Source organism: Mirounga leonina, unplaced genomic scaffold (assembly GCF_011800145.1).
Source record: "Mirounga leonina isolate KUSES-001 unplaced genomic scaffold, KU_Mleo_1.0 Mir_201, whole genome shotgun sequence".
In the NCBI taxonomy this organism is placed as follows: domain Eukaryota; kingdom Metazoa; phylum Chordata; class Mammalia; order Carnivora; family Phocidae; genus Mirounga; species Mirounga leonina.
Window position 1 is genome coordinate 997,058 of NW_023270504.1, and position 288,358 is coordinate 1,285,415.

A 288,358-nucleotide genomic window follows, 5' to 3' on the forward strand; every position below is an offset into this window, starting at 1 on the left:
TTCACTAATGGTGTGTTTTGATAGAGAAGTTCTTAGTTTCAATGTAAACAAGTTTCCCAATCTTTTCCTTTACAGTTAGTGCCTTTTTTAAAAAGATTTATTTATTTGACACACACAGAGAGAGAAATCACAAGCAGGCAGATAGGCAGGCAGAGGGAGAGGGAGAATCAGGCTCCCCGCTGAGCAAGGAGCCCCATGCAGAACTCAATCCCAGGATGCTGGGATCATGACCTGAGCCAAAGGCAGCCGCTTAAACAACTGAGCCCCCTGGTGCCCCCAGTTGGTGCTTTTTTGAATCTTGTTTAAGAAATTCTTCCCTATCTGAGATCATGGATACCATCTTCTGTATTATCTTATAAAATGTCTATAATTTTGCCTTTTATATTTAGGTCTTTAATACAACACACCTGGATTTATTTCTATTATTTTTCGTTTGATGTGAGGTAAGGGTACATGTTCACATTTTTTCTTATTCATTTTTTCTAGTGCCTTTTATGGAAAATTCCTCCTTTCCCACTCATCTCCATTGCCATCTTTGTCACAGATTAAATGTCTACAAATTGTAGGTCTTTCTTTGATCATTCTTTCTCCTCAACAAAAAGTTTTATCTGTTTGTTGCCAGTACACAGAGATGCAATTGACTTTTTTTTTTAAAGATTTTATTTATTTAACAGAGAGAGACACAGCAAGAGAGGGAACACAAGCAGGGGGAGTGGGAGAGGGAGAAGCAGGCTCTCTGCTAAGCAGGGAGCCCGATGTGGGGCTCTATCCCAGGACCCTGGAATCATGACCCAAGCCGAAGGCAGATGCTTAACAACTGACACCCAGGCGCCCTTGCAATTGACTTTTTAATAATGATTTCTAGCTAGCAACCTTATTGATAATAACAATTTTGTATATAGATTATTTTGTTTTCAATAGTGATGATCAGTTGCAAATGATAATAGTTTTATTTCTTTCTTTCCAATCCTGATTACATTTTATTTATTTTTCTGGCCAGATTATAGTGACTAGGACCTCCAGGACCATGCTGAAAAGAGGAGCCAGTAATGGACATCCTGATCTATCACCATTAAGTAGGATACTTGTTGTATTTTGTTTTTGTAGACATGTGTAGATATCTTTTACAAAATTATGGAAGTTCCTTTCTATTCCTAGTTTACTAATAGCTTTTATCAAAAATGATTGTTAAATGCTATACAATCCTTTTTTAAATCTATTTTGATAAGTTTTTCTATATTAAAATTTTAATACAGATAATTAGATATTCTAATATTAAATGAACTTTCTATTCTTATAATAAAATAAACTTTGACTTGATATATCAACCTTAATAATGCCTTGTAGGGCTAAATTTGCTAATATCTCATTTAAGATTGATTCGTTAATTAGGAGGGAGATACAGGCTATAATTTCCTTTTTTTTTTTTTTTTTTGCAGTCTTCTCTGAATTTGGTATTAAGTTCATACCATTTTCATTAGAGAAGTTGGAGAATGTTCTTTTTTATACTTCCTGAAAAAAAATGATCAAAATTTCCTTGAATGTTTGGTAGGACACATAAAACTATATGGGTCTAGGGTGCCTGGGTGGCTCAGTCGTTAAGCGTCTGCCTTCGGCTCAGGTCATGATCCCAGGGTCCTGGGATAGAGTCCCACATCGGGCTCCCTGCTCAGCGGGAAGCCTGCTTCTCCCTCTCCCACTCCCCCTGCTTGTGTTCCTGCTCTCACTGTCTCTCTCTCTGTCAAATAAATAAATAAAATCTTAAAAAACACAAAAAACAAAAGACAAAAAACTATATGGATCTAGAGTTTTCTTTATGAGACTTTTTTGATCTAGTGATTGAATTTCTTTTATTGCTACATGATCATACATGTTCTATTTTTTTGCCATATAACTATACAGATCTCTATTTTAGATTGGTAATTATATTTTTCTAGAGATTTGTCTATTTTGTACGTATTTCAACAGTCTTTGCCATAAGGTTGTTTAGAAAGTTTTAAAATACCTGCTACATGTTTTATTTTGTTCATTTATTCATTCTTAATATTTTTTTAAAGATTTTATTTAATTGAGAGAGAGAGAAAGAGAGCTAGAGAGAGCATGAATGGTGGGGAGGGGCAGAGGGAGAGGGAGAAACAGAATCCCTGCTGAGCAGGGAGCCCAACTCGCACCTTGATCCAAGGACCCTGAGATCATGAGCTGAGCTGAAGGCAGACACTTAACTGACTGAGCCACCCAAATGCCCCTTCATTCCTAATACTTTTAAGTTGTGCCCTTTATCACTTTTTTAACTTTTTATTTTTATTCCTGTTAGTTAACATACAGTGTTATATTCATTTCCGGTGTACAAAATAGTGAGTCAACGATTCCATATAACACCCAGTGCTTATCACAGGTGCCGTCCTTAATCCTATCACCTGTTTAAGCCATTGCCCCACCAACCTCTCCTTTGATAACAATGTTTGTTCTCTATAGTTAAGTGTCTTTTTTTTGGTTTGTCTCTCTCTCTTTTCCCCCCCTTTGCTTGTTTTGTTTCTTGAAGTTCCACATATGAATGAAATCATACAGTATTTGTCTTCCTCTGACTATTTCACTTAGCATTATACTTTCCAGTTCCGTCCATTTTATTGGAAATGGCAAGATTTCATTTTTTATGGCTGAATAATATTCCATTGTATATATATATACCACCTCTTTATCCATTCATCAATAGATGGACACTTGGTTGCTTCCATATCTTGGATATTGTAAATAATGCTGCTATAAACATAGGGGTGCATGAATCTCTTTGAATTAGTGTTTTTGTATTCTTTGGGTAAATACCCAGTAGTGCAATTGCTGGATCACAGGGTAGTTATATTTTTAACTTTTTGAGGAACTTCCATATTGTTTTCCACAGAGGCTGTACCAGTTTGCATTCCCACCAACAGTGCAAGAGTTTCCTTTTTCTCCACATCCTTGCCAACACTTGTTGTTTCTTGTGTTGTTGATTTTAGTCATTCTGACAGGTATGAGATGAAATCTGGGGGTTTTGATTTCCATTTCCCTGATGGTAAGGGATGATGCACATCTTTTCATGTGCCTCTTGGGCATCTGTATGTCTTCTTTGGAGAAACGTCTGTTCATCTCTTCTGCCGTTTTTAATTTGAGTATTTGTTTTTTGGGTGTTGAGTTGTATAAGTTCTTTATATATTTTGGATACTAATCCTTTATTGGATATCTAATTTGCAGATATTTTCTCCCATTCTGTAGTTCTGTTGATTTAGTTTTGTTGCCTTTTAGTTTCATAGATTGTTTCCTTTGCTGTGAAGAAGCTTTTTATTCTGATATAGTCCCAATAGTTTATTTTTGCTTTTGTTTCCCTTGCCTCGGGAGACATATCTAGAAAAAAAGTTGCTATGGCTGATGTCAAAGGGTTTACTGCTTATGTTCTCTTCTAAGTTTTTTTATGGTTTCAGGTCTCACATTTAGGTCTTTAATCCATCTTGAATTTATGTTTGTGTATTGTATAAGAAAGTGGTCCAGTTTCATTCTTTTTGCATGTAGTTTTTCCAGTTTTCCCAACACCACTTGTTAAAGAGACTGTCCTTTTTCCATTGGATATGTTTTCTTGCTTTGTCAAAGACTTATTGACCATATAATCATGGGTTTATTCCTGGGCTCTCCATTCTGTTCTGTTGATCTATGTGTCCATTTTTGTGGAAGTACCATACTATTTTGATTATTACAGCTTTGTAATATAACTTGAAGTCCAGAATTATGATGCCACCAGCTTTTCTTTTCTTTAAGATTGCTTTGGCTATTTGGGGTCTTTTGTAATTCAAAACAAAGTTTAGAAATGTTTGTTCTAGTTCTGTGAAAAATGCTGTTGGTATTTTGATAGGGATTGAATTAAATGTGTAGATTGCTTTGGGTAGTATAAACATTTTAACAATATTTGTACTTCTAATCTATGAGCAAGGAATGTCTTTGCATTTCTTTGTGTCATCTTCAATTTCTTTCATCACTTTTATAGTTTTCAGAGTACAAGTCTTTTACCTCTTCAGTTAGGTTTATTCCTAGGTATCTTATGTTTTTTGGTGCAATTGTAAATGGGATTGTTTTCTTAATTTCTCTTTCTGCTGCTTCATTATTGGGGTATATAAATGCAACAGATTTCTGTATGTTGATTTTGCACCCTGCAATCAAACTGAACTCATTTATCAGTTCTAGCAGTTTTTTTGGTGGAGTCTTACAGGTTTTCTATATATAATATCATGTCATCTGCAAATAGTGAAAGTTTTACTTTGCCAATTTGGATGCCTTTTATTTATTTTTGTTGTTTGGCCCTTTATCTTTTTGATTAGAGTTTACAGTCGTATTAATCATTCCAATTTTGCACCCAGATGGCTCAGCCAGTGGGGCATGTGACTCTTGATCTTGGGGTTGTGATTTTGAGCCCCATGTTGGGTGTAGAGATACTTAAAAATAAAATCTTAAAAAAAAAAAATTCCAATTTTGTCTTTGTTGACACTGTTATTTTGTTTTCTATTTTCATTTCTTTGCTCTTTACTATAGTCTTCCTTTTACCTTGAGTTTATTATGTCATTCTTTTTCTAATTTGTTAAATTAGAAATGTTTATTAAATGCTTTTGAAAAATTAATTTTCTAATTTTCTTTTTTCTTTTTTTTTAAAGACTTTATTTATTTATTTGACAGAGAGAGAGGCAGTGAGAGAGGGAGTACAAGCAGGGGGAATGGGAGAGGGAGAAGCAGGCCTCCCACCGAGCAGGGAGCCCGATGTGGGGCTTGATCCCAGGACCCTGGGATCATGACCTGAGCCGAAGGCAGACGCCCAACGACTGAGCCACCCAGGTGCCCCTAATTTTCTAATTTTCTTATAAGAAGTTTTTATATTATTCTTGTCTTTTAATGATAATATTTCCAAATTTCCATTGGAAAAAAAAATTTTTTTTTTAAAGATTTTATTTATTTATTTGAGAGAGAGAATGAGACAGAGAGCATGAGAGGGGGGAGGGTCAGAGAGAGAGGCAGACTCCCTGCTGAGCAGGGAGCCCGACGTGGGACTCGATCCCGGGACTCCAGGATCATGACCTGAGCCGAAGGCAGTCGCTTAACCAACTGAGCCACCCAGGTGCCCGGAAAAAAATTTTTTTAATTTCTAAAAGTTTGGGATTATTTAAATTATAATTTTGCTATTATTTTCACTTAATTGCATCATAATTTAAAAGTGTGGTAGGGGCACCTGGGTGGCTCAGTCGTTAAGCGTCTGCCTTCAGCTCAGGTCATGATCCCAGGGTCCTGGGATCGAGTCCCATATCGGGCTCCCTGCTTGGCAGGAAGTCTGCTTCTCGCTCTCCCACTCCCCCTGCTTGTGTTCCTGCTCTCACTGTCTCTCTCTCTCTGTCAAATAAATAAATAAAATCTTTAGAAAAAAAAAAGTGTGGTATAATAATTTAATTCTCTCTTGGTTTCTTGAAATGGCAATAATTGAACATTTTATTTGTTTTTTTTAGCTTTAATTATGTTTACTTTTTTCTTTGCTCACCATTCCTTCTGTATCTCAGACATTTCTGGGATCATTTTCCTCTCTCAAGTTTATTTACTGAGTTTCTATAGAATACCAAAGACAACAGATGATATCAAAAGTAGAGGAAAGAAAATCCAGCAAACCTACAAAGAATGACCATTAGATTGACTGTTGTCCCAAAACCAAAGGATGTTGGAATGACATCTTCAAAATGATGAGAGGAAATAACTAGCAAATTAAAGTTCTATATCTCAGTGAAACATCTTTTAAATGAAGAAAAAAGAAAAAAGACATTTCAAACAAAAACTGAAAAAATTTACTACCAACAGAGTCAAGATAATGGCTGAAAATTTTCATGAATTCTTGAAAGTCATACACTTCCAGATTCAGGAAGCCAAAAGATCATAAGCAACATAAATAAAAATCAATCCAGGGGCACCTGGGTGGCTCAGATGGTTAAGCATCTGCCTTGGGCTCAGGTCATGATCTCTGGGTCCTGGATTGGGCCCCATGTCGGGCCTCACATTGGGGCTCCTGGCTCAGCAGAGAGTCTGCTTCTCCCTCTCCCTCTGCCTCTCCCCCTCTGCTCATGCTCTCTCTCTCTCTGTCTCAAATGAATAAATAAAATCTTTTTTTAAAAAAGAAATCAATCCATAATTTCCTCATTCTCTCTAATCATTCTGGGTCTTAGAATGGAACATATACAAGGCTTTTTCACTCTATCGTTCGTATCTCTTAAGATCTCTTTAACTATATTTCATTCTTTGTTGCCCTGTGCTACATTTGTGTTATTCTTTTAGATCTATTTTGCAGGTCTATCCTTCTTTCTTCAGCTAGGTATAACTTACTATTTGATCTATCCCCTGAGTTTTAAATTTTAATTATAAATATATTCTAGAGTTTCTGTGTTGTTCCCTTTCAAATTTCATTAGCCAGTTTCAATAGTTTTTCCCATCTCTTATTTTTATTTCGGTTTATTAGTTCTTGAAGTATATCAAACATAGTTATTTTGTACTCTGTTTCTGATAATTCTGTAACTGCAATCATTGCATATCTGATTCTCTTGAAATTGTTGGCTTGGAGTATTATGGGCCATATATGTGGAGCTCAAGCTTATGCTTAGGAAATCTGAGGTGAGATATATATTTTTTCCCTTCTATCCAGATCCAAAGACAAAACATGCACATATAGTCACAATCTCACATTGTCTGGTGTAGTTTTTCCTAGTTTACACACTAAGGGTATCACTCTTTCCAGATCTTACTTTTAGGCAGAGGTTTCTCCTATCTGATATTTCTCAGACCCCAGATTTTGCCTCTTGTTCCTGGTATAGATGGGTTACAAAAACCCAGGTCTCCCCACACTAATACACAGATTAGTCTTAGGACAAAGGCCAGCTCCAGTTCTCTTTTATGCCCATAGGTTCAAACTTTGTTGTTTCTAGCCTAAGTTCAACAATGCATTTAATTTTTTCATTTTCATTTTATTTTATTATTATTTTTTTGGTGGTCAACAAAGCAAAGTTTATTGAGTGATAGCAAAGTGATAGTACAAAGCTCCCGAAGAGGGAGGGGACCCGAGAAGGTTGCCCTAATTTTTTCATTTTTTTTTTTGAACATTTTATTTATTTGACAGACAGAGACAGCGAGACAGGGAACACAGCAGGGAGAGTAGGAGAGGGAGAAGCAGGCTTCCCGCCGAGCAGGGAGCCTGATGCGGGGCTTGATCCCAGGACCCTGGGATCAGGACTTGAGCTGAAGGCAGACATTTAATGACTGAGCCACCCAGGCACCCCTAAATTTTCATTTTAAGTACGGGTTTTGTTTGTTTTTAAGAAAAGGCTTTATTTTCTTTACAGCAGCTTTAGGTTCACAGCAAAACCAAGATTTCCCATATACCTCTTACATTCACACATGTACAGCCTTCCCTAGTATTAATATCCCACATCAGAGTGAGGCATTTGTTATAATTGATGAACCTACAATGACACATCATAATCATCCATATTCTGTAGTTTACATTAGGGTCCCCTCTTGATGTTGTACATTCTAAGAGTTTGGACAAATTTATAATTACATGTATCCACCATTATACTATCATATAGAGTATTTTCACTGTTCTAGAAATACTCTGTACTCTGCCTATTCATCCCTCCCTCTCCCCAACTCCTAGAAACTCTGATCTTTTTTTTTTTTTTTAAAGATTTTATTTATTTATTTGACAGAGAGAGACACAATGAGAGAGGGAACACAAGCAGGGGGAGTGGGAGAGGGAGAAGCAGGCTTCCTGCAGAGCAGGGAGCCCGATGCGGGGCTCGATCCCAGGACCCTGGGATCATGACCTGAGCTGAAGGCAGACACTTAGCGACTGAGCCACCCAGGCGCCCAGAAACTCTAATCTTTAATATCTCCATAGTTTTGCCTTTTCCAGAAGGTCCTGTGGTTGTATGTATACACTAAGTAGCCTTTTCAAATTGGCTTCCTTTACTTAGTAACATTCATTTAAGTTTCCTCCATGTCTTTTCATGGCTTGATAGCTCATTTCTTTTTAGCATTGAATAATATTCCATTGTCTAGATTTGCCACTGTTTATCCATTCACCCACTTAAAGACATCTTGGTTGCTTCCAAGTTTTGGCAATTATGAATAATGCTGCTATAAACATCTGTATACAGATTTTTATGTGCACATAAGTTTTCAACTCCTTTAGGTAAATACCAAGGAGCACAGTTGCTTGACGGGTAAGAGTATGTTTAGATTTAAGAAACCACCAGACTGTCTTCCTAAGTGTCTGTACCATTTTGCACTTCCACCAGCAATGAATGAGAGTTCCTGTTGCTCCACATCCTTGCCAGCATTTGGCATTGTCAGTGTTCGGGATTTTGGATAGGTGGGTAGTGGTATCTTATTCTTTTCATTTGCGTTTTCCTAATGACATATGACATAAGATCATCTTTTCATTATGCTTATTTGCCATCTGTATACTGTACCTTCTTTGTTGAGGTGTCTGTTAAGGTCTTTGACTATTTTTTTAATTGGGTTATTTGTTTTCTTATTGTTGAGTTTTAAGAGTTCTTTGTATATTTTGGGTAACAGTCCTTTATCAGATGTGTCTTTTGCAAATGTTTGCACCTGATCTATGGCTTGTTTTCTCATTTTCTTTACATTATCTTCACAGAGCAGAGGTTTTTAATTTTTAATTCAACCTAGCTTATCAATAATTTATTTCATGGACCATGCCTTTGGTGTTTACCTTTATGTAAGTTTTTATCTAGAATGTTTGATTTATCAGAAGGGGGTTCAATGAACCTCTAGTATACCATACAGCCAGAAGCAGAAATCCTCTTCACTGGATTTTTCTAGGAAAGAATCAAATGCTTACCTCTGTTTACATCAATCCCAGTGGGCAACAGTCAACTTCTCCCATTTCTGTCACCAAGCTCTACTCCTGTCCTGTAACACTCATTCAGCAGGTTTCTGCAGCTCAGTAAGTATCTAGGTAGGGAGGTGGGGAGGAAAGGGAAAAAGACTATTGCATGTAGGTCCTTCTCCTGGCAGACACCCCTATTCTCAATAAATACATTTCTTGATGCATTTCTTATTTGGCTTGCTACAAGAGAGAAGTATACACAGTAATAATGCTCTTAAAAGAAATCCTCACTTTCCAATTTCTCTAGACTTCTCATATATAGGCTGGAGATAGGAGATGGCTATGGAATGACCTAAGCATTATCTACATAGCACATCTCTTTTGAACACATATTTCTCACCTGTGATATTCAGCTTTCAGGCCTTAGTAGGAACCAGGAAAAGACCTTTTTAAAGGTAAAATATATATGAAATTACATAGTAGTATGAGTATATATGCATAGCACATTTCTGAAAGGCTAAACACAAAACAATAATTGTGGCTATCTCTGGGAAATGGGAATAATGAGTTCGTAAAGAAGGGCTATTGTTTTCCATTATATCATTTTACAATGTTTAATTTTTTTCTTTTTTTACCATAAGCATCTTTTAAGTTTATTATTTAAAATGTCTAGAAAAATACTTGATTTTTTGGGAGGCACCTGGGTGGCTCAGTCGGTTGTGTCCGATTCTTGTTTCGGCTCAGGTCATGATCTTACGGTCATGAGATTGAGCCCCGTGTTGGGCTCTGCACTCAGCACACAGTCTGCTTCAGATTCTCTCTCCCTTTCCCTCCAGCTCTCTCTCTCTTTCTCAAACGAATAAATAAAAATCTAAAAAAAAGAAAAAGAAAAATATTTCATTTATTAAAAAATAATATTTATAAAGAAATGAGTCAGTTTTATTGAGAACTGAGAAGTGAAAGGAGACTTTTTTACATATGTTTTGTTTATAAAGTTCATTTGCTAGATAGCGATTGTCCATTTACTTACATGTTAAACACTGGGAGATGTAAAGATAAATAAATCCCACAAAGACAAGCAATAATCTAGTGGGGGAAATAGACTCTACATAAATAATTTAAGAGTGTCAACCAATGCACTGAAAATGGGAAAACTTGTGTGTGTCTGAGATTTCAAATTAGAAAATATGTCTATTCTGCACTGAAAATTCTATTCCACTGGTAAACCTCCTGTATCATAAAGATGTTGAAGGTCCTTTTCTACAACAAAAGGAAAATCTCCATTAATGGCATAGATTTTCTGTAACAAAATAAAATTGTCAAGCCCTTCTCCCTCACACATGTGCCACACAGATGTCAATATTTGGTTTGTATTCTGCACATAATTTCATTCAATGATCTCCACATCAATGATTTCATTCAGCCATGTATTACTTCTCCTTGTGATTCTCCTTGTGACCTCTACCTTTGTTCTTTTTTTTTTTTTTAAGATTTAATTTATTTATTTGAGAGAGAGAGCATGAGGTGGGGAGGGTTAGAGGGAGACCAGACTCTCCACTGAGCAGGGAGACTGATGCGGGACTCGATTCTGGAACTCTAGGATCATGACCTGAGCTGAAGGCAGTCGCTTAACCAACTGATCCACCCAGGTGCCCCTATCTTTGTTCTTTATAAAATGATTTCCCAAGAGTTCAGTGCTTCTTGTAGCTGATTTTATAGGTTTCTTAGCCAAGATGTGACTTATAAATATTTGCTTTAAAAAAGGCAACTTTTTGGGGGGTGCCTGGGTGGCACAGTTGGTTAAGCTTCTGACTCTTGGTTTCGGCTCAGGTTGTGTTCTCAGAGTCATGAGATTAAGCCCTGTGCCAGGTTCCACACTCAGTGCACACAGTCTGCTTGAGATTCTCTCTTCTTCTCCCTCTGCCCCTCCTACTCATGCTCTCTCTCTTTCTCAAATAAATAAGTAAATCTTAAAAATAAAAGCAACTTTATGGAAAAGGCAAAACTATGGAGACAGTTTTAAAAGATCAGTAGTTGCCAGGGGTCAGGGGGAAGAAAAGAGGGATAAATAAGTAAAGAGGGGGATTTTTAAGCCAGTTAAACTATTCTGAATGATACTGTCATGTGGATTCATGTCATTATACATTTATCAGAACCAAGAATGTACAATACAAAGAGTAAGCCCTAACTCTGGACTTTAGTTAGTAATAATGTATCAATATTGGCTCATTGATTGTAACAAATGTACCACACTAATGCAAGATATTAACAATAAGGGAAACTGAGGAGGGTGGAGGAGGTATATGGGAACTCTATACTTTCCACTCAATTTTTCTGTAACATAAAACTGTTCAAAAAATAAAATCAATTAATTAAAAAAAGTAAAAGGCAACTTTGAATTTAAATTGCCCTTGAGGTGTTGCTTACTGCTTCACCTTTAGATACAAATGCTTCAATTTAATAATAGAAAGCATCAATGTTGCCTTTTTCTGTGCAAAACCTGATTTTTTTTTAAAGAGAAAGCCTGCCAATCTCTTTTGAAAGTGTGACGTTTATAACAACTTTTGCATTGGTATCTAGATGTAAATGAAAAACTAGAGCAGTACAATTTAGTTTTCATACATTCAGCCTCAAAAGTCCTATTCTCACATTTAAATTTTGACTGCTAGTGCAATCACCACACTCAGATTCATTTGTTCCAGTATGTAGAAATTCCCATTCTAAAAGAGTATTTTGGAAGATGTCATTTCTACTTTTTCTCTCATAAAGCCTGTTTAAAACACATTTCTTCTAAAAAATCTTTTCTGACGCTACACTTTACTGAATCACTACCTGACTTTCTGAATAGAGCTCACTCTTCTCTTATTTCTGACTTCCCTTTGCAGCCAGAAATAATAGCTCAAAGCACTTATAGGAATACTTGCTCTATTGTGCTTCACAGATTTTTTACAAATTGAAGCTTTGTGGCAATCCTGCATCAACCAAGACTAATAGTGCCATTTTCCCAACAGCATTTGCTCACTTCATATCTCTGTGTCACATTTTGGTAATTCTAACCATATTTCAAAGTTTTATATTATTACACTTGTTATGGTGATCTATGATTAGTGATCTCTGACGTTACGATTGTAATTGTTTTTGGATGCCAAAAAACTGCACCCATATAAGACAGCAAACTTAATAAATGTGTGTGTTCTGACTGTTCCATATTGCCTGAGACACAACAATTGAAATTAGGACAATTAATAATCCTACAATGGCCTTTCCATGTTCAAGTGAAAGAAAGAGTCCCACATTTCTCACTTTAAATCAACAGCTAGAAATGATTAAGCTCAGTGAAGAAGGCATGTTGAAAACCAAGACAGGCTGAAAGCCAGGCCTCTTGTGCTGAAGAGTTATCCAAGTTGTGAACGCAACGGAAAAGTTCTTGAAGAAAATTAAAAGTGCTACTCCAGTGAACATGAGAATGATAAGAAGTGAAACAGCCTTATTGCTGATATGGAGAAAGTTTGAGTGGTCTGGACAAAAGATCAAGCCAGCCACAACATTTCCTTCAGCCAAAGCCTAATCCACAGCAAGACCCTGACTGTTCAATTCTATGAAGGCTGAGAGAGTTAAGAAGCTGCAGAAGAGGGGTGCCTGGGTGGCTCAGTTGCTTAAGTGACCTACTCTTGGTTTCGGCTCAGGTAACGATCTCAGGGTCATGGGATTGAGCCCCATGTTGGGCTCCACGCTCAGTACATAGTCTGCTTCTCCCTTTGCTCCTCCCCCTGCTGTCTCTCGTTCTCTCTAAAATGAATAAAGAAATAAAATCTTAAAAAAAAGCTGCAGAAGAAAAGTTGGAAGCTAGCAGAGGTTGATTCATGAAGCTTAAGGAAAGAAGCCATGTCTAACATAAAAATGCAAGGTAAAGCAGCAAATGCTGATGCAGATGTGGCAGCAACATTGAGACAAGACTCCACCAGCAAAAGGATTATGTGTGACTCAATGAAAGCTGAGATGGTGGTTGGCATTTTTTAGCAATAAAGTATTTTAAAATTAAGGTATGTACATTTTTTTAGGCATACTGCTATTGCACGGTTAACAAAGTACGGCATAGAGTAAACACAACTTTTATAAGTCCTGGGAAACAAAAAAATTCATTTCACTTGCTCTATTGCAATATTTGCTTTATTGCAGTGGTCTGGAATGCGTAATAACTCCAAGGTATGCCTCTGTACTTTGTGCCAGACACTCTCTGTGTAAAGCATTTTACTTATATTAATCTTTAAGATAACCCTTCCTGGTAGATAGAATGATTTCTATTTTACTAAAACTGAAGGAAGCCAGGATTATGAATTAGGTGTTGTCTGACACCATCAGCTTTATGCTTTTAAGGACTTTACCATAATTTTTTGTTTGGTTTGTACTGTTTCAATGTAAACCCTTTTATATGTTGCTGCACTACTTAATAAATTTAAATTCTTGCCTACATGCATGTTGTGAAGTCCAAGGAAATGGTAAACTCTGAAGGGAAAGCACTGTGAATCCTTTTTCTCTCGTAGCTGAAGGTTCCTTTCTCCAGTGAGTCCTTAGTCTTTTTTTTTTTTTTTAAGATTTTATTTATTTATTTGAGAGAGAGAGAATGAGAGAGAGAGAACACCTGAGAGGGGATAGGGTCAGAGGACGAAGCAGACTCCCTGCCAAGCAGGAAGCCCGATGCGGGACTCGATCCAGGGACTCCAGGATCATGACCTGAGCCGAAGGCAGACGCTCAACCAACTGAGCCACCCAGGCGCCCGTGAGTCCTTAGTCTTGTATTTAGTCCTCAACAAATATTGATGACTAGCTCTAAAACCAGTTTTTTTTTAAACTGCAGGGCTCACCAAATTCAGAAAGAATACTAATTTTCCACTGAGACATTTTTATTCAGTAAATGCAAAAACTCAAGCACCAGGAAGAGGTGCTGCCTTAAAATACAAAAATTCAGTAAAATGATGAGAATATATTGTTTTCTGTTGGCAAAGTGTTTTTAATATATATTATCTCTTTTAATTTGCACAACACGACTACATAGGAAAAGTTATACAGACATTTTAAAGATGAAAATTCTAGGACTCAGAAAAATGAAGAGACTTGTTTATACTTAGATAGTAGTAATTAGTGGATTCAGACTCCAACCTAAGTGTTCTTACATTCCAGATCCCAGATTACCCAAGACTCGACAGTTTTGTTTGTCTGTGTGTTCATTTAAAAATTTTCATTACAGCCAAACTGCCATCCAGAAAGGTTGCTACCAATTTTTAGCTAGTCTAATGTAATTGTTAAAAGTGTTAACTTGGCTGGGGCGCCTGGGTGGCTTAGGTGGTTGAGTATCTGCCTTCAGCTCAGGTCATGATCCCAGGGTCCTGGGATCAAGCTCCACATTGGGCTCCCTGCTCAGAGGGGGAGCCTGCTTCTCCCTCTCCCCCTGCTTGTGCTCACTCTCTCTCTCTGTCAAATAAATAAATAAATAAAACCTTTAAAAAAAGTGTTAACTTGAGAGTTACTAACTGTGGGACCTTGGTATAAATCACTAGACTATCCCTCAGTTCAACTGTAAAATGTGAATGACAATATAGCAGCTGCCCACACAGTTATTGTGAGGATTAAGTGAGTTAATACACATAAAGGACTGAAAAGAGTACCTGGCACATTGCAAGACCTATATAAGAGCACCAAACTGTTGTTGGCACTTGAGATTCTATCAGAATGTCATTATTATTATTAACAACCTGATGGGTATAAAATGCTGTTGATTTACTGTTTTTGAAATTATTATTCAATTTATTTCAACAAAAAATCTAGTATTGTTTATTTTGCATTTTCCTAATTACCAGTAAGGTTGAGCATCTTTTTGTGTTTTTTTGTTTTTGTTTCTTTGTATTATCTGTTCAGTGAATGATCAGTTCATACCCTTTGCTCATTTTTAAAAATGTGTTTTATATTTTCATATTGATTTGTGTTTTATAATACATCCTGTATATTAATCCTTTGTAATACATATAGCAGTATTTTTTTTTAGTTGTTACTTATCTTTTAACTTTGTTCATGGTGTCTTTTTGGTTGCAGTTTTAAAATTTTATGTACTTAAGTTTATTAAGCTTTTCCTTCATGGTTTTCGATTCATATCATACATTTTACATTTTCTTCAATATTTATACAGTTTTGGTTTTTATATGTGGGTGTTTAATGCCCTAGGAATTAATTTCTGTGATTGGGAGAGGGAGTGTTCCCATCCCATCCCTCCAAATGGGTAGGCATCTCCACATGAATGAGCTGGAATTTGATCATTTATCTAGGCTTGAGCCCTTGCACTCCCCATCCCTCCAAATTTAAGCTCTTGCTTCTATAGTGACTTCTTTAAAAAATTAGGGTAGATAATCTGATCAACTCTCTTGGCTTTAGTTTTCCACCATATATATGGAAGCTGATCTTGAAGAGGGTTGTAGACATCCAGCTCAGTACCACTGAAAGGCAGTTGGAGATGAGAATTTGGTGATTAAGTAGGCAAGCAGGTCTTAAAAGTCATTGTCTTGGCTTTGTTGCCATAACAAAATACCATGGACTAGGAGGTTTAAACAACAGAAGTTCACAGTTCTAGAGGCTGCAAAGTCCAAGATCAAGGTGCTGGCCAATTTGAGTGAGTGCCTGATGAGAATTCTCTTTCTGGCTTGTAGTTGGCTACCTTCTTGCTGTAAGCTCATATGACTTCTTTGTGCACAGACAGCAAGCTTGCTGGTGTCCTTTTCTTTTTTTTTTTTTTTCTTTCTTTTCTTTTCTCTTCTTTTCTTTTTTTAAGTAGGCTCCACGTGTGGAACTTAGAGTGGGGCTTGAACTCATGACCCTGAGATCAAGACCTGAGTTGAGATCAAGAGTCAGACGCTTAACTGACTGAGCCACTCAGGCGCCCCTGGTCTCTTTTCTTATAAGGACACTAATACCAACATGAGGGGCCCACCCTCATGACATCATCTAAGCCTAATTATCTTCCAAAGTCCCCATCTCTAAATGCTATCACACTGGGGGGCTAGGACTTCAACATATGAATTTGGTGGGGAGGGTGGAGGTTATAAACTTTCAGCCCATAACAGTCATTCTTACAGGGCAGTAGGTCACCTGTTGGTCATGGCTTTCTATCTCAGACAGCCTTCAGGGCTGGGTTGATTTCAAAGGGGGGGAATGAATGGCCTCTTGACACTTCAGAGCAACTTCATGCAGGCTGGAGATGCTGCTATCATCAGCACCCTGAGGTTAGCCCATAACAAAGTAGAAGCTGGGGCGCCTGGGTGGCTCAGTTGGTTAAGCGACTGCCTTCGGCTCAGGTCATGATCCTGGAGTCCCGGGATCGAGTCTCGCATCGGGCTCCCTGCTCGGCAGGGAATCTGCTTCTCCCTCTGACCCTCCTCCCTCTCATGCTCTCTGTCTCTCATTCTCTCTCTCTCTCAAATAAATAAATAAAATCTTAAAAAAAAAAAAAAAAAGAAAGTAGAAGCTGTGCTATTTCAGTGTGTCTAGAGTAGTTGGCCCAGTGTAGACAGCATCACCGTAGTGATTGCCTTAGTGATTTGGGACTGCCACTTGGCTCCACTTTCCAGCAGCAATGGCATAGAGCATAGTGCCCATTATGGCTGGGACATTAAGGAGCATCAAAGCCATGTCATTCCAAGTCACCAACTGGATTCCCTTCTCAGTGTCAATCTCCTCTAGCATCTGATTCATGCTGAATACTGCACTCTGGTGACACAGTAGGGTCCTCATGCACGTGGTCTGGGTACTGCCATCCTGGCCTTGCCTCCACCTCAGGCATGGAGGCCCACAGGGAGGTGAGGGGCCCCAGCCCGTAAAGATATTACATTTTAAAATTATTCCACCCACCAGTAAACACAAAACAAACTAATTTGGTATTTAGATTCATTAAGAAATTAAAATAATTAGAAAATACTATTACTGATGTATGATGTTGCCAAATGAATGCATTAATGAGGCATACAGGGAGCTGTAAGGAGCAACAAAAAATAGTAACACAATATGGTTCACATGTTAGCATTCTTTTTGCATAAACTCATAAAATTTTATTTATATTTAGCATTTGCCTCTAAATCTAAACTCTCAGGTCAGAATATGATAGGTATTTGATGTGGTGAAACTTTCCAACTCTTTTTTGTATGTTATGCTGAGTTGTTTCCCAAATTTAAACATAGCAGGATCAAAATAAAACCCATGGGCACATCTACATATCCTGCACATGCAGTAAAAGCTAGTGCAACTTAACTGATAAGGCTATGTTCCATGAAGAGCAGCTAGTGTTTCCTTAACTGAAGTTCATGTTCGTTAACATTTGAAAGTACCATTCATTGATCCTTTTGCTCATTGAATATTTACTGAGCATCTACTTTGTGCCATTGCACATAATAGGCATTGGGCACAAAGTAATGTACACAATACATGATCCATGACTTGCTGGAGGATACAGTCGAATATTGGAATTTTCAGCCAAATAAAAAAGAAAGAACAGAATACGTTAAGAAGACATGAATTTTTACTATATGATTTCACTCATATGTTGAATTTAAGAAACAAAACAAATGAACAAATTAAAAAAGAAGACAAACCAAAAAAGAGACTCCTAACTATAGAGAACAAACTGATGGCTACCAGAAGGGAGGTGGGTGGGAGGATGGGTGAAATAGGGAAATAGGGGATGGGGATTAAGAATTTGCTTATCATGATGAGCACTTAGTAATGTAAAGAATTGTTGAATCACTATATTGTACACCTGAAACTGATATCATGCTCAATTGATTATGCTGGAATTAAAATTAAAAATTTTTGTTTTAATAAAAAATGACATGGATTTGATAAAAAACTAGGATTATGAATGTGATCTAGGTGAAAGTAAATTTGTACAGAAGGTTTAAACTGTTATGAGGGTAAAGAAATTCTGAAAAGGACACAGAACTTTCAGGTATGGAGATGGCAAATAGGGTGTCTTAGAAACACAGATATCAAACTATTCTTTGATTTTAACTCAGAAACCATACTATCCTGTGGAATTCTTTTCACGTTAATAAAGTAATAAAAAACAGATAGTTATGGAAGTATTTTTTTAGAAAAATGCATCTGTATAGAGCTCATGACACTATTAATATTTTGATTTTATACACTCACTAAATAGTTTTTTTAACCAAACATTCAGATAAATGTTTCCAAAATCTTAATGATATAAAAAGAATTTGTAGATAATTTGGTAGGTGTTCTGGTGCTTAGACACTGATGCTGGGATGAATTTAAGAAAGGCAGACTGGAGTCAGAGATACCATTTGGGAAGAAAATACAATTGTTTTGACAATTGTTTGATGTTTGAGTTAATAGTTTTCTTTGATGTATGTCTTATATAGTTTATATCATTATATTTTAATATTTAGTGACTAGAATATGTGGGCACTTCAAAAATTTTACTGAAGCTTTCTGTTCTTTCAAAAATCATAACTTATTTTTAGGGGTACCTGGCTGGCTGAGTCAGTAGAGCATACGACTCTTGATCTTGGAGTTGTGAATTTGAGCCCCAGGTTGGGTATAAAGCTTATTTAAAAACTTTTTAAAACCATAACTTATGGGCACCTGGGTGGCTCAGTTGGTTAAGCGACTGCCTTCGGCTCAGGTCATGATCCTGGAGTCCCGGGATCGAGTCCCACATCAGGCTACCTGCTCAGCAGGGAGTCTGCTTCTCCCTCTCCCGCTCCCCCCTCTTGTGCTCTCTCTCTCAAATAAATAAATAAAATCTTAAAAAAATAAATAAAACCATAACTTATTATTTTATGTATTTTTTAAAGCTTTTATTTATTTATTTGACAGAGAGAGAGACACAGCGAGAGAGGGAACACAAGCAGGGGGAGTGGGAGAGGGACAAACAGGGGGAGTAGAAGAGGGAGAAGCAGGCTTCCCACCGAGCAGGGAGGCCCACACGGGACTCAATCCCAGGACCCTAGGATTATGACCTGAGCTGAAGGCAGACGCTTAATACTGAGTCACCCAGGTGCTCCTATTTTATTTTATTTTTTTAGAGAGAGAGAGAGACCAGGGGGTGGGGAGGGGCAGAGGGAAGGGAAGAGAGACTCTTAAGCAGGCTCCACACCCAGCATGGAGCCTAACGTGGGGCTGGATCTCAGGACTCTGAGATCATGACCTGAGCCTAAATCAAGAGTGAGACGCCTAACCACGTGAGTCACCCTGGTGCCCCACAACTTATTTTGAACAGAATACTCCTAATATGTAATTTTCAATGGTTTACAATACATCAGATATTAGTAACACAGTAATTTTTGCCCTGTCAAGAATATACTGAGGAAAGAGAAGCATTGCCTTTCTTCCCTCCTTTTTCTTTTTTCTCTTCTAATGGTTTACAATCCATAGAATCCATGGATATTTATTATAAATAATGGAAGAAATAAATAAATAGGGGAAAGAGGACAGCTGTCCCTCCTAGTTGAATTCCAATTAATAAAAACAGAAGGAAAGATGGAAATAGAAAATCACTATTAGGCAAATTTCCTAGTACTAGGATAAGAATCATTGACAGATGCTAAAATTAGTGGATGGAAGTATAAGAAAAAAGATGATCATGTTGTCAACACAACTTCCCATGTTTATTAATTACAAAGACAAAATAATAATTTTACAGTGAAGAAATTCAGCAGACACCACCTCAACCACATGATCAAAGTTAACAGTCACTGGTGCTGTGGACTGAACTGTGTCCTCCACAAATTCATATCTTGAACTCTAAACCACAGTGTGACTATATTTGGAGGTAGAATCTTTCCTGAAGTAATTAAGATTAAATGAAGTTCTAAGATACGGCCTTGATCTGATAGAATTAGTGTCCTTATAAGAAGAGACACCAGAGAACTTACTCTCTACACAGCACAAAGGCAGCTGTTTATGAGCCAGAGAGTCCTAACCAGAAACTGAACCTGCCAGATCTTGATCTGGGTCTTCTAGCCTCCAGAACCATTAAAATAAATAAATAAATAAATAAAGTCTGCTGATTAAGCTACCAGGTCTATGATATTTTGTTAGGGCAACTGATGAATTCAACCTGGTGATAAGACATATTGGCATCATGTGACTCTTGATAAGATGCACTGCAAAGGCCACAACATTACTTCTCTTGGTATTATTAAAGAAAAATGCATAAAATCCAACAAATCTTAAGAAAACATCACACATACCCAAAATGAGGAACATTCTACAAAAGAAATGGCCAGTACTCCTCAATGGTGTCAAGGTCTTGAAAGACAAAGATATAATCACAGGTTGAAGAAGACTAAGAGGACATGACAGCTAAATGCAATGTGAATCCTGGATTGGACCCCCTGAAACAAAACAACGACTTTATGAGAACTAATGGTAATGTTATGGTTTGATAATTCTAGTATATTTATATAGGTTGTTATATTAGGAGAGTTGAGCACATGGATGCTCTTTATCCTATTTTTGCTACTTTTTGGAAGTCTAAAATTATTTCAAAATAAAAAATAATTAGATATAAATTGTGTGTGTGTGTGTGTGCGTTTTCAGAACTTGACCACTTCTCACTACCTTTATTGCTGAGCCTGGTCCAAGTCAGATCATCTCCTGCCTAGATTATGGCAATAGCCATCTAACCATCTCTCTCATTCCATCTCTAGCTTCCCTAAGTTTATTTCCAACCCAGTGGTCAGAGTGATCCCATTAAAACATAGTTAGCTGTCACTACTTAGCTCAATAGGACCCAATGGCATCATATCCCACTCCCCAATTTTATAGTTTAGAAGGTCTACCCTGTATGATAATCTGATAATCTTCTGGCCTTTTCTTTGTACTACCCACCCCTCCCTTTGACCTCTCTAACATCATCTCTCACTGTTTTCTTCCTGGTTTATTTTGCTCCAGTCATATTACCCACTTTGTTGTTCCTTAAACAGGGTCAAGCATATTTGGATCTGAAGGTTTTTGCATTTGCTCTTCCCTCTGCTAGGGATGCTTTTCCTCCAGTTTCCCCATGGCTCATTCCTTCACTTCTTTCAGGTCCTTCTCAGGGATGCCTATTCACTAAGACTTTTTCTGATTGTTTTCTTTAAAATACGAAACATTCCTACCTTCCAAGCATTGTGTATACTCCTTTTTTTTTTTTCTATAGCATTAATCACCATCAAGCATGCATTACATTTTACTTATATTGTTTATCTTTCTCTCTCCTAAAAAATGTAAGCTCTAGGAGGGCAAAAGTTTTTGCCTATTTTGTTTTCTGCTATATTCCAATGCCTAAAATAGTGTTTGCACATAGTTGTTGAATAAATGGTTGCATGAATGAGTAGTAAGTGCCATCTAGATTGAATTTAAGCCAGGGAGAAAGTATAAAAAGGCAAGGAAAGGGGACCTGGCACCATTACTTAGGAGTTTCAAGATTTAGAGATGAGGAAGTGAAGGCCTGTAAAGAAATCTAAAATACAGCCATCTGAATTAGTGGCCTAGAAATAGAGAGTATCTCAGGAAAAAAACAGCACAGTTAACTCTTAATTGCTATTTGGAATTCAAGGCCAATGTTGCCAGCAGAGAGATTTTTGGTTATCAGACTATCAAATGATATGCATTGTTTGGCGATGCAAAAATATTATAAGATACAGTAACTACTTTTTTAAAAAAAGATTTTATTTATTTGAGAGAGGGGGAGAGAGAGGAGAGAGGGAGAGAACAGGAGCTGGGGGCAGGGGCAGAGGGAGAGGGAGAAGCAGACTCCCTGCTGAGCAGGGAGCCTGACATAGGGCTTGATCCCAGGACCCTGAGCCGATGGCAGATGCTTAAGTGACTGAGCCACCCAGGCGCCCCGGTATCTACTTTATAAAAGCTTACAATCTAGTGGGAAAGACATCTTTAAAAACATAAATTCAAAGTAAATTAATAACCTTAATAATGCCTATGTATAATGCGAATGTATCAAAGGGGCCGTGGTCTAATCTAAGTGTGAGGGCATAAAGAAGAGTGTAGGGGCACCTGGCTGGCTCAATCGGTAGAGCATGTGACTCTTGATCTCGGGATTGTGAGTTCGAGCCCCACATTGGGTGTAGAGATTATTTAGAAATAAAATGTTAAAAAAGAAAAAAAAGTCTAAGAACACTTTCAAGATTGGGTAGAATTTTTTTCAAATAAACAAGGGGTAGAATGGAGATAAGGTGATGAAAGTACCTTAAGAAATTCTACCCAAAATCTTTCACTTGCTGGATTTAGAGATATTTTTGAAAACCACTTTATAAATTCATAATTTCTGATTGGAGGGACCCTTCAGGACCTTTTATTTTATTTTTATTTTTTAAACACCTTATTCATTTATTTGTCAGAGAGAGAGAGAGGGCACAAGCAGGGGGAGCAGCAGGCAGAGGGAGAGGCAGGCTCCCCACTGATCAAGGAGCCTGATGCAGGACTTGACCCCAGGACCCTGGGATCATGACCTGAGCTGAAGGCAGACCTTAACTGACTGAGCCACCCAAGAGTCCCTTTTTAAAATTTTTTAAAAAAGGTTTTATTTATTTGTCAGAGAGAGAGAAAGAGAGAGAGCCTCCAAGACCTTTTAGATCATATTTCCCTGTGCTCTCTCCAGTTGATGCCTGCATCTTTTTGATGGTATCATCAAGTGGTTTTTTAGCTATGCCTGAATGTTTTCAATGACAGGAAGTTTAATATCTTAATCCCCTATCATTCTTATCCCATAATGCTAAATCCTGTTAATTCTCCTTAAGAATGTCTTTCATTTATAAGTCCTACTTCTTCATTTTCACCATGATCTATCAAGATGTGTTGTTTAGGCCCTTACCATGTTATAACTAAATTAGTATGACATGTGTGCCCCACTGAGTCTCTCAAGTTCATCTCAGAGATCTGAACCAGACTCAGTTCTTTTTTTTATATATATATTTTATTTATTTATTTTGACAGAGAGAGAGAGAGACAGTGAGAGAGGGAACAGGAGCAGGGGGAGTGGGAGAGGGAGAAGCAGGCTCCCCGCGGAGCAGGGAGCCGGATGCGGGGCTCAATCCCAGGACCCTGGGACCATGACCTGAGCCAAAGGCAGACGCTTAACGACTGAGCCACCCAGGTACCCTGGACTCAATTCTTTTTAAAATGTTATTTTACTTTACATATTTTTAAATATTGCCTTTGTCTTATCACTCTCTTACTCACAAAGTTTAAATGGTTTCCTATATTTTATTTTTTCAATCTAAAAACCTCTGCTTTCAAGATTCTAAAAAGTGAGTTTAAAAACTATTTTCCTATCAGAAATAGTTCCTAATAACTATTTTACTATTTCCCGTTGGACTTCTACAAAAATTGGAAGAGTAGCTTGGGGTCATAAAACAAATACAAATGTAACCAATTCCTTTTGTCTGGGGGGCCTTTCTTGGTGGTCTACTGTGAAATCACTGTTCTAGATCAGATCAAGGAAATGAGAGCCAAGTTATATACTGATCTAGGTAAAGCATCTTACAAAAACAACCTGTATGTTTTCATTTAAAAAGCACTGATTCTACCAAATAGATATCTGTATAAGGAAAATCGAGAGATCTAGAATATAAAGGCTTTGTATTCTCCTCTTTAATGTGGTTATTGTGCTGTTGTTTTGAGGGAAGATAAATCTAAGCACATGCTCATTGCAGAAGTTGGTGAAATATTTATCATATAGTTATAGACTATAATTAACTTCAACTTCATATTTTGCTATAGGTTTTCTAAAATAGAATAAGAATGAAAAATCTAGAGCTTCATTAATCTTTTGGTTTCAGGGTATACAGAGCCATGAGAATTTGAAAAATATCCATGTGGAAGTAAGAAGAAAAGAAAATGGTGAGAAGAGAGAATATGAAGGCAGGAAATTCAGTTAACAGGGCACTTGGGTGGCTCAGTTGGTTAAGCATCTGCCTTCAGCTCAGGTCATGATCCCAGGGTGCTGGGATCCAGGCCTGAGTCGGGCTCTCTGCTCCATGGGGAGTCTGCTTCTCCCTCTCCCTCTGCCACCTCCCCCAAACCCCTGCTCATGTTCTCTCTCTCAAATAAATAAATAAAATAAAATAAAATAAAATAAAATAAAATAAAATAAAAATGAAATTCAGTTAAGAGATATGAAAAAAAGAGTGGTATTATTGATGAATAAATAAGAGGAGGGGCAGTAAATGGTGAAATGTTCTCAATTAAAAATAACTAATAAAATTATCTTTCAGTGATTCAGTTCTATAATATTCCAAAATAAAAAAACACAAAGAATGAATGACTATCCCAAAAGGCTTATCAAGTTCAGTCCTGCACAGTTAGGAAAAAAAACGCACTCCTCTTAACAAACTTGGCTCAAAACTTTGGCTCAAGACCAGCATGACTTAATAGCTGTAATTTGCATTTGAATGCAATTAACTGGGCCAGTACTTTGGGGTAATCAAGCTGTGTGCAATATGCATAAGTTGCAAACTCAACAAAAGTCCAAAGCACTGGAGAGAAATTTTTAATCTGTGAATTCCCCTTAGATTTGGAATCCAAGTCCAAGCCCTTAAATTCAATTTTAGATTTCAAAAGTATAATTTTAAGTGTGACACTGAAATTTAACCTAAAAAAAAAAAAAAAAGATTTTATTTATTTATTTATCAGAGAGAGAGACAGACAGATACAGAGCACAAGCAGGGGGAGAGGCAGGCAGAGGAAGAGGGAGAAGCAGGCTCGTGGGACTCCAGGACCCTGAGACCACGACCCGAGCCGGAGGCAGATGCCCAACTAACATGAGCCACCCAGGCATCCCTGAAATTTAACTTTTATCTAATTGTTTATTTTTAATGAAGAAGTTTAGATACTTGCCATTATTTTTCCTTAGAAGAATAATTTCATTATTTTTATAAAAGCGATTGATGTCATTTAAGAATTTCAAGCAATATAAAAAGATACAAAAGAAGGAAATGAAAAAAATCCCTCAAACCCTACTTTCCACCCAGAAATGACTCACACCAATATTCAAAATAAACATAAATGAGAAAAATGTGAAGAAAATGGGTATTTAGTTAAAAGTTTGATTTTTCTAGTAATGTTACGAGTCATTAAAAAATAAATTTACAAAATGTTAACAAACTGCTTTTATCATAAGGTAAACTACTACTCTAAGTATTTAAGCTCACCTTGTGTTAGTTTACAGTATATATTCTTCATATGCAAATACTTTTAATGTAGGCTGAGATTTTCTAAGCCTAAAGAATAAAATGTATAGTGAAATTAACAGAAAAGAACAAAGAACCCAGAACAGGAGGTGGAAATACATAGATTTTAACTGAGCTCTGCCAACTGGGTAGTATGCCTGTGTATTGGGGCAGGGTGGGTGGGTGGAGGTGGGGAGAAAGAGAGTAGAGGCAGGGGGCAGGAGCTGGTGGTGGTGATCAATTCTCTCATGAACTATTTACCTGTCTGTAAAATGAAAGGGGTGGACTAGAATTGTAAAATATTCTCCATCTCCAAAATTATAGGAGCCTAGCTTACCTTTGTTGGTTTACAGAATCTCAGGTGCTCTGGTTTCCTTCCTGATAGTTTGAATGCCACCTTCAATAGATACTAAGGTGTGGAAATAGTCTCTTTGAGAAATATAACTGGTAGGCAGCAGACTATCTACAATGAAAACTTGTTCTGTGTTGAAATCAAAGCATAGCATGACCTTCTTCTGGGAATCACTTATTTGTTCAACAAATAAGTGCTGGCTGCACTCTTGAATTTTCCACAGAATCTACCCTTCAGTAATTTACAGTCTAGTTGAGGAGTTAAAAAGTGATCACTATAATAATAACAAAGACATTAATGAAATGTGATGAAGATTTGAAAGAAGAAAAAAATTCATACATCTGGTCCAGAGGCAGAGCGAATCAGGAATAGGTTGAAGAAAGGGTGATTTCTGAGTGAGACCTGAAATAAAGATAAAATTTTGACAGACAGATATTGTTGGGAAGGCTTCTGTTTCCTCATATGTTATATGGAAGTAGTAATTGCACCCAGCTTCTAGAGATGAGAGAATTATGTGAAATAATGCATGATAGTCATTTCACACATTACACTGGCATGGTAGAAGAGTCCTATAAATGCTTTCCATTGTTATTAATGAGGAAAATGTATAAAACAAAAAGAATCACGGAAAGAAAATTGATATTTCTGATGGTGGTATTAAGGGTTAGTTTCCTAGAGACTTTTTTTTAAAAAAACAGGATTTCTGAGGAGGTGGCTGTCTAGGCACGCTTTTCCAAAGCTGGTTGTTTGCACATGAAGTTGTAATCAGAACTTTTTCTTTTAATCTCTTCTGCTAGCAGCAAAAAGGAAGAGGCAAATAACTTTTAATGACTGATTAGAATGTGGAAGCCAGAAAAACACTGGGTAGAGGGCCTCGAGGGGAAAAAAACTGGTGAGATAGTTGTCCTAATGCATGTTGTAGCTTCTTTTTGGCTGCCTGTTTAGGGTGTGCTAGAATCGATCTTTCTTCCAAGTATACCTTAGACAGGTGCAGCTGTAGCACCCGTATCTGCTTTTTATTTATTTATTTATTTTTAATTTTTTTAATATATATATTTTTTAATTTTTTTTAAATTATGTTATGTTAATCACCATACATTACATCATTAGTTTTTGATGTAGTGTTCCATGATTCATTGTTTGTGTATAACACCCAGTGCTCCATGCAGAACGTGCCCTCCTTAATACCCATCACCGGGCTAACCCATCCCCCCACCCCCTTCCCTCTAGAACCTTCAGTTTGTTTCTCAGAGTCCATAGTCTCTCATGGTTCGTCTCCCCCTCTGATTCCCCTCCTTCATTTTTCCCTTCCTGCTATCTTCTTCTTCTTTTTTTTTTTTTTTTAACATATAACATATTATTTGTTTCAGAGGTACAGTGTGTATCTGCTTTTTAAAACACTTTGTATTATGGAGATATTTACAAAAAAATTAGCTAGCTTTATGGGGTACTTATTGAATTAGTGCTGGCATTAACAAATGATAAGCAGAGTCTTTTCAGTTTCCAAAACAACTCTATAAGGTGAAAAATATTTATATATAAGAAGCTGAGACTTAGGGCGCCTGGGTGGCTCAGTTGGTTAAGCGACTGCCTTCGGCTCAGGTCATGATCCTGGAGTCCTGGGATCGAGTCCCGCATCGGACTCCCTGCTCAGCAGGGAGTCTGCTTCTCCCTCTGACCCTCCCCCCTCTCATGTGCTCTCTCTCATTCTCTCTCTCTCTCAAATAAATAAATAAAATATTAAAAAAAAAAAAAAAGCTGAGACTTAGAAAGGTCCCATATCTTGCCCAAAGTCACTTAGTCTTTTGACTTATCTTTAATGATCTATATTATGTGTCAGACACTGTACTAGGAGCTACAAATACATTAATGAAAAAAAAAAGATCTCTGCTCATATTTGAAGCTCACATTCAAATGGAGGGAGGCAGACAATAATAACAAAATATTAACAAGAAAATATCACTTAGTGAAAAGGGCTATGAAGAAATAAAATAGTGCTGTGATAGTGAATAAGTGGGGGTTCACGGTGCTGGCCATGGGTGAAAGGTTAGTGCAGTCACACAGGGTCCTGGACTTAGAGGGGCCCTGCTCTTAGTTAATGCTCTACACTCACTGTCTTGAAATGCTTAATAATTTTATCTTTGGATTTGTGTTTTGTGAGGGAGGTCTGATAAAACACTGGTACATGTGGGTAAGTAGAGGACATAGGGCAATCTCCATGTCCTCCATTCTTTGTCACACCATTGTCATATAGCTTTTGTGATGCCCTGTGAACATGGACTTCTCTGGTTGACCCACAATGTGTGGGAGGTCCGTGAGATTCAAAGCCAGTGGGAGTACGATGTAAATGTGTTGTGTGTGACCAAGCAGGGGTGCTGACACCGGAGAGGCTATGCTTCCCTCAAACCAGAACTTGCTTCAAATAAAAAAAGAAAGCAATGGCATTCTAAGAAAACACTACCAAAGAACTCTATCTTACCCTTTCTTAGTCATCACTTCCCTGTAGCTAACCACTAATGATGATGTAAAAGGAAAGGCAAAGACAGGCAAAGGTCGTTCCTCTTCCTTTCGGTTCTTCCTTACTCATCTGTAAGCCAAAGGTAGAAAGTGTTAGTAGTATGTAGATGAATCAAGAAGTGAAATAAAAAAAAGTTGAGTTAGTTTTGTGCAGTTTTTTTACAGTTAAGAATGAAATCACATGCATATATGTACTACATAGTAGGAATTGTATCATTTTGATAATTCCACAAACGAGTTAATTGCTCTTCTATTCATACTTAAAACTGGCATTGCACAATTTAAAGATGAATGGTAAAATTAATGCTAATAATTAAAAATTTTAATTTTTCTTTATGGAAAATAACATTAAATAGCAAATTAAAAACACCATGACAGGTTGAGTGAGAGAGTTCAGAATCTGAAAAGCTTCTATTTTAGCATCTTTAACAGGATTTTTATATAGCTTTTCTTTTTCTTTTTTATATTGCTTTCCTAACAAGACACCCTCCTTGCATTTTCATTTTGCACAGGACATGCAAATCATGTAGCTGGCCCCTGCGGGAGTCCTACCTCAGACTGAATGATAAGGAGAGGTCTCTCTGAGGAGAGGAGAGGAATTTAAGTTGACACCTTAAAGCCCACAAGGAGCCTACCATGGTAAAATCTGGGGAAAGAGCATTCCAGGTAGAGGGAACAGCTAGTACAAAGTCCCTAAGGTAGCAAAGAACTTTTATGTGTTGAAGAAATAGAATGAAGACCAGTATCACCAAAAAGTAGTGGTTAAGACTGTGAGTAGCAAAAGATAAGGTTAGGAGTGCCTGTCTAGCAGGCTCAGTCAGTAGAGCATGAGACTCTTGATCTCAGGGTTTGTGAGTTCAGAGCCCCATGTTGGGCATAGAGATTACTTAAAAAACAAAACAAACAAAAAACAACAACCACTGAATTAAAAAAAAAAGATAAGGTTAGAATCTGGAGAAGCAAGAATGTGAAGTGTCCTAATATCTAGGAGAATTTACTCTATATCTGTTAGGTAGTTATTGGAAGGTTTCAGTCAGGGTAATGATATAAATGACTTAGGTTTTAAAAGATCACTTTCTGCAGTGTGGAGGCAAGCATGGACTCAAGGAGATCATCTTGAGTGGTCTGGTCTATACCTGAAGAATTCCTCACTCTTCCAGATAGAATTCATCATACTCTTGTTACAATTTCTATTATTGCACTAATGGATTTCCAAATTTGTCATCTTGAACTATACTGTAAGCTCCTTGTAGACACTGACAGTCTTAATTCTCTCCGTATCACTAGTGTCCAGCATTGCTGGCATATAGCAGTCATTTATTAAATATTTGTTGAATGAATAATTGGAGTAGGATTTAAACTACTCTTGTGGTAAAAAGCTCTTCCCTTGGAGTTTTCCTCAACTTAATTAATTAGGTGAGCTACAAGGAAAGGGGTTATAGCAGCTAAAAAGAATCTGAAGTAAATGCAAAATAGATTAATTAATTTACAAATTTTGAAACTTGGCAGAAAATTACTTAGTCATCAAAGGAAATCTGAATTTTTTTTTTTAAAGATTTTATTTATTTATATGACAGAGAGAGACAGCGAGAACAGGAACACAAGCAGGGGGAGTGGGAGAGCGAGAAGCAGGCTTCCCGCGGAGTGGGGAGCCCGACGCGGGGCTTGATCCCAGGACCCTGGGATCATGACCTGAGCCGAAGGCAGACGCTTAACGACTGAGCCACCCAGGCACCCGGAAATCTGAATTTTTATACTACTTTCCCCTGAAACCATATACAAAGCCACAGCTATTATTGGTGCTAATATTTTGGTCAGAACTTCCAACCTAAAGGCTTGGAACTGAAGCTGGGTGTATATACACTTTGATTGGTTTGCATGCTATGTAAATGTGGTGTTGAATTAGTTGTTGATGCTGTGAACTAAGGAGTTTTTCACATAAAGATCTGATTTTTCTCTATCTCTTGAGAAATAACATACAAACAAAAAGCTTGGCAGCAATGGGTCTGCATTCCAGCGAGCCAAGGCTGAGGATGGCCACTGCCTTTGTAAGGGGCTCCGTGTTCTCTATTTTACCTTTCCTCACTCTGCCTGCTCAGACTCACTTAAGTTACCTGCCTGGCTGTTGCCCGGTAGCATCTGTGTTTGTGACATCTCTTACTGAGACATATATGTACTGGTGCTATTTTAAATAAGATTTTTGTTTAAAAATGGTCTTAAGTTATATATATTTCTCTTTAGTTTTCTTGATAAATTTGCTTGGCTTTACTTGCCTTCCTTGCAGCTTTTATCAATCCAAGAAGGAAGGAGGCCCATTCCAGAGCCACCCAGATAGGGACTGCCAAGGCTGGAGGAAATGGTGCTGATTTGTTACTAGATAAATACTGAGGGGAGGGCAGGCTCTCTAGAGGGCAGCCAGAGGACAGATTTTTCACTAATTTGGTCTACAGAAGGATACTCACCCTCTCAGCTCTCCTTATCTCCTAGCCACATGTCTGTTAAGACTCAGGGGTATGGGGTTCAGGGACAAAATATCTTTAAAACTAATGTAATTATATATCACACCAGGCCTTCATTTAAGATCATTGAACACTTCTTGTTCGTCCCAGAGTGTGCCGCCTCCTCCGACCCACGCTGCTGGATCTCTGCTATTTAGAATGCTTAGGTGTGCAAATTCAGGATGTCAGTACTTGGGGCTGTGTCTTTATTTGCATGGTGCCATTTAATCTATTATACTGTTTTGTATGAACCCACATGTTTATTTAGAGGAATGTATGGGGCAATCCACAAAAGATACTCTGTGGCGAAGCTAATAAAGGCTGTTGCCACAGAGCTATCTAGAGGCATGTGGAGCACAATAGTCACAAGCAAAACCCACAATGGTTCAATGTTGATAGAATCCCGGGATTGGGAGGTGCCTTTTGAAGGCCAGGCAGGAAAAAAAATCAGTTTGGGAGGATTTACTACAGAGCAGGTCTTGGTGGATACTCAGTTCTGGGAACACTTGGCAGTACCAGGGTGCTGTTCATTTACCAGTGTACAAATGACTTAACAGAAACGCATTCAGGAGTCTCGGAGTAAATCGTTTCCATATTCAACGTGGGCTGGTAAACGGGCGATGGACTGCAGAACAGCCCAGCTGCCCAGACAGTGGCCAAACCAGGGAGCCGGTTTAGCACGACTGACTGACTCCTGGGAGGGAGCGCGATCAGCAGGGGGCTGGGGAAGGGGGTCAAAGTCCAAGCAGGAGAGAGGACAATAAGCCCAAGGGCGGAAACAAAGCCGAACCAGAGCGGCAGCTGACTGAGTCCTGGCGCTGCGCTCGCGAACCAAGCTCCGATTTTAGAAAGGACGCAGGCAGCTGGGCGAGCACCCGCCGCTGCGTTCTCACAGAAGAACCTGGAAGGGCGCACGGGCTCGCCGCCCTCGGGCGTGGGCAGCCCGCGGCCGGCATCCCTCCCCCTCGCGCCTCTCTGCCCAGCAGCGCCAGGCAGTGCCCGCCGAGGGCAGGGCGGGGCGCAGGCCGGGGGAGGGCGAGCTGGGGCCGGGCTGTGCGGCCGCTGCTGACGCAGTGCGGGGCCGGCAGCCCTGAGCGCCCGGGCGGGCGTGCAGTTTTCAGCCCGGCCGCCGGCAGGCCGCGTCCCCAGCGGAGGGGGCAGGGCACACTTACCGGCCGTCAGGAAGCCGCGGGCGGCCTGCTGGCTCCGCCGCCGCCGCGCTTGCCATTCAAGCGCGCCTCGTCCCCGCCCCCGATCCTGGGGGGTGAGCGGGGGAGAAGGGGCGGGCGTCCGCCAGTCGGGAATACCTCCTCCTCCTGCCTCAGCGCCGCCGCCACCTTTCCATTCAGTCGCCCAACATGGCTGGAGCGCGGCGGAGGTGAGCCGGCCGCCCCCTGCCGCTCCAGTCTGCTGCGCCCGAACGCCGCGCCTCCGGCGGTGCCTCAGCTCTGCAGTGCAGAGGCCCAGGGGCCCTGCTGTCGCCAGCCGCCAGCATGTTGGGTGCCCCGGACGAGAGCTCGGTGCGGGTGGCTGTCAGGTGAGGACAGACTCGGCGGCGGCGGCCGGGCTGCGGGCTGGCGGCGGGCTGAGGGCGCGGAGAGGACGCGCTCCGGGCGGGAGCAGCGGCTGCTGTAGTGCTGAGCTCTGAGGGGGCGGTCGGGCGGGAGGCTGGCGGCTGGGTAAACTGAGGCTGCGGATCCCCGCCGGCTGGCGCGCGCGGCCGGATGCTGCCGGGGAGACCCTGCCGCCCGCAGCCGGCTGGCGTTTGCAGGTAGCGGGCGGCTGCGCGACGCCGGGTCTCCGGGGCGCCCAGACTCCTCGGCGGGTGGAAGCCGTCGGCGCCCGCCCCCGCCTGGTCTCGCCAGCGAGGAGCAATTGCCTCAGGTGGGGCCGCCTTGGGCGATGGCCTGGCTGGCTTTGCCCGGAGGAGCTGACTCCGTGCTGGGCTGTGGTGGTCTTTTTATTATTGAGAGAGTGTCTGTCATATGTGTCCGTGCGACTCAGGCCTTCTGAGGCAGGAGACAAAGCATCAGACTGACAGCGCTTCCAAACGCAGGCTTCTAGATGCCTGTGCCCGTGCAAGTCTCGTGAAGCATCACAGAGACAAACGGAGCACAAGCGTCTGGGTGTAGGAGACACATCTGCCTCTTAGGCATTGGAATGGGAATTCTCCTTGAGAATTATATTCCCGGGTGATGAGTCTGCAGAAGGAAGAAACTCTGCAGCAAGTGGAAGGGTTGAATGGGTGACTGGGTGAAACATTCTGTGGTTAGGCAGGGTGGATACAATATAAAATTTTACATGCCTGGGTGTGAATTTTGAAATACCAGATACATCGAAATTGTATTTTGGTCAACGTCAGGTACACGAGTATTGAATGTAACTTAGACTGTTTTGATACATATCAAGAAGCAAAGCTCTGACAGTTGCTTATGGAAAATTGCAACATCATCACTGAAATATTAATGAAGCATTCATGATAGAATAAGTGCGTTGCTTTCACAGCTCTCTGATGGTCTACTGTGAATCCGCTTCTCTTTATACTTTAAGGATTATGAAAACAGTGTCTTTGGAGAAATGTGAAATTATTGGAAAAAAAATCCTCCACTCATGTAGCCTTTCTGGAAAGGCATTTTAAAAATCCTGTCGTGTCAGCATTATTATTTTAGTGGGGAATCTTGATTAGGCATAGAAATGGCAGTTTTATACACTTTGTATCTTTAATCAATTTAAAGAATAACATGAATTTTATTTTATTTTTTTTAAAGTTTATTTATTTAAGTGATGTCTACAACCAACACTGGGCTCCAACTCGCGACCTCCCCGCCCCCCCTCATGCTCTTCTGACTGAGCCAGCCAGGAGCCCCAGAATAACATGAATTTTAAATTTTTTTTTTTTTAACGGATCAGGAAATGATCACCTGTGGAGGTGACAGTTTTATGACTTTAGAATCACCTGTTATAAAGCTTTTGAAGTTTTAATTTGGTTAAATTTTTGGTTTTGGGGGGCTACTTGTCCAGTTGTTGGGTTAGTTTGTTTCTCCTAAATACTGCTACTACCTCTCTTTTGACCTTTGAATACTCTTTAATGACTGTACCATGGCAGAAACCCAGTAAGAGGTAGTTTTGTTAGCAGAGCCAGTCAAAGAAGGTGAAGAAGGAGCATAAAATAGTAATGAAAACTGAAAATTAGGCTGTGAGAGAAATCATTTTTAAAGATTTAAGGTTTTATCTGTGAATTTTCTAGAATATCATAGGGCAGTTTATTTCCTATGTTATTAAGTCTGATAACTGCTTGCACTGAAGGTGAGCAGAGTCATGGATGACCCTAAAGTGATATTGACAGATAAATAATTTCTATTTGATTTATTAATAAAATATATTTATAAATGATTTGTATTTGATTATGTTTACACTTTTTAAGTCATAAGTGTGGCTCTGTTTGTTTGGGAAAGGTTTATAAAAACATTAACAGAATTTGGTAAGCTGCACTGTAAAGGTCCCTTTTTCTTTTTTCCATTAAATACACTGAATAGATCCACTCTCTAAACTTATTTTACATAGGCTAATAATAGCTTCTGTTTTTGTGGCACTTTGGTATTTATAAAGTGCTTGGAGACATATATTTTCATTTACGATAAATATTTGTTGAACGTATATCCTCATCTCTGATTATTCTGATTCTGAGCAGTCATCGTTGGATACATGTCATGTTCTAGGGTCAGTGCTGTTAAGATGTTTTATATCATGTAAAATCTCATTTATCCCTCATAACACTCTTTGATTTAGGTTCTGTTATTATGACCATTTTACAGATGAGACACTGAAAGATTAAATAATCTGCTTAAATTTAAACTAGTAGATAGTGATGGAACCAGTGTTCCAACCCAGACAAATTCTTAGCCATTAAACCTACACAGGTGAAAGGCAAGAACATACTTCACAAAGCTTTATTTAGCTTAAGGTCATTGCTTTTTCCTGGTTCCTACACTAGTTCAGTTACAAATGAGTGGCTTTGACAAGTTATGTATACCTTGATATCGCTAGAAAAGATAAAACTCAGAAAGAGGACCTGAACTTAGTTAAGTATTTCCTCAGATTCTCTTTAATCATTACAGTGTCCTCCAATCCTACCCTAGTTTGTGACACGCTTCATCAGCAGGATAAGTAAATCAACACATTGAAACAAATCAACAGAGTCATTTGACCTGCTTTTCCTCTTCAGTGAATAATGTAATAATAGGCATAGGGGATTGACTTTACTGTGAAATGCAGAAAGCGTCCTAAAGGTTCTTGTGTTTTGTTAGATGCAGAGACTGTTAAGACTGATGAGTCTATTTTAAGATTTCTCAAAATAAGTGCATGGGTCATATACAACTTTGGGGAAAAGAAGTTCAAAAGAAAGTTTCTTATTTAGGAAGAATATTTTTTATTCAATTTCTGAAAATGCCTTTTGGCAGGGTATATTTTAGGTATTTTGCAGGGTATCTTTCCTTGGGTTGGATATGGATTCAGAAAACAGCCCTACTATTCAACCCATGTGGCTATGGGCATTTGAATTATAATTAATGCTACTGAGGAACTAAATTTATCATTTTATTTAATTTTTATTAAATTAATTTTCAACTTAAAAACTGGTCCTTGATTTAGTTTTTGGATAACTTTTTTTTTAAAAAAAGATTTATTCATTTATTAGAGAGAGAGAGAAGTGGGGAGGCAGAGGGAGAGGAAGAGAGAGAATCTCCAGCAGACTTCCCGGCTGAGGGAGGAGCCTGATGAGGGGCTCGATCCCATGATGCTGAGATCATGACCCTAGCCAAAATCAAGAGTCTGATGCCTAACTGACTGAGCCATCCGGGCACCCCATTTTTGGATAACTTTTGAATATTTTTGAAACAACTTGGTTGTATGGATCTACTTTTCAACTGGAAAGTTTAATCTAAATACTGATAGGGTATTTCTGAAAAAAATTTGGTGTCATAATTGACATATGCTGTAAGTGTAATATATACATTGGATTTCAAAGATTTAGTAAGAAAAATGAATGCAAATATATCAATAATCTTTGTATTGATTACACATTAAAGTGATATTTTGATACATTGAATTAAATAAAATATTAAAATTAATTTCATCTATTTTTCCTTTTTAAAAATGTGGCTATTAGAAAATTTAAAATCAGATATAATATTGCTCACATTAAGTTTCTATTGGTTAAGACTGCTCTATAATTTAAATATAGAATAAAACTACACTATTTATCAGCAGGATAAGTCAATACATAGAAACAAATCATCATAGATGAACCACACCCTTAGATCAAGAAAGTGCCAAAATACTAGGTGTCTTTTTTTTGACTGGTTATACACACACACACACACACACACACAGAGGCAAGACTGGATTTAAAAGCAACATTCCCCCCCGCCCCCTCAGGGTACATAGGTGTAGAAAGATAGTGATTTTGGATTCAATATGGTAGCTGAATTCTTAGAAAATGTGGTAAGTTAAATGGATGGCTTAGATAGATATCATCAACAAAACTGAACAATGAAGTATATATATTCTATTCTTAATATCTAAGTATACTAGATTGAACTCTTCAGTTAACTCAAAATGATAAGATCAATTAAACATTTTGAATTCTAATTTAAGACATTGTGAGATGATGTGCCTTTTTCCCTTCCCTGTCTGTGAATGCTGACTTAGCAAATTTGAAACTTTTTTCCTTTTTAAAAAATTTATTTATTTATTTTTAAAATATTTTATTTACTTGAGAGAGAGAGAGAACAAGCTGGGGAGAGGGGCAGAGGGAGAGGAACAAGCAGACTCCCTGTCGAGCGGGGCTCAATCCTGGGACCCTGGGATCATTACCTGGGCCAAAGGCAGACGCTTAATTGACTGAGCCACCCAGGGGCCCCAAAACTTTTTTCCTTTTCAAGAATTTTGGCTTGCAGAATATGTCAAGAGCTGGACAGAAACGCAGATACAGAGAGGATCACTGTGTTTTTGTGTCATTGTCTGTGGTTGTGAGCTAAAATGTCTTTGCTTGGCTTTGACAGAGAGTGGTACATATCCTTGACAATCAATCTGGATTAGTGTGTAATGTAGTCTAATTGGGTTTCAATTTGCTGTTTTTACCTTACTAAGGCAATTTTAAAAAGTGGCATGGCTCAGCAGGCTTATGACTGGTTGGACAGTCAAAAGCTCAGTTTTAGGTCTGTCACTGGCACTGATTTCCAATATGACCTTTCTGGCTCTTTCTCCTCATCTGATGTGGCAATGTAAAGGTACTACGAGTTGTAAGAATTTTGCATATGCAGTCTATTAAGCATGCGATTTCGTTGTTAAAACTATTGGCTCTATATTGACAGGAAGGAAGTATTTTAACATTTCAAGCTTGACTTTCCCAATAATGTGTTTACTTTGGGTACTGTTGTTACTGAATAGGAAACATTTAGTCTTTTGTGGTCACTTTTTCCCATTTTGATTATAATACACACGTACAATATTTTAGTTAATCTACGGTAAAACCCTATGAGGTAGGCTGGACAGATATTATTCTTATTTATATTTTAGAGATGAAAAAATGAGTGACAAAGGCACTAGGTGACCTGTTCAAGGTTTCTCAGCTACTAAGTACCAGAATTGGACCTCAAACTAAGGCTTATCATACCTATTTCTGTGTATTTTCTTTTTGTTTTTTGTTCATTTTAGTTGAGGTATAGTTGACATGTAACTTTATATTAGCTTCAGGTGTGCAGCATAATGAGTTGATATTTGTATACATTGGAAAATGATCAGCACTACAAGTTTAGTTAACATTTCTTATTTCTGTTCTTAAACATATTTCCAAATGTTTTCAAAACATTTCATGTGCTAATTTCAATGTAAAAAGGATCTTTCAAGCTGAAATGCTTATATACATGTGAGATGAATTATTTGAAACAATTTAATGTTTAGAAAATATAGAGAAGGTAAGTGAGGCTTTTAGAAATATTTATTTTATGGAAATAGAGGGTTTCCTGGTGTTTGGTCATTTGTTTATTGCTTTTTTCATGCAACAAATATCTATTAAGTGTCTACTATGTGCTGGACACTTTTTTTCCTTAAAGATTTTATTTATTTATTTAAGATTTTATTTATTTGAGAGAGAGGAGTGCACAAGCGGGGGGAGGGGCAGAAGGAGTGGGAGACAGAGAAGCAGACTCCCTGCTGAGCGTGAAATGGAGCTTGATGTGGGGCTCTATCCCGGGACCCCAAGATCACACCAACTGAGCCACCCAGGTTCCCCTTAAAGATTTTATTTTTAAGTGATCTCTACACCCAAAATGGGCCTTGAACTTACAACCCCGAGGAAGATCAAGAGTCACATGCTCTACAGACTGAGCCAGCCAGGCGCCTCATGCATGTATGACATACATGGTCCCTACTTTTACATCCCTAGCAATACGAGTCTCTTAAAATAACAAAATATGTTGGGGAACTAACACAAAATATAATCAGTGGCATGAACTAGAAATGAAAGATAGTTGTTGCAGTTTAGTTTTTATTTCTCCTTTATTTTTTTAATAGCGTTTTTTAGTTACTACATTCATTAAGAACAGTGATTTAAAAAACAGAAAGTGTACCCTGACTCCAAAGGTATTTCATATAAAAAGTGAACTTCCAAGCTTATGCATTAGGGGGATATTATTTATATCATGTCCTACTTGATAAAATATACATGCCCCACTTTTATGTCTTTGTAGTTGGATTAGGAAGTAAGGGAAATGGAAGAAGAGCTAGTAGCTGATGTGAGTTGAAAGTCAGTGAAATTATTTTATTTACAAAATATGAGTTGATGAATTTTCCTCAGATATGGTTTATTATATGTGCTGCCGAAGCGAGCACTCCTCAGATATGGTTTATTGAATTTATGAAGTGTAGTAGACCTGTTTGTTGTTTGGAACTCCATGAAAGTTCAAGTTTCATGTTTAATTATTACTACCCTTTGGGCTCTTACCATCTTACCTGCTAATTGGTTAATATTTTGATGCATAATTATGGGGTAGAGAATGATGCACTAGAAATTCCAGTTTTGTGAAGCCATAAAAGCAGAAATTATTTTGGCAGTTAATACCATAATCTGCCCAATCTTCCAATTCTCTCAATTTATCTTCAAAGACATGAATTTGGAATATGCATTATTATGGATGTTTTCCTCCAAGATATGTTACAACCCACCTGAGTGTCTCTGACTTACAAATGGTTGTTTTCTGCCAATGTTAGACATGACCTTCATCTCAGCTTCAGATTAAGAAGTAAAACACAAGAATGAAAATGGATAATAGAAAGTATTTGTATACAGTGTATCATTAGAATAATTTTATTCAAAATAAAACAAATTTGTTTGTTATTTTCAATGCTTCTCTCTGGGAAGCGGATTTGTGAATTCTGTCTTTCAGCTTGGTTTCCCAGTGGATTAACTATTTAATCTTCTCAGAGTGTTAAAATAGTTTTCCTGTGGCTCAGGCTTTATTTGAAGCAAATGACAACCAAACCAAAGGGACTATTTTCATGACACCCTACAGTTATTATGAGATCTTTCTGAATTTCAGTTTAAGAATTATATATGAGGTTCCTTTGTCCTTTGTTTTTTGAAATTATCAGATATTTATATATTGAAGATGATTTTTAGTACCTCTGTAATTATTGAAAAAACAGATTTTAAAATTGGAAGAACCTGAAGGGACTAGCTGGTTAAGGCCCCTTCTTTACGACAGTTTAGACAATAGAGGCCCAGAGAAGTTGAGGAAATTGCTTGAGGTCTCACAGCTAGCAGCTCAAGTTTTGTGTTGATTAGTATTGTGGGTTTTCTAGGTCTTCATGTTTTTCTGGCAGACATCCTAGAAATAGAATAAATTTACATTTTAAAAACTGTAGTTTTAATCCCTAAGTACTCCTTATAAAAGTTAACTTGATATTTAGATGAGTTCCCCCACTCTTAAGTGCCCATTATTTTTGCTTTATGATGGCCTCAGTCTAGAAACCAGGACAGTGATTTTAAAAAGGACCTCTCAGAGACACAGAGTGAAGGACACTGGAATAGAATATAGGTCTATATTTTAGAGTTCCTGGTATATTCAAATGTGAAGAAATGCCAGAACTGGGTGATAAAAATAATATGGACTGCTTTCAACATTCACAGGTAGCACAGTAATGCTTTAATGACAACCACTAAAGTATCATGTGTGTATAGTTTAATTTGGAAATAATGTTCAATATGGAAATGGGAGGATTTTCTGAATGCTAGGCATATAGCTTTTTCCCCCATCCCTTCCCTTGGTTCTTAAAACTTATTTTTTCTTTTTTTTTTTTAAAGATTTTATTTATTTATTTGAGAGAGAGAGAATGAGAGACAGAGAGCAGGAGAGGGAGGAGGGTCAGAGGGAGAAGCAGACTCCCCGCTGAGCAGGGAGCCCGATGCGGGACTCAGGATCATGACCTGAGCCGAAGGCAGTCGCTCAACCAACTGAGCCACCCAGGCACCCTTATTTTTTCTTTTTACTCCAACATACTTAAGGATTATAGCACATTTCAGTAATAATGGCAGACTTGCTATGAGCGAGATGGCTGAAGGGTGGGGTAGGGTAGAGGTAGGGTGCAGTCACGTGGGGGGTGAGATGTATTTATTGGGACCTGGAATTGGTGATAGAAGTAGAAATCTGAGTGGTTTAAAAAGACCCTCTTTTGAGTAATACTTCACTTGATAGGTGGTTCTTAAGCTTTTAAATATCTTAGCCCTTCCCCTCCTTATTTTAGAAGTAAATAAAGAGTACAACACATTTTGACCGTAATGGAGGCCTATCATCCAACAAATGTCCTAAATCTCACCTCTACATGAAACCTTTCTAAACTACTCCCATGCATAGAAAGTTCTGCCTTTGGGGGCCATAGATATTCCTTATATGAGTTTTCTCTCTCTCCCTCTAAAATTGCGATGAGAGAGATATATACACTGTGATTTTTTACTGTTCAGCTTGAAATGTTCCCCAAACTCAGAGAATATTTAATGCTTTTTAGAAGAAGATTCTGGGGTGCCTGGATGGCCTAGTCGGTTAAGCATCCCACTCTTGGTTTGGCTCCGGTCATGATTTCAGGGCTGGAGCTGAGTGCAGTCTGCTTGAGATTCTTTCACCCTCCCTCTTCCCCCTCCTTTCCTCCTCTTTTGCAGGTACACACACACACCCTCTCTCTCTCAAATAAATAATATCTTTAAAAAAGTAGAAGAAGGTGCTAATGTATTGATAGCATTATTATAATAGAACATTTGAAGGACATCGTGGTTTTGGTATTGAAACAAGCAGATATCTACCTGTCTAGACTGGAGTGAAGGTCTTTCAGGATTTAGCCCCACAGTCATTCTACTTGGGTGAATAGTCAGCATCTTCACTAAGAGCAAGGAACTAAGAAAATTGTTCAGACTTGGTTGTGCCCCATCATGAGCCCAAGCAGGGGCTAAATCAAGGATGGCTCTTTGGGTCTCTTAGAGTGTAGTAAAATATTAGTTTTTGAAATTGGATTTGACATTCTCAACTTTGGAGAGCTGTGTCTGTCACTTAGGCATGATGATATTGTAGTTCTCTGAATATGATGAAGGACTTATTTTTTTCAGAGTAGATATTCATATTCTTTGACACAGTTACAGTCATTTTGGAGTTGTTCTAAATGAGAGCCTTTTTCTTTTTAAAGATTTTATTCATTTGAGAGAGAGAGACAGAGAGCATGAGAAGGGCAGAGGGAGAGGGACAAGCAGACTCCTGGTGGAGCAGGGAGCCTGACGCGGGGCTTGATCCCAGGATCCTGGGATCATGACCTGAGCTGAAGGCAGATGCGTAACTGACAGAGCCACCCAGGTACCCCGAGAGAGCCTTCTTCTATCAGCAAGAAAGAACATGAAACTTTGGAGAGGGTCAATCTGTAGTTAATTATTATGATGTGGTATGTCGATCACATGGTATAATGAGACATAGGCCATCTCTACCCTCATTTGTATTCTTTCTAATCTTATTTATTTTTTAGATCAAAATTCATTCATTTATTATATAAATATAAATATCCACTGTGTACTAGAATCACATAAATTGGAGGCAATGTGATATAACAGAATGAACATGGGGTGGTTAGAAAATTGTTTTGGTTTGGATTCTTACCACTGATAAACTTGGCTTTCAATAAGTAGTTATCTACCTACCTCGGTGGACTTGAAAAAGGATCAACAGAGCCAGCCATGTGAAAGCATTTGAAAAATGGTTTTTACACAACACAGGCAGTAATATTATTAGACATGAGTTTGTTATAACCAACAATGGACATGTTGGTTATATTTCAAATGCTAGCAATTGGATTAGTCATTCTCTAATGTGTAACCCGAATTTGAGTTAGTAAAGTGCTTTATAGGGGTTTGTGTCTGTTCTTTTGCTTTTTGAGTGTGTCTATTACTTGCACCGCTATGAATGATACAAAAATGTATATAAATACTTCTAAAAACCTTACCTTACCTAATCTTCTAGTTTTTATTTTGTTTTCAATATGTTCCTTGCATACCATTCTGCTCTATCTTACCAAATTCCTTCTTTTATAGTTTAGTAAAATCTACCATTTTAATTTTTTCCTTTCTCTTCCCACACAGACTTTCAGTTGGTATGGTTTTTAGTATTTTGTAAAGTTACTATCTTATACTTTGTGAGATTAACAATAGTAATGAGTTACATTTTCCACTAGTTGTTTAACCTAATATAAGAGGATGGTGACTAGGGCACCTGGGTGGCTCAGTTGGTTAGGCGACTGCCTTCGGCTCAGGTCATGATCCTGGAGTCCCGGGATCGAGTCCCACGTTGGGCTCCCTGCTCAGCAGGGAGTCTGCTTCTCCCTCTGACCCTCCCCCCTCTCATGCTCTTTATCTCATTCTCTCTCTCAAATAAATAAATAAAATCTTTAAAAAAAAAAAGAGGATGGTGACTAAATTGGTTAATAAAAATGTGAATATTTGAATTGGCTTGTACTAGATTTTTGAAAATGTTATTAATGCTTTCCTTGCTTGCTTTTGTCAGTCTTGGCAACAACGCACTAAACCAGGCTATGGATTAAAGAGTGCTATAAAGAGAAAACTGAGGAAAGAGATCAGAAGTATTATTAAGACAGAATTTTAAAAATTTACATTTTCTATAGAATTTTTTCTAGCACCTAGAGCTGATGGGACAATGTGCTTGCAGTATTCAAATGACAGAGCTATGTCAAGACTTAGCTGAAAGCATTTTTTTTTTTTTAAAGATTTTATTTATTTGACAGAGAGAGCACAAGCAGACGGAGAGAGAGGGAGAAGAAGCAGGTTCCCTGCTGAGCAAGGAGCCTGATGTGGGACTCGATCCCAGGACCCTGGGATCATGACCTGGGCCGAAGACAGCTGCTTAACCGACTGAGCCACCCAGGCGTCCCAGCTGAAAGCATTTTAAAGAAGACTGATAATTAGAAGCAGGAAATAGACCTTGAAAGCCTGGTCTAATAATCTCAAAATCAGCTTTTCATTTCATAAGTAACTTTTATTTGACTTATTATTATTATTATTTTCTTTCTTTTTAAAGTTTATTTATTTATTTATTTTTTGGTACTCTCTACACGCAACGTGGGGCTCAAACTCACAACCGAGAGATCAAGAGTCTAATGTTCCTCTGACTGAGCCAGCCAGGCGCCTGATTTTTTTCTATTATTGAAATAATATAATCACATTAGAAAAAGTATCCAGGAGAAGATGAGAAAAGCAATCAATCACAGTTCATCATCCTGATCTAGTTACTATTAGCATTTTGGTATATTTTTTTTAGTCTATTTCATAAATTTTAAAACATTTTTGTAATGTGGATATACTTTTATAGCCTGATGTTTACCATTTTAGAGTATAGCATAAGAATTTTTTCATGTCTTTATATCAAAGAAGGGCATTTTGAGTAACTTGCTACATATTATGCATCATCCGCTTTATTTCATTATTCTATACAATATATATTAAATTCCATGTATCAAACAGTAATTTAATTGACAGACTTTTATTGTCTAGTAAGGATCTTAATTTCATTTTTTCTGAGAGTTTGCTGTGCTTTATGATTCCTGTAATGTTTTCATTTCCACTGATAAGTAGACTCTACAAATGACCATTTCCTGGAATTGAAGGGCGAGGATAGTGCTGCCTACCCACAATATATGGTTAAATGTTATGACATTGAGGATGCCTTTTAGAAAAAGATATATTGATTTATAATTTTAAATTTTCAGCTATATCTACAACAAGATATAATGTATTAGGATAATACAGATATTTGTTCAACACATTGGTCTAAGCCACTGATGGTTAACCAAACACAGGTCCATAACCATTCCATGTTTCTTGAAAATTAGTGCATTTCTAAAGTGCTTAATTTGCTTTTGTTCACCTCAGTTCAACACAAAACACTTGTTTGAGCAGCCTGTTGGCCAACTAGTCTGCATCTGTCCTGCCCTAAAATGGAAGTTGTCAACTGCTGATTAAGCATGAGGTTACAGATTTCATTCCTGGTTATTTGGCCTGCCATTTAAGGTTCCTTAATCCAAATGTGACATCTGTGACATTGTCCAGTCTCAATTTAGGCAATACAATATTATACTTTTGAATTTTAGTTTGCCAACTTGGCCTTAGATTGGCAACAAATTCCATCTGTTCTTGATTATATTCTTATCTATTTTGTTACATAAGTGTAATTGGACCTTCTGTTACCTTTGTAGCAGATGCAATTCTTGTCTCTGAGTATAGGGTTTCTTTAGTTATCCTTGGTTCTTAATTTTGTATTAACTTGGTATAGCCAGTGATAGTTTTATTTATCTTGTGTACATGTTCTATGACTGCAGCTTTCAACATAGAGTAACTCAAAGACTTCTGATGATTTCAGACTTTAAAATTTGTGCATGTTTTGACATCAATTTTGTTGCCTTGTTTTATATGTTTCAATAGTAGGATTCTACCTCATTCTATTTAAAAATAGGAATAAAGAAATCCTGTGTTACTGAGTGCTGTGGGTATTGGTAGTCTGTAAGTTCAGTTGATTTCAGTGTGATGCTTATAAGGTGAAGATTATGAGTTTTTTTTTTTTTTTTAAGATTATGAGTTTTATCCCTGGATGGGCTTATTAGCTTTGCTGCTTTTTAAAATTTTACAATTACAGGGACGCCTGGGTGGCTCAGTCAGTTAAGCATCTGACTTTGGCTCAAGGCATGATCCCAGGGTCCTGGGATTGAGTCCTGCATTGGGCTCCCTGCTCGGTGGGGAGTCTGCTTCTCTCTCTGCCTGCCACTCTCTCTCTCTCTCTCTGACAAATAAATAAGTAAAATCTTTTAAAAAAATAAATAAATTTTACAATTACAACAAATACAGAAGCAACAAGTAGATATTAGTGAGGATGAGTCAGTACATACCAGTTAACACTGATGAAAATGATCTCTAACCATGTTCCAGAATTTTCTTTTTTTTTTTTTAAAGATTTTATTTATTTGACAGAGAGAGAGAGAGATAGTGAGAGAGAGAGCACAAGCAGGGGGAGCGGCAGGCAGAGGGAGAGGGAGAAGCAGGCTTCCCGCTGAGCAAGGAGCCCGACGCAGGGCCATCGCAGGCCTCTATCCCAGGACCCTGGAATCGTGACCTGAATTTAAGGCAGACGCTTAACCTACTGAGTCACCCAGGCGCCCCAGTTCCAGAATTTTCATCCCCTTTTTTAGACCATTGTGAATGAAAATATTTTTATATTCAATATCTGTAAGAGCTCAATAAATATTGTTACATTCAAAGTCTACAGGGGCTCAGTAAGAGAAAATAACATCTCGCTTATATGTTTGTTATAAAAATTAAATAAGAAAATGTATATAAAGCCCTTATACTATTGGCACTTAGTAAATGTTTTGTGAAGAGTAGACACTACTGTCATTTTTATTATCATTATTTGCTCTGCTTAGTACCTCTGAGTTTCTGGGTCAGTCCTAAATAAAGCCACAAGTAAATCAAAACTGTGTTCTTTGCCCCACCACCTGATTAGTCTGAACTTCGTTTTACTGCTCCAATCTTATGTGTCTGTGCTTTTGGCATCAAAGCTTTCCCTGTAATCTCCTATTTTGTTTGTCCAGACCTGATTTATGTCTCAGTTTCCTGATTTGTATCCCTTTCTCCATATCTTGAGTCCAAATTTACTTAAGTGAAATTACTGAAAGCTTTCTGTAGAGGAGGAGACTCGTCCCCTTTTTTATTCAAGTGAGGTTTCCTTCCACTCGTGTGGCCTACTTGAATCCACTTCTGTACACATGCTGGCACTGATCAAGCCTGTGTTCCTTCTGGACCTCACTTCATTTTCATGTCATCTAGACCTTTGGCCAGGCTAGTTGTCCAATTTCCGCCCCACCCCATGCTGGCCTGGTGACCCCAGTGTATTTTAAGACAGATTTCACTTGAGATCAAGAAGTTGTGATTTTATTATGGAATTGACATGAAACACACACACACACACACTCATTAAAACATAAAATCTGCTAAGGAGTTGATGAATCTGGCTAATATGGTATAAAACACATTAATGTTAATAGACAAATTGATACTTGTTTTTTTAATATCAGTTGATGAAAAGATTGTCAACTTGTCTCACATTTTGGTTAAAAAAGATACATGAGTTTGTCAAGAAACTTTGAAGTTTTGAGTCCTCATCTGTGGCTCTTTTGATTGTCATTTTGAAATGGAAAATTTGGTCATTCCTGAACTATGTCTACCTATGCATTAATATGAAAATGGTTTCCGGGCACTTGGGTGGCTCAGTTGGTTAAGCGTCTGCCTTTGGCTCGGGTCGTGGTCCCAGGGTCCTGGGATCAAGCCCCTCATCGGGCTCCCTGCTCAGTGGGAAGCCTGCTTCTCCCTCTCCCTCTACCTGCTACTCCCCCTGCTTGTGCTCTCTCTCTCTGTCAAATAAATAAATAAAAAATCTTAAAAAAAATATGAAAATGTTCTCTTCTGTTGGCTTCTGCTGTGGTCTTATAATGTATGCACAATGATAGCTTAGCATCTCAGTTTTGATGAAGCAGCCCGTAGACTGTGTGTTGGGCTAGGCCAAATCATTGGTGTAAGCTGTAATCACTCAGTATGGGACTGGCATGTCTAGGTGAGTTGGCAAGTGCTGTTTCTCACCACAGCTTCACTGACAATGAGATGGGATGGGAAGAAGAAGAATGTGAGAGGGGAGCAATGTCAATCAAGTAGCCATTGTGGTTCCCAGCAGCCCTGCCCTCTCAGTTAAAAACATCATGGTTCTATGGCCATAGTGCCCAATCTTATCCCAGTATCCACCCAGGAACTTCTAAACACTAGTTGATCTCTCTTTTTCTAGGTTCACATTCCTTATTAATTTTGTCTTTTCCCGTCCCCCCAAACCTGCCTTAATTTTATTTTTCTTTGCAGCATGGCTCGTTGAAAAGAGCATGGACTTTAGCATCACAAAGTTTTGAGTTCAAAATTTTAGGACAGACACTTAAACTTTATGAACCTTGGTTTTGTCATCTGTAAAATGGAGTTAATACCCATCTTATAGGGTTGTTATATGAATGTTGTAAATGCTTTGCCTTTAGAATTGTTTGGGAGATGTTAGATTCTTTTTTTTTTTTTTTTTACTTTTCCCTTTCTCCCTCCTCTTCCTCTTCCTACTACCTATTTTTTTCTCTCTCTTCATCTATATCTATAAATTTCTGTTTTTCCTCTTCTAGGTAAAACTTACAGTGACTAACCACAATTTCTTTTATTTTTTTTTAAAGGTTTTATTTATTTACTTGACAGAGAGAGTGAGAGAGCACAAACAGGGTTAACGGCAGAGGGAGAGGGAGAAGCAGGCTCCCTGCTGAGGGATCATGACCTGAGCCATTAACTGACTAAGTCACTCAGGTGCCCCCACAATTTCTTTTCAAGACAGGAATACTTTCCTTCGTGAGCTCTTGTTTATAAAACTCTACCTTGGGGCACCTGGGTGGCCCAGTGGGTTAAGCGTGTGACTCTTGGTTTTGGCTCAGGTCATGATCTCAGGGTTGTGGGATTGAGCCCCGCATCAAGTTGCGCACCAGGCTCTGTGCTCAGTGGGGAGTCTGCTTGAGATTCTCTCTCTCCCTCTGCCCCATCCTCACCCCCCCACTCTTCTTGAGCGCGTGTGTTCTCTCTCATAAATAATTAAATAAATCTTTAAAAAACAAAAGCCAAAAAAAACCCTCCACCATCATCTTGGTTTCTTTATGAAATAGAGATAATAAGAGTACTAATCTCATAGGATTGTTACGGGATTTAATTGGCATATTTATAAAGTACTCAAAATAATGCTTGGCATATAGCAGGCCTCAAGAAATGTTAGTTGTATTCATTAACTTGCAAAAATTTATTTCTTGAACAGAGAGATATAGGGAGAGGTTGGTAACTTTCAGTTATAAGATGAATAAGGTTTGGGGATCTAATTTATTACATGGTGACTATAGTTGATAACACTATATTGTGTAATTGAATTTGCTAAGAGAGTAAAACTTGAAAGTTCTTATCGCGGAAAAGAAGGGCAAAGGTATGGTGATGAATGTCTCAATTAACTTGGGGGAAATCCTTTGAAAGTGTGCACATAGGGGGTGCTTGGGTGGCTCAGTCAGTTAAGTGTCTGCTTTCGGCTTAGGTCCTGATCTCAGGGTCCTGGGATCGAGCCCCACATCAGGCTCCCTGCTCAGGAAGCAGGGAGTCTGCTTCTCCCTCTCCCTCTGCCTGTCTCCCCAGCTTGTGCTCTCTTTTTCTGAAATAAATAAGTAAAAATCTGGAAAAAAAAAAGTGTGCACATAGATCATCACAATGTACACTTTACATATCTTATGATTTTGTCAATTGTATCTCAGTAAAGATGAATAAAAAAATAATAGCACATTTATTTATTTTTAAAAATTTTATTTATTCATTTGACAGAGAGAGAGAGAACACAAGCAGGGGGAGCTGGAGAGGGAGAAGCAGGCTTCCCGCCGAGCAGGGAGCCCGATGAGGGGCTCAATCCCAGGACCCTGTGACCATGACCTGAGCCGAAGGCAGACGCTTAATGACTGAGCCACCCAGGCGCCCCTAGTAGTGCAATTATATTAGATGATATTGACCTTGATATTACCAGTTGAAGTTATCAGCATTGTATTTATGATAGAATGGATATCTTAATTTGTCTAAATGAATACAATGAGTTATGAAAGTCAAGGTTGAGATAATTGTGCTTTCTTGACTAGGTTGAATAAAATTTTTTAAAAAATCTTTGTCCTCTGTTGGTATGTATACTAATGGAATGACATTCCTTTCCTGTTTATCTTTAAGGACATGGGAATACTTATTGATTTCCAACTGCTTACCTGGCAAGGTGAGCTGACTGACTTGTTAATCCTTAAACCCCTTAAATATATTTCTTGGTACATCATTAACCCAAGCACAATTCTACTAGTACTAACAGAGTATTTACTAAGACCCCAAAAGTGATTGAACACACATACACACACACTTATATATATGAGCTCTAAGAAAACATCTCACTATTTCCATGTCTAACATGAAGGAATTAATAGATTTGATTGAGGTGACAGAGTTCTTTTGCTAACTTAAAAATTTTTTTTAAATTAATTTGTCCTTCCTTCTTAGAGTTCATATTATGAAACAAGTCATTTGGCATATTTTTTACTTTAATTACCATAATTAAATATAAAAACTCATTTTTGACTCTTTTTTAAGACCTTACTTATTAGGTTTTTCTTATTTTTACAATATTAGCTGCTGAAACCTTTGTAGTTTTGTTAGCATTGAAAAACCAGTTTCTGAGTGTTAATGGTATCAACAGAGTCTGAAACTTAAACAATCCTGAAAACAAGCTTCACTTTTTAAAAAAATCCTGTTTAGAAAACAAACTCGATTGAACTGGTAAAATAAACACCTTTTTGTGTTTTTCACAAGTTGGTTTACTGTGAAATGGAGCAGTGTGGTGACAGATGAACTTAGAAAATATGTGGTAGAAAGTTAAATGGGGTATTGAAGATGACTAAGACAGCCCTAGTTACTGTCTTTGACAAGCAGAATCCTTCAAATATTAGCTATTAAAATAACAATCACAGAGGTAGAAATAGAGTAATATAACAGGATGAATATCCTTCAAAATCATCAGATTCCCTCATACTGCAAAAACAGAGACTTATATATTTGAGTTAATTTCTGTACATTCTGATGAGAACCATGCTATTTACCTGAAAAAAGAATGCAGTAAAAGGAATTTGTTTCCAAAAGCAGTCATCTTTGTCGTCTTTTTTTTTTTTTTGTACTACCAAGTAAGTTTATTTGCACATTACGTAATTTCCCTTTTATAATTGAATCTTTTAAAATGAACTTTGGTGATGAAAGTAATACTTTTGGACTTTGAGTTCAGCTCTCTTCTATTCCATTGACTCACTGTGAGGTGGCAGTGGTGTAAAGGAACCCTGTGGAAAACTAACACGGCACCTCTCCATGACTCAGTCCCTTTACTGTAAAGTGAATTATACTTCTGCTGAGTACATTACATCTTCTTTGTAAAGTGCCACTAAAGGTGTAAAATGAAAGCTGTTGCTCCAAGCTTGTTGTAAATACAGCAGAAGTTACGTAAGTATCTTTTGATATCTAAAGTGGAGGAATGAAAATGAATTTGTGAAGACAGTAAGTAGCTGCCATCGCTGATCATTCCAGTTCAGTTTGGCTCAGATCAGTTCAATATATTTCAATTTAGTTCAGTCCCAATTATTAGTTAGTGAATCCCACTAAAATCAAGTGCAATGCAAATACTTTGTTAGGCACTGGGAAATCCAAAATGAATCAGATACGGGTTTTGCCCTTGAGAAATTCAGTCCAGTTGAGAGTCTTGCAGATCTGATGGCTCTCTGAAACATGCCCAAAATGAAGGATGAACACATTATGTGCAAGTTATTGGAGTGATCTATCTCTATAGCCATTGTAATCACAATAGCTCACTTTCTAAGACAGAAAAATGACTCCTTATTTTCCAAAATAGTAATGTAAGCTCTTCCTAATAATTTAAGTCCCATGACATCTGATATTTTCCATTTCCTAATCTTTAACATAGCCCTATTGGTTTATTTGCTTTTTTTCCTTATCCTCTGTACTTATTCTCTCTAATCTTTTCTAATTTTCATACTCATTCCATTAAAAAAAATCCCTCCCATAGTTTTCATCCAATTTTCATCACATATTAATTGCAAAGATTTATTGACATCTGCTCCACACATCTAAGGACATGAGTATGCACACATGCCTGCATGTTCACACATAAACACATATCTTTTCCCATAGTTAGTTAATAACTTAAGTCATTCAGAGAGGCCAACTTGGATCTAAGTGAGGCAGGAGGCTTCTGTGGAAAGTGCCCTAGAATATTTCATTTCTGAGAATATAGTTTGGATACAATTTTAAATCCCTTAGTTAACTGTATCTTTTCCTTCTGTATCCACTGCATGGATCCTGATGTTCTGTGGGTAATAGGCTGTGTTTTTTCTTAGGAGACTGATGATATGTTTTATCTTTCAAGTCCAAAACCCAAGGCACTTTGAGCATTTAATATTAGTGTAAGTATAGACTTCTGTGTGTCCTTGACTTCTCCATTTGTTATTATCCAATCATACTTCTGTTAGATCTACTCATAGTAAGTAGCTCTTTTTATAAAGAAGTGGCAGACACGATGTCCTCAGAGAATGGGCTGTGACATTAAGAGACTTGATTAAACCTGACTCCTTTCCTAGTTTTTAACCTCGAGTGAATTGTTTAAGCTGGCTATGCCTCAATTTCCTCATCTGTAAAAGATATTGATAATATGTACCTCATAGAATTCTTCTCTCCTAAGGGTGCCTTTACTGACTAATGCTACCATATACACATATGTAAGTATAATTTATAGTGTATGATAGATTGCTTTGTAAATAGTGGTCTTTAGTGTCTTGGGTTTATGTTGGTTTTTCCTTCCTCCTCAAATGGATTTTGAATTATTTAAGAACACAGATAGACTATCTCTTTTTTGTACTCTGTGGAGTGCTTAGTATATCAGTAGGTATGTCAAATGTGGTTCTTAACACCAGAGGAGCAAACATAGTATACTCTTGATTATTGTTATAAAAACTTTAGTCTGTCAAAAAATATTTGATTGCCATTGATGTTGCTGGAAGGGTGTTCTGGGTGTGGAGGATATATATAGATCTTCCTTGAGTTACGATGGGGTTACCTCCTGATAAACCCATCATAAGTTGAAAATATCATTAAGTTGAAAATGCATTTAATATACCTAAATTACTGAACATCATGGCTTAGCCTAGACTGCCTTAAACATGGGCAGAAGACATATTAGCCTATAGTTTGGCAAAATCATCTAACGCAAAGACTATTTTGTAATAAAGTGTTGAATATCTCCTATTGAAAGTGAAAAACAGAATGGTTTTAAGTGTATCAGTTATTTACCTTTGTTGTGGTCACGTGGCTGACTGGGAATTGTGGGTTTTTACAGCTGCCCAGCATCGTAAGGGAGTATCATGCTGCGTAATACTAACCTGGGAAAAGATCCAAATTCAAAGTACAGTTTCTACTGAATGTGTATGGCTTTTGAAGTATCGAAAGGTTGAAAAATTGTGTCAAACCATGGTAAGTTGGGTACCCTTTGTAGATGTAAGCAAGATAAGGGTTTCTACTTTGAAGGAGCTAACGCTGGGTGAGGATAGAGACAATAAACATAAAAAAAGTAATTTCAGATATTGATTAGTACTATGCAGAATATGCAACGGTATGCTTGATAATAATTGGCCTTGGCTGGGAGGAGACATTTGAGTTGAGAGCTGAATACTGAGAAGCGAGCTATGAGAAGATCTGAGAGAAGAGAATTCTAAGCAAAACAAGTGCAAAGGCCTCGAAAAATAAGCTGGCATGTTAGTGGAATGGTAGGAAGAGCAGTATAGCCAGATACAGCAAATAAAAAAGAGGATGGAGATAATGCCTAGAGATAGGCAAGAGCCAGATCATTTAGGGCCTTGTAATCTAGAATGGAAATTTTGAGCTTTCATTTTAGTGGGAAGGCTTTAGAGAACTTTAAGTGGAGATATGATGTGATCTGACTTACATTGTAGAAAGATAAGTGGTTGCTATGTAGAGGGTGAACTGTGTTACAAGAGTTAATAGAAGTGGGACACCAATGAGAAAGCTGTTAATGTGTTCCAGAAAAGAGATGGAGATGGCTTGGACTAAACAGTAGCAGGACAGATGGTGAACAGTAGATTTGGGGTATGTTTTGGAGATAGATCTGTTAGGACTTGCGGATAAAGGGTGTGATGAAAAGAGAATTAAGTAGATTCTCAGGTTTGAAAGTTTGAGGAAAAATGGATTTTTTGGGACGGCAGATCAATAGTTCTACTTTGGCTCTGTTGCAATTGCTATACATTGGATATCCTAATAAAGATGACAAGTTGGTTGTTAAATATATGAGTTTGGATCACAGGCTAGATGTCTGTGTTGAAGATAAAATTTTGAGAGGCAACAGCGTTTAGATGGTTGAAGCATGGACTGGATGAGGTCACTGATGAAGAGAAAAAAATTAGAGACTTGTGGGGAAAAAGCTCTGGGACACTCTAAAATTTAGAGGTCAGTAAGAGAAAAAGATCTAGCCAAGGACATTGGAGAAGAGTAGTCAGTGAGGTTAGAAAAAGTAGGGAGGTTATGTTGTCCTAGAAGTTGGTCAGCTGTTTCAAATGTTGCTTGCTGGGAAGTCAAGTAAGTGGTGAGCAAAAATTGACTATTGGCTTCGGTAAGAGATAAGTTATTGGTAACTCATAGGACGTGTTTCAGGAGTGCTTCGTTGGAGCGGATTAAGGAAAGAATGCAAGATGAGGAAACAGACACAGTGGAATCAGTAATGCTTTTGGAAGATGTTGCTGTGAAGGGGAGCAGAGAAATGAGGTGGAGAGACAAGGTTAAGGGAGGATTGTTTTAAAGGGGGATAACGAGCAATGTTTATGCCTGATGGGAATCATCCAGGAGAGGGAGAAATTGGTGGTAAAAGAAAGAGAGGAGATATTTGTAGGAGTGAAGCCCTTGAGAAGGAGACTAGGAATGAGATTGAAACGAGAAAGTGGAAAGAGTGGCTTTAGATAGAAGCAGAGACACTTTTACCTTTGTCCTTTAGCAAGAGAAAAAAACAGAATTTGTGGGTATAGATACATGTAGTTTGGATCTGGGAATATGAAGATGCATTTTTTTTTTCTTTTCACAAAAATGAGCATGGTTTTAAGGAGGTCAAAGAATTGTGAGCTAATGGTGTTAGGTGTATCACATAAGGGATTTGAAGTTGCCAAGAATGCTGGTAGAAGTAGTGGTAAAGGGGATCCTGTAGACTAAGTGAGATCAATGGATAGGACAGTGTGACGAGGACAGCAATAAAGGATGTTGAGGGGTGGTAGGGTCTGATGACATCTGCTTCAAAGAAGATGGGAATCTTTGGAAGAGGAATGAGGAGAGACAGGTTGGAAACTGCACTAGGGAGCAAGAAGAAAACTCACTTGCAGGCAATGACTTATTTGTGTGGATGGAAAAAATAGCCTTACTTGAGGGCATTTCAGTAAAAGCCATGTCCTCAGGGGATGGGCAGGTGAGGTTTTAGGTCGAGGGTGTAGGTGAGTTTTCAAGTCAAAATAAATTAACTAATAAGCACTCACTATGTGGCAGAAGCAAATGTTCTGACTTCAAAACACATATTAACTCACATGATACAATAATACTATAGTTTAGGCACTATTATTAGTTGTTCTTTATGAATAAGGGAATTGAAAAGTTAAGCAGTTTGCTTAGGGTCACACAGCTGTAAGTGACAGGGTTGGATTTGAATTCCGGCAAACTTGGTTCTAGCTGGTGTTCCAGATATAAACCCTTAGCTGTACTGCTGCTGGTGGACGGTGATTTCCAGCACACAGTTGAGGTGTTTAGGAAGGAAGTGAGAGACACTGTGGGGCCAAATTAGAGGCTCTACAGAGTACTGAATTAAAATTTTTATATTGAAGGATAATCTGGAAAATTTGGACTTCTGATGGTGACTTTAGAGTTTGGTGAGCTTTTTCTATATTTTAGAGCAAAGAGCAGCTTGAAGATTTTAGATGGCTGATTTTGCTGTGGTTTGATGTTCTGCTGAGAGACAGTGGGAAAGGAAAATTTTGTATCTGGTAACCCCACTGAGAGGAGATGTTGAGCTATATTCTGGTAGCGTTGGCCTGCCATGTTAATGTCTTGTGGAGAGCTTGTTTGAGGTTCTTGAGTGAACATTGTATCAACCAGTTTGTTTCCGGCCCTGAGATTCAAGCATTTTTGTAGTTCTCATCATTTGATATTGTTAAGGCAACTGCTTTTGGCTACAAAATTTGGAATAATACTAATGACACTAAAAAAATGATAGAAGTTGATTTTGTTTGTAATAGTAAAAAATTTCATATTTTTTTCATTAATGACACTAAAAAATGATAGAAGTTGATTTTGATTGTAATAGTAAAAATTTCATATTTTTTTCACAAGGGTACTTGCAAAATTTTGAGCAGTATATTTTTTCTGATGATAAAAGTATTATTTATTTTTGAAAATTTATAAGAATTTCACCACCCTGAGAAATAAAAACATTTTATATCTATTTCTTATTTCTATATTTTAATATCTCATTTTTTATGTGATATAACAAAAATTGAATCCTATTGCATATACAGTTTTCCATCATGTTTTTTTTCACTTCACATTTTCCATTTCATAAATGTTTCCCTACGTCATTAAGTCTTCCTCTTAAAGCTGATGCCTAAGGTTTGTTTGTTAAGTGGACTGAATTTGGTAGTGCCCAGTGAGGAAACTTTTGCTTTATGCTTCAATCAAAATTTGTTAAATTTTTCTTTCCAACCTCTTGGGTAGGTCCCGTTACTTTCAGGTTATTTTCATCTGTAGGAATGGTCTCATTTTCAAAAATTAAAGTATTGCCCAGTCTAAACCAAAAACATCCAATTCCCTGTTCTCTTTCCATCTAGGTCAGTCCTGACCACAGACTTAATAACCTACAGTGGGAAAGGGGAACTCCCCTTTGCTCACCTTATTCTGCGTCAATTTGCTCTTCCATTTCTCCTTTCATGCTTACTCTGCATCTTCTGGGTCTTCCAAAGAGGGAGTGGGAGACATTTAAAGAAGAAAAGCAAAATTTATTTTTACTTAGTGTTCTGTGTACTTCCTTGCTTGATGTTTTTGTAGTGCTCTCTTGGCTTTCACTAGCTGGCTATTATGTCCTCAAGTTCATTGTAGAGCCTCCTGAGAGCACTCTTCTTGCCACATCTGTAATGGGAGCTGTATTCTATGCATAACCTTTTGGGAATGCTCTGTTTTCCCTCCTTACTCTCATATCTCGTATCTATAGCCTGTGACAGTGAATGTCCATTTACCCTGGTGGTAGTCAACATCCTTGGCAAAATTCCTATGAAATGGCTGATAGTCTGGCTACTCTCTTTTTTGTCTACTTGGTCAATGAGAAATATCACGTATCTGTGACAACAAAAGTGCCACTTGCTCAGTAAATGTACTCTTTTTTTTTTTCTTTTGACTTCCTCTCTTCAGACTTTATATATTTGGAATCCAGAGGACATGCATCAGATTTTCCCAGAGACTCTCATTTCTCCTCTCTGGGTGGACACTCTGAATGGGACTGTCCTCTGTAACATAGACATTTTCAGATGGGACAGTCTGCATTCTGCAGAAATGCAATGCCACAGTCCCCTTCTTATAACTCTTCAGTCTCAATAAGTAAAGAAAACCTTGGGCCACCCCCTCTTGATGGAGGAGAGACATTTACTTCCCTATACTTTGGAGATGAAATGAGAAAACGGTGTTCTCTATACTTATGAATTCTTTTTAGAAGTATTTTGATCATGAATCTCTAGCCTTATCACATATAGCCTAAAGATGAGGGGTAAGGACTGCTAGTTGAAGGACCAGTTTGGCCACCTCTTGGGATGTGTCTAGAAATTTTTTGAGTTTTATAGTTGAAATTATGAGATAACAAGAAAAGTCACCTTCCTTATCTTGTTATAATTGCTAGTATTTTATTATATCAATTAGTAGTTTGAGCAACTTCATAGTAAATATTGCTGGAGCTCCAATTAATCTCCAAGGGAGTGGCAAAAAGGAGGAACTGTTTATCCTATAGGAATGGAATTTGAAGACCTGGGGCTCAGCCCTGCTTCCATTAGTAACTAGATGAGTTATGTCAGGCAAATCACATATTTTCTCATGGCCTTATCTTTAAAATGAGAGAGTTAGACCAAAGGATCTCCAAAATTCCTTCTCGCTCTAAAATTGATGAATCAGTTTCCAAGGTGTTCTTTCTTTCTAAAGATTTTATTTATTTGAGAGAGACAGAGAGAGTGAGTGAGAGAGAGCACAAGCAGGGGGAGGGGCAGAGGAAGAGGGAGAAGTAGACTCCTTGCTGAACAGGGAGCCCGATGCGGGGCTTGATCCCAGGACCCTGGGATCATGACCTGGGCCGAAGGCAGACGCTTAACTGACTGAGCCATGCAGGTACCCCTAAGGTGTTCCTTCTGTTAGAACTACACCACTCTAGAACTACACCACTCTAGGACTTGTTAACAGATTACCCATGGAAGTGGAACTTTTGAATAGAGCCAGTACCATATCATCCCATCCCATCCCATCCCATCCCATCCCATCCCATCCCATTCATTTATTTTTTTCATCAGCTCATTATTTTAACAAATACTACTTTATATACATAAATCCGGTCATTGTACCAATTTCACATACAAGGTAGATAATGTACCTTTTTCATTAAAGGGGGAAAACAATCACATTTTGAGAAACTAGTTAGCAAATAGCAAATAAAATTATAGATGTAGATTCTAAATATAGTTCCTGGTACATAGTAGTTGCTCAACAAATATTAAGGGCAATTAAACCAGTTGAACATGTCCTGGGGGCTCACTAATTGTGTCATATTATTGCTAAATTCCTGGTGATTTGTGGGTACTCTTAGTGCTTTATTAATATAACTTAATTATGTAATATCATCATCATCATCCATTTAGCTACTTGCTCTTGTTGCAAAACTAGATCTTTTACTTATTAATGGATAATTCTCACTGATTCTACTATAGATTCACTTACTCACTGAAGAACATTCTGAATTAAATGGCTTTCGTTAATAATTTCTGTTGCTTTTGTAGTTTTCTAGTATATCCCAAACACCCAATGTTTATATGTTCAGGTGAAGAATCATAGGAAAATATTAGGATCAATAGACAATGAATTCATAGAAAACTCCAGGAAACTCTATATTGTTTTCATATATCAAATATCCAGGTTAAAAGAAGAAGCATTTGCATTATTGGAGGAGACTGATCAACAATGTTTTTCATTACTCAACATGTCACTTCATGTATGTGGGTCATTCCTACTGAATTACTAACTAGGCAGGCCTCAAAAGTTATGAATCCTCTTTGTCCAGATATAGATTAGATAGATCTTACCAAATTCATGTTTTATGGTTGCTATTCTGTCTACAGCTAATCCTTTGTTCATTTAAATGATAGAATTAGATGTTGCTCAGAAGAGGGGTCAAATTGGATTCCCACTGGGAAGTGGGAAAGCCCTTACCATTTCATATTTATGTATAGATGTGTTGTTGTTACTGTCTTTTATATCTACCCAATCTTTTCCCATTTCCTTTGCCACCACCTTAGTTCAGGTTTTAAGTTATTTAGTGCCGGAATGATTATAATTGTTTTTTAATTAATGATCTAGACCAGTATCACCATTCCAGAGAAAAAAACCTTCCTTCCAAGATGTTCTGACCATCAAATCTATAGTGATTAAAGATTGTTTTGTTGGCTGTGGCCTTTATGGAACTCAACAGGTGACAAGATGAAGGAAGCAATATCTTTTACTTGTCTACTACATTTGCAAGGTAATACAAAGGAGCTTCACAGCTTTTTCTCCCTTACAAGTTAAAAAAATAGCTAGCTGGTACATTTTTCATTCTTTGTTTCAAAATATAAATAGAGGAAAATTTATTAAAATCTGTAAAGCTGTGGTTGCTGATATTAACAAATATAATCATGACTGAACAAAATTGTATCCACTTGAGAATTTTATGCCATCTTTACCTGGTTTTGGTATTTTTTTTGAATTGCTTTTTTATTAGTTTCAGAGGTAGAATTCAGTAATTCATTAGTTGCATATAACAGCCAGTGCTCATTATATCAAGTGCCCTTCTTAATACTCATCACCCAATTATCCCTTTCCCTTACCTACCTCCCCTCCAGCAATCCTCAGTTTGTTTCCTAGAGTTCAGCATCTCTTATGGTTTGTCTCCCTCTCAATTTTCATCTTATTTTATTTTTCCTTCCCTTCTCCTATGTTCATCTGTTTTGTTTCTTAAATTCCACATATGAGTGGAGTCATATGGTATTTGTCTTTCTCCGACTGACTTATTTTGATTAGCAATCTAGTTCCTTCTTCTTCTTCTTTTTTTTTTTTAAGTAGGCAGTGTGCAGCTTGAATTCACAACCTTGAGATCAAGACCTGAGGTCAGGGGTGCCTGGGTGGCTAGGTCAGTTAAATGGCTGCCTTTGGCTTAGGTCATGATCCCAGGACATCGAGCCCCACGTTGGGCTCCCTGCTGCCGCTCCCCTGCTTGTGCTCTCTCACGCTCTCTTGTGCTCTGTCAAATAAATAAATAAAATCTTAAAAAAGAAAAGTTAAAAAAAAAAAAAAGACCTGAGCTGAGATCAAGAGTTGGATGCTTAACCTACAGAGCCATCCCAGGTGTCCCTATATGGTTTTAATATTGTTAAATATTCATGCTTAATTTTTTTTCACAATTTAATTCTTTAATAATTTTTCATCACTCTCCCTCTTAACAGTGTATCTTCTGGTACTTAGGTTTTTAAAATTCTCTCCTTTTCATTTATCCTTACTTGTTGCCAAATCCTACTGTATCTTTCTCATTAATGCCTCATATTGCACTTTTCTCCTCACCCTGCCCCTAGCAATTCACATTGCCTTCACTCTAGTTTTTGTCTTTACTGCTTAATTTACTTTGCTGAAGTCTCTTCATTAATGATGGTAATAAGTAACATTTGTATGATTCCTTGCAGATTAGGGAGTGAGTGAATCCTCATGTTTTCTTACTTGAGCCTTCTAATCAGTTTGTTGTTATTTCTGTTTTAAAGATGACAAGACACACACTCTGAAAGTATCAGAGAATAATAAGTAAAAGAGCAGGGACTGGAACCAGGTCTTCTGGTTTCCAATCACACGCTCTTTTTATTTTATTTTATTTTAGATTTATTTTATTTATTTGACAGAGAGAGAGAGAGTGAGAGAGGGAACACAAGCCGGGGGAGTGGGGGAGGGAGAAGCAGGCTTCCGGCCGAGCAGGGAGCCCGACGCGGGGCTCGATCCTAGGACCCTGGGATCATGACCTGAACTGAAGGCAGCCGCTTAACCAACTGAGCCACCCAGGTGCCCCCACGTGCTCTTTTTATTATGCTCTCTGCCTTATCTTATATCCCTCTCCAATCTATTTCATTGCTGTTAGATTGTTCTTTCCTAAACCATTGCTTTGAACACATCCGTACAGGTCTCTTTGTCTTCTTGCCCTTATGTATCTTTATCTTTTTTTTTTTTTTAAGATTTTATTTATTTGACAGAGAGAGACACAGTGAGAGAGGGAACACAAGCAGGGGGGAGTGGGAGAGGAAGAAGCAGACTCCCCGCTGAGTAGGGAGCCCAATGTGGGGCTCAATCCCCAGACCCTGGGATCATGACCTGAGCTGAAGGCAGATGCTTAACGCCTGAGCCACCCAGGTGCCCTGTATCTTTATCTTAATTGTCTTCTTGCCCCCATGTATCTTTATCGTTAAGTTTGGCTACTTAACACTTGCAGATTTATCATTTTCCCAGATGCTAGGACAGATCCTATTCTTAAATTCTGGGTCATTCTGAAGCTCCAGAGGCTTAGAAGTTCAATTTGGCTTGTTTTTTTTTTATGTTTTCATTTCTCATACGCAGTCCAGGTATAAACTTTTTTTTTTTTGCTGAATGAATTAAACCCTTTATTACTAGAACTTCCATAGCTTGCTTCCAGGAATTAAACTTTTGGCCATGCCTTGTATCACTATTCCAATAATTTGTCTTGTTACTCCATGTGTCTTGGTTACCGCCTTTGTTTACTGCTGAGTTCATCATTGAACTTCCCCTTTAACTAACATCAGCAACAGAAACAACACTTGTATTCACAGATGTTTAGCACAGACCCTTGTATATAGTAAGTAGTCTTTTTTATTTTATTCATAACTGGATCACCAGTGTCTGAAACAGTGATTAATTCAGAAGAGACCTTCAACAAGTATTTGTTGATTGACTTTATTTTGTTTATAAAATAAATCTTTGTCATTGAGTCTCTGATACCTGCCAACATATTTTTCCTGATGCGGAGTGTATCTGTTTAGATTTCTGTTTGTGCTTGACTGCATACTCCTAATGTTGTTTTCTGCCTACTTCGAGGCCTACTTAAGCTCACCTGCCTTTTTCATGGATTTCTTCCTATTTCATGGTGCTGTTGACACTCCCTGATTGTCAAAACCCTGTGGATCTATTTGGTCTCTAGGTCCTATGTTGAACTGGATCAGATGTTTATCAAGCCTGTGTAAAATTCTTTAATAGATATTTAAAATTGATTTTTTAAAAATAATTTTCTGTTTGCAGTACCTAGTTGTCAAACAAATATCAGCTAGATCTTTTAACAATAAAGTACTAGAGATAGTGATGTAATAGCAGTTAATAGTCTCATAGTGATCATTTTCTGTCTGCTTTTTGCACAACTGTACTTTTGTAATCGAATAAACTGTGGGGGAAGAGAGAATAAAGAGGACAGTTTGGTGAAGCATAATTTTTATATTACTGTCCCTAGCAACTGGAAGAATAGTTATGTTTAAATCTTCAAAGTGAAACGTTTTAAGTGTATAGAACGATTTAGAATGTTTCTGTTAAGATGTAAAGAAAAAGAAAATGTCAAGTCATATATCCATGCTTTTTTTAAAAGAGGTTGAGCTATCCAAACCAGGCCCCAAAAGCAATGCCAAGTTTTTATTTAAGATGGTACAAAATGATAATCTTATACATTTTAGTCAATTTGTTATGTATGTTAGTTTTCTTTTAAGGTTCTTATAGAGTAGAGGTTTCATTAAACCCTTTGTGAAATCAAAACATATAGTATGTTTATGCCCATTTTGTGGGTGTTGGTGTAACACTTTTTTTTTTTAAAGGTATTATGCTTTTTTTTTTTTTTAAGGTTTTATTTATTTATTTGAGACAGAGAGAATGAGAGAGAGAGAGCACATGAGAGGGGGGAGGGTCAGAGGGAGAAGCAGGCTCCCTGCCGAGCAGGGAGCCCAATGCGGGACTCGATCCAGGGACTCCAGGATCATGACCTGAGCCGAAGGCAGTCGCTTAACCAACTGAGGCATCGAGGCGCCCGGTGTAACACTTTTATTAGCTTCAACAAATAGGTTTATTATGTTTGTTTTATGGCATTTTGTTAATCTTATTCACCAGGACTGTCAAATATTACATCTTCCTATGGGAAAATACTTTTATGAGACATTTATATTTTAATATAGCTTTAATTGCATATATCACATTTAGTGGTCTTATTTATCATTATGGAAAAAAAGACATGGCTTAGATATATTTTTTATTTTTATTTTATTTATTTAAAGGTTTTATTTATTTTTTTTATTTGACAGAGAAAGAGACAGCTAGAGAGGGAACACAGCACGGGGAGTGGAAGCGGAAGAGAGAAGTAGGCTCCCCGCTGAGCAAGGAGCCTGCCATGGGGCTCGGTCCCAGGACACTGGGATCATGACCTGAGCCAAAGGCAGGTGCTAAGCGATTGAGCCATCCAGGCACCCTGGCTTGGATATATTTTTATATCCTATGCTATGTATGTGATTTTGTTAGTTTCTATTTCACAGTTAGTTTTGAAGTAATTTGAATTAGTGATTCTTTTTTGTAGGACTTCAAAATTATTATCTGTCAGAACTGATTTTATTCTCTTAGAACAAGAAGTGAGGTATGATAGTAGGCATCTGTCTGGACTGCACTTTCTTCTTGTCCCTGAAGAACCTCTTTTAGCATTCTGTGTGGTCAAAAGGACCCAAGGATTAGATGTTGATGTTTTGTTTATATGAAAATACTGAATAGGTAGGAGTAGGAGGGAAGAATTGACTAATTATTTCCAAAATGGGACTAAGAAACTGGGCTTGCAGTTTATCTGTTTAAACTAGAAACAAAAATTTTTAGATATTATGTGGTCAAGATAATAAAATTTTGCTTATTCTTTTTGGCACCTTCCCAGATGTCATATTAATTTTTTAAAAGAAGTTTAGGTAGGTCAAGATTGATGTTTGGCCTGAAAAATTGGAGAGGCATTCTTAAAAGATTTGCCATGTTAATGGTCTCAAAAGAAACAAAGGAATACATTTTATAAATACTTTCAAATTCAAATTTCAAAACCATTATATAGGTCTTCCAAAATGATAGAAGGATGAATTCATGTCTATTTTAAATGTATTGATTTTCCTCATTTTGTAAATTTATGGGCATTTTTCAGCACTCTGGTAAACTATGTAACACTTACTAAAATCCACAAGTAGTTTTAAGGTAGCATTTTATTTTATTAAAGATTTTATTTTTAAGTAATCTCTATGCCCAATGTGGGGCTTGAATCCACAACCCCATGATCAAGAGTTGCATGCTCCAGCAACTGATCCAGTCAGGTGCCCCAAAGTAGCATTTTATTTTTGAAGATTTATTTATTACCTGAGAGAGAGAGAGAGAACAGGAATACAGAGTGTAAGGAGGGACAGAGGGAGAGGGAGAATTCCAAGCAGACTCCCCGCTGAGCACAGAGCCTAACATGTGGCTCAGTCTCACTAGACTGAGATCATGACCTGAGCCAAAATCAAGAATTGGACACTTAACTGACTGAGCCACCCAGCAGCCCCCTAAGATAGCATTTATAGCAAAATTAAACCTCATGTCCTTGAGGGCTTTAAGTGGGACTGAGGCAGTTTAGAAGTATTTGTAAAGTGGTATCTGGGTTATTGCTCTAATTATGGCAGATGCAGTAGTTATAAAAATATATCTTCAATTAATTTTCAACAAATTTTTTTCATCCAATTGATGGTTGAATAAATTTTCTCTTTTCATCATGGGTTCTTTTTTTTTTTTTTAAGATTTTATTTATTGAGTGGGAGAGAGAGCACAAGCGGGGGCGAGGGGCAGAGGGAGAGGGAGAAGCAGGCTCCCTGCTGAACAAGGAGTCCGATGTGGGACTTGATCCCAGGACCCTGGGAACATGACCTGAGCCAAAGGCAGATGCTTAACTGACTGAGCCATCCAGGCATCCCATGGGTTATTATTCTTAGTGACTAGTCAAATATTTAAAAATCTTCTGCAGAATGTCTAGGAAATAGGAGAAACATTAACCTTGATTTTTATGGGCATTTTATGTTGCAGTATGCCTAGATTTTATATGTATCTGCCAACATACCATTAATCATTTTCCTCCCTGAAATATTTTCCCCCCTGTCCTTAAATTTATTGTGTACTTTTTGGATATTAAAAACATAACAGCATGCATATATTTTTAGATCAGTTTGAATGGTATTTGTTGAATTGCTTTTATGTACAACTATTGTGGTAGATTAAAAAGAGCTGTAAGACTGTAAGAGCATTTCAAACTTCAGTATGCATTCTAGTCATTTGAAGATCATGTTAAAATATAGATTTTAATTTAATGGGTTTGAGGTGAGGCCTGAAACTCTGCATTTCTATGAGCTCCCCAGTTGATGGTCATGTTGCTGGTCTGTGAGCAGCAAGTCGTAAGGTATATAATATTTTTTTTTTAAGATTTTTATTTATTTATTTGAGAGAGAGAATGAGATAGAGAGATCATGAGGGTCAGAGGGAGAAGCAGACTCCCTGCTGAGCAGGGAGCCCGATGTGGGACTCGATCCCGGGACTCCAGGATCATGACCTGAGCCAAAGGCAGTCGCTTAACCAACTGAGCCACCCAGGCGCCCCAAGTCGTAAGGTATAGATGAAATAGTTGACATTCTTATTGAAGAATTAGTATTTATACACTTAAAAATATTTAAACAATACTTCAAGATAAGATGTGATTGAGAGCTAAAATAGACATGGAAAATATATGGTCTAAAAGTGGAGGGGAAGTTGAGATCTTTAAGGATTCGTTCATGGCAAAGGCAAGGTTTAAGCTGCACCTTGAAAGGAGGCAGGAATTGGTGGAAAGACAAAAGGAAAGGCTTTACAGAGAAGGGGAGCAATGTCAAAAACAAAGATGAGTATGAATGAGGGCAGTAGCATTTCAAAGCAAGGAGAAACATTCTCTCTTTCACCCTCCTCCACCAAATGTCTAAAGTATGAAAATTTTGTGGGGAGGATAGAGAGGGAGCTCTGTAATTTGCTTAATTTTACCATATTTAGTAGTTTTAAGTTATTTGTGTTATTCCTAGTTTAATTCCACTGTGGTCAGAGAATATAGTATGACTTCAGTTTTCTGAAATTTGTGGAGACTTGCTTTATGCACCAGCATATGGTCTGTTTCAGGAAATGTTCATGTGCATGTAAAGAAAATGTATTCTGCAATGGTTGCATTTAGTGTTTTATAAGTATCAACTAGGTCCAGATAGCTAGTAGTATTGCATAAATCTTCCATCTCTCTACTGATTTTTAAAAAAATCTGGTAGTTACTGAGAGATATGAATTAACATCCTCTAACTCTGATAATTAATTTCTTGATTTTCCTTTTGTTGTATCAATTTTTGCTTTTTATAGGCATTAGAATTGTTATATTTCTTGTTTTATTGATCCTTATGTCAGTTTTCTAATATAAGGTATTAGAAACAATACTGATTGCAGTTGCCATGAACTTAGTAGCTTAAAACAACAAAAATTTATCAACTTACTCTTCTGGAGGCCAGAAGTCCAAAATGGGTCTCACTCGGCCCAAAACAAGGTGCTCTGGAGGTTCTAGAGGAGTATCCCTTTTCTTGCCTTTTCTAACTTCTACTGCTGTGGTCCTTGTATTCCTGGGTTCATGACCCTTCCTTCATCTTCAAAGCCAGCAGGGTAGCATCTTCAATCTCTGTTTTCATCTTCACATTATCTTTTCTCTTACAAGGATTCTTGTGATTAGATCATAATGCAGGATACCTGATACCAAGATTTGTAATTTAGTCACATCTGCAAAGTCCCTTTTGCTGTATAAGGTCACATTTTCACAGGTTCCAGGGATTCCAGGGGTTGGGACATGGACATTTTGGGGTTGGCATTATTCTGTCTATCATAATCCTGTAATCATTATTAAATATTCCTTTCTATCTTTAGTAATATTTCTTGCCATAAACACTACTCTATTTGCTTAGGATCCATTGAGTTTCTTTAATCTCTAAGCTTGTATCTTCCAAAAGTTTTGGAAATTTCTTGGCCATTATGTTTTCCAGTATTAACTTCTGTCTCATTTTCTTGCCCTACTCCTTCTGGGACTCTGATTACATGTATGTTATATGTTGAGAATGTCCCACATCTCCCTCGTGTTCTGTTCTCTTTTCATTCTTTTTTCTTTCTGTCCTGCAGATTGGATATTTTCAAATGCCAAACATGTCTTCTTTGTACAAGCTATTATGAAACATATTTAATTAGTTCTTGATTTCAGATACTATATTTTTCAGTGCCAGAATATCCATCCATTTTTCTTTTTTAAAAAAAATTTTTAAAGATTTTATGTACTTATTTGAGAGAGAGAGAGAACGATCAGAGGGAAGAGGCAGAGGGAGAGGGAGAAGCAGGCTCCTCACTAAGCAGGGAGCCTCATGTGGGGCTCAATCCCAGGGTCCCTGGGATCATGACCTGAGCCGAAGGCAGATGCTTAACTGACTGAACCACCCAGGCGCCCCCATCCATTTTTCTAGATTCAAATTCTCTCTTGAAATTCTTTGTTTTCATCCATTTTGCTCATCTTTTCTTTAATATAGTTGCAATAGTTATTTTAAAATAATTATTAGCTAACTGTAATCTCTTGATCATCTGTGGATTTGTCTCCATTATCTGTTTTATTCTCTTGATTATTGGTCACATTCATATGTTTTGACATTATTGATTTTATGCCATATGTAATATGTAAAAGACCAGTAAAAGAAGATGTTTGTTTTTTGGACTGGAACGTGGCTTAGGAAAGATTGAGAATCATGGTGATAAGTATAGTAGGCACCTGAGAACACCACCTTGTTGCTTGTAAAGGAATTGGATGGGAAATGTTTTTTGAAATAATTGGTAGAATAGAGCTAAATTGTGTAGTTTTCTCTAGAACTTGCTGGGAGATTAAGTTGTGTGACCTAGAGTAAGTTACTCAACTACTTGGTGTCTCAGTTTTCTCTTTAAAATGAGATAATTACAGTATCTATCCCACAGAGTTATTGTGAGGATTAAATGAGTATGTCTAACAGCATAGTAAGTGTTCAGTATGTGTTGACTATTATTTGAGGACTGAGAATACATTACTGGATTTGGTTACATGGTAGTCATTAGTGCATTTGTCAAGTGGGTTTTTAGGGATTGGTGATGACAAACACCTGAGTGGGGGAGGCTCAGGAGAGAATAAGGAATTAGAGACAGCAAGAATGGCCACTGTTTTGAGATTGCTGTTAAGGGGAATTAAAAAATATGATAGCCAGAGGGGGACAGGAGATTAAGTGATAGATTTACGACATGATAATAATAATTATAATTATAGTAATCTTCACAGCAATCCTATAAAGTAGATACTATTTTTACTCTCATTATAAAAATGAGGAATCTGAGGCATAAAGAGAGGAATGCAATTGTAAAATGTTTGTGCACTGAGAATAATCTAGGAGGGAGAGAAGAATTTAGGAGCTGAAGGGATAATTCCAGGAATAAAGTTGTTAAGTACAGTAGTCCCCCCCTTATCCATGGTGTTACTTTCTACGGTTTCAGTTACCTGTGGTCAACTGTCATCCAGAAGCAGAGATGATCCTTCTGTTGTGTTGTCAGAAGGTCAGTAGTAGCCTAACACTGTGTCACAATGCCTACACCATTCACCGCACTTCATCTTATCACGTTGGCATTTTATCATCTCACAACGCAAGAAGGGTGAGACAATAGGGTATTTTGAGAGAGACACTACATTCACATATCTTTTATTTAAAGTATATTGTTTTTGTTTTAAGATTTTATTTTAAGTAATCTCCACACCCAATGTGGCGCTTGAACCCACAACCCCAAGATTAAGAGTTGCATGCTCCACCAACCCAGCCACCCAGGCACCTCTAAAGTGTATTGTTATAAATGTTCTATTTCATTATCCTTATTAATCACTTACTGTGCCTAATTGATAAATTAAACTTTATTATAGGTAGGTATGTACAGGAAAAAATATAGTCCACATAGGGTTCGGTACTATCCATTGTTTCAGGTACACACTGGGCATCTTGGGACTCATCCCCATAGAGAAGGAAGTCTCCTGTAGGTGAGAAATGATGGAATGCAACCTTCAAGTGGAGAGATTGACCTTTGATACGAACAGGAATGTGTATTCACTTTAACAGTATTGAAAGCAAAGTATGAATAGATTTGGGAGTGGAAAGAGACTTTAGTTTTATTTCCATAGCTTGTATTTTCTCATTGAGGTAAGAAACAAAGGGATTTGCTGAGAGTGGGGCTGGAAATGAAGGAGAAGCAGTGAAATTGTTATTTTGGAGAGTAGATGAATGAACTAATAAGGGATATGGGTGAGCCTTTTGGTAGTGCTTAGGGCTCATTTGAAGATTGTGATCATAAATTTGAAGTGTGAATAGTGGAGGCAAGAGAGAAAAGGGAGGTGTAGGGAATTCAGTATGTTTGAGAAGGAATAAAAGGTGAATTAACATGGTTATGCCAGAAAGGAATAAAGCAGTCTTTTCCCTTGAAAAGTTCAAACTGTACCTGCTTAGTTAAGTGATAAACACCTAAAAACATATACAAATAAGCAAATGATAAATGTCGGATGGATCACTTAGACAACAGGCCTTGTTCTTCAAAGGAGGGAGCAAACACTTGGGGACAAGATGGGTGGCTTTAGTGGGAGGTGAGCATAACTGGACATTAAAGTGTGTAGATGCCAAAAAGATAATCATGTAGCATCTCTTTGGTTTCAGTACTGTGCTTTTTAAAAATCTAGAGTCTTTGAATTCCTTGCCTGTGGGTTCTACTTCCTGTATACTTGAGTGGAGATATGAGTTTGTCCACTTTCTTCTAATGATACTACAGCTTTACAGTCATCCTTAAATGAAGTATGGTCACATTGTAATGACCTTGAATTATCTTCATTTTCATTTTATGTACCAAATATATTGCTTGGAAATTGTTGAAACTTAGAAATATTAATTTGTAGGTTTTTTTGAGGGGGGAGTTGCTGTTATGGAGTGAACTAATAGTATTACTATTTTTTTATAGACTATTTTCTGTAACTCTAAATTTCTGTTAGAATTTACAGAAGGGGGGGCGCCTGGGTGGCTCAGTCAGTTTGGCATCTGCCTTCAACTCGGGTCATGAGCCTGGGGTCCTGGGATCAAGCCCTACATCCCGCTCTTTGCTCAGCTGGGGAGACTGCTTCTCCCCTTTCCCTCTGATCCCTGCCCCCACTCATGTTCTCTCTCTCTCTAATAAATAAATAAAATCTTTAACAAAATGAAAAAAAAGAATTTACAGAAGAGGTTTTGAGTATTAAGGTTTCTTTGACTTGAACATGAAGGGTGGCCAGGAAGGACCTAGGTAAAAACATGCTTTACATATGAACTAAAGGGGAGACTTTTTATATACAAAATGAAATGTTAATTAGTGACATATTTGGTATAATGATGGGTTTGCAACTGTCCTGTTACTATTTTGTCCACTATTGAGTGAATTTATTATTTTTCTGATTGCATATTTTTTTCATAGGGCCTAGTTAAGAATGACCAACTCCGTGTTTTCAGTCATTTCAGTGAACAGGCGGCCTTCTGTTTCAAACAGAGAAACGTCTGTTAGTAGGAAACATGTGACAATAATGTGGGGCTTTTCTTAGTAGTTTGTTTTGGAACTTTATATACACTTTTATTAAGCCACTGCAAGGAAAAGTGTGTGTAGGTTTTTGTTTCTTAAATGTTAATGTAAGGAATATTTAAAGAACTGTGTGAAGCTTTTCAACAGTGCTTTATCTGACTATTACTATTTAAATTTTTTCTGCATTTCAGTTTTATTATTTGGCAACAATTTTACATAAGATCCTCCATTTTTTTTACATAAGCAAATTTTTTTTTTTTTTTACATAGACATTAAAAATGTTGCAGTTATTTTGGTAAAGATATTATTTTTTGGTAAAGATATTTTTTGGACAAATCTGTATACTTTTCTAATTAATCTTTTATTTTTTAGAATAGCATTTAATATTAAAGACAATTTAAAAAGTAAATTCTCAACTATAATTTTATCACAAATAGCTTTAAATTCTCCATTATATGTTTTAATGGCATCCACTAAATACCTCTTTAATTAAAAAAAAAAAAGGCCTCATGAAAATTTAATTTACATAGGCAGAATTTGTTTAACACTGCATTTGAAATTTGTGTCTTCTCAGTAGGGAATGTATAATATTTGGAATAGTAATAGGTATTGTTGAAATAGTATGTGGGTATTTCTAATTTTATATTTAATTTGCCAAGAAGAACTCTTAAAATTCCACTATTTTCTTTATATTAGATTTATATAAAATTCAGTGTAGGAACATGTAAGGCATCTTGTTTGTTATTGAAATTATAGAAAGAATACTTGTATACTGTTGACCCCATAATTTCATATTGTTACTTATATCATGAAACATGATGGTAGTATTACATCACAAGGGGTTGGGAGGATTTATGCTAAATTGTGTTATCTGAAGGGAAAGGAGAATTTTTATGTTAATGGCCCCAAGTGCTTATTGCATATTTCCCAACTGCTTTTGGACTATTTTTTAGTTATGAAAAAGAATATCAACTCAGATTATTTTTAGCATTATGCAGGGTAGTGAAACTAATACCTAGAGTATGTTATCCTTTCTTAATAAAAAAATATTTTTAAAGGAGCTGGAAGTGCAATATTCTGTGTGATGTTTTATTTTCTAATTAAGACACCATTTTTTTCTTATCTTATTTGCTAATAAGGTCAGAAGGATAAGGTGATCTTTCACTATAGTTAAGTGGCCCTTACATTTTAATGTAGTAATCTCCTGGGTGCTTGATAAATTTGTGGGTTCCCAGACTCAGCCCCCTAGAAATTCAGATTTATAAATCAGCATGTTTAACAGGCCCCTAGAAGATTAGGGTGTATCTGATCCTTTCAGAAACTTTGGCCAGCTGTCTGTTCTTCAACATTAACTCAATTGCCATTAATGTTAATTCAACATTAACTTGTTTTTCATTAAATCTTCAACTCTGGTCTTAAAAGAGACTTTGCTATAAAGCTGAGATTGTTTTAAAAACTTACATGGAAGTATTTTAGCTACTTTAATAGCTTTGGAAATTAAAATAATAAGTTCTCATGTTTTAGGTTATAACATTGTACATTTGTAGAGCGTTCTATAATTTAATAAGCACTCTTACATCTTTTGCCATTTTATCTGTGTAACAAGCCTGTGAAGTAGGTAAAACAGGTATTATTATCTTCATTTTATGTATTGGGAAACAGGCTAATGGAAGTTAGGTGACCTGTCCTAGATCACGTAGCTAATAAGCAGCTGAGCTTGACTAGAATGTAAATCAACTCCTAGACCAGTCCTCTTTCCATATCACACCATATAAGCTATCTAAAATTGAAAATTTAAAAAAAGTGTGTGTGTACACTTATTATGTATACACATCATTAGACATTGTTAAAGTTCTCTAATTAAAAAAGTTAGCATACTGGGGCGCCTGTGTGGCTCAGTCGGTTAAGTGGCTGCCTTCGGCTCAGGTCATGATCCTGGGGTCCAGAGATCGAGCCCCACATCCGGCTCCCTGCTCAGTGGAGAGCCTGCTTCTCCCTCTCCCTCTGCCTACTTGTGCTGTCAAATAAATAAATAAAATCTTTAAAAAAAGAAAAGAAAAGTTAGCATACTGCTTCAATTTTAGCATATTCTTAGACAGTAAATGTGTTTTATCTTATAAACTCTACGCTGTGGGGTGGGTAGGGGCATGGATTGTGTGTTATGAATCTTTGTATGCTAATTGCCTAGCTTTAGTTGCACTGAGCACCTAGGTATCTAAGTGATGAATAAATGAATGACCTTGAGGCTTTTGTGTCAAGAGGGAATGTTTGAATGTTTTTGATGTGTATTCTTGTCTTAAAACGAGAAAGATTCATTACTGGGCTCTTGATTTTTAAATGGGGATGGCGCATATTCTTGAATCATGAACACCTATGCAGGGCCAGTTCTCACAAGCAGCTGTCAAATAGTGCTATGAAGAAGCACAACAATCATTAGGTGGTAGTATATGTATTTTTTGTGGTGTATTGTGGGATATTTTATAGTTTTTAGGTCGTGTATGCACTTTTTCCCAGTAACATATTATATGTTACCAGGGCAGAACTTAATTTTCAGTAGAGGTAAAAGGGGTTCCTTTTATTTTAGAAATATGTCTCAAAACCCCTTAGAGAATATCTAAAGAAAATGTTTCTAAATCAAATGAACCTTTAAACTACCATTATAACTTTTCCCTTGCCTTTCTTTCTAGAAAGAAAGTGACCCACTTCTTTTCTTCTCAAGTAGTTTTGATAGTTCAGGAAGCTTTCCAGCATTCTGGTATATGTCTAATAGAGATCCTTTTATGTTACATAAAATGTCTTTAGTGTCTCTTCCTGAGTGTATAAAATCTCCTAAAAGATACAGTCACCTTTCTTTTTCTAGAACCAGGCAATTTCTTATGTGAGTTATTCAGAATGTCCAAATACAGTTTTTGTGGGCTGCTAGTTTTGTTTGATTTTGCTTTTGTTTTATCTATATATCTATAATTTTCTGTATCTAAGAATAATAGGAAGAATGAATGAGTCAAATATACTTAGTCTGTTTCTCTGCATATTTGCATAGTTGCTTATTTGCAACTCATAATTAGCTTGGGAAAGAAGCATATTGAATCAGTTCAACAGACATTTTGGATAAACTGTGGTTTTCATGTATTTGTACAGTTCTCCTTTTTTATATTATATATAATTGATATGGGCATTTATTACTAATCCTGAAATCCTATTTCCAAAAGGTAAGTGTTTGCCAAAATACCTTTTCTTGAAAAATATTTAAGAATTTAGGAATAGAAGACACTTTAAACACTCCTTAAGAAAACATACTTTTGATTGATATTCTGGGCACTGGTTTTGATTAGGCATTTGGCGCTTCGCCAAGTGTTCCTCCCATGCACTTTCAAGTTCTTTGAGTTGCTTCAGTATTTGTAGAATCATGGGAACATGGCTTTACTGTTGTTGATAACATTATATTGGGAACACCCTTTAATCCTTGGTGTACTAAACTTTCATCTAAAGGCTTTTTTCCCCCAGTATAAGAAATGTTCAGAAATTGTCTTTATAAATAGGGTAACTGAGGAAAGAATTTATTTTGAAAATTTTTTTGTTTGGCACTCTACTGTATTATTTTTGTTTCTTTTGACCCTGAAACAAGTTAATTTTCCCATATCATTCTCTAATCTTTTAGTTTGAAAATTATAGCTTTCTACTGTTGCAACTATTCCTTACAAATGTTGTTTTTTCCATTCATACTATACTTTCTGGCCTTTTCCTGATTTCCTTTGACAGTAGTTCCCTTTGGGTTCCTAGAGCATGCTTTTGATTCCCTTTTGCAGTACTTATCCTTTTATCTAGCATTTTATTTAATTAATTAATTATTTAATTATTTAAAAGATTTTACTTATTTGACAGAGAGAGAGAGAGCACAAGCAGGGGGAGCAGCAGAGGGAGAGGGAGAAGCAGGCTTCCCCCTGAGCAGGGAGCCCGACGTGGGGCTCTATCCCAGGACCCTGGGATCATGACTTGAGCCGAAGGCAGACGCTGGTATGTCTATACCACCCAGGCGCCCATTACCTAGCATTTTAAAATAACGTCTGAATTCTTTGAAATGCAAGCTCAGTGAGGGTAAACTAACTTTCTTTCTTTCTTTCTTTTTGTCTTTTTCTTTCTTTCTCTGTCTCTCTATTTCTCTTTTTCTTCTTTTTACAAATCTTTATAGTTGACACATGATGGTACATTAGTTTCAGGTGTACAACGTAGTGTTTCAACTTCTCTATACATTATGCTGTGCTCACCACAAGTATAGCTGCCGTCTGTCACCATACAATGCTATTTCAGTACCATTGCCTATATTTCCTATGTTGTACCTTTTACTTCTGTGACTGATTCATTCTATAACTGGAAGCCTGTATCTTCCACTCCCCTCATCCATTTTGCCTATCCCTCCATCTCTTCCCCTTTCAACCATCAGTTTGTTCTCAGTATTTACAGTTCCGATTCTGCTTTTTGTTTGTTTATTCATTTGTTTTGTTTTTTAGATTCCACATACAAGTGAAATCATATGGTATTTGTCTTTCTCAGTCTGACTTATTTCACTTAACATAATAACCTCTAGGTCTGTCCATGTTGTTGCAAATTTTCGATCCTGATTTCTGAGGTACCATAAGGACTACATATTTTTGGTAGTAAATTTCTCTCTTGTTTTCTTTTAGGGACATGATAACATTCAGAGCTTCATTCCAAATCACGCTTTCCTCTCATAGTATTTGACACTGTTAGCAAACTGCTCTGCAAGAAAGTAGCAGCAGTTGAAGGCCCTCTCCTAACATTTAAAGGATGCTGGACTCTCCTTCTCCATCACCTCAAGTAGGGCCTGAACATCCAGCCATGGGGTAAAGAAAGTTGTGAACGGTGGAGAACAGCTTTAAAGTCTTGGGGCTGTAGGTTTTTACTATAACAGGAAGAACACTTTGTTGTATCACATTAAATCTGTTTTGTTTCTGTATTACTGTTGTCACTTATTAGCAAGAGAGCTTTATGTCATTACTGTACAGAGGAAGCACAAATGGTAAATGCAATAAATACAGAAGTGATAAATGATGCCATTCATCCCTGTTCTTTGCTTTTGATTCCAGTAAGATTTAGAAAAATTAATTGGGGTGGAGTCATATGAGAATATATTTAAATTCCTTTAACTTCCATTAAATGCTTTTTACCTTTAGTTGTCAGAAATGTGAAATCTACCTTTCAGAAGGGCCAATTAATTATTTATAGGTAATTTTAAGAAAAACAGTATGATTCTCCTTGCCTTTTATATACTAGTCATCTTAACCTATTTCTGTCCTACTAGAAAATTTGACTTTTTATTGCTGAAGTTACTGCAATTTTTAAAAAGATTTTGTTTATTTATTTGAGGTAGAGAGAGAGAGAACACAAGCGGCAGAGGGAGAGGGAGAAGCAAGCCCCTCACTGAGCAGGGAGCCCCACCTGGGACTCCATCCCAGGACCCTGGGATCATGACCTGAGCCAAAGGCAGGTGCCCAACCGACTGAGCCACCCAGGCGCCCCGAAGTTATTGCAATTTTTATGAGGGATATTTCCACATCACAGATGAAATCCTTGCTGGTCATGTGACTTGAGATATTACTTAATCTTAACGAGTTTCTGTATCCTTAGTAGTAAATTGGAGGCACCCAGCTCAGGCTCTTTATAGGACCTGTCTTCTTTTCCTAGCCTGGATTAATTTTCCTATTTGTTGGCTCCAGTAATGCCTCCAGCTTTTTTATTTCTATAGCTTGTCTCATTCCCCTCTTGTCCAGAGCAGGTGACAATTAAATCATCCTATGATTTCTTTTTCTTTCTTTCTTTCTTTTTTTTTTTATGATTTCTAAGTTCCCCTGGAACCCTCCTATGGATCTTTTGCTCTTTATCAGACCTAGAATTAGGACAGAGTCTTTGCGTTTGAAGGACTCAGCATTCCTTATTTCCCTCTCTTGCTTTGTACGTTGCCTTAGGCTGTTCCTGATCCAGGACCCTGAATCCAAGCCTATTTAATGGTGAATATGCATATGTAATTAATCCTCTTGACAACCACTGGAGGTGTAGGTACCTTTATCCTTATTTTAGAGACAAGGAAACTGAGGTACAGGGAGATTCAAGTACTTGCCCAGTGCACTGAACTATGGAGTGGCAGAACCAAGATTCAGTTTTGATTATTTAATCTGACACTACCTCACTATGCTGACGCTGTCTGTGTATGAAGCTCATGTCTTCATATATTTCGTGCACACATATTGACTCTGTCTGGATTTTCTGTGGCTTTTCCTTACCTCCTGAATAGATAATTTAGTGCAGGTTAACATCTGATTTTGATAGGATATTTCTTAAGAGAGTCTCCTAAGGGGGCACCTGGGTGGCTCAGTCGTTAAGCATCTGCCTTCGACTCAGGTCATGATCCCAGGGTCCTGGGATCGAGCCCCGCATCAGGCTCCCTGCTCTGCGGGAAGCCTGCTTCTCCCTCTCCCACTCCTCCTGCTTGTGTTCCCTCTCTTGTTGTGTCTCTGTCAAATAAATAAATTAAAATTAAAAAAAAAAAAAAAAAGAGAGAGTCTCCTAAGGTAATTAAAGACCTAATTACCTTTTTAGAGAGCCATCTCCATGATTTTAGGGTTTCCTTCTGCCCTGACTTTCAAGTGCTTATCTTTGTTGGCCCCATGTAATTGAGGTGCCTCATCTGGAGCTTATGAAGCCAAGATTCCCACCAATTTTTTGTTCTAAGGAACATAGATTATATACAGAAAATGTATAATTCTGTTAATTTCTTATAACTTTTGTTATTATACATATGTATTATAGAATCTTATGAAAATACAAGAAATTAAAAAAGATTAGAAAGTGTCCAGAGAATACTACTTTTTGTTAAGTATTTTAGATAAACACACATACATATGTGCCATATACATAATTTCCATTTTCATATTTTTTTACTCAGGGTAATTAAGTAGATATATAAACATAGCAGATATGTTTTATCCTGTTCTTTTTAAAAGAAGGTTATTTCCATTTATGTAGACAGTGTGTTCAGTGGATATGATAGTTGCTTTTTTTTTTTTTTTAAAGATTTTATTTATTTATTTGACAGAGAGACAGCGAGAGAGGGAACACAAGCAGGGGGAGTGGGAGAGGGAGAAGCAGGCTTCCTGCCGAGCAGGGAGCCTGATGTGGGGCTCGATCCCAGGACCCTGGGACCATGACCTGAGCCGAAGGCAGACACTTAACGACTGAGCCACCCAGGCGCCCCTGGATATGATAGTTTCTTATTTGGTAGTGTCATGACTAGATCAAATTTTCCTATTTTAATTTTTATGACATGTGTCTTTCTATTCCATACATTCCCTACTTCCTCAGGACAATAATCTTGGATTTTCCTTTGTCACATTTCACCTCTAATTCATCAGCTAATTCTGTTGGCTTTACCTTCTAAAATATACTGTATTCAAATAATTTTTCATCACCTCCACTGTTGCTACTCTGGTCCATGTCACTGCCATTTCTTGCTTAAATTATCATAGTACCTTTTTAATTTATCTCCCTGCTTCCTACCCTTTACAGTTCTCCATACAGTGAAACTTTTAAAATAGAGTTGGATCATCACTCTTCTGCTCAAAACCCTACTAAAGCTTCCTGTCTTACTGAGGGTAAAGGCCAAAATCTCTGTGATAGCTTACAAGGTTCTACATGATGTAGTCTCTACAGATTTACTGAACTCCTACTCTCTCCTTTCTCTCTCTTACTCTGTCCCTGCCCCATTGGCTTCCAGACTGTCCTTCTAAGCTGCCAGGAGCACTCAGCTTGAGGGCCTGTTGTTTGGGAAAATGGTAGTCTTCAAGTGTAACACCAGGCCACCTATCACAGAAGTAATGGAACAGGGCCAGTTAAGATGTTCACATACATGGTTTATTAAATCAATTATATTTATGTTTTTTAGAGAGGGAGAAAGAGAGAGAGAGAGAGAAGGATGGGGAAGGGGCAGAGGGAGATGGAGAGAGAGAATCTTAAGCAGGCTCCACACCTAGCACAGAACCTGACATGGGGCTTGATCTCACAACCCTGAGATCATGACCTGAGCCTAAATCAAGAGCCAGACGCTTAACCGACTAAGCCATGCAGGCACCATCCATTTATTAAATCAATTTAAAACACACTATGAGAAGGGAGGGGGAAAAGTGGGCTAAAGTTAATACTTATGATAGGGCACAAGTGAGTGAAGGACTCCAATTCCTGAATCTTGGGATACACGGTTTTCATGTTTTTTCTGACTGTCTGCCTTAACAGGAAAGAGGACCAGAATTGAGGTGAGTCAGATAATCAGATAGAAGATGCTCTGGTAATACAAGTGACACATACTTGCTCTATCAAAGAGACACTGGGGCAAGCATGCCTGGACTTAGCTGTAGCTGGCCACTTATCTTGCTGAGCAACTATGGGTTTTATTTGTGTTTCTTGAGGGAGAGAACATGTAGGATAACTGAATTAAGACCTCATATATATAGAGTGCCTCATATGTCTCATGTTTATTTACTGTTCATGAATATTTAATGCATCAGGTATCATTATATTTCGAGCCTCTTGAATATTAGGGCCTGTTGCATATTTAGTGCCTCATAAATTTAGGTGTCTTGGTCCTTCCATTCCTGTCTCTGTTTAGGGACACGTGCTCTACTTACTAACTACTTCTGTCTATATGTTTAACATGTCTTACAAGCTCCTTACTACTATTCTATGCTTAATACATTTTAACACATTTATTCAACTTCTTTTTTTAAAAAAAGATTTATTTATTAGAGAGAGAGTGCAAGCAAGTGGGGGGAGGGGGAGAGAGAGAGAGGGAGAGAGAATCTCAAGCAGACTCCACTCTGAGTGTGGATTGTCTCCAGGATAATGACTTTCCAAGAGTCTAATTTATAATGTTTGTTTTATTTTAAGATTATTTTATATTTTTATGATATCAACCCTTGCTTGTTGTGTTTATTAGTTGGAAATGAAAATGTACTTATTATCTTACTCATACTTAACTAGGAGGCCCTCAATGACATTCTAAATGTAATAAGCACAAATCCCCCAAACAAGGAACAAATTACAGAAGTAACCTGTTCCTGAACTAGGATAAGTTTCCAGTTTTGAGATCTTAGGCAAGTCTGTTAGCCTCTCCTGGCTTGAATTTTCTTCTCTGTAAAATGAAGGAGTTAGAATAAACAATCGTTTAGGTCCTCTCAAATTTTGTGATAGGATAATTTAGTGCACATGTATATGTATGTGTGTATATCCATACAATTGCTCTGTTCTTTTACCATTTTAATTCATGATTTGAGGGAAAGTATTGTCTCCCCCTTAGGGATATAAAAATATAAAGTTTTGTTTAGTAGGATGAGTTATTGAATTATTTATTTAATTGTTTTTATTGAGTTTCGACTATTGCTTTGTACTGAAGTTAAAAGATGAAGCTCTTGAGGATCTCATGGTATCATGGAGAAAAGTTACACCTGGACAGTTAGCTCTGCTAAAAGTGCTATGAAAAAAAAAAAAAAAAAAGAGAGAGAAGGGGGCCTTAACCCTTAGGAGGTCTGGACTGACCTCCTAGAGGAAATGATGCTGGTCAAGAATGGAGTGGGTAGGATGGGTGCCTGTGGATGGGCATTTCAAGCAGAAGACAGAACATCTCTAAAGCAATGGAAAAAGAACAAGCCTGAAGCATGGGATGCTACTTTTTTTACTTGAAGTATAGTTGACATACAATACTATAGTAGTTTCAGGTGTACCACGTGGTGATTCAACAACTCTATACATTATGCAGTGCTCACCATAAGTGTAGTTACTGTCTGTCACTCTACAAAGTTATTACAATATTATTGACTATATTGCCTATGCTGTACTTTTTATCCCCATGAGTTATTTATTTTATAACTGGAAGTTTGTACTTCTTAATCCCCTTCACCTATTTTGCCTGCCCCCACACCCCTCCCTCAGTGGTGCTATTAAGATATCTTAAATAGGAAAATTTAACATTTTGCACTGAGGATTTTTAGGTATATCAATACTTTTAGGGTATATCAATAGTGTTTGATTGTAAAATGCATACAGAAAAAGCACAATTAGCCAATATGCAAGCCAGTATCTTATTTATGTCTGTTTGTAAACAGGTTTACCAAACAGGAGGACTGCTTGTATAGAATTCTTGCAATTTCTTTACAGATCTGGTTAAAGAAAATGAAGTTTGAATTTAGCTGAAATTCAACAGGTTTTTTGCTTAAAAAAAAGGCAAGTAGACTGTGACATTTGACATGGAGATGTCATCCGTAATTGCAGGCTGTGCTACATTTACAGAAAAACCGGCTTAGGAAAAGTGCTCTTTGACTGCCTCTGCGCTTTTTTTTTATTAATATATATATTTTTTATTCTTATGTTAATCCCCATACATTACATCATTAGTTCTAGATGAAGTGTTCCATGATTCATTGTTTGTGCATAACACCCAGTGCTCCATGCAGAATGTGCCCTCCTCAATACCCACCACCAGGCTAACCCATCCTCCCACCCCCCTTGCCTCTGCGCTTTGATTAGCCTCTGAATGGTGAAATGAAAAAAGATGAAACCAAGCATTCAGAATGAGGAGGCAAGGAGGACTAACGGATTTCCTGCAGATTTGTTACATACTGTAACTACTCCCGTGCTGGAATACGCCGGAACGGATCTGGCTGACTACAATACTGAATCCAAGCTGTGATGCTTGTACTGCTGTGCTGGGCTCCGTGTTAACACATTGAAAGCTCAGCCACTTCTGTATTTCCTTGTTTTTCATTGATAAAGTTGGATGGTATACTGGGAGGATTAAATGAGATTATATGAAATAGCATGAAAACTCCGTGCAGTGCTGGGCACATTGGAAATGCTCAACCTGTATCAGTTCCCTTTCTCTTTATTCCACCGTAAGCACAGTGATAGTTAAAATGCTGTGTGTCTTCTCTCATTCCTTTGGGGAAAGTATCAAAAAGATGCCTCCCATTAGTTTAATGCTGCCTATCTTAGCCTGTGTTTCCTAGACAACAGAGCCTGAGGCAAAGTCTAGGAGTTCATGCTTTACCAGGAGTACAGTCCCAGGACAGCAAATGTGAGGAGAAAAAAAAAAAAAAAAAATGAAGCAAGGAGGAGAATACAGGATGGCAAATAAAAAGTGCACATTATTCAGTTGTAAATACAGTCATGTCACCAGGTTGGTTTGTCTCTGGATTAGCCATATGGAAACACTCATTTCAGAACAGTCTTTTGGAGAGAGGAACAGAGAATAATTTATCTGTTTCTTCTTCCTGTTTTTTGTCTTTCTTTTTTTTTTTTTTAAGATTTTATTTATTTATTTGAGCCAGAGAGAATGAGAGAGAGAGAGAACACATGAGAGGGGGGAGGGTCAGAGGGAGAAGCAGGCTCTCTGCCGAGCAGGGAGCCCGATGCGGGACTCGATCCAGGGACTCCAGGATCATGACCTGAGCTAAAGGCAGTCGCTTAACCAACTGAGCCACCCAGGCGCCCCTGTTTTTTGTCTTTCATTGGTCAGCATTTGCCCCCTGCCCTACTGGGTTTCTGTTCTTCAGCCCTCTGGGCAGCTGCTAGGAAGCCAGATACGTGAAAAGCATTATGTGAACTATGAAACATTAAACGCGTATACATTACTCTTTTAACTGTTTTTCTTCTTGGACATTCAAGAGACAAATCAGTATGAATATCATACATATACATATATTTACTGGATAAATATTAACTAAATATTGAGTAAATTAATATTAACCTGTATGATAGATCTTTTTCATGTGAAGTTATTTTTTTTTAGTTTGAAGAAAACAAATGCATGAAGTCTCAATTCTAACCAACTCTAAAACACATATGCAGTAATGTAAAATTTACATATTAAGAAATGCCATCTTAATGAATTAGTTTAAAAATTCCCAAATGTTATAATTTAATGCATTCTTACTGTGTTTACAAATTTCCATTAGAGAATGCATTTCATTTCAGTGAGGTTTCAGTATATTTAGAGTTTTCCTAATTTAAAAATATAAGTGGTAATTTAGCATTGTATTTTAACTACTATGATTATCTTGTAGCAAATGGTTTTACAAAACACACAGTTACCATAGTCCCAATCTAAATTAGTCAGCAGTTTAGTTGGAATAGGATAAGGTATCTCTACACCTAGCTATACATTAAATTGAAAAGTTCCTTGTCTGGGCGCCTGGGTGGCTCAGTTGGTTAAGCGACTGCCTTCGGCTCAGGTCATGATCCTGGAGTCCCTGGATCGAGTCCCGCATCGGGCTCCCTGCTCGGCAGGGAGTCTGCTTCTCCCTCTGCCCCTCCCCCCTCTCATGTGCTCTCTGTCTCTCTCATTCTGTCTGTCTCAAATAAATAAATAAAATCTTTAAAAAAAAAAAAAAGAAAAGTTCCTTGTCATAGTTTTATAGGCATGTGTAAGTTAGGGTACAGGCTTGACTGCTATAACAGAGATCCAAAACATTAGTTGTTTAAATAAGATAGGAATTATTATGCTAGTTCAGGGTTAACAAGGACTCTGCACAGTGTTGAGGATCCAGGCTTCTTCTATCTTTTCACTTTGTTGTCTCGAGCATATTGATCTCATGCCTATGGATGGAAACCACAATGTTTATATCCCAGGAAGAAGCAGAAGAGAGAGGACATACTCCTTTCATTAAGGGACTGACCTGGCAGTAGCACTTATCAGTTTTTTGGGGTTTTTTTTGTTTTTTGCATTTTTTAGTTAGAACTCAGTCATATCACCATATGTAGTAACAAAGGGGACTAGGAAATGTAGGATGCCATATACTCCAGCTAAAATTCCTATTGCTATGGAAAAAGGAAAACATGGATTTTTGGGAGATTAGCTAATAGTTTCTGCCACATGCACTCTCTCTCCCAACCATGAAAAATGTCCACTTCCTCTCCAAGTGTCATCCATCTCAGAGTTTATTGTACCTGGGTGATGTGAAGTCAGTCTTTTCTCTCAAGCTCTCATATTATTTCTTGGGGTTGGCGCGTGTGATCTGAAAGCTAGTTTATCTACCATCTGCTCACTGCCCAAATGCACATCTAACATACAATGGTAAAGTCAAGGCAGGGTAATGCATCCACAAGATAGTGGTGGAGAAGCAGGATAAGACACTCCATTTGGAAAAGAGGAAGATTGGAAACCCAATAGTCACTCAGCAACAGTCAAATCCTGTGTGTAGGAATCATGAAGATTTTTATCCTGGTAGTAGAAAAAGTTCTTTGTTAGTTGTCCTGGCAAGCTTGTCCCCCTGCCCTTGGGGAGGAAATCACTTATTCTCCAAGGTTTCTGGCTTTGTCCTTTGAGAGATTCTTTATTGTTTGTTATTCTTCATGGCCAGAGCTAAAGCGGGCATTGAAAAGTATATCCTTTGCTTGGGGATGGATAGCTTTCCAAGCTGGCTTCCTGCTGGTGCAGGTAAAGGATCCCAAAAGGTTGTCTTTGGGTTGAGCAATTATAGGCTTTTACAGTCCAAGTGTTTATGTGTGTGTAATAGATACCCTCAAAAACGTATTGGATTTTCTGTCTATTTGCACTGATTAGTTCCAAGTGGAAGTAACCATATCCAAACATTAATCAAGACATAATTGTGTACATTTGATCTGTTTGTTAGTTTGTTTCCTAGCTAAGAATACTGGATTTTAATTGTTGGCTTTTGTGTTCTGTAAATCCTGCAGTTTCTAAATCAAAGACAGCTACCTTAAGGCTTAGTAAGAAAGTAGTATCCTTAGTATCTTCTTGATTGCTATGCTGCCTCTCATTGTCTGGCTGCAAACTCTTGAGTCCTAGGCTTATATCAGCTTAGGCTGTATCTTCTAAAACTCATGTTTTACCTGATTTTATTTGGAATATAAAAGAATTTGGCTCTTAAGCCTAGGAAGCCCCACTTTACTAGACACTCAGTCAATTTAGATTTCAAGCTACAGGTGGTATGAACTTTGTTCTGGAGAGCTGAATTGCCTTCCACCTGTGCTTCATACTGTGACACTCTGTTGTTTAGGCTGAGCTTATATCTCTTAAATGATTTTTTTGAAAGCAGTAAGAAATAGTGCTTATTAGCATTCTTACTTTTTCCAGTCACTTCATTCAAGCTAGAGACTTGGTTAGTATTTTTTTTTTTTACAGATTTATTTATTTATTATTTTAAAGAGAGAGAGTGGGAGGAGGGGCAAAGGAAGAAGGAGAGAGAGAATCTCAAGCAGACACCCTGCTGAGTGCAGAGCCTGATGCGGAACTTGATCCCAAGACCCCGTGATCATGACCTGAGCCAAAACCAAGAATCACACACTCCAACCGACTGAGCCACCCAGGCACCCCTTGGTTAGTACTTTTAAGGTACTAACCTTGAAGGTGGCAGTTCGATTAAATGTTTTGCTGTGGCATAGCAAGAGTTAGCTCCTTTTCTTCTTGCTATCTGTTTCCTTACCATCTGCTGTTCAGCCTCTAAGTCGGTACTGTATACCACAGGTTCTGCTAGAGTGGACATCAAGTTCTACATTAGTTAGGACATGGGTTCAGGTGCTCTAACAAAGACCCTGAATCAAGCGGTTAATCAAAAGAGAGGTTACTTTTTGTCCACATTACAGCCTAGGCATAAGCAGACCAAAGCTAAGTTCTATTGTGTTGGGAATCCAGGATTCTTCTATTTTGTCCTCCACCATCCTTTGAGTGCCCTTGTCCACATGATGCAAGATGGTGCACTACCACCACTTCTGCATTCTAGCCAGTGAGAAGGGAAGGAAAAAAGGGAAGGCCCATCTCTTCCATTTAAGACCCTATTGTTCACATTAACCAGAACTTACAGCCACATCTAGCTGCAAGGATGCTTAAAATGTGCAGAGTATCCAGATAAAAATTTCATTAACAATAAAACAGTTCACTAATAAGGAAAAAAGGGGGAGAATAGATATTGGATTGCTGTTAGCAGTTTATGCCACAAAACATAGACTGCACATTTGGATCTTAAAGAACAAGTTAGAAGAACAAAACCCAAACCAAACAAAAACCAAAAGCCTTTATCACTGTATCAAAAATTAATAGTTGGATAGGGTAATTACAAAGTATAGTACCCTATGCATCAGTACCTGACTGCGTGATATTTAAATTTAACTGCCTTTATAACAAGTTAGTCTGCAGTTTGCCTTCCAGAGGCTACAATGGATATGCCCATGTGCATTACATTTGAGACTGTGTGCTTAAAAATTTATTTCTTCACCTGGGAGTTTTTTCCCCCCTCATTAATACTTGATGAGGTGTATGAAGCACAGAGTAGACCTAAAGTAGCATTGAGCGTCAAGCAGTTCCATCAAGGTTCCCCTAACTGCAGAGAGAGAAAATATGTCATATATTTTCAAATGGAAGATTTCTTTGAGGGAGGCCTCAAGTTTTATGTACAAAATTAGTATAAATATTATATTTTATTCCATTTCATATGCATATTCTAGAAGTATGCTTGTTTTTCATATAAAAATGTTTTTAAGTTACTTACTAAGTTTACGAAAGATAAAGTTGACGCTTCAAGAAGATTGCACAGTATTTTTTCTGTCTTTTATATTGATGCATACCTCTGGGGTGTGCATGAACTAGTTGAAGACTTGGGTAGTTGTGTCATAAAACTCACACTTAATACTTTATTTACATTCATTGGCAATCAGTGATGAAATTAAAAAAAAAATAGGGCTACTGGTACCAGTCATTTTCATGGCTACCTCCTTCCTTGTGCCGTCTTCCCTTCCCTAAATTCCCAGTGGTTGTCTCCTCAGCCTTCTGCTTTCACATAACTGATTCCTCATTCTTCAGATCTCTAACCAAATGTCTCATTTTCTGAGCAGGAACTTTCTTGACCATGGCAGACAGACTCTAAGGTGACACCGAGTGATCCTTGCCTCCTGATGTTCATGTCTTTCTGTAATCCCTTCTGCTTTATTTAGTTCAGGCAGCTCCTGTGATTTGCTTCTAAGCAGTGGAATTTGGCAAGAGTGATGGGATGTCACTCTCATGACTGCATTATGTTATGTGAGATTTGGTTTTCACAGACTGGAGTGAGAAAATCTCTTGGTGGTTTTGAAGCAATAAGCTGTCATGTTGTGAGAAGACCACTTGGGTAGGAACTAAGGGTGGAATGTAGGAGCTGAGAGCTGGTCATCTGCTAACAAGAAAACAAGAACCTCAGTCCTACAATTGTAAGCAACTGAATTCTGCCAAAAAACATCAGTGAGCTTGGAAGAGGATCCTGAATTCCAGCTGAGAACATTGACCAGCTGATGGCTTGATTTCAGCTTGGTGAGACTGAGCAGAGGCAGCAGCTTGGACTTCTGAATGACAGAAACTGTGAGATAATAAATGTGTATCATCTTAAGTCCTTAAATTTATAGTAATTTGTTACATAGCAATAGAAAATGAAATCTAGATGTTCAGAGTCCTGTGTTGCTTGAGGAAAGAAAAATTCACATTCCACATCCTACCTCCCGTCCTGATGGGCATGACTATCAGTGTTTGGGGCAGATTTGTCAAAGATAGTGGAGGGGGGAATGCAGTCCAGAATCAAATTTATAATCTTGGACTTCTGTGAGCTGAAAGCTGTCTGAGATCATCCCATTAACCACTGATTGCAGTACTGTAGTGTGAAGCTATTTGACTTTGCGATGTCTAGAGACCTAAGTTACTAGGAATGGCACTTTAATAGAATTGTGTTGTATCTCTACAGTAATACGAGATGGCTCTTTGGAAATAATAGATCTAATAATCATTATTAGGATTTATTTTAAGGGAGAAACACTCTATTAGTAGAAAAGCATATGTTTCTTTGGTTCATTCATTTTACATTTCTTTTTCAGCAAAACCCTACCTACTCAAGAGACCCCTTAAATATTGTATTCTCCCTCCCTGTCATGACTACTCTTTCTTCCCTTTTCTAACTTGGGGTGATGTCTTCTACCTATTTTACTATAAGGCTTTGAAAATAGTCCTGCATCAGCATCACTTATAGCTTATTAGAAGTAGTTTCATCTCTCACCCACACTTTAAACATCAAAATCTGTATTTTTATAAGTTCTCCATGTAATTCATGTATAAAAGTTTGAGAAGTTATGCTGTAAGTCTCTTATGGTATTTAATAGTATATCATGTTGAATTAGTTATTTTTGTATTTGCCTCATTTTTTTTTTTTAAAGATTTTATTTATTTATTTGACAGGGAGAGACACAGCAAGAGAGGAAATACAAGCAGGGGGAGTGGGAGACGGAGAAGCAGGCTTCCCGCTGAGCAGGGAGCCCAATGTGGGGCTGGATCCCAGGACCCTGGGATCATGACCTGAGCCGAACGCAGACACTTAATGACTGAGCCACCCAGGCGCCCCTGTATTTGCCTCATTTCTTGCATTAGGTGATAAAATCCCAGGTGTCAGAAACCAAGTTTATTCATCTTTATTTCTCCTGCAGTGCCTAGCATGTATCTTACATATAGAGGTATAGAAAATAATTTATACAATAAATTATGTTGAATCAACTCTAGGAGGCTTTCTGTTTTATGGAAACGTTTAATTCTTATTGTTAGCTTCACATTATCTGTTATTCAGGACACCATTTTGTTGATAAAATTGGAGTCTCCTAATCTACTTATAGATATTAGACCTTTGCAGAGAGGGGAAATCTAATGGTTTAGAGAGCTCCATTGTGGTTCAAAAATCTCTAATGACATTTTTATTCAATTTCTAACATTCAGATTGTTTCCTCAGGATGCAAAACATGGTTCCCAGCTCTTTTAGTATCCATGCTAATGGATGAGATTTAACCATTTTCTCTGATCTTCAATTCAGGAAGAGGATTAAGTGCATTCTGTGCATTCATCAAAGATACTTTGTTCTCTAATGTATCTCTAGTATATTCATGGCCTAAAATGTCTAAGAGAAAGCCAGCGTTCCTAGATACCTGCTCTTGCCCACTTGCCAGAGATCTTTTCACTTCCCTCTAATCTCTTCTATGCCCTCTCAATTTTTTCCCATAAAAAAAAAATAAAGGTAATAGATAAACTGGTGAAAACTGTATGGGGAATGGTATTTGCATGCTTCATTGCTGATACTTCATGAAAAAATATAAAGTTCTATGAATGATATTCAGCTGGCTTTCTAAAAGAATCTGTAAAAAGCGAAGCGAATGTATGGAATTTAACTATTAGAAAGATAATTTCATTGATAGGTAATTTCATTCCACATACTAATGTATGGTGTGTGTGTGTGTGTGTGTGTGTGTGTTTAGAAAACTATGGTTTGTTAACTGTTTATTTTTGGGAGCTGCTAAAATTACTTTATTTTTTTTAATTTTAATTAAAAAAATTTTAAAAATTTAAAAAAATCTTTAAATTTTTATTTTTAAAATGTTATTTTTTAAAAGTAATTAATTTTACTTAAAAAAACCCAAAAACATCTATTTACATCCTGAGTCCCCAGTGAAACTCCTTCATGGTCAGTCCTGCCTCATAGCACTTAGTGAACATGATAGTTGAAGCCTTTAGAGTTATTTTGTAGAGTGAATCCGGTATTTTATTCTGTTTAGGCTGCTATAACTAGATACTGCAGACTGGGTGCCTTAAACAACAGATGCTTATTGCCCATAGTTCTGGAGGCTGGAAAGCCCAAGAACAAGGTGCTGGTGAAAGTCCCACTTCCTGGCTTTCAGATCACCATCTTTTCTGTGCCTTCACATGGTCAGGAAAGAGAAAGAGAGATAGTTTTGTTCTGTCTTCCTCTTCTTATGAAGGACACTAATCCCATTGTGGGAGCTCCACCTTCAGACCTCATTAAACTTAATTACTTCCCAAGGGCCCCACTTCCAAATGCCATCATATTAGGGGGTAGGGCTTTGACATATGAATTTTGGGGAGGACACCATTCAGTCTATAGGTACAGTATGAAAACAGTTTTAAAAATCTAAGGCTGCTGAATCTGGTAAAAATTTCTCTTTGGAGTGTAATCTTTTTCTTAATTACAAGGTAAATGGAAGTTTAGAGACATTGGTAGACTTGCCCTCTCGAGCATGACTCCTGTTTTTATTTTATTGGCAATCAGATTGCCTGTGATAGCTCTTAGAATCATCACAATATGAAGTTTTTAGAATTTTAGAGCTGGTGCTTAAGGGAACTTTAGGATTATATAGTTTATCTCTCACTATATGCAGGAATTTCCTCTATAACAATGGTTTTCAAACATTTTTGAACTCACAATTACCTCTTTCTTTATAAAATAAAATCTTATAAATAAGGAGCTAAATCTGCCATCTTTTAAAGAGAATGATGAAAGAAAAAGTTCTTCACCCTATACCCATACACCAACTTGAAGTACCCTCAGGCAGAGGAACTGAAAACCAAGAAAGGCAATTTATTAGGAAGTTGGATGACAAAGCTGAACTTAATATATTAGAGACAAACTCCAAATACATAATTTTAAAAGGCAGTTGCTTCTGAGTAGTTACAACAAACAATGGACACCTTGAAACTGCTTACTTCCAGTGATGTGGGGGCTTTGTTTTCATAGGCCTATTCTCAGAGGAACCCTGGAGTTCATGGAGGAGCCTTAGGGGCTGCTGTGGGTGGGGAGCCTGGTGGTGAGGAATCCCTGGGGTACCTCTAGTAGGAGTGACTTCATTTTTATATGTTTTGCATATTGGGCTTTAAGACTGAAATTGTGTTTGGGAAAAAAGTAGGTGGTAGAAGGAATGGCATTATTATATGTGTGTATGAGAACCCTAGGGTGAGAGGGTCTACTTCCAAATAAAATATAAATATCACTGCTCATCATTGCTCCCAAAGTTGGGTGCTAGGTTAGCATTATGTTAGAATCATTTGGAAATTTAATTAAAAATATAGATTCTGGGTTCCCCACGTTTGGAAATTCTGATTCAATAGGTCTTGGGTGGGACTTACAATATGAATTAAAAACATAACAAAATAAATAAACACACTGAAACATACCAGGTGATTCTCCCATGAACCAGGCTTGAGAACCTGTACAACCTTGTCTGTTGTCAGTAGGCATTGTGGGTACCTCCCTACCTCCTAAGGCAGTCCATCTGTTTTTTGATGAATTAATGGTTAAAAAGACCTTTCCTCGGGCGCCTGGGTGGCTCAGTTGGTTGAGTGACTGCCTTCGGCTCAGGTCATGATCCTGGAGTCCCTGGATCGAGTCCCGCATCGGGGTCCCTGCTTGGCAAGGAGCCTGCTTCTCCCTCTAACCCTCCCCCCTCTCATGTACTCTCTCTCTCTCTCTCATTCTCTCATTCTCGCTCTCTCAAATAAATAAATCTTTAAAAAAAAAAAAAAGACCTTTCCTCATGTTAAGGCCAAGTGTACATCTCTGTAATTTGGCTGAATTCCCTGCTATGAGTGTACTGTGACTAGGCTGATCATAAATCTCAGTTTTCCTAGTACAGTCCTAATATATGACTATTGTCCTACTATAATTATTAATAGTACTCCTTTCACTTTCAAAAGTATCCTGGTTTGGACAATAAAATTTTATGGTTACCTTAACTATGACTCATGTTTTTAGGACTAGACTGTTTATATCAAGTTAAAGGCCATATACTAGTTTTGCTGTAACAAACTACCACAAATTTAGTGGCTGAAAAAAACACCAGCATGGGGCGCTTGGCTCGCTCATTTGGTGAAGCATGCAACTCTTGATCTCAGGGTTGTGAGTTTAAGCCCCATGTTGGGTGTAGCGATTACTTAAAAATAAAATCTTAAAAAACCCCACAAATATATTACCTTATAGTTCTGGAGGTCAAAAGTCCTCAAATGATTTAGTAGGACTACATTCCTCCTAAAGGCTCAAGGGGAGAATATGCTTTTCCTAGTGTCTACAAGTTGCTTACATTCTTTGGCTTTTTGCCCCTTACTTCTTGTTCAACACCAGCAATGACTGGTCAAGTATTTCCCACATGGCATCATTTTGACATTCCCCTGCTGTAGCAAATCACCCTTTTTATGCCTCTTATAAGGGCACTTGTGATTATATCGGGCCACCTCGATAATCCAGGATTATCTCAAAATCCTTAATTTAATTGCATCTCTAGTCTCTTTTACCATGTAAGGTTCTGGGAATTTGGACCATTATTCATCCTGCCGTAGGGCATAACCTATTCTCTTTCCCTGTTATAGTTGGTGCTCATAAGTAGCAAAGGGCACTACCAGAAGAAAAGTGTCCCAATTTCATAGTAGAAAATATAAACAGAAAGAGAATTGTGGGAACTCAGGTTAACTATCATCTAAGAAGCATAGAGAGGGGAGGTGGGTGGGGGGACGGGGTAACTGGGTGATGGGCATTAAGGGGGGAACTTGAAGGAATGAGTGCTAGGTGTTATATGCAACTGATGAATCACTAAATTCTACCTGTGAAGCTAATAATATACTATATGATAATTAAATAGAATTTAAATAAAAAAGAAAAAAAGAAGCATAGAGAATATAAAGTCCTTATTGTAACTATTGTCTTGTAATTGCTTCTGAATTGAAGGTCAGAGAATATTATACTTGGAAGGAAACCATGTTTCTATTCGGAGTTATTTTTCCTTATACTTATCAGCATTTATTTTTATTTTAAGACAGGAAATATGGGATATTGTCAAGCATTTGATTCAGGGATTCTGAAGTAAAAAAATTAAGCTTAAAGAAACATAGTTGGAGATTTGTAACTTAGAAATGGGATGAGTTCGTTTTTTTCCCAAAAGGGCAGATAGATTAATGGTATCATGAATGAGATTTCTTTGACTTATTTATTACTATCATTGTAATATGCCAGATGTCACCCATCTGACTATTCTGAGTTTAAAATTAGCATAAGCAGTAGTTTTAATGATTGTGATCCTAAAGCAATATAATTTAGTGTAGGAAAGAGTATAAGGTATCCTTCTATATTAGTGTTCTGTTGCTATATAACAAATTATTACAGATTTGGCAACTTAAAATAACATATGTTTATTATATCTCAGTTTCCATGGATCAAGATTCTAATCACAGCTTAGCTGGATTCTCTGCTCAGGTCTCATAAGGCTGTAATGAAGGTGTCAGTCAGGGCTGCATTCCTCATTGGGGGCTCATGTCTTCTAAGTTTATTCAGGCTGGGGCAGAATTCAGTTCTTTGTGGTTGTACAACTGAGTCCCATTTTCTTGCTAATTGTTGTCTGGTTGTTCACCTCCCAAAAGCATCATCTCCTAAAAGCATCCTTCTCTGTAGGCAGTTGATGACATGATTATTTGCCTTCTTCTTGTGTTCTAGCAGGAGCCTGTCTCTTTGATGTTTCACCTTTTTTTAAAGGCTCACCTGCTTGATTAAATCAGGCCCACCCAGGATGATTTCTCTTTGATTAACTCCATATCAGTTAGTTAGTAAATAAATTGGAAGTGATAAATCTTCATATTCATAATTTCCATCACACTTAAGGGGCAGGAATTATATATGGATGTGGATCATTGGGGATCATATTAAAATTCTAACTACCACACTTTCTTTACAAAAATATATGTGTTCCTTGTCTTGGCTTTGCCCTGTCACTTTGGATTTATTGGGAGATGACAGAATTATGGCTTATTTTAGGGTTTGTGATAGGACTTTTTATTGATAATAAAAATTGGTATCAACCACTTATGTTCATTAGTTTGGAACCAGAATCTTTTTTTTTTTTCAAGTAAACTATGCCCCCTTCTCTCGCTCTGTCTCTCTCTGTCAAATAAATAAATAAAATCTTAAAAAAATAAAATAAAAAAAATAAACTATGCCCAACATGGAGCTCGAACTCATGATCCTAAGATCAAGAGTTGCATGCTCTACCAACTATAAGACCGTCAGGCACCCGTAGAACCAGAATCTTAATTTGTACATCATTCAGTTACACTTAATAAAATATTATTTCTATTTCTAAGAAGCAGAGCTGAAGTGACAAGTCTTTTTCCCTTCCACAGAATGATTGTAAACACAAATAATATACACCTTGTATTGAGGATGTATTGCTGTCATTATAGTCATAATACAGTTTTTCTCATGATGAAATAGTTTTGTACACATACAGTATTATCAAGCATAGAAGGAGATCCTCTCTTTTCCCCAGAAACATGTATGGTTTCATTTAGAAAGAACTTTCTAGTAAAATTCTTGAAAATTCTATATATAATTGGGGTGGACTATAATGAGAGAAATAGAAACTTGATGATCTCAGAATGAGAGTTGAAATATTTTCTGGTTATCACAATTCTGAGATTGCTTTTTCTCTTCAGTCTTACCCTCTTGAGTCATCTTCCACCTTTTCAAGTTTCAAAAACAAAACTCAACTGTTAATTAAATCTTTTAAATTGTGAGATTAAATTTAAAAAACTAAGTCTGGGGATGCTTGGGTGGCTTAGTTGGTTGAGTGCCTGCCTTCGGCTCAGGTCATTATCCTGGGATCTGGGCCCTGGGATCGAGTCCTGCATCAGGCTCCTTGCTCAGTGGGGAGCCTGCTTCTCCCTCTGCCTGCTTCTCCGTCTGTCTGCTGCTCCTCCTGCTTGTGCTCTTTTTCTCTCTCTCTGACAAGTAAGTAAATAAATAAATCTTTAAAAAATAAAATAAAAAAACTAATTCTGTAAGATAGCGCTCAAAGATAATTCATAGATAATGCTTTTTAAACTTTGTGTTTATTTACATATTTATTACATATTTAAAATCTATTACATATATCTCAAACCCCAGTTCTTCCTAGGAAAGAGATTGGGTCAGTGACTTACTTGTGAAGGGATGGAGAATTGTAGGGATCTTGACGGCTCTATATTCTAGGTCAACATTGGTGTCAGGACTGGGAGTGAAGGGGATGGTTTCACAGTAGTAGTACTAAAAAAAGGGTTGTTGCCATTTTCAGAGACTAATCCTGATTGGTCAGGATCTTGGCAGGAAACAGATAATACATTCAGACAAAATGATTGAGGAAAGTATGGTAGAGGATGGACTACATTAAGGAGACTCTAAGGGATAAGGCAGTACTCTGATATGAGCAATGGTAGGGGGGGAAACCTACCGATGTAGATGTCCTGATAGGAGTTGTGGCCTTTGGTAAAGGGACATGGCCCACCAACAGGACCTGTCAGGGAAGGAGCCAGGAGAATGAATACCTAGAACTCATTCCTACTGTGCAATGTCTTACTGGCACCTCCCTCTGCTAAGCCCCACTGGAAGCCTAAGGGAAGGGAGCCCATTGTTGTAGCTCATGAATTTCAGTCTCCTAGGGCATAGGGTATGGTGAAAATGGGTGAAGAATCGAACTACAGGAGAAAAATGAAAAGAATTTTGGCAGAGATCCAATATGGCTTTTGTGTGGCATCTTTCATCTTGCAGAGACTACGGTGTTAATTTTAGAGGATAATATTTTGGTTGGGATGCCTACTTATACGGTGTCATAACATTCATAAAACATACCTAAATTCTAGGAACTTTTATTATCCTGGTGCTTTCCTCAAAGAATTATGTTACAACCAGGAACAAAGACACTTCATGTATCTTTGCCTATGCTTTGCCTGAACTGACTTTTACTCTCTTCTCTGCCTGGAAAATTCTAATCACCTTTTGAAATCTAGGTCAAATATAATTTCCTGCTGAAGCTTTTCCTGTAACTATCCCATTCTCCTCTGACTACTCTTTATTTCATGTCTCCTTTGTACCTAATATTCCATTGAGCACATACTTAATTTTCTTCTGGCTCTTTGTTTTTTTTTTTCTCTCTCCCATGGCTACCTTTCTCAAGGTCTTTGTTTTTGTTTTTAAAGTCCTTGCTTTACACACTGTTTGACATTTAGTAGGGACTTGTTGACTCAATGAGGTTTTCTGATGGTCTTGGGTTATAGACATCCACCATGTACAGCCACCAGCAACAACAGGAATTTGATGACCACTTTGGACAATAGGTGGATGTGTCATGTCATGACTTAACATACCCCTTTTCCTTACTCTCTCAGTTTTTTGGAGTAGAAGTTTTCCTATTTTGGAGAGAGAATCTAAACAAGAAAGCCCAGAGTTTCTAAAAGTATTAATTACAGTGATGTAGAGGATTGGACTTTTCTTTAGATCCAGAATTTGGCTACTTTCTTTTTTTTGGTCTGCCTGTGCGTACTATTTCAATGCAGTTCTCTGAACATCTGGCTGGTACTTAACAGAGAAAGTGGCATATGATGCTTCTCCCTATGAACAGAGAGTATTTTTTTCAGTGTGCTGTATCCTTAGTTGAATCATGGGGATGAAAAAGTATGAGACATGGGCGCCTGGGTGGCTCAGTTGGTTAAGCAACTGCCTTCGGCTCAGGTCATGATCCTGGAGTCCTGGGATCGAGTCCTGCATCGGGCTCCCTGCTCAGCGAGGAGCCTGCTTCTCCCTCTGACCCTCCCCCCTCTCATGTACTCTCTCATTCTCGCTCTCTCAAATAAATAAATAAATCTTAAAAAAAAAAAAAAGAAAAAAGAAAAAGTATGAGACATGGAAGTTGAAGTCAGAGGAAGTCAGTGTCCCATCATTCTTCGCGCCCCCCCCCCCCTTTCTTTCCCTAATTAGCCAGTGTTGAACTGTACTTGAGGGAAATAAACCTTTGTTTTCCTAAGTGGCTTTGCAAGCCAGAGATTGCGTAGGTTAGTCTAGGAATCATAGCACCAAACATTAATACATATCTTATGGTGTTCCCGAGTGAGAATAAACTTGAGTCAGGTGGACCACACAGAGGTGAAGGCCATAGGATACATAGCTAATTATACAGATTAAGATAGGATTTCTGAGTAATTTTTAAAAGTGATTCATCATTAACAGATTAAAATTCATTTTAATCCATTAAATGCAGGGAGCCTGCATTTCCCTCTCCCTCTGCTGATCCCCCTGCTTGTACTCTCTCTTTCTATCAATTAAATAAATAAACTCTTAAAAAAAATAAAAAGATGAACATAGGGGAAGGGAAGGAAAAAGGTACCAGGTACACACTGCCGTCCTTTATTGTTCTTAAGCTTTTTACAGAATTAATCTCTTTAATGGAATTACCGAGGTGTGTTTCTTTCATGAATGTCTTGGAGAAATACATTTCTTCCCATAAATTATAACTGTAATTAAAGATCCATTTCAGGAAGGGGAATTTCTTTTTGTGGACTTATGTTACTTATTATTTATGCCATGCCTGATTTCTTAGGAAAACAATTCAGCAAGGCCACAAATGGTCTACAAGTTCCTATGATGTGTCAGAAACTCTCTTTTAGAACAAAGGATAGAGGGTTAAAGTGGGGTAGATCCTTCCTTAATGTCTGTCTACTAACTGGAATGAACTAGGGGAGGACCAAAAAAGGGCCAGAAACCCTGGTGGCTCATTTGTGGTGGCAATGTGATAGCTGTCCTAATTTTTAAGAAATGGAAGGGAAGAAATTAGTAAGATATAACTAACAGTAAGATGTCAAATTGAACACTAGTAAGTAGCATCCAATATAATGATCATCCAAAACACTGACAAATGAGAAAAAAAAAAAGAGTAAGGGATCTGAACAGGGGACAGATTTATTGGTGTCGTATAAGAAGAACAAAGGTGTTAACAAGGTGCCAAGTAGGCTAATTACAGATAGCTGTAAGTAAAAGAGCTACACAAAGTGGGAATCAGGTCAGATTATTGAGTAAACTGGAGAACTACCACAGTCTTGTGGGGATGAGATCAGAGTAACTCAAGCAAAAAAAGAAGAGACCATTTACAAAGACATTTAGGTAATGGAAAAATTTGTAACATTTTTGAAACTGTGGGTTAGGGACAACAGTGTATTCTAACAGAATGAGGTTAACAATGGCCAAATGCAAAAAGGAAGACATTTGTGTGTTATTTCCTTTCTGTTTATGGGGAAAAATAAAAATATCTTGACCAATTAGAAAAGAAAGGTTTATTTCTTGTGTTGCTTTTAATAAAACAGGGACAGAGGGATAGGAGAAGTGAGGGTATAAGAGAAAGAGTCTGGAAGATACTAAAAACTACATGTGTTTAAAAATTCAGGTTTGGATGGAACTAGAGAGTATTATGCTAAGTGAAATAAGTCAGAGAAGGACAAATACCATATGATTTCACTCATATGTGGAATTTAAGAAACAAAACAGATGAACATAGAGGAGGTGCACCTGGGTGGCTCAGTCAGTTAAGTGTCTGCCTTTGGCTCAGGTCATGATCCCAGGGTCCTAGCACTGAGCCCCACATCGGGCTCTCTGCTCAGCGTGGAGCCTACATTTCCCTCTCCCTCTGCTGCTCCCCCTGCTTGTACTCTCTCTCTCTGTCAATTAAATAAATAAAATCTTAAAAAAAAAAAAAGATGAACATAGGGGAAGGGAAGGAAAAATAAAATAAGATAAAAACAGAGGAAGGCAAACCATAAGAGACTCTTAACTATAGGGAACAAACTGAGGGTTGTTGGAGGGGCAGTGGGTGGGGGGATGAATTAAATGGGTAATGAGCATTGGTGGGGGCACTTGTGATGAGTACTGGGTGTTATATGTGAGTGATGATTCACGAAATTCTACCCCTGAAACTAATACTGCACTGTATGTTAACTAACTTGAATATTTTTTTAAACTAACTTGAATTTAAATAAAGTATTGAAAGAAAAAAATAGAAATATAGGTTTGATTGCCAGCATGTTTGGACTTAGGTTAATGAGTGATGTTAGTGCTACTCTTACAATTTAGGAAAAAAAAAAAAAACCCTGGTGACTGCACAAGTCCTAGGAGGGTATAAATTATAAAGGCATGTGTTATTTACTTAAATCAGCATCCCTTCAGTAACTACAAATCATTTGTTAGTTATTTGTGAACATTCTTGTCACTAGCATTTAATCAAATTTAATTCAGAATAAGGACAATGTCTGTCATAATGATTTATTTCCCCTTTTTAAAAGAACCTGTTACTCTGGAACTTTGTTCTCTTCCTTTCTGAATGAAATTTCTTTATTGGCTATATGGAGATAGTAAAAATGATGGTAATACTGAAAGGGATAAAAATTCCCATTTTGGTTGCTGTTGTACTCTGTTTTAGTATGAATAGAGGGATAATGAGGCTTGGTTATTGCTATGAAAAGGTTAACTTTAGGATTATGACTTTTCATTGCAAATGGAGGTGTAACATTTTTCAGCTTGATGGTCTTTGCATGGCAATATATGTTTGTATATTTATATGTATATGTATACTTACATATCTAGGTAGTGTTCACTGTTCTACTTCTATTCCTCACAAAATAGTTCTACCTTTAGTTGTTCTAAAGACTCAGGTCATCCAAAGGGCGTTTTGAAAAATGTGGCAATAAGAATAAATCATGCATACCATGTTGGAAGGCTCCAGTGGAGTTAAGATGATAAAGGTGCCTTATGAAGGAACTGACTTGGAGAATTTTCAAGTGGTGCTGTAGGAACAATAACAATATTGTTATACCTACATAGACTTTCATTGCCACATATTATCTCATTTGTTTAACATTCTGTGATGTGGATATTACAGTCATAATATTACCATTTTATAGGTAAGGAAACTGAGGCTAAGAGGGTGACTTGCCAAACTCCGTAGTTAGTATGTGTTAAGACCTGGGAAAAGCCTGAGATTTTATCCTCTTTACAAATTAACAAGCTCAATTGTTACTGTTTCATGTAGTGGCAGAAGCCACAAGGTTCTTGAGTTAGAGACAAAGCACTGTAAGCTTCATGATGATTTGAACTGCTTCCCAGTTCCCTTCTTCTCCCAACCCATGGAGGCAAAGCAGGTAGGCCTATAAATTATATGGGTGCTGTGCAAGCAGTGGGGCATTGAGAAACACAAAACTTGGGGATTCACTGATTTTATAGTAAACAGAAGCAAGCTAGCTCTTTGTCAGGTAGAAGACATTATCCCTAAAGTTTGCTTGCAGGAAATGCAACTTTGAGAAATGATCCTTAAAAAGAGCAGTCAGGGTCTTGCATTCTTGGCATATCCAGCAGGAATGTGCAGGGATGCTCAAGTCTCAAGGTAGATTGCCTCCTCCAACAGTATGTGGCAGAATTAAACTTTAAAAACTCAATTTTTTTGAGTTTGATGACTAAAACTCTAGCTGAACAAGTAGCAGCTATAAGTCCCCCACTCTCACCCCCATATATTTATCTTTTTATTTTTTGGTCCTATCCAGGACATCTTGAAACTAATGCTCTTGGCTTATTTGATATACTCATTTACTAAAACCAGTTATTGTTACTATGAAGGCAGGTAACAGAAAACAGGGCCCAATTTAGGAAAGTTACTGGTCTCAGTCTCTGAATCTCCCCTAATCTTCACTAGCTACTGCCACTGCAAGGAGCTGTGGTTATGTTTTTATAAATGAAATTCCTTGTTCCTATAGCAGTTACATTTGCTATAAAACTGAACGGAATGATAGGAACCATAAAAAAATAAGGGGAAAAAATAAGGAACAAGTGGCGTAACTAATGGTGGGTATAGGAAAAAAATGTTGTTTATTTATAATTCTTTTAAGTCAGGATTTTACTTTCTTAAAGGAATAATTAAAATATAATTTGAAATTAGAAAGGACCTTAGGAATATTAAATTCAGGCTCCCCATCTTATAGATTAGAAAATATAATTAGAAAAATTAGAGACAAAGGATGGTTGAATAATTGTTCAAAATCAGGTTTCTAGTAACAGAATAAAGTGATGGAGCAAAGTTAGATTATTGTGATAATCACATGCCCAGTATTGGAATGCCCCCCCCCCCCTTAACTAGAGCAGTTTATAGGATTCAGTCAGTAAATGTTGAATTACTTTGTTTTATGATTGAATAGGATCTATTCTCTGTTCTCAAAGAATTCATTTGTAGTAGAGCAATAAGAATTCATTTGATGGCTACCATTCTAAAACCATGTACAAATTGGATAAATTAATTCAAGCTTGGGGTGGTCAGGGAAAGCTTTATAAAGGTAGGTCTTGAAAAATTACAAAGAGGTTTCCATGCAGAGAGATGGAGGCTTGGCATTCCAAGCAGAGGGAGAACTGTGTGCATTGGCATGGTGAATGAAAGTATATAAGGTGATCAAGAAATGATCAGTGGTTTGGTGTAGCTGGATGTTACTAGATTTGAAGACAGGGCAAGATGATGCCTAAGGAAAGAATTTCAAGACGAGTCCCTCCCTACCCCCACACACTCATACAAAACTCATGTCACAATAATAACTATGTTTACTGAGTACTTATTTTGTGCTCCATCACTTACTCACATGCAGATGATTTCATCCGGAGACCTCTACCCCCCAGCGGCCCTATGATGTCAGGTAGAATACAGATTAGGAAAATGTTAGATACCATGTTAAATAATTAGGACATTTTGCGGGGGGAAACACTGACATTTTAAGGCTAGTTGGCATATGAAGCATAAAAGAAAAAGATTGGTTCAGAAATCAGAATCAGTTAAAAAAAGTGATGTCACAAAAGCCAACTGCAGATAAAGAATTGAGAAATATGGTATATGAAGGCTAGCAGAATATGACTCCCCCAAATATGCCATTTTGACATAAGGATTATTTTGAGTGGAAGGGAATTTTTTAAAAAGCAGATACAAGGAAAGATCTCTGCCTCTTCCTATTTGTCTAAAAGCAGGACATAAATTTGTAAAGGTGTTTCCCCTCCCCTCTGGACCAAGAAGGACAGAAGTTAGTCACTAGAATGGAAATGGAGGAACCTATATAACAAACTTTACTAACTAGCACTTATCTTCCATTAATTTCTCCTATGTTTACCTTCCCACTGTTCACTGTTCTAGAAACTCAGTTCTTTTTCCTTTTGTTAATATGCTATATAAGTCCAAGTACTAATCACCCTTTGAGTTATTCATCACTGAGTATTCCCATATGTATGCATGATATACATGGGAATAAACTTCTGTTTGTTTTTCCTTTGTTAGTCTGTCTTGTCAGTCTAATTTACAGGGCCACAGCCAGTAGAACCTAAGAGGATATAGGGAAAAAGTTTTTCCTCCCCTACTAAGTTGTAAATAGGGTCAAATGCTGAAGAGAGGTCAGGTAGGATGAAGACTAAAAAGGGTCCACTTTATTTGGAAATGAAAAGTGCTTCTTTGGTGCCTCTGAGTGGTTTCAGTAGAGTGTGAGAGCAGAAGCTAAGTAACTATATGTCAAGGGAAAGATTTAGATGTAAGAAAATGGAGACAACATTTGTTCATGTATTTTTATCTTAAAACTGAATAATGAACAGCTTGAATCATATTCTGTTTCAAGCCTTCAATCTATACAAGCTAGATACAACAAATTACTTTTCTTTTCTTTTTTTTTTGGTATGGCTCTTCGTGGGTTCAGACCCACCCATTGGTCAATGGTCCACAAAGGATAAAAAGTCTGTATCTCATGCTAAGAAAAAAAGCACACTCTCTAGCAAAACTGTCACTCTTTTCCATAACAGACTCACCCAGCCTACATTCATTTTCAATGTAACATTTTTTAAAAAAAAAAACCTAAATAGAGATCATCTCTGTTAGCAAATTAATATTTTAGGTAGAACTCACATGATTCTTGGCCTTTATCATATAAATATCATTTCTATGAAATATTGGAATATCTTATCCTAAATATTTATGACATAAGTTTTATGCATAAATGTTTTTCTTTAAGAAGCAGTTTCAAGTATATCTATTTACATGATTACACATTTTGAAAAACCTACAAGGCCTTGTTATTATTTCTTAGTGTTAATGTTAACCAAAATGTTAACACTGATTCTTTCTTAGTGTTGGGATTAGATGAATATGTTTAATGTTCTTATTTTTACATAAAAATACTAAGAAAGAAGATATTTAAAAATATTTAGAGTCATAAATGTCAGATTCTATTTTTTATTTTTATTTTTTTTTTTAGATTCTATTTTTAGTTATTTCCCAGAAGGGCTGATATATTTTGTCTATATATAATTTCAAATTATAGTTTTGAAATTGAGGTTTGTACTGGGTAAATTTCAGATTCTTCACATTATTAAAGCAGTTGAATTGGCTTGGGTTAGAATTTCATGCGTGAATTCTTGGGTATAAATTTAGGGAATTATAGAGTTTAAAATACTAATTTTTGAAGGGGAATTATAAAGGTGAATGAATGTATCTCTAGCCTTTGAAATATAGTCAATCTCCAATTATCTGCATGTACAGGAGACCATCTTTTTCTAGGTGGGAGTTTCTCAAACCTGTTGGGAAACTACCATTGCCTGGATCCAGTTGAAAAGAGTTCCGCCCACCTTGCTGGTTTTTAAAGCCACACTCTCTCCCTGCCCGTGCAAATGGGTGGAATTGCACATCATTCATGCTTCAAACACAACCCTCCTTGCCATTAGCAAGGATAATAATCAGATGAATAGAAGTTGGGAGATTAAGTTCTGAATGACATCGGCATTCTAAAATTGGCTGTCATATCTGCAATTCAAATAGCATCTACTTTTTCTTTGTTATGTTAAAATGAAATTAGAAATATCTTAATAGCCAAAGAAGTTAGCCTATGGTTATAATAATTTCCTTAGAATTAATGAGACACTGATTTCAAACAGTAGTCCAGTGCTCATTTTCATTTAGACAGTTTGAGTTTATTTTTATCCGTTTTATTACATGGGATTTGTTAAGCTTCACAGTGCAGCTCTCAAGAACGGAGAGAGCAGAATCCTGGGGGCATGAGGTAGAGAGAGAAAAGCCTGGGTTCAGATATGACTTTATGTTGGAATGCAAAGAGTTAGCTAGAGCTTTCTGAAGAAGTGAAATCTAAACAGAGACTGAAAACATGAGATGTTCAGGCTGGAAAAGGAATTAGGAATTGAGAGGTTGGGGAAGAGTGTCCAGGGTAAGAGGGCAGTATATTTGAAGGTATAGAGGCTGGAGAGAGCATGGCTTGTTAGTGAAACTGGTTAAAAATAAGCCATCACTACCGCCACCATCAACAACCAAAATTCTTTATTTCAGAGATGAAGCATGGCCAGAGGAGAGCCTGCAGAGGGGTTTAGGGATGTACTGAAGGATTTTAAGCAAGGTAGTTACCTGATCAGTTTCATATTTTACAAATATCACTGATATTGCAGTGTATGGAACAGATTGGTGGGGGCAAGAATTGACACAGGCAGGCTAGTGAGGAGACTTGGAATAATCCAAGTAACATAATGGTGGTGTTGATGGGGAAGGAAAGAAATTGGTGGGCTCTTGAGCTATTTCAGAGATAATAATAGTTCTTGGAGGTCGATTAAGTAGATGGAATAGGGAAGAGGGAATAACTGAGGTTTACTCTCCTGTTTCTAGCTTGGCAGCAGTCAGGATGGTGATTCTCCCAAGGAGGATGGTGATTTTGTTATGGTTTCCACCCATGATTGGATGAAGTGAGATAGGAAAAAAGGAGTTTGGAAGGAAGAGAATATTAATTTTGAGAAAGACCACTCATTCATCAAGAAAACGTGGAACCAGACAGCCAAAGCTACTACTACCATTAGCTCTTTCTATGGTCCATGGGTGGCTTCTTGTAAGAAACCCTTTGTTTTATTTGTTAGGATATTGTTTTATTTTTATAACAATATATAAATATTATTTTCCTTTCCCCCTTTTTAAAATATAGTATCCTGCAGTCAAATAGTGTTAGATCTAAAAGGACCTTGGAAATTGTAGTTTCTATCCACAGGTGAGGAAATTGGAGCTCTGAGAGAAGATGCATGATAACTGTGGAGTGACGGAAGTAGTTAAACCCAGGTCTCCTGATGGCCACTCTGTTGCTCTTTCCACAGTACCTAGCCAGCTCCACATTGATTATTGTTTTCCATTAAAACAAATAAGTGAAATTGAAGACTTGATAAAAGAAAGATATTATTATCACAGAGGAAAGAAAAAATTGCATAAATATATTGTTAACACAGTTTTTTGGTAGTATAGAATTCCATTTTAGATAACCAGGGTTGCAGAAATTGAGTCCCTTCTCAGTATTATCTTTCCTATCCTTCCATTGGCCTTCTATCCTGGTGAACCTGAAAGGGTTAAAATCAGGCAATCTGGTCTTAGGTTTGGCTTTATCTCTAATAAATTGATGAACTCATTCCACTTCTATTGACCCCATTAAAAAAATTCAGATCTCAAAAAATAATAATTTGGGACTAGATTCTTTTAAAATCTTTTTTTTGGTCTGTCTTTATCATTTTATGTTTTCTGTCACTGGTTGTCTTTACTTTCTTCCTTAAACTGCTTCTCCTTCTTCATGGCAAATAGGAACCTCTTATTTATTTGTTTGTTTGTTTATTATTATTTTTAAAGATTTTATTTATTTGAGAGAGAGAGAGAGACAGAGAGAGCACAAGCAGGGGGAGAAGCAGAGGGAGAGGGAGAAGCAGACGCTCCACTGAGCAGGGAGCCCGACATGGAGCTCCATCCCAGGACCTGGAGATCATGACCTGAGCCGAAGGCAGACGCTTAACCAAATGAGCCACCCAGTTGCCCCAAAATAGGAACCTTTTAAAATACCTAGGTACAGTAAGTCAGTGAGGTGTATGTCCAGGATAGTCCTTTTTTTTTTCCTTGAAGATTTTATTTATTTATTTGAGAGAGAGGGAGTGCACATGTGCATGCACAAGTGCAAGCCGGGGAGGGAGGAGGGGTAGAGGGAAAGAATCTCAAGCAGACTCCCCGCCAAATGTGGAGCCCTACAGGGCTGCAGGACTTGGCTCAAAGTGGGACTAGATGCAGGGCTTGATCTAAAGACACCAAGATCATGACCTGAGCCGAAATCAAGAGTCAGATGCTTAACCAACTGAGCCACCCAGGCACCCCCGGATACTCTTTTTATAGATTAAATAGAATAGGACCAGATTTTGGTTTGTTCTGTTAGCAACATATCACCATATTTACTGAATGTTGATTCACTGGGTTTTGGAGAGAAAATATTGGAACTTCTATTTGTTTTTATTTTTAATTTCTTTCTTTACAAAATTCTGCTTTTGTGTATGTCATAATACATGACACATCAATAGAGTGCATATCATTTATAATGAATATAATGAATATATATATATATATATTCCCAAATATATATATATAGTGAGAGTGTGTTTCAAGATGTTAAGCTGACAGGGCGCCTGGGTGGCTCAGTTGGTTGGGCGACTGCCTTCGGCTCAGGTCATGATCCTGGAGTCCCGGGATCGAGTCCCTCATCGGGCTCCCTGCTCAGCAGGGAGCCTGCTTCTCCCTCTGACCCTCCCCCCTCTCATGTGCTCTCTCTCTCTCATTCTCTCTGTCTCAAATAAATAAATAAAATCTTTAAAAAAAAAAAAAGGGGGCGCCTGAGTGGCTCAGTGGCTTAAGCATCTGCCTTCGGCTCAGGTCATGATCCCAGGGTCCTGGGATCGAGCCCCACGTTGGGCTCCCTGCTCGGCAGGAAGCCTGCTTCTCCCTCTCCCCCTGCTTGTGTTCCCTCTCTCGCTGTGTCTCTCTCTGTCAAATAAATAAATAAAAAATCTTAAAAAAAAAAAAAAAGATGTTAAGCTGACAGAAGGATATGGTTAAATAAGTTTGGAAACCACTGGTGAAGAATTTGCAAAAAAGGCAAATCAGGGGCATCAAGATAAATATTATGTTCTTAATTTCTCACTTTTGGCTATTGTCATCCCTGGAAATAAAGAGAAGACTTAAGACAAAAATAACAACAACAAACAGAATTTTGGTGGCAGAATTTATTTTAACTGAGTCTTTAACTTGTTACAGTTGTGGAAAAGCATTCACCCACAAAATTATTTAATTTTTAGGTTAATTTTATTCTTGTTCATGATTTTTTGAGATTGTCAAGTAACTCATACTGAAATTGACCCAGTATAATTTAATTTATTTGAACTTTTCAACTGAAGAGGCAGTAGTAGATTACATTAGTGTTTTTAAAAGATTTGGCTAGGAATTTTTAAGTTGTGTGTCTTTCAGTTTTTTTCCATTCGTTTTATTTTATTTTTTCCAATTATTTCTCACAGAATAAGACCACAGCTTGCCAAAGAGAAGATTGAAGGATGCCATATTTGTACATCTGTCACACCAGGAGAACCTCAGGTCTTCCTAGGGAAAGATAAAGCTTTCACTTTTGATTATGTGTTTGACATTGAATCTCAGCAAGAGCAGATCTACACTCAATGTATAGAAAAACTAATTGAAGGTTGTTTTGAAGGATACAATGCTACTGTTTTTGCCTATGGACAAGTAAGTACCAAATTATTTTCATAGAAGCTGTAACTTTTCAGAAGTGTCAATTCACTTGCACTTTTATTTTTGTTTCTTGAACTTACATTATTAGTATCAAGCATGTATTTTTCTTTGTTCTCTTCTTTTATTCAGACTGGAGCTGGCAAAACATATACAATGGGAACAGGATTTGATGTTAACATCATCGAGGAAGAACAGGGTATTATTTCTCGTGCTGTTAAACACCTTTTCAAGAGTATTGAAGAAAAAAAACACACTGCAATTAAAAATGGGCTTCCTGCTCCAGATTTTAAAGTGAATGCCCAATTCTTAGAGGTAATAGTCTAATTGTGTCATTAGTTTCCTTTATATCTTATCCTTAAGACCATAACTCTTATGATTTTATACTCCCAGTTTCTAGTATAGTATTTGGCACTTAGTGCTTAATAAATAACATTTGAGTAAATTAATTTTAGGTAATAGGTCATAGTAACAATAGATAATAAGTAATAAATATTCTTATTGGTATTAAAAATTATGAAGACTTGACCGGAGTCCATAGGGTAAAACAATTAATATTGTTTATTTCAGACTCCATCTTATAATTACTGTTGTAGTGTAGACAGGCTCACAAAGATCTGGGAACTCAGCAGCTAAGAAGGAGGGAAGATGTGTGGAATAATAGGATTGAGGCTATAGCACTAATTGGGCTGCAAAAACTGGTATTGCTGCAAGGATAGGCTTATGTTTTATGCAATGTCCAAAGGTTGGGGCAGGTTTGGATTAATTTAGGGCAGTTACCAGTCTGGTGGGAGGAACATGAAAGTAAGAGGACATCTGGAATTTGAGCAATATTGCAGTTAGGTGGATGGCAACATTATAATTCTGGGTGCTTGGTTCAAAGAGTGTTCTAGTCTAGTTCTAGTCTAGAGTGCCTGAGCTAATCATTTTGATCATTGATGAAATAGTTTGTTCAGCATTATATAGCACAAAATAGAAAACTTAATTCAAATTAACATCAGTTATCTTACTCCTGGTTTTAATGGAAATCCCAATTTAATAAAAACTAAGAATAATGTAACTATGTACTTCTTACCAAAAGAAAGGTAATTAGTAGTGGAAAAAAAAAGAAACAGTGTTCTTCTGCCTTCCCTTTCACCGTCCAAATGTTGTTAGGCATTGTGACTATAAGCATATTGATAGAAAAATAGGTGTATGCATCCTCTTCTAAGGTATAATCTTCTTAGCCACTATTGATACAGAAACACTAAAATTATTGCTGACCTTGGAAAAATACTAAGTATTAATTTTTAGATACATTAAGAAAGGTTGTAGGACAATAGGAAATATTTTTAGCTGTAGTAGTAAAAATTCTTAAAATCTTCCCTAAGCTTCGGATTTGTGTGCATTTGGTATTTCTGCATTTACTTAATATTTATAAATATTTGTTTATCTCTTGCAAATGATTAATAGATCATTTTAGCTAGTTTTCAACTCATTAGTCATGATTAAGTCATTTACTGTTCTTACTCTTATAAAGAAATCTGGCATTTATTTGTATTTTAGTAATAATTGTATCATTCATTTTTATGTGTTATTTTAAAGAAATATGTTATTTGAAAATGTTTTAAGATATGTTAGAAAGATAATATGCAATATATGTTAATAGCCATGAGGCAATTTCTACTAAAATTAAGCTTATAATATTTCTTTTTGATAGCTATATAATGAAGAGGTCCTTGACTTATTTGATACCACTCGTGATATTGATGCAAAAAATAAAAAATCAAATATAAGAATTCATGAAGATTCAACTGGAGGAATTTATACTGTGGGCGTCACTACACGTACTGTGAATACAGAATCAGAGGTGACATTTATGTTAAAGTTAAAATAGAGCATATTTGGCTTTATTTAATAATCAGCCTTACTGATAGTTTGCTTAAGATCAAGAATGAAATTTGTATCCATATATGTAATAGGGAGTTAAAAATCTTGTCTTCTTTCCCCATATTTTTTTTATATCAGGATTTTATTATCTATAATGTCAAGGTTATGATAATGTCAGTACATTTATCATAGCATGAAAAGAATCTAAGGCAATACATGTAGAGTTTTCTTTCACAGCTAGAGAGAGTTAGATCATTGAAGGTGAAGGATGAGATGCCAATCCTTGTGTTCCTTTTGCTGTCACATATGTAGGACTATATCATGGTTCCTAAAGGGAAACTATTAAGAAAAGTTACAGAAAAGTATTTCAAGAGAAGATACAGAGGGCCCCAGTAATTCAAGTTGTTGCTTAGTTTGTTCCCAAGTGTTCTACTGTAACAGTTTTGGAATGGAAGCTGCAAATGTCAGCAAATGACATACAATGGAATCTCAGTGTTTTCTCCTATTAAAAAAATAATACACTATTATACTGAGAAGTTCAGCTCAGAAAGTGCCTGTAACTAAAATAATATGAAAATCCACATCTTTTATATCCCCTAATATGGTAGGTTTTGACCGTTAGCTTAGATTTCTGATTGTATGGTGTCTTGTTTAAATATTGTTCAAGTAAAATCTTTCTTTGCCTTTTCCAGATGATGCAGTGTTTGAAGCTGGGTGCTTTATCCCGGACAACTGCTAGTACCCAGATGAATGTTCAGAGCTCTCGTTCACATGCCATTTTTACCATTCATTTGTGTCAAACCAGAATGTGTCCCCAAATAGATGCTGTGAGTTTTTAGTTCTAATTTCTTTTTCTTTCTTCTCTTCTCTTCTCTTTTCCCCTCTCTTCCTCCCCTCTTTTTCCTTTCCTTTCCTTTGTCCTTTCCTTTCCTTTGTCCTTTCTTTCCTTTGTCCTTTCCTTTCCTTTGTCCTTTCCTTTCATCTTATTTATTTATTTAGCTGAGCAGGGAGCCCGATGCAGGACTCTGGGATCATGACCTGAGCTGAAGGCAGACACTTAGTCGACTGAGCCACCCAGGCACCCCTTTAGTTCTAATTTCTTACACTTTCAGGCTTCATTTTCCGAAAAAATCCACATAAATCCCAGGAGAGTACATTTAAGCCAAATTTAGTTTGGCTAATGATTCCTTTTCTTAATGAGATGCTTCTGATTGTATTTAAACTGAAGCTGGCCAACTATGTAAGATTTTGAAATAAAAAAAATGGATAGTATCTGTAGCAACCAGAAAGCAAGCTCTGGCTTAATGGTGATGGATGTAGTCACCCGAGACCCTTTGCTTTTGAGGACTGTGCATTACAGGTTTCTCTTCATCAACATAAGCAAAGCCTCAGTTGATAACAGTTGGTTTCTGACTAGCAAGTTTCTTTCTACCTTTGCCTAAACTTCTTATTGCCAGTAGATTTTTTTGCATTTACATTTATTTGGCTACTTGCCTATTTTTGAATACTATGTTTATATTTAATTATTTAATATATGCATAATGGGGGCAAGGTGGGGTTGGAGGATATTTAGTGTCACATTAATAAAATATTTTTTATTATTTTCCTCAGTTGCAGGAAAATGCAACTGATAATAAGGTGATTTCTGAATCATCACAGCTGAATGAATTTGAAACCTTGACTGCAAAGTTCCATTTTGTTGATCTGGCAGGATCAGAAAGACTGAAGCGTACTGGAGCTACTGGCGAGAGGGCGAAAGAAGGCATTTCCATCAACTGTGGACTTGTATGTCCTTTTCCCTTTTGTAACACATAATACCCAAGTGGAAATCCTTCATGTGCTGAGCTGAGAAATGAAAGTTACAATAAACTTATAAACTTAGGAGTAATGCACATTATAGGCTTTCTTTCTTTAAAACATTGCAAATTTTTACATGTGTATAAATTTAGTTGGATTAAATTTTATGACATATGCAGAAAATAATATATATAGTAGAAATGATTTTAAAAATTGTTCCCACCTTTAAAAATAAATTGTCAAAATCAGCATTTAATATTAAATATTTCATGGGATGACTTTCAAAGTAGATTTTTTTGCTAACATTTTATGACAGTCATTTTATTTTGGGAATTATCAATTTTTTTAAAGTAATGATTGTTTTAAAATGAGAATTTTGAAAATTTTCCTATGTTAGGAGTTAATTTTAATACCATGCCACCTAGTGGTGGTTTTGATTGCAAACCACCTTGTGTTTGTTAGTATAAGGCTTCTGTTATATAGATAAAAAAGTTTTAGGGCAAGTTTTTGTATAATAAATCTTCTCCTATTGACTTTCATTATAAAATTGGACATGTGTTCCTGCATAAAAGGAGTGGCATCCCTAAATTTCTGTGATGCAGGTAGCATCAGGGTCTGTGTTTTCTGCTTTGCTGCTCTCCCTCCCTGCCTAGAGCTGGGGACTCCAATCAGATGGTCCTATTTTACTATGGTCCAGTATTTGCTCCTAGATGATTGTAATTCATTTGGTGTGGAAATTAACAACCAAGACTGAGTAGAGAGAGCCAGACTTCCCAACTCCAACCCCCATCTTGACGCTGACACTATGGTTCAGTGTTAGTGTTAAAGGGAGTGACCTGGATCCTAGACTTTGTGTAGGAGATAAAATCACGGTGGAATTTCCATTTGTGCTGTCAAGAAAAAACAAAAGCCATTGGTCTGTTTTTTTGTTTAGGCCACCGAAACGTGTTCAGATACATCTGGTAAAGTTTCAGTGTGGCCAGTGGTTAAAACTGAAGCTTCTCTGGAGAAGGGCAACTAAGACACAAGGTGATGCTGATGTCAGTCTCTGCAGGATCCATTGGTCCTGACAAAAGCATCGTGATTGTCTGTGTGCATTACTAAAGGCGAGTGTGACCAAGGTCTAGGGCAGTGCTTATGCTTTAGGTACCAGTTCGCTGTGGTAGGAAAAACAGCAGTAGTGTCAGGAGGAGTGACTAGAGAGTTCTGTAATTTGACCTACTTTTTTTTTTTTTTTAAAGATTTTATTTATTTATTTGAGACAGAGAGAATGATAGAGAGCATGAGAGGGAGGAGGGTCAGAGGGAGAGGCAGACTCCCCGCTGAGCAGGGAGCCCGATGCGGGACTTGATCCAGGGACTCCAGGATCATGACCTGAGCCGAAGGCAGTCGCTTAACCAACTGAGCCACCCAGGCGCCCCGATTTGACCTACTTTTTAAATATTGGATGAATAGCTCATAGACTCATTGTATTTCTAAAGATAGCTATACCTCTGTTAGGAACACCTTGTTCAGAGAAATCATACTGATATTTTTATTATGGTTCAAGAAGATTTTGTTTTTCCACAAGGAAGCTATATTGCAGTAAGAAAACTCCATGAATCTGCTAAGCTACCTAAACATTTTATTTCTTCATAGAGTTGAGAAGAATTTGAAACATGAATTGACAATTTTCTGAGGATACAACCTGATGTTCTGATGATTCTAGAGATGGTTAGGTGGTGCCAATTTTATCACATTTCTATTTTTAAAGAAAATCTCTGAATAGAAATTTTAGGTACTTGTGAGTTATGGGTATATTATAGCACTACATTTTGAGTGGCGTTAGTTTTTAGTAGTTGATATAGAAAAATTTGAAGTATACTTCATACTTCAAAATACAAATATGAAACAAAACCAAACATCTTCTCAATTCTGTCATGTCTCCATATTATTCTTTATGTTTTTTTTATTTAAAAGTGTTATAATTACTAAAATTTTATTAGTTTCTTCTCTCTCTCTCTCTCTTTCTTTTAGTTGGCACTTGGCAATGTAATAAGTGCATTGGGAGATAAGAGCAAGAGGGCCACCCATGTCCCCTATAGAGATTCTAAGCTGACGAGACTGCTACAGGATTCCCTCGGGGGTAATAGGTATGCATAAGTGATTATCCTCCATATTCCTGAATTTCATGTACTCATTAATTTTAAAGTAAATTTGTAAAGTGATTTCTAAGAACTGTTTTTATTATAAAGCAAATTAATAGAATGAGGAACTAATACTTTTCAAGTGCCTAAAATGTGTCTGTCCTTTTGTATGTGATTATTTCATAAAATCCTTAATAATATCCCTTGATGTAGGTGTTATTGTTGCTATTTTACAGATAAGGAAATTGAAATCCAGAGAGGTTAAGTAATTTATTCAAAGTCACTTAGCTTGTAAGTGAATGTACTTTTTCTACTATATCATAATTTCTGCTTTTAGTGCTTGGCACATAGCAGATACCTAATAAAATTTTGTTGAAAAATAAATGCTGTCTTCTAGGTAATTACAAGGTAATTAAATATTGATACTTTTTACAAAGTCTCCTAAATTTTTTTTTAAAGATTTTATTTATTTATTTGAGACAGAGAGAGAGAGAGAGCACATGCACAAGGTTGGGGGGGTGGGCAGAGGGAGAGGGAGAGGGAGGCTCTCTGCTAAGCAAGGAGCCCGACCTCAGGCTCGATCCCAGAACCCTGGCATCATGATCTGAGCTGAACGCAGACACTTAGCCAGCTGAGCCACCCAGGTGCCCCAAAGTCTCCTAACATTTAACATTTTTTTTTATATGCAGAAAAACTTTTTTTAATGTCTGTTGAATGAATACAGGATATTTGCTGTTTATTAACTTTGTCAATATCACTGATATTCCTCTTTTTCCATACTTTGCATCATTCTGATATATTTCCTCAGCTAAACTGATTCTTTTGGTAATAAATACATTCCTTTTTGTAAACATCAACATGTAGGCTTTACAAGTGGAAACATTTTTGGCATTTAAATTCAATCATAGTGTAATGCAACAAGTTACAGACAACCACAGTGAATCTATTTTACAGTGTTTTCAATGGTCTGACACATTTACTGGAAAGATTATTAGATGCTATAAAATTATCTGGTAATTACATTTACAGATTTCCTTTTTGAACAACAATTATCCAAAGAATTTTGATAATTTTGATAATAATATCAATCTGGGTCTTACTATAATGAGACCAATTTTGGTTTTTAAGCCAGATAGAAATTTTTCACGTTTGCTAAATTATAGTCCTTTCCTATATTTATTTCTTAACTATAAAACAAAGCAGAGATGATAAATGTCCTCCCCTTATAGTACTTTTGAGTACTTTAATGCTTCTGAAGGTTTGCTTGCCCTATAAGCAGTCTAAGATATTTGCACTGTGGGTCTTGAATTCCTCTGGAGTTTCAGATTGGCTACAGCTAGGTAGCGATTGGCTACAGTCTCAGATGTTCCTCACCCATTTCCTTACTGAGTGGTAACTCTTCAGCAGAAAAAAACCTCTTCTAATCCCATCCTTAATGAGCCTCAATTCCTGCTTAAAATTTTAAAATTGAACTTCTAGTTCAAAAGCATTATACTTCGTATACATCTTGGAGAACAGAATACCTTTGTTTTGTAAAGTTTGTACAAATTATTCTTAAAAGAAAAATTAGGGGGCCCCTGGGTGGCTCATTCTGTTGGGCTTCGGCTCAGGTCGTGATCTCAGGGTCCTGGGATCGAGCCCCATGTCGGGCTCCCTGCTCCGCGGGGAGTCGGCTTCTCCCTCTGCTGCTCCCCCTGCTTGTGCTCTCTCGCTCTGTCAAATAAATATAATCTTAAAAAAAAAAGAAAAATTAGATCAAAGATATTATTGGAAATAAACTGTGTCTATGTGCATAACTTAATGACTTTTATTTTCTTAATGAAACTGGCTTTCATAAATTTATAATGTTTAATATAACATTACAACAAATTTATAGCAAAAATTCTGAAAAAGACAGAAACATGTAAAGTACAGATAAAAATCAATTATATTTCTATTACCTACAAGTAACTACTGTTAACATTGTGATGTATTTCTTCCGTAATGTATGACATAATATGGCATATGATATAATGTGATAAATAATATATAAGATATATAACATAATAACCTGTTTAAGTAATATGGTTTCCTTTAAAACAGAATTGTGGTTTTATATAAATTTTAAAAATAAACAGCTTTAATGTTTTCTTTGAATTTTTTGTAAATACAACCATTATTGAAATTTGTATCTTTGGGATTTTATTTAGTATGTGATCTTTTCCCTATACAATAGATCTTAGCTCCTCTCATTCCTGACTTTCACCATTCTCCTTAAGCACTTGATCCCAGTGCTTCTCAAAATATTTGTGAAGGGCAGGTTCTTCTACCCTACTCCCCAATTTGTGGTGGGTTTATACTGTGTATGACTATACTCAGCTTGCGCATTTGTGACTTACCATGTAAGTTTGAAAACAGTTGAACTGCTCTATACTGCATTCAATGAGATGAGGTCATTGATTATAGCAAGTTCAAATGTTGTAAAAGTCTAAAATGCTTACTCTCAATTTCTGTATTTATTGTGAACATGTAACAAATAATTAGACTTGCACTGAACTGGGGACTATACTTTGAGTAGTCCTGTTCTCTAATCAGTGTCCATAACCATCACTCTCACTTGATTACCTTATTTTCTTCATTAAAAGAGAGAGCTAGAGATGCTTGAATTATTTTTTTTAAAGATTTTATTTATTTGAGAGAGAGAGACAGCACAAGCAGGGGGCAGGGGCAGAGGCAGAAGGAGAGGGACAAGCAGATTCCCTGCTGAGCAGAGGCTGATGCGGGGCTTGATTCCAGCACCCTGAGATTATAACCTGAGCCAGAGTACTGACTGAGACACTCAGGCTCCTCTGCATGAATTATTTTAACTTTCTGGATCTCTAATAAGTAAATATTATATATATGTGACATACATCACAATTACTAATGGCCTATTAGATTCCAGTATTGGGTTACACAAAGTATATTGATGAATAAAACTTGATGATCCTTATCCTCTAGGAGTTTAGGGTCTAAAAGTTGGGGTCTATAAACTTTCACAATAATAATAATAAAATCAACAAAAAAGAGATACACAGAGGATATGGAGAAAAGAAAGAGAGTAGGCAAACCAATGGTTGAATTCTTGGACTAGATGATACCGGTGTTGAATCTTGAATAATAGTAAGAGTAAATACAGATTAACAAGCATTGTTAAGGGGCACCTGGGTGGCTCAGTCATTAAGCATCTGCCTTCGGCTCAGGTCATGATCCTGGAGTCCTGGGATTGAGTCCCACATCGGGCTCCCTGCTCCGCGGGAAACCTGTTTCTTCCTCTCCCACTCCCCCTGCTTGTGTTCCCTCTCTTCCTGTGTCTCTCTCTGTCAAATAAATAAATAAAAATCTTTAAAAAAATAAAAAAATGTATATTTAAAAAAAAAACAAGCATTGTTAAGGGAAAAAAGATGGGTGGAATGGGACCCCTTTTGAAAGGGTTACTATGAGTGCTGTGTTGAGATTATTAGTGGAAGCCAACTAGGAGGCTACAGATTAGAATTGATAGGCATAAATTTCCTCTAAGAGTGGGTAAATTAGCTCCTTAATTGCAGTTCGTATACATTTTCCAGTTAGTGTTTAAGTTCTGATTACAATCTCCATGTCTGTTTCATTGACAAAATAGTGGGGAATACTAAGCATTTCACTATCCTGTTCTTTGGTTGGCAAAGCAATTCATCTTGACCAAAAATAACTGTTTTCCATTTTTTTTTATGTGTAATCTGGCCAAAAACTCAGGAACTTTGACCACTCAGTCACAAATGAGGTTTTATATTGTAAAACATGTGGATTTACTAAATATTCTTCTTGTTCAGATGATAGGATTTTGTGTAAATTTCTTTCCTGACATAAAAAATCAGGATACAAGTGGGGTGCCTGGGTGGCTCAGTTGGTTAAGCATCTGCCTTCGGCTCAGGTCATGATCTCAGGGTCCTGGGATTGAGCCCCAAGTCGGGCTGTCTGCTCTGCGGGGAGCCTGCTTCTCCCTCTTCCTCTGCCTGCCGCTCCCCCTGCTTGTCTCTCTCTCTCACTCTCTGTCTCTCTGTCAAATAAATAAATAAAATCTAAAAAAAATTCAGGATACAAATAATTAAATAAAAAGAAGATAAGTGTAAAATACTGAAATATTAAGTAGGTAATGAAAGAAATGATTTTTGAATACAGTTTGTTACTACTATGGATAGGTTAAATTTTAGAATTATTTGTATTGCTTCAGAAATATTTTGTAGAGGGGTGAGAAATAAATATATGCACTTGCACTTTCTCAAAGTATTATGGGTAAAAGAAAAATAATATAATTTCATTTTCCCCAGTTTCACCTAAGTAAAAATCTTTTTCCTTAAGATAGTCTTAAAGCATGGGGACTTATAAATTTGCTTTTATTTTTAAATTAGTAGTATCAATCTTTTAGTAGATTGAAGATAAGATACTATTCAAAAGGCAGGATATTAAAAATGCTTATTTCAGTGTTTTACATGCTTTTTTCTGTAAACCTAATTATTCTTTTTAACTTTCAGCCAAACAATCATGATAGCATGTGTTAGCCCTTCAGACAGAGATTTTATGGAAACCTTAAATACTCTGAAATATGCCAATCGAGCTAGAAATATCAAGAACAAGTTGATGGTCAATCAGGACAGAGCTAGTCAGCAGATCAATGCACTTCGTGGTGAGATCACACGGCTTCAGATGGAGCTCATGGAGTACAAAACAGTGAGTGAATGGGTTTGACTTTGCATTTTGTGCTGCATCTTGTGAAGAAAGTGATGCCTTTTTGTGATGGCTTATACATACATATATCCAGAGTCTCTTGTCTGTCAAAATAGTAGCTTCCTTTCTTTTGGAGATAGAATTCTTTAGTTTTCCTTGTGGGTAACTTTTAATATTGTCCAGTCTATCGACCTGACCAACCTCTTGTTTCAAAAGGCTTCCTTAGTCACTTTCTTTAGTGACAAATGCACCACAAAGGGATGTAGTAGAGGGAAAAAGATTTCTTTTGCCTCAAGGCTACTAAAACAAAAGGGCCCTTTGTTATAGATGTGTTGTATGCTTAAACAAAACTCTTGTATATTTAAGACCCCTTAACAAACAGGGAAATATTTTCCTTTCCTAGGGTAAAAGAATAATCGACGAAGAGGGTGTGGAAAGCATCAATGACATGTTTCATGAGAATGCTATGCTACAGACTGAAAATAATAACCTGCGTGTAAGAATTAAAGCCATGCAAGAGACAGTTGATGCATTGAGGACCAGAATCACACAGCTTGTTAGCGATCAGGCTAACCAGGTTCTTGCCAGAACAGGTATATGTATAAGGTGGGATAAGTGAGGGATTAACTCATGGAGGGCAGGAAACATTCTTTGTGTTCATTAATTACCTGGAATATTTCAAGTAGAAATATCAATCTGTGTATATACAGTCTGTGATTTTAAGTTAAATACTTAATTTATAAAAAATACATTCTTGAAGAAACAAAATTTGGCTTTTTGCTCTGTAATATTATTTTATTGTCTGCTTATATAACTAAGGGTAGGAAATCTGCTGTATGAATTGTGTTTTAAAGCATTATTATTTTGTTTCCATAACTTTTTTTCTCTGATTCTGTTTTGTTGAAGTTTAATTTAAAGAAATTCTCAATTTCATGTTCTGTCTTGCAGGTGAAGGGAATGAGGAGATCAGTAATATGATTCACAGTTACATCAAAGAAATTGAAGATCTCAGGTGCAGTTCACATTATTTAATATGTAATGCATGTGTTTTGGTTTTGTAGTATAGTAATACTGTTATTTGTTGAGCTATAGTTTAGTGATATTTCAGTCCTTTGGTGAGGTTAATTTTAGTAGGTACTTGCCTTTCCCATAATGTCATATTCCAAACTACTTTTCTCCCTTCTCTTCCCATATTATCCTCCTACTCTAGTTACTATACTTCTCACTGGGAGCTTACCCAACCTGACGTATAGGACCGGCATAACTGATATCTATAAGGTTACTTTTGGTGCCTTCCCTCCCTGTGCCTCTTTCTCCACCATTTAGGAATGGTCAACATTAATGTCATTTCTAATTTTTTTTAAAGATTTGTTTATTTTGGAGTGGGGATGGCAGAGGGGAGGGAGAGAGAGAATCTCAAGCAGACCTTCCCACTGAGCATATAGCCTGATGAGGGGCTTGATCTCACGACTCTGATACCATGATCTGAGCCAAACTCAAGAGTTGGACACTTAACCGACAGAGCCTTCTAGCCCCTCAGGGTCATTTCTAATTTTTTAAATGTCCCATTACTCCTGTTCTTTTCTGTTTCTCCAGCTGCTTTTTTATGTGTGACTCATTGCATCCCTACCAGTTTTCCTGCCTCACTGGTACATACAGAGGCACCTTCAACACTCATTTCATACAACATACTACAAATGCTCACCGTATGCCAAACACCATGTGTGGACTCTGCAAGTGTGACATAAACAAGGAGTTCCCAGTCTAGGTGGGGCGACTTTCATATATAGTCACATGTAGTAAATGGAATGACAGAAAGTAGTTACAAGAACACCCACGCCTGGTATGGGAAGGTGGAGGAGACCACTGAGCCCAGACTGGGGTAATACAGATTAGAAAGCAGGTCAGGGACAAAATTAATTTCTCTATTTTCAGGTTCCATGGCCTGCCTTGATGGCTGAGCTACTTTCTCTTGAAGTAAAACTACAGTCAGCTCCATGGGGAGCATATAAGTAGCTCAGATCTCATTTTTGCTACCTATTTGCAAAAAATAACCAAGTGGGAGATCATCTTTCATAGCCACCCTGACACTTCTCCATCTTGTATTTTTGTGCTCTTCCTCTCCAACACTGAGCTGTGTTAGAGACAGAGATGAGTATTGTTTCCATTGTTTCTGCCTCCATAAGGCACACTGGATCCCTTAAATGTTTCAAGAAGTGAAAACAAATAAGACATTTGATGTGGTTGCAGATTAAGTTACTCAAATAACTGTTACCCTTATTTGGTGTGTATATATATCTATATATATTTCTAAGCTTTACCTTTTTGGTGGAGGCTTTTGGGACATTGTGTCCTGGTTCTGGTCAGCAGCCAATCTGGACTTACAGTTTCTATCCTGTGTTGGCAGTGCTGTTTCCTGCCTACTGCCAAAAGCTTATTCTCTGCCCTCATTCTGTAGACCCTTTTTACCATTCCTCGAGACATAACTGATATTTCTATCTTTGAATTCTTAAAGATCCTCTTCCTCTTCCTAGGCTGCTTCTCTTTATCTCTTTTATTTCTTTGGCCCTGGTCAATTTTTGAGGCTCATTCTAAGCTCTGGTTTTTGTGCTTTGTTTCTTTTCTTCTAAGGCCATATCGAAGCCTGATCTCACTATAGGACAAATGGCTTGACTAATGTCATTATTTCCTACAAAAGAGAATCATTTCTACTCCTTATAGTGGCTAACCACAACATCTAATATCTTTCTTTTTCAAGTTCTTGATATAAGACCATTCTTTAAGCCATTTAGAAAACAGAGATGACTCTTAGGCCCTGAGTTCAATCAGTGATCAAATCTTCCTTGGTGTGAGTTAATGGCTTGTTCTACTTGTCCAAAACTTCTTTGATGGTTCTTTAATTAGGTGTGTCCCACTCCTGACCGTAGTCTTCTAGAATCCCAAGGCTGTAGTTTACAATATAAAAATAATGTACATATAAAGTAGGCATAAATGAGCTTTGAATTTAAATTGGATTACCTGGATTGAAATTAAATTTTCTGTTAATAAGTGTGTGACCTTGGGCAAGTTCCCTAATATCTCTGCGCTTTAAGTTTGTTCATGTCTAAGAATGAGGTAATACCTGCTAGTCTCAAGGAGTTATTATGGGGCTCAAATGAAAGAACAAGATGTCACAGCCTAACGTGATATTATTTAGGTCCAAGTTCACATATCATTTTTTTCTCTACTAAATCCTACTCCAATCCATATTTCTAGCAAAACTTCACCTTTGGAAGGCATTTATTCATAGCTCCTTTAACATAATGCACATTTATGTTGATATATTGCCACTTGGGAATGTTTATATTTTAAGTTTTATTCTAATTGCAAAATAGTACTAGTTTCTTTTTAATAAATTTACATGTCCCATTAGTTGTTGTGAAATAATAATGGACACTAATTAATTAATTAATTTCTTGTTTTCTTGGGCGGGGGCTTAAAATTTTTGTAGAAATTTTTGAGTAGATAGGAAAGTATAAAAAAATTAAAGTCAACCGTATTGCTACCGTTACTAGAACTGATGTTAACATTTTGGTATATCTCTTTAATGTTTTTTCAATGCACACTTTAGCAAAATTGACATAAGGGTATATATATTGCTTTGCTATCTTTTCTTTGAAATATAAAAAGATATGAGCATTTTTAAATGTTATTAAATATTTTTCTAACATAATTTTTGCATGATTCCATGTGGTACTATCTCGTGGTTGTAATTGATTTGTTTAATTGCCCACTGCTTGATAATTATATCCATTTCCAACTTTTTGATAAGAATAGTTATTATTCATTAAATATATTAGCAGTTTGGTGAGTTTTAAATTCATTATATCATTGATCCTCATAACAATCATAGGAAAATGTGTATTTTCATCTCATTTTACTGAGGAAAGAGTAGAGGCTTTTAAAGACTAATAGCCCAAGATCAAGTGAGTGACAGAGCTAAGATGCAAGCCCTCAGTCTGCTCCATCCTAAGGAAGTTTGTATCCTTCCCCTCATGATTCACTGCTTGGTCTCTTGTTAAATGAAATGCAGGCAACAGGGTTGATTGGTGAGTGGAAAAGAAAGAGTGTTGTTATCAAAAAAGCCCAAAAAGCAACTTCTGCTAATGTGTCTTGGGCTTTGTGGAGTTGATCCCTAAAGGTTTCAGCTTTTATCAGCACCAGCATTGAAGAAACATTGAATATACCCCTATGAAATGCAAACTTAAGTCAAGTAATAAAAAAAAGAACTTGTCTGGTTATTATATAAATGAACCAATACAAAACAGGTCATTGTTGATAGCTAATTTATTATATTTTTGTTGATTCTTAACATTCATTATTATGTACCCAGGCTATATTGAAAATATAGAAAAATGTAAATATTGACTTTGGGTTTTTATAGTTAAGCTGAGTTTTTATACTTAGGTTATGCTGTTGATTAACAAAATGACAGCATTATACTCAGAAGTTTCTTCAAAATAATTTTGAAATCATTTAACTTGGAAGTTTATACACAGCTACTTAACCATTTCAAAATACTGTAATTGTTATTCTGCTCACATATGATACCAGACATATAATAAAGGCATTTCATTAAAGAATGTATAAGATACTGACTTGAAGCATATTCACTGACTTATGTACACTCTGTTTCTAGCTGATTCCAACAGTATCATGAATAATTTTGGTAGTGAAAAAACACAGAGCTGACTGCATCTTCTAGAGCTTATAAATTGCAAATTATTCTAACATCTTTTTCTGAAATACTTGGACATATGGCAGAAGTGCTATGCAATATAGTTTTGAGACAGATCTAGTAAGATAGTACTTTCTCCTTATGGCCCTGTCTCAATCACCCTTCTGCCAAATTGACCTTGGAAATGTATTATATTGAAGTAGATAATTGTGTTCTTGATGGTTTAAACCAAGTAGCAATAAAAGACTAGCCTAGTGGACTCTGAATCCCTTTTTGTTTCAAGAGTCCCCTCTTTTAGAACCTCATCATTCTATGTTATGTTTTTTTTGCATATTACTGACAGTACATACATTATTCTCCTGTCATTATTAGGACTGCTTGAGCAAACAAAAGAATGTTTTCAATTATCAAACTCAGGTTTCCTTGGAGATACCATCTTTTCCCACGCTATGCTTAGGAGCCAGATGTCTTTCAGCCAGTTAGGGGCAAGTTTGGCTAACTATTCCTTACAAAGATTTGGAAATGCTATTATAGCATGATGAATGAGGAACTGAAAGAAAGGGGACCATGCTGCTTGTGGATTTTAAGTTTAAATGATGGGTTTACAAAGCAACATCACTAGTGCCTACTGGCCAGAATGCAACTAATCTAATTACCATAGGCACGTTTGAACACTAAAAATGTGATTTCAAATTTACAATTATTTAATCAGGGAATTAAAAAAAAATCCTAAACATAAATGTTTGTGAGCACCTTTATTTAGAAAAAAAAAAACCCTACCCTGTAGCAACACTGAAATACATTTTGAATAACATTTTAGCATACAAAACAATATATTTAAAGTGTTCCCTATTTATTGCTAGAGTAGTCAGATTTGTAGAGACAGAAAGTATCATGGCGGTTGCTAGGGGCTGGGAGGAGAGGGAAATGAGGAGTTAATGTTTAATGGGTGCAGAGTTTTAGTTGGAGAAAATGAAAAAGTTCTGGAGGTGGATGGTGGCCGTGGTTGCACAATAGTCTGGATGCACTTTGTGCTGCAAAGCTATATGCTTAAAAATGGTTAGGGTGGTAAATTGTATGCTATGAATCGTTTACTACAATACAAAATGTTTCCTGTTTAAATATATTTTTATTCACTAGGGCGAAATTATTAGAAAGTGAAGCAGTGAATGAGAACCTTCGTAAAAACTTGACAAGAGCCACAGCAAGATCACCGTATTTCAGTGGATCATCAGCTTTCTCTCCTACTATACTGTCTTCAGACAAAGAGACCATTGAAATTATAGATCTAGCTAAGAAAGATTTAGAGAAGCTGAAAAGGAAAGAAAAGAAGAAGAAAAAAAGGTAGTGTTATAAAGTCACTGCTGTATGAATCCCTGTTTTTCTTTCTTTTCAGGATATCTTAATTTGCAATTACAGTGAGTATATATATAGTCTCACAGTATATTAAATAAGGGAAATGTCATTTAAATTAGCTGAAAATTATAATGATATACTTTTAACGGTTTATCTCTATTTGTATGTAAGAAAAATAAGTTAATTATAATAATATGGTAGTAGATTTTATTTAGACTATGACAAGGTAAAATTACTATTAGAAATTATTTTATTATTTTTCAAATAGCTGCTTTTGCATTCCATTCATCTTTTCTGCAAAGCTTGCTCTACCATTACAACTCACTGTTTTCATTTCTTTCCCATTTTCTAATGCAATTAAGTAGTCTCATGGATATAATCTGATTCCTGTCTAGATTAGTTTAAAGGCTAAACTAATCCATCAGGCTGTCATTTAATGTCATTTGGTCTCTTCAGTATTTTCTGCAGGGCTTCTAATTTGATTATGTCAAAGTTATTTATGTTATTTTAGGCCTTTTGAATCAACAAGGAGTTACTCAGCTTTTCACCACTGTTCTAGGCTTTCTTTTCCTTGCATCCTGATAATAGCTTCCTCTGAAATCAACTGGGTGCAAAGAAGAGGAAAATAAGAATTTGACCACTTGTAATGTGTGAGTGGTTAAATATTCACAAATTCTTTATGTGTCTACATAATGATTATGTGGTGCAGTCACATTACTTACTAAATATATTTTGAACCTGCCAGTCAAATTAATTTTAAGCATTTTTGGCTAGATATTCAAAAGGGGGCACAGCTATCAAATGGTTTGTTACAAGAGTCTTGCTTTGTAGAATTATTATTGACATTTAGTCTACCTGCTGCTTTGCTCAGTTTATTTAGAAATTTATTTAGGCAACCAGGCATTTCTTCCTTGAACAGTCCAGTTGACTAAAGTAATTGGAGATTTACATTTTTCAAGTTAATTCTGCTGTGTGTCCTTTAGTTAAAAAGGAATGATTAGAATAATTAAAACAAGGAGTTACACATTTATGGTTAGGAGGCATTGCAACTGAAATTGCATTCTTAAGATACTAATGTCTTAATAGGTGTTTTTCTTGGATGACTGATTATGGCAGCAGTAAGATATATAATGATTAGCTTTTATGCAGGGTAGTTAAAACTGAAACAATGATCACAGAGTTATATGTGATCCAACATACTGCTTGAATGAAAATGAGATTTTTGCACACGACTTACTATTTTCTTGTAAAATTCAGTTTTGTAGTTGGTCAAAATATCAAATATTATGACTTGTTTTTAAAGGTCTTGGTTTTGTTCATGAATAATAAGTATAAGAAAGGGTATCTTTCTCAAGGTCATGAACTGATTCTGTTGTTTCATTTTGAGGTAAATTTAGAGATACTACCATAATCACCTGTTTGGTATGAATAATGAAAAGTAGGGATCCCAATAGAAACCTAAGCTGTCTTGACATTTGTATAGTGAGCATAGGTACCCTAAAATAATACCTCTGATGGAGGTTATTTTTGTGACAATGCAGGGAGATAAGCATTTTGATTGGTAAATAGTACTAAAGGAAAAATATATTATTATTAACATTTGTCCCTGGTGCTTTTAAGGTAAAAAAATTAAATAGCTGTTATTTCATGGTGAAAAATCGGCTATTTCAGTGATTAAGGTGGATGTAATAATTGTTATGGTAAAAATAATAGCAGATGTTAATGCTAAAAAGACCTTACCAAACAACTGTATTTAAACTTAAGAACCCAAGTGAAAAACGTAAGTTATTTTTTAACAAAAAGTGATATGAAATAAAAAAAAAATTGGTGAGGAAAAAACCAAACTAGATAAGATAAATTTAGAGATATTACCTTAATCATCTTGAAAAAAGTGAATAATGGCTTAAAATGAGAAAAATTAATGCTTCCTAAAAATTAGTAATCATATATGATACTTTAAAAAATGCTTTATAAAGCATTTTCACATACATGCTACAGCATGTCTTTGTAGAACTGAAACCTACATAATGTAGTGTGAACCTAGAAAAAAGTTTTCTTGTGTACCATAAACTGCATGATAGCCTTTAGAACCAGTTTATGAATCTATATTACATATAAATTTGTAGAATTTAATACAGTTTTTCCTACCACACTCTATTCAAACCTTGTTGTGGATTTAAACATGAAAATCAATACTGTTTTACTCAGCTTGATTATCACTGTTAACTTTTTGCTGTAGATCCTAATAACTTTTAGACTGTATGTAATGTAAATTCCTATTTTAAGAATGGGAAGCTGCCATTTTAGCTAAAGGGTTTGCTACAGGTTGAAAAAAAGAGTGACAGCAGTTTGTCTAGTCTTCCACTGGAACTCTTTGGATGCAGCAGCTCCTGTTTAGGTATATTGATTCTGGTTGAGTTGTTTTATATCCCTCATATTTATTTATTTTATTCATCAGAGAAGGCATTGTAAAATTTGGATTCTGCCTCAACCTTACATACACAGTAAGTTTATTTAAAAATACTTTGGGAAAAAAAAAAAAGGAAAAAATTCTTTGGAATTTGGGACTAATTTTTCTCTAGAAAATGTTATAAATACATATTGTCCAGGTTTCCCAACTGACTCACATCAAGTGATTTTTTTTTTTACCCAATTTGTAGTGTGGTAAGAGCAATTCACAATGGAAGGGGAAAAAGAAAAAAGGGAAAAGAAACTTTCTTTCCTTTCATGGATATAGCCAACCTTCAGGGAGAAAGTGTGAATTTCTGCCTAAGCCATCCTTTTTATTCCATCTTCTGACCCCCTGTGTCCTTATGCAGCCAGTCGTGGTCCATTCCTCCCTTATGTGGTCAGTTCTCATGTAATTCACCCTACTCCAAAGTATTCCTGATTCCAAAATCATCTACTTCCTTTTGTCCTCTCCTTAAATTCAAATTTGGGAGCAAAACCATCTACGGCTAAAGGAATCCACACTATATATATATATATCTAAATACATTCCTTATAAAGGAATCCACACTATATATATATATATCTCCCCATTATAACCAATAAGCCTCCTTTCTAAGGATGTTTGTAGTTTTGAAAGAGGAAGCATTAATTCAAATACTGAGTGACAGTGACCTCATGAAGAAAAAAAAAATCAAGGTTTTGTAGGGAAGATTTTTACCTTCTGTTAGCTGAGGGTTTCCAAGATCTATCTGGGGCTTCACTTTTGGGTTCAGATATCCTAAGCTGCCCTCATTCTCATAGCTGCATCCTTTCCTGTCCACTAAAGCCACAAATTATGTAGAAGCTCCATTTCTTTTAATTTACTTGGTTTTGTGTTGTTAGTTTTTGGTTGTAGTGGCTGCGGGACCTCTGACAAAGTAAGTGTTGGTAGGAAGAGTGGCAAGTGGGTCCTTTTATGTTACAAACTGCTTTTATGTTCAAGGAGGGCATCATAAGTCCTGTTTTACATGAAAGTTGAAATTTTTTCTGCATCAAAGTCTTTATCAAAGCTACAAAAATTAACTAATATGTGGGGGCTTAAGGTTTATTCTTCTACCTGTCTGTGCTTATTTCCTATTGAGCTGTAAAATCATCCATAGTTGTAGATAGGAAAATAAGGGAGTGTAACAAAATAAGATGAAATAATTGAAGAGACTGTATTACCTCTTTTTCAGTAACAGAAACGTTGAAATTGTTGGCAAGATTTGTTGTTCTCTCTCCTCTTAATTCTTTCTCCATGAACGGAACTAAATAGAATAAACTGAACTCCTTTAAATTATGAAGAAGTGTCAGATTATTAGTTTATTTTTCTGCCCCCCCCACTGTCTTTTTGAACTACTTGTTGCAATGTTGTTTAAAGAAACAATTGAAAAGGCATCTAACATTTACCTACTTCTTAGCTCATATCCTCCATACATTTTAATAGAGCTCTTTTGTGTTAGATAAACAAAAATTCTGCATATCGGATATAGAAAATTTGGGCTCTTTGGCAGGGAACCATATCCTTTGAACTACTGTAATTCATTTTCATTAGTATAAGCCTACTTTAGGCATTAATCCCCATTTTTTGGATATCTAGCTTTAAATGACTTGAATTATAAAAAATTTTACTAATTCATCAGACTGCATTATACTTGTGTTTAGTGGTGTCAGGTTGAAACTCTTGAAACACATAGATTTCTTAAGTGATGGCTTTATTTTCCTTTTTCTAGCCATTATACTGGACCTTTTGATCCCTGGTGAATATCACTCTAGAATTTTTTTCCCAGAAAGATTGCTAGTCTCTTCTTGTAATAGCAATATGTAAGTTGATTATGAAAAACAATTGCAGGCCAACAAATAAAAATCACATGCAAACACATGAAAATAACTGGCTTGAAATAATTTATACTTAAGGCCCAGTCTTTTCATTTCATTTCAATATTGATGATTCTGAAAAATATTTTTGGAATTCTGGTTGCAAGTGTGCTATATCAAGATTGCTATATGCTTAATCAGAGCCTAGCACATCTGTCTTTTTGTTTATATGACAAATATTGGTATCCAGTACATTCCATTGAGTAAAGATCCCCAATTCTGTGTATTGAATGTTGTTTAAATTATATTTCAGAGTCTTTAAGTACATAGTTTTAGTTTTTCTTATATTTTTCTGATTGAAGAACACTCTTACTAATGGAAAGTACTACATTTCCCATTTTATTGCCACCTTTGCCTTAGTCCTTTTAATAGTTTCTAATTATTAGAACAGTGATGTTATGAGATTTTATTTTCAATTAATAAAATTATAGTTTTTCACTGATATCATAATAATCATACTCATTTGACTGTAATACCATTTCATGTATAATTTTGAAATAGAATTTTTTTTAGATTTAGTGATGTTCACATGTAGTATATTAAAAATAGAAAACAAGTTTTAAAAGTAGCATTCTAGTATGTAGTATTAATGGTGTTTTCATATTATGGTATAAAGGCATTACTTTTTGAAGTTCTTTTAATGATGCCATAAAAAGGTCTTTTGGGAAGGCTTAAAAGGAAGAGGGTATCATTGAAAGTGGGCTTTTTTGGGGAAACTGAGAAAATCGAATCATTTCAGATTAAAAAAAGCAATGGCATCCAAACACTCTTACTACTGATCAAGTTATATAAACTGAGACTCTACATTTTACTGTTAAATAATTTCAACTGATAGTCTATATACTCTTCTTAGGTATAATGCTGCTTGTTTTTCTACTTACTTTTTATTCATACAAAATGTATTGCCTTTTTACTGTGTATTGTCCTTTGATGATATCTTTTAAAATTTATTTTAAAGTCTTCAAGCTCATGTATCATTTTTACCTTCTTATCACTTTCGCTTTTTACTGTCTGGTTTGTCCTTCATTGGCTTGGCCTTCCAATACTGTGCCTCGTGATTTTGAAGGCTACAGAAACTTGAGGAAAGCAATCGAGAAGAAAGAAGGTTGGAATATTTCCCAGGTTTTTTATTAAAATGTCATTTAAATACTTAGTTGCCATTCACAAGGAAATGTGTTATAGAATTATAGATTGGTTCAGACTAGATTAGCCTGGTGCTCCTAAAATTAATGATGATTGTATAAAATTGACAAATACATCAAATACATTTCTAGAAACTACTTTTTCAGAAGAAAACCCTCACAAGTTATATGGATTAAAATTCAGGCAATTTCACGTGACTTCTGAATAAACTAGCATAATTATGATGGTGACTTACCTTTTTTAGGCTAAAAATGACCCCTCAAAAACCCACCATTGACTTTCAGAATGTATCTTTCAAAAACTTGTGAGCAGACTGGGAATTTTTAACTGGGTGGGAATTGAGATTTTGTCGCAGCCCATGCTAAGTCACAGGTGGGCTTTTCTCCTCTCTTCCTTATTTGGTGTAGTATTTGGAATATTATATTTGCAATACAAATGTGTTTGTATATACAAATATTTTAGTAGTTGTTGGAAAGCAACATTAAATGGCAACAAAGCAACAGGAAAATGTGGCCTTATTACAGATAAGATTTATAAGGCATTTTTAAGGTTGAATTAGAAAAATAAGTGTTGCTTTTAAAATGTATTTGAGGTGAGAATCAGAAACAGGTATTTTCTTTTTTTTGCTTAAAGTTTGAGCAAAATTTAGAGGCATGTTTCTGCACTCTCCATATAATAAAAATTAACATTTTAGTCATTCAGAATTATAGTTATTTAAACGAGGATTAAGTAGGATTTTACTTATCAGAACTTCTCTTCATAGATTTTTCTAAACCTCCAGATTATATCATCAAAATGATTAAGAAAATAATATTTAAATATTTTAGAAGCACCGCTTTAGAAATTTCATCTCTTACTTAAAATAAGCCTTTTGAGAACTTTTACTATGCAATAATTAGTTACAGTAATATCTTATTTTAAATATGAAAGCTTGAAAATTTTATTTTCTTAAAATTATTTAATAATTTACATTCCATAATTACATTCCACATATTATATAGTATTCTGCAGTATCTATAATTTTATTCTATAATTCTATAACTTATTTAAAGTATTCTATAATGAGAATATAATTCTAATTGTTTGCACTAGAACTCACCTAATTAGTATATATTTAGGACATTATATTTATTATACGAATTAAATTATGGCACTAAAAATGTGAGATTTCTTCTCCTTCAGGTCAAAATAAAATGCATAGTTAAAGTAATGTATGGAAGCCACCCTTCCACCTTAAAATTTTCAAGTCCTTTGTCTTTAGTGAGTAAAGTTTGCTTCCAGTTTTTATAGCATCCCCTAAGGGATAGCAAAAGCATAGCAGTTTTATGTTCTAGGACAGGGCTTTCCGAACATGAATATGTATACAAATCACCTGAGTGGTTTGATAAAATGAAGATTCTGATTCAGTAAAACTGAGGTGGAGTCTGAGATTTTGACTAACTAGCTTCTGGGCGATGCTCATGCTCCCATGTCTGTGAACTGGACTTAAGTGTAAGATTCTAGAATACCGGCCGGGGAGTCAAGATACTTCCCTGGGCTGCAGTTTCTTTTTAGGTTGTCAACAAAAATGTTGACATTGGTTGTCAGATGTCAAAGGGGTTAAACTGCATGATCACTAGTGTTCCTTCCACCTTCAAAATTCTGATTCTATGTAACATGCAAACTTAAATATCTTTCATGCTTCTTAGTTATTTTAGATATCAATTTGTCTCAGTTTATTGAGGAAAACTTGAATATTTGAGGTACAATAACTATAAAGTATCAATTTGTATTTTAAAAACTTAAGTTTTAAGTGATAAAGGTAAATTAATAATGTAAAGTTACAATTGCTGGTCTTTCTGCATCAAAATTGGCATGAATAGCATATAATATATGAATTAACTTTTTATATAAGTGAAAAGTAACATTTGCTGGATACTGGTGACTTGAAGAAAGTAGGAGGGTTACAATAAAGTGGTTATCTAGCTATAAACCAGAGTAAAAGAGAATTTGGGTTGGAGCTTAAATAATGAAACAGCCAACAATAACAAAAACTGTGCTGCAACAATTTACAGGTGAGGAAGGAAGACTTCATAGGGGAGAGACTGGGGAATGCTGATGGGAAATTTCTTTCCAAACATATTCACCTGTCCTAGCCTTAACCTTAGTCTTAAACCTCAAGTATAGTCTGTTTGAGTGCCCCGTACTATCCTTTGAGTGGGATGATGGATGAAGGGGAGTTTCTTTCTAGAGTTTCAGCTGGAACTGCGTGATGGAAAATCAATAGCTCTAGTATAAAACAAGTGATGTAAGAGAGGCATTCAGTATAATCATTTTTTTTCCTAACAAAATGATTTAACAACACTCATGGAACCCTGTTATAATTTACTTGATCTCTCTCCAGTTAAGGTTGTTTTATTGATATTACTACTGGTTTCTCCTTCTCACTCCAGAGATACGCTGTCTTCTATGCATCTTTATGCATCTTTCAGCCTGTGCCGTTGGACTCAACATAGTTAGTGCACGAGACACATAGAGGTGACAAACAGGTGCTCATGCACAGTAATAGAGATTAATATATTTAGTAAACACTGCACATTTATTATGTACATCCCCTGGGCATGGGGGACATAATGTTGAGTCAAACAGGCATGATCCCTGCCCTCACAAGGCTTGCAGTTGAGTAGGGAAGACAGAAATTAAAGAAATGATAACATAAATAAACATGAATTAAGAACTCTGAAGTGCTTACAAGGGAAAAGTTATTTATCTTGCTCTGAGTACAAAGGTATCTGTGAGAATTGGGACCTAAGGTTAAACATTACAGCTTAATAATAACTGAGCTTAAATAAGATTAAATTTTTAGCCTAGAAACGAAAAACAAGTCCAGGTTATTGGGGCAGTTTTTAATGTAGCAGAATGCCTGAAAGATATGATAGCTGTTATAAAGTTATTTTGATAAAGTTGTTAAGCTCTTTCTAGGGGAATTTTATTTGGAGAATATTGCCTTTTTGAGCATTTTTTTTAATTCTTGATGATTTCAGGATGTTGCAGTAGCACAAGAAGAAGTTTTTCACATACAGATTTATTTGAAGTTCACTTTCTTAATAGTATTTAGTTTGATTAAATGCATGAGTCTAGTGAACAGATGTGTAACTTCTGCGCATAACTGATCATGGTTGCTGAACCCTAAAAGAGTCATAGTGAATTAAGTGTGAAAAACTTTGCTCACTGTAGTGTGCACTGTCTTCTTCTCAAGGCCACTGGGGCTGAGTTAGCTTAGCTGTAAGCATTACTTAAGCATCATCAGTATGTGGTTACAGCTGTTAGTACCAGATGACCATACAGGAGGCTTCTATTTGGTATGGCCCATCTTGCGGCAGATCCTGGAATTTCCTACTCAGTCAAAGGTCAGGCTGAACCTCAGACAGTTTTGATATGCAAAGATCCATTTCTTTGAGAACATTTTAAGAGTCCTGTGCCATACGTATGGCCTAGGAAAAAATCCTGTGCTATTACTAGAGGAGACCTAACCACACTAATGGATACTGCTAGTGTAGACAAACTTACTGTGAGCAGATTTAGTCTGGATCTTTAAATTTACTCTTAAGCATATTAGGACATCAATAAAAATCCAGCTTCTGTATCTTTGTGTTTAGATGGGAAAAGTCTTTATTTAGATGAGAAAAGAAAAATATTTGTTTGATTTCCTTTGAATTTAAATCACCTACGTTCTAGTTAACTGACTATCACTATGACTACTTCATAGCTATCTCATCAGATCTCATGCTTTAGGGTATAATCTCTTCCTCAGTGTTTCTAGGAAGTAAGCTTTTCTCCAATGATATAAATCACTATTGTTTGAATGGCAATTTCTGTTTTCCTCTGAAGCATCAGACATAACTTTGCTCAGTCAAATGATAAACTCTTCTAGTTTGTTTTCACAAATAATTGATGATTTTTAAGATCTGGGAGACAAAAGTGAACAATTTTCCTCTCTATTTTAATACTGTACCCTTTTGTTCCTTTTTTTAAAGTGTGGCTGGTAAAGAGGATAATACAGATACTGACCAAGAGAAGAAAGAAGAAAAGGGTATTACAGAAAGAGAAAACAATGAATTAGAAGTGGTAAGTATGGAAGAATGAACTTGTACATTTCAGTGCCTGAATTTAGCTTGTTTATGGTTGCTGATAACTATACTAACTTATATGTAGACTTATATGTAGAAAAGAGAAATGGTTATCATGTATCCATTTTAAACTATTTGCTTGAGGACTTCTTTTCTTCAGAAATATGAGCTATAAAATACTGGCAACTGTCAATCTTGTGCAACGTGAAAGCATTGTGTGCATGTGTGGAAGGGGGTAGAATACTAGGAGAAGTGAAGTACTATTTTATTTAAGACAAAATTATGTAATAACCCTGACATTGTAGAATGAGTTTTGCACTGATGAAAGGTGAAATTTGTGTACTTCTGTATTTTGTACTCCAGCAATCTCTCTTAATGAGGTAATCAGTTTGTTTTGTTGATATTTGTGCTATTAATAGTCATAAATCACATTTTAGGAAGAAAGTCAAGAAGTGACTGATCACGAGGAAGAAGAGGAGGAGGAGGAGGAGGAAGAAGATGACATTGAAGGGGGTGAAAGCTCCGATGAATCAGATTCTGAATCAGATGAGAAAGGTACTTGCTGTTCAGTACAAGGACAAAAATTAATTTGGGGAATTTGTTTAAAATACGAGCAGAAAACATTCTCCATTCATTCTTGATGAGGGCAGCTTTTATAACTGCTGACTTGTGTATTCCCTCCCAGCCTCATGTTTCTGCCCCTCCTGGATTTAGTCATTGTGTGATTTCCATTCTTAGCACAAATAGTATCTGTTGTCACTGATCAATGTGAACAGTCTATCTTGTTCACCTCTTTTTTAGTTTTTGGTTTATCCAGGACATTTTCCTTATAGCTGTTAAGTGAATACCTGGATGTAGATGGTGGTTTTCATGCTCTTGCTTGAAAGTTAGAATTATGATATTGTGGCCTATTACAGTGTGTTTATTTTCTTCTTTTATAAATAGCTAATTATCAAGCAGACTTAGCAAACATTACTTGTGAAATTGCAATCAAGCAAAAGCTGATTGATGAACTAGAAAACAGCCAGAAAAGATTGCAGACACTGAAAAAGCAGTATGAAGAGAAGCTAATGATGCTACAACATAAAATTCGGGACACTCAGCTTGAGAGAGACCAGGTGCTCCAGAATTTAGGTAAGAATTACATTTAATTCTGATTAAGGTTCCAACTAAATTGCCAAAGTACGTTTTTATCATTTCTGCCTTTAGAAGAAAGAAATTACATTAGAAGTCACATTATGTGCGAGTTTATCTCATTATGTTAAATATTGCTTATTTTTTCATTCTGGTTCCTATCTAGGCTATTTAATTTTTTGTCCAAAGTTGTGGCTAATTGTTTTACTGTCTTGATTTATGCTGGGAATATTTTTTAAATTAAGAAAAAAAAACCTTAAATAATTGTTAAACTAAGCTGAGAGTAGATAATAAAAGAGAGAGTGATTCACAGGTGCCCTGGCCTCTTGAGGTTTGTGTTTGGAAGATAGTTTTTCTCTGAGCTCATGAGTTGTAAATCAGCAAAATGAAAATCTGTATCTCATAGAAATAAATATAAATACCCTTTGATCATTTAGGTTCAGTGGAATCTTACTCAGAAGAAAAGGCAAAAAAAGTTAGGTCTGAATATGAAAAGAAACTCCAAGCCATGAATAAAGAACTACAAAGACTTCAGACAGCCCAAAAAGAGCATGCAAGGCTGCTTAAAAACCAGTCTCAGTATGAAAAGCAATTGAAGAAATTGCAGCAGGATGTGATGGAAATGAAAAAAACAAAGGTATTGATTATATTTTGCATTAAAGTCTGATGTTGAGGATATTTGTGTCATTTGGGACAAAAAATTATTGTGGTTCTTTCCATATTCAATAAAAGGTAACCCAGTCTTAAAAACGATGCACTTCCTTTTGGCAGTTAGAAGTTGTTTCCTACAGTCATCCATTATCAAAGCCTTTCTTCAGAGTAGCTGAAAATCATGTGGTCAAAAACAGGGCTTCTTTGACTGATGGATATAACTCTTCTCCTGAAACACATAATATATTATGAACATACAAAAAATTGATAATTACATAACAAACACTATATTCACTATTTAAGATATTAAACATTTACAGTATACACAAAACCTATGTATTCCTTTCTGATCATATTCCCTTTTCCCCCAGAGGTAACAACTACCTTGAATTTAGTGTTTATCCTTCCCATGCATAGAAAAATATAAATTGTCTTCTCTTGACAAAAGAGAGTATGTGAATCCTTATCTGTCCTGTGTTTTTGTTGTGGAATTAATTATTCTTATTAACATTTGGCATGACAATCAATGTCAAATAGTAATTGTGAAATAGCAAATGTGAAAATGATTTAGGAATTTTAGATTATAGTGTTGTGTCTTTGCTGATGACAGCAATAGCTAAAATTATTAGGTGCTTACTATATGCCAGGCATTGTTATAAGCACTATACAGATATTACTCAATAAATTATCATAGTCCAGTGCCATAGAGCTGTTACCTCTATTTTATATATGAGGAATGAAAACCTAGAGAGGTTAAGTAATTTGTTCAAGGTCACACAGTTACTGGTAATAAGTACCAAAAATAAGTACCAACTGAACACTGAATATAAAATGCATAGAGCACTAAGCAATTTGATAGAAACATATTGGAAAATTATTAGAAATAGAAATCTATTAATCCCACAAAATAAGAATTGACCATTTAAAATGTGCAGCAAAGCTCCATTGTTTCCATTTTAAGTACTCAGAATTCTAACTGCTTTCTTCCATACATGTGATTAATTTAATGAATGTTGTGATAGGAAAACTCCAATAGATGTGTTTACCTAATTTTTTTAGGTTCGACTAATGAAACAAATGAAAGAAGAACAAGAAAAAGCCAGATTGACAGAGTCTAGGAGAAACAGAGAGATTGCTCAATTGAAAAAAGATCAACGTAAAAGAGATGTGAGTGGACTTTAACTTTTAGTTATATACAAATATTGTACATTGAACAAGCTTGTTTAGTAAATGGAAGAAAATTTTCTGATAACTATAACTATTATGTGCTGGTTAAGGACCATAATTAAGCATTAATTTTATAATATATGGATTATAGTAACTCCATATACAAGGTTATAAAAAACACTATAATACTATTACAAGTTTTATTAGAGGCTTATTTCCTAGATGATGAGATGCGAGAAAATGGCAAAGGATAATTATCTCTAGGGAGATCAGGGAACTACTTGCGGTATTATGTAAGATAGTGATTTTAGGCTGGTTCCAGAGAGTTTCACCACTAGAGATTCTTAGCAATGTTCCTGGAATAATAACCCACTTTCACCAGAGGAGGCTTTACTAAGAGCTATAAAAGTTTTCATATTCTTTCACTTAAGAATCCTACTTCTCCCATGAACTTAGACTAAGAAAATAATCTAAAATAAACAAAATTGTTATGAGTTAAAATCTTTATTTTAGGGTTATTTGTAATAGGGAAAGATGTAAAAACAACAAAAATGCTTGACAGTAAGGGGAATGGTTAATTATTGTCCATCTCATTTAATAGGTTATTATTCATCCATTGAAGATTAGGATTTGGAAACTGCATAGTAAAATGAAAAATGACTGCGATTTAACATTAAGTGTAAAGTAGCATTTTTTTAAAAGAATTTATTTATTTGAGACAGAGAGAGAGCATGAGCTGTGGGGGGGAGGCAGAAGGAGAGGGAGAAGCAGACATCCCGCCGAGCAGGGATCCCCATGTGGGACTCCATCCCAGGACAATGAGATCATGACCTGAGCCAAAGGCAGAGGTTTAACTGACTGAGCCATTCAGGTGCCTCATAAAGTAACATTTCATATATGCATGCTTGATTAAAATGAGGGAAAAAAATTTAAGGATATATACCAACATGCTAACTGTAATTGTGTTAAGGTTTTAGGTTATAGTCAGTTTGTTTTTTCTTCTTTCCAAATTTCTGGCAAAATGGTTATTTCATTTATGATTTTTTTTTCCTCAGAAGAAGAGGCCATCATGGTCTTTTTCCCATTGTTGGTTAGGTTTCAGCCTCTGTTTTTTTTTCTTGCTCAACTTGTTCTAAATCCTCCCTGAAGAAAATGTGAGCAAACAGCATGTTTTAGAAAGTAGACATGTACTTTGGGAGGTAAAAAGACAATTTAAGGAGATAGAAGGGAGTAATGAGAAAAGTAGATATTTTCATGAGATGACTGCTGTATTAAGACTATATTTCTTTCTTTTTTCCTATTTACAAAAATTGGCATATATTCACGAGCCATAAAATTCACTCCTTTAAACTGTACAATTTAAGGATTTAGTATATTCACAGAATTGTGCAACAATCATTACTGTTTTATTCCAGAATATTTTTTATCACTCCAAAAAGAAACTCCATACCCATTAGCAGTCACTCCCATTCTTCCCCCTCCCTGGCCCCTGACAGCCACTCTAGTATACTATCTGTCTCCGTGGATTTGCCCACTGTGGATGTTTCATATGAATGGAATATACAGTATATAGCCTTTTTTATCTGGCTTTTTAAATTTAGCATGATGTTTTCAAGGTTCATCTATGTTATTGCATGTATTGGTAGTTCATTCCTTTTTATGACTGTATGGATAGAGCACATTTTGTTTATCCATTCCTTAATTGGTAGATGTTTGGGTCGTTTCCACTTTCTGGCTATTTATTTATGTATTTATTTAGAAGTTTTTATTCAAATTCCAGTCAGTTAACATACAGTGTAATATTAGCTTCAGTGTACAGTATAGTGTATACAATAGTGATTCAACACTTCTGTACAACACCCAGTGCTCATCACAACAAATGCCCTCCTTAATCCCATCACCTATTTCACTCATCCCCTCCTCTCTGGTAACCATCAGTTTGTTCTCTGTAGTTAAGAGTCTATTTCTTGGTTTGCACCTCTCTCTCTTTTTTTCCCTTTGCTCATTTGTTTTGTTTCTTAAATTCTACATATTATTCAGCCATAAAAAAGAATGAAATCTTGCCATGTGCAATGATATGGATGGAGCTAGAGAGTATTATGCTAAGTGAAATAAGTCAGAGAAAGACAAAAACCATATTTACTTTGTTTTTAATCCAAGCTTTGGGATGACAGGAATAATTTTCTTACAATATTCACTACTTACTTCTTTGTAACTAATTCCTATGAGACATAGAGATCAATATTGAACAACTAACTCCTGGGATGGAAATTTTGAATCTTATTTCACAACATAGGATCATATATGATAGAATATTCTGTTACAGAGATGTGATGCTGGCTAATCACATACAAAGCTAGCATTCAGACTCCCTCACCCCTTTTACTTATAGCTGTGAACCCCTTTCTAAATTGTTTCACGTCATATTCATCTTTTAACCCTTTGTATATTTGTACACCATACAAATAATATGAATGAATTTGAGATTTAACTTAGAATAGAAAAAGCTTAATGTAGTAGTAACAAGCTTCAAACAATATGTTAATTTTAATTTTTGGTAGTTCATTCATTTAAAAATACTTGTTAACTTTGCCTCTATGTCAATCATTGTTGTAAGTAATGAAGATATGGCAGTGATAAGATAGAGTCTGTTTCTCCAAGAATTCTCATCTAATGACACAGGAATATGCATAAACATGAGATGAATGATCTGTTTGAATTAGCGATAGAAAACATAAAGGGTTATTTGGTAGATCACAGAATTTAAGTCCCAGAAGGGATATTTGCCCAATTCCTAAGCTTTGCCCAAGATCACAGAGTTGAATAAATGACAGAACTAGAACTAGGATTTCTGTTCTTTTTTAGCCCCAAAATTCTTTCCTAAATTATAGCCCTATAAAAAGGCTTAGAGTAATTTATAATGAATTGTCTTTATCATATAAAGTACCTAGAAACAAATTGGCAGCCAATACTGACATGTTTTATTGTTCATTTACTTTACCGAACATAATATTTTCAAAGTTATTATAAAGTGTTAATATAATTATTATGTTTTCCCTATATTTAAAACAGTTAATAATTACTGTATATATTGTAAAGTGACTTTATTGAAAATATTCTAAGCTGTGTTTCTTCCTGTTCATGCCTCAGCTAGCAAAACAAAATGTCTAGCAAAAATGAAATGATATATTTATAAAGCATTTAGAAAAGTACTTGTGTATAGTAAGTAGTATATACTGTATCTTAAATAAAAGTATGTCTGCTAATATAGATTACATCAATGACAGTATCTCTGATTCATTTTTTAGAAAAAGGTGGCTGCATCAGTGTGCATTTTTATTTATTGGAATAAAATATCCTAATTTTTAGTAATGGTTGCAAGGTTGTTGTTAGCTCAGATTCTGCTAAGAACTATTATAGTTCCCAATGGGATGGGGGACTATATTAATGTAGGAGTAGGAAGCATCGTATCTTTCAGTTTACCATTTTAACTTATTTGTTATTATCTTATAGCATCAACTTAGACTTCTGGAAGCCCAAAAAAGAAACCAAGAAGTGGTTCTTCGACGCAAAACTGAAGAGGCAAGTCAGTCATTTGGCGGAAACATTCTGGCTTTGAGGTAAATGATATATTTCTGTAGATGAAGAGAATGAGCCAATCTCTCTTGCTCTTTCAGGTTACAGCTCTTCGTAGGCAAGTGAGGCCCATGTCAGATAGAGTGGCTGGGAAAGTCACTCGGAAGCTGAGCTCATCTGATATCCCCCAGGACGCGGGTTCCAGTGCAGCTGCTGTAGAAGCAGATGTATCAAGGGCAGGAGCCCAGCAGAAAATGAGAATTCCTGTGGCAAGAGTCCAGGCCTTACCAACGCCCACAGCAAATGGAACCAGGTCAGTACAGTTCTTCTATTCCTTCTGACATAATCTTTGTGGCATTATTATTAAATGTTGGACTTCAATGGAAAACAGCTCATTATTTGGCAGTGTACAATCAAGTAATTAATTGCACATAAGTAATTATGTTTGTCTGTTTTTATGTGATTATAGAAAAAAATATCAGAGGAAAGGACTGACTGGCCGAGTGTTTACTTCCAAGACAGCTCGCATGAAGTGGCAGCTTCTTGAGCGCAGGGTCACAGACATCATCATGCAGAAAATGACTATTTCCAATATGGAGGCAGATATGAATAGACTCCTCAAGGTGTGGAAAATAGAACATAGATATGTTCTTCCTTAGCTGGCTGTTAATTTTAGTTTTCCAAATTTGATCTCCGGGTAAATTAATACTCACCAATTTTTTTTCCTTTTTTTGGTGAGTTTTGATTGCATTGTGTTTGAATAGATGAATATCATTTCTTTTTTTGTTTTGCTTTGTTTTAATTGTGGGAAGAACAGACAGCATGAGATCAGCCTTCCTAACACATTTTTAAGTGTACAGCACAGTGTTGTTAACTATAGGCACAGTATTGTACAGCGGATCTCTAGAACTTACTCATCTTACGTAACTGACACTTCATACCCATTGAACAGCACCTCCCCCAGCCCCTGGGGACTGCCATTTTATTTAGTGCATCTATGAGTTTGACTATTTTAGATACCTCATATAAATGGAGTCTTACAGTATTTGTCCCTCTGTGACTCACTTATTTCACTTAGCATAATGTCCTGGATCAATATTATTTCTTGAAATCCAATCTGTTTTCTCAATAGCAACGGGAAGAACTCACAAAAAGACGAGAGAAACTTTCAAAAAGACGGGAAAAGATAGTCAAGGAGAGTGGAGAGGGAGATAAAAATGTGGTAAACATCAATGAGGAGATGGAGTCATTAACTGCTAATATAGATTACATCAATGACAGTATCTCTGATTGCCAAGCCAACATCATGCAGATGGAAGAAGCAAAGGTTTGTAATTGTAAAAAAAATGGCTAATGGCTTAAGGAAGATATTTTCATATTTATCATTAAAAGCACTTTGAATTTTTATATCAAGGAGTTTTTTATTTATTGGTTTAATATGATTCTTAGATTTTGCATTGATATAACTCCCTGCCTGCTCTCCAGATTTCTTTGTTGATTTTGTGATATTATTTATTGTTTGTAAAATCAAAAATGTTTAAAAATGTATATCATTTATTAATCCATTTGAATTCTTAACTGCTCAAGTGTGTTTTTTCTTTTCAACTAGCACATATGTTTCTTGGGGTAGAGATCATATTTTACATTTTTCTTAGGCGTCTTATTAACTAACCTGATACTACCAAATAAATAAATGAAATAATAGGCTTTTGCCTCTGTTTGAATACATTCAGCTCAAAGTAATGTTCATCAAATGCTTGTTTGATGTAGGAAGAAGGAGAAACATTGGATGTCACTGCAGTCATTAATGCTTGCACGCTTACAGAAGCCCGATACCTGCTAGATCACTTCCTGTTAATGGGTATCAATAAGGTATGATCTAACTACACCATTATGGAAAACCTAAGTTTTGATTAATTCATTTTGTTTATCTTTCTCCAGTGACCCTTTCCTCTGTAATAAGTAAGATTTTTTTTAATTGAAAAGCATTCTTTTATCTTTCTTTAGAGTTAAGAAAAGTCAGCACTATTTCGATTAATTCCATTAGCCTGTCATCCATTGTACTTGTGTATTAGAAGAGATAAACAACTTAAACAAGAAATAATTCATCTTTTGCTTTAGCAAAGGAAAAATGAAAAGGAAAATCTCTTGGGGTGCAAACAAATTTGGTATCATAACTTTGGTTTAATATTGATTTTTTTTTAAAAAAGCTTCTTTTTTTTTTTTTAAACATTTTATTTATTTATTTGACAGAGAGAGGCACCGCAAGAGAGGGAACACAAGCAAGGGGAGTGGGAGAGGGAGAAGCAGGCTTCCCGAGGAGCAGGGAGCCCGATGCGGGGCTCGATCCCAGGACCCTGGGATCGTCCTGAGCTGAAGGCAGACGCTTAACGACTGAGCCATCCAGGCGCCCCTATATTGATTCTTTACATCTCAAAAGAAAATCGGAAAGGAAAAAAAAATACAGTGGTGCTTCCCTCCTCTTTGAATGTAAATGCATTATTAACCTGTCACCTGTAAGAAACTTATAACTAATTGCTGAAGGTGATAATGATTTCGGAGTCACTTTTTTTTTTTTTTTTTACCACTTTGGGACTGTGCTACGCCCTTTATTTTATGTTCTCCCACTTAATCTTTATTTTATGTTCTCCCACTTAATCTTTATTTTATGTTCTCCCACTTAATCTTTACAGTGTGCTAGGAAGTGCTAGGAAGTAATCTTTACAGTGAGGCAACTGAATCAGGAAGATAAGGTAAGGTCACCAGGCTAGTAAGTGGAGGAGCTTTGATGAATCAAGGTCTATCTGATGTCAAAGTCCATGAATTATATACATTTGCTATTTGATACAGATCTTTGTGTAGTAGATTCTGTCTTGTATTACCTAAGATAATTGTTGTTGTTGTTGTTGTTATGTTTCTGTGTAATTACAGGGTCTTCAGGCTGCCCAGAAAGAGGCTCAAATTAAAGTACTTGAAGGTCGGCTTAAACAAACTGAAATAACCAGTGCTACACAAAACCAGCTGCTATTCCATATGTTGAAAGAGAAAGCAGAATTAAATCCTGAGCTAGATGCTTTACTAGGGCATGCTTTACAAGGTAATTTGGACTAAATTTCAGTTAAATGAATTGCATGGTAGCTTTGCTCTTAGAGAATGCTATACTATACCTCTTTCCCCTATTGCTTGACTGAATAGATGCTATATTTACTTATGCTTTTAATAATTATTCCTTCTTTAATTTGCATGTATAAATTTGGGGGATGTAATTATTGTCATTCCAAGAAATGATTACCAACTTAAAAAGGCTTGTTTAACCTTATTAAGCAGTTAGTTTTTGTGGATCAACCAAGTTTCTGAATTGGTTATTTAAAATATTAACCAAGTTTCACTACTTTACTCTGCATATCTAACTGCCTTGAAAAATAATAATTGTTTTCTATGGCATCTATTCTACATATCTTATAAATGGTACATAATCTTGTTTTATTTGGGAGTTCTTAACATTGGATCTGTTTTGATTGGAGTATTGCTTTTTGTTTCCTTTTTGCTGTTATTTACACAGATCTAGATAGCGTACCTTTAGGTAAGTATGTTTAGCTTTCTGTGTACCCTACAGCTGCATGAATTACTAATTGTTCATGTACACTAATTGTGGTACATCTTATGTTTAAAATTTTTATTGGCAGCCAACTGGTTTTTGCATGATCTTTTTTGAAATGTATCCATGATCACAAACATACTAAGTCTTTTGTCTTTCCTCTACATTCTTGATTTAAAAACTATTAGATATTTAAAGAAGTAGGCTTTAGTTAATTTTCTCTTTTATTTTTTGACATCCAGCTGTGGCTCCAGTTTCATAAGCCCTTCTTTTTCTTTCTTGTAGGGAAAAAATGGAGTACACATTTCTTTTTAATTTTTAAATATATCTGTTAACTTGCATCTGTTGTTTTAACCTCATAATTAACTTCCCTTAGCATATATCTTTGGTATATATTTGATAGATTCTCAGCTATTCTTAATTTTTTTAAAATTCAACATATATTTTAACATTATAAATTGAATAAAACTTCAAAGCATTTTATATGAACAGATTAAAACAATATTTATAATTATAATATTTTCAGATTAGAATGGGCTTTAGAGATCACCAAGTATAGAAATTTTCAACCTCGGGACGCCTGGGTGGCTCAGTCATTGAGCGTCTGCCTTCGGCTCAGGTCATGATCCCAGGGTCCTGGGATCGAGCCCCGCATCGGGCTCCCTGCTCAGCGGGAAGCCTGCTTCTCCCTCTGCCTCTCTCTCTATCTCTCATGAATAAATAAATAAAATCTTTAAAAAAAAAAAAAAAGAAATTTTCAACCTCTTTCTTTGCCACTACAACATTCACATCAACTACCCAGTCCTCTTAGTGATTATATACATGAAGGACCAGGAGTATCAGGGCAATTTTATTACTTGCCATTTTTCTGAATGATTGTTTTGGAGCAGCTTTTATTTAATTAAAATTATTTCAAAATCTGATCTGAACTTTTCTTTTTCTAAGTACACAGCTGACAAAAGTTTTATACTTAAAGGAAAGGACTGTAACTGAAAGAGTAATGTACTTACTTGTCTGTGTCATTAGAATAAACACAATCTATACATCTAAATTTGTTTTAAGTAAGATGTTACACAAATAAAATACATGAGCTATTTGATTTTTTAGATGTTTATATCACATGTTAATCTCAACGTAGTATTTCCTTGAGATCCACTGCATAATTTAGGTTATGGAAAAGCTACTGCTTTTAATCTGCTCAAGCTATAACAAGTACAGGTAGAAAAAGTAGGATTGGTTATTTCCTAATCAAGACTGCCCAAATTCCTGGATTATAACTAGAATTTTTGATATTCCGTGTGTTATGAGGCACGTTTCTTTTCTTCCTATTCTTTCCCCCTCCCTCTCCTGTTCCTTGTCTTTGTTCTTTGTGGCCCAACCTCTAGTAATAAGTAAATTCTTACTTAAGTTCATTGTCTCTTTTAACTTGGAAGAAAATGCAAATGTCCTTCTTAATGTCCTTTTGTGCAGAAGATATTAAACTGCTAATTTGATGGGCAGTGCTACTTTTTCATAACTTTCAAACAACTTTCATTTATCTTTGGCTGAAAAAGGGTCAGAAGCAGAGAGTGGAAACCCATTCAGCTGATGTGACCTGTCTCTGTGACTGAAATCTGCGCTCTAGACGGGGGCCATAATCTAGCCTAGAGGTGCTTGGAGGGAAAAAAAAAGGAAGTTAAGTCCTCAGAAGCCAGAGAACTGTACTTAACTCCCAATTTTACCTCAAGCCTTGGGCTGAGTGCTGGGATTTAAATAAGACACAAAATCTTGCCCTCATTGACTTGATGCCTCACAGAGGGTGACAGACCATGAACAGAGTATGATACATTCAGTGAGGGCAGTGATTGAGATATATATAGGGAGTTATAGGAACACAGAGTGGGGCCACCCAATAAGAAGGGAGGAGTTGATAAAATATTTTGGAGAACGTGACATTTGAGTTGAAACACAAAAGAAGAAAAAGAGTTAGCTAGGCAAAAGACAAGGTGAGAGGGGGACAGAGAGGAGTCACTCCAGGCAATGACAAAACTAAAATGCAGAGACTCATTCACAGTATTGTGTGCATGGGGCCTTCAGGCAGGTTGGTGCCCTGAGCAACAAGTACATGGCCTAGAATGATGGAACATAAGGCTAGAGGGTGGGCCTTGTTAATGTGTGTGTACTTTTATAGCCTTTGAAGAACATTTTTATTATCCTCTTCTTTTTTTCCCTATGTTAGGCTCACTAAGATCATCCCTATCTTTGGAGATTTGCTATGAAGACTCATGGGGCTCAGCATATGGTTGTATTCATGGCAAAGATTCATGAGAACAGTGTAGGAAGATTACACAGCTGGATCGTAAGGGTAAAAGAATACACAGATGTAGCCTAGAGGAATCCAAGTCTGGTTTTCCTTATGCTCTCTCCCTCCTGGGGAGATAACACAGAATGTTCCTTTCCCTCTGGAATGAAAATGCAGCAGCATGTGTACAACGTTTATGCCCAGGGAAGTCCATACACTTAGAACCTGAAGTTTTTCCTGGGGACTGGTCACATACATACCGTCTATGTAGTATGTACCAGGATTCAAGACTCCCAGGAGTTTAGCATAGACCATATCATTTGCACAAACATTCTAAGTACCTTCAAGTACCTTCAGTGGTTAACTAGTGACTGGGGACACTCTGTGAGTCAAGTTTCCAGATGCCAGACAAAGTCCAACTTTGCAAGCAAGGCCTTTCTTAGGATAGTGGTCTTTAGGCTGCTATGTTAGCCCTTTTAAGTATATACTATTTTTGCGACTTTTTTTAAAAAATAACTTAAAGACTTAAAAATACTTGGTTAACTTCCAGTGAAGTGAGACTGTGCAAATTAACTGATAAAGATGAACTTTAAGGCATTCGGGAGTTGCAAATCTCTGCCTTTAGCTTTAATTCTGTGGTGATGAGAAACAAAGCTGGTAGTGGCCTGGATGTGTGTTCCCAAAGTTAGGAGTACAACAGTGGGCTGATGGTGTGACTGGTTGCCCAGAAGACTATAGTGCTCAGACTAAGCTCAGTCCTGAAGAGGAGTTTGATCTGGTGACTTTCTGGGTGGGGGCCTCTATCCTTTTGCCAGTTTGGTTATGTCAAACCATAATTATCTCTAATTACACATACATGCTTCAGCAAGAGTTAAGTTTTTACTAAGCACTCACATGATGTTTAACATACTAACTGGTTTCATACTAACTGGTTTCTACAAGAAAAATACTAGCCAATCTTAGCCTGCTTTTATACATGGGAAAATAAAGACTAGTTTGTCATTTCTTTATAACCGCATGTTCTACATTATTAATAATGCATTCACCTTGGCACTCAGTTATCCTGTCCGTGAAGTAAGTTCTTGAGCCTCCCTCTAGTGGTGGGCTTTCAGATACACATTGCCTTCAAGACCACCGTTTTCTTCACTTCAGAAAATAAATTCCCTTTGTATGGGTCCCAGATGGGCTCCATTTTAGATAATACTATCACATATCAAGCATTACTGAATTTCTAACAAAGTATCAGCTAACCAGTGAAGAAGAAGGGAGAATCAGAGAAAGGAATTAGTTGTCTACAATCCACATGTATAAAATTAAAAGTTAAAAGGGGATGAATCATGCATAATTTTCATTAATATATGTAATTTATAATGTTGTTATTTTTGTGGATTGGTTTTATAATAAAATGTGTATGTTTTAAAAACCTGCACCCATGTTAGGGGCTCATTCACATTTTACATAGTTTACTTTCAGTGGCTCTTTGATTTATTGACTTCCTACTAGTTTCCTTGTTTGCTTTTTCTCCTCTTTTTTACTAGTCTGTTACAGTTGTTCTGAAATAGTGGTGATTACTTGTATTCAGTTACAAAACCGTTGCATGCAAACCTATTGTTTTTGTCTTTTATGTACGTGTGAATGAGCTGCATGCTGATGTGTAACTTCTGAATACTTTCACACATGCACACACTCTTACTCTCTAGTTGAAAACAAAAATAACAGTGAAGGAAACTATTTAAGTAAGTTGGCATACTGATTAAAATATAGCAAGTATGTTTACACTTAACGTAGTTTTTGAAATTGGCTTAATACATTAAAGGGAGCTCATGCAACATTTATTTTAATCTTATATTTTACTCAGTGGTTTTTCATATGTTTGGATGGCATGGAATAAATACATACTCTGAAAAATGTATACAATTACACATACTCTGATAAATACATGATCTCATTTCCGTCCTATGAATGTCGTTCTTCTATGTTTTATGATTCGAACTTGTGATTTTTCTTATTTTGAACACTTTTTCTCATTTTAGGACACATAATCAGAGGGGTTTCTTAGAAATATTTTTCTACATTTCTATTCGGATTCAGTAACTAAAACCAGACTGCCCATATTGAGACATTGGGCTGATGTTTATTATGGCATGGGGATTTCAATCATTCAAATTATGACATGTGGATAATACTTAGGTTTTGGACATTTCTTTTTTTTTTTTAGAAAATGTAGAGGATAGTACTGATGAAGATGCACCTTTAAACAGCCCAGGATCAGAAGGAAGGTAAGAGAGCCTTTAGAAACTTAATAGATTTTACTTGTTTCTGTAATATTTTAAATACTTTTATCTTGTTGCTTCAAACAATTACCATAAAACAACTAATTTGAATTTTATGGCTAAGTGAATAGCACTAGAAACAGTATTATGGAAACCAAACTAAGCCATATTTAACCACCACAAATTTTAAAATAAAATGTACTGGGATATTTAAAGAAAGAAAATGAATTATTTTTAAATTAGTTCATTTTGATTTTAAATATTGTCTTTTCTTACCCATAGACATGTAAGATGTTTTCTATAGTTATAAACATAGAAGACATACAGTTTTCTGTAAGTTCCCCTTTAATCTGTGGTTAATTATTTATTTGTGTATAGCATGCTATCTTCAGACCTTATGAAACTTTGTGGTGAAGTGAAACCTAAAAGCAAGGTAAGGGGAATTGAAAATAGCAGGTAAGCATCCTTTCCCACTGTTTTTTGTTATCACTATTAAACACATAGGTTTCAGGGGTGCCTGGGTGGCTCAGTTGGGTAAGTGTTCAACTGTTGATTTTGGCTCAGGTCATGATCTCAGGGTCGTGAGATTGAGCCCTGTGTCTGGCTCTGTGCTGGGCGTGGAGCCTGCTTAACATTCTCTCTCTCCTTCTGCCTCTCCACCTCCCCTTCCCACTCCCCCACGCTTGCACGCTCTCTCTCTCAAAAATAAACAAACAAATAAATACACACATAGGTTTCAGACCCTTCGTAGGTTAGCATATTGGCATACTTTTACCAGAGCTCCCATGTGTAAGAAATTTAGTTCTGTATTACCATATTCTCCTTTGGGAAAAGTTATACTGAAACATTTCTGCTTCGTGGAACTTGTGCTTTACTGCATTATTGCACTTTTTCTACTAGAGAAGATATGATGGTGGAGACCAATTCTTTTTTTCTTCCAGGTTTTTCCTAAAAGTTTTATTACCCATTAAGGAAGTAATGTGCTAGTTTATTAAAGTCACCTAAATTTCCTAATAATATAGGAGATTGTAGACCCTGTAGTGGCATACAGCATGAATTTGCAAAATTTGTAAATTAACAGGAAATTGTTGAAATTTTAACATTCTAGTATGTCATAGTGTTTCATATTTATTTTGTTAAACTAGTATCCTGAGGTGGTTTGAATGATAAGCCAACTCTTAATCATCATGTTGTATTAAAAAGTGATGAGGCTATAATGCATATAAGGTTTAAAAAAATATCAGTGACACATGCTGTTAAATGTGTAAGATACACATAGTATGTTTCAGATTGAGAGTTGTTAGCATTTGATAGTGGATGAATTAACTAACCATTATTTTAAGATGTTTAAAAACAAAGAATTCTTGTAGTGTTTAGTAAATATTTGATAAATGAATGGAGAGAATCAGAACCTGAAAGAATAACACTGTGCAAATGAATTAGGACAGATTGAAGGCCCATAGTGAACAGTCACGTAATCTAAATGAGCAATTTGGCTAGCTGTAAAATAATGAGTAGGAGTCATTATGATTACCTGAAGAGGACATGCCTCTTCTAAGCAAATAACCACTACTTAACTCTCGCTCATTTCTGTCATGAGGAATATAGGCCTGAGACTTCTAGAAATTCTGTTATTTCCAAAGAAGCCTTAAATATAGATTTTTATGTAGGATTTCCTGATCTTTAAAACACTGGTTAAACCAATCAAAAAAAAAAAAAAAGTGTCGCCAGGCTCTATGTATGATCCTTGGCAACATGTGGTTTGTGTTTTATTTTTCTAAGTGACTAAACAGAAGTTACCCAAACTCAAAGAAAACATCCTAGTATGGTTTGGATCCCATCTTAAGTGGAAGAAAGAATCTGTTAAGGTCCTGAATGTCTTTCAGGACCCATGAAAGCCTAGTTATTCATGCCCTGCTGGGCTGCCAGAGAGGTGTGAAGTTGGGCCCTAAAAGTCATCTCCTGAAGGAACCACTGTGCTTAGGGATTCATAAGAACATGATTCCTCTCTGCCTTGGACTATTGGCAGTGAGGAGAACTGACCAGGTAAAAAACTGGTTGGAGGGCTTTCCTTTTCCCAGAAATTTTCTGAGGTGCTACCTACTACTCCTTTTAAACTACAGAGACACCTGAAAGGATCTCATATCATCTATTTTTCATCACTGAAAAAATAAAGTTGACTGTATATGTTAAATAGGTATGTACCAGCACTATGCTGAGTATAGGGGATATAAAGTTGAATAAAACAGAGTGTTTGCTCTTTAGAGGCTTATAATCTGATAAACACCTTGCTTATCCTTTAATACCTTAGTGATAATAACAACTGAGCAACAACAGGGTAGTCAGTCAGTTTTCAAGAGTAAGGTAAGGAATGTGTATAGTGAGTTTAGATTCTAGGAAAATAACCTTCCCCTGCCTCACTGTGCTGCTGAAACCTGGTGCAGGCTGGTATTGAATTACCTAGCAGGCAGGTTAAAAACACAGCCAAGGCATCAGGAGGACAAGGTCCCAAAAACTGAGAAGCAGATTTTAAAAGAGATATTAAAATAAAATTTAAAAGTGATATTAAAAAAAGCATTTAAACATAAGAAAAATCAGAATTTAGTTGAGCTTCCCTGCAGTTAACTTTTGGTTTAATTTCTTTCTTCTTTCATTTTTTAAAAAAATTCTGTGTTGAGGGAGCTGGCCGTGAGTTGGCAGGGTGGCAAATTGCTTGTTTTTGAATCTGGCTTTGCCACTTACCAGTTGTGTGATTTTGGGTCAACTACTTAGCTTCTCTGTGCCTTAGCTTCCTCATTTGTGAATTGGGATAATGATAGCACATGCTAATATAATAAGGTGTTTGAACAATGCCTGGCTTACAGTAAGTGCAATATAAAATGTTGGCTATTATTATGGCCCCTAAAGGTCTTATCTGGCTATAGCTCTGGCTTGTCACTATCTTACGTGCTATGTTTGACACACTTGCTAGGAAATGACATGCTCAATGTTGTTACCTATTTCAAACTAATATTAAATCTCTATTCCCTAATCATCTCTGCAGAAGTTTGCTCCTGATTGCTTTTCCTTCCATTCTCTGACTAGGCCCGAAGGAGAACCACCACTCAAATGGAATTGCTGTATGCAGATAGCAGTGAACTAGCCTCAGATACTAGTACAGGAGATGCCTCCTTGCCGGGCCCTCTTACACCTGTTGCAGAAGGGCAAGAGATTGGAATGAATACAGAGACAAGTGGTACTTCTGCTAGGGAAAAAGAGCTCCCTCCCCCATCTGGCTTCCCTTCTAAGATAGGCAGCATGTAAGTCTGGCCCAGCTACACTAACGTCCTTTCTTTTGGCTTTTCTTTTTCGTTTTCTTTCTTTTTTAATTTTTTATGTGCATGTTGCTAATTTCTTATTTCTATTTTTAAAAATTATGTAAATAAGATATCTGGTTTTCAAAGGAATTTCTGTTAGGTATTATCTCCTCTAATTTTTTTGACATTTGAAATCATTTAAGATGAGATATTCTCTGTTCAACTGCGTTGCTTGTTTCTGAGTTTGAAGGTCATTCTTAAGGGTTATGATTTTCACAAAGGCTGAGTTATGAATTACAGACAAAATTTATTTAGGAACACCTAAATCAGGTAGTTATATCTATAAAACCATTATATAAAACAGAAGCTTTAAAGTCTCAGATTTGCTCTGAATTAATGTATGTCCTCGTTCTAAGAGGCTGGTCAGGATAGCAAACCTTTGCTAACCCTATAAAGGAAAAGAAATATCAATTACAAACTTAATCATTTTAAGCTTTCCTAATTTTTTGCCTCGAAGCACATTGCATTGCATATCTGGGATACGTGCACAAGATATTTTTATTGGTATTATTAAAGATTTGAAGGAGGGAATATTCTCTCTCCCATTCATGATAATGTGAACAAAAGACATTCTGTTCAAAACAAAACTTACTTAGAATTTTCACTACTGTCTTGAGGACAAAGATTTCTCTACCCAAGCTGGTATGTTTGTGTACGCTATGTGTCTTTGTGTGTTTTGATAATTACATTATATCAGATTATATATCAGATCAGTTTTTCACTGGTAAAGATTTTTACTGACTTTTTTTTCAAAGTAACCCTCACGTATGACCTAGCGAATGATTTATGGAATGAATACCTTACTGTGTTGAGGAATATTGAGGACTTCGCCAAAAAATTGCATATACTACATGACTCTGTAAATAATAAAATATAACAAACTTTCCCCCTTTGAGTATCTGTTCCCCATAACTCCCCTTTTTTTAAGCTTTTTTAAAACTTCCTTCATTTTATGAAAACGTTTCTGTCATCTTCCATTCAGTAAGCCCATCTGTTACCTTTCGATCCAAATTTAATTTTAATGATGGCAACTTTCTTGCATGTGCTTGATGTGGCCTATGTAATTAACTAAATTAACTATTGGATTTGCTAATAGAGATTGCTAACCAGTATAGCTAATGGCTTCAGTGCTTTTTTGATAAGATGACTGTTGAAAAAATGCTTTTGGCGAAGGTAGTGATATCAACAGAATAGATTTTAGGAACAGATTTGAGTTGAGACTTTTGGGACTTCAAGACTAAATCTATGGCCTGGAAACCAGATTCAGGTAATACCTCCTTTTTGCCCTCCCCACTTCTTTTCATTTTTAAAGTGTATCCTTTTTGACAGATTATAAAATACATGTTTTGGACTCTATCACTTCACATGATCTGTCTTCAGGTTTTCATAAATCCAGGTGCTTGTGTCATCCTGTAAAAACTTAAGAGATAGACAAGGTTGGTGTGGTGACTCTTAATAAGTCATTACTGCATGATGTAAAATAATTTACTCAGGTGGCCCCCAGGATTTAACTTGTTGAAGGATTTTTGAAATGTGATTTCTTTTGATTAGAAAGTCAGGTACATGAAGTTTAAATATTTAGCTTTCACTTTCAGATAGGCACCATGTAAGCCCATTCTGGTAATATTGCTTTCTAATTCCTTAGTGTGTTTGCTTATTAATATACCTAGCCAAGAGTAGCAAAAACATAGCAAAAAAAATTTTTTTTCTAATCAAAATTCATTACCACCATATGCAACAATAATCGTTTTAAATTGTTGATAGCATAGCCACTATTCAACATTTAAAGTTTATAATAAGAATGTTTTTATTACTAAAATTTATATAGCTACTAATATCTAAATACTAGTTAGGTAAAATTAGTGTGTTATTTGTGTGTCTGTTTTTGACTGTGTCTTCATATTAATTCATCAAATCTCATTGTTTTTCATGTTCGGATATTCTAATATTTTTGTTCTTGTAAGACTCTAAAGACACCTTTTTTTCAACTGAAACAGTTCTAATCAACGTAATCATTTATGTTTCAAATAAATGATTTGAACTATTTGGCAGTATAGGATTGGTATTTATATTCAAAGATAATAGGCTTCAGATATTTAATAAGATTGCCAATTTACAAGTTAGATATATAGGTGTCAGGCTTCCATCAATTAATTACTCATATAATATATTCCTATCCTAGTTTTGTTTTTTGTTCCCAAGTAATACTTTCTCAAGTTCTGGTTATTAATCTATTAAAAATTTTAGGTTGAATATCTGCCAAACAAAGTTGTATGTATATATTTAAAATTTGATGATTAAAGAGTCTTCTTTCTATTTTAGTTCCAGACAGTCATCTCTATCAGAAAAAAAGCTACCAGAGCCTTCCCCTATAACCAGGAGAAAAGCATATGAAAAAGCAGAAAAATCAAAGTCCAAGGAACAAAAACAGTAAGTGACTCATACTTTTTATCGACTAGATTGCATAAAATGTCTGTTGCACTTAAATGCTAAAGGACAATGGTGAAGTTATTTTCCAAATGTAGGCTGGCTCTATGGTTATGACTGATTTGACTAATCAAGACAACCAAGTCAGCTGTTGGCTTGGCTAAATGTTTCTTGGTCACACACAAGCCTGTAAAAATATTTGAACGCTTGCTCCGGTTCCTGTACTCTTATTTATTTTTCAATTACTTGTGCATATCATTGTAAAAGTTCATATACAGTTGAGATGAAGGTTAGTGAATCTGTATTTCAGATAGTCTTCTAGAAAAAATTTGAAATTGATTTTGACTGATGAAACTTCCACTGACTTTACCTCTTTAAAGTGGCTGACAGAACTAGTGTTAGTCATAGGGTGTGTTAGTTGTACCATTCTCTTGCTGTTCTTTTCTGTTTAAATTGTTTCTTGCTGAAATCTTTTAGGAACTTTGTTTTGTGAGGGTTATTTACTTAACAGTATGTAGTATAATCTGATGATCCACTTAAATGGGCATTTGTAAATTGCAATATCGCAACGTGCGGAAAGTTGAATGAAGGGGGTGAGAGCCCCTGTCACCTCTCTACCCCGTGGCTCACCCACTCCTCCCTCAGGTCACCTGAGGTGCTGCATGTGACGGGTAGAACTGTGACATGGTCTTGAGGGAGAGTATCAGTGCCAGGCTACATTTAAATATTAGTAGAGCAAATTTTTTAGCATAAAAATAAACAGAAAAAGGAGTTTTCAAATATTTTCTGTACCCAAGTGGACAGTCTTATACCAACACACTCTACTTTGAACACTGGTTTGGCTGACTTGAATGTCATGGAAATTATCCTTTTAATTATCCTTGCTTCCTGTATCTAAAGATGTAATTTGCCTGTTTCTACTGGATTGAATGTCTCAAGGATAATTGGGAGGTAGGGGATGGAGCAAATAAGTAATATAAAAATAAAAGTAAGTGAATCGTTGAAAAAGCAAATCACTCTTAAACACTCTGGCTCTCTTTCCCCATTTGTCAAGTGAGTAGCTTGGTTTTAACTCTAAAATAAATTTGGCTTCCTTTATTTGTAATGACTTTAGATTTCAGCAGATTGAACATTTTCTTTAGTGCCATCTTGTGGGCAATGTAACAAAATCCAGTGAAAAAGGTTTTTTTTTTTTTTTAGTTAAATTGTTCAGAGTGTATTTTTTTTTTTTTAATTTTATTTATTTAACAGAGAGAGAGAGAGAGCACAAGTAGGCAGAGCGGCCGACAGAGGGAGAGGGAGAAGCAGGCTCTCTGCCGAGCAGGAAGAGAGGAACGATGGAAGGAATTCTCTAATGAAAAGCTTTTTTAAAAAAGCATGTTTCTTATAACATTCCTAACAAATCATAACCAATTAAAGCCACCTATTTTAATGTTCTTTTTTTCTTGTAGCTCAGATTCTGGAACCTCAGAGGCTAGTCTTTCACCTCCTTCTTCCCCACCAAGCCGGCCCCGTAATGAACTGAATGTTTTTAACCGTCTTACTGTTTCTCAGGGAAACACATCCGTTCAGCAGGATAAGTAAGTCTTTATGGAAAAGAGTCCCTCTGTTTATTATAGTGTTCTGAGCCTTTCAATATGGTCTGTAGAAAACATTTAGCCATCTCTTTGTGTGGGAGATGAAGTCTGACTTGTGAACTCTTGTCATATTTGATATGTTTTTCCAATGGGAAATGAACCATATAGAAAAGATGAGAGAAAATTATTTTCCTGCTGAACATTATTCCCTGTTGTAGGTTTGCATTGCTATACTTTCAGCATTTGTCTTGCCTTTTCTAAGTAAACTAGAATTGAAATATCTTTGAGGCCACTTGAAGTTTACGTTTCTTGGGATTCTTCAGCTTCTCTGAGCCCACAAAAGCCTCTAATCCATGTCGCCTGAGTTGAAAAGAGGCAAATATTTTACCTTCCATGCATATAACAGTTTACAAAGACCATTGTCATATGTGTAACATGTTACCATTTGGTTGTTTGACACAAATCTATCACAAAACTTTAGTAATAAAATAAAATAATAAAAGACAGTTCCTTTATAGGTGGAGGGGGTTAGGACTGAAGGTGGGTTGTGGAGGAAGAGAAGTTAGAGGGGTGTGAGAAATGCAATTTGCATTAAATTTGAAGTGAAAAAGTATTCCCACATTGAGCCAGAATCTCTCTTGCAAGAATTCAGTACTAACAATGCTGCTGTAAGATATTTATTAACTCTGACTTATCTGCTTTGATTTTGAATGTAACATTGTGGATGTATGTACTTCATATCCAGTCTCCCATCCCTGTTATTTGTTTTCTATGCTATAATCTCCCTGTGTAGATCAACAACTTCTGAGATTTATAGGATGCTGTTTAAGATCTGTCTGGCATGTTGAGATCATGCTAGATGGCTCTGTAGACTTAGAGAAGCACACATTTTGAAAGAATTTTTAATCTGCCTAATTTATGGATAAATTTCTTGATTAGATTTTAATATAGTTTAATCAGTAGATGACATGTCCTTTAAAATGATCTAGACAGATAAATATCATGTGTTATTGAAAAACAACTCTTTTAACATTATTAAGTCATAGCTCCCATTTAATTGAGAAAAGAGTAGAAGAACATTAGGAATGTCTTTGAGAAGTCTGTTTTCACTAATGATATGAAGAATTATTAAATTTTGTCTGCCTTACATTCACAGGCATAAGATTTTCTGTCAGTCTTGATAATCTTGACAATCCTAGTCATAGTTTTATATTTTCTACAGACATATTTTATAAGCTACCAATAATTTGACTCTGTCATCATCTCTATTAAGCTAAAACTCAGAATAACTGACTACACTTTCAAAGACTCACCTACCTTTTGAATCATTTTTCTTTCGGACTCTTTTCTGATACTAGAACATCTCAGCTAGAAGCAGATCCCACACATTGTTTCTGCTTATTTTCCACATCAGCATTCACTCTGTCCTCCTTCTTCCCAAACAACAAATTGATAGATTTTCACAATAACCCAGACTTATTGCTAGTCTTGCAGGTTTCAGGGTAGGACTGATAGGAGTGGCTCACCTATTTTTAAAATCCTACTGAAGTCCTCTATTACTGAGGGATTCCCTCATCAGGAGACCTCCATGTTTTTGAGATAAATTAAAATCAAAGGTTATTGCTTTTTGGGTAATTTGCTTTGCATGCAAACATTAGAATCTAAATCCAAAGTAATTATCAAGATGGATAAAATTCATTAATAGCTGTTTAAATGAGAAAAAATTTCTAGTACTAATCAAATTAAATAGGAAGAATCTTGAAGTGATGTATTTTACTTACTCGATATATTTCCTCTTTAGGGCCCAAACTTTAGAAGTGAGGATTGATAGGTTTTCTGTAGATCAGTAATAGAAAGTTTTGCCTCAAAGTCTTAGGAGAAAACATAAGAATAAAATATGTTACTAGATGTAGCTGTACATTGAATTTGCAGATATTCAGTGCAAATAGAAAAGCAGGGCATTCACTATAAAGGAAATGTTTGCTATATTTCTATTATTCATACTGTTGGTTTTCAGTTCAATCTCAGTGTCTACCTATTGACCTCTGTGTACTTTCTCCTCATAATTCTAACTCTTTCACTGTAGGTCTGATGAAAGTGATTCCTCTCTGTCGGAGGTACACAGGTACTTTCTATCTTTCCTACATTCTGGCATTTCGTTGATGTTCTAAGATGCCTTCCTAGAAACTATAGGCATATCTCACTTTTGTATGCATAACTTGTTATAAACCATATAAACACACTAATATTTTTAAACATATTAATTTTAATATGTTTTTGTCATACCTTTTAGACAAAGCAGTGGCAAACTTTTTTTTTGTATAATAACACAGGAAGTTGGGATGTTTGTTTTCTGTCTATAAATTTTTTATTTGAAAGAAATTAAGTTCTATGAATATTGATTTCATTGTTCCTCAGTGATTAAATGTTTTCAGTCCTTCAAAGTGTGGGAGGTAAATAAGTTTTTTTTTTGGTTGCTTTAGTGATGATAAGTAAAAAGTTTATGGAAGGTTTTGTGAAAACCTGAAAAAAAGATATGCTAGGAGGGGAAAAGATACTATGATACCTAAAATATAAGAAGAAATAGAAAGCAAAGGAGTTTTTCTAAAATAATAAATATTTTCTTCTGATAGATGCTGTTTTAAAAATAACAATGTTGAATTTTTTCATGTTATGGGTTTTTTTTTTTTTTTTTTGGACCCTTAATTTCTCTCTTTCTATCATTTCCTCTTTCCACTTATCATTTTGTCTCCTCTCTTTTTGCACTTGTTTCCCCTGTTATGGCCATTTTGCTGATCATCAGTAGATCCTCCAGAAGGTAGGCAGAGGAAATTAATCTCATTTATAGTATTACAAGATTTTACTGCTTTGCATGGAACAAAAATAAGCATTTTTTTTTTTTCCTTCAGGCCGGTTTGTTGTACAACTTTGCAATATTTGACCTTAACTTAAACTATTTTTAGGTTGATTTCTATATTTCAGAATGTGAATAGATTAATTTTAATAGTGAAAGAAATACCATGGATGTATGTTTTCAATTTCTGATTTTAAAAATTATCTTTGGTGTAAGGTAATCTCTATAAAATATTAGTCCTAATGTTGTGACTGGAGAGTATTTTTCAGTATCTTAGTAAAATGCTGTATTTAATGTTGAGATTATTTTTCTTCAGAAGTCTGAATAATCAATGATATTAAAACATAAAAATGAAAAAGAGGCTTCTCACAGTGGCAGTGCCATACATAAGTCACTGGAGGCAAATATTCACTTTGGTAATATTTCAACCTTTACCATGACAGACTGTTTTGTCTTAGGCTATTAACGTGATTTTTTTTCTTTATGATCAGCTTGTTGGAATATACATGCCTATTTTCTGTTTGAGAGGTACCAGTAGCAGTTGACCCTCTTGAACATTTGAAGCTATAGTTCTAATTCTATGGCTTCAGTTCATAGATGTAACCTCACATCAAAAGGATTTCAAAATGGAGATTCAGACTTTTGGGGAGGTTTGGCTTCCATTTCAGTTTTAATTTGGTTAACTTCTTAGATTACAAACAAGTTACTGAGCATGAATTTCATGAATCTCACATTGACACATGTATGCAAATACGCTTTGGACTTTATAATTATAATTATATATCCAGTGATAATAATTCCTGGTGTCATTTCTAGTGATGAGGAACAACTTTCACTTTTTGAAATCATTATAACTACACCCTAAAAATAAAGTTTGTTTGTTTTTTTAGTCCTGAGCTTAAATTTACATTTCTATTCATCAGCCCTCTTGAGCTCTGGCAGAATTAATCTTCTGGGATTAATTAATTGAATTAATCCACAGACCTCTTTCTGTGTGTATATGACAGCTCTTTAAATATTCAGCCCTTAACCTGCTCTTGTATCCTCTCTCCAATGAATATTTTCTTTTCAGCTCAGTAGGTCTAGTTTCATCATCTCTATAGCCTATAGATCCATCGTTCTGCTTCCTCTGCTTTGGAAAGTCTCCAATTTTTCAATGTTCCTAAAATCTAACATCTAGAACTCAACCTCCTTCCAGATGTGGCCTTGGCAGCATATAGTAGCTCTATTACATTCTTTCTCCTGAAATATTTACTATTTACTATTTATTTATATTTATTTATATACTTATATATATAATATATAACAATATATATAACAATAATATAATAATATATATCATTATATTATAATATATAATATATAAAATATTATATATTATTATATATAATATAATACATAATAAATATATAATATATAATAAATATATATTATATATTTATATATAATAATATATAATTATATTATAATATAATAATATATAATAATATATAATAAATATATATAATATATATAATATATAATAAATATAAAATATATATATATTTACTATTGAACAAGTTATTTGAAAGTGTTGGTAGAGGAACCATAAGTTGTTGATTCATTGATCTTCTATTCAATTAAAAATATCTCTTTAACTATTTATGTATTTATTTATTTCAATTTATTTAAACTAAAATAAACCCAGGGAACAATTCAGTCATTTCTCCTATCCCCTGCCCCCCCACCTCTGGCAATTACCAGTCTGTTCTCTGTATCTGTGAGCTTTTTTTATTTTTTAATACATATTTTTTAGATTGCACGTATAAGGAGATCATATAGCATTTATCTTTCTCTGTCTTATTTTACTTAGCATAATGACATCTTTAGCTTTTTAAATCTAGGCTACTATTTTTTTTTAAGATTTTATTTATTTATTTGAGAGAGAGAGAGATTGAGCGCACACAAGTAGGGAGGAGGGGCTGAGGGAGAGGGAGAAGCAGACTCTGGGCTGAGCACAGAGCCCGATGTGGGGCTCGATCCCAGAACCCTGGGATCATGACCTGAGCCAAAGGTAAATGCTTAACCAGCTGAGCCACCCAAGCACCTCTAAATCTAAGCTACTATTAAGTCTTTTCCTACTTGGAACATTCTGCTCTATCTTCTACTTAAATTTTATCTTTAATTGTATCCAGTGATTATTTTAGTGTTAAGTAGGTACTTAAAGTAAATAAATTTTGTTTGTCGTTTTCCTAGGCAATACAATACAGTATCTAACTCTTCAATCTATCAGTTTAATAAATATGCCATCTCTGTCTTCAGTGCTAAGGAAACATTGACTAGATATTGAAGATGTCCTTCCAAATTGACAGGAACATTGGATGGAACTACCTTACTATAACAGTTCTGTACTTACCTACCATATCCACAAGGATATCATTTGAAAATCTTATTGTATAGATCTTTTTGGAATCAACATGTATTGTGAATACGACATTCCCCTAATTTGCTATTAAGCCTACAAAGAACTTCCCCTGTGAGATTAGTGTTATCTCTTACTGATGAGCATTTATTTTTAAGTGTTTATAATGATTTGTTTAATATTTTCCTTTGTGAGACTCAACAAGAAGTTTTATCCACCTGTAATTTCTGAAATCCACTATTTCCCCCCTGCTTTTTGGAAATTTGGGTCTCCATGTTTTGTCCCCTTTATCAATCTTAGTGTACCAACAGTGATTTTTACCTCCACAATGGTGTATTCTTTTAAAACCCTGTGATATAATGACTTAAAAACAGAAATACTTGGGGCGCCTGGGTGGCTCAGTTGGTTAAGCGACTGCCTTCGGCTCAGGTCATGAACCTGGAGTCCCGGGATCGAGTCCCATATCAGGCTCCTTGCTCAGCAGGGGGTCTGCTTCTCCCTCTGACCCTCCCCCCTCTCATGTGCTCTCTCTCTCTCATTCTCTCTCTCAAATAAATATATAAAATCTTTAAAAAAAAAAAACAGAAATACTTGAATCCATTGGATAACTCTCTATTGTCAGTTCTAACTTATCTGGGATTTACATTTCTTCTTAATCATTTTCTGCCCATTGCATCTTGAAGATTGTTCTTTTTCATTAAGAAGATAGAAGGGCCCTGGGTGGCTCAGTCGGTTAAGCGTCCAACTCTTGATTTTGGCTCAGGTCATGATCTCAGCATTGTGAGATTGAGTCCCACATTGGGCTCTGCACAGGGCATGGAGCCTGCTTAAGATTCTCCCTCTCCCTCTGCCCCCCCCCCCAAGATGTAAACAGTTTTATTTTATCCCTATTATTTGTTTTGATATTATTGCCATCTATCTTATATTATGAACATATTCCAACATGGTAACTTTTCTTTCTTCTGTGAGCAAAGATACATTGACTTAGTCTTCTCAACACAACTATTTCAATTCAAATCCTAACTTAAACTCCTTTATATTTCCATAGTACGTAGTCTACTGGCATAAAGCAGAATGTCTAGAAATATTAAACTTGAGAAAACTCCCTAAAGAGCCTCATTGTACTTTTAAAGTCTCATTCCTTTTTAAAATCTTTGAGACTGTTAGAGTTTTTTTCTTTAATTTTTTGATAGTTTGGGGCTATTCTCCCTTTAGAATTTCTGTGTATGTGATCATTCCTATCTTTTTTCAAATTCATTTGAAATTTGTTTTTTCAGTATTTTGGGTGATATGTGTTATACTTTCCCCAGAATGTTCTTTTTGACCTAGAGTCACATTCCAGCCTGACAGAGAGTCACACCTTCCAGTTGTCCATCATTTATCCTTTCTTATTTGTCAGGATTTAGTATAATCAAACACCTCCCAATATTGCTTAAACTTTGAAGAGAAGATCTTGTTAGTAAGAAGATCCAATGTACTATACGCTTTGTTCTTTGTAGAATGCACCTGCTGGCTGATGCCTAATTAGTTGATGTACCCCATCACTACTATTACTAATTCACATTTTGTCTCTGTGTCCTTTTCCTTTAAAAAGAGACAAGGGAGCAGTCTGAATTTTATTATTAATTACTTAGAAAGACTTCTTAAAGTCAGGGGGGAAATAAAATTAGTCCCATGATATAGCTACTGAAATAAATCTTGTTTTTTCCCCCCATCTCAGGGGCATAATCAACCCATTTCCTGCTTCAAAAGGAATCAGAACTTCTCCACTGCAGTGTATTCACATAGCTGAAGGGCACACAAAAGCTGTGCTCTGTGTGGATTCTACTGATGATCTCCTCTTCACTGGATCAAAAGGTGCCAGTAGTTGTTTCATGTGGATAGTTAACAGATTTTTTAAAAAATGATAACATTTTTAACAGGCTTTAAAAAACAGTCAAACTGCTTAAGACCCATAAGAACCTGAGAGATAATCTGGTTCAACTCCTGAATTATATAAAATCATTGCATAGTTGGAAAGAAAGTAAGACCTCTGTTGATGTTATATGAATAGAATGTTGAGAGGATACATTTCCCTTCAGTAACTGAGCACTTAATGCATGCAAAAGGCCCTGAGCTTAGCAATGCAGGTTATATAAAAATTGACGAAAGGTTATTATGATGTACACTGTGGTAAAGAGAATAAGATGTAGTAACCACCATTTCTTGAGCACTTAACTATATGTCAGAGACTATGCTAAATACTATCCAAATTACATCTCATTTAATTCTTATGGTAACCCCAGTGAGATACATGTTACATCCTAATTTTACAGATGAAGAAACTGAGGATTCAAGAAATGAATAATTTTCGCAGATAAATTTAGTAGTAAGTGGAAGAGCCACGATTGGAAGCCCATGTCTACTCATCTCTAAACCTGCACTCTTAACCCCTTTGGTACAATTGCAGGCACCTAGAAATCAACTATAAATGCTCTGAAGAGTTAAGGACTAAGTGTTTTGGGTTTTCAGAAAAGGGAGAGGTTATGCCAACCTGTGAGAAATAAGGAAGGCTTTGACACGGAGGCATTTAGGATGAACCTTACAGGATGGTTTGGATATTGACAGGTAACAATTGACAACCAAGATTATAGAACAACATAAGCAGAGACATAGAGCTAAAAGTGGGGTATGTTTGGAAACGAAATCTAATTGGGTTGAAAAGTAGAATACAGTTGACCTTGAACAAATTGGGGGTTAGGGGTGCTGACACAGTCAAATCTGCATATAGGGGCGCCTGGATGGCTCAGTTAGTTAAACGTCTGCCTTTGGCTCAGGTCATGATCCCAGGGTCCTGGGATCAAGCCCCGTGTTGGGCTCTCTGCTCAGCAGGAGCCTGCTTCTCCCTCTCCCTGCTGTGCCCCCTGCTTTGTACTCTCTCTCTGTCAAATAAATAAATAAAATCTTTAAAAAAAAGAAAATCTTCATATAATTTTTGACTCCTCCAAAACTGAGCTACTAATAGATTTCCCCCTGAATTGAACTACTAATAGCCTTACCAGTAACATAAATAGTCGATTAACACATATTTTGTATGTTATATGTATTATATACTGTGTTCTTATAATAAAGTAAGCTGGAGAAAAAAATGTTACTAAGAAAATCATAAGGAAGAAGAATACATTTTTAGTACTGTACTACTGTACTGTATCAAAAAATTTGCATATAAATGGACCCATTCAAACCCTTATTGTTCAAGTGTCAACTGTAATTGTAAGGGAAGTGATGGGCAGTAGGGCTAGAAAGGTAAGAAGGAGGCATGTACAGGAATTTGGGAAGCTAGTAAAAGTTTTTTAGCATTTAGGGACATTACAGGACTCAGTTTAATCAACAAGCATTTATTGCTCACTGTATCTAAGGAAGTATACCAGTCTAGCTAGAACTTACAAATTGTGAATGACAAACCATTATCCAATTAATCTACTCTGTGAAAATGTACTTTTCTAATTCAAATTAAATTTATCTCCAGAATAATTACATATTTGACATGTCAGAAAAACAAAATAATTAGTTTATAATTATGTTTTGTGGTCAAAAATAAAGTCCATCAATCAGTGACACTTAGAAAAGAAAGGTGTATGTGTTTATGAGTGTGGAGTGCTTTGAGGAGGTAGGAGTGAACAAAGCAGAATATTTTGAAGAGGCTGATTTGGGAATGCCATTTTAAATTCAGGGGCAATATGAGGCAAGATTCTTGTGATAGGACTATTACAAAATTTTATATAATTATTTTTTTAATACCTCATAATACATACACCAGACATACCTGGCTTTCATCCAATCCTTTATATGTACTTTGCCCTTGAACCTGAAGCAGAAGGTCAAGGATGGAGGTAGGATGTCTGTTTCAGGTTAGTGGAATAATTACTTTTTTCTTATTTCATTTCATTCTCATAGGAGAAAAACGGTTTAGATAATTTTTATTGTTAAGAGAACCTAATGTAGCTCATATTGACACTATTTTCCTTTTCTTATTTGTTGTAGATCGTACTTGTAAAGTATGGAATCTGGTGACTGGGCAGGAGATTATGTCATTGGGGGGTCATCCCAACAATGTCGTATCTGTAAAATACTGTAATTATACAAGTTTGGTCTTCACTGTGTCTACATCTTATATTAAGGTGTGGGATATCAGAGATTCGGCAAAGTGCATTCGAACGCTGACGTAAGTAATTTAAAGACAAATAGCATAAGGGGCAAATAGTTCTTATGTACAACATATATGAAAAGATAGGACTGTGAATGTATTTTTATTTATTTATACCTGTCTGCTTCTGAAAGGATGTTAAAGTAAGAATGTAGATAATATAAGGGGGAAAACCTACTGAGAAAATGTAATATAAGAGCCTGGTAGAAATGCAAGAAGGAGGGAAGATGGCAAAAGAGTAAGGGACCTTGTTTCATCTGGTCCCTTGAATTCAGCTAGTTATCTATCAAATCATTCTGAACACCTGTGAATTCAACCTGAGATCTAAGAAAAGAATTGCTGCAATTCTACAAATAGAAAAGCAACCACTTTTTGCAAGGTAGGAGGTGTGGAGAAATGAATCTGAGGGGATATATCCTAAGATAAACCATCGTGGGAGAGAGCCTCCATAAGCCAGCTACAGAGCGCACAAAGTCGGAACTTTTAGAAGTCTGCTCCCGTGATGGACATCTCGGCTTGAAAGGTGCTCAGGTGGTGAAGAGTGTGGTCTCAGGATCCCTGGGGTCACAGAAAGAGCAGGTGTGCCTGAACTGGCAGAGTTCCCAAGCACTGGAGCAGGGAAGCCAGCAACAGTGGGCAAGCCCGGGAGTGGGCTCTCTGCTCAGTTTGCCATAAACTATGAACCACAGCGCAATCGGGCAACTGCTCTCCTAGCAGGGGACCTGCAAATGGAAGAACCTGGGTGACCCTACTTCTTCCCCTGGGAGGATCTGGGAGGGTGCGCACTGCAGAAGTCTGCAGAGTTTGATACACAAAAAAGTGATTGGCTGCTTTTCCCTGAGGGTTCACTGAAGAGTGGGGGCCGTGAACTTTCAGCTCCAGGGCTGGAGATCGGGATGCTGCCATTTTTATTTTCATCCTCTAAAGTGGTGCGGAAAGCTGTCAGGGAACAAAAGCCACATAGAGCAGCCTGAAGCAACTTACACTGAGCCTGGAACCCTGGCCAGCGTGGTGCAACTCTGCCCAGGCAAAGACACCTGAGAATCAGTGCAGCAGGCCCCTCCCTCAGAAGACCAGCAGGAACATCACGCTAAAAACAAGTTTATGGATCACACAGAACTGAAAAACTCCAGTGCTAGGGGAAAATAGTATATAGAATTCGAGGTCTTTTCTCATGATTCTTTAGTCTTACAGTCTAAAGTTTTCTTTCTCTTTTTCTTTTTTCCCTTTTCAACTAGTTTCTTATTTTACCAACTCTTTTTTAAAGTCTTTTTTTAATTTTCATTTTTACATTTATATTTTATTGATATAGTCTTCATTTTTGGCTTTCTTTCACTGTATTCAATTTTATTTTTGTGTGCATATATATAGATAGATAGATAGATAGATAGATAGATAGATATAGATATAGATATGTTTTTCTTCACAATATTGGGATCAAGTGTCTTCTAACAAACAGACCAAAATACCCCCAGGCCCAAGTGTATGACTCTGTTCTGTCTACCTGATTATATTCTTTTTTCCCTTTATTTTTCTTTTTTGGTTTCTGATCTCTTCTGATTTGTCTAGTGTATATTTTGCTGGGGTTGTTGTTGATATTTTTAATTTTTCTTTTTTGTTCTCTCGTTCATCTCTTCTCTGGACAAAATGACCAGAAGGAAAAATTCCCAGAAAAAAGAACAAGAGGCAGTACTCAATGCTAGAGACTTAATAAATATGGATATTAGTGAAATCTTGGAGCTAGAATTCAGAATAATGATTATAAAGATACTAGCTGGGCTTGGAAAAAGTATAGAAAACACTAGAGAATCCCTTTCTGGAGAAATAAAAGAACTAAGATCTAACCAGGTTGAAATCAAAAAGGGTATTGCAGAGATGCAATCAACAATGGAGGCTCTTACTGCTAGGATAAATGAGGCAGAAGAGAGAATAAGTGATATAGAAGATAAAATTATGGAGAATAAGGAAACTGAGCAAAAGAGAGATAAACAATTACTGGACTATGAGGGAAGGATTCCAGAGATCAGTGAAACCATAAAGTGAAACAATATTAGAATTATTGGGGTCCCAGAAGAAGAGGAAAGGGGGGGCAGAAGGTATATTTGAGCTACAGCTGAGAACTTCCCTAATCTGGGGAAGGAAACAGGCATTCAAGTCCAGGAGGCACAGAGAACTCCCCTCAAAATCAATAAAATTAGGTCAACAGCCCGACATATAATAGTGAAGCTTGCAAATTTCAGAGACAAAGAGAAAATCCTGAAAGCAGCTTGAGACAAGAAGTCCTTGACCTACAAGGGTAGGAACATTAGACCTACAAGGGTAGAAGACCTATTCACAGAGACCTGGCAGGCCAGAAAAGGCTGGCATGATATACTGAGGGTACTAAATGAGAAAAACATGCAGCCAAGAATACTTTATCCAGCAAGACTGTCATTCAGAATGGAAGGAGAGATAAAGAGCTTCTAGGACAAACAGAAACTAAAAGAATTTGTGGTCACTAAACCAGCCCTGCAGGAAATATTAAAGGGGATCCTGTAAACAAAGAGAGAGCCCAAAAGTAACATAGATCTGAAAGGAACAGAAACAATACACAGAAACAGTGATTTTACAGGTAATACAATGGCACTAAATTCATATCTTTCAATAGTTACTCTGAATGTAAATGGACTAAAGGCTCTAATCAAAAGGCACAGGGTATCAGATTGGATAAAAAAGCAAGACCCATCAATATGCAGTCTACAAGAGACACATTTTAGACCCAAAGACACCTCCAGACTGAAAATGAGGGGGTGGAGAACCATCTATCATGTTAATGGACATCAAAAGAAAGCTGGGGTAGCAATCCTTATATCAGACAAATTAGATTTTAAACCAAAGACTGTAGTAAGGGATGAAGAGGACAATATATCATACTTAAAGGGTCTATCCAACAAGAAAATCTAGCAATTATAAGTATTCATGCTCCTAACTTGGGAGCAGCCAATTATATAAACCAATAAAAAAATTAAAGAAACCCATGGATAATTAATAATAGAATAATAATAGGGGACTTTAAACAGCCCAATCACAGCAATAGACAGATCACCTAAGCAGAAGATCAACAAGGAAACAAGGGCTTTGAATGACACACAGGACCAGATGGACTTCACAGATATGTTTAGAGCATTCCATCCTAAAGCAACAGAATGCACATTCTTCTCTAGTGCCCATGGAACATTCTCCAGAATAGATCACATACTGGGTTACAAATCAGGTCTCAACCAGTACCAAAAGATTGGGATCATTCACTGCGTATTTTCAGACCACAGTGCTTTGAAACTTGAACTCAATCACAAGAGGAAACTTGGAAGGAACTAAAATACTTGGAGGTTAAAGAGCATCCTACTAAAGAATGAATGGGTCAACCAGAAAATTAAAGAAGAATTAAAAAATTCATGGAAACAAATGAAAATGAAAACACAACTGTTCAAAACCTTTGGGATGCAGCAAAGGCAGTCCTAAGAGGGAAGTACATAGCAATACAAGCCTTTCTCAAGAAACAGGAAAGGTCTCAAATACACAACATAACCCTACACCTAAAGGAGCTGGAGAGAGAACAGCAAACAGAGCCCAAACCAAGCAGGAGAAAAGAAATAATAAAGATTAGAGCAGAAACCAATGAAATGGAAAACAAAAGAACAGTAGAAGAGATCAATGAAACTAGAAGCTGGTTCTTTGAAAGGATTAATAAGATGAATAAACCCCTAGCCAGACTTATCAAAAAGAAAAGAGAAAGGAATCAAATTAATAAAATCATGAATGAAAGAGGAGAGATAATGACCAACACCAAGGAAATACAAAGAACATATTATGAGCAACTATATGCCAACAAATTAGGGAATCTGGAAGAAATGGATGCATTCCTAGAAACTTATAAACTACCAAAATTGTAGCAGGAAGAAATAAAAAACCTGAACAGACCCATAACCAGCAAAGAATTGAAGTAGTAATCAAAAATCTCCCAACAAACAAGAGTCCAGGGCTGGATGGCTTCCCAGAGGAATTCTACCAAACATTTAAAGAAGAATTAATACCTGTTCTTCTGAAGCTGTTTCAAAAAATAGAAATGGAAGGAAAACTTCCAAACTTGTTCTATGAGGCCAGCATTATCTTAATCTCAAAACCGTACAAAGACCCCACCAAAAAGGAGAGTTACAGACCAATATCCCTGATGAATATAGATGCCAAAATACAAAGATACTAGCCAATAGGATCCAACAGTACATTAAGAGGATTCTTCACCATGACCAATTGGGGTTTATTTCTGGGATGCAAGGGTGGTTCAACATTCACAAATCAATCAACACGATAGATCACATTAGTAAAAGAAAAGACAAGAACCATGTGATCCTCTCAATTGATGCAGAAAAAGCATTCTTTCTTGAATAAAACTCTTCAAAGTATAGGGATAGAAGGAACATACCTCAATATCATAAAAGCCATCTATGAAAAGCCTATAGCGAATATCATTCTCAAAGGGGAAAAACTGAGAGCTTTTCCCTTAACGTCAGGAACACGATAGGGATGTCCACTCTCACCACTGTTGTTCAACATAGTACTAGAAGTCCTAGTCTCAGCAATCAGACAACAAAAAGAAATAAAAGGCATCCAAATCGGCAAAGAAGAGGTCAAACTCCCACTCTTCACAGATGGCATGATACTTTATGTGGAAAACCCAACATACTCCACCCCAAAATTGCTAGAACACATACAGGAATTCAGCAACGTGGCAGTATATAAAATCAATGCACAGAAATTAGTTGCATTTCTATACACTAACAATGCAAAAGAAGAAAGAAAAATTAAGGAATCAATCCCATTTATAATTTCACCAAAAATTGTAAGATACCTGGGAATAAACCTAACCAAAGAGGTAAGGGATCTGTACTGTAAAAACTACAGGCACTTGAGAAAGAAATTGAGGAAGACACAAAGAAATGGAAAAACATTCAATGCTCGTGCATTGGATGAATAAATATTGTTAAAATTTCTATGCTTCTCAGAAAATACACATTTAATGCAATCCCTATCAAAATACCATTGACATTTTTCACAGAGCTGGAACAAATAATCCTAAAATTTGTATGGAACCAGAAAAGACCCTGAATAGCCAGAGGAATGTTGAGAAAGAAAACCAAAGCTTGTGGCATCACAATCCTGGACGTCAAGCTATATTACAAAGCTGTGATCATCAAGACAGTATGGTACTGGCACAAAAACAGACACATAGATTAATGGAACAGAACAGTGAACCCAGAAATGGACCCTTAACTCAATGTCAACTAATGTTTGACAAAGCAGGAAAGAATATCCAATAGAAAAAGGACAGTATCTTCAACAAATGGTGTTGGGAAAATTGGACAGCCACATACAGAAGAATGAAACTGACCATTCTCTTACATCATACACAAACTCAAAATGGATGAAAGATCTAAATGTGAGACAGGAATCCATCAAAATCCTAGAGTAGAACATAGACAGCAACCTGTGACCTCAGCTGCAGCAACTTCTTGCTAGATTCGTCTCCAAAGGCAAGGGAAACAAAAACAAAAATGAACTATTCAGACTTCATCAAGATAAAAAGCTTCTGCACAGCAAAGGAAGGAGTCAACAAAATTAAAAAGCAATGTACAGAAAGAGAAGATATTTGCAAATGACATATCAGATAAAGGCTAGTATCCAAGATCTATAAAGAACTTATCAAACTCAACACCTCCAAAACCAATAATCCTGTCAAGAAATGGGCAGAAGATATGAACAAATATTTCTGCAAAGAAGACATGCAAATGGCCAACAAACAGGAAAAAATGCTCAATATCCCTTGGCATCAGGGAAATACAAATCAAAACCACAATAAGATACCACCTCACACCAGTCAGAATGGCTAAAATTAACAAATCAGGAAACAACAAATGTTGGCGGGGGTGTGGAGAAAGGGGTACCCTCTTACACTGTTGGTGGGAATGCAAGCTGGTGCAGCCACTCTAGGAAACAGTATGGAGATTCCTCAGGAAGTTAAAAATAGAGCTACCCTATGACCCAGCAATTGCATTACTAGGTATTTAGCCCAAAATGTAATGATCTGAAGGGGTACATGCACTCCAATGTTTATACCAGCAATGTCCACAATAGCCAAACTATGGAAAGATCTGAGATGTCCATTGACAGATGAGTGGATAAAGAAGATGTGGTCCATATATACAATGGAATATTGCTCAGCCATCAGAAAGGTTGAATACTTACCATTTACATTGACATGGATGGAACTGGACAGTATTATGCTGAACAAAATAAGTCAATCAGAGAAAGACAATTATATGGTTTCACTCATATGTAGAATATAAGAAAGCGCAGAGGATCGTAGGGGAAGGGAGGAAAAACTGAATGCAAAGTAATGGAGAGGGAGACAAACCATGAGAGACTCTTAACTCTAGGAAACAAACTGAGGGTTGCTGGAGGGGAGGTGGGTGGGGGAATTGGGTAATAGGGTGATGGGCATTAAAGAGGGCACGTGATGTGATGAGCACTGGTGTTAAAAGCAACTGATGAATAACTGACTCTACCTCTGAAACTAATGATGTACCATATGTTGGCTAATCGAATTTAAATTTAAAAAAGGGCCTGGTATTAAATAGGAAGGAATGAATCATATTTGGTCTGTGACTAAGTATACATTTAATATTTCCTCCCTCTTAAATACTAAGGTATTGCATGTTCATAGTATTTTTTACTTGATGTAGCTAAATGATTTACATTACTTGCTTCAAATGAATACCACTCCTTGGAAAAATGGCTAAAATCATCATAGTAGACAGTTAAGAAGTACTTGTAACCTTTAATTAGCAGGTATTGGATAATTGAGAGTTTTTTTGTTTGTTTGTTTTAGGACCTAGACTGCTTTTGTGTGAGCACAAATTTCATAACTGTGGGTTAGGTTGGACAATTGGAGGATGAGTTTGTTTTCTGTGTCATCATATATGTCTTTAAAATATAGAGCAAATAATGATTCTTTTTGCTATAAGATGGATGAACTGTTTTACGTAATTAAAATAGGGGTGAACTCTTGTTTTAAATAAGCAAAGGGAACATGGGAAAGGTTATTTTTTATAATTTGTAGAGTAGGGATTTTATTTTTTTAAGATTTTATTTATTTGACAGAGAGAGACGCAGCGAGAGAGGGAACACAAGCAGGGGGAGTGGGAGAGGGAGAAGCAGGCTTCCCGCCGAGCAGGGAGCCCGATGTGGGGCTCGATTCCAGGACCCTGGGACTATGACCTGAGCCCAAGGCAGATGCTTAACCGACTAAGCCACCCAGGCGCCCCTAGAGTAGGGATTATTAACATAAGTCCTAATTTGTATTTTGATAACTACTCATTATTTACTGTACTGAATACAAGTCTGTGAGGAAAATTTTATAGAAAAAGGAACACTGTATCTTAGAAATCTGCCAGTCCAGCTGACTAAGTCAAATTTAAAAGGATTAATTATAACTTGATATTTTGGTTGTTAACTGAGAAAATGTTTCAAAATTTAAGAATATATCACTTAGAATTTATCTGAGGAAATAGAAATGTTATGTTTAAGTCTTTAGCACGTGGTAAATACTCCATGTATGATTGAGTTAGAGTAAACTAAAACTGAAAATGGTTTGAGGGCGCCTGGGTGGCTCAGTCATTAAGCGTCTGCCTTCGGCTCAGGTCATGATCTCAGGGTCCTGGGATCGAGCCCCGCGTCGGGCTCCCTGCCCAGCTGGGAGTCTGCTTTTCCCTCTCCCTCTGTGGTCTCTCTCTCTCTCTCTCGAAATAAAATTAAAAAAAATCTTAAAAAAAAATTAAACTTAGGGGGGCTCCTGGGTGGCTCAGTCATTAGGTGTCTGCCTTCGGCTCAGGTCATGATCCCAGGGTCCTGGGATCGAGCCCCGCATTGGGCTCCCTGCTCGGCGGGAAGTCGGCTTCTCCCTCTCCCACTCCCCCTGCTTGTGTTCCCTCTCTCGCTGTGTCTCTCTGTCAAATAAATAAATAAAATCTTTAAATAAAAAGAAAATGGTTTGAAAAATCCTCAGTGTCTTTAATTCAAAAAGCAATTCTTATGGACAAAAGGAGTATTGGAAGGCCTGGCCCCCAGGGGTGGGGGGGGACCTTTCTGGAAGCTGCAGGAAAATGAATTACCTGTGGCACTGTGTCATTTGTTGTCATTTGTTGTCTTTTTTTTTTTTTTTAATCTTTGACATCTAATCTTTTTTGAATGATGTTCTGGTCATCCCTAACTCAGGGCCTGGAATTCCTAGCATTATACGAGACTTACAAATTAAGAATTGTAAGCCATATCATCTTGTTTTAGTCATTCATTTATTCACTTCCTCATCAAATGTGTTTCTAAGTGCCAGGTATGTGTGTGTGAGGTTCTGTGCGCCGTGCGGTTGACACGGTGACCAAAGGACCCAGAGCTTGTTGTGCCTACAGCCAGTTTCCTAGGAATTCAAGGAACCCAAAGCTGAACTCTTGCCCAGAAATGTGACTTTTTCTTTTTGTTTTGTCTCTCTTAAGATCTTCAGGTCAGGTTACTCTTGGAGATGCCTGTTCTGCAAGTACCAGCCGGACAGTAGCTATTCCTTCTGGAGAAAACCAGATAAATCAAATTGCTCTAAACCCAACTGGCACTTTCCTCTATGCAGCTTCTGGAAATGCTGTCAGAATGTGGGATCTTAAAAGGTAGAATTTTTAAGAAAATGTATTTCTTATATATGGCAAATACAGTTTTCAGATATTAATAACATATTGGTGCATATGAAATCTAATTTTTATAAGCCAGAAGTTAATATAAAATCGTAGGCTTTTCTGTTTGGCCCAGTATCCCTAGATGTATGTCTCTTCTGTCCTCATCAGCAAACTCACAATTTTCCTTTCTTTTAGTCTCCATTGATAGAAAAAAAAGTATATGAAGAAAAATAGCCTCTTTAATATTTGTCTACAATTCATGTTGTTTACTAGGAAGAGATCAAGATGCTCATTCTAGTTCCACCAGGACCTTTGAAAGAGTTATTTTGGGGGCAGCATCACTTAAACGTCTTGTATTTCAAAATTTTTAATTTATAAACTTAATTTAACAAATTTGGGCATAAATCCTTACAGAGTTTTTGTGAATATAAAATATATAGAAAAGATAAAGTATTAAGATCGAAATGGGTAAAAAAAATGATAAGTTGAAATCTAAAGCATTACATCTCTGATTTGGTGTTTATTTGCCTGGAAATATGAGCTTTTATCCTTTAGTCGAGTGTTTATTTTAGCTTCTTTTCTAGTTCTTGAAAATTTTGGCAGCAAGGGAATATTCATTTCTTAGTTAAGTATTTTTTCAGCATTGATTCTGGGAGGCACTGCACCAAGACTGTGGTAGGTGCTGGAAATAAAGACTGAGCAAGACAAATGTGGTATCTGCCTTCTTAGGGCTCTGTTGTAATGGAGGGTAATGGCCACTAAACAGGCAATTAAAGGATACTGAGTGACGGATATTTTGGAAACTGAAAATGACTAGTTATAACTTGTAACATTTTAACACATGACTGAGAAAGTATAATAAACATAATTTACAGGTAAATAGATGAAAGAGAGAAGAAACACAGTCCTGAGTACTATTTTAGAAATAGAATGTAGAAAATTGAACACAGTGCTTAAGAGAATGAGAAAAGAGGTGAGTACTTGGTTTATTCTTAAAGATATTAAAACTTGCCTCGTAGTCAGAGCACCATGGAGGAAGACACTCAAAGTCATGCCATGAGACAGAAAAGATAGCAGCTTTTGAAAATCTTTACACTTTCTATTTTTGCTGAAAAGTTAAGTCCTTTGAAACCTGCTTGATTTCAGCAACATGATTAAATGTGGATGTATTGTAACAAAGTAACTAAGAGAATAGTTTTCAAGAAACTAATATTCTACAAGTTAAATATATCTCTGTATTTCAGCAGTTTGTTTGAGGTAGGACTATGGACAAAGGTTTGTTGTTACCCCCTGACAACTGATGTCATACATTTTTCTACCAGTTAGTTATATATCCTGGTCATTTCCAATCTTTATAATAACTGATGAAATGGACCGCCTACTTTCTGACACACATATACACATGTTTGTGTGTATAGGTGTATACATGTGTGTACATGTCTATATGATGGGTGTACATACATGTGTATGTGTATATGTGAGAATTCATGTGTTTGTTATAAAGTAGTCTTTTCCCATATTGTTGCTGATTGTGTAGTTATATAAGTGATAGTTGTTTTAATCAAATTCCAAATTGGACCTTGGTCATATATTTATAACATATTTGGACATTCAACAGATTAAGGTTTACCTGGACTTAGGTTGGATTAAAATCAATCTTTAGCAAGTTTTGTTGCCTTTTTAAGTTTACTGTCTGAATGACATTAGTCACTTTGGAATAACTTAGGAATCCTCACACATCAATCATAGAATAGGTTAGTTTGGCCATTTTTGGACTCTGAACTTGAAGAAAGTTGCAAAGAGGTGGAGCTAAAATAAAAAAGAACATTAGTGAACAGTTTCATCAAAGAATATAGATTATTTATGTTGAGGCTTAGCCTCAGTACATTAAGAAATATTTTCAAACAAAATTATTTTCTTTCTTTTTAAAGGTTTCAGTCTACTGGAAAGTTAACAGGACACCTAGGCCCTGTTATGTGCCTTACTGTAGATCAGATTTCTAATGGACAAGATCTAATCGTCACTGGCTCCAAGGATCATTACATCAAAGTGTGTATGATAGAGTGAAATTATATTCTCCTATTAAATGATAGATTTGGAGTATTCATATGCACCTAGAGCTCTTTTCTCTTAATCAGTTTTCTTTTTTTTCCATTTCTATCCTTTACTTTTTCTTCGTGATCTTTTCCTCACTCATAGTTTTTGATTTTATTGTCTTATTATTCAATCATGTATTCTCATTTTTCATAGAAGATAGTTTGGGAGGGATTTTAAAGATCTTTGGCTCAGTCATCCAACTAATGCATAATTCTCACTGTCACCATCTTCTATACTGAATTTATTATGATCTTCAGATCTTAATGAAATTAACAGATAAGGGAAGATGCACAGTTTGGTTCTGGAAATATTAAATTGGAGATACTAAGTAATAGAAGTCATCCTCATGTAGGCGAGTAGGCCATTTGAAAGGCAAGTCTAGAGTTCAATGTAAGTTATGACTAGGCATGCAGGTTTGGGAGCCATTCGAGTAGAAGCAGATGTTCGAGGGGTTAGAGTAGCTGACATGGCCAAAGGAGAGAGAGGTTGCCAGGACTCAGCCTTGGGAATTCCTGTAAGAACCAATTAGGAATAAAAAGAGGATACAGTAACAGAGATATAGGAAAAGAATAAGTACTCTTTTTAGAATCTGAGATTAAGAGATGAGAAATGGGTTAGTGACATGAAAATAGAATGGTTAAAGGAAGAGGATTTTGTATTTGGTAGACTTGGGTATGCCTGTCTGCTTAGGAAGCAGGCTCTGGTGGAGAGGGAAAGTGTGAAGAGGGAAGTGGTGGTAATTGATGAAGTTGGTAGGAACAGTTAGAACCACAACAGTGATGTGAACCTTGGGAAGCGGTAAGCACACTTTAGCATCTGAAAAGAAGGGAAGGGTAAGAGAATGTTTGAAGATAAAAGGAAACTTTTGGAATGGAGGGAAGAATCCAAAAAGTTCATTTTTGATCATGCTAGCCTTTTCAGGAAATTACAAGGTCAACAGAGATGAGGGCAACTGAGGGGGTTGGGAGGTTTTGAAGAGCAACTTTGGGAAATTTGAGATGACCACTGGGATTGCAGAACTATCTAATAGTGTTTAAATAACAGCCATATCATTTTTCTGACTTTCAAGTGGATTGATATGTAGTATTTGTATTATTAAACATATCATTTGTACACTCAGACATGAAAAAATTGGTTGCCTTTCTTAAAAGCCTACAGACACATAAGCATGTGACATGTAAGCAAAAGTAATGTGAAAATAGGGTCCGGGTTCATCCTGAGTCATTCATACCAGGTTAATTTAGTTAATTTAGTAAAATATTAGAACAAAACATGTCACATCTGGTTAATATACACGTATATGTGTTTCTAGGTATGAACACATATAGGTGTTTATTTGTAAGTTAAATAGGATGTCTGCTTTCTCTCTGTTTCTTTTTTAGATGTTTGATGTAACTGAAGGGGCTCTGGGAACTGTGAGTCCCACCCACAATTTTGAGCCCCCTCATTATGATGGCATTGAAGCGCTAACCATACAAGGGGATAACCTATTTAGTGGGTCCAGAGATAATGGAATCAAGAAATGGGACTTAGCTCAAAAAGACCTTCTACAGGTAATGCAAAACCTTTCATGGGATGGAGTGGGTACTGGTTCTTCAGAGCCACCACTGGTCCATGTAAGAACTTGAAGAGCCTCTTAAAGAGTGTTTCATCTTCAGCCACCGGAGTTACTAATTATGAGAAGGGCAACATTCAATATTTAATAATACCTTCTAGGTAAGGACAGATGAAAACAAAATGAACAAGTAGCAGGTCAATGGAACAAACTGGCAACAGATGCATTTATCGCATTCAAAATCCTTTATAGATATACATTCATGGTTGTGACTTTTATATTATTCATATAAATATATTTACACTCAAATATAGTCATATAGTTTGAGCTTAGAATTATTGTTTACTCATTCTGAAATGTATGTTAGCTCTGGTCTTCTCCAAAAAGCCTTAAGCCTCCATGTTTTTTACCAAAGGTTGAAGGCAGTAACTTTATGAGGCATTCTTTATAGTCTACGTACCAGGTTGTAGTTTTCAAACTTGTTGAATTCATTTTGGAGAGAGGTGAGATATTAACTCCCATGAAGAGAATGCGATGTGAATAATTCTGTATACTTTCTGGGTCTTTTAGATTCTGTAAGATTTTTAACATTATAGGTCTTTAATATTGATAACACTAATAATAATTGAGGCAAATTGGAAGCAAATTGCAGATTTATTTCTGTAAGTCACTAAGAACGATTGCATAGAAAATGATTTTTATAGTTTCCAGGCCATTCAGTATTCCAAATATTGTATTGTCAACAAAAATATTTGTAACTTACTTTGCTGTGAAAATGTCATTTTGGAGGGCTTCTCTTAAGCTGCTGATTTCTCTTTCTTTCTCTCAGCAAGTTCCAAATGCACATAAGGATTGGGTCTGTGCCCTAGGAGTGGTGCCAGGGCACCCGGTTCTGCTCAGTGGCTGCAGAGGGGGCATTCTGAAGCTGTGGAACATGGATACTTTTGTGCCAGTCGGAGAGATGAAGGGTCATGATAGTCCTATCAATGCCATATGTGTTAATTCCACCCACATTTTTACTGCAGCCGAGTAAGTTTTCCTGTGTGATTTTTCTCTGTGTTGGTTGCTTGTGTTCAGATTTAATAAATATTATAAGTTGTAAATGTCTGGGAAATGTAGAACATATAAAAACCCTTCTTTTATTACAATCATTCTATTTAAGATCTCTTATTTATATTTTCTGATGTGCACTTTGGACACTGGTTTAATCCCCAGAATACATGAGAATAATGTTACTTCTGTATCCAGACTCTGCTTATATGGGAAGTCTGCTGCCAGATCTTCCCCTGGTGATTTTAATTTAAAAAATCATTTATAGGTGACTAATTTCTAAAGATTTTTTTTCCCAGAAAGACAACAAACTTATCATTCTTCACATTTAGAATAAATAATTTTAAAAAATCTCTTTGTTCCTGTTCTTCCTCTCTGTAGAGTACAGTTGACCCTTGGACCATGCAGGCTTAGGGCCACTGACCCCTGCATAGTTGAAAATCCAGGTATAACTTTGACTCCCCCCAAAACTAAACTGCTAATAGCTTACGGTTGGCCAGAAGCCTTACTGATAATATAATTAGTCAATTAACACATATTTTGTATGTTATATGTATTATATACATATCCTTACAATAAAGGAAGCTAGAGGAAAGAAAATGTTATTAAGGAAATCATAAGGAAGAGAAAATACATTTACAGTGCTGTGCTGTTTATCGAAAAATCCATGTGAAAGTGGACCCTCGTGGTTCAAACCTGTGTTGTTCAAGGGTCAGCTGAATAAGTACTTAATAATAATATCTGCTTCCTCCCTCTTAGGGAAGCTGGATTGATGGATTTATTTGCTTATTTTTCATTCATGATGAATCCCCAATATGTCAGGCACTGTTCCAGACTCTTGGGAAGAGTTGCGAACAAAACAGATCAGACCCCCAGTTTCATTCTAAGGAGAAGAAAAGAAAATAAATAACTAAAATATGTTACATAGTGATAGGTGCTATAGAGAAAAATAAAGCAGGGAGCAGGGAAGAGAGTATCATGGGGAGGAGGTCACACAATAGGATGGTTGGTGAAGGTCTCACTGAGGAAGTGACGTTTACGATGCTTGAAGGAAGTGGAGAGATGTTGTGACCATAAAAATGACATGTATATAAGTACTTTGGCAAGGAAAGCATATATGCCCTAATGTGAGGTCTTGGTCTCATTCAAATAAAATAAAATGTCTCATGAATATCTACCTTGGAAATCTCCTTTTGTCATTTTTACATTTAACTTAATCGGAGCACATTCTTGATTCATCTATCCTAAATGCACGATTACCCTGACTTTATTTTGCAACCTCTGCTGTATTTCTATGGTATCTCTTATTATTTGTGCTATTTTCATTGAATCCCTCTTTTCGCTTAGATTTATTTTCTCGTGTCTCTAAAGTACTTCAAAGCTGATTTATTTTGTGTTTTTCTAAGGTGCTTACCTTTGGTGCTTCATTGATGTTATTTCCAAGATGTATTACTTTCTTAAGACTCACTACTTTTGTTTATTCTCTTGGAAACTTGCTGTGTCCTTGATAATTTACTGGAAATAATACCCCTCAAAGATGTGGGACACTCAATGTAAGACTCAGAAAGTATTATATGTCACTGAGATCTGGTGGGTGAAGTATGATGTTACTGTAACACCTCTCTTCCACAGTATAGTCTTATTTTTGAAGGACTGAACTTTTTCTCAGTTTACCCATGGTGCACCAGATGCAAATGTATTTCCTATGTAACTTAAAAATCAGGAAAATGGTCAATAAAATCAGAAGGCCTATTTTCAAATTCTACTTTATTTATTTGTCAATTAACACACCCTTGTATAGTGCTTAGTATTTGCCACGCATTGTTCTAAGTGCTTCCCAGGCACTGTCTCCTCTTGTTAGAATGTATAATCTACATTGGGAGAGGGTTTTGTTATTTATTTGTTTGTTTGCTTGTTTGTCTTTAAATTGTCCCAAGCACCTGAATAGTACCTGGAACACAGCAGGTTCTCAATAAACATTTGTTAAATGGACGGTTGAATAAATGAATGGGTGTATGAGTAGGTGCATGAATGAACATATCCCCTTGCTGTTTCAGCGTACATATGCTGTGTGAGTTTGTGGAGATATAATTGACATATGGCATTGTATAAGTGTAAGGCATACAGCATAATGATTTGACTTATATATATTGTGAAATGATTACCACAATAAGTTAGTTAACATCTGTCATCTCAAATAGATACAAAAAGAAGAAAAAAACGTTTCTTGTTTGCTTGTGATAAGAACTCTTAGGAAGAACAGAGATTGCTGATTAGAAACTAGAAAGCCTAGACCCTAGGCTCACCTCTGCCCTTTACTATGTTACATTGGGCACGTAACTAAACTTTCTTTATCCTTGAAATGGATTGCATAATCTCTGAAGTGCCTTTTAACTCTGAAATTCTATGGAAACTTTCTTTTGGCTTTGAGTTTACTAGATAATTAGAGAAAAGTAACACTCCCTTCAAGCTATGAGAGACACAGTAAGAAACATGATGGTTTAATGACCACTCCCCAGTACCCACATGCCTGGTGAACAAAAACAAGTTTTCTCAGAAACACTTTGAATCTTCTATGTTCTATGATATTGGAGTATCAGTCCACTTCTCAGTAGCTTCCTGCTTTTCCTGTGGGCTTATTGTTTCACCTGAGGGTAACTCTTCTGACTGTTGACAGATTCACCAACTCCCTGGAATCCCTGCCCCGATCTCCTCCCTTCCCAGAAGCCTTACTGTAACCTTACTGTGAGCTGTTGTCCCTGAAGATCTCTGACCAATGTTGTATCATGAGTCGTTTTTTGAAACAATGAGTGCAGATCCAGTGTAGTGATTAGGAGGTGGGGCCCTGGAACCAGACTGCCTAGGTTGAAATCTCGGTTCTATCACGGATGTACTTTGTGATATTGAGCAAATTACTTAACCTCTCTGGATCTCAATTTACTCATCAATACAAAGGGGATAATAGCATTATCTATCTCTATGGTAGTTAAAGAGAATTGAATGTATTTATATTTAAAGGGCACATAGTAACAATGCCTGCCATATAGTAAGCCCTCGACAATATGAACTATTTTTAATATCATTATTATGGGTATCTGTTTGATATACGTATGGGACAATGTATATTTTTACTTAGATCTATTGAGGTCCTCTTCAGAAAATGTCTTCACAATACACGATTCTAAGAGCTATTTCTTTCTGCCTCTTTTCACATGTTCATTTTTAATTTGTTTTGCAGTGATCGAACTGTGAGAATTTGGAAGGCTCGCAATTTGCAAGATGGCCAGATCTCTGACATAGGAGATCTGGGGGAAGATATTGCCAGTAATTAAACATGAATGAAGATAGTCATAAACTGAATACTGTGATAATACTCTGTACGTTCATAATGAAATGTTGCCCTGTATTTATTAGGCAAAAGCTTATAATGGGATTAACTGGAAAATATATCTGAATCCAACTGCTGAATATAAATGGTATTCTAATAAAACTGTATTAGCCTGTGCGCTTAATTATAATATCTGCCAATACATATATATCCTTTAATTGGTATACTGCTTGATTCACACTTTTATTGTGGCTGGATTTTTGTGCCTAGCTATAAAAAACACTTTAAAATTATTTGAATTATAAGATGTCTGCTTTTGTGATAGTCAGAAAACACCTGGAATACAATGCAACCCATTGGTAACTCATCGTATAGTCTGTTTAGATGGTTTATATATTTAAACATATTGGGAATGTTAGTCAAATTGTGGTCCATTTGTCTGGTATTTATATCAGTCTATAGAAGGTTCCCAAATTTCCAAGGTCTTTTAATATAACGGGAAAAAAATAAGATTAGGAGAATATTGATGATTTTTCCTAAGGTGGAATTGATGACCTTTATCTACTAACAAAGAATGTTAAACAGTTTGTGTTAAATGTTGATGTTTACTTGTATTGACCAAAGTTTTACAGCTGTGCTATATTCTGTGCTCAGGACTAAAATGCTGTTAAATTGTTTTATTAGTGCTGTGCGTACATTCTCTGATGGGAAACATTTTTGATGTCCTAACAGAAATATATTTTGATCTACTTTTCCTATGGAGTCGTTTCTATTATCACCTTTTAATTTCATTTTTATTTAATAGTAGTATTTCCTTACCCTTTTATCTAATTTTTTTTATATGCTGCTAAATATATTTTAAATACACTATGTTTGCAAACCTTGGTAGTTATGGTGAGAACTATATCATCTGCAGTGGGAAAAGCTATGTAAATAAGTAGATTGTAAAGAGAGAATGTCTTACATTGTAACTCTGAATTTTTAAATGCTGTAGATTGGATTTTGCAAAAGGATGTATAATTTATCTGTCTGCTCAGAATATTAATTTGTAAATTCTGCAAGTTTAATTTTTATGTAGATGGTATAACATTTTAAAATATTGTCTTGTGATTTTTTTCCCGAGTATATTTGCTTGTAAATGAAAGCTTAGCGAGAGCTTCAATAAATGTGTTGCTCTGAATTGTTTTCATTCTCTTGTTGTTTTTCTAATTGTATGAAAATGGTTAGTGTTTGTAAAACTTTTTATTTGTGTGTGATATAATGAAAGACATTTTTTTTTGTTATCCAGCACTTCATGTGCATTCCTGTTTTTGCTCACTAGACATGAAATATTCTTGAGAAGTTTGAATCATAACCTAATCTTGATGAACCAAGGAAACTCACTATTTAGGGAATTAAAGCAAACCTTATAATTTAGGCATTTGAACATAGGTGGTAAAACAAAAATTATTCCCACAAATGTTAGGACAATAGTGACTTTGGTTATTAAAGAAGAAATAGAGGGGTGGTGACTGGCAGGGGTTTGCAGAAGGTGAATTGAGAGTGTAGATGGGGTGTGGCCGTGCTTCTGGGGTCCTAGAAATGTTCTAGTTCTCCACCTGGGTCCTAAGTTAAACTGTTCATATATTTCTCTTACTTTATGTATGTGTGCTATATTTCACAATGAAATATGTATTTCTTTAATTTTTAAAAAGGGATTTTCCTGTAAAGAGGAATTCAGCTGTTTTGTAATTTTGCCTCCTTTCCTGGAGGAAAATACTATGACGAGACCTGAGAGACATTTTTAGGACCATTTTGAATTTCAATACTCCTGGAGTGGTTTTTTTCGCAGGACTATTTCTCAACCACTCATTTGATAATTTATTTATTTAATAAATGTTCATTGAGCATGCCCGAGGCCAGGTACTAGGGACAGAAAAAGCAACAAGACTAGGTTTACGCTTGCCCTACTGAGTGGAGAGAGAGAGAATAAATCCAGCACTTTCATTACGGATTGGTCAGTGCTCTGACAGGGAAGATCTGGGAAGTCTTCACCCCTATTGGAGGCATTTTACCCTGACTGCGAGTCCAATCAGAGGTTTGTTGTACAGTCCTGAGCTCTGTGTTTGCTTGCACAGAACACAAAGCCCAGTGTCTGTTTTCTTTTTAAACGGCTGGAGGCTCAGCTAGAGTTGATCTGATTCAAATAATTCAAATGAATATGTAAAAGAGGTAGTCCCCTTTAAAGATTTACATCTTGAAAGATGTTGGGGAAAGTCACTGAGAGGACGTGACCTCCAGTTGACCCAGGAGCTAGATCCGGGCAATCAGAGGCTGCTCACCAGCTCCCCAGCCCTTGGAATGTATGTTCTGCCCACGTTCCCACAGCCAGAGCTGTTTCTCTGTTTCAAGGACCTAGCCTTGAGGGAGTAATGTGTTGTTGAGACTATCTACATGGTATTGGAGACTGAACCCAGGTAAGGCCTTTGTGTAAACTTTTAACGCTCTGGCAGGCAGGTGTGGAGATCTACTTGTCTTGCGGCCGTGGGAGACAAGCCTCGTAAATAAATCCCCTTGCTTATTAAACCTGCCACCTACCAATCTGGAGTGGCCTGCCTCTTCTGTCTGTCTCTCCTTGCCCTCCTTGTATGGGGGCTAGTTTGCCAACCAGCAAAAAATAACTGTTCATCTTTAAAGATCTCATCCAGAAAGGTTTACAGTGACTTTTTTTTTTTTTTTTTTAAAGTAGGCTCCACACCCAGTGGGGCCCAGTGCAGGGCTTGAACTCACAATCCTGAGATCAAGACCTGAGCTGAGATCAAGAGTGGGAGGCTTAACTGAGTGAGCATCCCAGGCACCCCAATCATAACTCTTAAAATAGTTAAAACAGTGCTTCTAAAATTCAAAAATGGATTACTCCTCACTATGTATTAAATATATGCCATGTCCCCTGAGAATGAGGTCTTCTTTTTTGGGAAGATAATATTTCTTGCTTTCACATCCAAATCTTCGCACTTTAGCTAAAGAGTAATGACAATGTTTTGCATATTAATTATGTCCACATTTGTTTATTTCCCAGCTAATGTGGAATCTTTTATACAAACTTAAACTGAGGTTGTCAATGTGTAACACATCGTTCTGTGCTGTTGTTTGTAATTTTTCCTAAACAATGCCTATGCCTTACTTCAGAATCAGCTCAAATTCTCTTTTTAGCCTCAGAATGGGTTGTATTATTGCTGTGTTATTGGGGATTTGATTTGCCAGTTACTGTGCAGATACTGATGATTGGGAGTTGGTATTTGTAAATCATAGATATAAAATGTACAGATTGCTCTGTATGAGTACCATGGTACAAAAATGAGAGTTATCTATCCTATTTTCTAATCATAATGAGATGCTGAACAATGGTAAAATGTCACAGCTGCCATTAATCTCCCCTCTTTTTAATGAGGTTAATGATTGTAATAGCCAACATTTGCTGAGCATTTACTTTCCCCTTTGGGTGTCTCTGAAATGGGGGGCATCTAAGAAGCCAGGGAGCATCAGAAGCATCTGATTTCAGAGATATTTAATTGTGAAAAAACAGTGCGCATCCTAGAAATTGTGAAATACAGTATTGTGGGGGATTTCTGCCAGCAGACAAAAATAGTGACAAATGTGCACTACATCATCTATAATATGACTCCAAACCCCTTTTAATATGTTTGTGTGTGTGTTGGATTTGGGAAAAGCAGTCTCTACATTTCTCAGGCTTTCAGCTTGGGTTCCACATTTAACGTGGCTCCCACTAAGCATGTGAACCCAGGCATGAGGTGGAGTGAGGGGGAATCGGTGCTTCTGCAGTAAAGTCGTAGAAACCCTTGTTTTCCTGTGGCAGCTGTGACGGGGCCCCAGCATCTGGCACTAGCTGTGGGTGTTGAGAGGCAGGGCACAGGGAACTGGTCCTTGTTGGCTCCAGCTGAGGCGGTTCCTGGCGTCTGCAGCGGGGGCAATGGATGATTCCTTATCTTCCTGATTGTGGCGGAGGCCAAACTGCGTGGGCTAGTTCTGGGGGTGGGGATCTAGCACCTACTCATGATTTTGTAAGCAGCCATGCCCCTCTGAAATCCCTTTCTGCTTAAACCAGTTACAATGGTCTCTGTCGGGGTTTTAAGATATTTCTTCCATATATTTTTTTTCTGGACACTCATTCAATTCTCAAAAATGACCATACCCTTTTCTCATTAAGATGTGTAATTGTTTTTTACTTTGAAAACAATACTTTTTGGTTGCCTAGAGGCTTTATGTTTTAATGGAATCTCCTCAGGTGCTATTGTCTGAGCTGTCCCAGATCGGCGAGGCTTGGAAGATTTAGGGTGCCTCTCACCTCCCAGGGCTGCAGGCATTCACAGGGGTTGCTCGTCCTCGGTGGGGGGATCCACAGTTTTCCTAAGGTCTCCAAAAACGCAATTAGGCTCTTCAGGCTTTCAGACCTGCCTGGTGTTTTACTTGAGGACAGAAGCAGAGGGTACCTGAAAGACCGTTTTGTGGGTCCTCACCTGTTGTAAACATGTAACCCCATCACTGAAAAATATCCAACAAATAAACACAGGATGATGGGACGCCCGATGTCAGTAAGACCTGGATTCACCTGCGCCAATCAGGGACCTGACTAGTGTTTATTATCCTCAGATTAGACTGAGACTGTTTTTATATTTAGTAGTCTCTGCCTGAGCAGCCAACTAGGACTGTCTTCACCAGCCTCAGGGAAGACAGTAAGTGGCTGAGGACAATATAAGTTTCAGCTACTTTGGCCGTTAACTGGAAGATCCTGAAATACCTACCTTCTTATCTGATGAGTGCCTTATCCCATCCTGTTCCTGTCTCCTTTTCCCTAGGCCTTCCTCTCCTACTTCTTCCCTCACCTTTGCTTATTTGTGTGTGTGTGTGTGTCTGTGTGTGTGTGTGAGAGAGAGAGAAAGAGAGAGAGAGAGGGAAAGCTGTGTTGATTGTTGACAGGAATCCCCACCGTGGAAATTCGCTCCATGGGAATTATCCTGATATGTGGTGTGGGCATGATGGGAGATCTTAACCTTTTGAAATAGCTCAGCATCAACCGAGGAAATCAGGAGGATTCTGTGTAGTATATGTGGCACAGATTTCTAATTTCTCCTAGTACCAGTCACTCCCCTCTGACTCTTAGCAATAAAAACCTGAGGATTTCAGCTGAGCACGTGGCTGCCCAGCCAGAGATTACATTTCCCCCCTGATCTTGCAGTTAGCCATGACAATATGCTATGGTTCTGTCATGTGATCTAAGGGAAGTGATATACTGGTCTTAGATTTTTAAAAAACAGAAGTGTTTGGCCTTCACTTTGGTTTTCCCCTTTCCACCAACTAGGATGTGGAAGTGGTGATGATGAGCAAACCTTGACCGTGCAGATGAAGACAACATCCTGGGTGAGTGATGGTAGAACAACATGATAGAATGAACCTATGTCCTTGATGGCCCTTGTGGCACAGAGCTTCGCTCTTTGACCACAGATCAGCCTTTATGCCAGGGGTTGGCAAATTTTTTTTTTAGTAAAGAAATAATGATATTGCAGGCTTTTCAGGCCACATATTGAAACTGTCACACATCCTTCCTTTGTTTAAACAACCATTTACATTTGTAAGAACCTTTCCTAACTTGAGGACCAATTCAGAACAGGCTGGGCACTGAATTTGGCCCAAAGACTGTAATTTGCCAAACCCTGCTTGAGATTGTTACATAGGTGAAAGATAACATTTTTTTTTGAGCCACTGCATTTTAAGATCTTTTGTTAAAGCAGTCTCTCTATATGGCATATATATATCCATGTACTTAATGATTTAACAAAGTATGCTCTAGAACGGATTTTCTGCAGAGAGGGGTTGCTACCAGGGCTATCATGCATGGTTGTGCACGTTGTGTACTGCACAACCCAAAAGATAACATTCACTTTTAGACATTATAAATTTATATATTTGTTATGACAAATTTAGGGTAGAGGGTAGTAAATCATTTTGTTCCTAAGGATATAAGAATACAATGATAATTTTCAGCATATGGAAGTAAAAAAATGTATTTAGGAAGACAGTTTTTCTAATTTCAGCAAGGGTGTCTGTGGCCTCCTAATAGCCAGCCCTGGTGGTTAACTATTTGATCTCCATTGCCCTAGGTTAATACATTTCTTATTAAGTAAGGTCAATTTAAAGAGGGCACGTTCTGCACGGAGCACTGGGTGTTATACACAAACAATGAATCATGGAACACTACGTCAAAAACTAATGATGTAAGGTTTGGTGATTAACATAACAATAAAAAATTAAAAAAAATAAAAATAATGAATTTCTGGGACACCTGTGTTACTTAGTTGGATAAGTGCCTCTTGATTTTGGCTCAGGTCATGACCTCACGATCATGAAACTGAGCCCCGCTTCAGGCTCCATCCTGAGTGTGGAGCCTCCTTAAGATTCTCTCTCTCCCTCTTCCTCTGTCCCTCCCCCTCCACTCTCTTTCTCTCTCTCTCTAAAAAAGAAAAAAAAAGTGAATTTCTTCCCTTAAAAATATTGATTGCTCAGGAAACTCTGGCTTCATGTAATTTTTCATTAAAAATTCCAAATTTTAAGTGCCACAATGTTTTCTGTCACATATGCCTTTTTAAAAATAAATGTGATAAAAAAATAGTCAACTTATTTAAATGGAAGGATTTGGACAAGATGATGTATTAACATTTTCTCTAGGACTAATAACCCATTATTTTATGAATAATTGAGATCTCTGTTAAGAACTTTGCTATCATAGAGATTTTCTTATGTTGTCCTGGGTCCAGTGGGGCAGCCTGGCAGCATTGGGCATAGCACGGTGCTTGCTTTCTGTCATTTCCAACCACTGAGATAAGAAGTCTACAAGTGTGGACAGAGTGTGACTGCTGTACTTATTTGCCTGCTTCACCCGTAACCGATGGCAAAAAGTAGAAGGAAAGCAGAGTGTAAACATAGAAAGCATCCTAAGTCTGGATCTGGTGGATATTTGCCATTCTTTTGGATTTCTTGGCACCTTTGAACAATTTTCTGTGTTAGGATATTCCCACCTTATGAATTTCTTCTCACTTTAGACACCAGTGACTCATTCCCCTTACCTCCCTTTGTGGCCAGGGTGGCATGTGACTTAGATTTGGCCCCTTAGAGCCACCGGCAACAGACTTTGAATTGGAAACTACTGACCCAAAAGAGTTGGCAGCTCACCGAATCCCTGTGATGGAGGTAGCGAATGCCATTTTCCATGGAAGCAGTGGAAGAAGTTTGAGTGTTAGTGTCAATGATACAAGCCAGGGGGTTTGTGCCAACTAGAGAAAGAAGCACCAGTTGTGAGGTATGATTCTGGACATTGTTCCTGGTTGCATAGCCTCCAAACCTTCTCTGAGTCCCCTGGGAATTGTACACATTACCTAATAACCTCTAGTATATTCCTTTTCTGTTTGAACTATTAGCAGAGTTCGTTGCCATGATTTGCAACTAAGAACCTCTACTTGTAAATGAGATCATAGCCCAAAACAAATGATGATCTCTTGGAAACTGAGTTTCTACTCTCTGGAATTGGCACAGATGTCAGAAACAGAGAACAAATAACTGTAGACCATTTTCCTTTTCCTGACAAATTCACTTTAAGCAACTCTCTGATTAAAGTAGCTTTATCTATTTCATATTCCAATGAGAGACTCACAGAAAAATCTCCGGAAGAGGTCTGAGATTCCAGGTCCTTCACTAATAAATGTTTTTATACCTCGTAGATTATTAATATGTTTTGACTATTTTCTTTAAGCAAAGCACATCAAGATCACTGTGTCCTTTCCTAGATGGCTAGCTGTGGAATTTGAGAATAAATGCATTTACGATCTCTTGCCTAAGTGCCTTTATTTATTTGTTGCTTGTTTACAATAGTTGATAGTCAGTTTTCCATAAATAGGTCAGGAAAATCTTGTCCTTTTGTATCCCAAAAGTTGTAACTGGATTTCTCCTTGAACACATCATTTCTGCCTTATGGAAAGTGTTTCATAGACTGAGACACTCTCTCTGTTTACTGGAATAAGTTCTGGTCCATGTAGGGGCTGGCTATGGAGTGGGGTGAGAAATAGCAACTGCCCCCAGCACTGTGTGAGCAACAATATCATGACAGCTCATTTGAATAATTCAAGATTCCTACCTTCAGATAGGAAAAAAAGTGTAATATCTAGAAATTGTTGTGCATTGCATTTGATAAGGAATCATGGGCACTTGAAAACTACTTGGCTAGTCTCTCTCAGTGTCCTGAAAAGTTTGTTTTATTAAGTTAAAAAAAAATTTAAGTACCACCTAACTTAGAGAGTTCGTCTCAAACTGGGCAGACTCTAAGACACACACATGTTTTTCTCAAACTCTAATCAGGAGTTCATTTTACTCTGCAGAGTCCATGTGATTCAGGGAAACCTCATGACTTGTTCCGATCAGTCTGAGCTGATGCTGCTTCTTTAGAGAGCACGCATCAGAATCACCTGGAGGGCTTGTTAAGGCACATATTGCCTGGTCCCATCCCCAGAGTTTCTGATGCAAAAGAATTTGCATTTCTAACAAGTTCACAGAAGATACTGATGCTGCTCGTGAGGGGCTCACACTTTGAGAAGCACTAGTCTGAGTTGATGCTATTTTTTGTAGTGGTTCAGGAACCTGGGTTAGACGGAACAAAACCTGGCATTCCCCTGGCAGTGGTTATGGGTGTAGGTAAGGACTGCCGACCTTGTTCCTGGGTCTGTTGAGGGGAAAGATTAATATGCCATGACTGCAGAGGTTCGCCGCACTCCTGCTGGTGTGATTTAGCAAGCCTGTAACTTCACCTGTGCTGGAAGCCATCTCTGAGCCTGAGGGAGTCCAGCTTTGGAATGACTACAGTGTTATGAATGTCAGAGCGGGCTGACCACAGGCCCGCCAAAACTTGGGACACCCCATTGTGTGAGATGATAAATACTCTTACTGATAAACATGTCTGAGCAGGGGTTTCTTTCCCAGCCCTTGAAAACCCCCTAACGGAAAGAGTGTTATCCAGGAGAGATGTCTGCATACATGCAGTTAATTAAGAGGCAGTTTGAAGGAATTTGTGGAGTGGGTCAAGTAGAAACTTCTCCCTTTTGTGTCACATCTGCTCTTGCACGCCGTCCCTCATACCTCAATGTTCCTCCTTCTCTGCTGCCACTACCCACCGTCATCTCTCTGACCTAGGTTTCTGCCAGACCCTGCTCTTTGGTTTCTTCTCCTCCACTCTGACTATCCCTCCAAATTGCTCTCCAGAGTGACGTTTTCCAAATCAGATTTTGCTTCGGTCAAATTCTGCTTAGAATAGTTAAGAGGATTTCCATGATTCTCTGGACAAAGACCAAGGGATTTGGGGCTATGACAAGGTCTCCGTACACGTTGGCCTTTGTTTGACCATGTACCAAACTTTTGCACATGGTGTGTCCTCCGTTTGCTCAATTAATTCCAGTCCATCCACCAAATTTTATTTAATGCTTGAATTTATTGGGTGTCGTGATTCCTGAATGCAGAACAAATTCCTTTACAACAAAAAGCTGTACCCCTTTCTTCACGTAACTTATGTGAGTTTGTAATTACCTATTGTGTTTATTTGATTTGTGTGCCTTCCCTTCTTGACTTCCAACTTTTTTGAGTGAAAGATCTATCTGATTTTGTTCACCCTGATTCTTCCAGATTTAACCCAGTGCCTGCCACATAACTGGAGCTCAATAAATATTTGTTGGATGAAAGAACGAACTCATTTTGGGAGCAAGAGTATGAGTTTTCTTTTGGATACTAGAGACTGAGATACTTGCAGGAAACCCAAAGTCATGTCTAGCAGATAGTTTTACAAGAGGGCAGATTTAAAATGTCAAAAAATGAGGAAAAAAGTTGATAATGTTCAATTGAATATTTGAAACTGGGCTTCATAGCTTTGCTCACAAGTGACCAGTTAGCTGTTAGCCTAATTGGCCAATGAGATTTTTTTTTTATTGAAGTAATGAAAACATCAAGAATAATTGAATATTTTACAAAGAAACATGTTGATAAAGTTTTCAGGGGAGGTTTCTTAAATGTAAAGGGGAGGTTTAAACACTGTACTTCTGTCATTGAAATGTTTAAAAATATGATAAGGAAAAAGTCATATTTCCAAAGAATTGCATAAATGATTTCAAAATATGATAAGCCAAACAGTAAAGAAGAAAAAAATAATCTTATCCTCTATACTAGAAGTTATTAGGGCAATGATGGGGAGAACTTCAAATGAATTAATTTCTTCTATTCCATTAAGTTTAGTTTGGTTTTGAGAACCATCAAGGAGATGATGAGGATGTCAAGTATCAAGAGAATGATTACCACAGGATAAAAGGATCATGAAAAGGATGTTTCCCTGTTTGCTCATGTAATATTCATAAGAAATTAAAAAGCCAGAGAGGAAATGTTATTGTAACATTACAGACAATGGATATAAAAGAGTTGTCAACATTTGAAATCTTTAAAAGTCATTTTAGGAAAAAATGTTTTCTTTGTCAAACTCATGGCTTGGACAACACAAGGAGCACTAGGTAAGATTGGCAATGGGATTGTCAACAGTTAATCATCAAGGATTTTAGTGAAATTTCCACAAATCAGTGAATATCATTTTAGCAGTGCTATTAATAGACTTTACAGTGACAGTGAAGAAGAAAAAATATTCTCACAGATGTGTGCTATTGATTAGTGCCAAAATAATTTCCTATGTTATAAAGTGGAATGGCTAATGATGAAACAGTATCTAAAACATAACCAGTATAAGGAAGTTCCACCACATGATGAAATATATATTCATTCTGAAATTCTTTAAATATTTTGGAGATTAGGGGTGTGTGGGTGGCTCAGTCAGTTAAGTGTCTGCTGTTGGCTCAGGTCCTGATCTCAGGGTTCTGGAATCGAGTCCCACATCGGGATCCTTGCTCAGTGGGGAGTCTGCTTCTCTCTCTGTCCCTCCCCATGCTTCTCATGCTCTCTCTCTCTCTCAAATAAATATGCAAACAATGAATCATGGAACACTACATCAAAAACTAATGATGTAATGTATGGTGATTAACATAACATAATAAAATAATAAAATTTAAAAAAATGTTGGAGATCATATCCTTTGCTAAACAATGGGGGATAGAAAATGGATTGGGAAAAAAAAAGGTGGTATGGAGAAGTTATATGGTAGATCTGTAAGGACTGAAAGATTAAAAATAAACAAGTAACTAAGATTTTTTAAAAAATCAATATGTAATTTTAACAACAAATTCATGCAATTCTGCATAAAAATATACATACAAGATGTCAATTCTATAAAATATTTTTATTGGGATATAGTTGACATACAATATTATATTAGTTTCAGATGTACAACATAGTGATTTGACATATACATTACAAAATGTTCAAGTCTTACCATCTGTCACCATATGTAGTTATTACAATATTATTGACTATATTCCCTGTGCTGTAGGTTACGTCCTCATGACTTATTTATTTTATAACTGGAAATTTGTACCTCTCGATCCCTTCACCTATTTCACCCATCCCTCTACCTCCCACCCCTGTGGCGGCCACCAATTTGTTCTCTGTATTTAGGAGTCTATTTCCGTTTATTTATTTTGTCTTTCAGATTCCACATATAAGTGAAATCATGTGGTATTTGTCTTCCTTACCTGACTTATTTCACTTAGCATAGTGCCCTCTAGGTCCGTCCATGTTGTCACAAATGGCAAGATTTCATACTTTTTAATGGCTGAGTAACATTTCACTGTGTGTGTGTGGATCCCACATCTTCTCTCCCCATTCGTCTATCAGTGGACAGTTAGGTTGCTTCCATATTTTGGCTATTGTAAATAATACTGCAGTGAACGGAGGGGTGCATCTCTCTTTTCAGATTAGTGCTTTTGTTCCATTTGCTTCAACCATTCCACCCAGAACTGGAATTGTTCGATTGTATGTTAGTACCATTTTGAATATTTTGAGGAACCTCCTTACTATTTTCCATAGTGGCTACACCATTTTACAGCCTTACCAACAGTGCATCCTTGCCAATACTTGTAATTTTTGTTTCTGTTTTTGTTTTTCAGTGGCCACCATCTGTGCATTTTTTGACATTCTACAAAATTACACAGTGAAAACAATAGGACTTAAGGGTGAGATAGACTACTTTAAACCCATGGAGCTTTGTAACCAAAGCAATAACTAAAACAATTATAATCCTATTAACCAACAGAAGCCCAAAGACCTTTTTTTTTTTTTTTTTTTTTTTTTAGCATTGCCCCCAGCATTCCCCTTAATCAAACATTTGCAACATTATACTCTGGTGCTCTTGACTCCTCTTTTGAGAAGTGTGAACTTTAGGGCTTTTGCTTTTAACAGAGAGCAACTTCATCAAAACTACAAAAAACTGATTCACAATGTAGCTTTCTCATAAAGTTTTGAAAATAGCATGGAGAATGTCCTGGTAACATATTTTATGCCTCCAGCTTCATCAGGTAGCCAGTGAAAAGGGTTCTGATTCTTGAAGCCAGAAAATCAGCCACTATTTACACCAAAGGAAGGCCCTGCTGAAGAGTGTGCAGTTTTTATCTGAAGTCTTCATATATTGCTAAAGTCTCTTTCATTGTGGGAAATTAATTGTCAAATATATGTGTGGACCAACACCACTTCCTTGTTACACTGTCCCCATTCTCCATGGCCCACCAGATAGGAGATAATGTACATTTAAGGAATACAAGCTGTAGCAGAACAGGTTGCAATTGGTGTTTTCAATTGATTTTATTACTTTTCTCATAACTGTACTACTTTACTGAAACCCTTTGTAACTACAGTATGTAGTTGTTAATTCTGTAAAAAGTAATTGGACTTCCTTCCAAACAAGTGGTTACAAAGTCTAAATTGGATGCAAAATCTTATATAATGATAATCATATTGTGCTTTGGCTTCAAGATTATTAAATCTTCCTGCAAATATTGGCCAGTATTTTGAGTATTGGTTTCAAATGAGTTTATTATGCTATTGGGTTTTTAAAAATTTTACTAAGTTTTTAATTTTAATTCCAGTATAGTTAACATACAGTGCTACATTAGATTCAGACGTAAAATATAGTGATTCAATAATTCTATATGTTACTCAGTGCTCATCAGGGAAGTGTACTCTTAATCCCCTTCACCTGTTTCAACCTCCCCCACTTCCCCTCTGGTAACCATGAGTTCTTTATAGTTAAGAGTGTGTTTCTTAGTTTCTCTCTCTCTCTCTTTCCCTTTGTTCATTTGTTTTGTTTTTTAAATTCCATATATGAGTGAAATCATATGGTATTTGTCTTTCTCTGACTGACTTATTTCATTTATATGCTATTGGGTTTTTAAAGTTCATATAGATCTCAGGGCACCCGGGTGGTTCAGATTAAGCAGCTGTCTTCAGCTCAGCTCATGAGCCCCAGGTCCTGGGATGGAGTCCCCTGTGGGACTCCCTGCTCAGTGGGGAGTCTGCTTTTCCCTCTGCCCCTCCCCTGCTTGTGCGCTTTCTCTTTCTTGAATAAATAAATGAAATCTTTAAAAAAATTCATATATATCTTCAAATCTAATCATCTTAGTTAATATGATACAAATGAGAGTGATAGATTTCTAAAGCAGTGTCTTTAAACTAATGTTTAGCTAAATACTATAGAGTAACACTAAAAATCCTTTAGTGAACACTTTTAATAAAAATTATATAGGTTTGTGGTCTTTCCTTCCTAAACTTTAATATGATTAATTTCATTTTTTTGCAGTTTAAGCAAGAACTCATTTAAATTTTCAAATATATCTGAAAAATACACATCCTATCATGAAATTATAATAAAGATTTTCATATTTAATTGAAAAGATTAATAATAGTATCGAATAGTGAACAAGGTATTTTTAAACAGTATTCTTTGGAGAGCCATCTTACTCCTATGTTCAAAAGTTCTCTTGGCTATTGGGATAGTCCAGCAGAATCTAGAGCTGGGGTTTTCAAACAGTGGATTCCAACACTTAGTCGGTTCTGAAGTCATTTCAGTGGCTTGAAACAGTTTATTTATTTTTTTTAGAAAGATAACATATGCTAGTAGAGAAAACATCAGAGAGTATCTTTCTTAGTAAAGGTAATTTTTTTTTTATAAAGTATTACATATGTGTATGTGTGTGTGTATCTGGGTAGAGGTGATATGTGAAAGGTATTTCTTACAGTGGGTCATAATCAGAAATTTTGTTGAACTCTGGGCTAGAGGATACTGTGGATAGAACCAAAGTTAGAAATCAGATTACCTGGGAGAAGTGGGACACCAAATCAGAGAACTTATTGTTGATGGATCTGGGGAAATGAGGATTTTCGGCTATCTGGCTTAGAGACTTAGCCACCCGAGGCCCAGATCATGACCTTCCAATCTGTGGGAGATGAGTTGAGACCACATGCTCTTACAAGATTTCCCACTATAATTTGCACCAATGAGGATTTTAGTGCAAAGTCATATGATATCTATGCCACTGGGCAATAATGAAAATACTCTCACTAAACCACACTTTAAAAATGGTTTGTTAATTTATAGTCTCATCTTATTTAACAAGGAGTCTATTTAGTATCTAAAGCGACGAACCCTTCATTTATGAAGTCATCAAAATATTAAAATGTCAATATGCAAGGAAATTACGAGTGACATAATTTAACATTATCCAGAAAATGTACTTGACATTCACCTGTGAAATTTGATACCCTTGAGAGCCATGTAGCACAGAAATATATATTCCTATCAATTTTCTTTTTAGCAAAAGCAAATAGTCCCTTGGGAAAATCTACCAATTATATATATTTTGCAGTTTTTCTGTTTTTAAAGACAGTAAAGAGGGGGTGTGCTCACTACACAATTTTGTTTTGTTTTTTAATTAAATAGATGGCTTTGTACTTCAAAGTCAATTAGTTGGGCATATAAATGTTCTTCCTTCTTCCCTATTTCCATTTTTTCTTCTTCTTTTTTTTTTTTTTTAAAGATTTTATTTATTTGACAGAGAGATAGAGAGCACAAATAGACAGAGAGGCAGGCAGAGAGAGAGGGAGAAGCAGGCTTCCCGCCTAGCAGGGAGCCCGATGCAGAACTTGATCCCAGTACCCTGGGATCATGACCTGAGCCAGAGGCAGCTGCTTAACTGACTGAGCCACCCAGGCGCACTCCATTTTTTCTTCTTTGTAACTGAAATCTAGATCTAGTTGTATCATAGAAAGTGGAAATTATATGATTTACTGCAGAAGTTATTTTAGGAATACAGAGAGCAGAGAAATATTCCAGTTGTGGATGAAGAAAAACAACTGCATTTTCTGCCTGCCTGTATTGATCCTTTTTTTTTTTCCCCAAGGGAGAGAGGGCTATTAAACTTTTCTTGATCCACTTTTCAATTATTGCAATTTCCTCACTGCCAAAGACTGATTACCTACAGGATGAAAAACTGAATTTATCTATTTAATAATGAGCACACGTATGCAATTGTATGTCAATATAAATGCATTATGTTCCCATGTATTTAGGAAACTGAGAGGGCAAAGTTCATCATCATCATCATCATCATTATTATTAGTAGTAGTAGTAGTAATTGTATAATTATTTGATGTTGAATGCTCAAAATATTTATTTTGATTCTTAGTTCCTTTTTAGAGTAGTATAGGTTTATAAATAAAATTAGTTTACCCATCAGAGGGTCATGTGACAGTTATAACTAAACAGCAAAATATAATTGTGATACAATTAAGTGATATGTTGATGATTTATTAATTAATGATTAAATTTACTCAGAGCTTGAACTGAATCAAACTCTTACAGAACCTGAGGGCTTTTGCATGTCATGCCGGGAAGCAAGACTTTTATCATGTCTAGTGAAAGAGCCAGCCAAAGGTTGTATGCCGGAGAGTAAGAGGATCTAACTGGTGTCTAGAAATATCACTCTGAAAGTAGAGGAGAAGAAGGATGGGAAATGTATCTGTTCCCGTAATGTACCGTGCCCAGTGTCACAGCCCAGGCTCAAGGGGACGGAGGTGCGGGAGTGACAGTGATGGCAATTAGGGAAGAGAAAAGGGAGTTAGTTTTTAACATCAGTTATGTAAGAAATACAAAAGAAATCTGTTCTCAAAAATTTAAAGTTTACTTAGCAACTTCACTCACTCATGAAAAGTTTGATTCTCCATTCTCTGAAATCCCAATTCAGGAAGTATGGATGGTGCCTGGCAATCTGTATGAGGCAATAACAACAGCAGACTCTCCACATGATTGTGATGAGCAGCCAGGATTGGCATCCACAGGCCGAGAAAAAAAAATTCTTGACGTTCAAGGAAGTCACATCAGAATTGTTGGAGGAGGCTTCTTCTGTGCAAGTGGTTCTTCTACTCTTTTCACTACAGCCACATCGCAGAGTGGAATAAAGGCCCTAAGCCTCTCAGGAAGGAACAAAGAGGTGATGTACAAGTTGGCTGAATTTGTGCAGAAGCCAGCTTTGTGTAGATTCGTGAATTAGAGCTCCCATAAAATTCTAATAGTGTGCTAATTTTACTTTATGAATATAGACTTTTGCTTTGTCCTAAAGGAATTGCTGGTATTTTGTCTAAGCCCATATTTTTTATTTTATTTTATTTTTTTAAAAGATTTTATTTATTTATTTGACAGAGAGACCCAGCGAGAGAGGGAACACAAGCAGGGGGAGTGGGAGAGGGAGAAGCAGGCCCCCTGCCGAGCAGGGAGCCTGATGCAGGCTCGATCCCAGGGCCCTGGGATCGTGACCTGAGCTGAAGGCAGACGCTTAACGACTGAGCCACCCAGGTGCCCCTGTCTAAGCCCATATTAACTGAGAAATTTCAGTCTTTCAGGGTTCTGTCCTGAAGACCATCTGATGAGGAATTCTAGGTGCCTGAGGCTGTTTGAGCCAGGGGTTGAGAGATTAGGGACGGGGAAATGAAGTAGGATAATAACACAGTCACCAGATCCCATGACCTTTTAACTTGCAAGTTTCTAGGGAGTTAAGCTTTTTGCTTGATAAGCTTGCAGAATGTTCTTGTCCTGTGAAGATTTTGATCTTTACAGCATCATCCTCAGTAATCGTTTTTAGTATTTCCACCAGGGGGCAATGATGTCCTCTATAATGTTGGTGATTGTGGATAAGAAAATTTATCATTCTTTTTTTGGACTTGAAGTGGGTGTGAGTAGGAAGAGCTGATTAATTCTGACTGCCCATGGTCATTAGGGTGGATTTGAAGCCAAAATTCCAGCAGAAGACAGAGCAGGGAGGTTAAACAGCATCTGCAGAACTACAGAGTCTTTTAAACCAGAGTGGCTACTTGATTAAATCAGTTGCCACCCTTGGTTAAATTGAGTAGCTATTTTAAGACTCTGAAAATTCATTATTCTTGAAGCTCCTGTCTAGTAGCCTAAGGACTCAGCTCTGGCAAGAATTATGGGTCCCATGAAACCCCAAGGAACGAATGTTTAACAACCGAGGAGAGGAGAAAATTGCTTCTGAAGAACTCATACTCTCAATGAATTCAGGCTCTGTCTGTCACTAAGTCCACCTGAGCTTGTAGGAGAGATTCAGCTGCTGGAAGAATGAACCTGTGTTTCCACTGGGGTAAGGTTCATGGGCATGGCCTTTAGCAAGACTGAGGAGTAATCATAGTGTTATGGTAGAAAGAACACTGGACTCAGAATCAGGGAGAGATATTTGAATCCTGGTGAGGCCCTTTTAATGTTAGAGGACCATCACTTACTATAACAGGTGTGGATTCGGATCATACAGTCTGTGTGTGTATGTGTGTTTCCGGGCTCTGCCACTAAGTGTGTAACCTTGACTAAGTCACTTGGCCCCTCTGGTCTTCACAGTCCATATCTATAAAATGAACCCGTTGGTCCAGGTAAGCTTTTAGAATCATCACAGCTATAAAATTTTAAATTCTATGAAAGACAAATACATTCCCCCCGTAGGATTTAGCTACCATCTGGACTGAAAGAGATTTTTCACTATGGACGTGAGGGGGGACCCTCTACCAACTGTATGGGGCAGCACAGACATTGAATTTCAGTCGTAAAACATGGAGGCTCCTTTCTGTATTCAGTGGGCAAAGAGCTGGGAGAAATGGATGGTATAAAGGTTCATCTAGAAGGCATTAGTACATTTATTTCCACCCCATTACTTTACAAATGAAGAAGAGGAGTCGTGCCAAGAGTCTTCAAGATTTATTCATGCAGACACTATTCTGGGTGGGGATACAGAAGCAAACAAAGCAGACAGAGTTCCTGCTCTCTGAAACTTAAATTTGAGCTGGAGAAGAGCTAAGTGTACAGTGTTGTGGATAGTGAGAAATCGGAGGGCCAAGTAGAAGGGCAAGGGGAGTGCAAGGGTTCCATTTCATCTAGTTTTTCTGGAAAGGCCCCTCAATACGAAGACATTTGAACAGAACCCTCAGGAAGACACCTGGGGGAAGATTGTTTTACATACAGAGAACAGTGAGTGCAAAGACCTGGAGGCAACCCAAGAATAATGGGCAGAGCCTGGATTTGCTTTCACGGACGCATTCATTCTCTCATTCAACAAATACTCAGTGCCGGCTCTGTGCCATGCACCGTTTCCACTCCAGGAGTAGGCTCTTGAATTGGCATTCTAAAGCCCTTGTGTTCAACCACTCCCAGCGCTGCCTCCCTGGTATAGTGTACTTTTGTTCAGCACCCACTCTTTGCCAGGCACCTTGTAGGTATCTTATTGAAATTAATCTTCAAAAACAATTCCTTGAGACCGTTTTATAAAGAATAAAAATAGATATGCTGAGAAATGAAGGAAAATGAAGCCTAATGTCATTTATTTCAGTACTACTAAATGAGGTGGAAAGGTTCAGTCCTTTGTCTTGTGAATAACTGCTAGAAGTTATCAGAACGACTCCACTGATATTGCTCAGCTAATTCATGTGAACGTTTATTCAGCTTCTACCTTTGCCCGGTGTGGTGTTAGAGAGATGAATAAAGTATGAAGTCACACCAAGAACTGCAGCAGAGTTGATAAATCTTCTAAACGTCAGGGTGAACTAAGAATGAGCATGATGGCAGGGGGACCTGAACAAGGATCTGAGTCTTCCGGAGGAGGGCAGTTAAAGTTTTATAAATCAAGGAAGCTTTGGGCAGGAAATTGAAGGTATTGTGCCGAGGGCTCATGGATACACACCTGTAGCACTGCATGAAGCAGGTATCTAAAAGGCTTTATTGCAGGAAAGCTCTACAAGCAGAAAATTTGTAAAGCACACGCAATTTCCTGCTTTCTCACTGACCCCCCATTTAGTCCAATGCTAGGCTGCATATGTGATGGCCAGTGTTCCAGTTGAAAGGGGTTCTTGTAACGGTACATATTTGTAGGGTTGGAGGAACAGGGGACATGCCTGTGACTATGTAACAGTGGGTAAGAAAAGGATATGGTGAGAAAGGACGGAGTCTCCAAAGCCTAGCATCTGGTATCATCCAGACTTTTTGTACGTTCACTCAACCCTGCTGAGCCAGCTTTCTGTTAATCTATCCGAAGGGGAGGAAGTGAGCCTGCAGGCCCATCAAGATCTGTCTGTTTTTGGATGGATGAGTAGGAGTGTAAAGGGGCTCAAGGGCATTCCTGATAGAGGGAACAGTGTACATAACTCGGGGGAAACCAGAGATCATGGTGTGTTTAGAGAACTGCAGCTATATTGTCATGATTATATGTGAGGCCAGTGGGAGACGGGCCTCTGAAGGTGAGGAGCATCTGGAAGGGGAGATTCCAGAAAGATCGCCCATAGGAGCATATCCAGATGGCTTTATATGTCACATTAAGGAATTTGATGTTTACCCTTTAGGCCAGCAGAACCAGTCATATAGCCAATGTGAGTGATGTGAGCGGTGGTGGACTGTGGTGGTCCCCAGTCCAGGACATCCCTACTCCACAGGAAGTAGGTGGCATTCAGCTCCGTGTGGTTGCCGAATGTGGAAATTTGTATGCAGTGTTACCAGAGCTTTGGATTTTCAAGCTGAGCCATAAAGTTAAATTTGTATACAAAATATTCCCATTTTAATCTTGGAAACAAATTCAAATTTACTTAACAAATAAGTGGGCCAATCATCTGGATTGGTCTCTGGTTTCTGATTCCTGTGGGGAATCAAAGGGGCCACAGGAAATCTTAATAGAGTCGCTGATCGGTTTTGCTTTTTAAAAAGATTATCCTGGAAACAATAAGCAGAATAAATTGAAGATAGGATAGAGTCAAGAAGAGTAATTATGAGGCTTTTGAAATAAAAATTGAGGAGCTGAAGTAAAGCAAAGGTAGCAGGGATGAAGTAGAGGGACATTTAGAGGAATTGGCAAGATTTGGTGGGACCAATAGGTATAGGTACATAAGAAAAAGGAGTTTAGGATGACTTCCAGATCGCTGATTTGGATGGCTAAGTAAATGATTTTTCCATTCACTGAAATGAGGGGCTAACACTGGTTTACAAAGCAATTATCAGGAATACTTCCTGCATATATTGAGTTTGAGGTGTCTGTGGGACATCTAAATGAAAACCTCATGGCCAGTTTGGTGAATTCTGAAGCTTAAGAAAGAAATCAGATTGGGATTACATATCAGGGGGTCATCAGCAAATGGCTCATATGCATTCTTTCAACAGATATAAATATTTTCCTTCAATATGTCCAGCCTTGTGCTAGGTGCTGGGGTTAACAACACACTGGTCTCTGTGCTCATGATAGGTTCAGTACAGTGAAGCAAGCAGATTGTATGTATGCTTTTAAACAAAAAAAGGCATACAAATATAACAAATACAAATTATGTAAGTGCTATAGAGGAAATGTGGTTCATGTGAAGATCAAAGATGGTATGGGAAAGAAATAGAAGTCACATTGGTCACCCAAGCCTGTGGCTGGGAGGAAGTCAAGCTGAAAGGATAAATAGATGGTCCTTTGTTCAAAGGAACTCAATCCTTAGTGCTGGAGGAGAAGAGAGTGAGAACAATTTGGGCATCACCCTTGCATACTAGATTGGTAAAAGGAGAAGAACTTTAAACATTAGAGTGACCCAGAGCTCAGTCTTGGGGTGTTCTCTTCTCTATCTTTACTTACTTTGTGATCAGTTTCATAGCTGAAAAACCATGTATGTCTTATGAACCCTAAATTTGTATCTCTAGTTCAGACTTCCTCCTTGAATTTCAAACTCATGACAGTGCCCTACTGCCTCTCACCCAACTGTCATGCACACATGGATGCCTGATAGGCATCTCCTGTTGAACTTGACCAAAAGCAAGCTTCTGACATTCTATGATCCTCTCTCACTTAACCCTACCTCACCTGAGTCTTCCCCACTCCCGCAAATGACAGCTCCATTCTTCCAGTTGCTATGGCCAAAAATCAATCAGGTCTTGCCAGCTCCACCTAAAAAACACATCCAGAATCTAATTACTTATCACCTCACTGCTACCACCTTGATCAAGACCACTAACATTCTTCATCTGGAATATTACAATGGCCTCCTAACTGGCCTTCTTACTTTAATCCATGAACTCCATTCTATTTCAGTAGAGAAGCCAGAGATATGCTGTTAAAATACAAGTCTTCTGTGTTATTCCTTATGTTCCACATATGAGTGAAACCATATGATAATTGTCTTTCTCTGCTTGACTTATTTCACTTAGCATAAGGAATAGCATGGAGTACATTAGGGGAAGGAAGGGAAAACTGAAGCCGGCGGGGCGGGGGAGGGGGGCCGGGAATCAGAGAGGGAGACAAACAATAAGAGACTATGGACTCCGGGAAGCAATCTGAGGGTTTCAGAGGGGAGGGGAGTGGGGGGATGGTGTTGCCCAGTGATGGGAATTAAGGAGGGCACATGTTGCAATGAGCACTGGGTGTTATACGTGAATAATGAATCATAGAATACTACATCAAAAACTAATGATGTGCTGTATGGTGACTAACATAACAATAAAAAAAATACAAGTCTTGTCATGTCACTTCTTTGCTAAAACACCTCAGTGGGTTCTCACCTCAGTTGGGGTAAAAGCCAAGCTCCTTCCAATGGCATACAAGGTCCTTTGTGATCCATTACTTCTCTAGTCAGTTCCTACTTCTCTCACCCATGATCATTTGGCACCAATCACCCTGGTCTTCTTGAAGTTCTTCTAATATACCCTGCAGATTCCTGCTTGGGGGTCTTTGAAATTTTGAAATTACTATTCCCTTTTCCTGGATTGATACTCCTTCAGAAATCCACATGGTTAAAAAAAGAAAAAAAGAAAAAAAAGAAAAAAGAAATCCACATGGTTTACTCCCTTACTTCCTTTCAGTTTTTAATCAATATCCAGTATCAACTTTTCTGGCTACTTTCTCTAAAATTATAACCCAAACTGCTTAACTCTGTATCTTATCTTCCCTGCTTTATTTTTCTTTTTCTTAGCAGTTGTTTTCCAGTATTCTAAATATTTTACTTATTTTTCTTTGTCCCCCTTTATTATGTAAATTCCATGAGATTAAGGATCGACTGTTTCATTTACTGTTGTATCCACAGAGCCTGTAAAAGTGCCTGGCACATAATAGAACTTCAGTAACGATCTTCCAAAGGAATGAACATAGAGGTAGGGAGCCAGCATGAGAAACCATTTCAAGCAAAATTCATTTTCAAGGAAAGAGTGGCTGATAATCTCAAGTGAACAGAAATATCAACTAAGGACTGAAATGTAGATTTTAGGGTTTGTCCAGCAAAAGGCCACTAGAAACCTTAATGAGAGTGGAGAAGGTGAAGGTTATTCAAGCCTGTGATTCAGGCTGGGCAATTAGGGCAAGAGATGGAAGTTGTTGACTAGAACAAGACAAGAGAGACTTGAGGTCTTAATGTTTTCTGAATGTGTGAGATGTGGTTTTTCAGTCCTGAGTGTGCTGATTTTTTTTTTTAAGATTTTATTTATTTATTTGAGAGAATGAGAGAGCGCCTGAGCATGGGTCGGCGGAGGGGCAGAGGGACAAGCAAACTCCCTGCTGAGCAGGGAGTCCTATGAGGGCTCGATCCTAGGACCCTGAGATCAGGACCCGAGCCTAAGTCAGATGCTTAAACTTAACTGAGCCACCCAGGTGCTCTGAGTGTGCTGGTTTTTCTCATTGCCCAAATTCTCCAACATTTTATCTGTGGAAGATGAGGTGGGGTGGAACCCCTGAGTGCTTTCAGGGCCCATCTCACTCCTATTTCATGTTGAGTCAGAAATACATTCATGTGTCCCATGCATTTTGAAGCTTGTGTTCATTTTAGTATTTTAGTCTTTGAGTGTCCTTCAATTTTGTCAGCATGTAAGTATCATCTTCTCAATAACATTTTAGCTCCTCAAGTTCCTTCTCATGTTCCTTTGGTGTTTCTCTTGGTCAGGGCTCAAGTGAATTGCCTCTAGACATCTTTGTTAAACTGAAGAACTTGACTTGGACTGATTAAAAACCTAAATTTTTAAAAATATAAAATCCATTACCTTTTGACAGTTACTTTTCAATATCCTGTGGCAAAATATACTGTCCCGCCTCCATATTGCTCATTAAAAGTCATTTTCTAAACCTTGATGTATCAAGATGCATACTAACATATGATCAGACTGATTTCGAGGTCTATAATATTTTCACTGCAGAGCTTAGTTGACTTTTATCTTTTTTGTTTATTCTTTTATTTTTTCATATGTTTCTAATACCCCATCTGTGTGTGCTGTGCTGTAGCCTCATAATATGCTCTAGATACTAGGAATCCATTACATCCCTCAAAGGAAATTAAAAAAGCTGTTCTCCAAGGAGTAGAGGGAAACCCAAGTAGGAAGTCAATCTCTGACTAAAAATCAGCATGTATTTTTTTTTTTTCCAAAGAAAGAAAGAAGAAAGTAGATAAAGGTAGAAAACTAGACCTCAGAATTACAGTTTCATGATGCTGCATGTAATGAAAGCCACATGGGAGAAGAAAGGCTGTCAATAATCCCACGGAGCACATGGACTTCGTTCTTTCAAGTGAAAAAAAGAACCTGCATCTTTATTCCCAAAATATCTTGAAGTTGAAGTAAGCAAGGTTTATTTTCATCATCATCATTTTTCATTTCAGACTGATAGAAATTGTTGGAAATAACAATCACTAGAAATCACCAGGAAACTCTTAAAGAAATTAGCACTAAACATAAAAACTGTGTCATCTACTCCATAGAAAACACAGATATATATATATTTTTTTAATTTTTAATTTTTTATTCTTATGTTAATCCCCATACATTACATCATTAGTTTTAGATGAAGTGTTCCATGATTCATTGTTTGTGCACAACACCCAGTGCTCCATGCAGAATGTGCCCTCCTCAATACCCACCACCAGGCTAACCCATCCTCCCACCCCCCTCCCCTCTAGAACCCTGTTTGTTTTTCAGAGTCCATCGTCTCTCATGGTTCGTCTACCCCTCCGATTTCCCCCGCTTCATTCTTCCCCTCCCACTACCTTCTTCTTCTTCTTCTTTTTTTTTTTCTTAACATATATTGCATTATTTGTTTCAGAAGTACAGATCTGAGATTCAACAGTCTTGCACAATTCACAGCGCTTACCAGAGCACATACCCTCCCCAGTGTCTATCACCCAGTCACCCCATCCCTCCCACCCCACCCCCCACTCCAACAACCCTCAGTTTGATTCCTGCGATTAAGAATTCCTCATATCAGTGAGATCATATGATACATGTCTTTCTCTTTTTGACTTATTTCACTCAACATAATACCCTCCAGTTCCATCCACGTCGTTGCAAATGGCAAGATCTCATTCCTTTTGATGGCTGCATAATATTCCATTGTATATATATACCACATCTTCTTTATCCATTCATCTGTCGATGGACATCTTGGCTCTTTCCACAGTTTGGCTATTGTGGACATTGCTGCTATAAACATCGGGGTGCATGTACCCCTTCGGATCCCTACTTTTGTATCTTTGGGGTAAATACCCAGTAGTGCAATTGCTGGGTCGTAGGGTAGCTCTATTTTCAACTTTTTGAGGAACCTCCATACTGTTTTCCAGAGTGGCTGCACCAGCTTGCATTCCCACCAACAGTGTAGGAGGGTTCCCCTTTCTCCGCATCCCCGCCAACATCTGTCATTTCCTGACTTGTTAATTTTAGCCATTCTGACTGGTGTGAGGTGGTATCTCATTGAGGGAAAACACAGATATATTTAAGAAGTACATTTACCTTTGGTTTGCTCATTTATTTCCTCAATTTATTTCCATTTTCTTTTCTCCTTTTGACTGACTTAAGAATTCTTAAATAATGAAAAGCAATAAACTCTTGTTCACCCCTGCCTATTCTCTAAACATACACCTTAGAGGCAAACTCTTGGATAATTTCTGTTTTTATATTTTGGTGACTATCTCAACAAACCAGAAAATATGATTACATCTCTATTTTTCCTTTATCAATAGATATTTATCAATTTAGATAAAAGTGTAAATTGATAACAGTGATTGGGTCTCCACTGTGAAAGTTGAGGCTTTGGCTCATTTGTTCTGGTTTATCTTTTCCTCCTGCCTGTGTCTGATGGTTGTATTTCTCTCAGTTCCTTAATTCCTTAACCTTGTAACTTTATTTTTTTTTTAAGATTTTATTTATTTGAGAGAGAGAGTGAGCGTGTGAGAGAGTGCACAAGCAGGGGGAGTGGCAGAGGAAGAGGGAGAAGTGGGCTCCCTGCTCAGTCCCAGGCCCTAGGATCATGACCTGAGCCGAAGGCAGCCTCTTAACCATCTGAGCCACCCAGGCACCCAACTTTGTAACTTTATTTATTTATTTATGTGTTTATTTATTTATTATTTATTTGACAGAGAGAGAGACACAGCGAGAGGGGGAACACAAGCAGGGGGAGTGGGGAGAAAGAGAAGCAGGCTCCCCACAGAACAGGGAGCCCGATGTGGGGCTTGATCCCAGGACCCTGGGATCATGACCCTAGCCAAAGGCAGATGCTCAACGACTGAGCCACCCAGGTGCCCCCAACTTTGTAACTTTAAATAGTAACTTGAATTCACTGTTTCCTGTTCTATTTGCCTTTCATGGGTATCTTGATGTCCCACTACGTAAGATGAAAACATCAGCATCCTCCTCCTTTTGTCTGATCTTCCTTCCTCCTCGATGGTCTACTTTGTATCAAGTAGGATTTTGCTTTTATATTGTCAAGGTTATTAAAATTTACTTTCTGTTCAGAAACCACACCCAAGTCTTCTATGTTTTGTCCTTATGTTAAATCTAATGCTGAACAATGATGCAGAAAATATTTATAACAACATAAATAAAATTCAATTAGTGACTCGAGGTTGCTAAGAATTACATTTCTTCTCATCTATTACAAAGATGTGGTCCCAAATATTTAAAACAATGCATTTTAACTTTGTTTTGTATTTAGACCTTGACATTTTTGTAGTGTGTCCCCCCCCCCATTTTTTGTGGTACTTCTAAATGTTCTTTTTTCCTTGCATTTCCCTTTGTCATATGCTTAATAGTATCCAGCCTCTCAGTTATAGTTTATGGCAACTCTGTTTCTCCCTAGAGTCCTGCCTCTGACAGCCCTCTCACTTCTTCCCCCAAATAGACTGGCAGCTTTTTAGGTGTCTTGTCATCTTGGGACTTTCTCCCTATAGCCTTCCTATTTGTTTCTAGTTTTCTTGCATCCTGGATCTTTTCATTTATTGCTTTCCTATATTTGTTGGCTAGAGTAAATCCTCAAGTAACTTTTTAAGAAAAGGTGGATAGAAAGTAAATTTTCTGAGTCTGTTCTAACCATGGCTATCAAGAGTCATGACACTTGATTATTGAATGAATGTGGTATAGCAGTTTTAGTCGAAAATATTTTTTTCTCAGAATTTTGAAAGTATCGTCTTACTTTTTATTTTATTGCTGACAAGAAATATAGTGTCTGTTTAGTTTCTGTCACTGGAGACAACCTGTATTTTCTTTGAATGTTCACTTTATTCTTGATACCCTGAAATATCTTTAAAATGTGTTTATACTCTTCCATTTCTAATCAGAGTCTATTTTAGAGTAAAAGTGTCTTGTCTTTAGCTCTGGAATATTCCTGTTCTTTCTTTTTTTTTTTAAAGACCTATTTATTTATTTGAGAGAGAGAAAGAGAGCGCATGAGCAGGGGTAGGGAGAGGATCTCAAGCAGACTCCCCACTGAACACAGAGCCTGTTGCAGGGCTCACTCCCACAACCTTGAGATCATGACGTGAGTCGAAATCCAGAGCCCGGCACTTAACCAATTGAGTCACCCAGGTGCCCCTATTCCTGTTATTTCTTTGAAAAATCTCTCCCCTTCTTTTTGCTGTTTTTTTTTCTGGGACTTCCCTTAATCAGTGTTTGGAACTTCTTGCCAAATCCTATATCTGCTTTCTTCATATTACCTGTCACTTTGTCTTGTTGCTACGTGTCTTGGAAAATTTCTTGGACTCATTAGCCAGTCTTTGTTTTTAATTTTTTACTTGTTACTTTGTGCAGCTATAGTGTCAGGAGTCATAATCAGATGGATGTCAAGGAGGATATTAAAATTAGAGACCGGGGCACTTGGGTGGCTCAGTCAATAAGCGTCTGCCTTCCGCTCAGGTCATGATCCCAGGGTCCTGGGATCGAGCCCCACATCGGGCTCTCTGCTCAGCGGGAGGCCTGCTTCTCCCTCTCCCACTCCTCCTGCTTGTGTTCCCTCTCTTGCTGTCTCTCTCTGTCAAATAAATAAATAAAATCTTTAAAAAAAATAAAATAGGGGCACCTGGGTGGCTCAGTCATTAAGTGTCTGCCTTCGGCTCAGGTCACGATCCCAGGGTCCTGGGATCGAGCCCCGCATCGGGCTCCCTGCTCAGCGGGAAGCCTGCTTCTCCCTCTCCCACTCCCCCTGCTTGTGTTCCCTCTCTCGCTGTATCTCTCTCTGTCAAATAAATAAAATCTTAAAAAAAAAAATAAAATTAGAAACCACATTTTCATCACTCTCCCTTCACAAACTGTACTGTTTAGGGACATTCCTTCTTGTACTCAGACTATGAAATACTAGGTTTCTTGGTTCTATGGGAGGGAGAACTTTTGTAGGTAATGGGGGTGGAATCTAAATTTATCTATTAATAAATGTAACATCTCTCTAGAAGCATTCTTACTGTATACCATGTCTTCTCCCCATTGAAAAAGTGACTTTCCTAAAGCCCAACAAGCAAAATGAGCATCATTTATCCATTTGTTTTTTAAAGCATGTTTTTCTGTTTATGGCTTGTATTTGGTAGGTATTAAACTTTCTTTTAAAGACATTAAAATAAATATAAAAAGGCTTTTATATTTACCCATGTGGTTATCGTTTCCAATTCCCTTCATTCATTTATGTAGATCCAGATTTCCATCTGTTACCATTTTCCTTCTGTCTGAAGAACTTCCTTTAATGTGCTGTAGTGCATGTCTGTTGACAACCATACCCTTAGCTTTTGTTTTCTGAAAAACAGTTCATTTCACCTTTATTTTTGAAATTCATTTTTGCTGAGTAAAGAATTTTAGGCCAAGGTGTTCTCCCTCCCCCACTCCCTTCATTACTTTAAAGATGTTTTCTCCAGTGTACTCTGGGTTGTATGGTTTCTGGCCAGATGTGTGCTATCATTCTTATCTTTATTCTTATTCCTTTTTGTTCTCTAGCAGTTACTGAGGTTTCTCTTTATCACTACTTTCAACAACTTATTATGATGTGATATTATGTTTTTTTCAATATGTTTTGCTTGGATTTCCTTGAGTTTTTGCACTGCGGGCTTATAATTTTCATCAAATTTGGAAAAAATCCAGCGTATTTTCTTCAAATATTTTCCTGCCCCTCCATTCTTGGGACTCCAATTACACGTATGTTAGACCGCTGTACTGCCTGATAGTTCATTGAGCCTCTCCGCCCCCGCCCCCCCCAAGGGTTTTCTCTCTTTGCTTTATTTTGTATAGTTTCCGTTGACATGGCTTAAAGTTCACTGATCTTTTTACCTGCACTACCTAATATGCTGTTAATTCCATCCAGTGCATTTTTCACTTCAGATACTTCCCCCCAAAATCTAGAAATGACCTTTGGGTCTATTTTATAGCTTTCCTTTCTCTTCTTATCATGCTTATGTTTTCCTTTACCTTTTTGAAAATAGGGATCATATAATAGCTCTTTTAATATCCTTCTCTGCTAATTTCATAATTACTATAATTTCTGGATATATTTGTATTGATTGATCCCCCATTTATGGGCCATATTTTCTTACCTTATAATCATTTTCAAATCGAATGGTAGACATTGTAGGTTTTAAAGTATTGATTGCTATATTTTCTTGTATTCTATTAAATATAGTGTTGGTTTTTTTTATGTTTGTGTTCCCCCCCCCCCAGGGAGCAATTTAAGTTAATTAGAATCAGTTATATCCTCTCAAGCCTTTAAAGCTTTGTTAAGGTAAGTCCAGGGAAGTCTTTAGTCTAGGGCCAATTTAGCACCATTACTAAAGCTATATAGTTTTTAGGATTATACCAGTGTCTGGTCCTGTACAGGCTCCTAGAAAGGTTCTGCCTACTCCTTTTTAGCAATTCTTTCTTTGGCTTCAGGTAGTTTCTTCTTATGCATACACAGGTCAGAAGAAGAGGAAGGCCCTCTGCAGGTCTCTAGGTCTTCTTCCCTGAGGTTCCCTCCTCTCTCTTTCCTTGTCCATAAATTCTAGCTGCCCTGAGCTCTCTGAGCTCTGATCTCTATTTCTACAATTCAGCAAGATTTATTGGGCTCTGCTTGAATTTCTTCCTTTTGTTCTGTGGCTTGTAAACTGACTCCAGGAGTCAGTTGATGTAGTTGTAGGGCTCACCTTGCAGCTTTCCCTTCTCATATATTCTCTGTGTTTCCTGACTGTTTTAGGTGGGAGCATTTGTTTGATCTCTGTCCTTTCAGCTTGGCCAGAGCAGAGGATTTTTATTCCCCCTTCTTAAAGTTAATGTGGACAATAGAGATTGTGTTTTGCCCCCAATTTTTATTTCAAGCCACACCTGCTAACCACCCAGTTAGAAATTGATGCTGCTCTTTACCTAAACTTCCATAAAGTCCTTGCTACTTTGACACAATTGATGGATAGAGCAGTTGTCTACAAGCAAACTGTTACCCTGAACCAGAAACAGGCAAATCTGCCTGGAAAAACTGCTGTGTGACAATCACACATTCCATTTGTGTTTTTCTGTCAGTTCAAAGATGAGGTGGTGGATACCAGTAGATTTTCTTCACAGAAGTGTACTGATTAGCATCCTTATGTAGGAGTCTATCAAGAAACATGCACAGTTAGAGACTGGGTTGTAAATGCTGGCCAGTGGGTCTCAGGGCTTCTTCCCAGCAGATGGCCGGAATGACTGCCTTGAAGGGCCAGCCCTGCAATTTTGTAAGTGAATTGTTTTCAGAATTTGTATAAAGGATTTTTTCCTTGTAACATTTGTGGTGTTAGCCTGTGTTGTATTCATATAATTTTGTTTTACTTTGTATTTTTATTTCTGTTGTGGTCACTCAAAACAAAAAGGAAAAAAAGTGGTTTTTTTTTCCCTCCACTCTTTCATTTTTATATCTTAATCACTTGATTAAAATTCAACAGTTGACCAGAAGGTTACAACTATTTTTTTCTCCATCAGTTGTAAGGTCCCCTGCCTGATATACAGATATACTTACCATTTTGTACAGGGAGGTGTTTCTTTTTTTTTTTTTTAAGATTTATTTATTCATTTGAGACACAGATACAGAGAGAGAGAGAGAGAGCATAAGCAGGGAGAGAGGCTGAGGGAGAGGGAGAATCAGGCTCTCCGCTGAGCAGGGAGCCCCATGAGGGGCTCGATCCCAGGACCCTGGGATCATGACCTGAGCCGAAGGCAGTCGCTTAACCGACTGAGCCACCCAGGTGCCCCAATGAGGTGGTTCATTGCAAACCAGAAATAAATACAAATCCTACTGGAAAAAAGTCTAGATCCCAAAAATATACGGATATATAAAATTAGTATAAACAATAAGGGCTATCTGATTTATGACTCTGGTGTTCATTTAAGGAATCTTAGTTCATTTAAGGAATCTTACGGAAGAACAAATATTTTTCCTATGTGATATATAGACATATGATTGACATTCGATTCATTCCGGGGGCTCTGATTCACATCCAGGGGCCTGGCAAAGGCTCCAAACAGTATCCCTACCTGCCACAGGCTCTTCAAGCACCATTGCCTCTGCTGGATCATGTGGCCCAAGTGGCAGGGCATCTTGCATGCTAGCCTGGACCTGTCGCAGAACTTCTTCTTGTTCAGGCCCATTCAAAACTAACATCTTTTCAGGTCGCTTGGTAACCATATCTTGTTTGGAAATAACCAATCTCTAATTGCAATGCAAAAAAATAGTTCAAGGACAGATTCTGATCTAAAAGTGTGTATAATCAATGGTCTTGGTATTTTCATAAATACAGTGCTTATTAATGGCAAGCTTTAATTATCATAGTACTCATTGACTAAACACCTCTTAATTTCTTGTTCTAAAGTTAAATACAATTCTCATTTCACTGAACAGCAGGTTGAGAGTCTTGTCATATCAATGAACTCATAATATACTTTTCTGATTTGTTTTAGATTTGTATTCTAATGATCAATGATTTAAAATTCCATTTAAAATTTCCTTCAATTGCAGCCACTGACCCCAAATAAGAGGTGTTTTTTTCTTATTCTTTTTGTTAATTGAAAAATAATTGGCACACAATATTGTATTAGTTCCAGGTGTACAACATAGTGATTTAATATTTATATACATTATAAAATGGTCACTGCAATAAATCTAGTTACCATCTGTCAGGGTGCAAAGTTGTTACAATATTATTGATGATATTCTGTATGCTATACATTACATCCTTGTGTCTTATTTATTTTATAATTGGAAGATTGCACCTCTTAATTCTCTTCACCTATTTCATACATCCTGCCATCCCTCCCCTCTGGAAGCCACCAATTTCTTCTCTGTATCTGTGAGTCTGTTTCTGTTTTGTTTTGTTTGTTTTGTTTTTTATGCTTCACACGTAAGTGAAGTCACACAGTATTTATCTTTCTCTGTCTGACTTATTTTATTTATTATAATACCCTCTAAGTTTATCCATGTTGTCACAAATGGCACGATTTCATTCTTTTTTATGGCTGAGTAATATTCCCTGTGTGTGTGTGTGTGTGTGTGTGTGTTTCAGGTCTTATATTTAAGTCTAAAATCCATTTTGAGTTTATTTTGGTACATGGTGTAAGAAAGTGGTTCAGTTACTTTCTTTTGCATGTAGTTGTCCAATTTTCCTAATACCATTTGTTGAAGAGACTTTTCCTCATCATATATTCTTGCCTCCTTTGTCATAGATTAATTGACCATATAAATATGGGTTTATTTCTGGTCTCTATTCTGTTCCATTGATCTATGTGTTTTTGTGCCAGACAATGAGTTTTTAAATGGCTTATTTCATCAACTGACAAGTGGAAGTAATAATTGAAGAATAATGTTGTGCATTTAAATTATTCTTTCTTTCTTTAAAATATTTACATTATTATGTTCTTGATTTGGCCATTGGCTGTATCGTATGTCTGGAGAAACATATTGTCAGAATAACAGAGCCATTAAAATATGCATTTTATTTTTCAATTAGGTTAAATTAGTAGAACATTTTAAATTAGCTCTATATATGCAGATGGTTTGGGTAGTGGCAATTTTTCTTTCTGAAATCTTAGTTAAAATGAGTGTGTTAATATTTTTCATTGATATTTGAGAAACTTAAGTGGATATTTTACCCCATATTACTATCCTAACACCCAAAACTTATCAGAATAATAATATCATTAATATAAAAATGGCTAGATTAAGATTGTTCATTCTATAGTGCCTTTTATAATGTATTATCCATTCATTTGTTCATTCTTTTTTATTCATCTATGCCTCATTTATTGCCTGCTTACTTTGTTATTAACCCTGGGTTAACGAAAATCTGTTATTTAAGAGAACTGACATTATGTCCCAAATTCCAGTTGCTCCTAGGCTGGTCAAATAAGATACAAGATATCTAATTAAATTTGAATTTCAGACAAACAACAAATAATTTTTTAGTATAAATATTTCCCAAATATTACATAGGACCATAGTTATTCTAAAAAATTATTTGTTATCTGAAATTCAAATTTAACTCAATATTCTGTATTTTTATTTGTTGATTTTGGCAACCCTAGTTGGTATTTATTTGGGTCATCAACCACTTTTAGGGAATGATAGCATCTGGGAGGCAGGACAGCTCAGTGATTTGGAGTTTGGATCATGCTGATTCAGATTCCAGTAATGTCTTGGAGTTTTGAGTTATGGTAACTTGAGGGAAATTATTTTTTTCACATACATCAAAAATGAAAATAAAGATGATTTTATAGGTTGTTGTAATGGTAAAATGATGTAATTTATATAAGAAGCTCATCACAGTGAATTCAATAACTGATGATTCTGTTATGGTTGTTTGAGGCTCATGATTTAATCTACTGAAACACATACACACATACGTATATAAAAAAAGCAAATCTAAGCATACTTTAATAATTGCATCTTTGTTTTCCTTCTGTTTCATTCTCTGGTTTTTCTCTTGGCAATCTCCTTGCTTCCATTCTCATTCCTCTATAGCTTACCCCCAAACTGTATCTTAAGCTCCAGCTTAACAATCTCAGTCCAATATTTTCAGCTTCTTATTAGATATCTTTCAGGATTTTTTAAACAAGGATTTTAGACACATCATATCTGAACTCTAGTTACCCTAATTTCCCCCAAAGAACCTATCCCTTATTAAATTTATAGCCTGTTTCTTCCACTTACATATCTTATACTCCAATAAAACTAATCAATCTACAGTACATGTCCTATCCCCTATCCTTCCAGAATTGTTTCATCTTTATAAACCACTTAAACTCCAACTTTTCCATTAAGTGTTTCCCCATCTACTCAGTTGGAAGTTATCTCTCCCCACACTGAACTCCCATGTACTTTGCATATGTCTTCATTATGGCTCATCATTTTGTATTACATTTATTGAACTGTTTGTGCCCCTGCTCAGTCTATAAGCTCTCTACGGGACAGAATCTATGTTTATTTAATCTTTTTACCCACAAAGAAGCTACCAGAATGTCTTGTATATGAGATATTTAATAAACATGTAGCTATATCAGATATTCGTTTAAGAGGTGCTGAAGAACAACAGACATATAATTGAGATGCAAGAGTTGGGAACTCCACTTTAAGGTTAAAAAGCAACAATTATAGGACATGAGTACTGGCACACCTTCTCTTCCCTCATTCCCCTTGGATTGAGATGGGAAGGTTGGCAACTTCTTTAATTCAGACCATTTGCTCTATTGAGATATCTGAGGGGAGAGAAAATTTGGAACTTTATTCTTCCTTGGGCTTAACAGAAACTGAGGAACAAATAATGGGGGCGGTGGGGGGGGGGGAATGTCAGGAGAAAACCAGAATTGCATGGCATCTACAACATAGTGAGTACCACCACACTGTTTTTTCAATTGAATTTCCACCTCCTTAATTCTTTCAAATTCCTCAGGACCAATTATTCCTGTAGATGAGGTCACTACAGAAGCAAAAAACACCCACCTGCTGTCCCAGTGATGCAGGCTTCCTTCTGTAATAGCCACCTGCTTACCTTGCTTGGCTGTTATAGATAGCTGGAGGAAAGACTTATAAAACATACTCTGAAACTCACAGAGGGACATGTTTGCGTCATCAGCTTTATGAACCTTGCTTTCCCCACTGCTGAACTTAGAAAATGACTCTTTATAGAGAAAAGAGAAATATCATTCCCAACAGGAATTACCAATTGTTGACTTAGATTTTACTTGATATTTGTGTCCTTTGGTCTCCATGGCAGCCAGCACTTTCATGTAGAACCTATAGTTAACACCAACAACAAAAAAAACCCCTTCATTTATAGCAGAAACATTTCTTATTGGGAAAACTAGAATTTTTCAAGAGTAATTCAATATTTCAACAGAAGTGTGAGTTTATAATAGAGCTATAAAACTATTCTGCCACAATACAGCTATAAATTATAAGCTATATATTGTTATCTTATTTTTATATTTTGCATTTATTTTAATTTTTTAATTAACAGATAATGTATTATTTGTTTCAGGGCTACAGGTCTGTGATTCATCAGCGCTCACCATAGTACATACCCTCCCCAATGTCCATCACCCAGCCACCTCATCCCTCCCACCCACCTCCACTCAAGCAACACTCAGTTTGTTTCCTGAGATTAAGAATCTCTTATGGTTTGTCTCCCTCTCTGGTTTCATCTTGTTTCATTTTTCCCTCCCTTCACCTATGATCCTCTGTCTTGTTTCTCAAAATCCTCATATCAGTGAGATCATATACTTGTCTTTCTTTGATTGACTTGTTTTGCTTAGCATAATACCCTCTAGTTCCATCCACGTCGTTGCAAATGGCAAGATTTTTTTTGATGGCTGCATAATATTCCATTGTATACAGATACCACATCTTCTTTATCCATTCATCTGTTGATGGACATCTAGGCTCTTTCCATTGTTTAGCTGTTGTGGACATTGCTGCTATAAACATTGGGGTGCAGGTACCCCTTCAGATCACTACATTTGTATCTTTGGGGTAAATACCCAGTTGTGCAATTGCTGGGTCATATGGTAGCTCTATTTTCAACTTTTTGAGGAACCTCCATACTGTTTTCCAGAGTGGCTGCACCAGCTTGCATTCACACCAACAGTGTAGGAGAGTTCCCGTTTCTCCACATCCCCGCCAACATCTGTCGTTTCCTGACTTGTTAATTGTAGCTATGCTGACTGGTGTGAGGAGGTATCTCATTGAGGTTTTGATTTGGATTTCCCTGATGCTGAGCGATGTTGAGCATTTTTTCATGTGTCTGTTGGCCATTTGGATGTCTTCTTTGGAAAAATATCTGTTCATGTCTTCTGCCCATTTCTTGATTGGATTATTTGTTCTTTGAGTGTTGAGTTTAAGAAGTTCTTTTTTTTTTTTTTTTAAAGATTTTATTTATTTATTTGACAGAGATAGCGAGAGCAGGAACACAAGCAGGGGGAATGGGAGAGGGAGAAGCAGGCTTCTTGCCGAGGAGGGAGCCCGATGTGGGGCTCTATCCCAGGACCCTGGGATCACGACCTGAGCCGAAGGCAGACGCCCAATGACTGAGCCACCCAGGCGCCCGAGTTTAAGAAGTTCTTTATAGATTTTGGATACTAGCCCTTTATCTGATATGTCATTTGCAAATATCTTCTCCCATTCTGTCGGTTGTCTTTTGGTTTTGTTGACTGTTTCCTTTGCTGTGCAAAAGCTTTTTGTCTTGATGAAGTCCCAGTTGTTCATTTTTGCCCTTGCTTCCCTTGCCTTTGGCGATGTTTCTAGGAAGAATTTGTTGCGACTGAGGTCGAAGAGGTTGCTACCTGTGTTCTCCTCAAGGATTTTGATGGATTCCTGTCTCACATTTAGGTCTTTCAACCATTTTGAGTCTATTTTTGTGTGTGGTGTAAGGAAATGGTCCAGTTTCATTCTTCTGCATGTGGCTGTCCAATTTTCCCAACACCATTTGTTGAAGAGACTGTCTTTTTTCCATTGGACATTCATTCCTGGCTTGTTGAAGATGAGTTGACCAGAGAGTTGAGAGTCCATTTCTGGGCTCTCTATTCTGTTCCATTGATCTATGTGTCTGTTTTTGTGTCAGGACCATACTCTCTTGATGATTACAGCTTTGTAATAGACCTTGAAGTCCAGAATTGTGATGCCAGCGGCTTTGCGTTTCTTTCTCAACATTCCTCTGGCTAGTCAGGGTCTTTTCTCGTTCTGTACAAATTTTAGGATTATTTGTTCCATTTCTTTGAAAAAAGTGGGTGGTATTTTGATGGGGATTGCATTGAATGTGTAGATTGCTCTAGTTAGCATTGACATCTTCATAATATTTATTCTTCCAATCCATGAGCATGGAACATTTTTCCATTTCTTTGTGTCTTCCTCAATTTCTTATATGAGTATTCTATAGTTTTCTGAGTACAGTTCCTTTGCATCTTTGGTTAGATTTTTTCCTAGGTATCTTATGGTTTTGGGTGCAATTATAAATGGGATCGACTCCTTAATTTCTCTTTCTTCTGTCTTGTTGTTGGTGTATAGAAATGCAACTGATTTCTGTGCATTGATTTTATATCCTGCCACTTTACTGAATTCCTGTATGAGTTCTAGCAGTTTTGGGGTGGAGTCTTTTGGGTTTTCCACATAAAGTATTATATCATCTGCAAAGAGTGAGAGTTTGACTTCCTCTTTGCCAACTCAGATGCCTTTTATTTCTTTTTGTTGTCTGATTGCTGTGGCTAGGACTTCTAGTACTGTGTTGAATAGCAGTGGTGATAGTGAACATCCCTGCCGTGTTCCTGACCTTAGGGGGAAAGTTTTCAGTTTTTCCCCATTGAGAATGATATTCACTGTGGGTTTTTCATAGATGGCTTTTATGATATTGAGGTATGTACCCTCTATGCCTATACTCTGAAGAGTTTTAATCAAGAAAGGATGCTGTACTTTGTCAAATGCTTTTTCTGCATCTATTGAGAGGATCATATGGTTCTTTTTCTTTCTCCTATTAATGTATTGTATCACATTGATTGATTTGCAGATATTGTTCCAACCCGCAGCCTAGGAATAAATCCCACTTGGTCATGGTGAATAATCCTTTTAATGTAATGTTGGATCCTATTGGCTAGTATTTTGGTGAGAATTTTTGCATCCATGTTCATCAGGGATATTGGTCTGTAATTCTCCTTCTTGATGGGGTCTTTGTCTGGTTTTGGGATCAAGGTAATGCTGGCCTCATAAAATGAGTTTGGAAGTTTTCCTTCCATTTCTATTCTTTGAAACAGCGTCAGAAGAATAAGTATTAATTCTTCTTGAAATGTTTGGTAGAATTCCCCTGGGAAGCCATCTGGCCCTGGCTCTTGTTTGTTGGGAGATTTTTGATGATTGCTTCAATTTCCTTAGTGGTTATAGGTCTGTTCAGGTTTTCTATTTCTTCAGTTTTGGTAGCTGATACATCTCTAAGAATGCATCCATTTCTTCCAGATTATCTAATTTGCTGGCATAGAGTTGCTCATAATATGTTCTTATAATTGTTTGTATTTCTTAGGTGTTGGTTGTGATATCTCCTTTTTCATTCATGATTTTATTTATTTGGGTCCTTTCTCTTTTCTTTTTGATAAGTCTGGCCAGGGGTTTATCAATCTTATTAATTCTTTCAAAGAACAAGCTCCTAGTTTTGTTGATCTGTTCAACTCTTCTTTTGGTTTCTATTTCATTGATTTCTGCTCTGATCTTTATTATTTCTCTTCTCCTGCTGGGTTTAGGCTTTATTCGCTGTTCTTTATCCAGCTCCTTTAGGTGTAGGGTTAGGTTGTGTATTTGAGACCTTTCTTGTTTCTTGAGAAAGGCTTGTATTGCTATATACTTTCCTCTTATGACTGCTCTTGCTGCATCCTAAAGATTTTGAAGAGTTGTGTTTTCATTTTCATTTGTTTCCATGAATTTTTTAAATTCTTCTTTAATTTCCTGGTTGACCCATTCATTCTTTAGTAGGATGCTCTTCAGCCTCCATGTATTTGAGTTCTTTCCAACTTTCCTCTTGTGATTGAGTTCTAGTTTCAAAGCATTGTGGTCCAAAAATATGCAGAGAATGTTCCCAATCTTTTGGTACTGGTTGAGACCTGATTTGTGACCCAGTATATGATCTATTCTGGAGAATGTTCCATGGGCACTAGAGAAGAATGTGTATTCTGTTGCTTTGGGATGCAATGTTCTGAATATATCTGTGCAGTCCATCTGGTCCAGTGTGTCAGTTAAATTCTTTATTTCTTTGTTGATCTTTTGCTTAGATGATCTGTCCATTTCAGTGAGGGGGGTGTTAAAGTCCCCTACTATTATTGTATTATTGTCAATGTGTTTCTTTGATTTTGTTATTAATTGGCTTATATAATTGGCTGCTCCCATGTTAGGGGCATAGATATTTAAAATTGTTAGATCTTCTTGTTGGATAGACCCTTTAAGTAGGGTATAGTGTCCTTCCTCATCTCTTATTATAGCCTTTGGTTTAAAATCTAATTTGTCTGATATAAGGATTGCCACCGCAGCTTTCTTTTGGTGTCCATTAGCATGGTAAATGATTTTCCACCCCCTCACTTTCAGTCTGGAGGTGTCTTTGGGTCTAAACTGAGTCTCTGGGAGACAGCATATTGATGGTGTTTTTTATCCAATCTGATAGCCTGTGTCTTTTGATTGGCATTTAGCCCATTTACATTCAGGGTAACTATTGAAAGATATGAATTTAGTGCCATTGTACTGCCTGTAAGGTGACTGTTACTGTATATTGTCTCTGTTCCTTCCTGGTCTAAGTTACTTTTAGGCTCTCTCTTTGCTTAGAGGACCCCTTTCAATATTTCTTGTAGGGCTGGTTTGGTGTTTGCAAATTCCTTTAGTTTTTGTTTGTCCTGGAAGCTTTTTATCTCTCCTTCTATTTTCAATGACAGCCTAGCTGGTTATAGTATTCTTGGCTGCATATTTTTCTCGTTTAGTGCTCTGAATATATCATGCCAGTCCTTTCTGGCCTGCCAGGTCTCTGTGGATAGGTCTGCTGCCAATCTAATGTTTTTACCGTTGTAAGTTACAGACCTCTTGTCCTGAGGTGCTTTCAGGATTTTCTCTTTGTCTCTGAGACTCATAAGTTTTACTATTAGGTGTTGGGGTGTTGACCTAGTTTTACTGATTGTGAGAGGGGTTCTCTGTGCCTCCTGGGTTTTGATGCCTGTTTCCTTCCCTAAATTAGGGAAGTTCTCTGCTATAATTTGCTCCAATATACCTTCTGCCCCTCTCTCTCTCTCCTTCTTCTGGGATTCCAATTATTCTAATGTTTCATCTTATGGTATCACTTATCTTTCGAATTCTGCCCTCGTGGTCCAGTAGTTGTTTATCTCTCTTTTTCTCAGCTTCTTTATTTTCCATCATTTGGTCTTCTATATTGGTAATTCTCTCTTCTGCCTCATTTATCCTAGCAGTTAGAGCCCCCATTTTTTATTGCCCCTCATTAATAGCCTTTTTGATTTTGACTTGGTTAGATTTTAGTTCTTTTATTTCTCCAGAAATGGTTTCTCTAATAACTTCCACGTTTTTTTCAAGCCCAGCTAGTATCTTTAAAATCATCATTCTGAACTCTAGTTCAGACATCATACTAATGTCCATATTGAGTAGGTCCCTGGCAGTCAGTACCGCCTCTTGTTCTTTTTGTTGAGGTGTTTTTTTCCGTCTTGTCATTTTGTCCAGAGGAGAATAGATGAATGAGAGAACAAAATGCTAACAGGGCACCAACGTCCCCAGAAAATATACTCTAAACAAATCAGAAAAGACCTGAAACTGGGGGGAAAGAAAGGGAAAGAAAGAAAAAAGAGAAAGAAAAAAGAAAGAAAAAGAAAAAGATAAAAACAAACAAAACAGAACAAAGCAAATAAAAAACAGAATATGATCAAATATGATCAGGCTGGTGCATAGATTGGTACTACACACTAGATTTTGGGTGTATTTTGGTCTGTTAGAAGAAAGTGCCTCCCAAAGTTTTAAAGAAAGAAAAACTTATATATGTACAAAAATAAGGGTTAATACGATGAGGGATGGAATATGACTATAAAGATGAAAATTGTAAAAGATTTTATAAAAGGAATTGATAAAATAAGAAGTTGTTTGAAAAAAGAAAGAAGAGGATTAAAAAAAAGGGGGGAGAGAATGTGATCAGGCAGGAGAGTAGAACAAAGCCATACACTAGAGATTGAGGGTATATTTTGATCTGTTAGAAGAAACTGTATCTCAAAATTTTAAAGAGAGAACAACTTATATATATATGCCAAAAATAAGGGTAACTACTATGAAGGGATAGAATATGACTCTAAAAATGAAAAATAAAAATGTTTTTTAAAAAAGGGATTGATGGGGTGCCTGGGTGGCTCAGTCATTAAGCATCTGCCTTCGGCTCAGGTCATGGTCCCAGGGTCCTGGGATCGAGCCCCGCATCGGGCTCCCTGCTCTGCGGAAGACTGCTTCTCCCTCTCCCGCTCCCCCTGCTTGTGTTCCCTCTCTCGCTGTGTCTCTCTCTGTCAAATAAATAAAATCTTTTAAAAAAAAATAAATAAAAATAAAAAAGGGATTGATAAGATGTTGGTTGAAAAAGGGAAAAAGAAAATTTCAAAAAAAAAAGTTAAAAAAAAATTAACTTTGAAAGACTAAAGAATCATGGGAAAATAGCCATGAATTCTATGTGCAGTATTCCCCTAGCGCTGGAGTTCTGCCATTCTTGTTGATCGGTAAACCTGGTCTTGGCTGGCAGTTCTTGCTGATCTTCTGGGGGAGGGGCCTGTTGCCGTGGTTCCCAAATGTCTTTGCCGGAGGTGGAATTGCCCCGCCCTTGCCTTTCCCGGCTAAGTAATCTGCTCGGTTTGCAATCGGGAGCTTTTGTTCCCTGCAAGCTTTCCATTCGGCTTTGGAGGACAAGAGTGAAAATGGTAGCCTCCCACTCTCTGCCCGGAGGAGCCGAGAACTCAGGGGCCCCACTCCTCAGTGAGCCCCCAGAGAAAAGCAGTCAGTCACTCCCATCTCCCTGGTCTCTGGCCGCACTCAGTGCTCACCTGGCCTGTGACTAAGCATTTATATCTCCGAACACGACCCGGTGTGGAGTCTCCAAACCCAGCAGATCCCTGGGGTGCGCTCCCACGCCACTCCTCCCATGGGAGGAAGGGGAGTCTCCCCGGATCTGACCCTTGTTGGGTCCCTGCTGGAAGTTCAGGGGCCCAACTGTGCCATGGATCATGGTTTATGGCAACCTGGAGCTGAGAACCCGCGCCTCGGTTCCATCTCTGCAGCTGGCTTCCCTGCTCCGATACCTGGGAGCTCTACCGCACTCAGGCACCCCTGGTCTTTCTGTGACCCCGAGGGTCCTGAGACCACATTGTCCCATGAGGGTTCCAAACCCTGCTTAGTCACTGGAGCGACATCCCTCAGTGGAGCCGACTTCTAAAAGTTCCAATTTTGTGCTCTGTGGCTCTATCACTTGCCAGAAGCAGCTGACAGAGGCCCCCTCCCCCGCCATCTATCCTCCTGAATATTGCCTCGGATTCACTTCTCTGCACATCCAACCTTCCAGAAAGTGGTCGCTTTTCTGTTCAGCGAGTTGTTGCTATTCTTTTCTTCGATCTCCTGTTGAGTTTGTAGCTGTTCAGAATGGTTTGATCCCTATCCAGCTGAATTCCTGGGACCAGGTCTACTCCTCCACCATCTTGCTCCACCTCATCAATTCCTTTTTAAAAATCTTTTTTAATTTTCATCTTTACAGTCATATTCCATCCCTTCATCATATTTATATGTTTTTCTTTCTTTAAAATTTTGGGAGTCAATTTCTTCTAACAGGCCAAAATACACCCAAAATCTAGTGTGTGGCTCTGTTCCATTCACCAGCCTGATCATATTCTTTTTTTCCTCCTTTCTTTTTCCCCCAGTTTCAGGTCTCTTCTGATTTGTTTAGTGTATATTTTTCTGGAGTCGTTGTTATGCATTTAGGATTTTTTTAGCATTTTGTTCTTTCATTCATCTATTCTCCTCTGGACAAAATGACAAGATGGAAAAACTCACCTCAAAAAAAAAAGAACAGGAGGCAGTACCTACTGCCAGGGACCTAATCAATACAGACATTAGTAAGATATCAGAACTAGAGTTCAGAATGACAATTATAAAGATACTAGCTGGGCTTGAAAAAAGCATAGAAGATACTAGAGAATCCCCTTCTGGAAAAAGAAAAGAACTAAAATCTAACCAAGTTGAAATCAAAAAGGCTAAAATGAGGTGCAATAAAAAATGGAGGCTCTAACTGCTAGGATAAATGAGGCAGAAGAGAGAATTAGCAATATAGAAGACCAAATGATGGAGAATAAATAAGCTAAGAAAAAGAGAGCTTAAACAACTACTGGATCACGAGGGCAGAATTTGAGAGATAAGTGATACCATAAAGAGAAACAACATTAGAATAATTGGCTGTCTGTTCTTGCTGGTCTTCTGGGGGAGGGGCCTGTTACCGTGGTTCCCAAATGTCTCTGCCGGAGGTGGAATTGCCCCACCCTTGCCGGTCCAGGCTAGGTAATCTGCTAGGGTTTGCAATCAGGAGCTTTTGTTCCCTGCAAGCTTTCTGTACAGCTTTGGAGGATGAGAGTGAAAATGGCAGCCTCCCAATCTACCCCCCCAGGAGCCGAGAGCTAGGGTCCCCACTCCTCAGTGGGCCCCCAGACAAAAGCAGTCAATCACTCCCGCCTCCCTGGTCTCCGGCCCCATTCCGTGCTCACCCAGCCTGTGACCGAGTGTTTCTATCTCTGGCACCTGACCCCGTGTGGAGTCTCCAAACCCAGCAGATCCCTGGGGTGCGCTCCAGTGCCGCTCCTTCTGGGGGAGGAAGGGGAGTCTCCCCGGATCTGACCCTTGTTGGGTCCCTGCTGGAAGAGCAGTGGCCCAACTGTGCCACGAATCACAGTTTATGGTGACCCTGAGCTGAGAGCCCACTCCTCAGCTCCATCTTTGCAGCCAGCTTCCCTGCTCTGATACCTGAGAGCTATGCTGCACTCAGGCACCTCTGGTCTCTCTGTGACCCCAAGGGTCCTGAGACCACACTGTCCCAGCAAGGGTTTCACCCCCTGCTTAGCCAGTGGAGCGACGTCCCTCTGCGGAGCAGACTTCTAAAAGTTCCGATTTTGTGCTCTGCTGCTCTATCACTTGCCAGTAGTGGCTGACGGAGGCCTCCTCCCGCGCCATCTATCTTCCCAAATATCGCCTTGGATTCACTTCTCCTCACGTCCTACCTTCCAGAAAGTGGTCGCTTTTCTGTTCATGGAGTTGCTGCTATTTTTTTCTTTGATCTCCTGTTGAGTTTGTAGGTGTTTTGAATGATCTGATAACTATCTAGCTGAAATCCTGGGACCAGATGAAATGTAGGTCTCCTACTCCTCCGTCGTCTTGGTACTCCCCAGCTACATATTATTACTGATTAAATTTCTTTCTACATCATTCTAAAGTTCAAGATGATTCCCTTTATAGAAAAATCTAGAATTAGCGAATGAGATAAAAACACCCTTGCCTACCATTTGATAACTTGATGTTTGAATTGGGTTTCTAGTACACACTAGAGATAGAAGCCTCTGTGTTGCTCGACTGTACGTGTTAGAGCCTTAGAATCATAGAGAATTATGGTTAGCGAGCTCCCTTTAGAGGCCATCTCATTCAGCCATCTCGGGTTACAGACATAAACACCAGGCCCCAGAAACACTAAGAGACCTGGTCCAATTAGTGAACTGTTGAAACAAGTCTAAGATTGCAGCCGCCTAACTTCCAGTATTGAAAAAACTTCCATATGGTCTCAGCTGCCATATGACCTTTGAAGAATGTCCTCGTTGAGCACATGTGTGTTATTTTAGCAGCCAGGTGCTGCCAACTTCTTTGGTAAATGGGGCTTGAGCCATGTTTGTATTGGGGTTGAGTGTTCATGTGCTGTCATGGTGTTCAAGAGCAAATGCCAGAGATATTGTCATTGATACCATCCCCTTCCAAATTGTAAGATTTGGAGGCTTTCTCCCACATATTTGCGATTACCCACTCACCACAATCATAGATGGAAGAATGGGCTTCTGATACACTACAGATAGGTCTGTCCTCATGGAAGTAACCTCATCAATACTGGTTGCATCTTTATGTTTCCATCAAATGTGTAAAGAAAGATTAGATTCAGGAACACATACTGAGTGCTTGCTGTGAAGAATAAGGTCAAAGCCTACATACGGTTCCTACTCTCAAAAAGCTAATTCTAACATGGGATAGAATTAAGAAATCTTCAGGTAGAGGATGTAAAATGTGCTTTGATAGCATGGAGGAAGGAAAAAAGGATTCACTGTGAAGAGAGGATGAAGAAAACCTTCAGAGTGGTGGGGGTACTGGAGCTGGGAGGCCCTCGAGTTTGAAAATGGCTACAAAGAGTTAATGGAGCTCATTTCAGTTTGGGGAAATATTCCATTAAGCAGAAAGTGGCATTTTTTTTTTTTTTTTTGAGAAAAGGGCAATAAGGCCAGTGTGGCAAGTTGGGGGAGGAATTATAAAGATAGTTTTATCACACACACACACACACACACACACACACACACACTACATACATTCCCTAGATCAGCTCACATATATGAGAGAGGCAGTGGTGTGGTTGAGCTTCTATTCTGGCTCATAAGAAGTGATTGTTCAGTTTTTGGGAGTTTTCTTAGCCAGTTGTGAAATACAGGCATTATGAAAAAGTATGTAAACTTATAATTAAGTGATTTATATTAGGAACAAAGGTAGTATATATTCAAGATGTATCAATTTTTAATGATTTTACTACATTTTGCAAGTATCCATACTTCTGAAGCTATTTGCATCTTGCAAGTATCCATACTTCTGAAGTTATGTCTATCTGGAGGAAACACTGTGTGATGGTAAGTTACAGTGCACCTCTTCCCGATTCCATTTTCCGTGATAGCATGTTGGTAGCTTAAAATCCACCATGGAAACTGGCAAAGCTAAAATCGGGGCTTGATTTATTGTTTTATCCATCTAGACTTAAGAATGTGTTAGATAAAATGTTACTCATGCAGATTAGATGTAAAAGTGCGTTGTGTCTGTATCTACTATTGTGTTGTGAATAGCACAAAAATTGAGGAAATATTCTCCCAGTTTTTGAAAACTATAGTTCAATTCAGCAAAGAAACAAATGTAGGCTAGCCATGGAATCTATATTTTAGCAAAGTCAACAAAACATTCTCTGAGAGTCAAATGGCCATATAGAATTTATAAACAAATTGTATAACTTATTATTTGCAAATTGTGTATTATATCCCTTTGTATCAGTAGAATTTAAAATAAACTAGGTATGTAGATTTATATATGCATTTTTTTAAAAGATTTTATTTATTTATTTGAGAGAGAGAGAGTGAGAGAGAGCATGAGAAGGGAGAGGGTCAGAGGGAGAAGCAGGCTCCCCACTGAGCAGGGAGCCCGATGTGGGACTCAATCCTGGGACTCCAGGATCACGACCTGAGCTGAAGGCAGTTGCTTAACCAACTGAGCCACCCAGGCGCCCTATATATGCATTTTTGCTTTGGAGAGCTAGTTAAACGTTTATCAGTACAATACTGGCAAAAAGAGTGATTTAGAAGAGTTATGCAATGTAAAATGTAATCTTTCAGCCTTTATATGGGTCAAACATATCAAATACTTGCAGAAATTTCTCTCAAGATATAGTTTTAAGTCATTCACTAATTAGTACACAATATTTGGCCTGGCTTATTAGAGACTGAGAAAATTTCAATTATTTTATGAAAGAAAATATGAAATCAGATTGTTTTAATAAGATTCTTGCTAATATTTAGAAATGGATTTTTCTTTGTGAGGTGTAGATAACTCTTCAGTAAAAGAAATGGAGTCTTACAAATGACAATATACTATCTCAACATTTTGTCACACATGCACATTTTGGGAAGAGATTTTTGGGGGCATCTGCTGATTTTGGTAAAAAAGTAAAATATCTTAAACATTGTCTTATCTTTCATGAAATTACTGGTAGAACTGATTAGGCAGGTAAGACCATCAAACACTGATTTTTAGAGAAAAAATATTTTTAAGGAAAAATTTAAATATATACAAAGCGAGGCAGAATAGCACAATGATTCCACTACCTTCTCGTCATCCAGCCTCAACAATTACAAAACTCATAGATAATATTGTCTCTTCTCTACCCTACCCTCTATATTAGAATGGAAGTATAGAAAACCATGGATCTCTTTTAGCATCTTATCAGAGCATAATGGAGCATTGTTCAAAGCCAGTGATGTTTGATAAACATAAAAGGGATCTTAAAATTCTTTCTGATATATCTCCAATTTTTTAAGCAAGCCAATGTAAAATTATATAGCTTAGCAAATTGTTTTAGACAGATCTTTGGATTTCAGAATCAAGCCTAGCATTTAAGAGAAATAAGGAATAAAACACTCTAATTTTGTAGGTGCTCCATTCACACTTAAGAGTCAAAATAGTGCCCATTTACCCCTTCATAAATATTTTCTCATCACGTTTTAGGCAAAAGTTTAATACTGGCCTGTCTCATTTTATTGAGCTTGCTTTATTTGTGATTCACAGATATTGTGGATTTTACAAATTGAAGTTTTGTGGCATCCCTGGTTAAGCAAGTTTATCAGCATCATTTTTTAAATCAAAAGCTAGAAATGATTAAGCTTAGTCAGGAAGGCATGTTGAAAGCCGGGACAGGCCAAAAGCCAGACCTCTTGCACCAGTTAGCCAAGACGTGAATGCAAAAGGAAAGTTCTTGAAGGAAATTAAAAGTGCTACTACAGTGAACATATGAATGATAAGAAAGCCAAACAGCCTTATTGCTGATATGGAGAAAGTGTCAGTGGTCTGGATAGATGATCAAACCAGCCACAACATTCCCTTAAGCCAAAGCCTAATCCAGATCAAGGCCCTGACTCTCTTCAATTACATGAAGGCTGAGAGAGGTGAGGAAACTGAGAAAAGTTTGAAGCTAACAGATGTTGGTTCATGAAGTTTAAGGAAAGAAGCCGTCTCCATAACATAAAAGTGCAATGTGAAGCTGTACGTTACCCAGTAGATCTAGTTAAGATAATTAATGGAGGTGGCTACACTGAACAACACATTTTTAATGTAGATAAATCAGCCTTCTATTGGAAGAAGATGCCATATAGGACTTTCATAGGTTGAGAGATGAAGTCCATGCCTGGCATTGAAGCTTCAAAGGACAGGCTGACTCTCTTATTAGGAGTTTAATGCATCTGCTGACTTGAAGTTAAAGCCAATGCTCATGGACTGTTGCAAAAATTCTAGGACCTCTTGGGGCGCCTGGGTGGCTCAGTTGGTTAAGCATCCAACTCTTGACTTCAGCTCAGGTCATGATCTAAGGGTCGTGAGATTGAGCCCCACATCAGGCTCCACACTGGGCTTGAAGCCTCCTTAAGATTCTTTCTCTTCCCCTCCCTCTGCCTCTCCCACTCCCACCACTTGCATGGTCTATAAATAAATAAATAAATATATAAATAAATAATAAATATCTTTAAAAAAAATCCTAGGACCCCTAAAACTTATGTTAAATCTGCTCTGCCTGTGTTCTATCCATGGAACAAGGCCTAGATAACAGAGTATCTGTTTACCACATGGTTTACTGAGTATATTAAACCCATCATTGAGACCTGCTCAGAAAAAATATTTCTTCCAAAATATTACTGCTCATTGATACTGCACGCGTTTCCCCAAGAGGTCTGATGAAGGTGTACAATGAGATTAATGTGGTTTTCATGCCCGCTAACATGATACCCATTCTTTACCTCATGATCAGAGAGAGTAATTTTGACTTTCAAGAATTATTACTTAAAAATCTCTTTCATAAGGCAATAGCTGCCATAGATAGTGCTTCCTCTGCTGGATCTGGGCAAAGAACTTTGAAAACTTTCCAGAAAGGATTCTCCATTGTCAATGACAGTAAGAACATTCATAATTCATGGAAAGAGGTCAAAATATCAGCATGAACAGGAGTTTGGAAGAAGTGGATTCCAAGCCTCATGGATGAGGAAGGAAGCAGGTGTGAAAGCTGGAGAACCAGACTAGAAGTGGAGCCTGAAGTTGTGACCTACTTGCTGCAATCTCATGATAAAACTTTAATAGACAAGGAGTTGCTTCTTCTGGATGAGCAAAGAAAGTGGTTTCTTGAGACGGAATTTATTCTTGGTGAAGATGCTCTGAAGACTGTGGAAATGACAACAAAGGATTTAGAACATTACACCAACTCAGTTGATAAAGCAGTGGCAGGGTTTGAGAGGATTGACTCCAATTTTGAAAGAAGTTCTATTGTGGGTAAAATGCTACCAAAGAGCATCACAGGCTACGGAGAAATTGTTAGTGAAAGGAAGAGTTGATTGATCCAGAAAACTTCCTTGTTGTCTTATTTTAAGAAATTGCCCCAGTCACCTCAACCTTCAGCCTCCACCACCCTGACTGGTCAGCAGCCATGAACACTGAGGGAGGCTCCTGCACAAGCAAGAGATTATGACTCACTGAAGGCTCAGATGATGTTAGTAGTTTTCAGAAAAAAAAGTATTTTTTTAAAGATTTTTTATTTATTTATCTGAGAGAGAGAATGGGAGACAGAGAGAGCATGAGAGGGGGAGGATCAGAGGGAGAAGCAGACTCCCTGCTGAGCAGGGAGCCCGATGTGGGACTCGATCCCGGGACTCCAGGATCATGACCTGAGCCGAAGGCAGTCGCTTAACCAACTGAGCCACCCAGGCGCCCAAAATCTTTATTTTTTTAAGTGTTTTATTTTTTAAGATTTTATTTATTTATTTGAGAGAGAGAGAGAGAAAGCATGAGAGGGAACACAAACGGGGAGTGGGAGAGGGAGAAGCAGACTCCCTGCCGAGCAGGGAGCCCGATGCGGGACTCGATCCCGGGACTCCAGGATCATGACCTGAGCTGAAGGCAGTTGCTTAACCAACTGAGCCACCCAGGTGCCCCAAAAAAGTATTTTTAAATTAAGGGATACACATTGTTTTTTTAGACATAATTCTATTGCACACTTAATAGACCATGGCTAGTGTAAACATAAGTTTTATATGTACTGGGAAACAGAAAAATTAATTTGAACCACTTTATTGTTATATTCACTTTCTGGTGGTGATGTGGAACCAAAGCCACAATACCTCTGAGATTTTCCTGTGTTGACATTGAGCTAAATTAGTAATGGAATACTATAAGCATTTATGCTCTGTCTTTGTGTTATAATTCATAGTAATGGCCAGTGGCTATATGGCGTGTTTTAAATAACTATCAAAGGGCGATAAGGGCAGGTTTTGAAAATCTGAGAGAGAAATCATAAGAAACCCTTTCAATAATCAGAGGAAAAAAATTAAACTTAAGTCTTAACATCTATTTACATTTTTAAAAAGTTGTTAAAAATCCAAGGGGGAAATGTTAATACATTTTTTGATTGGGTTGAGGGAAAATGTCAATACAGGAAGCAAGTAGAATGATATATACTCAGACACAATGAGAACTTACCTGTTTGAAGAAGGTTTCTCTGACCCCACATCCTTGGTGCTAGGCTGGAATTCATCCTTTTTCTGTGTATTTCCAAGACACATCTCTCTGCTTGCTTTTAAATAAGGCTGTGATCTCTGAAAGTGAAGGCACCTTTTCTTACTCAGCTAGGTATGTGCCAAAAATGTTAGAGGATGGAAAGATGAGGGAGTAGTGTTGGAGGACTTGTTCACTGTGCTAAGAAATGATTATCATCATTTCCCCCACATAGGCTGACTCTCTCATTCTAGTTCTATTCTATTTTCCTGGGTGCAGTACTTCTTAGCAGCAAATACCTCCTTGAAATGGGTGATATTCTCCAGCATACACCCTAGAACCATGGCTTGTCCTGAGTGAGAGGACTGGATCTGGGAAAGCAATAAATTCAGTACTTGCCTCCAGCAGGCACACATCCTCATTCCCATCACTTTGGATTTCCCTTTTCTCTTAAGCGATCCTGTAGATTACAGGGTCTCAAAGTGTGGTCCCTGGACCAGTAGCATTATTATCACCCGAGAGTTTGTTGGAAATGCAAATTCTCAAGCCCGTTCCCAGACCCACCAAATCAGAAGCTCTGGGCATGGGACCTAGCAGTCAGTCTTTTAATAAGCCAAGTGATTCTGATGCATGCTACAGTTGAGACACTACTTCTAAGTATTCTAAAATGGTTACCATGTCCAAACACATTTGAGTCATGCTACAAATTTATATCACATTGAAAAACTGCAGAGTTCATTAGCAAATTAAGGGCAAAGCATTCTGTAGTAGAGAGACTGATAAACCTAGCATTTCTGTTTCCTAACATTATTTGGACACAGAAACCACAAAGGAGTAGATGTTACCTAGCCATCCTGGACTGAATTATGACTAATTGACTGGGTTCATGCAGTGAAACAATGGTGGAAGTGGTATGTACCACTCACAGGCCTGGTGCCCCAGTACCTTTTACAGAAGGTCTCCCCTGCTTTTTTCCCCTTTGGCCAGTGCCCTGAGCAGTTTTTGAAGCCATATGTTGAAGATCGTATTATCTCTGTAAGTCCGGGTCTTCAGATGACTCTGGAGATCCCGTTCCATCACCCCAATGGAATTGCCTTGAATTGTTTGAGTGAGAAATGCACTTCTATTATGTTTGAGCTGTAAGTGGGAAAATTTTCATCTATAATAGTACTTGCCTAGGAGATGTAAGACTAACTGCTGTGTTTCATTACCACTAGTTCCAACTTGATAAAAGACGGTGAACTCTTAGAGGGAGGGAAGACTCTTACTGGGCCTGAGGACTCTTTCTTGATCCATAAGTAATGGATCCTATTTTAACCAACTACATACAGACTTAAAGATTTATTCTCTCCTATCTAGAGTGCTAGCTTTCATGCTTAATTACTCTAGCTATCCTGAATGCCCCTTTCTAGAACTCAAAACTTCTTGACTTTTCTCCTTGAATGAACCATTCAGCAAATTTCTTCACTGACATGGAATTACTTGCTTGGTAAGTTAGCAGATTCAAATTTGGGTGTATTTATTTTAACTCAGCTTGTTTATTTATAGTTCTGGTGATATTTGTTTTATTCTTTGATGAGGCTACCATACAATTTTGGGTTGATTTGTTACAAACTCTAATACAGAGACCTGTTATCATCTCATCAAGACTTAACAAAAGAAACACTGCTCTAGCTATTGCAACCTTTACATATGTGTTGGGGTAGGGTGGCAGATAGAAAACTAGCTTTGAGTTCTTGCTTCATATTTATTAATGACCTTGAATAAATTATTTAATGTTTCTGAACCTTAGCTTTCTTTTTTATAAAAAGAGATACTACTAGTTCATTGAATTATGATGAGGATTAAAAGAGTACCACATGTTAAGAGCCAAACACAGGGGCGCCTGAGTGGCTCAGTTGACTAAGCGTCTGCCTTTGGCTCAGGTCATGATCTCAGGGTCCTGGGGTCAAGCCCCATGTCGGGCTTCCTGCTCAGTGGGGAGTCTGCTTCTCCTTCTCCCTCTGCTTGTGCTCTCTCACTTGCTCACTCTCTCAAATAAATAAATAAATAAATAAATAAATAAATAAATAAATAAATAAAATTTGAAAAAAAAAAAAAAAAGCCAAATACAATAACTAGTGCTGAAAGGTGCTCAAAATACTAGTTCTCTCTCTACTCATCTCTTTGATTGTCTGTTCAAAAGGATTTTTTGAACCAAGGCTGGTGTTCTCAAACTTGACTAATCTAGGTGTTTACTTTAGGACTGGTGTGTCTCGAGATTCATTTTTGAGATTCACATGATCAGTTATTGTTTTTGCACTTGGTACATTTATTGGATGATTTTTTATATGAATTTGGGGAACATAAATGTTTATTATTTAAGCAAGCTATGGATTTTATTAGATGTAGAATTTTTCAGCAATTAATCACCAATTGTTATGTGTTTAGTAGAGAGCTTTGTAGTGGAATTCTGCTTTTCAAATTTCACTTTTAACAAGATCAAATATGGCATACATCATTGTTTATTCATCCTTGTTTCCTTCCTTGTGAAGAGAACTCCATTTTGTTTGAGTGTTAATATGCCAATCTCATGCCTCTTTGCCAGTGACTGAGAGGGGTGGGCACATGACCATGTTTTAGCCCGTAATCTGTCAAAGGAAGTAAGTACTAAGTACTTCTGAGAAAGACTTTTTTTTTTTTCTCACTAAAGTATAAGCTGTGTAAGGAGAAACCCCTTTGCCCTTGCCTTGTCCTTCCTGCCTGGGATGCTGTGATTTGAGGACATTTTATCTTCATCTTCAGCGAACATTTTGCCATTATAGCACAACAGCCAACAAGATTAAAAGTGGCAGAATAGAAAAATAGAAAGAACCAATGTTTCCTTAAGCCATGGAATCACCTTCAGAATGAATAACCTCCAGATTTCTTGAACAGTAAAGGTGCTTGTAGTTCTAGACATCTTTGATCAATTTTCTCTCTCAATGCAAAAGCAAAACAAGCTAACTACATACAGCATGAATGATAAAAATGTGTTCATAAAAGGTGCCAGGAATTTAATGCCAGGAGGCATTTTGCTTAAGTGTATTTGAATTTAATCAGCCATGGTAAAAATTTCAGAAATTCCACTGATGTTTTCCACCAGTCTGTCCTTTACGCAGATCATACAATTATGCTCTTCATGTACTACTAAGAGCTGGTACACAAATAGATGCTTTCAGTTTTTGGAATTGATACTGGATTTTATTTGGATGGTTATTTAAATGATAATAAACCCTCAAGTATTATCTTATATAGGTTTTGCAGATATTTGATAGCTCTTCCATTTTATATGCACACAAGTGAGATTTTAATATGCATGTGTTCTCTTGAACAGCAATACTGAGTGATATAATTGCCTTGTAAAAATATAAAAAAGAAAGCAAATTTATATGTTAATTTTAACTTTTCCCCATCTATAGTTTTATTAATTAGAACACAGAAATTTAAAATTATTTATAGGTTGGATTTCATTTTGAAAAGGAGGCTTTTTCAGTAAAACACCTAAATGAAGGTAGCTACATATTTAAAGTGTTATAATTTTCTTCCCTTTAAAAATAACCTATAAGACTTCTAGCTAAAATAGCCAAGGGAAAAATAGAGGAGACATAAATTATAATATAATAAATGAAAGAGACCCATTATTACTGATCCCATTGCCATTAAAGGATAATAAAGGATTGTTATGAACAACTCTAGGTCCACAGGCTTGATAACTTAGATGAAATGGACCAACTCCTTAAAAATAACCAAAGACTAGGGAAAATAGCATCCACTGGAATATATCTATCTCTTTGGAAGCACACAGTAATTCAGTATTTGTCCCTACTTTAATATTTGGTGCCTAGTCAGCAAGATTGCCATGGTCACACATTTGTGTTAACATAACATTTGCATCTGTGAAGTGAATAGGACAGGCCTTCATGTAATTTATTTCCTTTGTAGGTTTTCTTACCTGTGCTTGACAGAGCTTTGCATGCTTATGCATGTGGCATTGTGTAAACATAAGATGAATGTAATTTCTTATGCCATTTATAAGTGACTCAGTGAAACCCTTTGTTAGGAAAGCTTTAACATTACTGTATGGTCAAGTGTCAGTAGATTCCTGGACACCAGAGATGTTGGGATTGGTATTCAGTGTTAGTAAATCAATCACTTAGTTAACATGTGAATAATAGAGAAAATATGTGAGTTAGTGTTGCTGATTATTTGTACTTGTATTTAGATTATTTTTTACTGTCACCACTGTCCATGCCTTCCTTTGACCTTTTTGACTATTGAAGATGTCCTTTTCTTTTACATGTTTTGTGGTGTCACAACTGAAAGTATTGTCCAGCAATGCACACATGTAAATATATCTATGTAATTTGAGTTTAAATTGTCTTCATGCTGCTAAAATGTCTCATTATATTAAAATATAGAGTAAGGAGGAACACTTTGCAAATTCATGAATTGTGTTCTAGCCCTTGAGTCTCAAGTTAATCTTTCCCCCAGTTTGTTGAGCTATAATTGACATACAGCATTGTGTAAGTTTGAGGTGTATAATGTGATGTATGGTACATGTATATATTGCAAAATTATTACCACAATAAGATCAGTTAACACATTCATCATCTCACATAGTTACCAGTGTGTGTGTGTGCATGGTGAGAACTTTTAAGATCTACTCTCTTAGCAACTTTCAAGTATACAACATATACAACACAGTATGGTTAACTATAATCATCATGGCATACATCAGATCCCTATAACTTATTCACCTTGTAATTGGAAGTTCATACCACCTTTACCCATTTGCCCAATCCCTTGCCCCTGGCAACCATCAATTTACTATCTCTTTCTATGAGTTCGATGTTTTAGACTCCACATACAAGTGAGAGTATATAGTATTTGTTTGTCTCTGTGTGACTTATTTCATTTAGCATAATGCCCTCAAGATTCAGTGATGGTATCACAAGTGGTAGGATTTCCTCCTTTTTTATGGCCAAATAATATTCCATTGTATAAATATATACCACATTTTCTTTTCTATTCATCCACTGATGGACACAAAGGTTGTTTCCATGTCTTGGCTATCATAAATAAGGCTGCAATGAACATGGAGGTGCAGATATCTCTTTGAGATCCTGATTTCATTTCCTTTCCTCCCTCTCTCTCTCTCTCAAATACATAAATAAATCTTTCAAAAAAGGAAGAATTTGGGGGAAGAAAATGAATTTAATTTTGAATATGCTTTGTTAGAACAATGATTCTTAAAGTGTGGTCTCTAGACAAGCAGCATCAGCATCACCTAGGAACTTTTTAGAAACAGATTCTTGGTCCCATAATAGACCTACTGAATCATAAACTCTGGGGATGAGCTCAGCAATCTCAGTTTTACAAGCTCTGTGGGAGATTCTGAGACACTCTCAGATTGAGAACCACCATATTGGAATAATCTATGGCTCATCCGTATATACATTTTTGGTATTGGTTGAAAATAAATGTTTAGAGCACTGGAGCAAGCCTTATGTGGGAGATTTTGGAGTGACCAGCACATGGGTGGTAGCTGACCATGGAGGTCAGTGAGATTGTCTGGAGATAGTATCTAGGATGAGAAGAGCAGAGTACCAACAACAGGTATTAAGAAGTATCCTAATACAGGCTAACCTGGTGATGGGTATTAAAGAGGGCATATTCTGCATGGAGCACTGGGTGTTATGCACAAACAATGAATCATGGAACATTACATCAAAAACTAATGATGTTTTTGATTATGGTTATGGTGTTTTTGATTATTATTATGATGATTAACATAACAATAAAAAATTAAAAAAAAAAAGTATCCTAGTACAAAAGCAGTTAAGGGAGGATGAAGGTGAAGTTATTTCTACACCAGGGCTGGACAGTGATGCCAGCATTTCTATCCAGTTTCTTTGGGGTCTAGCATCCCTGGTCTTTTATTTATTTATTTTTGAAATTTTGCTTAGTTAACATACAGTGCAATATTGGTTTCTGGAGTAGAATTCAGTGATTCATCACTTATATACAACACCCAGTGCTCATCACAACAAGTGCCCTTTTTAATACCCATCACCCATCCAGCTCATCCCTCAACCACCTCCCTCCAACAACCCTCAGTTTGTTTTCTATCATTAAGAGTCTCCTATGGGTTGTTTCCCCTTCTCCCCTTTTCCTCTCTTCCCATATGTTCATCTGTTTTCCTTCTTTCCTTCTTAAATTCCACATACGAATGAAATCATATAGTATTTGTCTTCCTTTGACTGACTTATTTCACTTAGTATAATACACTCTAGCTCCATCCATGTCATTGCAAATGGCTGAGTAATATTCCATTACACACACGCACACACACACACACACACTACATCTTCTTTATCCATTCATCAGTAAAAGGACATTTGGATTCTTTCCATAGTTTGGCTATTGTTAAGAATGCTGCTGTAAACATTGTGGTGCATGCACCCCTTTAAATCTGTATTTTGGGATCCTTTAGGTAAATACTTAGTAGTGCAATTGCTGGTCATAAGGTAGTTCTATTTTTAATTTTTGAGGAACCTCCATACTGTTCTCCAGTGTGGCTGCACCAGCTTGCATTCCCACCAACAGTGCAAGGGGGTTCCCCTTTCTCTGCATCCTCGCCAACACCTATTGTTTCTTGTGTTGTTAATTTTAGCCATGCTGAAAAGTGTGAGGTGCTATCTCATTGAGGTTTTGATTTGTATTTCCCTGATTATGAGTAATGTTGAGCATCTTTTCATGTGTCTGTTGGTCATCTGGATGTCTTCTTTTAGCCTCCCTAGTCTTATTGCAGCCTTAGCTCTTAGACCCTAGAATCTAGGACACTACAAATAAAGTAGTAATGAAATGAACATATTTATATGGAAAGTTTTTTCCATCCTGGAAAATTAGATATGAGAAATATATTATGGTTGGTACAGGGATAAAGAAAACTAGACTTCTATTTCCTTGGTTTTACCCACATGATGAAGCTTTTATTATTTTGGATATACTTTTCAAGCCTAGTTTTATTGGTTTGTTTTGTTTCTATGGTAATGTTTTGAAGCCTCCTGAAGCTGAATTATTCTTCATTACTTTTCTAAAACTGTCAATCCAATAAATAGACTAAGTAGAAGACAACTGTGAAGAAATGTAAGTAATTATGCCTTAATCATTCTCCACTCACTTTTCTTGTGTTCACTCTCTATCCATTTAATACACTCATTATACTTGAGATTGTTATATACTGAGACCATATTTTAGTCATGTTATAGTGAAGAACATTTACTTTAAAAATAAATTTACGTTTTTATAAATATGTATACAATATGAATAGTCTGGATTATTTCAAGTGAGTTCACTGAGCATGTTCTATTGCTATTTATGCCAGTCTTTTTCAAAATTTAATTTTCATAGGAATCAAATAGAGATCATGTTAAAATGCAGACTCTTCATTTCTAACAAACTCCTAGGTGATCTGGATGTTGAGTCCATGGACCACACTTTGAATAACAAGGCTTCAGATAAAATAGATTAAATTAAGAAACATCAATTCAATTGAATATTTTGCATCCATTAAAAGGATGAGGTCAGAAATGGGGAAATCTGCAAGATACGCTGTTTAAATAAAAAAAAAAAAACAAAGTGAAGAACTGTATATAATATGGCTCCATTTGCATGTTTTCAAGGAAATGTATTTATACAAAGAAAATTTCTGAAAGAGTGTATAAGGAACTTACATCTGAGGAGGGGCAGTGAGGCTCTGAGGTAGGAGGGATGTTTTCTTTTATGGTATATAACAACATTTGTTTTTGTTATAATCAAGAAATATTTAAAATATACAGAATTGAGTAGAGCATATAATAAAGAAAATGAACCTCTCATATATAAGAAGGGTGTTTTGGGGGGCATATTTGCTTCAGATTTTTTCCCTGAACATACATACATCATGTTGATGAAACAATTGAACCTTCTTTTAAACCCCTTTTTAATCCTAGTCCTGAGGTACCAGTCTCCCGAGACTGGTATGAATTTTTCCCATCCATATTTTTATAGGTTCATTGCACAGGGAACCTTAAAATATATGTTGGTTTTGTTTTACAATTTTACATGAATGGGGTCACATATTTACTTTTCAATTGTTTCTCAAGAGAACCATAACTCTTTTAATAAAAACTATAATAAAACTAAAATCAAAATCAACAAAATAGGACTATCAGAATCACACGATATAGCTATACTGTAGGACATGCACTGGATCAGAAATCAGACAGTTACGACCTTAAGATAAATCACCACTGAGCACCTTGTGACACTGGGTGAATTACTAGAACTTTCTGGACCACAGGTTTCTAATAATGTAATCTAGATGCTTCCAGGTCCCTCTAACATTGAACAGCCCAGTTACGAATATTCTAATACATACCTTCTCTGCTCTCATGTTACAATTGACTAAGATCTCTAACTCATTCAGATTCCAGGAAGCCATTTGAGTGCTGGTTGGGCTTCAAGGATTGTAGATATTGGCTGAAGATCTGACCTCTACGTTGATCCTAGTCAGGTGACAATCAGAGGCTAGCAAGCAGAGGATACAAATGTTGAGTGACAAATCCAGCTGACAAAAGTGTTGGGAGATGTTGTCTTGTAGTCCATACTCTTTTGTTTAATACTCACAGATGGAGTGTTTTTTTGTTTTTTTGGTTTTTTTTTTCCAGATTGAGCTGTGACAGATTTCTGCAGTGGCAGTGAGTACTTTGGTTATCGCTGGTTTTATTGCTATCACTGTCACCTTTGTAAATGTTTTCTTGGCTTAAATATGTTGAGGGTGTGAGACATAGGGAGGCAATCACCCACTCAGGGGGGCCTCCTGCCTGTCTTGGCTGGAGAGGTGAGAAGAACGATTAGAGGGTCTGCAGTGGCTTTTCCCCTGTTGTCAGCATTCATTTGAAAGCTGTGAAAACCAAGAAATGTTCAAATCCAAGATTGTGAAATCAATAAAAGAGTTAAGTGAATGTTCTGGAGGGCAGTTTGAGATTCTGAAAAGGATTGATGGCATTTATTACTTTCTGAAATGCAGATCTTAAAGTTTGTTTAAAATATTAGCTATGGAAGAGAGTATTTTATAATATCCTTGCCAGAAAGAACCAGAAAGACATAACCTCCCATTCAAAATGGAAAAGTGAGACTGACAAGATGGAGACTATATTTTCTTTAGTAAAAGATTTAGTAGTAACACTCATTTTATGGATACAGTATATCTATAAAATGCGACTGACTTCTTTGAAACATAATTGTCAGTTTAATGATGTCAGATACTTTCCCTTGTTGTTTTGATTTAAAGGGAATAAAAGCAATTTTTAATTTATTACTATGAAATAAATTGTCTCCAAACCTAGCTTCTTAAAAAGGAAAAACAACAACAACAACAACAACAAACATTCATTATCTCATGCAGTTTCTAAGAATCAGGAATCTGGGAGAAGCTTATCTGGGTGGTCTGATTCTGCATTTCTCATGAGGTTGCACTCAAGACATTGGCCAGGACTGCAGTCATCTGAGGCTTGATGGAGACTGGCAGATTTACTTTCAAGATGGCTCATTCACATGCCTATTGGGCAGAAGATAGGAGTTACTTGATGGTTATGGTAAGAACTCTAGTTCCTTACCACATGGATCTCTCTATCATACTGTTAGAAAGTTTTCATGGTATGGCAGCAGTCTTCCAAGAGCAAGTGCTCCAGAGGAGAGAGAGAGAGCAAGGAGGGCATTTCAAAGCTTTTTACAGTTTAGTCTTGCAAGTCGTAGACTGTCACTCTGCTGTACTCTATTCATAGAAGCCAGTCACTAGGTAAAGCCAACACTCAAGGGGGGGTAAATTTAGCTCCACCTTTTGAAGGGAGGAATTTCAAGGAAATTGTGGACATATTTTTAAAGTACCACAATGGCATATTACTCAACCATAAGAAAGAATGAAATCTTGTCATTTGTAACAACATGAATGGAGCTAGAAATTATTGTGCTAAATGAAATAAGTTGGTCAGAGGAAGGCAAATACCATATGATTTAACTCATATTTTGGAAATTAAGAAACAAAACAAATGAGCAAAGTGGAAGAAAAGAGAGAGAGGCAAACTAAGAAAGAGACTGTTAATTAAAGAGAACAAACTGCTGGCTACCAGAGGGGAGGTAGGTGGGAGGATGGGGGAAATAGGTGATGGGGATTAAGGAGGCACTTGTTGTGATGAGCACTGGGTGTTGTATAGAAGTGTTGAATCACTATTTGTACACCTGAAACTAATATTACACTGTATGTTAACTAACTGGAATTCAAACAAAAACTTAAATAAAAAACTTAAAAAAATAAAGTACCATAATAGTCAAATTAAAGAGGTCTCAGTTTTATAAAATCAATTATAAGACCGTAAGGAAGCATAACTTTGTTAAACTGTCCTTTAATTTATATTACTTTCCATAGAAAATCACTGATAATAACTAATACTGGTTTAGGACTCTGTGTACTAGGTACTGTGCTTGGCCTTTCACATCATCTCTTTTATCCTTAGCATAATCCTGGGAGGTAGAGCCTCCATTAACATTTAATTTTAACACAGTTAAAATGCCATACATTGTAACCTGCATCCTTATTTTATGTATCATTAAGAAAGAAACAAAAATGCCAATTAAACCACATCACAGTGCCTCGTTGTTTTGAATTTGTACCTTGTACTTATGGGAAGTACAGATCTAGGCTTATTTAGACTCCCCCCGCCCCTTTGGTCATATATCACTCTTGTGGACATATAAAAATTGGAGAACATAAGTGAAATAAATTGGTGTTCCTAAAATGTTTTCATAGAGTCCAGTTCTTCTGAAACATTGACATTGTTGCTTCCTAGCAGAGGACCCAGCCTTGCATTGATTCTGGGTCCCATGCATGCAGGTGGCTGGTATAATTCAGCCTTCAAGTTATAGCTATCATATCAACCAACCACTTTATTTCAAGTAAGTGTAGGATCTTAAATTATATTTCCCATGTCCTGTTCCGATACATATTTAGTGTTCTCAGGCTCTGAACCGCAATTTTTTTTTCTTCTGAGCCTTAGAACCTATGTAATTAGTCTATACATTGTGCCTTATTGGATAAAAACAAGTTTTCATTTAATCTATTCTTATTTATTCTATAAGTTATCATCAAATTGTTCCCTGAAATTATATTAATAAATGTATAGGAAATTTTCATTTTCCTACTGTATGTTTGTTATTTTTCTAACCTGGGGCTTTTTCCTCCTTATCAAATACATTTTCTTTGCTCCCAACACCTATAATAGGTAGCTTTACCTTCTACTTTTGCTAATTTTGCTTTAAGAAAGAAAAGTTCCAGATGATTTATTTGTATTTAATTTGATCTCTTTATGGTGGGCATTCCCCAAGCCATCTCTTTCAGCTAAGGAATTATTCTATTTTTAAAGACTAGGATAGAGCAGGGAATTAACACTTCCCAACATTACATTAAGGATGATTCTTGGATGACTAACTTTGTCTGATCAACCAGTAGGCCTGCTCAGCTTCTTATTCCTCCAAATTTTGTTATTTTTACAACTAATCAAATTCAAAGAATTACTGCAAGATGTAAAAAGTCATGGTCATCAAATAGAGAAATAAAAATTTTCATACAAATAAAGAGAGGTTTCTCCTTGTAAAATTGTTTTCACCATTTAGTTTGAGTAATTATAGCTCTTTACATTTCCCAAGCAATTATAGCCATTTGCATGTGCAGTGATTCAGTTCCCACCGAATCATGATGAAATGGCAACTAAAAATGAAAAGAACAAAAGTAAAATTCTAAAAATGGTAATCCACCATGTTTCTCTCAGGCTTTTGGAGGCCCAAGGATGCTCATGTCTTCTCATCAGATGATACCGGGCAACAGGAAATAGAATATGAAAGCTACACTGTGCCTTCCCAAAGCAAATCATGACGGAGAGTACAGAGCACTGCAAATGAGGGCCAGTAGAGATGGAAAGTTGGCCTTGCTCTCTAAAGCAACGTGCTTATAGTGCCCTGGGGGTGGATGAGATTTACCAGGTACCTACAGCACCCTTCTAAGAAGAGGCTTCCAGTAGGAGGGTGGAGAGCGACATAAAGGAAAAACACAGGCTTTGGAGACAGACATACATGGGTTACGTTTTTGCCTCAGTCATTTCCAAGGATGTTTGAGGTAGAACAGGCTTCTCAAAAGTTAAGAGTGTATACACATCACCTGGGGACTTGGTTAAAATGCACATTCTGACTCAGTAAGTCTGTTGGTGGGGCTCAATGTTTCACATTTCTAATAAGCTCCTAAAAAGGCCAATGCTGCTGATCGGTCAACCACTTCTTGAGAAACAAGGGGCTAAGGCAAGCTGCTTTCTTTCCGAGTGTCAGGTACCTGATTACACGCTTGTGGCTTTGATTATAAATAGTATGTGTAAAGGATATAGTACAGTGCTTGGCACACAGAGAGCACACATAGGGGTTCAATAAATGGTACTGATATACCCTATTTAATCAGCTTCAAATGTTTTGCCAACTTAAGCCAATGAGCATTATACCAGGGATGTTTCTATTAGGTGTGATAATAACAAGACTTAGCTAAGGAAGTTTGCATTTTCATATACATCATTGGATCCACCTAAAGTTCTGACTCCCACTCTCCAGTACTGATTAAATAGCAAAAATGAGTGATTGTTTAGCTACCTGAAGATTTTTGGCTGGCTGGCTTACTTTCTTTCTTTCTTTCTTTTTTTTTTTTTCCCTAAGAGTACAACATAGAGTCAGAGAAAAAAAGTACGAATCAAACAAGAGAATTTTAACCATTAATATCACCTTGGTTACTTTTTAAGAGAACAAATTAAAGTGGCTAGGATTTTAGATATGTTCTTCAAATGACTCAATGTACAATGCATTAGAGAAATTTACTTGCAGTCAGACAGTGGTGCTGACATCCCGAGAAATAGACACAATGAATTAACAGAGGAGTTTCCAGATTCTCAATGACTATTTTTCCCTGTTAACAAAAATTCTTTGTATCTCTTTTGCATTTCAATAGTCTAAGGTTTTATCACTTTGTGGAATTTCTTTGGAAACTGTTTCTGATTTTATAAAGTTAGGCTTTTGACATAATTAGGAGTTCTATTCTGGTTAAAGTACAGGAGTCCTGCAATTACCCACTGCATTCCATGGTAATTACCTACACTTGTGCATTTTTCCCCTGTACAGAGAGCCGGCCGGCCTTATTATGATATAGTAAGTGCTTAAAATGTTTTCTCAGGAGGAAGTGGCTATGATGAGACATGCTCCTGTTCTCTGCAGGGGGTAGAAGATTAATACAGAATGTCCAGATTACTCTGTCATTGTTTGCCCTTTTTGTGCATATCCTGCAAGTGGCTTTAACTGGAGTTGAAGATTTTGTGAGCAGGTGAAAATTTTAATAAAAAAAAAGGACACATGGTAAAGTGCTAAGGCAATGTTTCACACATAAAAAATGTGAGGTGTTATATTTCCTTGAGTGGGTAGTTTTGAAAACTAAATAGGTTAATCTTTGATTTTTCAGAAACAACTTCTCTTGAAAATCTAACTAGTTAGAGCACCCCATTTTCTTTGCAGATAATCTTAAAGTAGTTTCAATAAAGTCTGCAATTAATATGACAGCACTCCTTTCCTAAGTAGTTCAAAGCAATTTTGTATAAATGGGATAATCAACATCAAAGCTTGTTTGGGACACAACTAGAGAAATTCCATTATTATCTCAAACTTGAATGTGTAGAAGAAGGAGAAAAAATTTACTCTGGCACCAGATTCAGACTCAATTTAGATGCATTTGTGCCCTGGATCCTTCTGGTTATCTCACTTTTTTTATCACTGAAGGATGTTGGTACAACTAAAGGTGAGGTTTTGTTTTGTTTTGTTTTGTTTTTTAGAAGTCATTAACTCTCTTGATTCTATAAGATTGTCAAGAAGTTGTGGTCACCTGGGTGGCTCAGATGATTAAGCATCTGCCTTTTGCTCAGGTCATGATCCCAGCATCCTGGGATCAAGCCCTGCATCAGGCTCCCTGCTTCTCCCTCTCCCTCTGCTTCTTTCCCCTGCTCATTCTCTCTCTCGGTCTCAAATGAATAAATAAAAAAGTCTTTAAAAAAAGATTGTCAAGAAGTTGAATAAATTAACCAAAAATATTAAATAAACATCTGTTTCAAGCATTGCATTGGTGTTGGAGTAAAGGGGGCAAGCAGGAAAACAGCCCGGTTCTCATCCGCATGGACCTTGTGATCTGGCAGGGCAAGAGAAGCCAAATTATCATGGATTGGAAGCTTTTTCAGTTCTGGAGTTAATACAAATAGTAAACGAAGCTCTGGATATAAATGAGATTGGCTGGAGCAGAAATCCTCAACCCTTAGTTGCACATTAGAATGATTTAGGGAGCTTTAAAAAATTCTGAAGCTTAGGCCCAATTCTCAGGCCATCTCCTGGGGGTGGACATTGATGTTAGTATTTTAAAAAGATCCCCCAATGATGCTAATGTGCAGCCAGAATTTAGAACCCTTAGTCTAGAGAGAAGTTAAAAAAAGCACATAAAAAAGAAGTATGGGAAAGCATAAATCCCAATTATTAATGAGATTTTCAAAACCCATTTTGAAGAAGTTGACATATCAAGTCTTAAGTGTTGAGAAAAATGATTTGATTTGTAGGATAAAGGAAGGGTTCCATGCTGTCTTGTCTTCCACTTTACATTTATGTGTAATTTAGAATTTTTTTAAAGGTTTATTTATTTATTTGAGACTGAGAGCATGTGCATGCATGGGGCAGGGGAAGGAGCAGAGGGAGAGGGAGAGAGAGAATCTCAAGCAGACTTCCCACTGTGTGCAGAGCTGGACCCATGAGATCATGACCTGAACCAAAATCAAGAGTTGGATGCTTAACTGACTGAGCCAGCCGCCTCTGTAACTTAGAATTTTGACACTCTTCCTCAAGCATCAGAATGACAAATCAGTCTCATAGTTCCCAGAATCAGCACTGTATAGATGGCTGTGGAGTTGGTGCCAGGTACTGTTGAATTTTGATCAGTGTAAGGGTCAAAATAGCCATGGAAGCATCACAAGAATAAAATTGTGTAACCATGTATGGTGACAGATGTTAACTTGACTTATCATGGGGGTCATCTTGTAATATATACAAATATCAAATCATTATGTTGCATACCTGAACTAATATAATGTTATGTGTCAATTACGCCTGAGTAAAAAGTATAGCCCTGGAAAGATATGTCCGTGCTTGACTCTTCCTGCTCTTCTACTGCAAGAAGATATTTAGATTCGTACTTGTCTGATTATAACACAGTCTTTCCCCTGGTTTGTTCCCTCATACTACACATTTCAGATTTTACACCCATCCACAAAGGACATTGCTAGTATTTTATTTCTGGATTAATAGGTGTTATTACCCATGAACAAAATCCACAACAGGACATAATTCGTGCCTGAATTTAAAGAACTCCATGTTCAACTTAATAAGTATCTTTTTATTCTGAGTGTTTACTATGGTAATAAGTTGGAGAAGTGGAGAGGGAAGGGGGAGGGGAGGGAAAGTTCTGACTCCCACTCTCCAGTACTGATTAAATAGCAAATATGTACTGCATGTTAGAGCAAATAGTGTTCAAGAGTTATAATGTCTGTGAAGAAGGCATTTTCCCCTGTGCTGTTGGAGTGACTCAATTCAGAAGGGCAGAGATGAGGGTCTGCCTTTCACTTTGAGCATAACTAAGGGCTTAACACTCCATTTCATCTCCCCAAGTCATCTGCTGCTTTTCCTCCTCTGTTTGCCCATTTTGCTTTATCCAATAATGATGGACTCTGCTTATTGCCATCTAGGGTCCCATCATTTTGATAAAGCATCTTTTCAGTCTATTCGTTCCAAGGCAGAATGAGTCTCTTACTTGGGATTCTACCTCACAGAAGTCCCAGAACATCATGGAAACCGAGTTGAGTGTTTATTTGTTCTTCTAAGTCACTTTTCTCTCCACAACAGGTCTTGACCCTTTCCTGGCTAAATGTGATTAGCAGCTTTGCTTGGAGGGGTGAGTAGCCAGGCTCCAGGTGGTCAGGCAAACTGGAGGACAGAGCCAGAGCCCTGAAGGTGGCCAGGCCTGACATTCATCGTTCAAGTTGGACAGAGGAGTCCAGGAAAAGATGTTCACCTCCATCTTTTTGTCCACCTTACCAAGCATCATGTTAAATACTTTATATACATTGTACCATCAAACCCTCTCCTCATTTATGAGAAAGGTTCTCTTATAAACTCCATCTTGATCATGAGCAACATAAAGATCATGAAGCATAAGGTCCCATAGCTTCTCCAGGGCAGAGCCAAGATTCAAATCTAAGTCTGACTCCAGACTACATCATACATCCTACAGTCAGAGGATGTGTCAGGTCAATATCTAGAAACCTAGGCTGGGTGAAGGAAACAGGGTGTAAGGCTAGGGCATGTGTTGCAAAATCCAGTGGACTTTGTACAATTAAAGCATATTCGTCTTCTATCTAACACAAACATTTATTTTCCCCTTACAAATTGAGAGCTTCTTTTAAATATTACACTTTCACTCAAATATTTCAGGAAAAAGCAGGACAGACACTGTGCATCCTAATCACATAGCACTTGGTGCATTTGGGTTAGCACTAAGAATAACTTGAGGCACAGGAAGAATACAATTTTCAAAAGCTAATGACATTTAAATTAAAATTAGTTTAAGTAATGATAAAAAGAGTTCCCCTAAATAATTGTTTTGTGATTACTTTGAGGAGCCAATTTATAGGAAGATTGCCCTTGTGATAATCAGTCAGCATTATACTACTCTTCAAATCTTGAGCATTTCTGTGACTATTTTAGCTTATGAAGTTTACTTCAAACACTAAGCCAAATATGGGTATCTTCTCTTGTGATGACTAGAATATACTGTCATCACTAAATACAGCCTAGTTAAGTTGCAAAATGTTAGGACCTACTCAGTAGGTCGAATGTAGACAGAAATGATTTGGTCACATTAGCCTTCACAGTCATGTCCTTGTTAGTGGGAGGTGCATTGAGTCCCATGACAATGTCCTTTATAATATACTGCATCCTTCTATGACAGTCTCTCCTGTGAAGGCTCATTACAGGGAAATGAATGAAATAAAAGTCATTGATTATGGAGGAGGAGCAAGATGGCAGTGGAGTAGGAGACCTAAATTTCTTCTTGTCCCAGGAACTCAGCTACATAGGTATCAAACCATTTTGAACACCTACGAACTAAACAGGAGATTGAAGAAAAGAATAGCAGCAACTCTCTGAACAGAAAAGTGACCACTTTCTGGAAGGTCTCTTCTGATTTGTTTAGTGTATATTTTTCTGGGGTCGTTGTTACCCTGTTAGCATTTTCTTCTCTCATTCATCTGTTCTCCTCTGGACAAAATGACAAAATGGAAAAACACACCTCAAAAAAAAGAACAGGAAGCAGTACCGACTCCCAGGGACCTAATCAATATGGACATTAGTAAGATGTCGGAACTAGAGTTCAGAATGAAAACTATAAAGATACTAGCTGGGCTTGAAAAAAGCATGGAAGATACTAGAGAATCGCTTTCTGGAGAAATAAAAGAACTAAAATCTAACCAAGTCAAAATCAAAAAAGGTTATTAATGAGGTTCAATAAAAAATGGAGGCTCTAACTGCTAGGATAAATAAGCAGAAGAGAGAATTAGTGATATAGAAGACCAAATGATGGAGAATAAAGAAGGTGAGAAAAAGAGAGATAAACAACTACTGGACCACGAGGGCAGAATTTGAAAGATAAGTGATACCATAAGATGAAACAATATTAGAATAATTGGGATCCCAGAAGAAGAAGAAAGAGAGGGACAGAAGGTATATTAGAGCAAATTATAGCAGAGAACTTCCCTAATTTGGGGAAGGAAACAGGCATCAAAATCCAGGAGGCACAGAGAACCCCCCTCCAAAACAATAAAACTAGGTCAACACTCCAACAGCTAATAGTAAAACTCACAAGTCTCAGAGACAAAGAGAAAATCCTGAAAGCAGCTCAGGAGAAGAGATCTGTAACCTACAATGGTGTGTTGTATGCCAAGCTACAAGAGATTGGCAACAGACCTATCCACAGAGACCTGGCAGGCCAGAAAGGACTGGCATGATATATTCAGAGCACTAAATGAGAAAAATATGCAGCCAAGAATACTATAACCAGCTAGGCTGTCATTGAAAATAGAAGGAGAGATGAAAAGCTTCCAGGACAAACAAAAACTAAAGGAATTTGCAAACACCAAACCAGCCCTACAAGAAATATTGAAAGGGGTCCTCTAAGCAAAGAGAGAGCCTAAAAGTAACATAGACCAGAAAGGAACAGAGACAATATACAGTAACAGTCACCTTACAAGCAATACAGTGGCACCAAATTCATATCTTTCAATGGTTACCCTGAATGTAAATGGGCTAAATGCCCCAGTCAAAAGACACAGGCTATCAGATTGGATAAAAAACAAGACCTATCGATATGCTGTCTTCAAGAGACACATTTTAGACCCAAAGACACCTCCAGATTGAGAGTGAGGGGGTGGAAAACCATTTACCATGCTAATGGACACCAAAAGAAAGCTGGGGTGGCAATCCTTATATCAGACAAATTAGATTTTAAGCCAAAGACTATAATAAGAGATGAGGAAGGACATTATATCCTACTTAAAGGGTCTATCCCACAAGAAGATCTAACAATTGTAAATATCTATGCCCCTAACATGGGAGCAGCCAATTGTATAAGCCAATTAATAACAAAATCAAAGAAACACATCGACTACAATACAATAATAGTAGGGGACTTTAACACCCCCCTCACTGAAATGGACAGATCATCTAAGCAAAAAATCAACAAGGAAATAAAGACTTTAAATGACACACTGGACCAGATGGACTTCACAGATATATTCAGAACATTCCATCCCAAAGCAACGGAATACACATTCTTCTCTAGTGCCCATGGAACATTCTCCAGAATAGATCATATACTGGGTCACAAATCAGGTCTCAACCGGTACCAAAAGATTGGGAACATTCTCTGCATATTTTTGGACCACAATGCTTTGAAACTAGAACTCAATCACAAGAGGAAAGTTGGAAAGAACTCAAATACATGGAGGCTGAAGAGCATCCTACTAAAGAATGAATGGGTCAACCAGGAAATTAAAGAAGAATTTAAAAAATTCATGGAAACAAATGAAAATGAAAACACAACTCTTCAAAATCTTTAGGATGCAGCAAAGGCAGTACTAACAGGAAAGTACATAGCAATACAAGCCTTTCTCAAGAAACAAGAAAGGTCTCAAATACACAATCTAACCCACCACCTAAAGGAGCTGGAAAAGAACAGCAAATAAAGCCTAAACCCAGCAGAAGAGATATAATAAAGATCAGAGCAGAAATCAATGAAATAGAAACCAAAAGAAGAGTTGAAAAGATCAACGAAGCTAGGAGCTGGTTCTTTGAAAGATTAAGATTGATAAACCCCTGGCCAGACTTATCAAAAAGAAAAGAGAAAGGACCCAAATAAATAAAATCATGAATGAAAAAGGAGATATCACAACCAACACCTAAGAAATACAAACAATTATAAGAACGTATTATGAGCAACTATATACCAGCAAATTAGATAATCTGGAAGAAATGGATGCATTCCTAGAGATGTATCAACTACCAAAACTGAACCAGGAAGAAATAGAAAACCTGAACAGACCTATAACCACTAAGGAAATTGAAGCAATCATCAAAAATCTCCCAACAAACAAGAGCCAGGGCCAGATGGCTTCCCAGGGGAATTCTACCAAACATTTCAAGAAGAATTAATACTTATTCTTCTGCTGCTGTTTCAAAAAATAGAAATGGAAGGAAAACTTCCAAACTCATTTTATGAGGCCAGCATTACCTTGATCCCAAAACCAGACAAAGACCCCATCAAAAAGGAGAATTACAGACCAATATCCCTGGTAAATAGGGATGCAAAAATTCTCACCAAAATACTAGTCAACAGGATCCAACATTACATTAAAAGGATTATTCACCACTACCAAGTGGGATTTATTCCTGGGCGGCAAGGTTGAATCAACATCCGCAAATCAATCAATGTGATACAGTACATTAATAGAAGAAAGAAAAAGAACCATATGATCCTCTCAATAGATGCAGAAAAAGCATTTGACAAAGTACAGCATCCTTTCTTGATTAAAACTCTTCAGAGTGTAGACCTAGAGGGTACATAGCTCAATATCATAAAAGCCATCTATGAAAAACACACAGCAAATATCATTCTCAATGGGGAAAAACTGAAAACTTTCCTCCTAAGGTCAGGAACACGGCAGGGATGTTCACTATCACCACTGCTGTTCAGCATAGTACTAGAAGTCCTTGCCAAGCAATCAGACAACAAAAAAATAAAAGGCATCTGAATTGGCAAAGAGGAAGTCAAACTCTCACTCTTTGCAGATGATATTTTATGTGGAAAACCCAAAAGACTCCACCCCAAAACTGCTAGAACTCATACAGGAATTCAGTAAAGTGGCAGGATATAAAATCAGTTGCATTTCTATACACCAACAACAACACAGAAGCAAGAGAAATTAAGGAGTCGATCCCATTTATAATTGCACCCAAAACCATAAGATACCTAGGAATAAATCTAACCAAAGAAGCAAAGGATCTGTACTCAGAAAACTACAGAATACTCATGAAAGAAATTGAGGAAGACACAAAGAAATGGAAAAACGTTCCATGCTCATGGATTGGAAGAACAAATATTATGAAGATGTCAATGCTACCTAGAGCAATCTACACATTCAGTGCAATCCCTATCAAAATACCATTAACTTTTTTCAAAGAAATGGAACAAATAATCCTAAAATTTGTATGGAACTAGAAAAGACCCTGACTAGCCAGAGGAATGTTGAGAAAGAAAAGCAAAGCCGGCGGCATCACAATTCCGGACTTCAAGCTCTATTACAAAGCTGTAATCATCAAGAGAGTATGGTCCTGGCACAAAAACAGACACATAGATCAATGGAACAGAATAGAGAGCCCAGAAATGGACCCTCAACTCTGTGGTCAGCTAATCTTTGACAGAGCAGGAAAGAATGTTCAATGGAAAAAAGACAGTCTCTTCAACAAATGGTGTGTTGGGAAAATTGGAAGCCACATGCAGAAGAATGAAACTGGACCATTTCCTTACACCACACACAAAAATAGACTCCAAATGGTTGAAAGACCTAAATGTGAGACAGGAATCCATCAAAATCCTAGAGGAGAACACAGGCAGCAACCTCTTCGACCTCAGCTGCAGCAACTTCTTCCTAGAAACATCACCAAAGGCAAGGGAAGCAAGGGCAAAAATGAACTATTGGGACTTCATCAAGATAAAAAGCCTTTGCACAGCAAAGGAAACAGTCAACAAAACCAAAAGACGACCGACAGAATGGGAGAAGATATTTGCAAATGACATATCAGATAAAGGGCTAGTATCCAAAATCTATAAAGAACTTATTAAACTCAACACCCAAAGAACAAATAATGCAATCAAGAAATGGGCAGAAGACATGAACAGACATTTTTCCAAAGAAGACATCCAAATGGCCAACAGACACATGAAAAAGTGCTCAACATCGCTCAGCATCAGGGAAATCCAAATCAAAACCTCAATGAGATAGCACCTCACACCAGTCAGAATGGCTAAATAAATTAACAAGTCAGGAAATGAGAGATGTTGGTGAAGATGCAGAGAAAGGGGAATCCTCCTACACTGTTGGCGGGAATGCAAACTGGTGCAACCACTCTGGAAAACAGTATGGAGGTTCCTCAAAAAGTTGAAAATAGAGCTACCTACGACCTAGCAATTGTACTACTGGGTATTTACCCCAAAGATACAAATATAGTGATCCAAAGGGATATGTGCACCCCAATGTTTATAGAAGCAATGTCCACAATAGCCAAACTATGGAAAGAGGCAAGATATCCATCAACAGATGAATGGATAAAGAAGATGTGGTGTATATATATATATATATATATATATATATATATATATACACACACACACACAATGGAATATTATGTAGCCATCAAAAAACCCCACGAAATCTTGCCATTTGCAATGATGTGGATGGAACTAGAGGATATTATGCTAAGTGAAATAAGTCAATCAGAGAAAGACATGTTTCATATGATCTCACTGATATGAGGAATTCTTAATCTCAGGAAACAAACTGAGGGTTCCTGGAGTGGTGGGGGGTGGGAAGGATGGGGTGGCTGCGTGATAGACATTGGGGAGGCTATGTGCCACGGTGAGCACTGTGAATTGTGTAAGACTGATGAATTACAGACCTGTACCTCTGAAACAAATAATACATTATATGTTAAAAAAAAAAGAGAGAGAGAAGATAGTAAGAAGGGAAAAACGAATGGAGGGAAATCGGAGGGGGAGACGAACCATGAGAGACTATGGACTCTGAGAAACAAACTGAGGGTTCTAGAGGGGAGGGGGGTGGGGGGATGGGTTAGCCTGGTGATGGGTATTAAAGAGGACATGTACTGAATGGAACACTGGGTGTTATACGCAAACAATGAATCATGGAACATTACATCAAAAACTAATGATGTATGGTGATTAACATAACATAATAAAATAAAATTTAAAAAGTCATTGATTATTTTACTCTGGTTATGATCCAGTTGTATATGCCCATAATAACAGCAATTCTAGACCATTGCAAACTATGTTCTCTAGCACTCGAGTAGTCCCTGGAGGTTTTTTCCCCTGCCAAGCCATGGTGGAACCTGTATATTGCTCTTATCTGTTTTGTAAACTGGAATTTCATAGTAAGATTTTACTTAAGATAAAAGAAATCTACAGTAGGAAAACTGAAACCCACTAATATAGATCATACTTCCCCAGATCATTATAGTATTTCATATGAAACACATTTTTAAAAGTATTTGCCATAGACAGATGACAGTAGTCCTTTCCCATTTACCTAGCAGTTTCATTTTGTCATAAAAAAGAGATTGTTATTGTTCCAATAATTAATACTATGGATTCATATGAAAGAAGTAAAATGAGGACTTTCTTTATGAGTATACATACCAAGAGGGACAAACTAAATAATAATTTTTGCTGTATATATGCTTTTAAAACAGAAGTCAGCATTTTTTAAAAAGATTTATTTATTTAAGAGAGAGAGAGAGAGAGAGCAGGGGAAGGAGCAGAGGGAGTGAAACAAGGTGACTCTGTTGAGTCCAAAGCTGAATGCGAGGCTTGATCCCATGACCCTGAGATTATGACCCGAGCCAAAATCAAGAGTTGGAGGCCAACTGAGCCATCCAGGTGCCCCAGGAGTCAGCATTTTTTAATGTAAAGGACCAGATAGTAAATATTTTAGTCTTTGTGGCTCATATGGTCTTTGTCACAACTACTCACTTCTGCTGCGGTTGTACGAGAAGAAAGTATTTTTTAGACAATCGTAAGCAAATGGGAATGGCCAGAATTGGTCTGCAGGCTGTAGGTTGCCAACCTCTGTTCTAAAAAGTCAATGTGAATGGAATATACATGGGGTAGAATAGAAACAGGTGGCCATATTTAGTGATATCTTTTTTTTAAAAAAAATGCTAGAATCCCGATTTTAATGATTACACTTAGAATTTTAGAGACTAGTTCACAGTTAATGTTCGGTTATGTTGTGTTTTTGGGTTATATACTTTTAAGATTTCAGAGATATTTTTCATGTCTATATAATACTTTGCATACTAATTCACACACTTGAAAATTTTTGAAATGGGTATCCACTTTCATTTCATCCTTAGCTATCACTGATAAATATTTGTCTGCACTGACATTATCTCCAGGGTTTGCTTGGAAGGTTAAGAAACTTTTTATATTTTTCTAGTCACAGACAAAACTTTTTTAGAGTGTAGTCTTTATAATTTGGCTTCAATATATTTTGATTATTTTTGTTTCTTTATTTACGATGGTGGACAGAGAAGTGGTAGTGTTTTTTTATTATGTTAATCACCATACAGTACATCACTAGTTTTTGGTGTAATGTTCCATGATTCATTGGGTATAACACCCAGTGCTCCATTCAGTACGTGCCCTCCTTAATACCCATCACCAGGCCAATCCATCCCCCCACCCCCCTCCCCTCTAGAACCCTCAGTTTGTTTCTCAGAGTCCATAGTCTCTCATGGTTCGTCTCCCCCTCTGATTTCCCCCCCTTCATTTTTCCCTTCCTCCTACCTTCTTTTTTTTTTTTTTTAACATATAACGTATTATTTGTTTCAGAGGTACAGCTCTGTGATTCATCAGTCTTACACAATTCACAGCGCTCACTGTAGCATATACCATGTGGTAATTTATTGCTTTTAGATAGATATCAAATTTTCTTATTTTTTCTATGTTAAATTTACAAGGTCAAAGGAAAATGATTTTCCTCTCCAATATTTACTTTATTTACTACATTATACATATTGCCTGTGACTCAGTATTTTCAACAACTAGCTACAATGTTTGAAAAACATATTAAAATGACCTTACTAGAGGATTTAAAAGCTTATCTATGATTATAGAAGCTAAAATCTTGCTTTTTAGTAAATGTCAGAATTACTGGGAAAAAGTATAACAAGGAGCAAAATTATCAGTGACCTCTTCAGCTATTAAAAGCCATTCAGTAGTGCTTGAAATATTAAAAAATATTTGTGCTTTAAAAATTTAAAAATTACTCTATGTCTCCCTCTGTAACACCATCAGCTTCAACTAGAGCTATTTTTATGCACCAATAAATAAGAGGATATGTTATAGCCCTTCCCACGGACAGTGACAAGCAATAACCTGGGCACAGTGTTTTCCTAAGTGCCATACAGAGCAAGACTATGGATACGATCTCTGCACGAGGTCACATACCCTCAGCTACTGCTAACTGGGGAGCTGGGGACTACACACAGCTGAAGACGGACTTTGTTTGGCTTCGATAATGTTTTGTTAATTTGTTATGACTTCAAGTCAGATGATGTGAAAATCAGGTGATCTAAAAAATAGGTTAATCTGGTACAGATGGCTTATATTTCTGCATTGTTGCAATACAATGTAGCTGAGAAATTTCTGTTCCTTTCAGATGGCGTCTGTTTTCACAAGCCCTGTCATTTACACAGAGCTTGCCTACATCATTAGTTTTTGAACATCCCTCCCTCTTAATCCAGCAAGCCTACATGATGTTGTAGGCATATACATTGTCAGCCTCTCATCTGGGTCCAAAGTAGATGACCTGGCTAGATCAGCATCAGGGGGCTGTCTTCCCCGGCCCCAGCAAGATGCAGGGATCTATGTGTTGTGTCACTGTCTTTGGATGGTTACTGCATGCCAGCACCGTGTAAGAATCCTTATACCAACCCCATCAGATGAGTATTGTCATTGTCCCCATTTTACGGAGGCAAACTAAGGTACCTGGAGGTAAAACAACTGGACCAAGATCACTGGGAAGTATGTGGGGTGGCCAGTCTAGGTCTGAGGCCACAGTCATAATCGTCTTAGCAGTGGTGGTTTCTGTTTTTCAATCATTTCTTTCCAGAGACCTACCTTCTCAAGTTCTAACTACCTCAAATGATGCAATTGTAATTTCTGTTGGCACTGATGCCATATGAAATGTTGTTTATAGAATTGATTTTTATACTAATAAACTTAATATATACATATAGTTTAAAAATAAAATTTCCAGTCCATACTAGTGAACGGAAGTTGTCTAGGATATTTACATTTCTGAATCATTGGCTTCCTTTCTGGTAATTGAGGATTTAACCTCTTACTGGATCTCACCCTCATTTCCTTCTTTCCAGTTTCCCAAAATAATTATATCATATTTTTAATTATGATGTTTACCTTTTTATGACAGTAAACACTGCTCATTGATAACTTAGCACTGTACTGTGATCACACTTTTGCGCTCTTACAATATTCTTTCCTCTCCCCCTGAGGTAATTGTGCCTATTATTCATTCGATTAGTTTTCTATATGCCTGGGTTTTTTTTTTTTTTTAAAGATTTTATTTATTTATTTATTTGAGAGAGAGAATGAGAGAGAGAGCACATGAGAGGGGGGAGGGTCAGAGGGAGAAGCAGGCTCCCCGCCCAGCAGGGAGTCCGATGCGGGACTGGATCCCGGGACTCCAGGATCATGACCTGAGCCGAAGGCAGTCGTTTAACCAACTGAGCCATATATGCCTGTTTTTTTTTTAATGTTCCACCAAACCTTTTACACATTTATGAACTTTTTTTTCAAATGCTCAAGCACACCAAATAACCTATCATCCCCCAGCCCTGCAACCAGGAGCCTCTTTCCTGGAGCCTTGTATCTATGCTCTGATCTACATGCGTTGCTCTGCCATTTGGTGCAGAATTCTCAAATTCAGTCCTGCTCTGCACAATCTTCTGTTTGTCATCTTTAACCTGGATTCCATGTCCTCCCCTTTCTTCGTTCATTTCCTCATGTTGCCAAAGCACATCTCTTTGTAGCTTCCTAGAAAAGTATGCAAGGGAATACATTTTTTTGAGTTCTTGGTTGTTTGAAACTACCATTATTGTGTCCTCACACTTTTTAGTCTGGATAGAGTTGTAAATTGGAAAATGTTCTCTTAGAATTTTGCAATTATTGTCTTTACTATCTTCTGTTGTTCAATGTTGGTGTTCAGCATCTGCTGCCATTTTAATTCCTATTTCTTTGTATATGAATTTCCTCTCCCCGTCTGCTTTTGTGGACCCTTTCTTTAACCTTGTTCTGAAATTTCAGAGTGTGTTTGTATGGGTCTTTTTTTGTCAAAGAGGTGGGCATTCAGTGGGCTTTTCGATATGAAAATATATCTTTTGGCCCTGGAAAATTATTCTTGTTTCTTATTTTTGATAACTTTTCCCCTTTTATTCCTATTCTGGCATTCTTATTTAGATGTTGCCCCTCTTGTATAATTTTCCAATTTTCCTTACTTTTCTCTGTTGGTGATTTTCTTGATCTTACATCTTTAACTTTCTTTTGAAATATTTGTTTATCATATTTTACAAAACCATTGCTCTTTCCTGACTGTTTCTTTTTCATTCATCCCTGTTCTGGTTTTATGGGAATGATACCTTCTCTTATTTCTCCAAAGCTATGATTATAGGCTTTTCTCTTGTTGAAATGTCCTCTCCTGTATTCATTGTTATCATTTCCTTTAGGTCCCCCACTTTTTTTTCCTCTTCGTTTTGGCCCTTTTCCCTTAAGTTGAAGTCTTTCTCCAAGTGTCTGTTTGGTGGTTCCTTGGCTATCCATTCATATTTAATGTAAAACTGTTAAAAAATTTAGTGATAAATTTTTTTGAAGAGTGAAGTCTTAAAAAGCACTGCAGAAGATCTGTGAATGGAGGTGGGTTTGTTAACTGGCAGCCCTTCATTGGTGGTCATTGGTCATTCATTGGTCATTGGTAGTCAAGAGGTTTGTCAACCTTGGGACACTAGCTTCTCTCTGAGGTTCAGTTTCTCCAAAAAATAAAACAAGACAAAATCAGAGAGGGAGACAAACCATAAGAGACTCTTAAAGATAGGAAACAAACTGAGGGTTGCTGGAGAGGAGGGGGGTGAGGGGATGGGGTAACTGGGTGATGGGCATTAAGGAGGGCATGTGATGTAATGAGCACTGGGTATTATATAAGATTGATGAATCACTGAACTCTACCTCTGAAACTCATAATACACTATATGTTAATTAATTGAATTTAAATAAAAACAAAACAAAACAAAACAGAACTATCCAGTCTCCTGCACTCAGTTACAGTTATTCTGGGAACAGGTCTGAGGAAGGAGGCTGAGATACTCACTGTTCATTATGGAAATATTCTCTCAATTCCCTTGTTTTTAGCTTGCCACTTCATTTCTGTTCTAAATGTTGCCTGGAGTCCCTGGGCATAGAGATAAACTTCTGATCTCATGGGAGGGCTATGGGGATCAGAAGCATATGGGAGGAGGCTTTCCCTGGCCAGGTACATTAACATAGCTGAATAATATGTGGTGGATAGAGTTACACATTTTCATTGTCATATGCAGGGAACCACACATATTGGTTGTGGTGCCATATTAATGAGTTATAGTAATTAAGATGGAACTGATTTGGGGCATACCAATTAGAATTCATTGTTATATAATCATGAATTTTGTGTAGAACCATTTATCTAGAGTTATATGTTTGGAGAACTTCAAAAACTCATTTTTTAAAAATCAGCACAAAAGAGAAATAGAGCATGAAACATGATCATGGAAACTGACTGCCATCCCTATCACTAAATTTTTTAACAGTTTTACATTTTACTTTGTTTCATTTACTTGGCTTTGATTTGTCTGGAGACAGAATGATTAAAACTTACTAAATAATATTCTGAATAGTCAAAAAATCTATGCCTCTAGAAATATATCTGTCAACTGTAGTTTTTGGTGTGAAAATGATTTTATTTATTTGAAAGATTTTCCACTTGAAAATAAATTAAAACTTTTATGCTATTCACATAAAACACAAAAAAGCTTTAGCTTCCCAAATTATTTCAATATTACTCTATTAATACGCTGTCTACCATTTTGCAATAAAAGTACAAGAATTCTATTTTTAGTTCCAACTCAGCATTGAAAAGCCTGCCTTTAGACACCACCACCCACATCTATGCTCTCCAAGAACTTGCTAATTGCATCTGAATTATGTTGTCAGTTGGAGTACTTAAATAAGAATAAAAAGTTTCTTTAGATACAGACTTTTTTTCAATACGAAGACATATAATTCCAATTTTTTTCATAACTTAGGGATAAGAATAACACTACTTTCAAAATCTGAATTTAATGAAATTAAAATTATGAAAATTGCTTATTGGAAGACATAAAAATTGGATACATCTTCAAAAAGCAAAAAAGTCTTTACCAAGTATATTCACTTGCTAGAGCTGCCCTAACAAAGTACCACAGACTGGGTGGCTTAAGAACAAAAATTTATTTTCTCACTGTTCTTCAGGCTGCAAGTCTGAGATCACTGAGACTGCAGAGGTGGTTTCTTCTGAGGCCTTTCTCCTTGGCTTGCAGATGGTCATCTCCCTGATCGTCACATTGTCTTCTTTCTATATGTGCCAGTGTCTTCCTCTAATGAGGACACCAGCATATTGGATTAGGACTCACCCTAAGACTTCATTTTAATTTAATTACCTTAGTAATTCAATTTACCAAATAAAGGCTGCTTCCTTTATTTGGCTATTGTAAAAAATGCTGCTATAAACATACAAATGCATGTATCCCTTTGAATTAGTGTTCTTGTATTTTTGGGGTAAATATCCGGTACTGTGATTACTGGATAGTAGAGTCATTCCATTTTTAACTTTTTGAGGAACCTCCATATTGTTTTCCCCAGTGGCTACACAGGTTTCTACTCCCACCAACATTGCACAGTTGTTTCTGTTTCTCCACATCCTCTCTAACACTTTTTGATTTTAGCTGTTCTGACAGGTGTGAGGTGATACCTCATTGTAGTTTTGATTGGCATTTCCCTGATGATGAGTGATGTTTTCATGTGTCTGTTGGCCATCTGGATGTCTTCTTTGGAGAAAATCTGTTCATGAGTCTTCTGCCCAATTTTTAATTGGATTATTTGTTTTTTGGGTGTTGAGTTGTACAAGTTCTTTATGTATTTTGTATACTAATCCTTTATCGAATATGTCATTTGCAAATATCTTCCCCTGTTCAGTAGGTTGCCTTTTGTTTTGTTGAATATTTCCTTTGCTGTACAGAAGCTTTTTATTTTGATATAATCCCAGTAGTTTCCCTTGCCTGTATAGTTATTTTTGTACTTCTCTCTCTCATGACATCATTGTTGTGTAGTAGCAATGTTTCTGATTTGTTATGTATTTTGAAACACATGATCAAGAGGAAGAATTGTTTATCCTGAGAATATTAAGTTTTCCATAAAATTTTATGGAAAAATATGGCATCTTTACTACAAAAGTACTGAAGGATTCATTCTTCCCCATTCCCTGGTGCTTCTGTGAATGCTATATAAGAGACCTAGCATTTATCTTTTTATTATTATTATTATTATGTTATGTTAATCACCATACATTACATCATTAGTTTTTGATGTAGTGTTCCATGATTCATTGTTTGCATATAACACCCAGTGCTCCATGTAGAACCTGCCCTCCCTAATACCCATCACCAGGCTAACCCATCCTCCTGCCCCCCTCCCCTCTAGAACCCTCAGTTTGTTTTTCAGGGTCCATCATCTCTCATGGTTCATCTCCCCCTCCGATTTGCCCCCTTCATTCTTCCCCTCCTGCCATCTTTTTCTTTTTTCTTTTTTTTGAGACCTAGCATTTATTTTGAGTAGTATTACATCAATTAGGCAAAAGAAATACCTACCTAATAGCTTTGTGCTAGCTTCACTGTCGAGGAAATGCAACACTGGACTTCCATATGGACCTTTCTTACACATTTCATAACCATCTGTATAAGTTTTAGACATTATTTTTTTTTTTATTTCTGGGAAGATAAATTGCACTATGTATTTTTTTTTAAAGTACACTAGAAAAATCTTCTGGCATTCTCCATTATATGTGTGGAAATAAATTTATGAAATTCTAGCAATTTCATTATGAAACAACAATTTTCTTCTGATTTCTTTAGAAATGTCCCTTGCCTGTGGAGGTCACAGGAGTACTGTGATTATCTTGAGATGCATTGATTTTTTAAAAAGTGAAGTGAAACAATTGGTCATGATAAATTAGGACATGGGAAGGGGAAAGATGGAACAGATTATTTCCTCTGTCAACAACTAGTCACAATCATAAAACCTTCTCAGAATTTAGGGTGATGAAAAGAAAAGAATTTTGGATGAGAGGGTAAAATCCACAATACTTAGTTATCTGTTTTGAAGTATGAGGGTAAAATTTAAATTGCCAAAAGTGAAAGAGCCCTGTGCTCTTTTTGCTGAAGTCCTGTGATTAAAGGCAAAAAATAAGCAAACAAACAATAAAACCCCATAACATTTATTTGCAAAACATATGGTGGTAGGTTAATAACATAGGAAGTATTGCTGATATATTGCATCTTGGTATTTTACCAAAGATATAATGCTAAAACTCATTGTGTTAGCACCTACAACCATGACATGCTACTAGCATTAAAGTTAAATGGATGTAAGAATTATAAAAATAAATATGAATATGTTCCTCATATGAACTTACAGCATAATTGTGGCAATTAGGTTGTTTCAGTAATAATGAAATTTTCATTATATACTACATTAGAGGAAGGCAGCTATATTTACACAAATAAAAGTGAAATTGTTATGTGATACAGCTTGATATTTACATAAACAAATATGAAGATTTGAACTGATATTTAGGGGTTATATGCAAAGCTTACTTAGGGATATTGCAGTGGATTCATACCATGGCATTTTATCCCTTTTTCAGGGTCAAAATGTGAAATAGGTTGCAAGTCAAGTAAAAAAATCCCTTTGAAATTATAAAAGATTATCACCATATTTTCTCAATGAGAGAATAATTACACACACACACACACACACAGAGACCCTGTACTTACATAGAAATATAAAGAGTTGAAATTTAATGTATTTTTAAATTAAACTGGAAAAAAAAAGTTTCATTTTCTGTTATTATCAGAAGCTGCAGAAAATGACAAAAATAATAAACAAAATTATTAAACAAGGATGTTTCCTAAGTTTGTGTGTGGTTACAAATTTTGTGTAACTTCTAATAGGTAAATTAACCTGTAAACCAATTTTTAGCAAAACATATGGCAGCAGCAGACAAACCATATTATATTTAATCATTCTAAATAGGCATTTACCCATGCTACCAAATGTTGAATTTGTATACTGGTAGTTTATAGTATGGACCAGTAAGAAGTTATCTTTCTTCTTGGCTGAAGCAGAGCTAGTTGTGATGTCACTGACCAGCTTGCCCAGACTTTGTGGTCTAATGCTATCAGGGAAGGAAAAAACAGGCTATGGAAATTACCAGTCTTCTTGAAATAATCTGAAGTATTTCTGGGATTCCGTGGCATATGGATTGTCCACTGTGATTCAACAACTTTATGGACCTTATTAAATGAGAGTAATTTCTAGTCTTGTAGTGATGTAAAAGAATTGTTAGTAATACATTTTACCATATAATATTTTTTTGCAATGATCCACTATTGTGTCAATAATTAAAATATATAGAGAAAAATATTCAACAATTGTATGCTTTAGAAAAAAATTGAGGAAAAAAATGACTTGATAAATTTCACTTCAGCCAATGAAGTCTCCCATTTAAATATTTCAAAAAGTCTTCCCTTTTAAAAGGAAAAGAAAGGTTGCTATTATTTCTCATTCAATACTAGATATTAGATACTCTTTGATACTTTATTCTGTCACTTTTACGGCACAAGAAATACAAGAGTTTATTCATGTCTGAGTAAGTGTCCTATTGATTTCATTCTAGCCCATTTGGCTTTCTATAAAATAGATCTGGATGGCCTCCATTAATCTATACAGTCATTTGAAGATGGTACACAGGCCAATTAGAAGACATTTATTTGTGAAAGTGACTAAATATACTTCACAATGAATGAGTACTTATTGAGTAATTATACTATGAAAAACAATATGGTAAGTAGTGTATAGGATAAAATAGAAGTATTAGATAGTCTAAAATCAACAAAATGGAGAAATTAAAATAACATGAAAAATTGGAAACCAATAAAGAACAGTATAGCTAAATTATAGATCACTAATATAGACAGCAAATAGTGTAGAAATTCACAGAAGGGAGAGATCACTGGGGGCTGAGAGGGGAATGTTTAGAAGGAAAGCAGACTAGAACTGGATCTGAAGTTTGTTTAGAATTTAGTTTGGTAGAGAAAAAAAATAGTCAATTTAATTATCCAACACTGCTTTGGCCAGATGTAAAAATACAAATTTATATATTGTCAGGGAATCCACATCTGTAACAATTTTTGTCATATAGTAAATTACTTATTTATATGTTCAGATACAAATTTTTTGCAACATCATCATTTATAAAATGCTTGTATTATATTCAAGTCTTTGTAAAGTTTCTCAGTATAGGCATTGCTTAAATTATTTCATTTGAAAAAATGAACTGTTTTTCATTTTTAATGCCAGTTTATTTAATTAATGATTACCCATTATTACCAAAACATTTATTGCATCTAATGTAATTTCACCTTTTGTCCACTTGGCTTCAATTCCTGTTGAGCAGCATGAATAAGCTTAAGAAGAGCTAGTTAAGGTTATGTCCACAAAGTTTTTTATTAAAACCAGTGATTTCTCACATTCAAAACTAGATTTGCTTAAGATCCTCAGAGTTATGGACAGATAGAACATGCCTCTGGGGAGGAGCAATAAGCATCAAAGAAGAGGCACATTCTATATTTTAATTCTGCAATGATATGGCTTTATCTTTTAGAACAGTTTATTTTATTTTATTTTTTTAAAGATTTTATTTATTTGGCAGAGACACAGCAAGTGAGGGAACACAAGCAGGGGGAGTGGGAGGGGGAGAAGCAGGCTTCCCGCTGAGCAGGGAGCCTGATGCGGGGCTCTATCCCAGGACCGTGGGATCATGACCTGAGCCAAAGGCAGACCCTTAATGACTGAGTCACCCAGGTGCCTAGGGCAGTTTAAATTTATTTTCATTTTATACTTAAAATGAATCCAGAAATATCATGGCTAAATTTACTTTTTATACTTGATATTCACTTTTGAAGAGGTCATATTTCTATAATTATAATTTACTTCCTATGATCAACATATCCAAATAAACGAAAAATATATTTAGGTTCTGAAATAACCACAAAATAATTTTAAAGAAGTAACATTTTGTATCAAGGAATAAATATCTACAGGCCATTTGGATTATTTTATATCTTTAAGCAACAAGAAAGCCACCTCTACAAATGTTTCAACTGCTTCATCTGGTCTTTTCTGAGCAAACTTGAACAACCATGGCTCAAATCTACTTGGTTCTCTTGCTCCTTATAACCATCTTACAGGCCGCTAAACAGAATTTAGGGGACAGTGCAAATGCAATCTGGATACAAAGGATGTGTGCAAATGGAGACACACCTTTTGTACTATTAATGTCCCCCCAACCCACTGTTGACCCCAAAATAGAGAGGAAAGTTTTACAAGTCGGAACTGCTGACAGATCTATAAAGATTTTGGTGAGTAAGTGTTAGAATTCCCTGAAGCTCTAAAAAAATATTTTCATGGCTGAATTGCCACAGAATCTTATTGCAATCCACTTTGTTTTGAAAAAGCTTATCAGTACTGACATCCTGGACCAGGCATCAGGCCTTTGGTGGGGGCGGGGCACAACCAATTTCATGTGTCTGAGGTTAATACCGACTCTTGTCTTCATGAGCTAAGGTGATTTGAACTGTTGGTTGTTTAAATTAATCATGCTATGAAAGACAGGACCTGTGCCCCAAAGAGTAAACTGTTTTTAAAGGAACCGATTGGTAAATGCTTAACTATGGACAATGCTGATTTAATACTGTCATCAAAACTTTTAGTAAAAATAATCAAACATATTTTCATGGTGTTCTTGCATTTACAGAGCTCTTACCACGTACATTATGCTGTCAAATCCGTACATTTTCCCTGAGAAAAGTATTGGTACTTCTAGGGATTATATTCAAAATATTTCACCAGCAGTGCCGCAGGAGTAGAGGGCCACATGCCGGGTGGATAAAAAGATGAGGAGGAATGAGATGGTGGGTATGTGTCCAAATGTGAAGCAGTGGGAGATAAACTCCTGTGGAAGGGCCAGAGGTGGAGGGGCTGTCCCACCGTGCCATGTGACTTGGCAGCAATGACGCCTTTTGAGAATCCAAGTACATGATCAGGCTTGTCCTAGAAAAATTATTCAGCCATCAGTAATTTTTTTAATTTTTTAATTTTTTTAAAAGACTTTATTTATTTATTTGACAGAGAGATAATGAGAGAGGGAACACAAGCAGGGGGAGTGGGAGAAGGAGAAGCAGGTTTCCCGCTGAGCAGGGAGCCCGATGTGGGGCTCGATCCCAGGACCCTGGGATCATGACCTGAGCTGAAGGCAGACGCTTAACGACTGAGCCACCCAGGCGCCCCGTCTAGCAATCAGTATTAAGAATGATTTTAAAAGTCCAATAATGGAAGTGATTTTTGTTATCCAGGTCAGAAATGAAGACCTTAGGCTAATTATCAAGGAGAAGAGAATGCTCTGTATTTACACAAGACTGACTTGAGAGATATTCAGGAGATAGAATTAACACATTTTGGTAATGGGTTTTGGATAAGTAGGGTAAAGGAAAAGGAAGAGTCAAAGCTAGCTTCCAGGTTTCTGGACAACTGGATGGATGGTGGTGTAACTCATGAAGCTATGGAATAAGGATGAGACACCAGGTTAGATGGGGAAACATGTTCAGTGGTATACATATTGAATTTATAGGCATATAAATATGGGACAAAATAATAATGTCTACCAAACAATTCTTTATTTTTTTTTAAAGATTTTATTTATTTATTTGACAGAGAGAGACAAAGTGAGAGCAGGAACACAAGCAGGGGGTGGGGGAGAGGGAGAAGCAGGCCTCCCGCAGAGCAGGGAGCCTGATGTGGGGCTCCATCCCAGGACCCTGAGATCATGATCTGAGCTGAAGGCAGACGCTTAACGACTGAGCCACCCAGGCGCCCCAGTCTACCAAACAATTCTTAATGAAGATCTGTTTCATAGGAGAGAGACAGATTGGAGGTATAGCTTTGATAGTTTCAGAGGAGAATAGGTAGCTGAAACCACAAGACTGAATTGGATAATGAAAGAAGATATGGAATAAGAAACAAGTCCAGTGAAGAAGGCCTAGTGAGTACTACTACTTCATAGTCTCTTAATATACTTACAAATATGTTAATTATTACTGGTTAGAAATGTCTGTTTTGATTTTTTAATCCCTTGAATGTTAATTATTTTTCTCACAAGCTCATTGACATCCTAAGAGTAATTTCTTGATTTGCCCTGTGTGGAAAAGCTTGATGAACTTTCTGAAAATGAATTACTAATTATTTCATTTCATAATGACAAGTTGTTATTAAAAATATAATTGAAATACATTTAGTAAGTGTAAGTTATCAATTAATTACTCCATCCAAGCAGTTTAGAAAACCTGCTCTGTCCTTTTTCCAACACTCTCTCTGATCTGCTGTCCGCCTCCCACAATCTCTTGAAGTGCCTCTTGTCAGGGTCACCGGGGCTTTCATGTCTCCAAAGTGAATGAGCGCTTTGCCATCATCAATTTACTCTCTTTCAGCAGTGGCACTTTTACTTTTCTCTTCCTGAAACCCTTTCATGTACATGTCTGTAAATTCAGGGACTACCTCTGGAGAAGGATGCTCAAAAACTGGTAACACTGGTTGATTCTGGAGAGGGACATGGGAGGCAGGGGGAGTTACTTTTTACTGTGAAGTCTTGTATACCTTCTGCATTTTGACAATCTGTGTGGATCATCTATTTAAGAAAACAATACAAATTTATGAAAACAACAAAGTCTAAGAAGACATAATTGCCTGAAGTTCTATATAAATTTAATTTCCATATAATATGTACTTTAGCCACTCTATGGCAGAAATAAAATATAAATACAATTCTAAGATTTATTTGGTGTTGCTCTCACTGTGTTTTAAATGACTCTGCTGTTGTTATGGGTATAATAATTTAGGTCTTTTGATTCTAAGTGACATTTTCTGTTTAGAGTGTCTTATCCTTCTCTAAGGATTAGATCTCGTCTCACAAAGCAGGAGGTCCTAAGATGGGTGGTCCAGGGTTGATCTGGTGGCTAAACAATAGTGTCAGAGACCCCCAACTCTTTCCATGTTTTTATGCCAATAATCTTAATGCAAAGTGTTCTGTTATTGAGTTTATTGCCTTATAAACACAGAATGTCTGGCCTTGTCTGTAGGAAGAGAGAAGAGCAAATGGTAAAACATACTGATGAGTGGATGTCTTTTAAAAAGTTTTCCTGCAAGCACCACTGAGTAACTTCCATTTATAACTCTTTGCTATGACACTGTTATGGCTTTGTTAATTAACATTTGTTAAGTGGAGCACAGGGTGCCAGATGGCGAGCCATGGTTCAACAACACATCATAAGAGAAATTGAAATAGAGAAGTTTGTTACTCACAGGGCCTGGAAGAAGTACCTGACATACCTCAAGGGGCCACATAGCAGGTCACAGCAGAGTACAGACAAGAGAGAGGGGGACAAGACCTGGGTCACTGCCTGTATTAGAGTCCGGGGTTGGAGGGCTTTTGGGTTTCCAGGCCAAAGCCAGATTGGCCAGTTCAGACCAGAAGAGCGTGATTTTGATGAGACTCATAGGAGGTCTTATCCAAGGGGAGCACAAGGCAGACAGACACTGGAAGGTGGGGGAGCCTGTGATCACAAGCCGTTGGGAAGTCATATCAGGAATGCGCATTTGCCTACGAGTCTGCATGCTATCTAGGGCGTGCACTTGCAGCAGGGGCTAGTATTAGTTTAAGGTCTCTGCAGTCTGCTTAGCCAAACAAAATGGATGCCAAGGCACTGATACCATAGAGTAGCTTAGCTAAACTCTCAGCAGGCTTTCACTTGATACAAAAATGACTGGGGAGCGGAGTGCTTTTACTAGGCACATTTCTGTCCCCAGATTCTCCCTTCCAAATGAGGACCCAGACATTGAGGAAGAAGGACGTGAGGTAGGCAATAGCCACTAAGTGGAGTTGGCTCATTATTAATTAATTCATTATTCATCAAATATATATTAAGAGTCTATCATGTAACAAGAATTTTCTGGTCCTAGAAATAGGACAGAAAATGAAACAAGACAAATCTTTGTTCTCAAGGAGATATAATTGACATAACATTATATTAGTTTCAGGTGTACAGTGTAATGAATTGATATTTGTATATATTGCAAAATGATCACCACATATCTCATTATTGAAATAATGATATATTGTTATTAGGAATAACTGTATCATCAGTTTTATACATTAGAGTTCCATGTATCATTTTTGTGTAATGAGTATTCAAGAAGGTGAAAACCTAGAAAAGTGAATATAGTTGTAAAGCTGACTTTTACCTTGGAGCATTTTCTGAAACTGAGTGAAATGGAATTTAACTTTACTTAGCCTGGTGGTCATGAAGGAAATGAAACAAAGATGTAAGTCCACCCACTATGGAGGATCAGTGTTCAAGACTCCCTTGCACAAATATAGGACTTCAAGTGGCTACATGCCTAGTATAAAAGTGAACTAGAAATAAGTCTGCTAAACCCAAAACCAGGTAACTGAAAGCAAAAGGACCTGTCTTGAAACTTGACTCTAAGATAAATGGGGGAAAACTATCTCTGAGAATGCATAATTATAACTCCTTCTCAGTTGGGCTTGCTGCCCCAAATTCACACTATTTGGGTGGTTAAAAAACATTAAGAATACCTTAAAACTTGGGGTGCCTGGGTGGCTCAGTCAGCTGAGTGTGTCCGACTCTTGATTTCAGCTCAGGTCATGATCTCAGGGTTGTGAGATCAAGCCCTGTGATGGGTTCACGCTCGGCGCTGGAGTCTGGGATTCTCTCCCTCTGCCCTTCTCCCCACTTGGGCGTACTCCCTCTCTCAAATAAATAAATAAATAAAATATAAAAAAAATATAAAAAGAGTACCTTAAAATTAGAGTTTGTGGCTGGTAGAGCCTGCAGTCACCTGGCAGAAAAAAATATATATCTTCTCGGAAGAAATTCCAACTTTTTTTTTGAAAGGGGGGTGTGCAGGGGCAGATGGAGAGGGAAACAGAGAATCTTAAGCAGGCTCCGTGCTGGGCATGGAGCTTGATCTCACAAACTCTGGGAGCCGAAATCAAGAGTCAGACACCCCTTTAATTCTGATGACTCCCTCTCCATATATATGCTATTTTGTTAAGTACTTTGGTTTTAACTTGTTTGTTTTAATTTATAAAACATAATTGCTATTATCTTATATAATGATTATTTAGAATTACTGTTATTTTCTTTTATTATCATTCCTTCTGGCTGTATGGAGAGGGAGTCATCAGAATTAAAGATCTTTGTTCAGGGGTCAGTGAAAACTCTTCATAAATTTGAATATTGATAAGTTATATTTGCGTGTTCAAATTTTTAGAGTAAGCATGCAAAGAAATGGAGTTATAACATGCCTAGTTTCTAAGTAGATTGCCTATTCCACTAGCCTCGGCTATAGCATTCTATTTTAAGACTCATTATGTTAAAATTTACATAGCCTAGCACAGAATCCAATGGACAAGAAACAATTTCCATGGTCAGATTTTAACTGCCCATTTATCAGAGAAAATTGGAGTGAGTGAACATCTCATCTGTCACTACCTCTCTGATAGCCTGATTGTCACAGGATTTCATTCCTGCCCACCAGGCAGGAGAGGACAGGAATAACATAGCCTTTAGGAATACGCTCTGGTTTTCCATTGTCTTTTTGTATGACGGAAAGTTGATGCTTTAATATTATAATGAAGATCACCTAGGATTTACAAGTGCTGAACTTTTCATAATAGATTTCTCAAATGCCTGTTTTAATCAATGCTTGGCAAAGACCCCTGGGTAATTATTTCTTCCTACTTTATATTCTCTTTTAAATGGCCTGTTCTTCACCTGATGGGAAAAAAGCATATATAAGCTAAGCAAGCTCTTAGAAATCATAACAATACTTACACTGTTTACATGGCATTTTATTATTTTCAAAGCACTTAGGCAAACATTGTTTCATCCTGAGAAGAATTTTGGGAGGTAGAGAAAAACAGATGTTAAGCTTCTTTTCAGAAGCTGGAACTGCAGGTTAGAAAGGTTAAGTGATGGAGGTAAATTCACCGGACTGGTGATGGACAGGAGTGAAGAGCCCTTCTGATTTTTAGCCTGGTGCTTCTCTTACTACTTAAGACTCTTAAACAAAGTGTTGGTCATGTTAAGGACACAGAAACTGGTCTTTGAAAAATGTGCACTGAGAAGTTTGCATTTGTATGTATAGCTGATTCTGAATAAGAAAAAAAGAGAGATTTTGATGTACCACTAAGGGAAAACAAAATCTTTTTAGTTAAAACATTAAAAAACTACATTTAATGGGAAAATTTCAATCTTCCAGTCCTTAATATTACACTTCCAGTGTTAGATTATATGCATCATGTATCACATACCGATAAAGTTTTTCTACTTAATAGTATTTTATGGCAGCACAATAGGTTAAATGTAATGGTTTTGTTTGGGATCAAACTTTATGCAAAGCCATATTCTTACATGTGGATTTACTTTCTCTTTTTCCTTTCTAATCTGTCACAGAAATATTTTGGATCTGTGCACCCATTTCTCAGAAGCTGAACATTTCTCGTGAAGAAATTGTTTAAAAAAAAAAAAAAACCCAGTAAGGAAACAACTTCACCGTTGTGGGCTAGAATTTCTATACATTTAAGTATTCATCTCAATTTTGTTCATCTTTTAGGTATTGCTCAAATTCTCTGACATTGTTACTTTTTAAGGCTTTAGTGGGAGGAGATTAGCCCAAAGCCTCACTCTTTGAAGGGGCTAATGCCTTTGAAAGGACTGTGAAAATGAGTATTATTATGCCTTCTTTCTTTGTAAAGCCAGACTAGAAAGTGTATTTCCTCTAGCACTTAAGAGTAAATTAAATTCTAGCCAATGAGAAGCCTTTTGAAACCAATCAATGAAGAGTTAATCTCTGATAAAAATGTAGCTTCAAAACTTACCTTTACCTCAGAAGATTTTCTTTTTAGGTTGGAAATACATCTGTGACTTTAATTCCATATTCTCCAAATTTTTAAAAATAAAGACATACATATTATGAAAATCAAGTAATTCAGAATCCTTATGGTAATAAATTAGTTTCCTGGCCATTCCTTGTCTCCATTCCCATCCTTATGGTCAACATTAAAAAACAAAACAAAACAAAAAAACAAACAAACCCAAAACCCTCTACTCTTTTAAGTTTCTAGTGATTTCTTCCTTAACTAAAAATACTTCTATTTTTTTGAACTTGTCTATTGATTCTTCCACAGTAGATCTACAGTACAAAATAAAACTGTAGATCACTTATATTACATCTTCACTCTTCCTCTCTTCTGCTCAGTGTTTCAGGGTTAGCTTATTTTTAGCTCTTATATTGGTTAGTTTTGTTAACTTTAAATCACATACTTCTTCTTATTGTTCCATCCTTCACGGTCTGTATCTTGACTCTCTTGCTCTGTGGGAGAATATAAATGCAATGTACCTGCCCTTGCTTCCGTTCCCGCCCCCCTTCTCCCTTCCACGTGCCTCTTTCTAACAGCTATAATTTCAGTATTTCATCTTAAAAATTGTTAACATTTACATTGTGTTCTCCTACTCTAGGAGAGACCTTCATGCTTTGTCCATTTGGTGAACTTGAAAAGTTGACAGTTTGTAAATGGCATTTTATTTATTAATGACTATGTAAGTATTGTTATCTAGCCTAAGCAGTGCATTAGTGTTATATTCCTTTCACTACTGGCCCAGTCCTGGCAAGGTCAAATAGATTCTCTTTTCTTATATTTTACCACATGCTTAAAAGTCCTATTTTTGTTTGCCTTGTGTTTGAACCACAACTCTCATGATGGTTCAGCACACTCTCAATGGAGAAATTTCTAATTTCTTTTTCTTTCTTTCTTTCTTTCTTTCTTTCTTTCTTTCTTTCTTTCTTTCTTTCTTTCCTTTCAACAAATATTACCTATATTTTATTTTTATTTATTTAAAAATTTTATTTATTTATTTTTATTTTTCTTCCAAGATTTTATTTAAATTCAAGTTAGTTAACATATAGTGTATTATTGGTTTCAGGAGTAGAATTTAGTGATTCACCACTTCCACAATAACACCCAGTGCTCATCACAACCCATGCCCTCCTTAATGCCCATCACCCATTTAGCCCATCCCCCACCCCCTCCAGGAAGCCCAAGTTTGTTCTCTCTATAGTTAAAAGTCTCTCATGGTTTGCTTCCCTCTCTGTTTTTATCTTATTTTATTTTTCTTAATTCCTTCCTTCTACCTAAAAAAAGTTTCATGTCTTCAATTATTTCTATGCTGTAAATTATGCTATTTGCTTCACTTTATTTTTTCCTGGATAACACCCTTGCTGAATAATTTGCCATCCCGCGCCAATCAGAATCAGTAGTTTAGCTATGCCTGCTGCCTACCTGTCTTCTGAACACTTAGGACTGTTTTCCTGAATTAGGTCCTAGCTTCCTTTAAAAGGATCACTGTTAAAGACAGCTCTTTTTTTTTGGTTAAGAATTGAGTTTTGATTTTTTTTAAATTGACAGTTTATCTTGATTTGAGTTTTAGGATAGATACTTTAAAATAAGAAAACAGGGTATTGAACACTGGCTGAGGTATGATTTATTTGCCGATTTTAGAGAAATGTCTATGGCAGTCTTTGCCAGTCAATATTGTTTGGGAGTGAGACATGTTCATTTACTTTTTTCATTAGAAAATTTGTTACCTACTTCACTTAATTATATAGTTACAAAATGGAACATCAATAAATAATTAATGACTTTTTAATAGCTATCATGAAGTGCGCTTTTCCTGTTTGCTTGGGTTCATTATTTGACTTAAGAAAATTTAAATTTATTTTCTCCTTTCCATAATCCTGTAAGGTAAGTATCATTTCTATCATATATATGGGGAAATAGGCTAGAAGGTTGTTATATAACATATCCAAAAACAACTGTCTCACTAGTGGCAAAGCTATGATTAAATTCATGTCTGGCATATTCTTTTTTATAAGCAAAACTTCTTCTCTTGGAGTAGTTTTTCCTGGGGATAAGTAATAAAGATGGAAGACTATTCCTTGGCCTCTTACAATGTACAGAAATATTGAAGCATGTTGAGAAATTTACAACTGTTTTAATTATTCCCCTAGACTTATCTAAATTTTTCATAGCAGTATAGATAACTGCAAATAATTAGAGACAAATAGATGTTAAACTTTGAAAGAACACAGGTCTGAGTTGAGAGACTTTAACCTGGTTAAGAATCACAATAGGATCTTTAGATAAATTTCCAAATGCAATTCTCGTGTCTCAAATTTTAAACTAAGAATGATATTCACATTCAGATCTCCACATTAAGAAAAAAATAAAGTATATTCAATTTCTTAGGTAATAAAGAGACACATTGGAAAGTTACTCTGTGCTCAGTGCCGATGTGCTACATGTAAGATAATTGTTTCAGTGGAGTTTTTTTTTTTTTTTTGCTATAAATGAAAAATATGGGTTTTCTCTAGGCCAGTAACTATAAATATGAAACATACACATATGGCTCCAAATTTGAAAGAAAACAAAGCAAAACAACCAAAAAGATCATTGAGAGTGTAGAAAGGTAGTTTATATTATTCACATTCCAGCCTTGGAAATATTGTTCTTTAAGACAATGTTATAGGTAATAATGGAGTGAAGGAAATGAGTTTGTGCTCAGATATATTCTGTTTTAACTTGAAAAGATTAATCCCTAAGAAACTTACCATATGGAGTTTCTGGAAAATTAGCACAGTCCCCAGATTTTGACGTTATCTTCCCAGCAGGCATCACTACAGTTATTATTAAATTATCTCTATAGGTCATCACCAATTCAGTTTCCTATTCATTATGACCTTCTCCAAAGTTGCAATGATAACAGCATGGTAGTTGTAACAAAGTGGCTGGTTGAGACTAAGCCTATAAGCAATATGGAGCACTTGTAGAAATATCATTATCTATGAAATTTCAAGAGCTTCAAGCTGTTTACATAATTGTAATAAACTTATTGAAATCCAGATTGCTTCCAGGATTGAATTATTTGAGCCAAGGATGTCCATATCCTATAAATACAGCAGAGAGAATGCTTAGTATTCAAATAATTTATTGTAACTTAGAACCTAGTACTTTTACCATGCAGGTAATGGCATATTTTCATTGTGGCAAGTAAAAGAGAAAAGAGAAAAATACTTAAACTTCTCAAAGAGGGTGATTAGGATTTCCAAAGAGAAGTCAACCAAATCTAAAGCTTTCTGTACACAACTCATAATATAAATTATGAGTCTCTCTCCTTCCATCTCTATATGTCCATCTTTTAGTTTGAGTAGCATGGAGGATAGTTCCTAGAGTCACTATTACTGAATTACTGCCATGTTTGTTTACTTGGATAGTAGTTGAAGTATTCCTAATATATAAAAATACGATGGTAATCAGGTTGTCATTCTATCCTCTGGGGTCTTTTTGGTTCAGTTCTTTATTTTCCCCAGCTTGTGAAATAAAACAGAAAAATAGGGGAGAAATAAGGGTTTGTAGCAAAGACCAAGAATCTTATTTTAATTTCTCAGACCAAGATCCTGATTCTGAGGGAAGTTTTCAAGTTCTTCCTTGGTTAAACCATTCATTTCTAGGATAAGGCCATACAATTATTCCTGCAACTGTACAGAACCACTTTGTACTGGAGAAGGTTTAGAAGGAAAATGTACAAGTGAAATGTGTTCTAAGTTCCTGGGAAATAGGAGGAAAAAGCCCCATACCTTCATGTAGGTGATCTTATAAATAGCCCAAACTTGTTCTAACAACAGTGTGTAACTAAATCCTTTTTAATATAATGACCATTTAAATTTGTGTCCATAAGAAATGCAGCATTTGACAAAATTTCCAAGATAAAATCCCTCATAAATTACTCCTTATTTAAGGATTGTAAATGGTATCTTCAACATGTTTGATTTTCAACTTTAAAGTACCTAAGGACAATCACTTCATTTTCCTCTCTTCAAAAATCAATGGTACTTAGGAGTTACATCAACATCATGGCAGCATGAATCTTTCCCTTCATCTTGCCCCTTCAGTTCATAGCCAGTGGGCATCCATAACCCATCCATAACCCATATAGCCAGTGGGGCATCCATAACCCTTGCCAGGGCAGGCTAGGACAACAGAGGGATCCACACATCTGTGCATCTGAGGGTGGGTGGGTTGGACCTCGTGGAGGTGGTGAACTGAGAGAGCAGTGGTGGAACTGGGGCAACAATGGCAGCGCTGGTGACCCCTGTGGTAGAGCAGGTGGAAATTGGAAAATATGCACTCCCAAATATAGATAACAGACAGTTCCAGTAAGAGAAATAAAACATTTGTGCTATGCCACCACCTGCTGGAAAATAAAAGAAAAGGGTATTAATTCCCAACCTGTTGAACTGTTAAAATCAAGCAAAGCTTTACCCAAATAAGGAAGGTATTTATTACTTCAAATGCACTATTAGAGGCACATTTCATCAAACAGCATGAAAAATCATGATAATATGGTATCACAAAAAGAAAATGACAATTCTCCAGCAACCAGATTCAAAGTCACAGAAGATGGGAATCTAACTGAGAGAGAATTCAAAATATGTGTTATGAAGAAATTCAACAAACTACAAAAAAAAAAAAAAAAAAAGCAGCTCAGAAAGGCAATTCAGTGGACTCAGGAGTAAAATTAACGAACAGAAGGAATACTTTACCAAAGAGATTAAAATTCTAAAAAAGAACCAAATAGAAATTCTGAAGCTGAACTCAATAAATAAGATAAAGAATGCATTGGAAACAGAGTACATCAGATGGAAGACTGATCTGAAAGACATAATCTAGGAATGATCCAGGTGGAATGGGAGAGATTTAAGATTCTTTAAAAGTGAAGAATCCTTTGACAGCTATTAGATTCCATTAGGAGAGCCAACATAAGAATAAAGGGTATACCAGAAAGAGAAGGGGGCCAGAGAGGGTATTTAGAGAAATGACAGCTGAGAACTTCCCAAACCCAGGGAAAGAACTAGATATACAAATCCATGAAGCTAATAGATCAACTTATTTTCTCAATGCAAAAAGACCCTCTCCAAGACACATTATAATGAAGTTGTCATAAGTCAATGATGAAGAATCTTAAGGGCATCCAGGGAAAAAAAGAAAGTAATTTACAAAGAGACCCCCTTTAGACTCTCAGCAGATTTCCCAACAAAAACTCTACAAGGCAGAAGAGATTGGAATGGCATATTCAAAGTATTGAAAGATAAAAATTACTGGCCAAGAATATTCTATCCAGCAAAGTTACCCTTCAGATATGAAGGAGAAATAAAGGCTGTCCCACACAAACAAGAGCTGAGGGAGTTTACCACAACTAGAAATGCCTTACAAGAAATGTTGAAAGGAGCTCTTCTACCTGAAACGAAAAGATGGATATTAAAGAGGGCACGTTCTGCACGGAGCACCAGGTGTTATACACAACAATGAATCATGGAACACTATATCAAAAACTAATGATGTAATGTATGGTGATTAACATAACAATAAAAAATTTAAAAAAAAAAGAAAAGACAAAAGTACCCAAAGCCTTTAGTAAAGTAATAAATAGATATACAGAATTGGAAAATTTAAGCTGTATTTTAAAATAGGGTGTTAAACACTGAATTATGGCATTAAAGTTAAAGGAAAAAAAACATTAAAAATAACTACTGCTATTACAATTTGATAACAAACTCCCAGTATAAAGAGGGATAATTTGTGACAATAGAAGTACAAAGGGGAAGGAGAAAAATGCTGGAACCTATTTAGACAAATGAGGATAAGTCGCTATCAGCAGTAAAAAGGACTCTTTCATCTATAAGACATTTTATACAAATCTCATGGTGACCACAAAACAAAAATCTAGAGCAAAGACACAAAACATTAAAAAAAAAAAGACAGAGAGAAACTGAATAAATCATCATAGAAAACTACCAATCTAAAAAGGTATACAGAAACACACATACAAAAGAAACAATGGAGATGAAAACAGCCAGAAAACAAAGGACAAAATGGCAGTAGTAAGTACTCATATATCAATAATCACTTGAATGTAAATGAATTGAACTCACCAATCAAAAGGCACTGGGTGGCTGGATGGATGAAGAAACAAGATCCAACTATATGCTGCCTTCAGGAAACTCATCTCAGCAACAAAGACAAACATAGACTCAAAGTGAAGGGGCAGAAGATGATAGAGCAAGCAAATGGTAACCAAAAGAATGTAGGTGTAGCCATAGTTATATCAGATAAAATAGACTTCAAGCCAAAAATGATAAGAAGAGACAAAGATCATTATATAATGATAAAGGGGTTCATACATCAAGAAGATATAACAATCATAAATATATATTCTCCCAACATCTGAGCACCAAAATCTATTAAACAAATACTAACAGATCTTAAGGGAGAAATAGACAATAATACTATAGTATTAGGAAACTTCCACATCTCACTATCAGCAATGGCTATATTATCTAGATGGAAAATTAACAGAGAAATGTCAGAATTGAACCACACTTTAGAACAAATAAACTTAATAGGCATATATAGAACATTCTGTCCAACAGCAGCAGAACACACATTCTTCTCAAGTGCACATTAAGAATTTTCCAGTATACATCATACGATAGGCCACAAAACTAATCTTAGTAAACTTAAGAAGATTGAAATTGTACCAATATCATCTCTGACCACAGGGAATGAAACTAGAAATCAACAGTGAAAGGAAAGTGAATAGATCTTCACATATGTGGAAACTAAACAACACATGTCCAAATAACTAATAGGTCAAAAAAGAAATCAAAAGGGAAAAAAAAACTATCTTGAAAGAAAGATGAAAATACAACATATCAAATTTCATGGGATGCAGCAAAAGCAGTTCTGTGAGGAAAGTTTATAGCAATAAACACATATATTAAGAAAATAGAAAGATCTCAAACCTAAATTTATACCTCAAGGAATTAGAAAGAGAGGAACAAGTTAAACCTGAAGTTAACAGAAAAAAAAAGTGATACAAATCAGAGACCAAAAAAACCCCCACAAAACAGTAGAAAGGATCAATGAAACTAAAGCTGGTTCTTTGAAAAGATAAAGAAAATGGACAAACATTTAGCTAGCCAAACAAAGAAAAAAAGAGAGATGACTCAAATAAATGAAATTAGAAATGAAAGAGGAGGTATTACAATGATAGTACAGAAATATAGGGAATTGTGAGAAGACTAGGAATAATTATATGCCAACAAATTTCATAACCTAGAAGAAATGGATACATTGCTAGAAACACAAAACCTACAAAGACTGAATCAGGAAGAAATAGAAAATCTGAGCAGATCAATAACAAGTCTAGAGATTGAGTCAATAATAAACAAAGCAAAACAACAACAAAGATACAAACAAACAAAAAAACCCCAACCTCCCAGCCAAGAAAACTCCAGGACGAGGCAGCTTCACTGGCAAATTCTACCAAACATTTAAAGATTTAACACCAATCTTCCTCAAACTATTCCAAATTATCGAGGAAGAGAGAAAACTTCCAAACTTATTCTACAAAGCTATCTTTACCTTGATACCAAAACCAGATAAAGATATCACCAAAAAAGAAAACTATGGTACTCCCCTTATCCATGGGGGATATGTTCCAGGACCCCCAGTGGATGCCTGAAGCTGTGGAATAGTACTGAGCCCTATATATACTATGGTTTTTTTCTGTCCATCCATGCCTTTTATAAAAAATTTTTAAATGAGGCACAGTAAGAGATTAACAACTAATAAAACAGAACAATTATAACAATATACTGTAATAAAATTTATGTGAATGTGGTCTCTATCTCTCAAAATATCTTCTTGTACTGTACTCACCCTTCCTCTTGTGGTGATGTGAGATGATAAAATGCCTACATGATTAGATGGAGTGAGGTGAATAATGTAAGCATTGTGACTTAGGTTACTATTGACCTTCTGACGGTATGTCAGAAGGAGGATTATGTGTTTCTGGACTGCAGTTGACCATACATAACTGAAGCCACAGAAAGCAAAATTGTGGATAAAGCAGGACTACTGCATAGGTCAATATCCCTGATGAATATAGATGCAAAAATTGTCAACAAAATATTAACAAATTGAATTCAAGGGCACATTAAAAGGATTATACCTCATGACCAAGTGGAATTTATCCCTGGGATGCAAAGATGGTTTAACATATACAAATCAATAAATTTAATTTGTCACATCAATAAAATGAAAGATAAAAACCACATGATAATGTCAATAGATGCAGAAAAAGAATTTGACTAGCATCTTCCTTAATAGATTTGGTAAAAAGAAACATACCACAGTATAATAAAGGCTATATACAACAGATTCACAGCTAACATTATATCCAATAGAGAAAAATTGAAAGCATTTTCCTTGCAGTCAGGAAAAAGACAAATTTGCCCGCTCTTTCCACTCCTATTCAATATAGTACTGGAAGTCCTAGCGAGAGCAACTGAGCAAGACAAGAAATAAAAAACATCCAAATTGGGAAGGGAGAAGTAAAATTGTTGGTATTGGCTGACGATGTGATCTTATATATAGAAAACCCAAAGAGTCAATCAAAGAACTGTTGAAATTAATCAATAATTATAGTAATGTGGTAGGTTACAAAATCAACTTACAGAAATCAGTGGCATTCCTTTACACTAATGATGAGGCATTGGAAAAAGAAATAAAGAAAACTATTCTGATCACAATGACATCAAAAACAGTAAAATACTTAGGAATAAATTTAATCAAGGAAGTGAATGACCTATACAATGAGAACTACGAGACTTTGCTGAAAGAAATTGGAGACGGCACAAATGGAAAGACATTGTATATTCATGGACTGGAAGAATAACTACTGTTAAATTTGCTATACTACCCAAAGCCATCTACAAATACAACATAAGCCCCATCAAAATACAAAAGACATTTTTTCACTGAAATAGAATAAACAATCTTAAAATTTGTGTGGAACCACAAAAGACCCCGAATAGCCAAAGAAATCCTGAGAAAAAAGGACAAAGCTGGAGGTATCACACTTCCTGATTTCAAACTATACCATAAAGCCATAGTAATAAAACAGTGTGGTAATGGAACAAAAATAAACACATAGACCAATAGAACAGAATAGAGACCCCAGAATAAAATCTGACATAAATGGTCAACTAATATTCAGTAACAGAGTTAAGAACACTCAATGGGGGAAAGATAGTCTCTTCAACAAATGGTGCTGGGAAAACTGGAGAAACACATGCAGAATAGTGAAACTGGACCCCTATCTCACACTACTCACAACTATTAAAATGGATCAAAGACCTAATGTAAGACCTGATGCCATAAAAGTCCTAGAAGAAAACATAGGAAAGAAGCTCATAGTTACGGGCTTCAGCAATGATTTTCTGGACATGACGCCAACAGTGGAAACAACAAAAGCAAAAATCAACAAATGGGATATGTTAAACTCAGAAAGTTCTTCATAGCAAGAGAAACAATTTTAAAAAATAAAACAGTAACCTAGAGAATGGGAAAAAATTTTGCAAATCATGTATTGGATAAGGGTTAATATCCAAAAAAATATAAAGAACTAACACAACTTAATAACAAAAACCCCCGAACAATCTGATTTAAAAAGGAGCAGAACTAAGTAGACATTTTCCAAAGAGGATATCATAATGACCACATGAAAAGATGCTCAACATCACTAATCATCAGGGAGATGCAAATAAAAACTATATGAGATATCACTTTATACCTGTTAGAATGGCTGTCATGAAAGAGATAAGAGACAAGCCCTGGTGAGTATGTGGTTAAAATAGAATCTTCATACATTGTTGGTAGGAATGTAAATTAGTCCAACCATGGTGGAAAACAATGTGGAGGTTCCACAAAAAATTAAAAATAGATCTACCATATGATCCAGTATTCCATTTCTGGGTGTAAGTGAAAAATGTATTTCAAAGAGATACATGCACACCCATGCTTATTGCAGTATTCTTCATAATAGCGAAGATATGGAAACAATCCAAATACCCATCAGTGGATAAATGGATAAAAAATGATGTGGTATATACATAAAATTGAATATTATTCAGCCATGAGAAACGAGGATATCCTGTCATTTGAGACAACATGGATGGTCCTTGAGCACATTTGGCTAAGCAACATAAGTCAGAGAAAGACAAGTACTGTATGATATCACTTATATGTGGAATCCAAAAAAGTCAAACCTAGGCATCTCTGTGGTGCAGTTAGCATGTTTGGTTGTTAAAGAAGTCAAGCCTGTAAAAAACAAGGGACTAAAATGTTGGTTACCAGGAGATGGGGGTAGGGTGGAGGGGATAAGATTGATGGTGTTTAAGATATAAACTTGTGGGGCACCTGGTTGGCTCAGTTGGTTAAGTGTCTGCCTTCCATTCAGGTCATGATCCCAGGGTCCTGGGATCCAACCCAAAATCAGGCTCCCTGCTCAGCAGGGTGTCTGCTTCTCCCTCTGCCTTGCCCGCTGGCTCATGTTTGCATGCACTCTCTCTCCCTCTGAAATAAACAAATACAATCTTAAAAAAAAAAAAGATACAAGCTTGTAAGGAGTAGTAAACAAGCCATAGAGATCTAATGCACAGTATAATGAATATAGACAATAATATTGTACTATAATGATATAATGTAATAAATATTGTTTCAATTGCAATCATATCACAATATCTAAATGTATCAGTAATACACTGTATACCTTCAATTTATAAAATGTAACATGTCAAATTTATTAAATAAAAATGTATGCAGAACACGAGATAATAATCCCATTACTAAAAAATAATTTAAAAAATAAAATCTTGAAAAAAATTAACAGTACTTAATGCAAACAGTTCCAAAATTCTGAGATTAAAATGGAAGTGTCCAATTTCTAATGATCAGACTATGCAGTTGATAATACATTATGAATAACTATTATTATTTATAACTGAAAAGAGATGTGACCATGTCCTCATGGGAAATCTCTTGGGGGGATATTTTGCCCTGTGACCACACTGAATCAAGAAATGACTTGATTTCTGTCATAGCCTGCAAAAGCAAATCCAAATCCACAAAACATTAGCAAGGAATATGGGTTATTGAGCCTATTATTGATAGAGGAGAAAAGTACAATATTATAGCCCACTTAACAATATGTGGTTAAAATCCCCATTAAACATTTCCATACTCCTTCTTTAGGAATTCTTCTGCAGCCAAAATCCACTTCAACCATGTCTGTACCTATTGTCTCCCAGCCATTTCTTAATTCCAGTAGATATGCTTTTGTGCTATCTCTCCTTGGCTTCTTCTCTCTTGTGTACTCCCATGTATCAGCCAGTTCAGCAAGCGAGACATCCTATCCAGGGTCAACTCACTTTAGAAACCAGCAGGGGATTGTATATTAAAATAAAAATATACCACTCTTTTTGTTGTATTTTGAAAGATTTCAATCATTCTCTTTTCTTGACATATTATATAGAGAAATGTGAACAGAAATGAAAATTACATGAGGATGACATCAACTGGAGTTATTTCTAGTCTCATTTCCTGTAATGCATGATAAATTTCAAATGATCTCCTCTATGGGAAAAATATTTCAAACCAATTTTCTTCATTTGCCTGGCAAAACAAAGCATGGTGTGCTTTCCTTCTGTGTGCTAAAACAGAAAGTAACCACACTTTAGTTTTCAAACCAATAAATACAAAATAACTCATTCATTTGAGGGCAACTGGTACCAAAAACCAGTGCACAGGTGTGGAGTTTTTACATACTCTTCCATTAGTAAGAACTGAAATTCAACTTGTTTGTTTTAGCAAAAATGGAGTATTTATTAGAGTAATACTGGGATAACTCATGCAGTTGAGGGAAGAGCTCCTGGAACCTGACAACACTGGAGAAACTTAGGACTTGAACATCGGAGTTGACTGCCAGGATTCTCCACATTTTATCTTCCATTTGTGCCACATCATGGATGGGAATATGACATCCAGGAGCTTTGAGGCTACACCTATGTCCCAACAAGGAAAGGAGACTTGGCTAATTCCATTTAGGAAAGGGCCAAGAAATAGCCTCTGATTTGCTGAACATTGAGCCAATGAACTAAAAAATAAAGATGCAATGCTTAGCTCAGGCACACTTTCACCTGTGCAGGGAGGAAAGGAGGGTCCCTTTACTATCTAAGTATGAGAGGCGGTATTACTGCATAGACAAAACTGTAATTGGCAGAGCAGTGATACTTAGGATAATTATCATTATGTTTATTAATAGCTTGAACAAAATGGTTGTTCTTTTTATTTTAAAATATGATGCAAAACTAATTTTTGGTGTGGAAAGTGTGGAGGATTAACTTTTCAATGTGGTATACATGACTCTTTTACATTTCAAACTGGGACAGATTTGTGTAAATTTTTTATAATCCATGTTGAAATGATCATTGCCAAAATCACACTATTCTTATTTGCCTTCTTGGCTCCATCTGTCTTTCCTTGCAAAGAGAATCTTGTTCATGTTAAAATAGATTATTTCTTGAGGCTCTAATTATGTACAAGAGGAAACACAGCTGTGAATTCATCATTGTCATTGAAGCTTCCATGTATTACTTTGTAAGTACACACTTACATAGTGTTAGCTGCCATACTGACAAAATAATTGTCAGTAATCCTGAATTCTGTTATGGTTTCCACTGGCAAGGATAAATTTATAGGTGACTTAGACATATGCATATATAGGTAAATTTAGATTCATTTGAGAATGAAGATAACTCTGGAATCCTATGCTTAAACTGTTGGCCAGAAGAAGCCATTGGGTATCTTGGATTTGTCCTAAGAATGATTTACTACTAAGAAGGTTTCTATAAGGGATTCAAAGGATTAAAAAATAATGCTAAAGAATTAAACAGCAAGAAAAGAATCTCTACCTGGAAAAGTATAATTGATTTTTCTTTAAAAATAAGTAAATTAATTATTAAAATTTCCCACAACTGATACTCATTTTTTCTTTTTTTTATTATTATGTTATGTTAATCACCATACATTACATCATTTGTTTTTGATGTAGTGTTCCATGATTCATTGTTTGCGCATAACACCCAGTGCTCCACGCAGAACGTGCCCTCCCTAATACCCATCACCAGGCTAACCCATCCCCCCACCCCCCTCCTCTCTAGAACCCTCAGTTTGTTTCTCAGATTTTTTAGGACAGAATTTGAAGAATTTTTTACTGCTTTAAGCAGAATACCATTAAAAAGAATGGCTTTTGGGGGCACCTGGGTGGCTCAGTTAGTTAAGCGGTTGCCTTCGTCTCAGGTCATGATCCCAGGGTCCTGGGATCGAGTCCCACATTAGGCTCTTTGCTCAGCAGGCAGCCTGCTTCTCCCCTGCCTGCTGTTCCCCCTGCTTGTGCTTGCTCTCTGTCTGTCTGTATGTCTCTCTCTCTCTGGTTCTCTCTGTGTCAAATAAATAAATAAAATCTTTAAAAAAAATAAAAAAAATGGCTTTTATATTTTCAAAACCCCATAATAGTGCTTTAAATAATAGTGGCCATAATTAAAACAATAAATTTAGGGGAAAAAGGCAAATAAATCAATTCTATTCAACAATTCTTATGTACCATGCATTCTGCTAGGTGTGTAAATTTCTTATCTCAACCTCACATGTATCTGAGAGCTATAATTCCCCTTTCAAGGATATGGGACTGAAGGCTTCAGAGGTTAAGCAATTAATTGAAGGAACACACCTATTAAGAGCCAATGTTTTTACATCATACACAGAAATTAACTGAAAATGGATTAAAGACTTGAATGTAAGACCTAAAACCATAAAACTGCTAGAAGAAAACATAGGAAATAAGCTTCTTGACCTAGGTCTTGGCAGTGATTTTTTGATTCTGACATCAAAAGCAAAAACAACAAAAGGAAAGATAAACAAATGGGACTACATCAAACTAAAAAGCTTCTTCACAGCAAAGGAAATCATCAACAAAAAGAAAAGGCAACTTATTGGATGAGAGAAAATATTTGCAAATTGTATATCTGATAAGGGGCTAATATACAAAATATATAAAGAACTTGCATAACTCAATAGGAACAACAAAAATCCAAAAAATAGGCAGAGGATCTGAACAGATATTTTTTTCCAAAGAAGACATAGAGATGACCAATAGGTACATGAAAAGATACTCAATATCATTAATCATCAGGAACTGCAAATCAAAACCACAATGGGATATCACCGCACATCTGTCAAAATGGCTATTATCAAAAAAAGACAAGAAATAACAAGTATTGGCAAGGATATGAAGAAAAAGGACCTCTTGTGCACTGTTGGTGGAAGTCTATATTGGTTCAGCCACTATGGAAGACAGTACAGAGGTTCCTCAAGAAATTAAAAGTAGAACTACCATATGATTCAGCAATTCTACTTCTGGGTATTTATACAAAGAAAACAAAAACACTAACTCAAAAGATATATGCACCTCCATGTTTATTGTAGCATTATTTACAATAGCCAAGATATGTAAACTGAATCAAAGTGTCCATCAACGGATGAGTGAATAAAGAAATTGTGGTATACCTATATATTAATATATACAATGGAATATTATTCAGCCATAAAAAATAACAACATCTTGCCATTGGCAGTAACACGGATGGACCTTGAAGGCATTACGCTAAGTGAAGTAAGTCAGACAGAGAAAGACAAATGCTGTATGATTTCTCTTATATGTGGAATGTAAAAAACAAAAAAACCCAAACCTAAACCAAGTTTATAGATACAGAAAACAGATTAGTGGTTGCCAGAGGCAAGAGGTAGGGGATAGGAGACATGGGTGAAAGGAGTCAAAACATAAAAAGAAAAAAAAAAAAAAAAGAAATGTTAGCAGGAAGATTGCTAACATGTATTGAACACTTACTGTGTGGCAGGCACCGGGCTTGAGGTGCTGGTGTTTGGTTTAATCTTCCCAACACCCCTGTGAAGTATCATTCTCTTGATTTCACAGAAGTGGAAACAGATTCAGAAAGGTCAAGTCACACACCTCAAGTCACACAGCTGGAAAAGGATGGACTGGGATGGAATCCCATGACCAGCTGATTGTTCTTGCTACAAGATCATTCTGGCAGTCAGGTAAGGTAATCATGTCCATAAGCCAGAAAAATCACTACTGCCAGTGCATTCTACAACCAGAGAGCACATGCAGGGGCCCTTGAAATCCCAGCTAGTTGGATTGGTTTGAGATGTCTGTGGGACACATACTGTCCAATGAATGCAAGGAAAGAGCACAGAGGATGTATTGGACCATCCATACTCCTGCAAGAATTTGGACTATGGCAAATGTGAAGGAATCCTGTAACTCACATGAAGAGTGTTCATCTCAAGGTTGATGCTATTGAACAGAGGGGGAAAGTTTGTTTGCTTCCAGAACACTCCATGTTAGCCCTTGGGAAAAAAAATGGAGCCCCCTGACATTAGGAGAACTGAAACAGAGGAAGCCAGCTGGCCCAGCTCCAATGACAAAAAGGGGTCCTGCAAATCCAGATTTGTATGGGAAGTCCTATAGTGTTTAATTAAGGTACAATTTTATTATAAAATGTTCTAGTCAAAGACAACAGGTCTATAGGTTGGATGCATCCCAGGGACACCAGTGACAGCCTCTGACACAGTGTTAAGTTTAATCTTGGAGATCTTGGTTCTGGCTGTCCAGAGAACAGGCGGCCCTCTCCTGTCTCTTGTGATTATGTCAGCATCGGTCCATCACAAAAAAAAAGTGCCAATGTTCAAACCTTATTTGCAAGTTATCTATTAATTTATTGAACCAATATTTATTGAGCATCAATAAGGGAACTGGTCATATAAGAGATGGGACTACATCAGGAAAAGCAACAAAAGATTGGAAACTCTTCACATGTGGAGCTTAAATGAGAATGTCATAAATAGAACGCAACACATCTGGTGATGTTTGTCTTGTGTGAACACACATCAACCAGTATATCTGGTCCTTCAATGAATCAGTCCCTTGGTTTTCACTGGATTAGTCTCAGACTGAGAAAGCCCAGGCCCATGTCTTGTCCTGTACTATGGATTAATGGAGATCTTCCATTTCACTTTGATCTCTGCCCTGATCCTCAATAAGAAATGAGAGCGAAAATCATCAACCACCTCTTTGGTCAATCTAAAGCATATTCCTACTTAATGTCTGATTCTTGATTCTGTTTTGTTTTGTTTTGTTTTTGTTTTTAATCCTGTTAAAAATTTCAGTATGGGGAATTCTGTGATCATAATTTTAGCTGTGACTTGAACACATAA

At 36.8% G+C, this 288,358-nt stretch overlaps 1 protein-coding gene across 1 annotated transcript; it reads left to right on the forward strand.

Moving 5' to 3' along the window:
- The first annotated feature begins 31,593 nt into the window (after positions 1 to 31,593).
- On the forward strand, positions 31,594 to 181,762 carry KIF21A (kinesin family member 21A). The gene is made up of 38 exons (XM_035027912.1): positions 31,594 to 32,032; positions 105,904 to 106,126; positions 106,262 to 106,444; positions 107,829 to 107,978; positions 108,691 to 108,825; positions 109,616 to 109,783; positions 111,812 to 111,927; positions 116,451 to 116,646; positions 117,047 to 117,236; positions 117,592 to 117,655; positions 122,501 to 122,704; positions 128,130 to 128,168; positions 132,223 to 132,313; positions 132,753 to 132,870; positions 133,261 to 133,449; positions 133,887 to 134,086; positions 135,160 to 135,267; positions 138,781 to 138,849; positions 138,945 to 139,156; positions 139,313 to 139,466; positions 139,976 to 140,170; positions 140,614 to 140,715; positions 141,775 to 141,940; positions 142,406 to 142,426; positions 146,941 to 147,001; positions 147,374 to 147,428; positions 150,080 to 150,294; positions 152,674 to 152,781; positions 154,230 to 154,358; positions 156,442 to 156,480; positions 157,159 to 157,173; positions 161,331 to 161,467; positions 163,634 to 163,814; positions 172,382 to 172,546; positions 174,484 to 174,601; positions 176,032 to 176,202; positions 177,034 to 177,233; positions 180,493 to 181,762. The coding sequence occupies exons 1-38, from the start codon at positions 31,989 to 31,991 to the stop codon at positions 180,584 to 180,586; spliced, it is 5,025 nt and encodes a 1,674-aa protein (XP_034883803.1). The 5' UTR covers positions 31,594 to 31,988; the 3' UTR covers positions 180,587 to 181,762.
- Positions 181,763 to 288,358: the final 106,596 nt, after the last annotated feature.

Excerpts from the sequence above, each read along its gene's own strand:
- KIF21A (XM_035027912.1), top strand. The coding sequence starts at position 31,989 with ATGTTGGGTGCCCCGGACGAGAGCTCGGTGCGGGTGGCTGTCAG. Across the intron at positions 32,033-105,903 it reads TCGGTGCGGGTGGCTGTCAG|AATAAGACCACAGCTTGCCA; the intron begins GTGAGGACAGAC and ends TATTTCTCACAG. Across the intron at positions 106,445-107,828 it reads TGAATGCCCAATTCTTAGAG|CTATATAATGAAGAGGTCCT; the intron begins GTAATAGTCTAA and ends TCTTTTTGATAG.